This window comes from Macaca mulatta, chromosome 5 (genome assembly GCF_049350105.2).
Source record: "Macaca mulatta isolate MMU2019108-1 chromosome 5, T2T-MMU8v2.0, whole genome shotgun sequence".
NCBI lineage: Eukaryota > Metazoa > Chordata > Mammalia > Primates > Cercopithecidae > Macaca > Macaca mulatta.
Window position 1 is genome coordinate 183,047,675 of NC_133410.1, and position 288,358 is coordinate 183,336,032.

Here is a 288,358-nt window from a genome sequence, read left to right on the forward strand (position 1 = left end):
TGTGCCAGTGGATAATTGCTAGGATTCTGTGAAAGGAAAATGAATCTTGGGGCCCCCAAATCACTAAGTTTCCCCCACTAAGGAAAGTCAAGCTGGGAACTGCTTAGGGCAAACCTGCCTCCCATTCTATTCAAGTTGTCCCTCTGCTTACTGAGATATATGCATGTCTGATTGCCTCCTCTGTAAAGACGAATCAGAAACTCAAAAGAATGCAACGGTTTGTCTCACACCTACCTATGACATGGAAGCCCCCTCTCTGCTTGAGTTGTTCCACCTTTCCAGATGGAACCAATGTACATCTTACATATGTTGATTGATGTCTCGTGTCTCCCTAAAAGGTATGAAACCAAGCTGTGCCCCAACCACCTTGGGCACATGTCATCAAGACTTCCTGAGTCTGTGTCACAGGCGTGCATCCTCAACCTTGGCAAAATGAACCTTCTAAGTTAACTGAGACCTGTCTCAGATATTGGCAGTTCACATTTTGGTAACCATGAAGGGATTCTGAGCAGAGGTGCCCCTGACCTTTGACAAATATTTTGGTGCTTGGTACCAGCTTGAGCTATCTTTATGGCTCAAACCAATAGGACAATTTGCTGAGGCCTGGAAGCACCCCTCCAGAGCATCCCTGATCTTCCAATATTTGGTCAAGATCTAAAGTTCATTTTGCTGTAAAACTCATTGTGTGTGTGTGTGTGTGTGTGTGGAATTTTATTGTTTCCAACACAAGGAAGGCAAGTTTTTCCTGCTTCCATGACAATGGAAGGCAGATAACTACTGTATGGAGTTTGAACTTGCTTCCAAGAGGGAAGACAAATTTGAGATTTTTCCTGCTTCTAGGATGGTAGAGAGCAGTCTTAAGTCTGAGACCCATCCCTAGGTGAGTAACTGAACTGGGGTTTGTCTTGGCTAAAGTTAAGATTTTAGCCAAGACAAACTAGCTGATCTTAATTTCACCTTACCATCAACATACTCCATAATCTTGTAAGTTGTACCATTGTTTGTTTTGTTTAATTTTTGTTGTTGTTGTTTGTTTCTGGTTTTATTGTTATTTCCTTATTTTCTCCACTGGGTTTGATCAACTCTGACTTGATCAAATACAAAGGAAATTTCCAAAATATGGGGAACAAGGCCTCTGAAGCGGCTAAATTCCCACAAGAAAACAACAACAACAAAAAGGTGGTTTGGTAGCGAGGATAAAAACAGACAGCAAAAGGAAAACAGAAAGGAAAGAGTTTGATTTTGATTACTTGAGGGGCTTTATTTACATAACAAGACCACCTTTTTGCTAGCCAAAATGTTAGTTCATGAAACAAACTGAAAGAGCAATGGCTGCCGCCCCACACTGCAGTTCTGTAGCTAAGAGTTCTGCCTTCTATTTTTCCACCATGACAGCCTGGGTTTGGTCCTGCTATCAAGCCCTTTCTGGTTTGATAACTTGCACTTCTGAAACAGCAGCAATTTGTCCTAGCTGAAATACGGTAAATAGATTAAAAAATTTTTTTTGAAGGAGCTTAATGGTTAAAAGTCAGCTTAATTAAAAACTAACATCCAAGGTGTGTGTGTGTGTATGTCTGCATGTGTGTGTGTTTGTATTTAAAAGGCCTTCATCTTTTTTATTGTTTTGTGTGTGTGTTCTTTCTCTTAGTGTTACCGGGGGTTCCTTGTTCCCAGCGCTCCCAAGATAGTGGCGAGCCACTTCCAAAATGGCATCAGGCTGCTTCCAAGATGGCCACAAGTCTGGTGTTCTCTGACCTGGGGTTCTTGGCCTCACAGATTCCAAGGAATGGAATCTTAGGCCATATGGTGAGTGTTAAAGCTCTATTAGAAGCCGTGGGTCATGGAAGAGAACTGTGTAACCCAGTGACTAGTGTTCAGCTCGATTAGGACTAACCCAGGCACTTAGCCATGCAGGACAATGGTGAGCCTCTAGCCCAATCAGGAGCGGCAATGGGTGCCTCACTGGATCAGAAGCACAGCCGACACCCTGCTGGATTCGAAGGGATGGAAGTCAGTGGCAGGTCTGTGACGGTGGCAAACAGCAGTGTTGGACGGCGAGCGAAAGCTCAGCTTGAGACATAACAAACACAGACCAGAAGAGAGTTGCAAGATTTAATAGACTGAAAACAGAGCTCCCATACAAAGGGAGGTGACCCAAACAGGGTAGCTGTTGCTGGCTGGAATGCCTGAGTTTATATCTCGATCTTTGTCCCTCCCACTGTGCTCTCAGGCGATAGATGATTGGCTATTTCTTTACCTCCTGTTTTTGCCTAATTAGCATTTTAGTGAGCTCTCTGATTGGTTGGGTGTGAGCTAAGTTGCAAGCCCCGTGTTTAAAGGTGGATGTGGTAACCTTCCCAGCTAGGCTTAGGGATTCTTAGTTGGCCTCGGAAATCCAGTTAGTCCTGTCTCTCATTAGGACTTTGTCTTTTTTGGAGCAAATGTCTTTTTCATCTTAGTTCACTGAATTATGTTTTCTTCATTTAACCTTCTGCTGTCTCTCCTTTCTCTTGCACCCTCTGCTGCATGAGGGACCTAAAATAGTTTATAATAGCAGGGGGTTCCTTAAAGAAAACAGAGAAGGTGCCAGACTTCCTTGTGGGGGGAAAAAAAAACGCTGTTTTTTGTTATGGAACTCCAAGAGTTTACACAGGCAAGTTGGTCTCAGCTCTTAAACTGCTTGCTTTTGTGTTGTGTTACCTGATTTTTTGACTAAAATCGTTATTGCAATAGAGGTTACTCTTGCGTTTTTAAGGAAGTAAAGTTTAGATGCTTGTGTTACCTGATTTTTTTTGACTAAAATAGTTATTGCAACATAGGCTACTCTTGGGTTTTTGAGAAAGTGAAGTTTAAACAAATGTCTTTAAAAAATTTTTTTTTTTTTTTACTGTAAAAGCATCACCTGGTCTAGCCTCATAATAATTCTCCCTTTTTGGAGACCCAGGATTCAGTGTGGGCTCTGCCTAGAGTTCAGAGATCCAGTTAGAAGATAGATAATCCCTGTCCAAATAGAACTGGTCTCCTCATACAATCCTGTGATAGATTTCTATAATTTTATGTTTGATTTGGCATCGATCTTTAATCTCCCTCTAGCATCACCAGACCTTTTTTCTCTGTACCTTGAGATGTACATTTTGCTAATCTGATTTTTTATCTAAGAGTTGTTTCCTTCAATATGCAAATTTAGACCTGTTTACCTGACAACTGCCAGGGTAATGAATCAGTTTATCAAGAGTTTGCAAGTCTAAGATAGGGGAAAAAAAAGGAGGTCGTAAGAATTTATAAGATGTACTTTTATCATTATGCCTAATACATCTATGTATTTGTGTGTTCTGTACACAATATTTCACTACTGAAATATGTAAAAGAGCTCTAAATAATTGGCTTCAAGAAAAATAAAAGTCCTTAAATCAAATACTTCATCAGAGAAAAAGGAGACTAGTCGAATGCTTTTTCAATTTTATGTAAAATCTTTAATAAATAAGCTAGCTTTAAAATCATTGGTAAAGTAATATTAGAAATGTCTTAAAAATTGCCAGCATACATTTTTGTTTGAATTTATCGATCAAGCAATTTCATACTTATCCCTGCCAAATACTATAAGGTGTCAAAATTTGGCATAGGGGTTATGAAACTATAAATGCAGCCCAAAATGGAATGATCTTTCTTGTGTAATTTTTAATAAATAAGATACTGATATTGGTTTAATGAAAATTGCCACATCTTGAATTATTAATAAAATTACCGCAACTTGTAATCTTGTGGCTTTAGGCAGTCTAGACCACAGGCAATAAGGAGGTTTGTTTGGAAAAAGACTTAACATCTTTTTTCAAAGCTAAACTGTAAACTAAGTTCTTTCCAAAGTTAGTTCAGCCTATGTCCAAGAATGAACCAAGACAGCTTGGAGGTTAGCAGCAAGATGGAGTCAGTTAGGTCATATCTTTTTTTATTGTTTCAGTTGTAATTTTGCAATGGGGAGTTTCATAACTTTAAATGATGCCTGTCACGGTTTTCATAAGTAATCTTGGTAAATGATTAAAATAAGATAATTAGGTAAATGTAATGGGATAAATACTTGTAAATAAACTTGTCATAATTTGGAATCAAAATTTATATTAAATTAAATAATAGATATTTCATTATTTGGGTATTTTTCAATAAAAATATATTGTAGGAAAACATTCTTTTTAAAAAACAAAACAAAAAAACAAAAAAGTTTATATGATCAAGTTGTCTATAATTAAAGGGATTAATAATGATCTTTCTAGAGATTAAATTTGATGATAAATACACTTATACACAAAATAATTGATTAGAACAATACAATTTTCTTAAAAGATTGATTTACTCTTAATGAATTATAAGAGATTTTAATTTGTTTTAAGTCCAAACTTCAACTTGTATGGCTTCTCGGTGTTTTCTGTTTTCTCGTCTCTTTTAGAAAATGTGAAATAGTAACGCTCTTCTTCAACTCGTTTTCAGGTCATATACGTTTTTGTTCCTTCAAGTTCCTTTTGTTGTGTGGCCTGATGTGGACAATGTTTTCTTTCTCTCTCTCTTTTTTTTTTTTTTTTGAGACAGAGTCTTGCTCCATTGCCCAGTCTGGATGGAGTGCAGTGGTGCGATTTAGGTTCACTGAAACCTCCACCTCCCAGATTCAAGTAATTCTACTGCCTCAGCCTCCTGAGTAGCAGGCATTACAGGCATTTTGCACCATGTGCAGCTAATTTTTGTATTTTTAGTAGAGACGGGGTTTTGTCATATTGGCCAGGCTGGTCTCGAACTCTGACCTTAGATGATTCACCCACCTCAGTCCCCTAAAGTGCTGGGATTACAGGTGTGAGTCACTACACCCAGCCTAACAATGTTTTGTTAAAGGCCTAAAGGAAATGTTTTCTTTCAACATAATATTCTGTGCACTGCAGAAGGTCTTTTCCTCTGTCTTTTGATAACTGGCCTAATAGATTTTATGTTTAATCAAAGTAATACCTATGCCATTATTATTAAGTTTTGGTTTGCTTAGAAAAAACAGATTGAAAACTTTTTTTAAATTAAAGTTTTTATATCCATGTATCTTTCTGTATGTGCTTTTAAAGTTCTTATGACATTGAGCTAAAGGGCTTTGACTCCTGGGTCTAAAAAGTACACCAAGTACTGCCAAATCTTAAACATTGAAACACTGACAGCAATTAAAGCCTCATCTGCAGACCCCGTAGAAGATGCCAATCAAAATAAACTGTGTTCCTGAGACACAGGGGCAAAAATTAAAGCTATTCAACTCCTCAAGGCCAAGGATTATCATGGAAGAGGTGGATGGGTGAGAATGTAAGGGCCAATTTTGAGAGATAAAGTAAATTCATTTTCTCTATAAACTAACCGTTAACATCAAATGCACCCTGATGCAAGACCAGCATACAGGCCCCTGTGTCAGATTAACAAGGTTTTCTTGAAGCTTTAACTGACTCCTTAATAAAAGTTATAAAGGCTATAAAAGGGAAGTTGTATCTTATGGGTCAAGATGAAAATTTTATAGATTGTTTACAAAGTATTGGAAAACAAATATAATTGACTTCATGCTCTTTTTATTGGGGCTCATTGGCTGAAAAATTAAGTCTCCTCTCTCAAAGAATGAAAGTTTTTGCCATTTTTTGAAATCCTTGAATTACCATTTTTGTTAAATGAATGACTTATTTTACATTGACTTGTGATCCTATTTTGTGATATCAAGTGTTTTAAACCTTTGATATTTGGCAAACTTTCCAAAATCAATTTATAAACTATGCATTTTTCTGATCTAATTAATCCTTTAAGATATTAGGTTCCCTAAAGTCCAAAAATGACATATTTGTCTTATTTAGTATAAAAATTATATAGGAAGCATTGTAAAATGTGAAATGGTGTTTGGTTTTCTTTGGGCCATATTCGTATAAATGTTATTGGCATATATTCCAAAATTATGAGGCACTTCTTTAATTCTGATATGACTTAGTGTACATTATAAGTAATAATTATAATTGTTATATTAAATTATTGTACACCACAGAGGAAACAAATTTCCTTGTCAATTGTGTCTTTGACAATGTTTTCTCTAAAACATTTTGTCATTCATAGATGTATTAGTCAAGGTTCTCTAGAGAGAAGGAACTAATGGAATATATATATGTATGTATGTTAATACTTAACTAACTTCCATAGTTAAGTAAGTTAATTATTAACTCACATGATCACAAGGTCCCACAATAGGCCATCTGCAGGCTAAGAGGCAAGGAGACATTCCTAGGATCAATACCTTGTATCCTTCAATCAAGTGGACGTTCAGTATTAACCATCACAATGGACAACTGTCTGTTTCTTGTTTTTTTTTTTTGAGATGGCATTTTGCTCTTGTTGCCCAGGCTGGAGTGCAATGGCACGATCTTGGCTTACTGCAACCTCCACCTCCTGGGTTGAAGCAATTCTTCTGCCTCAGCCTCCCATGTAGCTGGGATTATAGACACTCACTACCACACCTGGCTAATTTTTGTATTTACTGTAGAGATTGGGTTTCACCATGTTGGCCAGGCTGTTCTTGAACTCCTGACCTCATGTGATCTACCCACCTCGGTCTCCCAAAGGGCTGGGATTATATGTGTGAGCCACTACACCTAGCCTTTTGTCCTCATTAGAAGCTAGTTTCATAATCAGCTATAAAGCCGTAACAGGTTCTCCTGAATGCAGGTTTCTGATAACTATGGACATTGTGACATCTGAATATAGGAAAAACTTTCAGGACTCACAGAGAGCTGAAATGTTCATGAATATTATGCAAAACAGGAATTATCTGCATGAACTGAACTAACAGAAGAATGAACTAATCTTTTTGACTTTTTTCTTAAAATGCTCTTGATCAACCGGGCACAGTGGCAGGCACCTGTAGTCCCAGCTACTTGGAAGGCTAGGGCAGGAGAATGGTGTGAGCCTGGGAGCCGGAGCTTGCAGTGAGCTGAGGTCACACTGCTACACTCCAGCCTGGATGACAGAGCGAGACTCTGTCTCAAAAAAAAAAAAAAAAAAAAGTTCTTGATCCTTTGTTTAGTTTTTCAGAACCAAGGAAATTTTTTTGAGTTATTGACAGCTTTTTTTTTTTTAAAGTAGAATTTTTTTTTTTTTATTATACTTTAAGTTCTAGGGTACATGTGCATAACGTGCAGGTTTGTTACATATGTATACTTGTGCCATGTTGGCGTGCTGCACCCATCCACTCGTCAGCACCCATCAACTCGTCATTTACATCAGGTATAACTCCCAATGAAATCCCTCCCCCCTCCCCCCTCCCCATGATGGGCTCCGGTGTATGATGTTCCCCTTCCCAAGTCCAAGTGATCTCATTGTTCAGTTCCCACCTGTGAGTGAGAACATGCGGTGTTTGGTTTTCTGTTCTTGCGATAGTTTGCTGAGAATGATGGTTTCCAGCTGCATCCATGTCCCTACAAAGGACACAAACTCATCCTTTTTTATGGCTGCATAGTATTCCATGGTGTATATGTGCCACATTTTCTTAATCCAGTCTGTCACTGATGGACATTTGGGTTGATTCCAAGTCTTTGCTATTGTGAATAGTGCCGCAATAAACATACGTGTGCATGTGTCTTTATAGCAGCATGATTTATAATCCTTTGGGTATATACCCAGCAATGGGATGGCTGGGTCATATGGTAGGTCTAGTTCTAGATCCTTGAGGAATCGCCATACTGTTTTCCATAATGGTTGAACTAGTTTACAATCCCACCAACAGTGTAAAAGTGTTCCTATTTCTCCACATCCTCTCCAGCACCTGTTGTTTCCTGACTTTTTAATGATTGCCATTCTAACTGGTGTGAGATGGTATCTCATTGTGGTTTTGATTTGCATTTCTCTGATGGCCAGTGAAGATGAGCATTTTTTCATGTGTCTGTTGGCTGTATGAATGTCCTCTTTAATTCAAGATGGATTAGAGACTTAAATGTTAGACCTAATACCATAAAAACCCTAGAAGAAAACCTAGGTAATACCATTCAGGACATAGGCATGGGCAAGGACTTCATGTCTAAAACACCGAAAGCAACGGCAACAAAAGCCAAAATTGACAAATGGGATCTAATTAAACTAAAGAGCTTCTGCACAGCAAAAGAAACTACCATCAGAGTGAACAGGCAACCTACAGAATAGGAGAAAATTTTTGCAATCTACTCATCTGACAAAGGGCTAATATCCAGAACCTATAAAGAACTCAAACAAATTTACAAGAAAAAAACAAACAACCCCATTGAAAAGTGGGCAAAGGATATGAACAGACATTTCTCAAAAGAGGACATTCATACAGCCAACAGACATATTGACAGCTTTTAACAAGTTAGTATACTCCTGTGAACAAAATTTGGAGCATATTTGTTTCTCTCTACCTAATTTCTTCAGGATTTCGAAACTACTTGTGAGTATTCTTAATTTATGGCAATATAGTTATTTGCATAAATGCAAGAAGAATCTGTTTTCAATTGTAACAGGATACAATTATAGAAACTGGTTATTTTACCAAGGCTTTGATTGGAATGGTGTGTTTTCCCTTAAGGAATCAAACTGGACTTATAGAGTCAATAAAAGCCCCTTGGGAAAACTGGCCTCATACCTTGTCTACACAGTTACTGTGAAGGGTTCCTGACCTGTGGTAAGTAAAGAATGCCACTTTCTGACAGGCCCAGGAGCCCCAAGTTATCTTGGGGCCTCAGGGCCTGGGATTGGAGGGGCTGTCGTAAAAACCTCTGACATGCCCTGGACACATTTTCCCCATTGTCATGGGGATTAACTTTCGGCTTCTCATTACTTATGCAAATTTCTGCAGCTGGCTTGAATTTCTCCTCAGAAAATGGGATTTTCTTTTCTATCGCATTTTTAGGCTGCAAATTTTCTAAACTTTTATGCTCTGCTTCCCTTTTAAAATGGAATGCCTTTAACAACATCCAAGTCACTTCTTGAATGCTTTGCTGCTTACAAATTTCTTCTGCCAGATACCCTAAATCATCTCTCTGAAGTTCAAAGTTCCACACATCTCTAGGGCAGGGGCAAAATGCTGCCAGTATCTTTGCTAAAACATAACAAGAGTCACTTTTGCTCCAGTTCCCAGCATTTCCTCATTTCCATCTGAAACCACCTCAGCCTGGTCTTTCCTGTCCATATCATTATCAGCATTTTGGGTAAAGCCATTCAACATGTCTCTAGGAAATTCCAAGCTTTCCCACATTTTCCTGTCTTCTTATGAGCCCTCCAAACTGTTCCAACCCCACCTATTACCCCGTTTCAAAGTCATTTTAACATTTTTGGGTATCTTCAGCAGTACCCCACTCTACTGGTACCAGTCCATTACTGTACATTACCAGTCCATTTCCAATCCACTTCACACTGCTGATAAAGACATACCCAAGACTGGCAATTTACAAAAGAAAGAGTTTAATGGACTCACAGTTCCACATGACTGGTAAGGCCTTACTATCATGGCAGAACGTGAAAAGCACATCTCACATGGTGGCAGACAGCAGAAGAGAATGAGAGCCAAGGGAAAGGAGTTTCCCTTATAAAATCATCAGATCTTGTGAGACTTATTCACTACCATGACAATAGTGTGGGGGGAAACTACCCCCATGATTCAAATATCTCCCACTTGGTCCCTTCCACAACACAAGGAAATTATGGGAGCTACAATTCATGGTGAGATCTGCGGGGAGACACAGCCAACCCATATCACCATTCATGAGGGATCCACCCAAACAGCTCCCACCAAACCCTACTTCCCACACTGAGGATCACACTACATCATGAGATTTGGAGTGAAAAAAACATCTAAGCCACATTATCAGGTTTAACGAAGAGCAGCAATTCTGGAAAAGTAACTAAATTATGTGGGGAGGCTAATGGAAGATAAGAATTATTTTAACAAAGTCTGTTTGTAAAGAATTCTCTTGGCTATGATTCCCTGTCAAATATTTTTTTCTCCTGGTACAGAGAGGGCATCGTTCACATGGGAGTTTTTATCTCCCGATTTTAGGAAGAAAAGAGAAGATCAGAATGTCCTTTTGCTTTTGCTGTTTCTCAAGTGCCTTTATATGAAAATGATCCTTATGTCAAAGTGGTGTATTGGGGGTAGGGGAAGCATATTCTTCCACCCTTCATTGGTTTCTAAATACGTCTGGCTTATTGGAATCTTAACAGTTTGACCATATCTATCCTTGTTATATTATTGGACTCTTAAAACATTTAGAACATCCTTCTTTTGACAAAGCTTTTTATTTAAGTCTGTAATTTTATTGTAGTCTCGAAAATCTCCTGTATCTAAAGCCTGTATATTCACTCTATTTACATTCTTTACTAGCAATCCTAAGCCACCTTGAGGCAAAAGAATGACTTCCATGGATGATGTTGGACAGATCATGTTGATGATGTTGGTACAACAGATGATGTTGGTAAAAAGAAATACAAAAGAGTAAAAGAACATTTGTACTGTTCTGTGACTATTACCGTGATACACTGGTAATGCTATGATGATGGAAGGAACAAATAAATGTCTCAGGATCTTGATCTTCTGATAATAGAGAGATAGGTTAACAGGAAAATGCAGGTAGAATTTTAGCAGGGTAAACTTCAAAACCGGTAAAGGCTTGGGTGTTGCTACTATGAAAAAGAACAAGAAAGCCAACCACAAAAATTAAACACTAAATTAAGCAAATAAAGAAAGAAATACAATATTACTACTGAAGTATTAAAGAGCACTCACTATTTCCCTGAGTATTTTATCTGCATGTATAACCTATGACGCTACTCATTTATTTCTCTGTATGTCATCTGAGAAGTGACTTATGGAGAGAGAATAGATAAAATAATTCCTTAATTAAATATGGTAGGTTGCCAGGTTTATATGACTAATTTGGGATAATATTTCTTGTGTGTGTGTGTGGCTTTTTTTTTTTCCTTTGTTTTTTTTTTTTTTTTTTTTTTGAGATGGAGTTTGGCACTGTCACCCAGGCTGGAGTGCAGTGGCACGATCTCGGCTCACTGCAACCTCCGCCTCCCAGGTTCAAGCAGTTCTCCTGCCTCAGCCTCCCAAGTAGCTGGGATTACAGGCACCCGCCACCATGCCCAGCTAATTTTTTTTTGTATTTTTAGTAGAGATGGGGTTTTACTATGTTGGACAGGCTGGTCTCAAACTCCTGACCTTGTGATCTGCCTGCCTCTTCGTGTGTGTGTGTGTGTGTGTGTGTGCCTTTTTTTGTTTTGTTTTTGAGACGGAGTTTCACTCTTGTCACCTTTTTATATAAAGAAAATGCATCTAGAACATTAAGATCAGTTCTTGACTGTATTCAACAAATCATATAGCATTAACACAAACCATGTTATCTAAATCTTGGGCTTTTGAGCCTAAAAGCCTGTGCCTTACTTTATAATCAAAGGTCAAAAAGGTCAGATCTATAGAGAGAAGGTACAATGATGAACACTGGGTGACTGCTTTGAAAACTTTCTTGCAAATGTAGCTTCCTTGGGGATTTTTGTTAATATATCTAAGTCTGTAAGCCTGGGTGAGGTCTTAGGTTCTGTATGACTCAGGAGCCCTTGGGACACTCTAGTGCTCTTAGTGGTAGAGCACCCTTTGAGCAGGATACTAACGAAGAGCTATTTGACTTGAATGGCCTGGCTGGGTTTCAAAATTGTCTGGGGTGTTCTTGGACTTCTATTTTTCTAATTCACTTATGTAGCATTGTGAAAAGTTTTCTGAATGTTCTGATTGGAATCACGTTCAACTTATAGGTAAATTTGAGAGGAAATAGAAATATTTACAACAGTGAATCTTCCTATTTATTGATTATGCCTTTCTCAAGATATATTCACTTTGTTTTATGTCCATCTGTTAGATTCCATAACTTTCTGTATAGCAGTTTTGTACATCTTTTTGCATGTTTTGTTCCTAGAAACTCTGTTTACTGCTGGTATCACACATGGAATCTTTTATATTATTATATTCTCTAATAGGTTATTGATGTTGTGCAGAAGCATCATTGACTATATTGATCCCTCTGCAGAGCTCCTGTTGAAGTCTAACAGGTTGTCTATACATATTTTTGAATTTTTTATGTAGACAGATGTTTACATATAACAGTTGTGTCTCTTCTTTTCTTACCCTGCTATCCTTAATTTATTTTACTTTTTTCTTTTATTGGCAAGGAAATTTCAGTACAATGTTGATTTTTTAATAGTGGTAGTGACCATTGTTTGTTGTGCTCTCTTAATGGATTATGCAGTTGTTTATAGAACACATAATATTATTTTCCACCTTGAGAAATTTTCTTATGCCCATTTCTCTGCCAGGAATGTTATTTTGTCCATAGTCCTCGTATTACTGTTTCCTTCACATTATTCATAGCAAAGTTTATATGCCAATGGTGAAAAATTCTTGACTCTTTCAGTGTAGTGATATAAGAACAAAACACAAACTAACTAAGGCAATTTAAGGGAAATTTATTAGCCTCAAACTAAAATGTGCAGAGGTAGATTCTCGCTGTCATCACAATTGGATTTGGTATTGATGGTTCCATTTCTTTCTAAATTCTTGAAAAAATTCCCTCTACATTGAAAATTTGATAGGAGCCTACTTTTTACAAGCTAAGCAACTCTGTTAGGATGGGAACTTCTTCCTGTTTAAAGTTAAGCTTCCTCCCTGACTGGCCTTGCTTGGCTATGTACTCGTCCTCAAACCAATCACTGGTTAGGAGAAAGGACTCATAATTCTCTCGCTGTGGTAGGCAGAGTAGGCCCCTTGGCCTAGTCTTACCAAAATTTTCTAAGCATAGAGAACAAATAGTTCATGGATCCCTGAGATGCAGCTGGATAGAACGAAGCATACAAAATCCACTAAATTTGCTTAAAGACATCCTTCCTGACATGCCCATCTTTTTATTCTGTACCTAAGCTCTTAGTAACTATTATGTCATGAATCCTGATTTGTAATTTATTCATTTATGCTTCCTGTACTAGAATATAAACTCCGTGTCAGAAGGAACACTGCTTTCCTTGTTTACTGTTGCATCTCCAGGATAGACAGTGATGTATGCTGCATGGGAGGAATTACATAAATAAACTTAACTGAAAATATCAGGAATCTATAATTGGGAAAAATAACATTCTAATTTGTACTAAGAGACGGTGATATTGAATATGATAACCTTAACTCCCTTTTGAAATGAGTTGACAAGAAAAATTTGAAAATTGTCTTTTTGCTTTTCTTTTTTAAGAAGTCAGTTGCCAATTTAATCTATTTGCAGCCTGGAAGATCTATGACTCTCACAGTGAACTTGAATGAATGAAATATTTAGGCTGATTTTTACACATAATGTTCTCTTTTTTGGTCATAGCTATACCTTGCCTTTTATATGTATTAGTTATCAATATGTTTTCATACATGTTGTTTATTTGGTTTAAATTCTATCTCTGCCCTTTGGGAGGCCAAGGTGGGCCCATCACTTGAGGTCAGGAGTCCTAGACCAGCCTTGCCAACATGGTGAAAGCCTGACTACACTAAAAGTACAAAAAATGGCTAGACATGGTGGTGCATGTCTGTAATCCCAGCTACACAGGAGACTGAGGCAGGAGAAGCATTTGAACCCGGGAGGTTGAGGTTACAGTGAGCTGAAATTGTGCCACTACACTCTAGCCTGGGTAACAGAGCAAGACTCTGTCTCAATAAACAAACAAACAAACAAACAAACAAACAAACAAATTCTATCTCTGCCACTTACCTGCTATGTTATCTCAGGCATTTTTTTCTCTCATTTCCAGTGGGGTTGACTATTTCAGGCATTTTACTCAACTTCTCTAAAAGCTTTCATTTTCTTTTCTGTAAAATTGGAGTCTTAACCTCTATTCACATTGTATCATAAAGATTATTTATTTTATTTTATTTATTTATTTTACTTTTTTTGAAATGGAATCTTGTCTGTCGCCCAGGCTGGAGTGCAGTGGTGCAATCTCAGCTCACTGCAAGCTCTGCCTCCTAGGTTCACACCATTCTCCTGCCTCAGCCTCCCAAGTAGCTAGGACTAGAGGTGCCCACCACCACACCCAGCTAATTTTTTTGTATTTTTAGTAGAGACGGGGTTTCACCATGTTAGCCAGGATGGTCTTGATCTCCTCACCTCATGATCCGCCCACCTCGGCCTCCCAAAGTGCTGGGATTACAGGTGTGAGCCACTGCATCCGGTCCATAAAGATTAAATGAGATAATGTATTTTGAAAAACCAGTACAATACTTTTCAATACTAACAATTAAAAATGATCATGATTTTATTTGTTTCTAGCTTTTTGATATAGAATATCTGTTTTGGGCAGAATGCATGCCAACCACAATAAAGATGGCTGGATTTCCTTACCTGATCTTCATATAAAGTTACCTTTGGCACATGTGGAGTAAATATAGTACCTTCCTCTGCCTTTAGGTTAGCAGTATTTTACAGTTCCCTAAAGATCATATGGTAGAAGCCACAGTGACTAAAGAGAAAATGAAAAAAAAAAAAAAAAAAAAAAAACTGGTTAGGACCATTTTCTCAAAAGATGACAGTCCAAATGGCAGGCCCCCAGGCTTCTTGAACTCACCTATGTTCACATTGTTAGTAAAGTAGCAGAAGGAAGGCATGCTAGGAGTTGAACTTTGTGTTTTCCACTAACGATCCTAAAGTCAATCCTTTTAATTCTGTGGAGTCCTAATTGAGAAAAAGAGGCTGACTCCTTTTCAAGAGAAAGCAAAAAAAAAAAAAAAAAAAAAAAAGGAAGCAGGTAAGCTATAAGTCTGCCTTTCTTCATGGTCCAGGGCACATAGCTCTCCTGTGCAAGTAACTCACAATCTTCCTGTACCCAGTTGTCACCAGACCCTTGGCTGATAAAAAATACGTTAGCTCACTGCAACCTTGGCATTGTCAATACTGCACAAAACCCTCTTTAGCACACAGTACAAGCACCCTATTCCCCAGCCAGCCTTTATCTCCTTCCAGTCAGCGCCTCTCTTGCTAGTCTGCGTGTTGCTCCCTTGCAATGTATTTTCTCATCTTCTCTAATAAATCTGCCTTCCTTTACCTACTACTGTTTTGGTAACTTCTTACGACCTGCACCATTGGCCCAGATAGTCACCACTCACCTGCGACAAACTGGCTTGTAAAATAATTTCTAGGGTTATTATGTACCAATATATTAGATAGGTTTATCATTAAAGACAGTATTTTACCTTTGAAGTAGTATAAAATATGTGAAGTGGAAAAAAAAAGGTAGAAATAAATGCACGTGTCTGAGCAGCAGGCATGGTCTGAGCTATCCAGATTTATATGACTGAAACTTCCCTTTCAGCAGGTCCACTCTTTCACCTGAGCCAGATGCTCTCTTACATTTTTGCTCCCAGCGTCATGGCCTTGATTTGTTCTTCTAGAACTTTCCATGTGAAAATATTCAAAGTGCAGTGTGAGGAGAGCTCAAATAGTGGGGGAATGCAGGACCCCACTTTTGCAGGGAGAACTTTATGAGATGTCAAAATCCAGTAAGGTGAAAGGTATCTGAAACTAAAGGGATAGAGGGAGGAAAATATTGCTGAAAGCCTGCATTTAGAGATAGAGAATTGCAGGACAAAGGAGACACTTCATCCAGGAGAGCTCTAGCTGGTACCTGGAAGGTGCACTCTGGGACAAAGCTTCCAGAGGAAAGATCAGGCAGCAATCTTTGCTGTTCTGCAGACTTCGCTGGTGATACCCAGGCAAACAGGGTCGGTAGTGGACCTCCAGCAAACTCCAGCAGACCAGCAGCAGAAGGGCCTGACTGTCAGAAGGAAAACAAACAAACAGAAAGGAATAGCACGTCCACTCAAAGACCCCATCTGAAGGTCACCAACATCAAAGACAAAAGATAGATAAATCCACAAAGATGGGAAGAAACCAGCACAAAAAGGCTGAAAATTCCAAAAACCAGAAAGCCTCTTCTCCTCCAAAGGATTACAACTCCTTGCCAGCAAGGGAACAAAACTGGATGAAAAATGAGTTTGATGAATTGACTGAACTCGGCTTCAGAAGGTGAGTAATAACAAACTCCTCAGAGCTAAAGGAACATGTTCTAACCCAATGCAAGGAAGCTAAGAACCTTGAAAAAAGGTTAGACGAATTGCTAGCTAGAATAACCAGTGTAGAGAAAAACATAAATGACCTGATGGAGCTGAAGAACGCAACACGAGAACTTCATGAAGCATACACAAGTTTCAGTAGCCAAATCGATCAAGCGGAAGAAAGGATATCAGTGATTGAAGATCAACTTAATGAAATAAAGAGAGAAGACAAGATTACAGAAAAAAAGACTAAAAAGGAATGAACAAAGCCTCCAAGAAATATGGAACTATGTGAAAAGACCAAATCTACATTTGATTGGTGTACCTGAAAGTGATGAGGAGAATGCAATCAAGTTGGAAAACACTTCTCAGGACATTATCCAGGAAAACTTCCCCAACCTAGCAAGACAGGCCAACATTCAACTTCAGGAAATACAGTAACACCACAAAGAAACTCCTTGAGAAGAGCAATCTCAAGACACATAATCATAAGATTCACCAAGGTTGAAATGAAGAAAAAAATGTTAAGGGCAGCCAGAATGAAAGGTCAGGTTACCCACAAAGGAAAGCCCATCAGACTAACAGTAGATCTCTTGGCAGAAATCCTACAAGCCAGAAGAGAGTGGGGACCAATATTCAACATTATTAAAGAAAAGAATTTCAACTCAGAGTTTCATATCCAGCCAAACTAAGCTTCTCCTTTATAAGCGAAGGAGAAATAAAATCCTTTACAGACAAGCAAATGCTGAGAGATTTTTGTCACCACCAGGCCTGCTTTACAAGAGCTCCTGAAGGAAGCACTAAACATGGAAAGGAACACCTGGTACCAGCCACTCAAAAAACATACCAAATTGTAAAGGACATTGACACTATGAAGAAACTGCATCAACTAACAGGCAAAACAACCAGCTAGCATCATAATGACAGGATCAGAGTCACACATAACAATATTAAACTGGCTAAATGCCCCAATTAAAAGACACAGACTGGCAAGTTGGATAAAGAGTCAAGACCCATCAGTGTACTATATTCAGGAGACGCATTTCACGTGCAAAGACACACATAGGCTCAAAATAAATGGATGGAGGAATATTTACCAAGCAAATGGAAAGTATAAAAAAGCAGGAGTTGCAATCCTACAATCTGATGAAACAGACTTTAAACCAACAAAGATCAAAAGAGACAAAGAAGGCCATTACATAATGGTAAAGGGATCAATGCAGCAAGAAGAGCTAACTATCCCAAATATATATGCACCTAACACAGAAGCACCCAGATTCATAAATTAAGTTCATAGAAACCTACAAAGAGACTTAGATTCCCATACAATAATAGGGGATACTTTAACACCCCACTGTCAATATTAGATAGATCGACGAGACAGAAACCCTTTAATCAGGCTATAATTGAAATAGTACTCTAGGAATAATGCTGGTGACCGTTTTGAGTTAAGATAATCTGTTTCAATAAATGCTATTTAAGATGTGATGTATGGCAAATTATTTATGTGAATGAGCAAAATAAAATAGAAGTGCTATATTCAAGTGAACATAGGAAGAGTTTGTTTTATTATTATTATACTTTAAGTTCTGGGATACATATGCAGAACGTGAACGTTTATTACATAGGTATACAAGTGCCATGGTGGTTTGCTGCACCCATCAACCCATCATCTACATTAGGTATTTCTCCTAATGCTATCCCTCCCCTAGCCCCCAACCCCCGACAGGCTCCAGTGTGTGATGTTCCCCTCCCTGTGTCCATGTGTTCTCATTATTAAACTCCCACCTATGAGTAAGAACATGCGGTGTTTGGTTTTCTGTTCCTGTGTTAGTTTGCTGAGAATGATGGTTTCCAGCTTCATCCATGTCCCTGTAATGGACATTAACTCATCCTTTCTGTGGCTGCATAGTATTCCATGGTGTACGTGTGCCACATTTTCTTTATTCAGTCTATCATTGATGGGCATTTAGGTTGGTTCCAGGTCTTTGCTATTGTGAACAGTGCTGCAATAAACATACGTGTGCATGTGTCTTTATAGTAGAATGATTTATAATCCTTTGGGTATATAACTAGTAATGCGATTGCTGTGTCAAATGGTATTTCTGGTTCTAGATCCTTGAGGAACTGCCACACTGTCTTACACAATGGTTGAACTAATTTACATTCCCACCAACAGTGTAAAGGCATTCCTATTTCTCCACATCCTCTACAGCATCTGTTGTTTCCTAACTTTTTAATGATCGCCATTCTAACTGGTGTGAGATGGTATCTCATTGTGGTTTTGATTTGCATTTGTCTATTGACCAATGTTGCGCTTTTTTTCATATGTTTGTTGGCTACATAGATGTCTTCTTTTGAGAAGTGTCTGTTCATATCTATTGCCCACTTTTTGTGGGATTGTTTATTTCTTGGAAATTTGTTTAAGTTCCTTGTAGATTCTGGATATTAGCCTTTTGTCAGATGGATAAATTGCCAAAATTTTCTCAACATGTGAAGAGTTTTAATAGGCCAATGTGTATGCTATGGCAGAACTTAATTTGTGTTTCCTGTCTTCGGGAATACCATCTTTACACTCTGCAACTGGATCTATTGAAGAATATTCATAATTACAAGAACAGATTAGCACAGAGACACGGGTAACCCCTGACATTTGGTGCTAGTTCTGTAAGTTTTAAACCAATTCCATTTTATTTTGGTGACACAACTGATAAATAAAGTCCTCCTAAATGGACGTTTCATCCCTCTTACAGCTACCCTGGTGGTTGAACTATTTATAAACTATTCCTTTACACGCAAGTGGTTGCATCTTACTACTAATAATTATGTTGTTTATTATTTATTGTACTTTAGGGTTTCCCCCTTTCCCACATGAAACCATTTTTTAATCAATTTGTCTTAGATAGGAGAAGCAAACTTTTTCCTATTTTATACAGTTCATTTCTAGGTCGTTTCCAAACGAATGCCATTCTCACAGTCTTCTTAAAGTTTTCTTGCACAACGATTGCATGCTATCTCCATACTATTTCTGTTTGAGATTTCTGTTATCTTGGCCACAGCTAATGAAACCAGGAGTGGTTATCTAAAACAAACTAAGTCAACTTACAAAGTGGCTAAAAGATTGAGAGGTAGCCTAGATGCAAACCTCTGCCCAACAGAGGGAGGCTATATTGGAATGTGGCCAAAGCAAGTAAATTCTTGTTTTCGGAGGGTCTGACTAGGGGATCTACCGAGGAGGTTAGCAGTTGATGGTGAGAGAAGAAGCTGAAAGAGACTGTAGAGAAACTACAAGTCAGGAGAAGACTTTCTCCTACTCCCCTCAGTAGCTGCAGAGTAGGAAGTCGTGTATGCTTGCCCTCAGAGTCTAATCAGGTAGTTAATTATTGCTAGTGTTTTGATGTATATTTTAAATGACTTTCTAGCATCTAGAAATACTGGCTTTCCCATGCTTCAACCACTATTATTTACACAAATACTTATCAAGCGCCTATAGGCCAAGTGCATATTCCAAATCAGGATACATAAATGAACAGTAGAGGACTCACCTTCCTGGAGTTTATATCCCAATGGCCAAGATTATTTTCATCATTTTTCTCTGTATTTAATAATTAACTTGTATTACCTGAATTAAGCCAAGCAAACGTTTGTTCCTTGTAGTCTGAATTTAACAAATAAAAATGTGATTTGTTTGTTTCCTTTTAATAGGCATTCTTGTATGTGTGTGTTTTACAAATATTGATTCGTTGAATTTTCATGACAATTTTTAAAAGCATCTACATTTTAATAAGGGGAAGTAAAGGCAAAAAGAGGTTTAAAAATTGCCTAAAGTAGATGCTGCTGGTAGTACTACCTATTACTAGTAGATGGTACAACCGCCTTTTTAATTTAGGTAGTTTGGCTCCAACAATCTCTTAATCACTTTTCTATGCTACCTTTTAAGACAATTTTGGTAGAATTCCCTTTGTGTTCTCAGTAATTACATTTATATGGATATGATTTTATAATCCAGTACTCATCTTTTATCCCCTAATTTCATTTTTCTTGAAGATAGGTGTCCTATTCAGTCTTTAATATACATCATCACAACTATCTACAGCTAGAGGACTACAAATCTTATAGGATGATGAGGTGATAATATTATTGGTTACCTTGTCACCAGTTACATCAGCAGGTACTAATTATTCTTTGAAATCTTTCTAGAACCATCAATCACTGTAGAAGCACATATTATCATATACACTGATATCATTGTGAATCTCGGTGATTCTCAAAGGGATATGTGCATATTAACGTATCTTTTATATGCCGTAAGTTCTGAATCATAGGGGTGAATTGACATAACACAGCTAGCCTCCAGGTACTACAGTAATTCTTCTGAAAGATGACTTACATTATTATATAATATCATTGACAAAGTTTTCAACTTTGCTATGTGTAAATCTCTACTGATTTGGATACACTTTTTTTTTTTTCCATTTTCTTTAGGTTGTTTTACTATGTGAAATTGTGTGAAAAGTTGAAAATATATAGATACTTGAAAGCCATATGCCACATTTTGTTGACCTCATTCTGCCTCCTCAATGTATAACAGTGTGATAAACACCAAATACAAAGTATTATATTCACACTCATTACTGACAAACATATTTTGAGTATGATTTATCTTCCCATTTTTGTTTCAATGATTGCATCTGGATGTAATTTGCCAAGATCCCAGAATCTACCTCAGATGTTTTCGATATTTACCCACTAGCCTCACTGGGGCAATGATTGTTAAAATTCAAAGTTGCACATATCCTATCGTAATTCATTAGTGTAAAAGGATTAAAATGTTCAAAATGTTGCAGGTGGCTTTCAAAGTTATCTCCTGAAGTGTGAACCCGTTACCAAGGAAACATATTGCAAATGTTAGTAAATCTCTCACGGACTTGCTTTTTACACGTCCCCATGGTTGGCGTGTATGCTGAGTGCATTTAGCACAGTGCTGCTGGCAGCTTCCATTCCTGTTATGTTTATAAATACATCCGAGCCTCACAAAAACATTAGGCAGAATTGCTTTGAGAAAATTCTTCTGGTTTTCTTTTGAGTGAGAGAGCAAAACATCAGAGGATCAAATTGATTAGAAATGGTTTCGCCAGCTTAAAAAAATCTGGCGTGATAGAGTTGGAGGGAATTTGGGGGAACACCAAATAGTAAAACAAGCCCAGCAATTGTCACGATAATAATATTTAGACTAAATCATAATAAATCATCTGGTTAATTGCAAAATTGAGTGGTGATAATTTTGGGAACATGTGATTAACATATTAGCGATCAGAGTTAAAATTTGCCTTACAATAATACCACTTTCTGGGACAACTAAAATACCATTTTGTAATTTTAAATAATCTTTTTAACCACATGAAACGTTTACTATAAAAAATTATGGTTATATTGTCATTCAGACTCTTTTTTACTCTCAACTTCCCAACTTCAAGGCATGTGTTGGAGAGACTGTGAGAGATGTGTGGTGCACTGCAATGCATTATTGTATCTGTTTTGAAAGGTAATATGGAAGGACACAGGCATAAGGCAAAGTAATAAGCCATAAATAGAATTGATACTTATATCCAGTCAGAATATTTATATTTAACTTTCTTAAGAAAATGATTAAGTAAGCTAGGCTATAGTCACCCTGACAATCCATTACATGGCTCAGTTTCCACTATAACCAACATTTGATAACTGGCTATATTTCATTGATTCATTTATTAAATGACCACATACTACTGATTACTTACTAGATAAGTGCTTAAGGTTTCAAAAATAAAAAATAAATGGTCCTTACCCTAAGGATTGCAGTTTTAGTGGTGGCATGTCCACAGAGCAATTACAGTCATGTGGTATTAGACATATGAATTAGAACGTGTAAGTCTTCTGACAATCTTGATCCTCATTACTAAACTTTAACTCACCCCATTAATAGAAAGACTGTAAAAACTATCCATCTTGTTGTATGAAGCACAGCTTACTCATGGTTTCAAGCATGGATCACATTCATAAGGATTGGGTAAAGGTCTCGGTGACTAAACCAGGCTAATACTAGTTAAGAGGCTGTGACTTCCAGCATTTCTAAGAAAGGAAAATCCATATAATTTTGGCCTCAAGCACTCTTTTTTTCTCTTTCGATTTTTGTTTTTGTTATTGTTTATTCCTCACTAGAGATGACTATAGAAAACTAATGTGGCTTCTAGGTAACTGGACTACTTGAAGCCACCCCTAAGGTTTAGAATGCTTTTCAATGCACCGATTGTGTTATTTAATGTGATATTGTTCTTCCCCTCACATGTGTCCCTCTGAATCTACTGAACATACTGAGCAAGGACCTTGAACCTAATTAATCTCCTAAATTTTAAAACCTGTGATGACCTAGGGCAAGCATAAATTTGGAAGAAGCAAAGACAATATATTTATCTTGAAACATTTCAATTAAACTTCTGACTTGTTGACTTTATTGTAATAGTTTATTTTTATTTATTTATTTTTTTGAGCCAGAGTCTGACTTCATCACCCAGGCTGGAGTGTGGTGGTGCAATCTTGGCTCACTGCAACCTCTGCCTCCTTGGTTCAAGGATTCAAGTGATTCTTGTGCCTCAGATTCCCAAGTAGCTGGGACTATAGGACTGCGCCACCACACTGAGCTAATTTTTGTATTTTTTGTAGAGGCAAGGTTTCCCCATGTTGGCCAGCCTGGTCTTGAGCTTCTGACCTCAAGTGATCCACGCGCTTCTGCCTCTCAAAGTGCTGGGATTACAGGTGTGAGTCACTGTGCCTGGCCTATTGTAATAGTTTCTAACTTGTCAGAAAGAGTCACACAAAAATTATGTTATTCATTGAAAACCCTTCTGATTATTTCAACCATGACTATCATTTGATTTATGTGTTTGTTTTCAGGTTTTGAAAATGACTGCTAGAGAGTTTGTAAGCTGCAACATTTTAAGTAAATTTTATTGTTAATGAATACACAGAAATTGAAAGTAAACTCATGGTTTCAACCTTTATACCAAACCTCGAGTAAGCAATAAAAATATCACAAATTTATTAAACAATAAACATGTACTTAGGAAAAAACAAAGGGGAATAATGAAGAGCAAAGAGGCACCCAAATTAACTTTTAAAAAGTTTTTATGTATTTATTTAAGTATTATATTTATTTAATTAGAGACGAGGTTTTGTCATGCTGCCCAAGCTGCTCTTGAACTCCAGGGCTCACTCTGTCCACCTGCCTCAGCCTTACTAAGTGTTAAGATTACAGATGTGAGCCACTGTGCTGGCCAAATTAACTTTTAAAGACTAGCCTAGTTCAAATAATTTCCTGTTCCCTTCTTTTTCCAAAATATGCTTTTCTGTATTACAATTTTAGAAGACTTAACATGGGTTTTAGGGATGCCAACTCCTATGTTTTTAGATTATTCTGAAATTGGAGGGTTATATTATTTATATTTTGTCTTCCTAAATTATAATTTTACCATGTGCATAACATGTTGATTTACAGTATATTTCACTTTTCTTCAGAAAGACATAAAGGAGAGATGAATCAATGAATCTTATCCAAATGCTTTTCAAAATTAGTTCCATGCATGAGATAAAAATTTTTAATGTCTAATTGAAATACTTCTATTTTCATTATTAAGTAGAAATTGATATTAAGAATGAAATTTAGCTATATATTGAAAGCCAGAAAGTAATAGTCAAAGAACACATCTAAATTAACAAATATTTGCTTTGTGGTTTAAACATTGCAATTAAGACACTATTGTCACTTTGAAGCTATAGATTTTAAGTCATGCATTGAAATAAGGCAAACAATTATGTCATACAATTGGAACTAAAACTTGGCCATCTTGACAACAAATTTTGATATTCCATAGATTATTTCTCTTACATATGTGATATGGTGCTAAAATCTTTACACTATTAATGGCTGGTTAACTCAATCAAATAAACCAGTTGTTTTAGTATTTTAAGGTAGAGGTTTTTTATATGCTGGAATAATGGAGAACTAAGCAAGAATTCTCTTTGTCTCTTCATCTTCTTTTTGCATGTAAAGTTGTGTCTACATTTAGCATATCCAATCTTTTGGCATTCAGTCAACTGTGTGGAAGAGTACATTGACTTCAAATGAAGCACAGAGAAGTGGAACAGGAACTTCATATTAGGAATATAAATGCTGATGAGACCCTTGCACATGCTTTCTTGACTTTGAAATTAATATATATACTCAGCAGTACCCTGTCTTTCTATTTCTTAAATTAGCTCAAGAGAGCAGCATGGTTCCCAGCGATGGTGAAACATTTCCACCAAGAATCCTTAGTGAAATTGTAAAGTAATTGGAAGAAAAAACACGTACCTATGGCATATTTTCCCTGTAACACTGAAATTTTTTTCTGTTTCTGTTTCAGATTTTATATTCATTCTAATTTTATATTTTTAGTATGTATTTCTTTCAAACTTTGTAGTAAAATTGTCTCCACAGGACTATATTAACATTTATCTCAGTTTCTAAACCCTCTTACTTCAATTTGAAGATTAAGAACAGAGACTGATGGAGAGTGTAGTTCTGGCTTCAACAGTGACTGGGATCAGTAGTGCTGAGCAAAATTGCCTTATATCCTTAGGCTCCATTTCATTGCTGGTAAATAAGGGTTTTGAGAAGGTTCTCCCACAAAACTGTTTCATGAAGCTGTTAAAGTACAAGGTTTATATTGACTCATTGCATTAAAAAAAATTGAAACACTCTTTTATGCCAAAATCTTGGCCCCAATCATTAATGAAATTAGCCTCATGGTTTTTTTGAATGACATTTACAATTCTCAAACCAACGAGAGGGAGCCCTCTTGTGGTTTAGGTGTAGAGTGGTTTATGTTCTATCTACATTTATAAGATACAAGAATGTATAATCTTTGAAAAATGTAACAACCCTAGATACCTTCTGAAAATGATCTAAAATTTATAGGAAATTAAAAAATTACAATTTTGGATATGTATAATTGTTCTTTAAACACTTCAGGGGAGTTTTTGAAACTAAAAGTATGCAGCACATACCATGTTGCTGTCTGTAATTATATTCTTATTTAGCAAAAATCTTTCAGTATATACTTGGTTAGTAGTTGTAATGATCAGTAAAGATATCAAAGTGGTTCAAGTCATCTCGCTTATGAAGTAGAGGACAAAATAATGACATTAAAATAGATAACTGCATATTAAATACCTTTTACACTCTTTAATTGTATTTCTGAGTGATAAGCATCAAACATTTTGATCACTTAGGGATTTACCATGCTTATAACAGCAGGTGAACTTGCTATATTTTGTTGCTTAAGAATACAATATATAACACATATTAAAAAGTAAGCACTTTGGGAGGCTGAGGAGGGTGGATCACAGGGTCAAGAGATCAAGACCATCCTGGCCAACATGGTGAAACTCCATCTCTACTAAAAATACAAAAATTAGCTGGGCGTGGTGGCACATGCCTGTAGTCCCAGCTACTCGGGAGGCTGAGGCAGGAGAATCACTTGAACCCGGCAGGTGGAGGTTGCAGTGAGCTGAGATCGTGCCACTGCACTGCAGCCCGGCGACAAAGTGAGACTCCGTCTCAAAAAAAAAAAAAAAAAAAACCAAAAAGTAAGCATGTTTAGCATAAGTAATACCAATGAGACAGTTAATCAAATATAAATATGCTAACAATATTAAATACAGTATTGTGCTGCATAATGACATTTCAGTCAACTGTGGACCCCATATACAGCAGTGGTCCCTTAAGATTATAATGGAGCTAAAAAATTCCTATTGCTTAGTATTTATTAGACTTTTAATAATTATTTTAGAGTGTATTCTACTTATATAAAAAAAGTTAACTGGAAAACACACTCAGGCAGGTGCTTCAGGATTTATTCCAGAAGAAGTTGTTTTTATCACAAGAGATGACAGCTCTGTGTGTGTTGTTGCCCCTGAATATCTTCCAGTAGGACAAGATGTGGAGGAAGAAGACAGTGACATTGATGATCCTGACCTGTGTAGGCCGAGGCTAATGTGTGTGTCTGTGTCTTAGTTCTTAACAAAATGTTTAACAAGTAAAAGAATAAATAAAATAAAAATTTTAAACAGACAAAAGCTTACACAATAAAGATATAAAGGAAGAAATTATTTTTGTATGTTTGTGCTTGTGTTTTGAGCTAAGTGTTACTACAAAAAAATCTTAAAACATTAAAAAATGAAGTAAAAAGTTTTATGAAGCTAAGGTTAATTTATTATTGAAGAAATTTCAAAAGTTAAACTTAGTGTAGCCTAAGTGTACAGCCTTTAAAAAGTCTACAGTAGTGTGGCTGGGCACCGAGGTTCATGCCTATAATCCTAGCATGTTGGGAGACCTCAGGATCACCTGAGGTCAGAAGTTCAAGACCAGCCAGGCTAACGTGGTGAAACCTTGTCTCTACTAAAAAATACAAAAATTAGCTGGGCATGGTCACGAGCGCCTGTAATCTCAGCTACTCAGGAGGCTGAGGCACGGAGAATTGCTTGAACCCGGGAAGCAGAGGTTGCAGTGATCTGAGATCATGCCACCGCACTCTAACCCGGGCTACAAAGGGAGACTCCATCTCAGACAAAAAAAAAAAAAAAAAAAAAAAAAAAAAAAGGGTCTACAGTAGGGTCATAATATCCTAGGACTTCACATTCACTCACCACTTACCCAGGGCAACTTCCAGTCCGCAGGCTCCTTTCAAGTTAAGTGCCCTGTATAGGTGTACTACATTTTACCTTTTATTCCATATTTTTATGGTATCTTTTCTATGCTTATATATGTTTAGAAACACAACTACTTACCATTGTATTACAGTTGTCTGCAGTATTCAGTATAGTAACATGCTGTACAGGTTTGCAGCCTAGAAGCAACAGACTATTGCATGTAGTCTAGCCTAGATGTAGTGGTCTAACCCATGTAGGTGTATAGAAGTACACCCTGTGGTGTTTGCATAATGACAAATCATCTAAAGACACATTTCTTAGAACATATTCCTGTAGTTAAGCAACTCATGACTTATACTAACACATTAATATTACTTTTTAAAGTTTCTTTTTAGAAATGAAGTTACATTATCCATTAGGTGAATGAGTCATATGAACATAATTACCCTAGTTGTATTTTTGATGACCTGAAATAACATCTTTTTTCATGGCCCCAGCATTTTCATTAGTTAATGTATAACTAATTCATTAGTTCATATAAAAAAGGTATTTCAAATGTAACCAATTCACAACAGTAAATGAATTCTGATATATTTGATTTAAAGTAAATTGCAAATAACATACCATGTCCATTTGTTTCTCGTATTCTTTTTCGTTCGAGAAGGAAAAAACACAATTAATCATCTAAGTTGGAAAGATATTTTAATTTACTATATGCAATGCATCAATATAAGTTCCATCCCTTTAGACAAGACTGAGTCTTGCTTAGAGATTATTGATTACCCAGGAGAAGTACTAACCTAAAGTGAAAATAAAGGAAAACTCTTATCTATGACACACGGTTCCTGCAGATTTTTCCCTGTTTTGCTTTGGTCCTGAAAGTGGAGGAGGCTTTTCTGTTTGCCACCCGTTGAAGTTTTCATGGCCTAATAATGTGGAGACTCAAAAAATTTGCTGACGATAAAGAGGAGAACAAAGGAAGCACCCAGAGTATCGCCAGGTAGGTTTCTAGCTTCAATTCTGGTATTTATCAAATACAATGTGATAGAGTAAAGCTGTGTTTCTTAAAAAGGATCTAATAATTTATTATCGATCTTCTTTAACTTCCAGGCAATTCAAAATAAATTTGTGCTTTTGGATTTTCTATTACCTGTCAAATGATTTGGCAATTTGAATAAATTTATTGTTTTCGATTTATAGTTCATTCCCATTTTCTTTGATTAGTCACTTAGGAAACTCAATGTTATACCTGTAAGCTTGATCTTCCACAGAATAAGTATTTCAAACAAGGTCAATCTGTAGGAAATTTTTGGGAGGGAGAAGTTATTGAAATAAGACTCTATAAACATAATTGTTTCTGTAACAGATCATTTAGAAGAGTTTTTCTTTTCCCCAGAAAGAAAAGGAACCTGACATCAAAATAGTGATTTTTAATGGTTTAAGAACAGAGACCAGTTTGGAAGAGCAAGTGCCATTAGGTTACAGAACTGCGAGTGAATGTCATATGATTTTTAACGAGTATTCATTCATCGAAGAACAAGTGTTCAGACAATTCATTCCTCATGTCACAGAATGGACTATAGATGATGATAAGATTTTCTCCTGGGTCACGCTCTGATCATAAGCCTCTGAGCTCTCCTTTTGATTAGGCCCAACTTGGGTTCTGTTCTTGGCCTAGTTAGTTCAGTTAGGCAAGAATTCTGCTGGTTCAGTTTAACGAAAATCCCTTATCCTTGATATCTAATCAAATTTCTTATCCCCCCACGTTCAGTATCTTACCACCCTGCCTGCATTCAGCAAGAATTTTGCTAAGTCAGTTTAGCCGGAATCCCTGTGAGGTTTTCTCTCTAGTAATTTTCCACCCACTGACCTTCACTTATCCCAAATCCTCACTTGTCCTAGTATTCAGAATGCAACCCAGTTATATACTGAGGTCTCTCTGTCCCCAATGCAATAGTTTCCGAATAAAATTTGTCTTCACTGCTTTAACTTATATCCAGCTCTGATTTTCTTTCAGAGTGCCAGCTTCTGTTCACAACCCAGCTTCCAGTTAACCGTTTGCCCAAGTGAATTTTTAGATACTGTCAGAGCAGTACAATATTGGGTGAAGAGCATCAACAGAGATAACTTGGTAAGACAACACATGGGGTCAAATATACAAATATAAAGAAACATAAAAACAAACTAAATATTTATAGTGTAGTTCAGTAAATATGGCCTCATTCAATTTAGGATTCCAATGAATGTGTAATTAAAAACGGAAATTATACAAAATTACAAAGAAGAATATATTTAGAAAATCAGTTTATCAAGACAGAAAGCAACTGTCAGCAAGAGTATATTGAAATAAACTATGTAGAGAAAAATAAACAGTGTAGTGATGCAGAAAATGATGAATATCACGAGAGTAACGAAAATATTTTAAACCATAGTAGTGCAAATTGACTTAATAAATCATAGTTTACCAATAAGCTTCTCATCCTTCTCAGTGTGGTCACATTACATTTATTCCTATACCTTTTGTTTAGGGATCTATTACCCATAGATACCGCCAGCACTTGTACTTACAGATGAGCTGGCCTGATTCTATGGCAGCATTTCAGCACAGAGTTTTTGCTGATGTCACGGTATGAACTATGTAAGCTATTAATGAAGGCCAGCTCATTGAAGAAAACCATCATGCTGATTTAGCAAGGAATTTTCAATCTAAGATTTTTTCCTGAAATTTGTGCTAGTCAATATATAAAAGTGTCAAAGGCTGTTACATATTAATTATAGGTACTTTAAAAATGACAGACTAATTATCACATACGAAATTGTAATACTTTCTTAAATTTCTTGGCTGGGTGTGGTGGCTCATGCCCCTAATCCCAGCACTTTGGAAGGCGGGCAGATCACAAGGTCAGGAGGCTGAGACCATCCTGGCTAACACGGTGAAACCCCATCTCTACCAAGAATACAAAAAATTAGCCAGGTGAGGTGGCACGTGCCTGTAGTCCCTGCTACTCGGGAGGCTGAGGCAGGAGAATCGCTTGAACCCGGGAGGCAGAGCTTGCAGTGAGCCGAGATCGCGCCACTGCACTCCAGCCTGGGTGACAGAGTGAGACTCCGCGTCAAAAAAAAAAAAAAAATCTTATTTCTTTACTAGTATTCTATCACTAACCTCCAATGTAACTCTGTGCAGGAAAAAAGAAAGATGAAATTATAGATTAAAAAAAAGATGAGTATTCCTTTTTGAAATAGTCTGTACGGGTAAGTCAAGTGAAAGTGGTTTTTTCAATAAACAGATTTTAAGAAGTCTTTCAAACATACAAACAAAAACTACAAATACACTAATGCCAAGTCATTTTTCTAGTTAGTAACACATCTTCTCTCATTCTGTCCTTAGTAGAAAAGTTCCATTTACCATCCTTCTCACTGTGCTTTTCCTATAATGAAATGCATATATTAAGACTTCTTTGAATGATATATCACCGACTATGTAATCCTAGATGTAACAGTTTTCATGAGAACAGGAATGGAATATGATTTTTGTCAGGAAGACAACATGATTCTTTGGTAAAATTTGTTCTGTAAAAAAATTAGACAAAAGAGGTATCCATATTCTTGAAAAGTGTTCATTTTTATTGTTTCTGATCAAATTATCTACAGTTACATGATAAATAATTTATACTGTTCACAGGTTAATGACTCTGATAGAGAGTTTGTTAGTTGCAAAATTGAACTAAATATAATGAAAAACAAGTTGATGAAATCGTGCATAAATTTTTAAGTATATGTTCAGTATAATTTCCTGGAAAAATATGACAGTATCTGGACAAGGAAGACTGACATAGACATAAGACTCGAGAAGACAGAAAAATAATTTACACCATAAAAACCATAAAATAGCAATACTTTTTTTGGTAGTTCTTTAAACAACTTGACTCACTAATAATGAAGTCACTGTATATCATATAAAGATGGTACATGGAAAATATATGGCACATTTTCTTTTTGTTTTGTTTTTCATAGCATATCATATTATAGCTGTAGAATGTCAGTGTACTTCACTCTACTCCCCCCCAGTATTATCATTTATCATACATTAAAATACAAATTTAAGGAATGACCATTGAATAATTCATACAGAAAAAAGTGAAGAAGTGCAAAATTATTCAAGCATATTCAAGTATAACTTCACATCTGAATCCTTTCCTGGAATTTAAGTCACAACTCCTTACTATTAACCAGCCAGGCTGGATAATGTGTATGTGAGCGGGGTTGCCCAAAGGCACCATTGCTAAACCCACCCCAGAGAAAAAGCAGCCATTAAAATAAAACAACTTAATCCCTTGTACTTTTGTTATAGCTTTACTCTAAAAATACATCATATGGTTAATATGGTTTGCTGCTAGTTTTTTTTTAATTCATATTATTTTGTAGAGTTTTATATAATATTTTCATATCTGAAATAAATTTAAAAATATTTAATTTAAATTTATTGCTAAATTACAGGAAGACACTAACAGTTCCTGAAAATAATGTACATAGAAATTTTCATCAATTTCTATTTATCTATGTAGATAATTCATTTTATATTTCATTATTTATAAGTCTGAAAATGTGTCATCATTGTTTAACACTTACAATGCTCTCATGAATGGTTTAAGTAAGAATAAAGCTAGTGATAAGGGGTTGATTGAACTTAAACGCAGACAACAGAAATGTGAAAATATATGCTGGTTGTCTTATGTGAGGGCAATAAACTTACTTGGTATTTTAGGAAGGAAAAGTCATTTTTTGATGAAGATTAACATTTTTATCATCTAGAGTTATGCCACAATGGAACAGAAGACTGTCCTCAGAGTAATGAGCTACCAGTTGCTCTTTGGGTGCTCGGAGAATGTGGATAATGTAATAGTGAAGATTCTGACATTGAGAGGAAAGCTGAACTGAAACACATCAAAGGTTTATTTTAAATTCTTTTTTCATTTGTCTGTTTCTGAGGCAGAGTCTCACTCTGTCACCCAGTCTGGAGTGCAGTGGTGCGATCTTGGCTCACTGCAACCTCCATCTCCTGGGCTCAAGTGGTTCTTCCCCCTCAGCCTCCCTTGAGTAGCTGGGATTACAGGCACCCACCACCACACCTGGTTAATTTTTGTATTTTTAGTAGAGACGGGATTTTATCGTGTTGGCCAGACTGGTGTCTTAACTCTTGACCTCAAGTGATTTGACCGCCTCGGCCTCCCAAAGTGCTGGGATTACAGGCGTGAGCCATCGGGCCGGGTCTATTTTTAATTCTAAGAATATAAATGAGAGACAACTAAAATTAGTTGCATGAAGAAAGAAAAAATTATAAAACTTAAAAAGTGTTAAATTGATCCTTATTAGGAGAACAAGCTTGTGTAAGCTCACATCAATTCTCTCGGTTTTGGAATTTTTTCAATCATCCACAATTTCATATCTTATTCCAAAGATAATAAATTTAGCACTTGGGACAGTGCCAGGCACACATAAGGTACTCAATGAATATTTGTTTAATCAGTGATTAAATCATAATCTTCTATATTGGATACCAAGCATATGTATGCATTTTAAAAATGTGTAAGGAATTCCAATACATAGCCAGGGTTCAGAATCACTTTTGAAAAATAATACTCTATCACCTTAAATTTCTCCTCTTTGTTTACGTGTTAACCATCAAAAGTACTGAGAAAACCACCTGTTCGGACACTACAAAGTCATCCTATGTTATTAGCTGTCTTTTGAAAAAGCTTTCTGACAATTATTTAGCTGTTCTTCAAAAATGGTTCAAATAGTGTTTTAGAATTCAATTGTTAAGGGTTAAAGACTTGATCCAGTTAGCTTTGTTTATGTGTTTTTGAGGCAAAAGATTGTTGCATGATCAAGAGCTGGCCAAATCGAATGACTGCATGGTTCATATTTTCCACCAGCAATGACTTAATATTGCAAAACATGTCACAGGATTATGAACCTTTGTCTAGGAAAATTTTCTGTCTTTGTATTTTTAATCTGAAAGAATTCATCTCATTACCAATGTGTGTGTGTGTGTGTGTGAGAGAGAGAGAGAGAGAGAGAGAGGGAAAGGGAAGAGATGAAGGCATTATTAAGATGTAAAATGTAGACCAAAAAAAAACAGGTAAGTGGGTCCTAGCTGCTAACTTTGGATTATATCTCTTGGCCTTATATCTCAAAGAAGCTTCCCCAGGATATTTTTCCCTGTCCTAGTTCCGTTTAAATTGTAGGGAGTTATATTTTACACATGGCCTGTAAGTATCTTTGTTATGGAAGAATATGCATCACTTTACTTTTTAAGTAATTGGAGTACCAGGTGTCTCCCTATGGAAGTTCACTTTTTAATATCAGTATGTTTATAAAGAGGAGGGGGGCTGAGATAAAAGTTTAATTTTAAAGTTAATTAAATTAATGCAATTTACAGTGTACACTGCTTGTTTATTCATGCAAAGTTTATATAGCAATGAAAAAATTGCAATGGCTATGTTTACCACTGTAGTATACAAATAAGAAAATAAAAACCAATGTATCTGCTGAGGCAGATGTCTCTTAATTCAGGAACAAGATACAATGGGTATTATGGGTGTTTTATTCGCAGGAGGGAATCCGTGTGAACATATACGCTATGTCTTCTAATATATTGTATTAACACCAGATTGTCTTATATTTGGAATGGTTTGCTTTTCTTTGCTAGTTCAATATTAACTAGATGAAAAATACAGGTCATATATACTGTTGAATTTTGGGAGTTTATGCTATTATCTATGTTGCAAAGAGTGTGGAATCACTTTTGGAGTAGAAGATATCATGACCTCAAAGACTGTTAATGCTATCTGTCTAAGGATCATTGGATACATTTTTGTTCTCAGAATTTTGTTATTAGAGTGTTGTAAATTTTTATGGGACCCTTGTGAATCGTGGTGTTGTCAGTTTCTTTGTTTTCCATTTACAGTATACTGCAAGTATTTTCTATGTCAATTTTGGCAAGTCTCTTGTATTCTCTCATGTCCATTTCCTGGAATGTGTACTTTATAGATGAAAGAAAAATTTAGCTGCCAGTATAATATTCAGTCCTCCCAAGTAACCAGCAGGTTGAAGTATGTTGTGTTGAGAGAAATAGAAAAGCATATTTTAAAAAGTGGAATTAAATGTTCAGAAAAAGGGGTGTATAGTATGGAAGATACATCTAAATCTTTTTTCAAATATTATAACTACTTAAGTTGCACTGAGTACTAAAATAGTGAACAGCTTGCTCTCTTCTGTTAAACATTTAGATCATTTCTTCATTTTTTTTTCTAAAATTTCCCTTACCTTCCATGAGATCCTGGGTATTCATAAACTAATACATGAATTCATGTCTTAGGGATACACAAATATACAAGCACTTATAATTGCAAATTAAGATTAAAGTTATTGGACTAGATCAACAGAATAAGAATTCATTCTAGAATAAGATGAACAGCCCGGTTGATTCCCTAATATAGCCACCAAGAGTTGGATGGGCTCTCCAGGCAAGTGCCATGGAGAAACTTTTGGAAGGGTTAGAGAAGTTTTAAACACCCTCAGCTTTCTTGCAAATACAGTGATTCTTGAATCTATTTAAAGTTGTAAAGTAAGTTCTAGAGCCTCATGGTTTAAGTCTAATTCTAATGGTTGGGAAAGAAAGAAAAGGTTGAGAACATATATGCTAATGTATAAAATAGCCTATAAATTCATATGCTATGGAACCAGATATTTCAATGATTGAGATACAAATAATGCTTTTTAAGAAAATGATATAAACTGCATACACAAAAATCCCGTATTTTCTAACGTGGCTATTTAAAAATACTTCAGAATATGCACATTGGAATTCCAATTTGTGTGTAGTTAATGTATATGCACACGTTTTTAATTTCTTATCATTAATAATTTTTTGGTTGGTTTAATTTGAAATATTCTGGTTGGACACAGGGCTTACTGAGGCAAATATTATCTCAGGATGCTAATTGCGATGTAATTTTTCAGTTTTAAAAGGTCAATAAGAGTTCATAGGAGGAGACACATTCCTTTAAACATATTGGATTCAGCCACATGTGCGTTGTCACTGTTGCCTTGTGAGTGAAAGCCGTTAAAGTATTTTCTTAGTGCAGTAAGACAGTGACAAACGTAATAGGAAAGGAAAACTATGCCTAAGGAAAGTACAATACTTTTGAGATAGACTTCTAATGCACCAACGTCCTTGTTGACAACATTGTCTCATGTTTGGTATTTTCACTTTCTAAATTTCAGATTTAAAAAAGACACATTTTTAATATTCTCAAATATGGAAACAAGTGATGTCTGTGAATTTCTTTTGGAAGTAAGCATGTTTGTATTTATTATATTTCTGTTTGCTCCTGGCAGAATTCACTTAAGCAATGTTGGGAAACTTGAAATAAGATGTGGAAAGTATAGAAAAACACATTCAGGTATTTCAGAGACACACCGAGATGACGTAGCTTATAATTACCTCGAACTCTCCTGCTAATTCTCAAGGAATACAAATGACATATCTTGCTCTATCTTTAGCACAAGAATATGTTTCCATGGTTTTGTTAAATACACACCAAATGAAGAAGCATGTGTTTAATTTTCACGTGCACAGTCCTCAACGTGGGTACATAGAGAGTAACAAATTCTTTTAGTTGTGGCATTTGCACATAATGCCAAACATAATATTATTTCCTTATAGTGTTGTTTTAAGTTACTTATAAAGGAGAGGAACTTGGTATTTTACTAGCAAAAACTGCTTAACATTTACTATTTTTTAAAATGTTATTTTTAAAAATTACAATTGTATAAGCTGATGTATAATAACATTGTAAAGGTTTTAGTTTTAAATGGTAGTTTTTGCTTTTAATTTGAGAGTGGTTGAAGGGCAGAAAACAGCATCTCGTTAAATAACTGGCTTTTCTATTGTACATCTGAGTTCATTGTTTTCATAGTGTTTAAAGTTTTCTCTGTAAATAATTTGGCAGACTGAGTTTGTGCATCTGACCAATAATTAAAATACCTAAAAGGCATTCCAAAGCTTTCCCAAATACATTTATGGTAAAAATAGTTAAAAAAAAAATAGCAAAACTGAAAAAGAGTCAGAGTCTGGTTCTGTTTACCAAGAACTCTATCATACATTTGCACCCAATTACACTGCAAAAAACAAGTTACTAATGCTCTGTTGTTGTTGAAGTACTCCCATGGGGTCATTGAAAAATTTTACATAAAAATTTCATTTAAAATTATTTTCATCTTGCGAATGGCTTAGATTTTGAAATCATTAATTCAGAAATAGAAAAACAGTCCCCACTTTATAGAAATGACTTACTTATATCATTTAAAATTAAAACTTTCCCTCCTTATATTTGGAGATAGGAGTTGAGACCCATAAAACATTGCTGGGAAAATTGTTTTTATTAAAAAATCTTTCATGAATCCATTTTTGTTTTCATTGTACTCATTTTTATCAAAATGTAAATACTTTAATCCCATTGAATTTTAAAGTCACATTCTAAACTAAAATATAAAAGTCTTACTGAATTTTGTTCAGTTATATCAAATTATTAAACACAATCACACACAGTTAAGCAGCTATTAAAAGTCTAACAAAAACAAGGTGCTGGCTTGAATTGTTCAATGTTTGGCAATAACTAAAAATACATAGCTATGATACTTATTTGAAAACAAAGTTGTTTTCCATATTTCCACCTTCGTTCCTAGAGATATAAAGTTTAAGAAAAGTAGATTGTGACTGTAACACGATCTCTTATGTTATTTGTTTTAAATTTGCACAGAGGAAAATTTATTATTCTAAACAATTAAATTTAGTATTCCAAACCATTAAAGTTTTTTAATGCTCTTATTTAAAAATTTTCAAAATTACATATATTGGTTAAATAGTATTTATATGTACAATCCTCCATTAATATGAGTGAATTTCCCACTGTAACTAATTATTTTCCCATTTCATAACTATACTATAAGAAAATAGTTTTAAAATTCAAATTATTGGTTTTTATTATCTTTATAATTTCCCCCCTTTCCTTTCATAAAATTTACTGTGCAAAATTTGCTTTTGTATGATTTAATAGCATTGAATTACAAATTAAGGAATTCCAAAGTAGTTTTCGTGTCTGTTATTATGAGATATTATATAACATATAAACACATTGGCAGTAAAGCTTCCACTTAGATGGTTTACTGTGAAAAAAACAAATCACCGGGAATTAATATGAAATAGAATCCCCTAATAAATATTTTATATTCATTAAAAGAATCTTATCTCTCATGACTTTGCATAGCTAACCAAATTACGAACCTTTTCCATATACCATTTTAATACAATGGTCATCATTTATACACCACACACACACATACACACACACACCTATGGCAGAGACACTTTCCTCTGAATTGACCCACTTGCATGCCCCCAGAGACTTAATCTTGCTGCTGATGAATATCTTCATGCCTAAGAATTTTATAGATAACCCAATAGAAAATATTAAAAATCAAAAAAGCTAATGGGAAGCAGGCTCTGGAGATGGTGTCAATCTTCTTGGCCCGGTCGATAAAGACCTTCCTCATTTCATCAGGGCTTTTTGGCATTACCTGGACAGGGTGGTTGGGGCCCTTTGGAGTCATGCCGTCCTTTGCTTGTAGACATGGTCCCATTCCATAGGCTGTGAAGCTGAATCGACTTTCCCTTACCTCATCATCCTGTCAAAGAAAATGTGACAAGTCCCTTTAATAATAGAATAGAGCCTGTATAACAGGCATCTCAGAATCATAACCAATTTTATCACGATTAATATTTACATTAATATAAGGAAAAGGTAACCAAAGCATATAAAGATGAATTGGTTTTGATTCCCCATTGAAGTTTTATTTATTCATCCTGCTGCCTTGTATAGATGCGCCCATTAATAAATGTGAAATCCCAAAGGCTATGTTTTAATGGGAAAACTAAACTCTGATATTTTCTACATATTGCTTGAATATCTCAATTAAAACAAGATAAAATCTATTGTGTTATATATATTCATAAACTAGTTTTTTTTTTTTTTTTTGCATTATTTGTATAAATGGCCTAATGTGTGATGTCGAAGGGGAACAAACATACCAGGATCATTGACTGAATTTTTCTTTCTCATGGAGACAAACCTTTTCAAGCTTTTTCTTTCAATTCGAAGTCAATTCCTCAGAAAATACAGTCTAGTTCCATAATACTGCTTGGTTTATGTTATTCTCCCTGTATACTACTTTTCTGTTTTACACTAACCTTTGTGGAATACTTAGAAGATAGTCATGTATTCTAGTTTATATACGACTACCTTTCAGGCACATTGGTTTGGTTGAAATTGTGAATTATATGTGGCAGAAGTTTATTTCATGTTAAGAACATAAACTTTACATAAATTTATTATTACTATATTCTTCTAAAAAGTATCATTTCTTTTAAATGTGGCAAACTGAAGATAATTTTCCATGTTTGTAAATGAAAGGACTTAAAGAAAAATTTAAATAAAAATTATTTAATAATATATAATAAATGAAGTATGCTTATGAAATATAGTATTTAATAACTTATATGCAAATTAATAATTTACTTTAATACATTTATTTAGAATGTAATGGCAGCTGTCTACCAATGAGTAAGGGTTTATTTGATTACTAAATTGAAGGTCTAAAAGATGAGAAGACATTTAATAACATTGTTATATCTCTCCTATGATAATACTTTTTCATAATAATATAAAAGGTAAAATAATTGGCTTGAACTCTTGAAAATTATGGGCCAGTCACAGTGGCTCGTGCCTGTAACCCCAGCACTTTGGGAGGCTGAGGCAGGTGGATCACGAGGTCAGGAGATTGAGACCATCCTGGACAACATACTGAAACACCGTCTCTACTAAAAATACAAAAATTAGCTGAGTGTGGGGGCACGCGCCTGTAGTCCCAGCCACTCGGGAGGCTGAGGCAGGAGAATCGCTTGATCCCTGGAGGTGGAGGTTGTAGTGTGCTGAGATAGCGCCACTGCACTCCAGCCTGGGCGACAGAGTGAGACTCTGTCTGCAAAAAAAAAAAAAAAAAAAAAAAAGAAAAAGAAAATTATGTTGGTTCTGTGAAAGTAGCTCCTCAATAAATAATATATTATAAAGTATGAAAGTAAAAAATAGAAGTTATCATGGATTCTAAAATGAGAAGATGACCAAAGTTGATACAGTAAGGTATAAAATAGTTATTTTGGGAATTATGAAAGTAACATGATTCCACCTGAAAAACAAAAGTATATGATTATTGGAAAGTATTTTGACTGTAAAATATATAAGCAATTGAATTTTGAGGACACAAGTTTGAAATAAAAACGGACAGTCCAAACTATCTGAGACTACTGTTGTAAGCTTGCAAAAATTGAAAATCAATATCAATTTTCCAGTATTCTTTAATAAGCATGTTCATTTAGACTACCATTTCTTTGGCATCCATGAAAATTTTAAGGCAAATTTATAATTTGCCTTAAAGTTTTCCATATCTTACAAATTGGAATTAAATCATTCTTACGTAAGTGCTAAAATAGTATCCTTATAACTCAGAAAATCATGCTGGTGTGTGCATTTCTAAAGGAAAATGTAGGCTACCCGGGTAATTTGCACTATTTTGTGTATAAATCAGCTGAATGTTGAAGTATAAAATAGGCTTTTAAACTATAGCAACCTATGTGTTAAAAAAATCTATCTCAAAGTAAGACAAAAGATAACTTCTCAGGGAGCATTTCCAATGAGGTGTTGACATGTTAACTGAAGCAGTTGAGAAATTCATTATCAAAACGCTCAGATATCAGGATTAGAGCTGATGTGCTTAGTAAAGCAGAATTCATTGATTACCTTTCTAATTATCTGTTATGAATAACTTATTTTAAAATCTTTAGAGACCTTAGCTGCTCATCTCAAAACAGAGATAATCTATTTAAAATTAACATATTAGTGAGCAATTGAATTTTTCTCAATTGTATCTTTCCATATACCCGAGTGTGAGTAAAGAGTTAACATCCAGCCTGGGCTGTTACAGGAGTGCTGAGAATGACCCCTGATTCCTAAAGCATCATTTCCTTGAAAACAATAGAGGTAAGCTACAGAGGGAATTGGAGTCGGCATTATTTACTGTGAGGGGCTGCACCTGCATTGGGGGAGCTGTGCATTGGCCTGAAGATCTTTGGCCCAAGTGACTAGGTGGTGTACAAGTGTGGTTTGGAACAAAGGCTGTGATTCTCTGTGTGAAGGCGATTGTATACACCCTGACTTTTGTCCATGGCAGCTGTACCTATGTGTCCTGTGTGATGAGGGGCAAAAGAAGCTGTGCTCTTGAGAACTTGCTGAGTCTCCTGTGCGAGGCAGATGCTGGAGGCCTGATGGGTTTCCTGCCTCACGTCCTCCTAGGAGACTGAGTGAACATAAGGTTAGATTAAAGCCTATGGGTGTTCTGAGAGTCTGTATGACAATTGGAACCCCAAATCTCAGCAGTGGTGGACAAAAGCTGACCAGGCTTTCAAACTTTGAGACTCAATATGACCAAATGTTCCAGGAGGGAGTTCTGAGGAGAATCTAATGCTGATCCAACCTGGTTTTGAGGTAGTCAAAGTGCTACAGAAAATAACATGCTGAATTTTACTATTGGAATCTGGATGGCACAGGTTTATCCCCTGTTGAATTGGTAGATGGATGATCGGTGAGATAAAACTGAGGGGAAAGTGGCTCAAGAGACCGTTAATTCCTTGTTTCCTATTAATAATTTTTGGGGCTGGGGGTGGAGGCTCATGCCTGTAATCCCAGAACTTTGGGAGGCTGAGGCAGGTGGATTGCTTGAGCTCAGGAGTTGGGGACCAGCCTGGCCAACATGGCGAAACCCCATCTCTATCAAAATTACGAAAAATGAGCCAGGTGTGGTGGTGGGCGCCTGTGGGATCAGCTAACTGGAGGCTAAGGTGGGAGGATTGCTTGAACCGGGAAGCAGAGGCTGCAGTAAGCCAAGATTGTGCCACTGCACTCCAATCTGGGTTACAGAGTGAGAGATCCCGTCTCAAAATAAAAAAAAAAAGAAAAGAAAAAAAAATTATCCTCATGAAACGAACTACTTAAGGGAAAGACACAGCCAGTAAAGCAAGCAGCTTCATGACCTGAGCTCAAGATGAAAACAAAAGCCCAGTTGGTACTTGGAAGGACACCGCACTTAATTTTAATATTCCCTTCTGCAACTCCAGGCAAGTGACACTGCAAACTAGTGACTATAGTGCAGCCCTGTTCCATAAAAACATAATGTGAGCCACAAATAGAAGCCATGTGTGTGATTTTAATGTTTACATTAGCTACATTTAACAAGTTAAAGGAAACAGGTCAAAATAATTTCAGTTTGAAAAAAAAATTAACTCAGTATGTTCACAATATCTTTTCAACATTTATTGAAGTAAAAAATGAGATAGTTTTCATTCTCTATTTCATACGAAGTCCTTGAAACCTGGCATGTGTTTTACATTCACAGTATGTCTCAATTCAGACTCTAAATTTCTAGTGCTTAATAACCACATGTGGCTAGTAGCTACCAAATTGGACAAAGCATAAAGAAACTGGGTCACTTTGCTAAGAAGTGGTAGCAGTTCTCTAGGGAATTCATGCTTTCCTGGATCTTTAGTTTAATTGACTGAGGAGCTAATAACATGTTTTTGGATGCTGTAGTGTGAAAAGTAATGTTTGGTGTGAATGCTAACCCCCAATCTGCTGCAGTATTATCATTCAGGAATTACTGGCAGGTGTAATTTCAATGACGCCTTTTAGGGTAGGTGAAGCGTGGGGCAGTATAAATCCATGCTGAGGACTGAGTGTGGTGGCTCACGCCTGTAATTCCAGCAGTTTGGGAGGCCGGAGGCAGGTGGATCACCTGAGGTCAGGAATTCGAGACCAGCCTGGCCTGGCCAAGATGGTGAAACCCTGTCTCTACTAAAAATACAAAAGAAAATTAGCCAGGCGTGGTGGTACATGCCTGCAATCCCATCTACTAAAGAGGTTGAGACAGGAGAATCACTTGAACCTGGGAGGCAGAGGTTGCAGTGAGCCAAGATCACACCATCGCACTCCAGCCTGGGCGACAAGAGTGAAAACTCCATCTCAAACTCAATCAATCAATCAATCAATCAATCAATCAATCGCTGCTGTGAAGGGAAACTGATTGATGCTCTCACTGCTGTGAAATGTAATACCTCTACAGAAGAGTAGATATGTGAAGTATAGCAGCAAATCTGGGGCGGCCATATGACAGTCAGAAAGGAGCCTACCCAAACCATATCTCCCGACCAAAACTCAGGTAGGCACTGGTTTAGGAGAGTCCTTAGGCATGTGGCCCTTATTCTGGGAAGGCAGGAGGGTATTTAGATTCATGGGTACATTAACTCTTGTAGCTGCTATACTAGGTTTTACTGATGAGAAGAAAATCTAGGGTGTTCAGAAGAAAGATCATGGCCAGAGGTACATCTATAAGCTCTCTTTAGGTGGCTGATAAGACACAAAAAGAACACAGCAAAAATTGACAGGATTTCTGTGAACGATTTCCCGGCACATTATCACCTGCTGGGAGGATGGAAATCTGTTCTAGTTTTGGCAGTGGACTCCCCTAAGCTCAGAAGTTAAATCCTACGGTGCCAATGGGGAAAGGAACAAAGGGCACTGACATACGGTGCTAAATTTACTCCATCAGTTAAGGCAGCTGAAACAAAACAGCCTGACTGGAAGGCCAGGATTTCCTTGCCCAGTTCTCAATGGGATGCTATGACTGTGCTATGGTTAAAGATGAATTGTCATGGGGGTAGTGAACACAACTTCTTGCAATTACCTGATGCCAGAGCAAAATATGTAGTAATATGCTGGGGAACAGGAGAGCAATATAAAGACTGAAACAGAAACTGCTTGAGCAGGGAAGGAGGCAAAAGATCAGCTATAATAGTAGGTATCACGGTCACACTAAATACTGTAGGTAGGAAAAAAGAGAGTAAGATATACTCAGTAGGTGGCACTGCCTTTAACCAAATGTATGATTAGAAAAGATGTGATACATAAACAAAGGATCTTGGCATCTCTGGCTTGAGCCTAGTCCCAGGCAAGTCATTCCTTAGCCCAGTTTTAATTGGATGTAATAAAATGGGAGCCCTTAGAATTGCCTAAATCTTCCTTTGTAGAAAGATTACAGGAATTCTCAGATCTGATTAAGGGAATGGCACAGGGGTGCTGGTTTTCATTAATTCTCTCTAGAATAGCCTGTGTGGCCTATAAAGCTAGATGGATCCTACAAGCTGACTGTTGACTATTTGGGTTCAGTAAAGAAGTTTCCCAACAGCCTCTACCATGCTGGCTGGATGTGGTGAAAACTATTCAAGAGTTTTGGACACAAAACTCTATCCAAGAGTTAAGGACAGAGATGGCTGGTTGGATTTGATAGACTTGACTGATGCTTTGTTTTTAGTCTCAATGGTACAAAAAAGTAAAACACAGCATGTCTTCATGTGAGGTGGACACAATTATAATCTTACTGTCCATCCCTAAGGGAACCTAAATTCTCCAGTATGTTGTCACAACCGGATAAGAAACAATTTGGTCCAGATCATTGTCAAAAGTAAGTTGTTTAATAAATGATAATTTCCCTCACCAAACAGAAAGTCAAGGAGAGTTTGGAAACTAGTGGCACCTTTGACTCGGTACGGGTGGCTAATTAATCCAGATAAGATGCAAGGTCCAGCCCCATGAGTCCACTTACAAGGCATAACCTGGTCTGAGGACATTAGCTACAAGTCAGAAACATTAAAGGATAAACTTTTATTTCTTCTGCATTCTACTATTTAAAAAAAAAAAAAAGAAAGAAAGAAAGAAAAAACTTGTGGCACTGTTGAAATTTGGCAGGTACATTTTGGATTTCTATTGGCCCCACTGTATAAGGTAACCAGATGGAATTTCAAAGGGAAACTAAAGCAGACTGTGGGCGATCTAAGGCACGTAGTAGCCAAGCTGGTCTCTCTGAGGTCTTAAAATTCACTGATTGTACAAGTATCTGCTGCTAAAACACACATAGACTGGAGTTTCTGGAAAAAGCTCAATAGTGGCACTCTAAGGTAGTTGCCAGGATTCTAGACTAGAAAATCCTCTGACTCTGTCAGCAGGTATAATCTACGTGAATGACAGCTACTGGTATTCTCTTGAGTTCTGGTTAGAAATAGCCCCCAAGACCAAAGGAATCTGAAGGACATCAGTCTATATTTAGGCCTGAGATACCTACCCCATCATGGGTGATGTCAAAAAAGCATTCCAGTCTAAGTGCCACGACAAAATTAAAATAGTATATTCAAGACGAACTCAATGGGAGTGACTCTGGTGAAGTGTATCCTGTCCATGTAAAAAACCCCTGTGTGACAATGGGCCAATGATAGACCCTGCAGTTGAGTACCCAGAATGGTCTGAACCTCATGACTCTCTTCCAACAGAGGCAAAACAGACCACCTAGTTCACCAATGGAAGTCCCATGTTGTGGTGAGAGCTTGTCCTGAGTATCAACAAGAGAAAACCTGTATGAAAATTGCTTTTGACTTGAATCTTCTAAGGACAAGTGCTAACATACAGTTGTAGATGAAATACTTGGGGTTCTTGCCCATGGTTTCTGGAGGATTCAGTGGCTTTTGCCTGAAATTGACAGATATTCCATCTTGGAATATCTGTTTTGTTTACGTTGTAACAAAAGTCATAGCTGGATACACTATTAAGGGCTTGGAACAAGGCATTTTTATATCAGTTTGGGCTTCTCAAATAGATCTCACTGAAAAACGGAACACATTTTAACCCAAAATGTACAACATGGCCCAAGAGCACAGCATAGGAAGAGTATATCATATCCCATCTGCCCAGAGAGCAAAGGCTTAAGCAGATATTGGAATGGTCAATTAAAACATTTAATATTAGAGATGAGACGACAAGGACATGCAAAGTCTGCATAGCCTTAATTTAGCTACTTAACTCTCTTGATTCTTGGTTTCTTATTCCTGCAAAATATTTATTATACTACCTATCAGTTCTTTCAGGGTGAGAGAAAATATAAAACACCGGACAAAGCACTCAAATTGCTGCTATTATTAATATTTTGAGTGTAATATTACATTATTCTAGAAATTGCACAAACACAAAAGGAAAGAATACTAATAACAACTTGAATCATTTTACTATTAGATGTTTTAAACTCAGAGTAACTAAACTAGCACTAAAATACTATGTAAAATAGGCCTACCCAGTCACCTGTTCTCCAGGAGGTCTTGCATTTGTGCACCATTACACTAAAAGGTTAACCAACAGCATAAAAATAAAAAGGCCATTCACCCCTCAAGTCCTCACTGTCTTATTGTTATAATACATGGGTTTTGCCATGTGACTGCTAGAATTCCTTGCAAATCTAATTTATGCAAAGAGTCTTTGTGTTTTAAATGTGTTGTATGAAAGAGTGGAGATCATTCTGAGTGTGCCCATGAGATGAGGCATGTGGAGTCATATCAGGGCCCTTTCAGAAACAGGTTGTCAGCTCCATGGGAAGGAAAGGAACAGACTCCTGTATAGGGTCCTGTCTGCACTCACAGGAAGACAGGGGATGAGAGAGACCATGAGCCCCTGGACCTTAAAAACATCAAGGGATTTTTTTAAATGACTGGCTTATTGGGACTTTTTTTGAAAGGTTTCTCTTAAACAATAATTTTAAGCAGGGATGAAGCTTTTCTATCAGCTTATTGTTATTATTAGATTACTAAATAAGAAGCAGCACTGAAATATTTTATTACTAATTTCTCTGCTTTGCATTACCCAGTCATAAATTATCCTGTGTTTATGTATGCTTACATGTGCAGTGATATTCCTTATTGTAATTAGCACTCAAATATTTTTTTGAGATAATTTAATTTTCTGGAAATAGCTTCAGCTTACATTTTCATGGATTACATGTCAAAAAAGCAAGGAATAAAAAATATATCTAGAACTTTTGACTCAGAGACATTATGTATTAGCCAATCTTTAGTGGTTATAAAATTAAGGCCCTTGACAACATAAAATATAGGAAGTGGGCAAAATCGCTGATTAAAAAGTTAAAGAAGTAGTTTAGTTTACCCACAAGTAAACCTTCTTACTATGCTTCAAGCAAGTTAGAATGGTAGGCAATGAAGAATGGAGACAGCCATTTAGCTACCACACAATTCTTTTTACAGGAATATCATTTTTCTGTAAATTTAAAACTGACAAAAAGAACATTTCAGTCATTATGCTTCTATATCATACTGTGAGACTTTGTATGTCTCTTTTCATTTTATTTCAATTATGCCAAACACTGATTCATATAAAATGCAAGTTATAACTAGAAATATTAGAGACAGACAGAAAATAGAAGGGTGCATACAGTCATTGAATGAAATTGCTTCATCTCTGTCATCAAACATGATGGTGTGTACTAACACATGTGTGAGGCAAGGACTAATTTTGTATCTTCTTCTTAGTCCTCAAAAATGACCAGAAAAAAGAAAACTTACATGGATGTGAGAGTGATGAAGGCATGAAAATTGCCATTGAGTGTGAACAAAACATTAAGCATCTAGAACAGCATGAAGTATTGATGATGTGAAATGCTGTAAGGTATAACAGCATTAAACACATTATTTGCATCTTAATTTTTCTCCCTTAGTAGGTACCTTTGGGGCAATCTTTATACAATTAAAATATTAAATAGATTATTCCAAATGTCTTTTTGTTAAATACTTTTTTGTAATGTTATTACCAAATGGTAATGTAATAAAGGAAGGAAAATTAAATTGTTATGAATTTCTATTTATATTATTTCAAAATGTGTGGATTATTTTAAATTGCTAATAAACAGCAATGACTCATTTTATTGGGAAACATCATTGTCCCTTGAGAATATTAAGAACAGATGAAAAATGTGAGTGAATTAAAATTGTTTTTCTAAAATATAAGTCTAAAATAAAATATTCAGTTTCATATATCTACACACATTTTTATATCATTTATAAATGGAAAGTCTAAAATAATGCAATTATAGATGAGGTTTCAAAAACACTTTGTTGTTGTAAGTCAATTGTTAATATGAAATTATTTGAAATTTCACTCCAGGAGAACCCTGCATTTATTATAGATGACAACTGAATTCGCTATTAATTAGCCAAGTGTATACTGGCATATTAAACTTAGATTCGGAAATGGTTTGAAGATTGATAAATGGTAAATTTAAAAGATGTAAAAATTTAAAAATGTAAATTTAGAAAGATTAATGTTTTAGATGAAATATTATAGAGGACAGATAAGAAATCAATGGAATGATTTGTTTAAAAATCTACATATCTATTTATAGCATAATATGTTAGATTCACTTACTGCCAACTCATAATTATGGCGTGACATAGGGTATTACAATAGACATCATATGTTAAAAAGCAGCATTTCTATTTTAATTAACATTGAGATGGAAGTCACCAAATGCATGTAAATTTAAACAGAGATTATATTATTTTGTCAAATATTATTGTCCTGAACAGATTTTCAGAGAATATATAGCTATAAGAAATAGCTGAGTTTAGCATAAACTAAATATTTAAATATTTGTTTCCAGGGAATAACTAAAGTCTTACAATTTTTGTCTTATTTGAGAGGATGCAATTTCAACTCCTGTTATTAGAGTCATTCGAATAGAATTTTGTTTGAATCTAAGTTATTGGGAAATAACTATTCTTCAGGTATGCATGGAAGACATTTGTAGGAAACACTTAATCTATTTAAAGAAAATCTTAGCTCTAGAACAGCATAAGCTGACCTGGAATGGAAAGATTATTGAATAATCAGTGTATATGGATGCCATATGGCTTTCAAACATGAATCCTTCTCACTTTCATCAAAATAGTATATATGTACATTTGTATTTATCCTTAGACTATAGACTTAACAAATGCACAGGGCAGAAAATCAATTATTTATTATCCTTAGAAGCTATCTTGAATTATTTTTAAAGTTAGACAGCATACAAAAACATAAGTAAATAAAATAAAGTTTGTGTACAGATGGTCAAAATGCAGTCAATGATAGCTTTATTTTTTCAAAAGATAACCACTGTGCCTAGCAAAACATAAACTTGGTCAGGATTTCTTAAATCTAGAACTAATGGTCCATTCCTATTTCATTTGCATATATAAATAATAATTAATAAATAATCATCAGTAGGGAAACAGGCACTAGAATACTGTGTACATATGTTTTCTTGCAGCAAACCATTGCACTATTACATTGCATTGTGGAGGAAGCTACATGAAATGCATTAAAGCAATCCCATTTTATCCATAACTCTCAACAAAAAACATGTTTGGAAATACCTTGGCATGTCTTTTTAAGCCTCCAGGACTGAAGTAATGATATCATACATGGGAATAGCAACTCTAGCCAAAATGCTTCCATATCATGCATACAGACACACACACGCACACACACACAGCGCTGGAGATAGCATCCATAACATGGTGCAGTGCGTAATCAGCACACAGCAGGCTGGGACAGTGTGGGGTGGGGAAATTTGGATACAAGAGCAAACTTGTGTTCTTTCAGAATAGACGCAGGATTCTCTGGTACCTTCACAGAGGTAAAAGTAAGTTTAAAAAAGCTGTATACAATGCTGAGGTCAATGCTGAGCCTAGTTAAAACTTTCCTAGGAACAATAATTGCATTAATGTAAGGTCCCCTGTTGTGGCAAACTTTCTACAGTGAGACTATTTTATTTACTTTGCCTGTTCTGCCAAATTAGAGTACTGAAGAAAATCCATGTAAACCAGTACTCATGACAATAAAGGGCATAGTACAAACATTGAGACTCATTTTGATTCTGTTTATTTCAAAATTTAGATTACTCATACTGTTTCTAAGCAAAATACATAGTTTTAAAGGACAAATTTGATCAGCCCAGAGCATTGTTAGTTTAGGGAAATAGTTTTCAAAAAGTCAAAGAAACCAATCACCCCCAAATTTGCCAAATGCTTGAAATATTTTAAACACAAAAGGGATGTATATACTTTCTTATGACTATATCTGTGTTATCATATTGTTTCTTCTATAAAAATAAAAATTTATTGACTTTCCATACAATAAGCCTGTTTTTTCATTAGAGTTTTCATAAAGTAATATTTAATTAAATAGATACCTTTCATTCTATAGTTTCTATAAACATTAACTGTTTAGCTACTAGAGATATAATTATGTTGGTCTTCCAAAGAAAGATTAGAGAATCTGCTATATAGTCTAATACCCACTTGTATCTATAAATATATATTGCAAACACTATATCTAATTATGTAAATTCCATGCCATGAAAAATTTACAGTTAAGATAATCAAGTAAAAGCAAGTGGATCATGTGAAATTTTCTTTCAGGGATGAAAAACAAAGGGAGAAGTGGGATGCTGGGAAATAAGATGTAAATTTTAGTAGCAAAAGGACAATTGCTGAGTGATTACATATTATAAGAGAACTTAGCAAGTACTTTAAAATAATACCAGATCTAGACAATCTGTTATGAGGTTGAGATTACTGCAAGAATTATTTAACATTATGTCTCTTGCAGGGATGCTTACTTGCAATGTACAGTAGAATCATCTGGTAGCTACTTTTAGATATAATTTACCCCAGAAATTAAGTTTAGTAGACAGAACTATTTGTGTGTGATTTCCCAGGCTAAATTCTTGGCTTCAATAGATTTCTATGTAATTACGGTATACTATATTATGAACCCCCAAGTCAAACCACGTATGGACCAAAACTATCTATTTTATATTGCTTTCCTAATATTTAGTCATTATACTTGGACATGTGCCTCTGTGAACTCTTTTTATTTGACAATTTCAAAGGATGCTGCTATCAAAACTAAATTGTTCACTTGCTATAAGTAACCTCAGCATATTTTAACGTTTAGAATGGATTCTAAAGATACACAGAAGGCACAAAGCATTTTGTTGCCTTATTTTGAGGTCTCTTGTGCAGCTGCTTTTAGAATTTGTTTGTATAAATAAATTTTCCATTTATTTTCAACTAATTTTGTACAAGTATCTGAGTGTTTCTTCTATGATGATTATTACAAGATATATGTGACATTTCTCTTTAACATATATTTTTAAATCATTTTGACCAATCAAATAGCTCTGTTAAAAAAATGAAGGGTAATATTTAAATATCCTTTTATGGATGAGAGAAGACAAGAATGAAGTTTTTAGAAAAAGAAAATAACCTTCTTAGCTGAAGGAGGATGGTGTTTGCTCCGCTTTCAATACAAAAGGAGCTACGTTTCCCCACCAAACACTGCCTTGGTAGTGCAGAATATGCTGTCTGCTTTTTACTGATGACCACATTCCTCTATTTAGAGTTAAGAAAGTCAATTTACCATATCTGAGAAACGGTAAAACTTCTCCAATGCAAAAGCTTCTGTCTGTGGGAAGGTAAAGTGGACCAAGAGGAATTGAGAAACCAGAGAATCAATTCATATATGATTAAATATAATTACACAATTGGTTGTAATTGCATATACCATTTGAACAGACCTAGGTAGCAATTAATAGATTTTCACATATGCAAAGTATCTATCCCAACGTATAAACTGAATTTAAAAAAACTCTTTTTTTCATTAAATCAAAATTACATTTAATTACATTTGCTCGCTGAATATATCAAGTAGTTATCAGAAAACAATAAGATACGACTGTTTTTGCATTTCTGCATTTTCCCAGAGTACCAGTCACTGGAGAAAATGAATGCTTCCCTCTTTCTATGAGCTAAAGAGGAAGGAGCATCAAATATTTTTATTTCACTTTTACATGTGGTAAAACTGAGTAAGGAGGCACTTTGGTAAAAATAATTTTTTAAAAGAAGGATCCAGAATTGAGCATACAAACTTGTCATCTAATACTTTGTCTACTGGATATTGTGATTATTGAATGTGTGGTGGATGTAGGATATGTCTGAGCTTTCACACTTTACCCATTTGGACACCGGATGCATAAAACTTCTCTTTTCCAGAATTTACAGGACCTGCTTGATACATTCTAAATTGTATAAGGAGAAGGAAAAAGGTAAGGAAATGGAAAATCAAAATGACAAAAAGCAAATCATAATGATAGGGAACATGCATATTGCTTTACTTCTAATTAATGATACTAAAAGGGAAAGTGGTCTTTATCAGTCACTAATACCAAAGAAAGACCAGAGCGTCATCCCTGTGATACAGCATTTGTACTGTCATTGTTGTTCAACCGGTGCCAGTTATTATGAAAGAAAACATGAGAAAGTAGGATGTGGAGAGGGAGAGAGAAGAGGAAGAAAAAGAGACAAAGGCAGAATGAGCAGAAATGAGAAAATATAACAGACCAGTAGACCAGGGTGAGGTGAGGGAAGAAGATAAAGTTAATCTCCCCATCACAGTATGTTTCAGTGTACAAAAGATATGCTTCTGTTTTCATAAAAATTTGATTAAACGCAAGTCTTAGCACTGTTTTTTGTTCATGTATTACTGAATCTCTGATGCTGAATGCTGATGTTCTTTCCACGCTGCTGTTAATTGTGTGTTTATTGGAGCAGTGATGCTTTTTGGAGGGCCAATTAGAAATGATAAGTAAGTTACTGCTTTAGAATATGTTTAATACTAAGTAGACTCAAACACTAAGACGTCAAAGCTTTTTAAACAAGTATAATAAATACATAAATTGCAGTATAATTTATAAACCATAAAGAATCCTTAAAAAGTTAAATCTTTACATACTTAAAAATGCACACTATGCGAACTATACTATTATCACTAAGGTTTATGTTTTGACTTAAATATGCCAGGATATTGGATCCTTGCCACAATTACACAAAACTTTGATATTACTGTCCATTGCTTTAAAAGACCATTTGCTTTAAAATGTCTGTTGGCACATTCACATTAGAAGTAAATGCATAGATCTGCTGTTGATAGAGGATCTCTCTTACAGAAAAGGAAAGCGGATTGGTCAAAACCACATGCATGTCAAGGGAGATGACATTACAGTTCTGCATAGAGGAAAAACTTCATTTAGGACATCCAAATCCAATTAGGGGTTTACTTCTGAAACTGGCTATGGTCTCTTCATGATGTTCTAAGTTTCTTCCTGGTTTCATCATTTATCAGATAGTAGCCAGGAAACAACAGGACTTTCTTGTGTTTCCCACAGGGTTTCAAAAGAAATGTCTTTAGTTCATGAAAATATGCATTAAAAAGAGACCACAGAGTTTTTCATGTATTTATCATCATGGTATTAGTAAATAAGTAATATTTGATGAAAATAATGAAATGAATTAGCTCTGACAAAAGAACTTTAATAATTACATTTGATGACTTACGTCAAGTGAAACCATTAGAAATGCTCTAACATTGAAAGTAAGAAATGATATAATTCATTAATTAAAATAAAAAAGGGTCGTTCCAGGAAGCACATTAAAAAGAAGCTAATGTAGGTCTCATGTCACCAGATATGCTGTTTAAAGTAGAGCTAGGTGTCATCATTTTCTCCCTGAAGCTATTTTTGACATTTTTAGTTTGGATTGGAAAAAAAAATGAAAGGAATATTATATTATTTCATCCCCAGTCCCAATTGCCTCTCTTTTCATCTCTATTAAATACAACAAATTCACTTTCCAGTGAAAACTTGATGCTGCCAAACCCAAACCATTTAATCACTTACCTTATTCTTTCTCTTTCGTCGAAATCTCAGAAGTTCTTTGTGTTGTCTTGATACAAAATTTACAGCTGCATACTCCAGAAGTGCTGAAAACACAAAAAGGAGGCATACTGCCATCCAAATATCAATAGCTTTGACATATGAAACCTAGCCAAGAGAGAAAGAGAGAGCAAGCAAATTCACTTATATTGTTACTTCCTTTGAGAACAAAACTGAGTTTTTCTGATTCTGAATTATGTCATTCATATAGAAGTATTGAAAAATAAAGAAAATGACAATTTTTTCTTGAAGTTTTCAGATAGCCATTTTTGTAAATTTTATGTATTAGTTATGAGTATTCTGTTTTTTTTGTTTTTTTCAAATTTAGGCAATAGCCCAAACACGATGAAAGGAAAAGTAAGATGAAATATAACTTTACCTTCAGAACAGTACAGTGCTTAAAAAGTGTGAACATTGAAATATAGATAATGCTGTTGGCTTTTTAGTTCCACATTTTCATCAATATTTTTAAAAAGTTTAAAACTGTATTTATTAATTCTGTTAAGATATTTTTCTTTCATTGCATTTATAAATAATATATGGTTATTTGTTACATATTTTGAAATATTTTTAACTTTTATAAAGACAAGTTATAAGGATAGTACAAAGAGGCCAGGTGCGATGGCTCACACCTGTAATCCTAGCACTTTGGGAGGCCAAGGCGGGTGGATCACCTGAGGTCAAGAGTTTGAGACCAGCCTAGCCAACATTGTGAAACCCCATCTGTTTTAAAAACACAAAAATTGGCTGGGTGTAGTGGCGGGCGCCTATAATCCCAGCTACTTGGGAGGCTGAGGCAGGAGAATCACTTGAACTCAGAGGGCAGAGGTTGCAGTGAGCCAAGATCACGCCACTTCACTCCAGCTGGAGCGAAATAGTAGAATTCTGTCTCAAAAAAAAAAAAAAAAAAAAAAAAAAGAATTGTAAAAAGCACTATCAGCTTCTCCAGTTGTTACTACATTTACTTCTCCACTTTACATTTATTGTTGTGTGTGTATGTATATATATTATTGTGTGTGTATGTGTGTGTATATATATATACATGTATATATTCCTTCAAACTATTTGAGTGTAATTTGTAGACATAACACCATACACTCAACAAAATCCGAAATTTAACATTTATAACATTGATAAAATCCTACCACCTAATCCTTAAATCCCTCCCATTTCACCAATTGTCTCAAGAATACCCTTTTTTATTTAAAAAACAAACTTTTTTGTTATTTTTTTTTCCAGCACAGGATTTAATCCAGGATCACGTGCTGCATTTTGTTGTCATATCTCTTTAGTTTTCAGTGTGGGACATTATCTGTCTCTCCTTGCTTTTTTTGTGGCATTGTTACTTTTGATGAGTACAGGCCAGTTATTTTCTAAAGTTTGCCTGATGTTTCCTCATTTACATTCAGATGATGGATTTTTAGTAGGGATTCCTAACGAGTGATTCCCTGTTCTCCACAGTGCATCATATCAGGAGGTACACAATGCTGATCAATTGATGAAGGTAATGTCTGCTATGTTGCTCTATTGTAAAATTGCGAATCTTCCCATGCATGGAATATTTTGAAATTATATAAGTATTCTATTACTCTTTAAATCTTCACACACTAGATTTAGCATATGTTGATGATTTTTGGCTGAAACAATTACTACAATGATGGTTACTCAGTGGTGATTTTCTAATTTCCTTATTCATCTACATTTATCAATTCACATTCAACTGTGAGAAAAATCCCTGTCTTCTACATTTATCTGTTTATTCCTTTATTTATATGTGTATAAACTTATGGATAACTATTTTCTTCCAAGTGATGTAATACATTAACATCATTATTTATTTTGATTCTCACATTATCCCAGATTGGGCCATTAGGAGCCCCTAGATGTTAGCACATATATCATTTTGACAAGTCTCCCTCATTATTTGAGCATTTCCTCACTTTCTGGCACAAGACACTCCAGATTCATCTTGTACTTTTCCTATTCTGGTCTTTGAGTCAGCCCTTTCTCTAAGGAACTCTTCTGTAGTGAAGAGTGGCTTTTAGAAACCAAGATCTGGACACTGGGTGTACTCACATCTTCCTTAGGGGTATCGTTTCTAGGCCCTCACAGTGGACAGAGCTATCAATCTCACACATACACATATATTCGCGCGCACACACACACACACATAAAATGTAGCAACTGTATACATTTCTTTATCATCTTTCTCTCTCTATCTCTCTATCCATCTATCCATCAAACACGAGCTTCCATTAGTATCTCTAAATCTAACTCAACACCACAGCATTCCCTGTAGCCTATACCCTTTCTATATATGCAAAATTTTTCTCTAAAAGTGGGAAACTTGACTCCCATTATCCTCAACATGTATTTGATCATTCACCATGTATGTGACTAACATCTCAATTCTGCCAACCATCTTTTCAGCCTCAGCACCTTAATATAGTGGTAAAACCAGATACTTTGATCATTCAGTTGATTTTTGGTTCTTATGAAGGTGATTTTTGTGTGCAGATAGTTGTTCCATTTGGCATTCCTGTAGGGGGGATTATGGCTGGAGGCTTCTATTTGGTCACCATTTGCCCCATTTGGCTCCTTGCCCCTGGTCCCATCCCGCAATGGCCCCACTGGCCTTGATCCTAACTATCTATTTATCCTGTTCCATAGGTTCTCGTAATCTGATAGCATCCCTGATCCTGGTTCCACCAGCCCCAGCTACCATCCTTGATTCTGACACTTGCTCAGCTATGGCCTTACAGTCTCACTGTGTCTTGTCACCTCAAAGGTAGAGAAGGGAAGAGAAGGATAAGAAAAAGCGGAACAAACAGACAACTTTTAAAAATGAACACAAAGGGAAGAGACAGGAAGAGAAGAGTAAAAAGAAAAGCTAGGTCCGTATTTTTTAGAAATAGACTTATACAGACCTAAGTCCCTTAGAAAAAGTAATTCGGTAACCTTTAAGCAACTGCTTTCATACTTCTCTCAGTTTAATTTGCAGTGATTTCAGGTTGTAGCTGACCTCGTATCTTTGTATATGTCCATTGCTCAAGGTTGAAAATTTGCTTGAGTATTAGGAAATTACTCAATTAAGGGCGGATCACGAGGTCAGGAGATCGAGACCATCCTGGCTAACATGGTGAAACCCCGTCTCTACTAAAAAAATACAAAAAACTAGTCTGGCGAGGTGGCGGCGCCTGTAGTCCCAGCTACTCGGGAGGCTGAGGCAGGAGAATGGCGGGAACCCGGGAGGCGGAGCTTGCAGTGAGCTGAGATCCGGCCACTGCACTCCAGCCTGGGCGGCAGAGCAAGACTCCGTCTCAAAAAAAAAAAAAAAAAAAAAAAAAAAAAAAGGAAATCAATTAGCATTCTACTGTAAGAAAAATCACTGTCTTCTACATTTATCTGTTTATTCATTTGTTTATGCATATGTGTATAAACTTATGGATAACTATTTTCTTCCAAGTGATGTAATACATTAACATCATTATTTTGATGCTACTGTAAGGAAATTTTCTACTCTAAGGAAATTAAGGAAGCGTATATTGCAAGCAGTGTCAGCAAAAACATACCTTTTGTGGAGTGAGCATGAGATAATTCATTTTATTTCATACTTCATATGGCCAATTAGATGCGTAAAATGCTGTCATTTGCCAAGTATTGGAAATAAAAATGAGAGATACTTTTGTTTATAAAAGGTAAGATGTTTTTCCACCTTTCACTGGAAATGGACAGTTAGCTACAAGTCTGTTTCCTTGCTGTAAAAACAAATATCCTTACTTCTAAGAAGATGTGGATCTGGGAGAACAGAATGCCAGGCTGGGTTCAAGCTAATTTGCCCTACTTATTTGGACCCAGTGTATAATTATCTTAAGGATCAACACCCTACATTTTGAGATTTTGAGAGCTTGCCTGTCTTTGTGCTGTTTATATCTTCCGTATTCTTTCCTCTTTCATCTTCAATATTTAGTGTAGCTATTTTTATGAAACGTTAGCCCGTGGGAATTTTGGACAGATTTAGATAGTAGTTTTAAAGGATAAGTGGCTCAACATTTGGGGGGAAGTTAGAGTGGCAGGAACGATAAATAAAGTAAGGAAAAAAGCTCTTTCCCATCTTTCCCAGCAGGTTCTTCAGGTCTCAGGCTAGACTTTGCCCAAATCTAGTTCAGAATCCCATGGTACCTGTGCTGACTTGCTGTGTTACCCTAACACATTGCACTGGAATTGTGATTCCTTGTTTTTCTTTTTTTTCCTGTTTGTCCTGTGAACTCTTTGAGGGCAGATGACATCTCTGTTTTGGTCACCATCACATCAGTGTTTGTCACGTGTACATATTTGCTGAGTCAATGGACAGATAAATGAAGGCATTAAATGGTAAAATACAGGCGTGGGGGCAGAAACTGAATATAGATGACATATGGAGATTCACTTTCTGGAGCAACACTTTCTTAATACCTCCAATTGGGTTGATTTTCTTTTTGAAAGAGTTCATTTCTTGACACTCGGAAGAGTGTCAACTTACATACGAAGCATTTCAACAAGGAAGCACTCTGCATCTCCTCCTGCACTTAAGTGTGACTTCTACTGGTCAGCACCATCTCCACCGGGCAAAGAGCAGTGCATCTCACTTTATTCCAGTGCTGTGTCAAATGCCCATCTGTTTGCAAGTATAGATTTAAATTTCATAAATTCTGTAATTCGGCCAGAAATTTCTGGCTGCTTCCAAATATATACAGTCCTGGAACAAGTAATATGGCTTTCAAAGATGCTGTCTCAAGCCACATTATTCCTGAACGAATATGACTCATAAAGTATGTGTGCATTTTTGAGCGTTCTGAATCCATAATGACATGAACCACAGAAATTACCTCAGAAATATAATTTCCAAATTAATTCAATGAGCGTTTTCAGTGACAACAAATACATCGAAACATCATTTGTGCCTGCCAGGGCTCTGCTAATTGTGAACAGCTTATAAGCATTGAGCCTAAAGGCCTACTTTCCTCATCATCTCTTCGACCCCCTTCACCAATTTCAAGTCTGTTTCTCCTCCTCCATTCCAGCTTCCCCGCCAAGGACAGCAAACACTTGACGTGGGAAGTTTGGAACTTTGGGGCTAGTAACTTTAAAATAAAGACAGCAGTTCTTACTTCAAAGCATTCACAGCATACTCATGACATACAGCACATTCCCCATGGATTCAGATTCATTACCTTCTTTCCTCCCCCTCCTGCATGCCACCCTGTTAGGCAGTATCATTCCAATCTTGACCACCTTCCCAAAAGACCCATTGTCCACTGGAACCCTAGTTCTATTTTCCGGAAGAATCTCCCCTCGGTATCACTCTCCGAATACAAGTGTCTATGGAAATAAAACCTAAAGGTTGACTAATGAGGTGCACTGGTCAGGGGACCTTTGTCATGGAAACCACTCCCAAGCCATCCTGCAGAAGAATGCTTCCCTTTCAAGGATTGCCCTTCCCATGGCTTCTGTGACCTGCATTCTCTGGGTTTCCCTCCCTTTACTCCACCCCGTCGGTTTTCTGGATTCTCTTTCTTTTCTTGAGCTCCTTAGGGAGATGGCCTTGGTCCTCTTCTATTCTCATTGGGACATAACCCACTAATCCATCTTATCTATCCCTATGGATTCAATTCCTCTTCTGTGCTTATGATCCCCAAACCTCTATTTCCTGACTAGATCCCCCTTTATCCAGGTTCTTCCTTCATGGCACTCTGACTGTCTCCCACACCTCAAACTTAATTTGACTAAAAAGGAGTTAAGAATCTCTACCAGACTACACCCTCCCCCACCAAAAACAAAAAACAAACAAACAAAAAAACCCAGCAAATATGCACAGCTCCCCTCTCTTCTCATTAAGAGACTCTACTCACAGTTGTTCACCCCCAAATCTAGGAGGCTTCTCACTCTCTTTTTTCAAAGATGCAGCCCTGTTAATTATCTTTTCTTTCCATTTCTCAAGTTTATCAATTTCTGTCCTTCCCGATACTGCCATCACACTGATGGAAGCCACAGCGTGTCCTAGTCCCTCAGCTCTACCCTTGCCACAAGAGTTACTGATTTTTAAATGCAAATCTGATTGCATTGCTTTAGGCTTACAATTCTTCATTTGCTCTCTGTTAATTTAATGTTCAAAATCTGTTTTATAGGGTATAAAGCCCTTCATAATTAGCCTTTCATAATAATGCATATTAACCCTTCACATAAAGCCTAGCTTTCATTTCTGTTTTTTATTAACATTTACTGAATGCCAATGATGAACTCAAGTTCTGTCATTAGGTTTTATAGGTATAGAGATGAGAAAGACAGACAAGCTCTATAATTAATGGAGCTTATACTCAAGTTAGAAAAACATACAATAAAAGCAAACACATATATAAGATAATTTAAGAGAAATGTAAAGAAAATGCAGGAGGGTAAAGATATGAAGGACTGGGTTCTAGAAGGCGGCTATGTTAGATGGCAGTGGCCAGGGAAGACCACACTGTGGAAGGAATAATTACCACCTTATGACAGTTTCTTACTTGCTTATTATGTAGTAGCTACATTTCCCTTCTTTTAGTTTTTGAAAACCTGAAAGCAATTGACAAACTCCACTCTGCCTCAGCTGTTTTGTATTTACTTTTGTTTATTTTTTATTTTATTTTTTTTTTTGCTATTACTTTTGGCTGGAAACCTCCTTCTTTGGGTAATGGATGTTCATCCTGCACGTCTCAGCTTGCAAGCTACTTCCTCAGGGAAACTATCCTCAAATGCCTAGGCCACAATAAGGCTTCTTGGCATCCCACTTCTACTTTTTTCATAGGTCACTCATTACAACTGTAATTATATTTATTTTTGTGGTAGGTCCTGTAAGATGTCTGTGGCTAGCACCACTTGAATGCCCCCCCCATCAGTTAATTACACTATCCTGCAATTTTTAAATGCTTTCCACTTTCCAAAAACTTTGGTTAGAAGGATGCAAAAATTAGTATGTCCATGAAGATTTGAAGATGAGATGTCTATACTAATATGTTGACAAAATATGTATTGATAGCAAATACCAAATAACTCCATTGTATCGTTGATTTTGTCTCAGTGTGCTGATATTATCCACTTATGTATCTTCTGCTTTTAGGCTATTACATTCCATGAGCTAAGACAAAGACCAGACCTTATTCATTTTTGTATCTCTAGGATGCAGCACAGGGTTATTTATGGTAAAGTCTCTCAGTTAGGTTGACTCCTGTGTATTGACTTGTAATCACTAGCCATTTATTATTAGAAACATAAATATATTAACTAATATGCCAGGAGATGTTCTTAATACAGTAGTGTCCATACAGTAACACTGAAACCTCACAACAATAGAGGCAATCATCCCTATTTTAAAGATGAGGAAACAGCTGTAGTGAAATAACTTGCTTAAGGCCACATGGCTACCAAGTAGCAAAACTAGGATTTGAATGTAACTCACACGGTTCCAGAGCCTACGAACTTAACTACTATTCTATATCACATAGTTATTAGGCTGCTTCCGTTTAAGACACCACTGCAAATCAACAACTGTAAACACTGTAAATTGGAATTCCTCTCTGTATCTTAAAATTCCAGGCTTTTTAAATTTCATCTGATATTTAAGAGTAATGTCGGTGCACAAAATACATATTGTGAGATCCTCCATATTTGCTAGCTTTGATCCTAAAATCTGACAGTCAACTTCCTAGTAGACGACGTATAAAAAGAAATGGTCATTATATTTAGTAGATGAAAACAACCTAGTTGCTCAGGTGAAGCAAAACTATTAAGATAAGAGAAATGTTTTATCCTTTGAAATACCATGTGTGTCCCCCAGCAGTATTAAATATACTAAAGTTGTTTATGAGCCAGGAGCCAGGAGACTATTGACTACTTGCCATGTAGCAATCCAGGAAGAGATCAGCTTGATAAATGATCAACTGAGTAACCAAGCTAGGTTATTGCAAGGCCTAGCCTTTTTCATTCTAAAAAAAGTTTTATAATTTAGGGAAAGTAATATAAGCACCATATGTTCTGTAGATTTCTTATATTTTTTCACAAGAAATTATGCAGTTTTTCTTTCTTGTAAAATTTTCATTAGAAATAGAGAAAGCCTGCCTCTTGCATCTCAAGTAAGAAATATATAGATATATCTATATATCTATATCTATATCTATAGCTATAAAAATTGGATTTTATTGCTGTCAGTCATCTTGGTTATTAAACAGGGAATCAAGTCCCTTTTTTTTTTTTTTGGCTCTGAGAAGCAGTCATGTTCAGGGAGCTTGCCTAACCATGAGATTTCTCTGTATCTACCCTCCAGTGACATGAGGAGTTTGGCGTAGGGAGGATTCAAGCTAGGACACAAAGCAATTATCAAATAACCACAAAATTTCTCCGGCTTGAAGAAACAAAGGTTTATTTGGCTCTCATATTCCATGTCTACTTTGAGTTGAATGCTGACCTTGGAGTGGTGTTGTCATTGCTATCCTCACTTGTAACACAGCAGCAGAGGAAAACCAAGTCGCTGGTGGTTCTCGCATTTGGTCACAAATGTTCCAGACTGGTAGTGGAACAGGTTGCTTCCGCTCAAAGTTCATTAGCCAGAAGTACTCACAGTCAACCCTGATCACAAGAGCACTAGGAGATGTAATCCTACCACATGCCTAGAGGGGAAAGTAGCCTTGCTGGCACAGAGCATTATGCTAACTCCAGAGAAACTCAGGTAGGGGCGATTTCTATTTGTCCTTCTGAAACAAGAATCCTCATAAGTACAGAATTAAGGAACATGTGGATTATGATTTGATCACTGTGATATCTTGAATAGCACATAAAGGCACCTGTGTTAAAGAGAAAAACTCACTGCTGTATAGAAAGAAGCTGTCAATTAATTAGGGTATGATAAAGCATAAGAAATTTCCCCTGATTTTCAGCCAAAAATTTTCTAAAACAATAGTGTCAGGTCCAAATTCAGCAATATGAATTGTAAGGAGGTACAAAAAAGTAGAGTCCAGGTGGTGCTTTGAAGCACTTAACCTAAGACAGATAATCAATTCTCTAGATGCAGAGAATAAAGACAGGCAGTCTGCAAGCCAAATTTATGTATGAGAATAAGTTTGTTTGGACTGCACAATATCTGAAAAAAGAAAAAGAATATGCTTCTAAGCATGGAATGCTCATCATCAGTTAACCATACTGCTCATCCCTCCACCCCTCATTAATTATACCAGACCACTTTGTTCATTGATTTGTGCATCTGACCCCTGAAGTCATTTGACTTTGTGCTCTCTGATCCTGATAATGGTTTGGATCTGTATCCCCACCCATATCTTATGTTGAAACGTAATCCCTAGTGTTGGAGGTGGGGCCTGGTGGGAGGTAATTCCATTACGGGGGTGGTTTCTAATGGTTTAGCACCATCCCTCTAGTGCTGCCTTGTGACAGAGTTCTCATGAGATCTGGTTGTTTAAAAGTGTGTGGCACCTTCCCTTTCAATCTTCTTCCTCCTGCTCCAGCCACATAAGAAGTGCTTGCTTCCCCTTCACATTCCACTATGATTGTAAGTTTCCTGAGGCCCCCCAGAAGCAGAAGCCTGTGTAGCCTGTAGAATCGTGAGCCAATTAATCCTCTTTTCTTTATAAATTACCCAGTCTCAGGTAATTCTTTATAGCAATGTGAAAATGGACTAAAACAAGTCCAGAGAAATAGATGACTTGCGTATTTCTCACGTAATCCTTCATAAATAAGTTTACTTTTGCACCAACTTTTGATAGGATTATTGAATAGCAATAATTTTGGATCATACTCCTTAACAAGTACATTGAGTGAACTGTATTATCTATGGCAGTATATGCTGTGGTTGAGAGGCCTGCCAAGGTGTGTACCTTTACCTCAGTCCACATGGAGGTGGTCAAAAGGATTTTCCTGTGACCAATAAATTCCTGCTACAGCCTATAGACAACAATATATTAATGGGCAAAGATACATTTGATGTGGTTAGCTAAATTATAACCCAGATGACTATTAATCAATGGATTCTAGAAATGGAAATTTAAATGTATTTATAAACAGCATAGTTTAAACTTAAGAGAAAGAAATTGATTAAACCAGAACCTGGAGTTTGAATCACAAAATCTCATCTACATCTACATGTAGGAACTCTATAAGGTAAATTTCCAGAGATCCTTTAGAGAGGTAGTTTGTCAATTCTCTTCTCAATCCAAACTTGCTTTTTATTTGAGGAAAAGGTATAATAAAACATGGTAGTGTATGCTTTTGATGAGCTAAAATAGCCCTTTGAATAGGGTAATTTGTTCTTCTTTTAATAACATTCAGTCCTGGTGGATTGCCCTAGTTCCTCAGAAATGTCAAGTAAACTGTGATGAATAATTTTGGCTGTGCAATGGGCAAGTGATAGAAGCCTACAGATAAATGCTTTTTCTCTAGATAAGCTGCAAATGTCTCTGCTTGTGTTATGCCTTGTTTTCTGAGGTTTTAATTTCAGATCTCATTGACTATTCATTTAATCATTCATTTTTAAAATACAAATTTGTAGTACTCTTAATCCTACATTTCTCCTCAGTGCAAGAACCTGCATAAGAATTTTACATTTGGTAACAGGAAAAAGTAATATTAATCTCAAAAGCATTTCAAACTTCATTAAGACCTAAAGCCTGAGATCAAGGAATCTGAACAAAAGGAAATAATAATGTTTTAAAAACAGGTGTTGAAGTGGAATGGAGCTGATACTGAAAAGGCAAAAAGAGGTAACTCGAGGACTACTTTCTCGGAGAACGAATAACTAGGCAATGAAACATACAGCCCAGGATATTGTGAGTTTCGACATTCTAACATTTATCATCCTGGAGGGTGACTCACAACAGTACTGCTGGTGGAACGTTCATGATGATTATCGTACTCATAACCCTTAGTAAATGAATGATGCTTCTAACACAATATTTATTTTTCACATAAGGGATTTTTGTTTTGTTTTGTTTTTGTGAAAGGGTTTTGCTCTGTCACCCAGATTGAAGTGCAGTGGTGCAGTCATAACTCACTGCAGTCTCGAGGTCCTGGGCTCAAGCAATTCTCCTGCCTCAGCCTCTCAAGCAGCTAGGACTATAAGTGTTTGTTACCACACTTTGCTAATTAAAAAAAAAAATGTGGAGACAGAGTCTCACCATGTTGCTCAGGCTAGCCTTGAACTCCTGGCCTCAAGCGATCCTCCCACCTCAGCCTCCCAAAGTGCTGGGATTACATGTGTGAGGCACTCATGCAATGGTTTTTACTTCATGAGATAAAATATAACAGAGAGTCACATAATAACAGAACTTCATTGTTTCCAAAGAGGTAAATTTAACCAATACTTCAGTCACCAGACAAAGAAAGTACAACCAAAAAGGCTAAATAATTTTGAAAAGTCACAGTTATCTCTGACTCCCACTTCAGTAACTGGAGTTTTACCATCATTTTTTCTGTAGTCTGTAGCTCTTTTTCTTATGTTTAACACTTAGGAGAAATTGTCAGACCTAGATGTCACTGAAAATGCTGCATGCTGCATATACACCATGGAATACTATGCAGCCATAAAAAAGGATGAGTTCATGTCCTTTGTAGGGACATGGATGCAGCTGGAAACCATCATTCTCAGCAAACTATCGCAAGAACAGGAAACCAAATACCGCATGTTCTCACTCATAGGTGGGAATTGAACAATGAGATCACTTGGACACAGGAAGGGGAACATCACACAATGGGTCCTATTGTGGGAATGGGGAGTGGGGATGGATAGCATTAGGAGATATACCTAATGTAAATGACGAGTTAATGGGTGCAGCACACCAATATGGCACATGTATACATATGTAACAAACCTGCACGTTGTGCACATGTACCCTAGAACTTGAAGTATAATTTAAAAAAAAAAAAAAGAAAAGAAAAAAGAAAATGCTGCATGCTGTTAGACTTCCTAGCATTTCTTAATATATTACCTTTGTTTTTTTTGAACAACTCAGGTTAAATCATATTTGTGACCTCTCTCTTCTGCATTTTTGTAGTGAAGGTTTTGTGTTTCTATAACATCATTTTTTATGGTAATCATATCAATTCCTATTCCCTTTTCCTCTGGAGTTTAAGAGCTTCATTTAAAACTTCAAGTAGGTATCTTGAAGACAGATAAAGCCTGTAAAGGTGTTTGTTTTACACTGATTTTGGGGCAACGTGTTTTCTTTCACTGGCGAGGTGGTAGTTTTACATTCACTTTTGTCTTTTGGGGGCTCATGGTATGATTCTAGCATATATATGAATGTGGTGGATGACTTTATTTACGTAAAGTAGTCTCCACATTGAATACATATCTTTGTTTTTAAACTTAGTTTGATGTCAAAGCTGTGGTATTATGCCATTTTAAAAAGGTTTAAAGTTTATGATTTGACCATATACTTTTCCCTAGTTGTTCTATCAGATTTAAGAATTTATGTAGCAGTCCTGTCTCTATCTCAAGTACAGAGAAAATGCTTGATAATCATTTATCTTTCAGCTTGATGGAATCTAATAATTCTAGTAAAGTAGGTCCTAAGTAGGTCCTTGATGGAATCTAATAAGTCTAGTAAAGGAGGTCCTAAGATGAAATGTAAAGCTAGAGACATCCAACAATCTCTATCCTTCTTATCAAAGAACCCACCCATTTTTTAGGACTTTTTTATTTACAAAACGGATATTTTTTTTATCAGTAATAAAATTAGATGGTATTCATATACATTATATCTTGTGATAAGGGTATGACTAAATAATTATTTCATTTTCTGGGCATTTTTTCTTTTTTTCCATTTTCCTAAATGAGTGTATATGGAATTATAGTATTTACTATGATCCATGAACATTTAAAAAATTTAGTTGAATATATTGCTTACATCAAGCATTGTATCATAAAGCTAAATTTATTACACATTCTGTCACAGTAATAAATTTAAAATGAACCCACTTGGATCATGTTTGTACTGAACTTGATTGAAGTAATATTGGTTAGGTACATTTTCAGCAAATATTAAAATGTTATATTTAAATGGTTTGGACCAAAACATTACTGACAATAATAACTATTAATTGCTATATTAATAGGAAAACCTGATTACTATGTAGCTCTCCTAACCCCATTATGTTATCACTAACACAATTTACTCTCCTTTAATATTTAAGGGTATTTTTTTGAGAAGAATAAGAATGTATATGTGCTAATTAGCTATGAACAAACAGTGAATAGAAATCCTTCATTTTTCTTCCCATTTCCTATCTTTTTATTGTAATCAACCTCACATAAATATCTGTGTGCCAACACAATTGTGGTGTTCAAAAAATGCATCAGTTCAATTTATATTTTCTAATAGTTATAATCACTTTTAAAATTGGTGTCTTTATCAAGAATGAAAACTTAATATAAAAGCTATCATCATTATTTTTCTTATTTTTTATTTTTTATTATTTTTTTGAGATGGAGTCTTGCTCTGTCACCCAGGCTGGAGTGCAGTGGCACAATCTCGGCTCACTGCAACCTCTGCCTCCCAGGTTTAAGTGATTCTGGTGCCTCAGCCTCCAGAGTAGCTGGGATTACAGGTGGCCACCACCACGCCCAGCTAATTTTTGTATTTTTTAGTGGAGACGGGTTTTTGCCATGTTGGCCAGGCTGATCTCAAACTCCTAGCCTCAAATGATCCACCCTCTTTTGCTTCCCAAAGTGCTGGGATTACAGGTTTGAGCCACTGCACGCAGACACCGCCTCTCAAAATGAGGACAATTTCACAGAGAACTTCAAAGGGGAAAAATGAGTGGAATTGAGAGAGGTAAAAGGTTCTAAGTAATCATTGACCATAAACAGCTTTCGGTGAAGAATTTGCAATCTCAATAGGCTACCAGCTTCTGAGTTTCTGTAAAATATTTAATCAAAAAGCCATATTTGAATTTTCAAGTGCTCCTCATTTTTTAATGCTTAGTAGCTCTGTTTTCAATGAGATGGCCATAGTGATGGGAGCAGAGAAATTCACATTGAATCTCCCTGGGATTATTCTCTATTTCTTTCCTATCCCTTCCTCCCCTCCTGTTTTTCTGAGCATTTACTGACAAGCCAGAGTGTGGTCTAAGAAAGGAGACAGAAAACTTAAACAAATAATTGCCCCGAGGTAGATAAGATTATTTACAATTCCTTTTTCCCTTCTTCCGCTCCAAGGCTTCCCTGTGGGTGGAGCCCAGTCTTCCACCCCGCTGACTTTCAGTTTGGCCATGAGACTTGGTGTAATTTATGGAACGAGAACAGAAGCGACTGTGTGCCAATTCTGAGCAAAAGCTTGCATGTTTGTGCTTGCCTTCTTGCTGTCCAGCACTCCTCCATGGAAAGAACATCTTACAGGTCCCTGCAGCCCCAAAATGAGGAGACACAGGGAGCAGATCTGAAACCCACTCCACAGCCTAGATCCATGCTCACTTGAATAGTCAATCTCAGGGCAAGCCCAGAAGAGACACAGGCACCTCACAGTCCTGGGAGCAAGAAGAAATGTTGTAAACCATTGAGATTTGGGAGTTGTTATGCAGAATAATTGTGATGCAACTGGATCATCAGCCCCAAGTGCCAAGAATGTCATAATATTAATATATTGTGCTAAGAGCTAGGGTTTGGATAAAGTTGAATCTAGAGATTCCCCACCCTGCCAAATTTCTATCTGTGTACGTGAATGTGTGCATTGTGTATAGTGTGTGTGTGTGTGTGTGTGCACCTGTCTGATATGCTATGTTCAAAAATCTCTGATATGACAATAAGTTTAAAAGACTAAAATAAGGTATGCATAATGACTTGTGTACTTGTGTACTTCTGCAGATGATATGAAGCATAAAACATGCACCAGACCTGGTCCTTAGCCAGTCTCTATAGAACAGGATGGAAAAAAAATAATGAGGGTAGATCTCTAACAGGAATTAATTGATTGTTGAAATCATAAAAGAAAGGGTAAGGTTTATATAATATTGCTGTATAGCCAAGACTTCTCCAAAGTTCCCTAATGCGGATTCCTTCTAGTACTCAGTGTTTACAAATTAAAACTATGTTTTGTCTCTTCTACAGATTTTCTCTGTTCTTACCCATCCCCATACTTAATTCCTTCACTGTCAAGGTCTTAACTGAATATTGAAATTATATTTATACTAAAAAATAATTGAAATATTATTACTATCCCCTCTTTCACCCCTGATGAAATGAATCCTCCTAAGAAGGACTAGCTTTCCATATCTAAAAAAAGATTACAGAATGCTGAGATCTCAAAGAATTCAAGAGTAAAGTTCTGGGGTGAGTGGATCTTGCCTTTAACCAAACTATCTAATATATTCTGTGTATGGGTAGGGATAGCCCTGGGGGAGGAACAGAGAGAGAAGATATTCAGCTGTAGGAAGAGGGCCAAACACAAATACATCTTCTTTCCCTGTCCTTCCAGGCTTTCTTCCACCAGAAAAATCACCTCTAGTCCACTTCTCAATTCATCTGTAGTTTATTCCCTAAAGTCTGAGGGCTGGGTGTTGTTGGTCAGAACTTTGGAAGTTCTTAGTTTTTGACAATTCCGTGTGATTGTCTTGTAAATGTGTCCAAGTTAACATGTTTTATAAAAGAACTCACAATTAACCTTTCCCCCAACCTTCCCTATTAGTAACTATCATCTCTACTTGCCTAGTTACTTACTTGAATGCCACCCTTGACTCCTGCATTTCCCTGAATCTTCCGTGTTCAATTCATAAGCAAATCCTGTCTGTTTTACCTCCAAATATATTTTTTCAAAAACATTTACTTCTTTCTAAAGCCATCTGCTACTCTCTGTCTCTGTTGTTACCAATCTTGCCAGACCATCATCTGCTGTGGACCACAATAGCTTGCTTGGTGGACTCCTTGCTCCCACTCTACCTCTTCTATCTGGTCTTCAAACAGAAGTCAGTGTAATTGCCCCCCTTATTAAAATTCATCAGTGGCCCATTGCTGCGCCCAAATTAAACCCAATCATTATGAAGTCCTATGAAGTCTTCCTTGATGGGCGCCATGGTCATCGCCATTTTATCTCAGTCTGCCCCAAGCACACGGTGTAAGAAAGCGCTCCTAAAGTTACACAACCTTGAAAATTTGCTTGGAATGGAATGCGTATATCACCTTTTTATGGCCACCTGATACAGACACTGCAAAAATGTGAAAGAGTTCAAGTTTCAAGGAACCAGTGACAGGCATGTTCTTGCTTTGAGAGACTACATGCTTGATTTATCATGACATTGTAGAGGCTGATGCAATAGAAAATATCAGAGAGGAATATCAGCTCTGTAGTTCTCTAGAAGCTGGCTATAGTACATTCTTTGAGATTTCATTCTCTGAGTCTTACTTAAGCAATTTCTAAGCTCGTTCTTATCTTACAGGAGATACATTGACACAGAGCCTAGACAAAACACTAGGCAAAGATCACAAATTAATGATTTATTGTTTCACTCTCCGATATTTGATAGTCAATTTTCCTGAATGTAACTTTGTGTTTCTACTTCCTAGAAACTGTCAGTAGGTAAATTCTGGGTGATTTAGTGGCAAGACTTTCAGACTTCTGAGGGTTCTTTTGTGAGACTGAGAGTAGAAGATCTTAAGGTGCATGGTCTCACACATGTGTTTCTAAATGCAAGTTGTAACGCCCTCACCTCCTGCCTCTCTGGCCCAATAAAGTCACAGAATCAGAATTGCATTTTTAAAGAGATTTTCTACTCTTTCGAATGTCTCATCCAACAGATTAATTCTTGTTGTTTATCCTGGGTCCTTGGGGTCTGCCCTGCTAAAATTGAACGTAAGTAATTCATTATGCTAAACCTTTTATTCCTGACTTATCCTGAAACCTTTTATTCCTGACTTATCCTGAATTCTAAGACGATACAGTCAACTTCTTTTAAGGTATCACTTTCTCAATCAATTCTTTTTGTGGGTCTGAGTCATCACGTTTTTAGATGTCATTGTCTTTATGATCAGAGAGATGGAGAGGTTTTGTACACGTGTACTTGTATAGTTGAACTCATGGCTGAAAATTTATTTCTTCTCTAAGGTCTTGTGGAAATTAAGGCCTTTTAAAAATGTCTCCTATTTCTTGAGAAAAAAATATGAAGCAGTCCTAGTCATTCTTCTTTTTTTTAAGTTGTGCCTTAATTCTGTGTTTTTAATTTATTGCTTGCTTTATCTCTGCATCCTCTACTCACATTTCCATACAGCCCCAATTCTAGCTTACTCTCTGTATATAAGCGTCTTTCTATCCTGTCTTGTAGAAGCCACAGATTCTCTTTTTTCTGACTGACAGCATACAGACAAATGAGCTTTCATTTCTGTTTAGCTCATAAAGATCAGTGAGTAAACTGGCGATTTCCTTTACAAATTAACCATGAAATTTCCACTATTACCCAGATATTACTGTTGCAACATTTATCCTTATGTAAATAAGTATTGAGTCTTACTAGTTTACATTTATAAACAGATTTATAATTTTCACATGAACAATATTTTAGAAAACACTAGTTGATGCGAACAATTTTGAAAATACAATTACTTGCTAATAAAAGTAGACATTATTTTGAAAGACAAACATTAAATTTTAGTGAGGCAGATCGTGTTAATATCATATTTTAATGATTAAATCCTATTTTCAATTTTTATTTATATAGGCATTTCAATCTAATAAATTGAATCACGGAATGAATTAGTAGAAAGGACTAAGGGAGCCATGACAATAGATTTATAATTTACTTGGTGTGGCAAGAAGATAGCATCAAATGCACACAAAAAAAGTTAATGTGATTTTATTGCACAGAAGTACTTCATTTCAATGAAAGTAATAGTAAAGCTTTTTGGAAGCTATGCAGAATTACTAAATTTAGATGATAGAAACTTCTTCTTAGACATCATTTTAGGGGAAGAAAATAATTTTCTATTTCTATGCAGCTAAATAAATGAAAAGAGTTTTATTTCAGTATATCTTATGCAAAGCAATATTGGGTCTTTTACGAACCTCACAGAGGGAACAATTTTATTTTAATTCTGGCAGCTCAGCATGGATGAAAATCATGGAATTAGATAAGGTCTCCTTCCTATTGACTTATGGTTACTTAAAAGCAAAAGGGAGAAAAAAAACCCCACAAAAATAATATATACCATATTTGGCTCAGGACGCAGCACTATGGGCACTCTGATAAAATACTTGTAGTATAATTGGTATATGTCTTCTGGAAATAAATTTGGCAATATATATGAATGCATACAGCTATCATTGCAGCAATTCTGTTTATAAGAATATATGCTAAGAACATAACAAAAATATGTGTAAAGCTATGTGTGTGTATGTGTTTGTGTCTATATATAGATATATATGTATGTTTACATAAAATGTGTATATATAAATATAGATGATATGTGTGATATGTATAGACACAGGTACACACACACATATATACATATACACTAATATATATAACATTTATTATATAAATATTTATTATAATATCAGTCCTAAGAGTGACTAAGTAAATTATGGCATATCCATACAATGGAGTACTATGCCACCATTTAAAATTACCATGTAGATTCAACTTAAATGTTTAATATATTTCTAAATATTTTAAAACCTATTGATACAAATAATTCCATAGTGTATAAGAGTATTATCGATATTTAAATAATTGAGAATAATAACACAAAATGTGAATAGCGGATATCACTGGTTTGCAGAATTTTTTTCATTTATTTCTGTTTTACGTGTTTTCTGCTTTGGTTATACATTACTTTGAACACCAGTAATGCCATTGAAATGCCATTGAAAAATATCTGACCAAAGCCGACAATGATATCTTTGCAAGATTATAAGTGTGTGTGCGAAGATGTGTATGCTCATTCGGTGCACTTACCTTTGGCAAGGAAGCTCGTGATCCTGAACTCTGTGTCGTCATCGTCAGCACAGTGGTTATCCCCAGAGCTACCCTGGCCGGTGCCGCATCCATGTTGATCCAGAACGAAACCCAGGATAGAATAACGATCAGGAGACTGGGAATGTACATCTGGATCAGATAGTATCCCATTTGTCGCTCCAGATGGAATCTCACTTCTATACATGTAAACTTTCCTAATTGGTGGTAAGGTAAATACAGCAATTAGTACAAATAGGTCTTTGTTATGGCATCAAATATCACAATTTCTTTTCTTTTTCTTTCTTTCTTTTTTTTTTTTTTTTGAGACAGGGTCTCACTCTGTCCCCCAGGCTGGAGTGAAGTGGACTGATCTCAGCTCACTATAGCCTGCGCCCCCCGGGTTCAAGACTTTCTCCTGCCTCAGTCTCCCCAGCAGCTGGGATTATAGGCATGCACCACCAAACCTGGCTGATTTTTTTTTTTTTTTTTTGTAGAGATGTGGTTTCACCATGTTGGTCAGGCTGGTGTCGAATTCCTGACCTCAGGTCATCTGCCCACCTCAGCCTCCCAAAGTATTGGGATTACATGTGTGAGCCACTGCTCCTGACCTCACAATTTCATTTTGATAAGGTTTCTGTCATATAACTTTCCATGATAATGAAAAGAGACTCATATTGATTCCTGAAAAAATATTTCTCACTGTTAGCATCAAGAAGCAATGTAGTAAGAGAATGTACTCTTGTAGGAAATAGCAGTAAACTTTATTACTTCTGGCTTGAAAAGCGCTTTACACTTGTCAAAATATCCAAAGATTTATTATTTCACTTGATTACGACAATTGCTTCTGAGGCAGACAGGAGAAACAGATACTTATTATATAAAGATCTTCTTTACTCATTGACTGTTTCTGATGCTTTGAGTGCTTCTTTAAAGCCAGGTGCTATTTGTTCCAGAAGCCTTTCCATTTTCTTTAAAGTAAGTGCGAGAGGATAAATACAATTGAACACGAATGATTCCTTGAATAATAAAGCAAACAAGTAGGAAAATATATGCTATTTCCCATTAATACTTTTGAAAATAAAAGCACACTTACTAAAAACAAGTGGGATCCATTTGTAGTAGATACGTATGCTTTTGTGTCTCTATTATTTACCTCTATTTTGGTGAGCAATACGTGGAGGAGTAAATGATGGTTTAATAAACATTAAGTTGATATTTTTTGTTTGTGTCCTGTTCTACTCCCTACTCTATTGATATTGATTTATACTACTCTATATTATCTCTCCTTTATAAAAATTGTTCTTCTAAATCACCAAGTTCTTGGTTTAATTGTTTTTATTTGAATTATTTTAAGAAGGATGAGGTCAGAAAGTTATTCTGCTCTTTAAGTAGCATTCTGTTAGTTATCATGAAAGAAAGATGTTAAAGAGCAATTGCTGTCCTATTGCTAGGTAGGACTCAGTGCGAGTGACTTGGGCCATGCGTGCTTGCACAGGTGAGGCAAGGGCGCTATATCTGGATGAACCCATGCATGTGTTTGCGGAGCTTAAGTCTCAACAAAAGTTCACAAAGTCTGGGAAATGTAGGTTCCACTCTTAGGCGAATAGTAATCAGAAACATATGTGCAAACCATACATGATCCCTTTATCAATTTGTCAAATATATACAAAATGCCTAAAGATTCCTGAAACATAATAAATATAAAGATTTAAATTTTTCTATGAAAAATAATGAAATGGAATAAAACAAGAATAACTGATTCAGGTGATTCTCAAGGAAAAAAATAAACTCCATTGTGTTTTTATTTAAAAAGAGTGTTTTTCAAAGTTCAGAATCAGAAAAATGCAAATCAAAACTACAATAAGTACAATCCCAGCACTTTGGGAGGCCGAGGCGAGCAGATCACGAGGTCAGGAGATCAAGACCATCCTCACTAACATGGTGAAACCCCGTCTCTACTAAAAATACAAAAAAAAAAAAAAAAAAATTAGCGGGGCGCCTGTAATCCCAGCTACTCAGAAGGCTGAGGCAGGAGAATGGCGTGAACCCGGGAGGCGGAGCTTGCAGTGAGCCTAGATCACGCCACTGCACTCCAGCCTGGGCGACAGAGCGAGACTCCGTCTCAAAAAAAAAACCAGTAAGATATTCTCTCACCCTAATAAAATAACTACTATCAGAAAGGCAGAAAACAACAAGTGTTGATGAGGAAGGGGAGAAAGGGGAGCACTTGTACACCATTGGTGGGAATACAGATTAGTCCAGCTACCAGAGAAAAGAGTATAGGAGTTCCTTGAAAAAGTAAAAGTAAAAATACGATATGCAATACTGGGAATATATCCAAAAAAAAGAAAATCAGTGTATTGAAGAGATACCTGTTCATTGCATGTTTGCTGAAGCCCTATTCACAATAGCTAAGATACGGAACCAACCCAAATGTCCCTCAGTGGAAGAATGGATGAAGAAAATGTAGTATATATACACAATGGAATATTATTCAAACAAAAAAGAATGACATTCTATCATTTGCAGCAACATGGATAAAACTAGATGATAAGCCAGGCATAGAAAGACAATATCATATGTTCTCATGCATATGTGGGAGCTAAAATAATTGACTTCATTGTTGTAGTAAAGAGAATAGTGGTTTTGAGAGGCTGAGAAGAAGGCAGGTGAAGAGGTTGGTGAGTGGGTTTAAAAATACACTTAGAATGAGTAAGTTCTAGTGTTCAATAGCATAATGAGGATAACTACAGTTAACAATAATTTATTGCACATTTCAAAATAGAAAGAAGAAAAGATTTGGAATGTTTTCAGCACAAAGAATTGATAAATATGTGAGGTGATAGGTATCCCAGTTACCCAGATTTGATCATTACAGATTTCATGTTTGTATTAAAATATCACATGTACCTCCAAAAACATATACAGCTATTATGGATCTATAAAAATTTAAAAATTTTTTTATAATATTGCTGGGAAAGAAAATAAAGGGATACACACATGAACACAAATATACACCATTGCTTGTATATAAATAAATATACTTAGTGTATGTGGATCTGAAGAGATAAAAGAACAAGTTGGACAAAATATCCATCACTTATGCATGGCAGCAGACCCCAGAAATATAGTGATCAACAGAATCAATGTAATGCAAACTTAAGACAGTGAAAGAAATATGCAATAAATAAATAAACATAAAATTGAATGATATAATTTCAGATGGTGAAAGCAGAATTTGGGCATTTAACACTTATTGTGACATATGGATGTTTCAAGAGTTGGCATTTGAATAACCCTGAAGGAAGTGGGAGTATTAGACCTGGAACAATTTCGGGAAGAACTTTACATGCAGAAGGAAGAGCAAGAGCAAAGGCCCTGAGACAGACAAAGATGAGTTTGGAGTATATAAGCAAGCAAGTCATTGTGGCAGGGTACTACGGAGCAAGGGGAAGAGAGATAAAAGATTTTGGAGAAATTACTAGCAGGAGACAGATAACAGAATGCTGTAGCATATAACTAATAAATACTTCGGGATAGTGAAAATACAACTGAATAAATCCTCTAATTTTGTGCAATTAATTTGTATATGAAAACATTTTTAACTTAAGTGTATTTCATTTTATGGGAGGAAAGGGTATTTTATAAATTTGGTCTTAGGTAACCCAGTATTGTTGTTTGTTGTATTTTCACAAGTAACATAAAAGACATATGTGGAATCTAGGCCTATTATTGGAAAACAAAAGAAGATTCTTGTGCATTGTAAAAGCAAATATGAAATGGAGTCTGGGATCTGAAGCAAATTAACCACATACTTGAATGAGGACTCTATGAGATGCTTTCATTCTCTACGTAATTTGGGCAAGTTATTCTGCTTCTGGACAGTACAGTGCTTCTAGAATGTAAAGTTGTAAGGTCTCTATGATATCTCCCAAGATGTCCCATTCCTTGCTTATGGTAGGCATTCATAAATGTAAGTTCTTTTCTTTTAAGCTGTAATAGCTCATTTGATAACTCGAGGAAGTATGCAAACTTCCTTTACACTAAGGAAAGCGTCTCGAGTCCCTCTGTCATAAAACTTCATCCCTAATTGATGTTTACAACTTCACCTCTTGTTCTGGGTTAAATGGTATCTCCCTAAGATTCATGTCCACCCAGAACCTGTGAATGTGAACTGACTTGAAAATAAAGGATTTGCAGATACAATCAAGTTAACATGAAATTGTCCTGGATAAGAGGGGGTCCCAAATCCAACATTACTGACGTCCTTATAGAAAGAGGGAAATTTGGACACAGAAACATAGACACATGGGGGAATCCCACGTGACTCTGGAGGCAGAGACTGAAATGATGCATCTGCAAGCTGAGAAACAAGGTTTTCCAGAAACAGGTAGTCAGGAAGAGACAGGGAAAAACTCTTCCCTAAAGCTTTGAGGGAAAGCATGGCTCTGCTGACACCTTGAATGTTGGATTCCTAGCCTCCAGAACTGTGAGAGAACACATTTCTGTTAAGTCACCGTTTGTGATAGGTTGTTACGGCAGCGCGAGGAAACTAATATACCTCCATAAGTCAACTCTAGGGGAGTTTTAGCATCTGTCTAAGGGAACTGAGCAAGGACGGTGCCATTGACTTGCCTGCTCTTTATCTTTGTGTGGACATGTTAAACTTGAACTCCCTAATAAGTTAGATATCAGCTTCGTCTCTGAGTGAAAAGGAAAACAGTGGTGACTTTTTGATCAGATATTGTGAATTTGCTAAGGAGATAAGAGAGACTAGGGACTTTGTATAGTGAAAGGTCAGAGCACAGTTCTGGAAAATGCTGAATCCACGATGAATCATAGTAACTGTAATGAAATGATAAGAATAGCAGCTGATGCTAGTGCGAGGCCATGTAGTCACCACAATGGAATGATGCCTCAATCATTCAGAGAATGGAATTCTCTGAATTCCATTACTTTCTAACTGAATGCATACATTCAACTGTGTAGTTAGAATATTTCTTATGGAAATAGCCCATGTTAATTAAAGTAACTGAACAGGATTTGCCGATGTGCAGATACCACATTGAGTCTCTAAATTCTTAGTGTTGATAACTATATCTGATATTTATCTCAAGTGTCTTAGTGTGAATAGTAGATGCTTAGGTAAAAGTAACACTGAAATGCATGAAAATATGACAAAGGGAGAAGTCAGGCAACAAAGCTTTTCTTTTTTTTTAGCGGAAACAGTGTTTACTGTCCAAGAAAGGTCAAAAACACATTTTATTGCTCACAGAAATTAAAAGAATAGTTTTGGAAACATTATTACTATGTAATCATGAGCTTTTCATTGAAAATTATTTAAAGATAATTGAACACCAAGCATTACTTTGGTCTCATACAGACCAATTATTTAACAATATGTAATGAATCAAAGTATTGATAAGTTTCAAATGCATCCATTTTCTGCTATATGCCTATGAAAAACGGTGATCTAAGAAGAGTTAAATAACTTAGCATTATAATGAAGAAACATCTGGATATCATAAAACCACAAGTAGTCAGTGTAAAGAACACTACTCAACCCCTACCTGTATTGTAATGTTTAGTGCAGTATCGTAAGTCTTTTTCTTCTTTCAACAGAAACTGGGGCAAAGTGAGTCCTTCTGCCACTTGTACAGGTGCCTCATCTTGCCATTCAAAAATGAGATCATTCATTGTGTACCCAACTAGGCAAAACATAATAAAAATATGAATAGTCTAAAAAGGGCATTCAAAGAAAAGAAATACAAATTACTTTATAGTCACATAGGATGAGAAGACCAAACTGTGTCATCTTATAGTAACTCTCTGGATGGAGCTATTCATTGCCCAATTCCATTTCATAAATGTCTGTGGAATCTATTCATGTGGAACTCCCACCAAATAATATGAGAAAACAAAGTGGACTTATTAAAAGTATACCATGGTGTGTTGAAACTTGAAGGTACATGCATATACATTCTTTCCTTGGGATGGGTATCTACTGGATTAATTTGGTAATTTTTATTTTGATTTCATTCTATCTGCTTTCTCCTTACTTTGAAATTATTCAGGACTTTCTCAACAAAAACTGAAATTGTCACTTGTTAGAAAATGGCTTTTTTTTTTTTTTTTTTTTTTTTTTTGTGAGATGGGGTCTTGCTCTGTCACCCAGGCTGGAGTGCAGTGGCATGATCTCTGCTCACTGCAGCCTCTGCCTCCCGGGTTCAAGTGATTCTTCTGCCTCAGTGTCCCAAGTAGCTGGGACTACAGGCACATGCCACCACACCCTGTTAATTTTTGGTTTTTACCATATTGGCCAGGCTGCTCTCAAACTTCTGATCTCGTGATCTGCCTGCCTTGGCCTCCCAAAGTGCTGGGATTACAAGCATCAGCCACCGTGCGCAGCCAGAAAAATGACTTAAACTTAGTGTAAGAATAAATGTCAGAAATCTCTTAATTATATACAGATTGTTCAAGGATTTAGGCATGTTAATTTTACTTCTGTTGTGTTTCGAACCTCTCCAGAGTTGCACGTAGATGGCATTTATTTCTGGGCACTTAAACCCAATTAGAAAATATCTACAAAGTGAAAGTGGAGAGGAAATGGAAATTTATGTTTTCGTGAAGATTTTGATACACATTTCATCATTTAATGATTCACCAATTTCTTACATTAATTTGAATTAAGCATTTAATTCAAAGAGAGGGGAGCATTCATTATTGATATATATGGACTTTAAAAATTTCCATCCTTTATAAATAAAGAAAACAAAGTGGACTCATTAAAAGTATACCATGACATGTCAAAACTTGAAGGGACATGCCATGGTATACTATTTATAAATAGTCAAGGTTTGGGCCAGACAAATTATATGTTTATCATGGAAAAATTTCAACTCCTTAAGCCATAATGTTGAATAGAATTGGAGTATTTTCTTTAGAATTTCTTGAACAGGCAAATAAAAGTTTATTATAGAATGCATGTATTTTCTTTGCTCTTTGGAACATCTACACCAGTATATTACTGGAAGCTGTTGTATTTTAAAAAAGTATATTTTCACTATCATAAAGATTCTCTTTTCCCCCCTCATGAAAATAAATAACAACTTGGGGGAAAAAAACACACACAAAGAAAATGACTTAAACTGTAACATCTGTGGGGGGAAAGTACTACCACATAATACCTCCTTGATTTAATCATTAAACATGGGACAGTTTGTGGAGGTGGAAACCCTTGCACATAATATCAGTGAATTCAGCACAGAATTGATTAATGGATTTTGTAATAGGTCAGCAGCCTTTAGTAAACTAAAATTTCCTATTTCTATATGGGAGCTATCTAAGAACTGCAGAATTTTATCTTTTCCTTCCCTCTGAGTGAGAAGCTGTTGAAATGTATGTTTAAAGACTACTGCAGAAAATGAGTCAAAAGTGAATGGGACCTGTGGGGCAGAACTGTTGTTACTTTGATCAATGAGTTTCTTGATGCACAACTACCACAGAGGTAGAAAGAGAGAGGAGGCATGGTGTGGCCTCTGAACCAAGTCAAATGGTCGACATGTTAAAAGCAGTTGGGGCCAGTGGCTCACGTCTGTAATCCCAGCACTTTGGAAGGCCGAGGCGGGCCAATCACCTGAAGTCAGGAGTTTGAGACCAGCCTGGCCAACGTGGTGAAAGCCCATCTCTACTAAAAAACACAAAAATTACCCGGACTTGGTGGTGGGCACCTTTAATCCCAGCTACTTGGGAGGCTGAGGCAGGAGAATAATTTGAACCCAGGAGGTGGAGGTTGCAGTGAGCCAAGATCGACCATTGCACTCCAACCTGGGCAACAGAGTAAGACCCTGTCTCAAAAAAAAGAAAAGGCAGAAGCTCCAGGTCTGTGAAGCAGCACAGAAGGGAAATGGTCCCAAACAAATTCTCCTGGAAACAAGCTTGTATTGTAGGGAAGAGGCTATGTGAGTGACTGGAAACAATTGGCATGGAGTAGGTTAGGCTGAATAGAACACTGAGTAGGGAAAGGAACTCATCACCCTCCACCCTCCCCAATACCTGGGAAAAACTCTCCCAGACACAGTGAAATCTGATCCAACTGTGGTGGTAGTGACTGGAGCCAGATGCCCTACCACACTTGACCCTTAGGTATACCTCACAGCACCCACGCCACAGGCAGTGGAGATGGTAGTAGTAAGAGCGTCACTGACCAGATCTCTTTGGACTGTATGTGATTCTGCTGCTGAAGATTTCAGCAGAAGTGTCGTCAGTGTGATGGCTCATTGTGGAGCAAGCGCTATTTGGTAGAGTTTGTGAAGTCACTGAGATTGAAGGAAGTGTGCATCTACATCTGAATTTTGACTCCAGAACAGATGTGAGAACCTGAAGGACTGTCCCCTAGGCTGATGGATTTAACACAGCAGGGACTTAATACTTGCTTATACTAGAATACATTTATTTCATTAACCCCTGAAATTAATAATGGTTTGATTGGTAATAATAGAAAGCTTTCACTTTCATTCATAAGTCCTTTAATATGTCCATTATAAATACAATTTTACTGAGAAAGTAGATGCACATTTCTCAAAGATTTAAGGAGACTAAAATAGGCACCAATTCTACCTCCTGCCAGATAAGACATGTTTCTCATTCTTCAACACCTATAATCACTGAAGACAAAATATGTTTGATTGTGTCCCAGTTTAGATAGATGAATGGAAAAATGACCTGAAACTTCATTTCGTTTTTATATTCTAAAATTTTCTCAAGGTGTGCTGTGAAATGAAACTAGCTTTATGAAATTTCTTCAAAGACAAGCTTTATTTAGTTGCTAATACAATTTACAGACAGTATATGTAGCTCACTTTTGTTTCAAAGAGTCATCCACATTAGTTTAGGTATGTGTATTTCATAATCATAGTATAACACTTCATTATGGTTCAAAAAGTACTTAAGTTTGAAACCAGAAGGAAGATAGTAAGAGACAATGGTTAGGTGCAATTCCTTTATTTGAGTAACTTACTGGTTGTTAATGATAGCAACTAAGTGATAATATTGTCTCAACAAACTCTCAGACATAATTTTAAAAAATCAATACTTTTTTATAAAATTCAAAATGTTTTGAGATCCTTATGCTATTGGTTGGTAGATCTTTATACAAGTCTGAGAATGTTAAAGAGAACAGACTGGCTAATGAGATCAAGATTGTGAGCTGAACTACCTTATACCACAGTAAACTTCCCAATGAATACTAATTTATTCAGGGAACAGACATTAACTCTAACTTCAGTCAACAACCTCATATGGTAGCTACCATAAAACACGTAAACAAATGGCTCAGTGCAACCAAATGCTTGTTTTATCAAAGAGTTGTTCACCGAGTACCAACTGTATGGAAGGTGTCCTGCTAGGCTTCAGGCAACGTGATATATTATTGCCGAATAAAGAGTAAGTGGCATGGTAGAGGCAGAAAGTGCTGTGTCCTTTTAGCACAGGGTTCTGTGACATCTACCTAGGCCTCATTTGAGCTGGATCTTGAAAACAAGGCAGAGCCTGCATATAAAGTATGCAAAAGGTGAAGAACTTTAGGCTCAAGAAGCAGCAAAATCATTTGAAAGAAACTGCGAACTCCCAAGGTTTATAATAGCAATGGGAACAGCTTCATTTGTCTAGAGCCAGTTTGCATGAAGAAGCATATAAAGTGACAAATAATGTAAGACGATGTTAAGTTTAAATTTCCAGTTTAAAAGTTTGATCATTGGAATCTTTTGAGCAAGTGGTGAACCACAAAAATTGTAACTGAGTAGCATCACTCTAGCAGGGTTCTTTCATGGAATTCACAAGGTCAAAACTGCTTTCATAATCATTTGCCTTTTTCATTGTGTCAACATTCGCCCTGATGTTGAAAAAACAATGATGGGCAAAACTTCTAGTGCTTTTGCACAAATAAAGGGGCTGGCACCAAACTGTGCTAGGAGTTACTGTATTTTGACTACCATATCTTGCAGTAAAAACAATCCCATTTTTATTTATGAATGTCTTTGATCCTTTATGAAACAGTCAATATCTTATAGTAAAAACAATGTCACTTTTAATTCAGAATGTTCTTGATCTTTGATGAAGCACTAACAATGATTAATTTTATTAAATTTGGACCCTATGTAAGTACCTTTTAATATTCTGTGTGTCAAAATGGGAAGTCTGCACAAAATACTCAGCTGCAGGCTGTAATATGATTCTTTCAAGGAGAATCATTGGTGTCTTTGAGTTGCAAGCTGGAACTAGCTTGGGTTTTTTGTGAAATACTATTTTTTATGTGAAAAAAATGGGTGGAAACTGTGGTTACTGTGCCTAGGTATTTGGCAGACCATTTTCTCAAAGATGAAGGAAGTGAACTTATCTGAACGTGTCATGTTAAGGGAAACAACAGACAGTATTTGCTGTCAATGATACATTTTGAACTTTCAAGTCAAAATTGGAATTTTGGAGAAATTTTTGTTACACCATGAGCTTGATAGCTTCCCAATACTTAAAGATTTTTTGATGGCCTTGATGGTAACATCAACAAATGTGATATTTTGATGTGTACAATGAAGTGTGTCAGCTGTTTGGAAGATCTAAATAACTCATCAATCTGATATTTTCAAAATGACAAAAACGTGTTTAAAAAGCATACACGAAAGACCCATTCAAAGTGCAAGATAGACAAGTTCGTTTTAACTTAAAGGAGTAGGAAGAGTTTATTGATATGGTTTCCAATTCCATATTGCAATTAATCTTTAAGAGACTTAAAGTTTTTTGCCTTCATAAGAAGGCAAAACAAAACAAAACCAAAAAATGAAAACCCTCTCATTCTTCTGCAATGGTCCACAAGGATTATAAGTCAGAGTTAACATTTCAGTAGATAATTTAACCAAAATTGGCACATAATTAACTATGTGCTTACAGGAAAAAAAGGAAAATTTCAAAGTTTTCAGTCTAAGTCACTGACAAGTAGCTATGCAACAATATTTGCTTGTATTTCATACCTCATGGCATTAGAGTAGCTTTCTTTGACCATCTAATAAAACATCTTTCCTCCAGTTACTCTACCTTACCTATTTTCTGTTTATTTTTTCCATAGTACTTATCCTTACCTAACGTTATATATATATTCATCAGGTTTTGACATTATATATATTCATCAGGGTTTTTATTTTGTTTTCCCACTTTGTCTCCTAGAATTTACTCTTTATAGAAAAAGAAATTTATTCTGTTTTAGTCAGTGGCATATTTTCTATTACCTAAAATAGTACATGGCCAGCATATAGCAGGTGCTTGAATATTTGAATTAGAAATAGAGAAGATATAAAGGGGAAGGAGGAAGTGTGTGTGTGTGTGTGTGTGTGTGTTACTTTATTTTGAGTTGCCTTGAATTTGAGATGGTAGCAGAAGATGAAGGTGTTGAACCTAAGAAGTCGCAACATTGACTTATATGTTGAATTTAGTTGAAATCATGGAACTAGATATTGGAAATGAGTTTAGGTTTGAAGATATAAGTTAAGAACCACTATCTACATATACTAATTTAAATTATTGATTATTTGAAAACATCAGAGAGATAATATATAAATGAAGAGGAAGAGCTATAAAGAATCTTAGAGAATGCATTGGAAGAGAAAAGTGATGACAGGAGAGTAATAATCAAAATAGAAAATCCAAAGAGGTACATTTCAGTTACATAGAAATAAGAATATCTAATGGAATTATCTGATCATTGTATTTTAAGGTGATAAGTTTCCCAAAAGCAGAGGCTGGGAAATCATTTTTCAGGAATGTTATAAGAGACATTCAATGTTTTAGTTAAAACTAACTGGTTTAGTTAAAGTAGATGAACTCTAACTAAGGCTTTTCCAACCCTTTGGTTTTATAATATGCTTAAGTATAGCTTTACAAATCTGTCTAATTAAAATGCACTATAAAATAAAACAATAAGAAGCATTTGGTCCTGTTATAGAAATAGGAAGACTGATCAAAGGAACCAAAGATAAAATTTAGAAAGAAATCTAAGTATGTATACACATATAATAATTGTACTATTTGCAAGTATCACAGTAAGATAGTGGAATATCAAATGGACCATAGCAATGTGAATATCTGTGTAGCAGCAGAGTAAGATGCAGATGTAATCTTGAGAGATACAGAAAAGGCCTCTGAAGCCTGACTTCTTTTTATTTTGTATAAATATATCGAGTACAAGTGTAATTTTGTTACATGCATAGATTGCTTAGCATTGAAGTCAGGGTTTTTAGAGTATCCATTACCCAAATAATGTATATTATATCCATTAAGTAACTTCTCAGCCTCCCCCTCTTCCCACCCTGTCAGCCTTCTGAGTTTCCACTGTCTATCATTCTACACTCTGTCCATATGTTCTTCAGGACTCTTCACAGTAGCAAAGATGTGGATTATTTTTGAATATACAAAATGCTCTAGGCTAACCTTGAATGTAAAGAGGCTAAATGCCCCGCTTAAAAGGCACAGAGTTATAAGTTGCATTAAAAAAAAAAAAAAAGCAAGACCTAATGGTATGCTGTCTTCAACAGACCTATCTCACAAATAATAACACTCATAGGCTCAAAATAAAGGGAGGGAGAAAAATTTACCAAGCAAATGGAAGGCAGAAAAAATGAGGAGTTGCAATCCTAGTGTCAGACAAAACAGATTTCAAACCATTGATCTCCATCAATGGATGACCAGATAAAGAAAATGTGAAATATATACACAATGGAATACTATTCAGCCATAAAAAGAATGAAACTCTACCTTTTGCATCAATATAGATGTAACTGGAGGCCATTATCTTAAATAAAATAAGTCAGACAAAGAAGACAAATACTGCATGTTCTCATTTATAAGTGAGAAAAAACATAATATGTACACATTGGCTTAGAAATTATTTAAACACCATAACATTATTTGTATATTTTGTTCTCTGTTAGAAGGGCCTACTTCTTTATTATTTTCAAAACTACCTTTGCCGTGTATAGACTTTCATATTTCAGATTAATATCCAATTGAAAATCATGTTAGGATTTTCATTTACATTGCATTGAAATTATGGCTCAATTCTGAGAGAATAACATTTTCACAATAATGTATTTAAATAACCTCAGAAATGCACAATGTGGATAAATCATTCAAAATAGAGTCCAAAATCAGACCTATGTGTGGAAATTTAAGGTAAAAATGACACTTTTTGTTTTGTAGTTTTTAATTTTTTATTATTGTATTTATTTATTCAGTTTTAAATTTTAGGTCTGAGGGTACATTTGAAAGTTTGTTACATACGTAAACACATGTCATAGGGCTTTGCTGTACATATTATTTCATCACCTAGGTATTAAGTCCAGTATCCAATAGTTGTTTTTTCTGCTCCTCTCCCTTCTCCTCCTCTCCCACTTCAAGTAGATGCCACTGTCTGTTGTTCCCTTCCTTGTGTTCATACGTTCTTATTATTTGGTTCCCACTTATAAGTGAGGGCATGAGGTATTTGTTTTTTTCTTCCTGCATTAGTTTGCTAAGGATAATAGCCTCCAGCTCCATCAGTGTTCCCACAAAATACATGATCTTGTTCTTTTTATGACTGCATAGTATTCCTTGTTTTATATGTACCACATTTTCTTTATCCCTTTATCCAGCCTGTCATGGATAGGCATTTAGGTTGATTTCAAGTGTTTGCTATTGTGAATAGTGCTGCTATGAACATTCGTGTGCATGTGTCTCTATGGTACAATGATTTATATTCTTCAGATTATATATCCAATAACAGGATTGCCAGGTTGAATGGTAGTTCTGCTTTTAGCTCCTTGAGGAATGGTCATACTGCTTTCCACAATGGTTGAACTTATTTACACTCCCACTAACTGTGAATAAGTGTTCCCTTATCTCTGCAACCTCACCAGCATCTGTCATTTCTTGACTTTTTAGTAATAGCCATTTTGACTAGTGCAAGATCGTATCTCATTGTAGTTTTGACTTGCATTTCTCTAATGGTCAGTGATGTTGAACTTTTTTTCATATGAAAAAATGTGCTGGCCACTTGTCTTGTTTTGAAAAGTGTCTGTTTATGTCCTTTGCCCACTTCTTAATGGGGTTGTATCTTCTCTTATTGTAAATTTGTTAAAATTCCTTATAGATGTTGGGTTTTAGGCCTTTGTCAGATGCACAGTTTGCAAATATTTTCTCCCATTCTGTGGGTTGTCTCTTTACTTTGTTGATAGTCTCTTTTAATGTGCAGAAATTCTTAAATATAATTAGTTCCTACTTGTTTATTTTTGCTTTTGTTGCAATTGCTTTTGGTGTCTTTATCATGAAATCTTTGTCCATTGCTATGTCCAGGATGGTATTTCTTAAGTTATCTTCTAGGGTTTTTCCAGAATTGGGTTTTACCTTCAAATATTTAATACATCTTGCGTTGATTTTTGTATATAGTGTAAGGAAGGAGTCCAGCTTCAATCTTTTGCTTGTGACTAGCCAGTTATCCCAGCACCATTTATTGAATAGGGAATCTCTTCCCCATTGATTGTGTTTGTCAACGTTTTCAAAGATCAGATGGTCATAGATGTTTTGTCTTTTTTCTGGGCTTTCTATTCTGTTCAGTTCGTCTATATGTTTCTTTTTGTACCAGCACCCTTCTCTTTTGGTTACTCTAGCCTTGTAGTATAGTTTAAATTCAGGTAGCATGATGCCTCTATATTTTGCTTAGGATTGCCTTGGCTATTCAGGCTCTTCTTTGGTTCCATATGCGTTTTAAAATATATTTTTCTAGTTCTGTGAAGAATGTCATTGGTAATTTTATAGAAATAGCATTGAATCTGTAAATTGCTTCGGGCTAACCTTGAATGTAAATGGGCTAAATGTCCCACTTAAAAGGCACACAGTGGCAAGCTGGATTAAAAAAAAGACCTAATAGTATACTGTCTTCAAGAGACCAATCTCACAGATAATGACACTCATTGCTCAAAGTAAAGAGATGGAGGAAAATCTACCAAGCAAATGGAAAACAGAAAAAGCAAGGATTGCAATCCTAGTTTTAGACCAAACAGATTTAAAAGCAAAAAAGATAAAAAATGACAAAGAAGGTAAAGGGTTCAATTCAACAGGAAGACCTAGCTATCCTAAATATATATGCACCTACCACAGGGGCACCGAGATTCATAAAGCAAGTTCTTGGAGACCTACAAAGAGAAATAGACTCTCACACAATAATACTGTGAGACTTCAACAGTACACTGAGAGTGTTAGTCAGATCGTCAAGTCAGAAAAGCAAAAAACATATTCAGGATGTAAACTTGACACTGGACCAAAAGAATCTAATAGACCTTTACAGCACTCTCCACCCAAAACCAGCAGAATATACATTCTTCTCTTCACTACATGGCACATACCCTAAAATTGACCATGTAATTGGACATAAAACAATCCTCAACAAATTTAAAACTAATGAAATCATACCAAACACACTTTTGAACCACAGTGCAATCAAAACAAAAGTCCACACTATGAAAATTGCTCAAAAGCATGCAAACACATGAAAATTAAACAACACAGTCCTGAACGACTTTGGGGTAAATAATAAAATTAAGGCAGAAATCAAGTTCTTTAAAAATAATGAGAACAAAGATACAACATACCAGAACCTCTGGGACACAACCAAGGCAGTGTTAAGGAGGAAACTGATAGCACTAAATGTCCACATCAAAAAGGCGGAAAGATCTCAAATTAACAACTTAACTTCACAACTGAAAGAATTAGAGAAGCAAAAACAAATCAACCCCACAGCTAGCAGAAGACAAGAAATAACAAAAATCAGAGTGGCTCAGGTGGAAATCAAGCCACAAAAAAGCCATTCAAAAGATCAAAAAATCCAGTAGTTTTTTTTTTTTTTGAAAACATTAATAAAACTAGGCCACTAGCTAGACTAATAAAGAAGAAAGGAGAGAAAGTCCAAATAAATATAATTAGAAATGATGAAGGGAATGTTACTACTGACTCCACAGAAATAAAAACAACCATCAGAAACTATCATGAACACCTTTACACACACAAACTAGAAAACCTAGAAGGGATGCTTAAATTCTGGACATGTACAGTTTCCCAAGACTAAGCCAAGAAGAAATTGATTCCCTAAACAGACCAATAACAACCTCCAAAATTGAATCAGTAATAAATAGCCTACCAACCAAAAAAAAAAAAAAAAAGCCCGGGAGCCGATAGATTCACAGAATCATAGTTCTGAATTTTGCCAGATGTACAAAGAAGAGCTGGTACCATTTTTACAGAAGCTATTCCAAAAAATTGAGGAGGAGGGACTCCTCCCCAGCTTATTATATGAGGCCAGAATCATCTTGATACCAAATCCTGGCAAAGACACAACAAAAAAATAAAACCTCAGGCCAATATCCTTGATGAACATCGGTGTAAAAATTCTCAACAAAATAATTTCAAACTGAATCCAGCAGCACATCAAAAAGCTAATACACCATGATCAAGTAGGCTTCATTCTCAGGATGCAACGTCGGTTCAACATATGCAAATCAATAAATGTGATTCATCATGTAAATAGAACAAAAGACAAAAACCAAATGATTATCTCAATAGAGTCAGAGAAAGCTTTTGATAAAATTCAACACTGCTTCATGTTAAAAACTCTCAATAAACTAGGTATTGAAGGAAAATACCTCAAAGTCATAGGAGCCATCTCTGACAAACATGCAGCCAACATTATACTGAATAGTCAAAAGCTGGAAGCATTCCCCTTGAAAATTGGCACAAGACGAGAATGTCCTCTCTCACCAATTTATTCAACATAGTATTGAAAGTCCTAGCTAGAGCGATCAGGCAAGAGAAAGATACAAAGGATATCCAAATAGGAAGAGAGGCTGTCAAACTACCTCTGTTTGTAGATGACGTGATTTTATATCTAGAAAACCCCATAGTCTTGGCTCGAAAGCTCCTCCAGCTGATAAACAACTTCAGCAAAGTTTCAGGATACAAAATCAATGTACAAAAATCACTATGATTCCTACACACCAGCAACAGCCAAACTGAGAGCCAAATCAGAAAGGCAATTCAATTTACAAATGGCACAAAATAACAAAATAGTAAAATACCTAGGAATAACCAGGCATGTGAAAGAAAGATCTCTACAATGAGAATTACACAACACTCCTTAAAAAAATCAGAGAAGACACAAACAAATGGAAAAATATGTCATGCTAATGGATAGGAAGAATCAATATCATTAAAAAAATGATGCTTTAAATTAACATGGCAAAATTTTAATAAAAGATGATGAAAAAAATTTCTATTTACTTAGAAAAAGGAGTGATGCAAAAATAAAATATAATTTTATTTAAAATATAAACATAATTTGTGCTATACAAGTTCTGGATTAAAGGACATGATAATATTTTGCAACATTGGCATGTACAAAGCATAATTTATTCAGAAAAACAAATTTTATTATATGTATATTTAAAACTTTACTGTGAAAGGTATTGTAAAGTTAAAATATGAATAACATATGGAAAATAACATGTGTAACAAATAAGATACAATATAATATAATTTAATATAATAAAATAATATTATAAAAACAAAAAGATAATTCTATATTAATGGTTTAAATAGACAAGTTACAGAAGAAACAGCAATGGTTACTAAGTATGCAGGAAAAAAAGCTGAAACTGAAAGAGATGTAAATACAATAAAATACAATTTTATATCCATGAGATTAGGTAAAAAACCTTAAATCTGACATAAACTGGCAAAGTTCATATGAGTTTGGTACAAAAATGTTTTAAAATTTACTGTATTTTGTTTGAAATATCTTTTGGGTTTATAATCATTCATATAGTATATGCATATATACACATATGTATTCATAGAGACAAACACAAATGCATATGTATGACAGAGAGAGAGGGAGAGAAAGTAAGGAAAAGAAAGTAAAAGGCAACTGGTAATGAGGCAAACAAAGTAGCTAAGACTAGAAAGGAGGATTGTGAGTAGAGGCTACTAATGCATTCATTGTGGTTTGTTTCTCAGTTTCTATTAAAATTTCCTTGCACAAACATACGAATTTTGAAGAAATCATTCAAATTTATTACATTATCACTTTTTAAAATCATAAAATCTTTGGTGGTTTAAAAATAGCTTAAAAGACTGCACACGAGAAAAGAGGTTATACAAAACGTTACACAGTGGGTAAATATGTAAAAGAAGCACTTATTCAAAGGGAGAATGTGGGCTGTGAGTACACTTAAGTTGAAAATGAGTTTAAAGATTTACTAATAAATTGTAGATTCACATTTTGTTTTAAAAGTAAACCAGAATCATATTTGGTCTGGCTAGCTCAAAAGTTAGGCAGGGTTAGGGTGGAGACAGAGAGAGATTTCTAGTTTGACCCAGTTTGCAAATGCTTATGTTCTTAATTAGCAGCTGGAATTCAAAAAGCAGAAGGAAGAAAATGCTCACTCTTGGCACATGCTGACTATTGCTAGGAGAAATATTGCTCAAGTAAATCTCATTGACCTGACAAGGAACAACTGCTATGTCAAAATGTATTTAACTAAAACATTTTTATTTATAATTTGTGCATTTCATTTGGATACTCTTACCATAAATCAGGCCGTTACATGTGGTTTCATTTAAATTATTGGTCCAGTAAATTAAGTATCTTCTTAGTAATTACCTTTTCTCTAAAACTTCTGGTATAGCTGACCTATAACCATTGTCTTATGAGACATTTTAACATATATCACAGACTTAAGGTTTCCCCCTCTCTCTTGGGAAAAGTGTGGATATATAATTTGTGACCCCTAACTGCTCTTCTTAAATGACAAACACAACAATAACTTCGTTCATATTTCTCAAAACTTCACAAAATTGACACACTTTGAATGCACAAAGTTTAAATTTTTGTGAGAAATTTCAATTAAAATCTCAAAATGACCTGACCCTGAGCTCATTTCAATGAGGGAAGCCATCGTGGTTGGTTGGATTTCACTGTAGGAGAAGTTGTAAGAGGGTCTTGCTTGACTACCTTTTTGGAATAAACTTCAGGTTGTTAGAAAACATTCTGTGTCTGCCTCCCAGGATATTGGAGGTTCAGATCTGCTCAAATTTGTGAAACAATTCACTAAACAGGCCCCAAATCATAATTGACACTGTGAGCCAAACCACTTGAGCAGCATCTGAAAGTTGTGTCATGTTTTGAATAGAGAATAGTAAGGCAGTAATGCTTTGACTGGTCTTGGGGTTTTTTTATCTTTGATATATTTATATATTTTTAAGAGATAAGGTCTCACTCTGTTGTCCAGGATGGAGTGCAGTGAAGCAACCATAGCTCACTGCAGCATCGAACTCCTGGGCAAAAGTTATCCTCCCAAGTAGCTGGGACTACAGGCAGGTGTCACCACGCCCAGCTACTTTTTTGGGTTTATAAATTTTTTCTAGAGATGGAGGTCTTGTTATGTTCAAAGTATAGCCATATACAAACATAAAATGTACCATCCTAACCGTTTTAAAGCATTCACTTCAGTCATATTTGGTATCTTCACAATGTTGTACCAGCAATCTCCCAAACTATTTCATCTTGCAAAACTGAAACTCTACATTCATTAAACAACTCTCCATTCACCGCTTCTTCTTTCCACTGAGAACCACCATTCTACATTTTGCTTATATGACTTTAGCTGCTCTAAATTCATATATAAGTAGATTCATACAGTATTTGTCTTTGTGTGACTGGCTTATTTCATTTAACAAAGTTCTCAAAGTTTATCTATGTTATAGTATATGTCAGGATTTTCTTCCTTTTAAGTTTGAATAATATTCCATTGTATGTATATAATATTTTGTTTCTCCACTCATCCATTGATGGAAATGGGTTACTTTCATATTTTGAAACATAAAGGCGGGTAACTTTATTTTGGATTTTCCAGCCTCCAGAACTGTGAGCCAATACATTTCTATCCATTAAAAATGACCTAACCTGTGGTATTGTGTCATAGAAGCAAAATACAGACTAAGATATGGATTTTACCACAATTAAAAGCTAAAAGAAGAAAAGACTGGTGACATTTTGGGGGAGGAAATAGATGGTGGATGCACAGTGTGCGGAAGACCTGTGGTATCATGACATGAGTTGAAAGTAGAACCTGGGTAAATGCAATGAATTAGCCTTCAATAGACTTTTCAGTTATGTAAGAGAAGAGAGGAGTCATTCTGAATAACCAACCTGATGTTTTCTTGAATGGATCTTTAGGTGAAATATGGCTACAAGCGAGCTCTATTAGCTGCACTGTAAAAAATATGACCATATGATTGACTGTCATTAAGAGAAACAAAGAGATCACTGTCTTAATTTTTACTAGAATTTCTAGTGATAATAAGTGAGAAATGAGAGACATTTTCTTGTCTACATGGAACTTGCATGTAGTGGGTGGTGGTGAGGTGGGCAATAAAAATGTTATCAGAAATAAAACAATCATTTCAGATGTTGATATGTATTTTGAACTAAATTTATAATTTAATGAGATAGGAAGCAACTGGGGAGAAGAGAGCTAACTTAAGAAAAGACTATCAGAAATGGCCTGGTTTCTTCAGGAAACATATTTTAGGCAGAGAGAAGAGCACAGTTTTATTTGACATAAGGATTATGGTAACCACATCATTAATAACCACAGAAGCACAATGTTGAAATAAATAAACATTTCATTTGATATCAAATATCTTTGTTAGCAACTTGTCTGAAAAAGTATACAAACATGAAGTAAAGGAGGTAAATGATAAGCCAAACAGAACACTGAAACCAAATATAACAATAAGTATTTTCTTGATGTATTAAGGCTATACATTTAATTTCATCCATATTGAAGTTGAAAGTGCAAACAAGAAAGGGATCCCTGTGTTCTATAAGAATAGGAGGGAATAGGAATGCTGCTTGAGGAGGACAAGAGAAAGATAAACGTTTTATCTATATCTTCTCTCTGAAGGAAAATAAAATTCCAGAGCATGAATATGTTTGCAGATGAGATTGCTGATGCTATATGGAATCTCAGGGGGGTGATAAAGAATTTTGCAAAGCTTCTAAGAGATTAATGTTGAGAATATTTTCAAGTTTATTAACAGGTAGATTCTGTGAATTAAAGGAGCTTAACACCAAATCCATACAATTCTGGAGTAGTTAAGATTACATCTGGGAGCAGGTAGAGCAGGAAGCTGTGGTCAGTAGGAGCCAGAATTACGTAAAGGAAAAGCCATGCTACATTTATATCATATTATAATCTTATTACTGACTATGCTAGAATATTAAGGGATACTATAGTGTTCTCAGCAAGATATCTGATGAATTCTAATGTTTTTCTTATGAACAAGGATTTCAAAATGTTGAAATTGGTATCAGTTTAAGTAGTTCATAGCTGATTGAAAAAGCAATTGTTGATTTTTTTCAGTAGTAATAAATCAAGACAAATACCTTTGGTGCACTGTTGCAAGGCTTTCAGTCCTGTCCTTCTGGGAGTGTGTAATGATATATTGTTCAATTCTCTGGGTGATTAACCAGTAGAGACATGGATCATCAAAGTAGAATTATGTACTAAACCTAGCAAGATGATCTTTAACTAGAAAAAAAGGTAAAGTACTTTGTATTTATCCAAGTGAACCAATTTAGTAAACACGGAATGGGGAACATAGAACTTAGTTGTAGTACTCACCTGACTGTAGATGTGTTCTGAGTTAAGAGTGTTTTGCAGCTATCTCTAATGTATGTGTGATCTGAAACTGCAATAGTAACAGAATGATTGGCACTGTCACTGGTGGGAAGCGCTACTCTACAGTCTCGATTTAGGCCAATTTTAATACATGGAAAGACGTCTAGGAGAAAGGAAATAGGCAAAGGAGGGAACTCTAAGTCTTTTCACATGAGAAAACAAATGAAATTACTGGGTATGTTTAACTTGCAGAGATAATTTAAGAATACCACAGTTACAATATATAAGTATTTGGAAATCATCATAGAGATTTTTAAATGACCAATGGTTGTATGAAAAGTTTTTGAGCTATTAAATCATATTGTTTTCTCTGTCCGCTTCACAGTTGTGTGACCTTGGGAAAGTCACTTAACTTCTCGAAGCATAATTTGACCATATGATTGACTGTGGTCAATATGCTTAGAATACCTGATGATCAGTAAAAATTCAACCTAAAAAGATGTGGAGAGATTAGAACAGAATGGCCACTGGTGTTGCATAGGATGGAATATTTAATGTTTAAGTGGGGATTTATTTTATAAGTAGTGAGCTCATTAGTGTATAGTTTTGTCTTGGGAGGACTTCTGTTTTCTAGCTAACACTGTAACTGCAGAGGTTTAAGCAACAAATACTCAGAAAACAAGAACCATCTGTATTTCTCACTAGGCAAACAAAAAACATAATATTATTTTGAACAGTATCCAAACTTTTAAATTATGAAAGAGCTTGGATGACAGTAGAGACTATTATAAAATAATTGTGAAAAATCATCACCAAATCTTATCTTTTGCCTTAGCTAATTTAGCATAAATTCCAGAGTAAGTGATCTGAGTAATGTCAAACATGTTTTTAAATGAATCTGATAAATTAAAATTATAAAAACCTCTCATCTCTCTTTAGAATTTTCTATCCCAAAACCCCATTAAAGTGTATTCTATCTTTAGATATTTCTATCCAACAATACTATTAAAGTACATTTCAAGTTTCTGAAAGCTTTTGCTAGTGTTTTTTTTTTTTTTTTTCAAGTTGACTCTTAAAAATTACTCTGTAATTTTAGAAATTTAGGCTGTTCTTTTTGGCAAACAGTACTTCTTCACTGAGTTATTTTCTTATATTTTCTTTTCAAATCTAAATAATTTTTTTTAACTTTTACGCATTGGTGAGGTTTTCCACTTTTATTGTCTACATTCCTCTTTTTTTATTTTTTGAGATGGAATTTCACTCTTGTTGCCAGGGCTGCAGTGCACCATACTCCTCTTTAGATGTGAACTGCAGAATTAGACCCTTTAGGGAAATAGTAATAGTTTATGAATCATGTGTCATCAATGGCTCTTAATTGTTATTCTGATTCTAGGAAACCATTATCCAGTATTTTTACATGATTAAAAAAATCCTTCATGGCTTTTTTTTTTTTTTTAACTGGCAAATAAAAAAAACAGTTAGGAATTTTCCTTTTAACGTAAATAAAAAACTGAAAATTAAGTCTTGAGTTTTTTTCCTGCCTCTAGTCCTGTACACCAACTTCCACCAAACATTCCTTAGGGACATAGTCTAGGTCTTAATATGGTCAGTTGTGCCCCCTTCTCTTCTATATTAGTTATTTGTTTTCTGTCAAATAAAATAATTTATAATTGCTTTTATGTAAAAATGTATTTGTGATATAAATGAAAATGTATCTGTTGAAAATTACCTCATGTTGCTAGCACTTCATACGGGTTAAAATAATTCAGGTAATGGCATCTGATAAGTAATCAGTAAACTAATGCAATCTAATCCTGAGAAGGAAGGTTAGTGATCACTTTAGTAGTTTATCTTCACTAGGAACTTTCCTTGGTTTCATTTATTGCAATCAAGAACTGAACGTAAAAATTGAGGCTCAAATTTAAAGCAGTTAGTGAAAAACAAGTCTTCATTGCGGAATTCTGTGTGTGGCATATATGGGTTGATATTTTTATTGTTATTTTCTTAGGTTTCTCCTAATAAAATACAAATTTTGAGAATAAAATGTGAATTCTGGAGATGCATATTGTCATGGGAACTGGCCTATGTCTTCTTACTGACCTTGAGAGTGAAAAATGAGTATTAAAAAGAGAGAGAAATAAATGAACATAACACATTTTCTTCATATCCAAAAGCAAACATTTATAATATTTATCCCAGAATGAAGTTGAATTAAGTATGTTCTAGAAAAGAGGAATGAACAGTATGTTGAACTTCTGACTGTTATACAAGCAGTTGCATGAAACTCTGTTGTGATTTGAGGAATAAGCACATTCCCAGAGAGACCTTTATAATTTGATAAGGGAAACATCTGAACTTGGAACATATAAACGGGGCCACATTATTTCCTTTGACTTCAGTGGAATTCTCAGTGATGGGTTAGCTTTCTAAATTACTGTAACGGTAAAGATTCAACTTTAGTGTAGTTATTTTATTTTTATTTTAAATGGCAGCAGAGTTAAACACTATGATAAATACCACTTGTGTTGCAGCGAATACATTTTTATACCTAAATATTGAAGAAGACATAATGTTGATTTTCTATTTTTTTTTTTACCTTTAATGACTCTACCCTCCATGAATAAACTAGATTAATCATATTTTCCAAATAGCCTCTAGGAAACATATTGTTAAAATATCACAGAGTTCCTTATTGTCTTTCTCTGTTTCTTTTCTGCCTCTATCCCCCATTTTTCTGAAACTTGATGATGCTGGCTTTCTCTGGCTCTCTTTTGGTTGTCGTTTTCTGTGCTATCTCCAGAAATCTTATTGATTTTCATGTCTCCATGCTTATTCATGTCTCAATAAGCACTATTTCTAAGATGATGTCTCTATATTTGCACAAACATTCCTAATTCAAGCTCTATCCTAAAATTTCCCATAACCCAAAGTAAATTTTTAGTGGAACATATATTTTCACAAAAAACTCAGCAAGGTTAAACAGACATCAGCTTTGATCCACTTTTTCCATGAATCGCCTTCTTTTTTTCAGATTAACGTAGACATAGCAATATTCAGTTCTCCTGATTGAGAGGAAACTTGAGGAAATCATCTTTATGCATAATTCTTCTTTTTATACAGCAAATATTTGAACAGATTTTCAAAATGTTTTCTGTTGTTCCCATCATTATTATCTCTGCTCTTGGAAATTCTCATTAATTTATAACAAAGTTAGCTATTTATGTGGATGTTTTTCCCCCAGGCTTCCTTCTTGTTTTCAAATAAAGGTTTTGGCTGAATTTCCTTTCCATAACTATGACTGAAAAAGATAGACTAGATCAGGATTTTCTTTCATTGCTTTTAACCTGGCATGCTATGATTGTTTCTATTTCTTCATTCTGTATGTTTTATATTCAATCAACCTAATTTTTTAATTTAGATTATTTCTCCAGGGACGTGTCTAGATTCTGAGATTTTTCAAAGCACCAGTTTTAGGGGTTTTTGTGATTCTTTGGATACTCTGTTGTGTCGTTTTGTTCTTTTTGAATAGAATGCTTAGTGAAATTGTTTTTACTAAAAAAAATCTGGCTTAGTTGTATCTAGAAATTTTGATATATTGTGCTTTCATTGTAACAACATCACATTTTTCTTAATTTTCACCTTTAAACAAATAGTCATTTAGTGCATGTTTTTCATTCCAGTTATGCAAGTATATATTAATATATAATAATGTATGGGAACTTGTAGTAATTTACAGTAATTCTATATTGTTATTGGTTTCTAATTTTATAACATGTTGATTCATAGGAGGTTACTGAAACTTCCTTGGTGGTGTATAACATAATCAATTTTTGTAAATGTTTCCATATGCTAAAAACAAAATTAAACAAAGAAACAGTAAGAATTATCTCTATGATTTGTTTTGTTCAAATATACTGTGCTTGTATAATCCAGTAAATTGTTGATTTATCTGTTTTTTATGCAGTTCATCCTGCTTTTGCTTAATATATTTAGAAGTTATATGGTTAAATACTTACATTTTCCTAATTATATATGGATTTTTTTTTTTTTTAAGAAAGAGTCTCACTCTGTCACCCAGGCTGAATGCAGTGGTGCCATCTTGGCTCACTGCAACCTCTGCCTCCTGGGTTCAAGCGATTCTCCAGCCTCAGCCACCCGAGTAGCTGGGACTACAGGCAAGGGCCACCATGCCTGGCTAAGTTTTGTATTTTTAGTAGGGATGGGGTTTCACCATATTGGCTAGGCTGGTCTCAAATACCTGACCTCAAGTGATCCACCTGCCTTGGCCTCCCAAAATGCTGAGATTAAAGGCGTGAGCCACTGTATATTGATTTTTTACCAGCATGCTACTCAAGTATTTGTGCCTCATAATTTTTTTCTGCCATTAATTTTTTTCTGATCAAAATTATTCTGGACTTTTTCAAGGTATATTTCTCACATATACATTTTTAAAATTTTTCTTTACCAAATTATTATTATTTTTTGCGTGGATTTCTTAGAAAGTGTCTAGTTGTCGACATAGTGTTGGGTCTTGATATTGGTTAACATCTAGTTTGAGAATCTCTTTTTTTCCTAAGTGAATTTAACCCTTTTATTCTATTTTTATTCTTTGATATTATTCTTAACTCATACATTTTTTTTCTCATCAATTTCTAATGCAAGTCTTCTCTTACCCTGGATTTTCCTTGCATAAGCCTCTTCCCCAGTAATTTCTTTTCCTCTAACTAGGAATTTTATATCATCTATGGTTTCAATTATAAGTCGTAAATGTGTACTTTGAGGGCATGGGATCACTGATAGTTTAGACAAGATAGTCTTTTCTAAGTTAGTTATTCATTGCTAATTTTGTTCTTCTCTTATTCACTTTCTCCTTTGTTTTAACAGTATCCCATTAACATTTGCTTATTATCTTTAATTGAATTATTATATTGGCATAAATATCATTTATATCATTATATTTCAGGTAGGCTTTGAAATTCTTGAAAGCAGAGACATTTTTGCTTCATTTGTTGTTATATCACCCAACATAATATGTGGAATATATTAGGTATTTGATAAATCTTTTTCAATTGATGACTAAATGAAAGAATATTTTCCAGGCCACTTGGAACAGTCTTGACCATTGACATATACTTATTGAACTTTTACTGAATTTAAGGAAGTTGTACCATGACAAGCCATTAAAGTGTTTGCTTTTAAATTGTGTTTCCTTTTTGCCTGCTTCCCATGTCTTAATATTATTGAACATTTTCTTTTCTTCCTTTTTGCAGTCAGATTTCATTCAAAGGTGGACCCTGGGATTCTTACAGCTCTTGCTTTCCAGTAGCTTAAACATTTTTTGCCTACTTTCCAGTGGGTTCCACTGATTTACAATCTTTTATCTTGACATTTTAGCCACTATTTAAAGAGAAAGAAAAAAATAGATATAAATTTTTCTTAAAACATATATATATATACACACATATATGTAGATTCGTATGTATGAATATATATATACATGTGTATGCATATGTACACAGAAATGTAGGCATTTCTTAATATATATGTATGTATTATATATTATATGTGTGTGTGTATATATACATGTAATTGTCCTAAAAATGTTTTAAGAAAAAAATTTGACATTAGCATCTGCTGTGGGAGTTTAATAAACAAAGTCTCTATGGTGAACTAAATTAAAATTAATTCCTAATAAGAGCAGGAAGTGCTTAATGACTGAAATATTAAACAACCCTTTGAACAACCCACTCGTATTTCTTATAGAGGAATTAAGAAATAAAGGGGAAAAGAAAAGAGACTCTCTTTTCTTATGTTGAGAAATGTTCTGAGAAAGGCAGACACACGAGAGGTTTTACTATGTCAGCTTTTGTGCCCTGCAAAATAGCACCAGTAAGCTTTCCTTACTCAAAACAGAAGCCCAGTGATCTAACCAACCCTCAGGCACTGTACTTTTTCTCATCTTTCTTTAATAAGTAACATTCATGGAATAAAAGATTTCACTCACTGCTCCCACTTCCTCATCACTCACCTAAAAAAAAAAAAACAAAACCTTTTTAGATTCCAGCTTTGACCATCATTATTCTAATCACATTTGTCTTTGTTAACAGTAACAATTGCTTTTTTCAAGCACCTTACAAAACTTTCTTTGCAGCATTTGATTTTGTTACACAGAACTCCTTCACAGTCCTTTCTCTTTTGAGGTTGAACAGTGTTGATTTTAATCTGCCATCCTTGCCTTTGTCTGGAATTTTTTCCAACAACTTCTAAATGTAGGCATTTTTTAAGGGTCTGTTCTTGTTCGTGTTTTGTTTTCCTCTCTACATTCTCCTCTTCAGCTATTTCATCTGATTCCTTGAACCACTCTGTATATGGCTTTTAACAGTTGATCTTCACTTTTCGCTCCCTCTTTGGCTTTAGACCTAAATTTCCCAGATCTCAAACATATTAAGATGGATTTTATCAATTGTTCCATTAACATTTGTTTCTCATCCCCTGTTCCCTTTCTTCGTCAGTGCTTCTAAACTGATCCCATTTATCTAAGCTTTTTCGCTCCGACACACGGTAAGTCTCTGACTTCACGTCCGCTGTGAATCAACCTCTCCTGTTTCTACCTTCCACATAAGTGTGCTTTATCCTACTTTCTGTTCTTTTTGCTGCAAAATTATGAAAACTTCTTAAATAATCTTGGTTCATTTAACTAAAATAATCTTTAAGAGGTACAGCAAGGACCAAACAATTTTCTTGCCTCTTATATGTTGAACCATTTCTCAGACCTATTGATTAATATCCACGCCCCGCCCCTGGACTTAGTAATTTGGGTGCCACTTAGAGGGTCGTGCACATTTTTAAACACTATGCGCTAAATGTACTTAATTTTTCAACCAAGATATACAATCAGCCTGTCCTCAAATTGCCCTTCTTCAATTTCAAAATCAGCCCTGCCGCTTCTCCCCACATAGATTGATTGCTAAGTAGCTCCCCCAATTTTAATTTATTTTATTTCCTCTCATTTACGTGAATACTTTATCCATATGTGTGCTAATTATTTAAGAACTATTTATAAAAATAATCAATTTAAATTTTCTGAGGAGGAATTGTAAGAGAAATTCATATTTCCACTTCTTAAGTAAAACCAAGTGGGAGAGGGAGGGCGATAGTCACGTTGCCCCACAAAGTTGGTCCGCCATCTAGTGACAACTCCATCACACTACAAGCCTTGCCTTTGACACCTGGAGTCTGAGGATAGGCCTTCAAATTTTCCTCAAGGAATGTGTCAAACCGTCCTTTTCTTCCCCCTCGTATAACATACTGTCATAAGAGAAAATATTGCATATTGCTTAATTTTTATATGAGATTAAACACTGTAAACAATTAATTTAGGTCTGATTACATAGATCAGAGAAAGGGTAGGATGTGAAATGTTCACCTGTATTAACATTAATCAGTGAGGCATATGGGTCCACTTTGAAAGAAGAAATTTAGAGGAATACCTGAAAGTTTAAATAAATCTGTGAGAAAGTGTGAGAAATTTTGTCTTCTGAGATAACATACATAACATACCCAGCAGAGTGACATTAAAATAAAAAAACATTGGTTATCGGAAGCAGCATAAGTTTGGAGGCAGTTTGTCATTGTCACCTTTGTGAATTGGAGCCGAATATTCAAGCATTCAACATGACCATTTTCACATTTGAAAACATAGGGATAACAATATCTTTGTTGTCAGTATAAGAAAAATATATATAGACACTTGGTTGATAAGAGGCTCTTAATAAATGATAGTTTGTTTTTAATGATTGCCGTCCTTTTCACTTCTGATAATGTGTATGGTAACATGTATCTAAACTTCAAGCTTTAAAAATCTGTTATTTCTAGATCCTCAATTTGTTTCTTTCTCATAGTGTAGAGTGCATGTATTGGTAGGTATCATTATTTTCAGCACCTGGTGAAAGGTTATATGCCTATTCAGTAAGTATGTGACCAAAATGATTACAAAATAAATTAGCCATCTTAGGCATTCAAAGTTTGTATCTACTATACTGTAAAATTATTTTAAAAAGTAAGTGGTTCATACTCACAGCTTTCCAGTTGCATTATACATGTTTGTACATCCATGGGAAAATTCTTGAGATCCATTGGACAGGAAAGTGTTAATGTTAATCTGAAAGTGAAAGTAATTATTTTTAAAGGAAATTTATGACATTACATTAATATTCTATTGTACAGGAGAAACAATGTTGCTTTGGTAATGACTAACTCAGATTTAAGTAAAAATTTCTCCAACTTATGTATCTTACTTACTAAAAAATAGCTATGCCCTTATACACAAATCTGGCTTTGGTGGACTGGGGGTTGGATAGCTGCATATCTTAGGTTGGTGCAAAAGTAATCGTGGGTTTTGCCATGAAAAGTGCTGGCAATACAGCAATTACCTTTGCACCAACCTAAATATAAACATTCTGTCATGTTTATATATCTATGCATTTATTTGTTCAGGTAGAAGGGCTGTGGATGTCTAGAAAATGTCTGTATTCCAAGACAACACCCTCAAAAGAGAAATTTGGGAGTGGATCCTATAAAATTAATGCCAAATGTCAAAAGGTATCTTTTCTTGCAAATCACGTGCAATATTCGAGAGGCATTGGAGTTCTAAAGGTGGAAAAGCAGCGTGGATAGGAGCAATCATATGTAACTTTCAGTTATCATTCTAACGACCCTGACGTTGTCAGTGAACATCCAGCAGTGTATTTAGTAAAGTGAATCTGGAGGACTTGAAAAGTTCAGCCTCACGTTCCCTAGTGTGGGATAAGGGAATCATTAGGTTCAGGAAATAGCCCTTTAGAATATTCATGATCTGATTCTATGCTCATCAAACAAACTTCTGACTTGGCTTCACACAAAGGATAACCTAGATGCTGTATACCAGTATTCTGCTCATTGGAAAGGCTCTCCTCCAACTCCCAGAGAGAATTAGTATGTTGATATTCCAGAAAATTCATCACCTTTGAATACGTTTTGCTGGAAAAGCATTCTACCCAGATCTCTTCAGGGTAGTTTTTGTAGTTCTTAGACCTGAGAAAGAGATGGTGGGATCCACTCAAGTTTATTCAAATGAAGTTCTTTTCTGAGAACTCTTCAGCAAGCCTCTTGTATTGAGAATATTCCCATTGAAATTCATTGTATTCATGAGCACCCTAGGTGGATTAGCTTATGTAAACTTCCTGACCCCAGGCAGATTACTTCAAATCCCCTATTTTGCAGTTTTCTCATCTTTAAAATGAAGATAACAATATTATGTACTGCAGAGAGTTGCTATGAGCAGTACATGAGTTAACACACATAAGTGCTTAGACATGTGCTTAAGTCATAGCAAACACTCAACAAACAGTGGTTATTAGCGATTATTAGTATATTCAACCACTCCTAGATCCCTTCATTTACTCATCCCCCAAATTCTATAGTGTGGGCACAAAGATGACTAAATTAAATTACATATTAAGAACTATTTAGCCAGGTGTGGTGTCTTACGCCTGTAATTCCAGAGCTTTGGGAGGCTAAGACAGGAGGTTCGCTTGAGCCCAGTAGTTTGAGATCATCCTGGGCAACATAAAAATACTCCATCTCTACAAATATATATATATTTTTTAAATTAGCCAGGTGTGGCATGTGCACCTGTAATCCTGGCTACTCAGGAAGCTGAGGCAAGAGTATGACTTGAGCCCAGGAGGTCGAGGCTGCAGTGAGCTAGGATCACACTGCTGAACTCTAGCCTGGGTGACAGAGCAAGACCTTGTCTCTTAACAAAAACAAAAAAGAAAGGAAGGCAGGCAGGAAGGAAGGGAGGAAGGAAAAGGAAGGAAGGGAGGGAGGGAAGGAGGAAGGGAGGGAGGGAGAGAAAGAGAGAGAAAGAAAACGAAAGAAAGAAGAAAAAAGAAAGAAAGAAAGAAAGGAGGGAGGAAAGAAAGAAGAAGGAAGGAAGGAAAAAGAAAGAAGAAAGGAAGAAAAAAGAACTGTTTAAGCTTTAACAAAAAATAGCCCGCAGCTCTACTAAATACAACCACGTTCTTCAAGCTGACACTTTTATGTAGACCATAGACGTAAAGTTAGAATGATGTATATTCTACAGAGAGTATGCTTGGTGAGCTAGTTCCAATTAACATAATTTGGGACACATAAATGGACAGACAGTGAAGCTGCTGAATTTTTAAGAGTCTTAGGAGGATAATCTGCTAATTCATTCGAGTCAGAGTCCATAATACACTAGAATAATTCATAGAGTTCAATATTCAAAAGGGATTTTTCTCCTGGCTCAGCTAGGTTAAGTATGATTGTGTAAATTTACAAAGTTCTCTCTTAAAAAGGCAATTGTAAAATTAGGTAGACACAGTGTTCTTTGCCTTGTGAAAGGGCTTATTAGAAGTGTATGCACACATAAATTTTGAAGGTACACACATTAATTTTCCGTATATCCAAGGCTCTCAGACAGCCAGTTTCAAACGCTGACTTGCAAAATTAATTCTGTGACCTTTTGTTTGGAAGTAAATAGCATTCTCAGAATCTTTTCCACGCTCTCACCATGCATGTGATGTCAAATTCATATCCTGGCTATTCTTCTGGCATAAAAAAAGAGACATTACATAATTCTAAAAAAATAACACTTGAAAGGAATTATTTGGCAAAGAAAAACACAGCTTGTAGGACTTCTGTCATAAATCATATCCTGAAAAAAATCTATTCATCGACTTTTCTTTCTTTTTGTTTAAGGTACAACACAATTGCTCCTTTCACAGCATACTGAAAAACATGTGTCAACTTGGTGGGTATGATACTTTATCAAAACACTACGTATAAAGATATGTCTTGACCACATCAAAAGAAAACTAAATCAAGAGGCAATTAATCACATTCTACTGTTTTGGCAATGAATGTTTACTTGTGTAAGAGGGACACTAAGTTCTCTTTCTGAGACAAGATACATAACAGGATATGGCGTTTCTTCTTTTCCTTTAAGAAGTCTTGGGAAAGACTTTTAACATTAGTACTTTGTGAAACAGTAATGTTTAAAAAGCTGATAATAATCTGTGACAAACAATTGACCTCATTAAAATTCAATTATTGCACATTTTTGAACAAGCATTGTTTAATGTGTCTATCTCAACCACAAAACATTTTTGAATTAAAAAATGTTTGCTGACTCTATTATAGACTTTGTATATAAATGAGTATTTTTATTAGATCCTAATATTTCTCTATTTAGTGTCATAAAAACAAAGAACTCAATTAGCAATTTAATCAGTTTTAATCTATATTATCTGTAATATCATATTAGATAACACATCTATTAGACAATGTTTACTGTGCGGTAGACAGTATTTTAAGCACTTTATGTATGTTAACTCATTTACTCCACACTACAAATTTCCAAGAATAGGTAAATGATATTACCCTGTTTTAAAGATGAGGAAACTTAGAGGTTAAGTAACTCACCTGACATTTACACAGCAAAAATTGCTACAGCTGAATTTGCAGCCCTGGGGTTCTAGTTCTAGATTTCATGCTTTTAACCTTTAAGTATACTGCCTCTCAAAAGCATTGAAGCATTTTCATGAAAATGGGTTCTGTAATTAATATGACATCTTAAATTTTGTATTTCTTATAATACAAGAAATTATACATTGCATGCACATATCAGTTATTAAATTTAAACTAAAACATGTATAAAAATTTTTATAAAAACCTGCATAAATAGTTCTTCCAAAAGAAATCAGAGAAATGTAGTTAAACTATAGAAAATATAAGGATATCCCCAGCGATTTGACATATTTGAATGATTTGGTATATCATTATGAATGATTTTGTAAGCAGTAAATCATTCTTAGGAGAGATTAGATTGCTGGAGCACTAGAAGGGAGATTAGAATCAGCTTCTGTAACCTACTTCTGGAGTTTAATTGTCATCTGATCGTAGAGACCATCGTTAACTCAACAACCCATCACCAAAGCAATCACAGTATTGTTGATGGTTTCTTTATGAAGCTATGGACCACTTCAGAAAAACATACATAATTACATGTATGCCAAATTCTTCTGACGACATGTATTTTATAGCATTGTAAATTGATTTCCCTTGAATAAATAGCACTTAAAAAAGCAACTGTCAAAAAAAGTTTGCTTTCTTATTTAAAAATTAATGGCTGTCAATGTCAAAAAATACATTATTATCATACAAGTAAACTTCAGTTATTTTCACAAATTTCACAGTTACTCTATTTAGCTTAAATAAAAATTAAAATTATATCATGATCTTTGTCAAGTTGCTGTGCATAGCATCTTTAACGTAAATTTTCTTCCCATGATTTGATTTTTAATGCAAGAATGCCTCTGTACTATGAGTAGAAAATTTGGGTTTGTTAGTAACATTAGTAAAGTAAGAAAGTATATCATATTTAACTTCCTATGATGTGATTCCATTTTTCTGTGGTAAAGATATTACCATCTTCATTTTATAAGTGAAAAAATTGAGGCTGAGACATGTTAACTTAAGAGTCCATACTGTATTGGTTTATGGATTCTGGAAAAAAACAGAATGCATACTTTTCTTAAAAGGTAAAAATAACAACTTTAGTGCCCATTGTATGTCTGGCACTATGCTGGGTGCTTTCTTTAATGTATTTTAATACATTATTTCAAGCTCAAGGTAATTAGTATTGCCACTGCCATGTATCTAAGAAGAAATGAGCCTTTTAGAAGTAAAGAGACTTAACCCAAATCACAGCTAGTCAATAGCAGACCCTCGATCTAGGCTGGGAGATATATTTCTCCTTGATCCTCTTGTGCTCCTATAACTCCTCTAGTTTGTATACCAAGACTACAAAGCTCTGATCATTCTTTTATCTGAGCCATTTTCCAGGGTTGTTTATGCGGCTGATAATTTTGAGAGATGAGAATATCTTTCACTTGGACAAAGAGAAGGCTTGCTTACACCTTGCTATGAAAGTAGAGGGTTCCCAAAGTCAGTGGTAGAAAGTTAAATGTACATGGAGTATCATATCAGGGAAATCAACTCTTGTTTTTCCTTTATGAGAATTAATAGACAATTTCAAATATTTTAAAATCCAAGCATGATATTACAGCAACTTAAGTATGTGAATGTGAGTGGTAGACAAATAGCTAAACAAAGGTTACCTCTCTGACAAGCCAGAACTGGGGGTAAGGATGGGCAGGGCAAAAGTACAACTGTTTTTCATATGTTTTATAGAACTGTGTGAACTTTTTTTTTTTTTTTTTTAGATGGAGTCTTGCTCTGTCATCAGGCTGGAGTGCAGTGGTGTGATCTTGGTTCACTGCAACCTCTGCCTCCCTTGTTCAAGCGATTCTCCTGCCTCAGTCTCCCAAGTAGCTGGGATTACAGGCATGCGCCAACATGCCCAGTTAATTTTTGTATTTTTTTGTAGAGACAGTGTTTCACCATGTTGGCTGGGATGGTCTCCATCTCCTGACCTCGTGATCTTCCCGCCTCAGCCTCCCAAAGTGAGAACTGTGTCAACTTTTAAGTGACATTCATGAATTATATAAACATTTGTGGTTAAATTAATATTCAGTGTTTACATGTTATAAATGTATAATTCTTGTTCATGATTAAGCTTGCTAGTTTATTATAGTTCTTGTGTAACTTTTTGTTACATATAACATATATACACACATATATAAACACACAAATATAGGTAATAATTATGTTATATATTTTATAAAATTTTAAATATATTTAAGAATGAGGCACTAAAATCTACCTGGAGCTCAGTTAGTAGCAGATGGCTCATTGAGTAATGGTCTTAACTGTAGGATAGTAATGTGGCTGCTCAGAGGTTCTCCAAGTGCCAGAATGTAGATCTTTTCTCGTAGGCAAGTTAGTTTTCCAGATACATATATATCTATATATCTAAGACAGATATAAATATCATACAACAGGAAAAAACAATGTGTGTATATATATGTGTGTGTGTGTATATATATATATGAAAAATATATGTGAGTGTATATATGTGCATATGTGTGTGTATATATAATATATGTATTATATATATTACATATTAATATTGTATTTATATATGTATTATATATTATATATATATGGAAACTAACTTGCCTAAGAGAAAAGATCTATAGATTCTGGCATCTGGAGAACCTCTGGACAGCCATATTATCTATACCTGTATCTACATGTATAATCTATCTCTATATCTATCTGTATCTATCATCTGTATTCTTGTCTACTGCTCAGTGGAAAAAGTTTAAGTCTGCCTTTCAGCATTTTAGGCCCAGCAAGGGGTCCTGTCATTCTTATTTTCTTGGTATGATGCCTCATGACAAGTACCAGTTGTGCCTGGAACCCCTATGCCTAAAGCTCTTGAAAGAGCCTCTCCAGCATCTTCTGACCTCTTGCTTCCTTGTGAGTTCAAAATGTAAAAAGGGCAGTCTCGAACCCGAGTGCATGGGAAGGAAATCAGGAAGAGAGGGTCCACTTTTTCTACAAAGCTTAAATGAATTATACCCCTTTTAGATCTCTTCTGGCCTCTACTTTCTGAAGTCCCAGGTGCCTTACATTTCTAAAAATTTGAAAATATTTGTTATTCTCTCCCTTTTGAATTCCCCAACATTGACTTAGGTTTCCACTATCTCTGTCCAAGTCAGTTTTCACAGCTGCATTCATTTTTAAGTTTCCTAAATATGTTATCACTCATCTGTTGCTGTTTTTTCCCCAATACTTTCATCCTCCTGTGTGTTAATGACATTTTTATTCTTTATTCCGTTTATTTCCTTGTTTTAATGGGGTTTCAGAGGAAATACAGATAAATGTGGAAGTTCAATTAGTCGTCTTTGCAAGGACCTGCTGCTGCTTTCTTTAAAAAAAGCAGGAAAGCCAGATCTCTCATGAAACATCACAGATGCTCCATTTGTAAATTCAACAAGATTTTTTCTTTTTCTAGCACAATTTTTGTTAACAAAGAAACTGAAGATTTGAAGCATTTGAAGATTTCAAAGTCCTGTGAGATTTCCAAAAACAACTCAGAAAAAATGAATTTTTTCTTTGATTGTGCGAGCCAGGATATAGCAAACAAAAACTAGGAGCTGAGAAACCATCTGTTTCATTTGAATTCATACTGAAAGACAAAAGATGCATTTCTAAATTATTTCATACCTTTCTTCAAAATATTAGAAGAAATGTGAGCAATTCATAATGGATGATGTCATTTATGAGAGACATAATTCCAGTTTTATTCCAATACTTTAAGACAGAAAATACTTGAACATTTCCAAGGGACATAGTAGCAAGTTCTCATTAATTGTATTTAAATTATTTAACTTTTCAATACAATAAATTTAGTATTTTTTAATATAATGCATTTGAATTGGCACAGTTAAGGGTTTAGTACAACTATCGTCTTGAAATCTTCTTAATAACAAGATCTATCCTATTTGACAAATTTTTAGGAGGGACAGAGTTAAGCACTTTTGGCTTTGATGACATATTGTTAGCAAGAAGACCCTCACACAAAAAGTAGCCTAGCTTTTATATTGTATTTTGCTCAATGATCAGGGAAATACTAAAAGCTCAGTAGTATGTTCTTTATGTTGACATTGTCCAACTCCAATAAGACTCAAAATAAACAAATAAATATTGATAATCTTGTAAGATACGTTACATACAAACACACACAACTTCAATAAATAATCTAGACATTCTATCTTTGCAAAGTGACTACTCCATGCTACCTGGTGATGTATTTTTGCAACCTATGCAACCCCAAATCTATCTGAAGTGAAACAGTACTTCAAAATATAATTAAAAATAAAATGACACCTTTTACAAAAATAGTTTTTAACTCAGCAGGAAGGAATGAAACTTATTTTACTTATACCCTGTCATGGGTCCCCTGATAACATTCATGAACCCACAGCACAGAAGAGTGAAGAATCATGACCTCATGTTAAGAGACTTTATAACTTAAAATATATGTATTTAATTCATAAGTAATACATAACTTGTTATGAAAAATTCAAACAATATAAAATTACATATAGCAAAATGTACAGTTCCCTTTTATTCCTGCCCAAATTCCACTATTCCTATTCATTCCCAAATTGTTTGGGGTTAGTGTAAACTTCTTGTATAGATTTTTATATATGTATATTTTTACATACATAGTTATGCATATATGTATTTGTGTGTGTGTGTGTGTGTATGCCTTAAATAAAAATATACAAAACATTTTTCTTGAACTGAAATATATCATGTAGGCTTACATTCAGGTCTATCTCATGAAAGTTATTTTATAACTTTCATTGGGTTATCATTGTGTTCAGTCATGTTCTTATTAGTGAACATATAAAGGCCATTTTTGTTGCTATTTCAGTGTTTCAGTGGGTCTCTTTGTAAAGGTATCTTATCTACACATACGTATGTAATTTAGATTCCTAGAAACAGAAATGCTGAATTGAAGGATAAATGAGTTTCATATTTTTATATATCTGGACAAATCATCTTCCCAGTTAACGTCAAGTCATGTGACCACAGAACGGATATTAGACAACTTGAGATCTTCCCGGTCTTGTTACGGTCTTGTTAACTTCTGTCAATGCATTTATAAAAAAATGTTTTCTCATTTGTTTCTTTCATTTTCCCCTTACATCTGCCTTATAATTTTTGCTAGAACTGTCAAATATAATTTAGGAAACTCAAAATGAGTAGGAAAGTCTATTATATTCACTCATATTTTTGCTTCCTGTGTCCTTTTTTCCTTCTTGATATTCGTATGCTCCTTCTTTTATCATTTTCTTTTTTTCAGAAAGCTTCTTTGGCCATACTTTCCAGATAGATTTACTTGTGATTAATTCTCTGTTTTCCTTTATCCAATAATGTTTTGATTTCCCCTTTATTCCCAAAGGATATCTTCCCAGGTACAAGATTCTCAGATGAGAGTTCCTTCCTTTCATCACCTAAAAATATATTTGTAGCTTCTTTCAGACTTCAATAACATCTAAAAAAATCTACTCTCATTCTAATTGTTTTGCCTTCATAAGACGTCATTAATTTCTGGATGCTTTCAGGATTTGTATTTAGTTTTCAGAAGTTTATGCATTATGTGTCTTCATATGGACATCTTTGGATTTATCATGTTAGGGAATTCAACTTCTTGAATCTGTAGTCTTATGCCATTTGCAAAATTTATTAACATTTTAGCCATTATTTTCTCTAGTTTTTTTAGCTTCATACCCTTTCCCCCCATCTGACACTCTGATGACATGAATGTTAGATCATTTGTTGTAATCTCACAGATCCCTGAGGCTATTTCCCAGGCCCCACCACCAATCTATTCATTCTCTGTTGCTTACATTGAGTAATTTTTGTGGTTCTGTTTTATGGTTCATTGATTCTCTTTTCTATCTTCTCCATTTTTTTTGTTGTTCCACCCATACACTGAGTTTTCATTTCAATTACTGTATTTTTAGGTCTAAAATTTTGATTTGGTTTCACTTTATAGCTTCTATTTCTTTGCTGAGGCTTTCTAATTTCTCATTTTGTTTCAAGCATATGTGTAATTGCTCACTGAAGCAAATTTATCATGGCTACTTTAAAGTCTTTGCCAGATACCTAACATTTTTGTCTTTTCCTTTGAGATAGAGACTTGCTCTGTTACCCAGGCTGGAGTGCAGTGGTGCGATCTGGACTCACTGCAACCTCTGCCTCTTAGGCTCAAGAGATCCTCCCACGTTAGTTTTTCTAGTCGTTTGGAACACAGGTGGATGCCACCTTGCCCAGCTAATTTTGTATTTTTTTGTAGAGACAGGGTTTTATCATGTTGCCTGGGCTGGTCTCAAACTCCTGGGCTCAAGCGATCTGCCTGCCTCAGCCTCCCAAAGTGCTGGGATTACAGGGTGTGAGCCAACACTCCTGGCCTCATCTTTGCCATTTTGATGTTGCCATCAGTTGATTGTCTTTTTCCATAATTATTGAACATTTATGGTTCTTTGTCTGATTTCTGGTTCTCTGTATGATGAATGTTTCTTGGTTGAAGCCTAGACATATAAATATTATTTTATTAGAGTCTGGCTCTTATTTAAACTTTTTTGGTTTTCTCTGACATTGCTCTGCTTTGTCAAGGGAAGGTGCTATCTTGTGTCTGTTTCTTAATCACTCTCTATACAGGCCTGTGAGGGGACAGGCTTCTCCTTATTGCTGGATGTCCCACCTGTAAGCATGATGTCCACTGACACTATGGTGGGAGTGGCCTCATAACTGCTAGGTGATGTTGAAAATATTGACTGTCCTCTAAGTCTTCTCTAAAACCACCCCAGCAGGGAGGGAGGGTATACCTTGTTTCTGCAGGGAAAGTGTAGAATTCCTGGCTCTCTATGTGGTCTTCCTGGCACTGGGAGGTATGAGGCTCACTATAGGATGGTGGGGCATGAAAATCCAGTTCATTGTTTGTCCTTTCCTGACACCATCTTGAGTTAGGTGTGACGGTATCTCAATACCACCTCGTAAGACTGGAAGTCTGGGCTCTCCATTTGGGCTTTGCTGTCTGAAGTGGGGTTGCATTTCTTCCTGTGGTGTTGGGCTGGAGTAGAGCAGTTGTCTAAAGCTTTTCTGTCTTGCTAGGCTTCCCCTTTCCTAACCTCCAGAGAATGTTAGATTTGCTAGAGAAATTTGGCTTTTGTTGGGACTTTGTTTTCTGTCTGTACCCGCTGATGTTGCCATATTGCCAGTTTCTTCATCTTCAAGTCTAGGGTATATGAAGTAAAAGGAAAATCCTGGGAATTCACCTCCACATTGTTTCTCAGGTTCCAAGGTCCTTACCCAGCCTGTGCTTATGTCCAGCACCGGGCATCTCCTTAAGTTTGTTATATATACTGTGTCCAGGGTTTTTAGTTGTATTTAGCAGGTAGAATAGAAAAAAGTATGTCTGTTCCATCTTCCTAGAAGTGAGATTCTTACTATCTTTAGATATCTAGTGGCAGGGCAAGGGAGCAGGGAGATTTTTGGTAATTTTTTTAAAAGGTGCAAAATTTTCTTGCATAGACCTGGAATTCACCATTAATTTATTCATTTATATGAGAATATAGGGCTTATCAGTGGTGGAACCTGAAATCTTCCTTTGTGTCATATGTAGCAGTTAATCACTCAAGATCATGTTACTACATATTTGTTGTTTTTCAGAATTCTGATGAAAGGATCTATTCACAATAGAGTGATGTCACCCTGTCACTTTTAGAAATCAAATCAATAAATGTACGGAAAAGAAATATGTTCACATGAAATAGGTAAATGTGAAAAGCAGACATAGTACATTGGGATGCAGAGATGAAGAGTAGACATGGAGTAAAGCATTATTTATAAAACCACTTTGCAGAAAAAAATTTTCAAAATCAGTAAGCTGTTGAGATTACATTTTAGAATCCTACTCGCTTATCCCCGATATTGGGCATAGGAACTCCAAATCAAATGTCCCCATTCCTGATGAGAAGAAAAGTTCACAGAAGAGAAGATAAGAGAGAGAGAAAATAGATTGAATTAAAATTTAAGCCTAAGACCTCAATATTAAGCCTACCTTGATGCCTTTTAAAACATGTTACTGGAGATAAACGTATTTAAATATTTGGCTCTTGCTAGAAGTCTAACATATTCTCCCTCTCCTAAGAAACATAACATGAATTCTGTTCTTATGTCCTGTTCTTCACAATTGAACAAAATTAGAAAAACAATTATGGAAATTTTTTAAATAATCACTTCATTTTAGAAGATTTTTTCAGATGTGACAAAAATCATCAAGTATATCCTGTAAGTAGCTATTTACTGACTCTAAATTTCTTTCATATTTAATGAACTGCTGAAGTTACATGTATCCTAGAGTTCAACTGTCAAAATTTTTTTATTAATGTTTATGGTTTGGTATTAATTATTATTCAATATTGGCATTATTTTTTAAATGCTATATGCTCTTTTGATGAGTCAATAATGAGGAACATAAATGTAAATAAGATCTTTTCCAGGGATCATGATAAAGGTTTTGTCATTCATCTTCACATAATATAGTGATTTTTTTCTTTCCTGCCTTGTTCAAAGTTTATCAACAAATCACCACTTTGCAGCATGTTAGAAAGGATGAAAATTGAACAGCTAGGGCAAACATGCAAAAGAACGACCAGAGAAGCTCAAGGATATTTTATAAAAACATATACCAGAAAAATAATCTATGTAAAATGGATCTCAGATGAGCAAACCTAAACATTTCTTAACACATATATATTTGAAGAAGACACATATACATAAAAATATTATCACAATGTATGATTCTGATGCCTTTCACTTTGGCTTTAAGATTCTTGACAACCTGGCTGATATTAAGAATCACCAGGACCATTTGTTTTAAAAGTGGATTTCCAAGAATTATTTATATAGTTCCTGAATCTAGGACTTGGGTCTGTTACTATTGATCAGACATATTTGGGAAAGGGTATATTACAGGAACTGAAGTGCAATAATGATAGCACTTGCTCAAAAATTTCAAAACTGTCACCAAACAAACAAACTAACCAACAAAACACCATGATATTCTATTTCACTGAAATCGGCAATTTAAGTCCACGACTCACCTTATTGAATAAAGAACATTTCCATTTTTGAAAATTCTTAGCAATTTGTTGTCTGTAGTGACTTCATGAAAGTTGGCACCCTTTTCATTGGCAAAGAATAAATCAGGTTTCCAAATGGAGTCCAACATGGAGGGGTCGAGGTCTAAAGAGTCGTCAGGATACTCACTGTACGCGAGGCGGGGATCATTCCATTTCTGGCGAAGAAAGATATTCACTCTGTAATCCTATGATAAAAGAACAAAAGAAAGAAAAAAAAACCCTGCTTTAAAAAGTTTAGAACCCATAGTGTCAATGTGGTGCCAACGCAGGCTCATCGACTGTAGAAAATGTATCCTTCTTGGGGATGGGTTGCATAGTTAATTGAGGAGGCTATACAAGTGTTGGGACAGAGGGAGGATGGAAATCTCTGTACCTTCTTCTTAATTTTGCTGTCAACCTAAAACTTCTCTAAATAATAAAGTCTTATAAAAAAGAGTTTTGGATCTTATGTACTGTTCTTTGGGTTTTTCTGAATTATAACAGGAATCAATGACATTCTTGGGTACTTCCGTCCCCCAGGATCCTCACTGATTACCACTTAGAAGAGTCATCCTAGTTCTGAGGTTTTGGCCATATACCTTCAGTGACCTATATGCCTCCAAAGAAAAGACCACAATTTATCATGTTTAAAACTTGTTGTTCCATTCCAATTTTACTTTCCTGCTTTGTCAGAATAAAATGCTGGAATGCTATTAGACACTTAGAGAAAGATATTTTCATCTTTGCATTTATTTTTAGAATAATTTCTTTTAGTAGATATCCAACAACATCCAGAATATGTTTAGTGAACTTGTCTTAAAAGCTCTCTGTGTTACAAAAATGACCATATACACTTCTTCACAATGAAAGCACATTTTCTCATGTTTAACATAGCAAGTAAGTTCTATGAACTAAGTAATTTAAGAAAAATAAAGCTGATTTTAGAATAATGAAAGAATAATAAAGGACAATTATTGTCAATAATACTTCAAGAAAATTTGGCTAATGAGATTTCCCAATTAGATCTTTCATAGTTAATTGTAAAAAGAGTCAATGATTTCAACCAAATTCTTGCTCACAATTTTGGACTAATGTGTAGAATGACAAATGTTGACAGCTGAGTATATGTGTAGTGTTTTTATATACACAGTATATGAAAATAAGTACCACATATGTCTTTGTAAATACTTTTTTCTAGATTTTTGAAATGAGCCAATAAAATAAATATAGATCTCATTGTAAGCATGATCAAAGCAAACATTTGAAGACCACTGTATTTGCATGCAAAATAGCCAAGGCTGAAGATACTCATAAAAACTGAAAGTCAGTTTTCATCTATTTTTCTATTTCTTGAATACCAAATTATGAGACATCAGAATGTAGTAACCAGGCAATCACAACGAATGCTTTAATGATATCAGAGCAGGTAGATTGCTTACGTTATCAGTAGGTCGAAGTCAGAGTTTGTACTGAATGTTACACATCTGTACATCACCTTGATCAGTATTTGTGCCCTGAGGCTATCTTCTAACTGCAACTAAGGTTACATACCAGAAACTATTTTTTCTGTTTGCTAGCTGCCCCAGGTATCTTCCAAAGTGACAATGGAGCAGAGTTCACTTCAACTTTTTACCAGAAAGCTAACGATATTGTGGAAATCTCACCCGCCACAAGGATCTAGAGAACCTGTAAATGGGGATATGTGAACAAGCTTCTACCAGCCTAGAACAGGTCATCTTCTCTTAGCCTGTAGTCCAGGGCACCAGGAAGCACAGCTCCATGGTTGGTGCCCAGTTCTTGTTTCCTTCGCCATTTTCCAGTGTGTGCCCTCAATACCACTAAAGGAATCAGTGATTGACCAAATCAGTCTCTCTCTGCTTTATAGGCAGGAGAAGACTGAACAAGGTCAAGTTATAATCATACCTGCCAGGAAAGATAACTGACTAGTAAAGAATTTACATTGTACTGATTTATAAGACACATAATCAAGTTGTTTGAAGCATTTTTTGCTGTCACATTTCTTGATTTAGAACTCTCTGCAGCTGTTCACCACACTTAGGCTAAAATAAAAGTGCTCTTTAAGTTGCAGTATATGTAATAAAATTTGGTAGAATCTCTTTATCCTTATGTTATTAGTACTAGTGATACACTTTACAGATACATTTTCAGTTCTTCCGGGAACACTTTTTGCTCCAAATGTGAACTAGAAAAGATGCTAAGTATCTTTCAGTTTCTGTTTCTAAGTAATACAAGGAAAAAGCAACAGTCACCTGTCACCAAGGCCAAATGTTGTGATGCTCTATGCCCATTGTGATGCTCTGTCTGAAATATCTCTGTCTCTTAATACATTTAGTTTAGGAAAGTAAGAAGCATCTGAGGTCACTGGATGCCATTGTGAAAATGTGTAAAGAAAGGGGTAAGTAACCTGACCGTCAAAATAGTACCACCCTAAGAGAATTCACGACAGCATGGAAAATATGATTTTCTGATCTATTGTACTGCATGGTAAGTACAGTTAATAATAATGTATTGTATATTTCAAAATAGCTAAAAGAATAAATTTTTGACATTCTCACTCCTAAATTGTATTAAGAGGTGAGATGCTGAATATGTTAATTAGCTTGATTAAATCTTTCTATACTTTGGTTCAGGGCCAGGATTCAAAGCAAAACAAAAATAATGATGTCCTGAAAACCTTAGAAACTAAGATTTTACTACTCCTTACAGTTTTGGTTTTGCTTTGCCTGCAGATTAGCATTGAGATGTAAAGTTACTAAATAACCACATTCAGCATTTTGAAAATGGTTTTTTAAGGCTGATTCTTCATAGCCACAGTATCCCATTATACCCAGCAACCAACTATATTAATTATTTTTGAATTTTGGCTATTTGTGAAAATGTGTAAAGAAAGGGGTAAGTAAACTGACAGTCAAAATAGTACCACCCTAGGAGAAGTCCTAGTAACTAGACGTGAAATAACTTGCCTGTAATAAAATTCCCTGGAGCGAAGAAGAAAAGGACCTTGTACAACACATTTTGTACACGGCAAAAGGTCAAATTACATCTCAACATGACGCTACTCAAGGTGACTTGGAGTGAATTAAAAGTTCAAATATGATGGGTAAAAATTTTTTTAAAAGGAAATTCAGCAGAGTATTTATGTGGCCTTGAGGTAGGGTAAATTATTTAAAAAGCACAATAATATTGATCATAAAATAAAGGTTAATAAATTCTGCGATGTCAGAATTAAGAAATTCTGTACATCCAAAGGTCACTTAAGGATAATGAAAACATAAATTATACTGCAAGAAGGTGTTTGCCACATATACAACTGACAGTTGATTATTAACATGCTTTAAAAGATTTCATAGCGATAATTGAGAAAAAGAGAAAAAACTGAGTAGAAAAAATGGCCAAAACAATCACAACATTTTACTAGGCAGGCATTGCAAATATCCAGTAAGTATCTGAAAAAATGTTCAACCACATTAGTAAACAAAGAAGTGAAAATTAAGATATTAATGAGATACTATTTTATATTTACTGGGCTGTTAAAAATAAGACTTTTGATGATATCAGAATTTGTCAAAAATACAGGGTAAAATAATGCTTTATACATTGCTGCGAAAAACATAAAAAGATGGAAAAAAATGGCCAGGTACAGTGGCTCATGCTTTTAATCCCAGCACTTTGGGAGGCCAAGGTGGGTGAATCACGAGGTCAAGAGATCGAGACCATCCTGGCCAACATGGTGAAACCCCATCTCTACTAAAAACACAAAAATTAGCTGGGCATGGTGGCATGCGCCTGTAGTCCCAGCTACTTGGAAGGCTGAAGAAGGAGAGTCAGTTGAACCCAGGAGGCAGAGGTTGCAGTGAGTTGAGATCATGCCGCTGCACTCCAGCCTGGTGACAGAGCGAGACTCCCTCTCAAAAGTTAAAAAAAAAATTGAAAAATTAACATTGTAACATAAATTTGATATGTGCATACTCAGGATACAAACATTTTGGCTCAAAATACAAAACTTAAAGAAACCTTTGTGTTTGTGCAACAGAAGACATATACAAAAGTATTTATAGCAACACTGTTAGCTCTAATGAAAAACCAAGCCAAACCAAACCAAAACCTGAAACCAACAAATATCCATTGGCAGAAAAATGCGTAATAAACTGTGCCATGTCAATCAAATCAAATATCTAGCAATGAAAATAAATTACCACTATTTCCAATGATGAGGATGAGTCTTATAAATGTTAAACAGTATAAAGAAAAAAAGCAAATGCTGAGGATATAATGTATGGCATCATTTTTGTAAAATTCAAAACCAAGCAATTTCTCTCTTTCTCTCTCTTTTTATATATATCTTTATGTGTATGTATGTATGTGTGCATGTATGTGTATGTGTGTATATCTGTATACATATCCATCAATATAGAATTATAATCACCAACTTTATGATAGTGATTACCTAGGGAAATGCTGGGGAATGAGACAGTGGATTATACAGGTATTTTTAATATTGGTAATGTTTTAGCTCTAAGTCTAGGTAAAGGATTCAATAATGTTTATGTGATTAAATTATACTTAATCACATATATATTATGTATGGAATTATATACCAAAAGAAATCTTGTTATAAGAATTCTTATAGCTGGAAGAGGAGAAAGAGAGTCAGCGCCAAAATGATGTGATGTGAAACTGACTGGGTATCTGCTGGAGGAAAAGGGTCAAGAAAGAACCAAAGAATGTGGGCAGCCTCTAGAAGCTGTAAAAGCAAAGGAATGGGTTTTCTCCTAGAGCCTCCAGAAGGAACACAGCCCTGTAGACGCCTTGAATTTAGTCTGGCAAAACACACTTGCTTCTGACCTCGAGAAGTGTAAGGTAATACATTAGTGTTGTTCAGGCCACTTGCAGTATAAATATTTTTAAAGTTTTCTGTATGTTGTGTTTTTCTGACATCTTAAAAAACCCTTCTGGCTGAGGAGAGACTACCTCTCCCAGTGCTAGTCAAATTTCAGAGATAGCAGAGGGCCCAGCCTGGAGCACATCTTGAGTAAACAAACTAGTAAGCTCAGAATCTTCCCTCCTCTATCAGCCAGTGCACCCGGAAGACAGTGTTCCTGTGCCTTAGTCATCTCTGGGCTAGGAACCAGGCAACTAGAAACCATCTCTAGAGCCCAAATCCTGGCAAAATTATTCAAGCTAGGCAACCCTAAATAAACTGTCCACCTTTGCTTTGCCTGCCTTTGCAGCGGAAACCCCAATAAAGGCTGTGGCTTGAACTTTCATGTGCCTACCTTCTGCCTCCTGACCACCATGATGTCTTTCTCACATGGTCCTGCATGGGATGCTGTGCCTCTTGTTTCTAGGACCTGTGAGTATAATAAACTGTGTTTTTTCCTGAGTCTCCCTGTTTCCTCTGTGGCCACGCCTGACTGACCATCTCATAAAAGAACAGAAACACCACTAAATTTGTGGCAATGTGTGACAGCAGCAATGGGAAACTATTATATCTTTTTGAACTGATTTGCATACAATATTATTACCAGTTTTTGAAGACATCTCTAAAACAATAGATTTTTTTGGCCAGTCATCGGAGAGGGTAGAACACTTAAGGCAAATACCACTGGATTCATAGCCAGATGGAAAAAGTAATCCAGAATTCTTTTTGTTTTAAAAAAATCCTAATCAGAGATCTTGGCAAGTTTCAAAATGTTCAGAAAATAACTCACCTATGTCAAATAAACAAGAATGAAGTTCATACTCCCTACCAATGTTTCACTGGTTTAGCTGTATAAGCTTTTACAGTTCTGAAGTATTGTACAACATAGGTTCCCATGCGTCAGGAAACAGAGAATACCGACACCCAATGGTGCCATAATTGCTACTAACATCATCTCTATAATATCCCCCCATATTGCCTATACCATCTGCTCTGTGAACCCCTCCACAGGGAGGATGGTCGTCTGGGGCCACTGATTCTGCAGTAAAGGCCCATTGGGAAAATGTCTTTCAATTCTCTAAAGCAACAGGGAAGAAAGTCATTTTATAAGAACTATTTAGAGGCTTAAAAGGTTATCTTAAATCTCCCTCTGATTTCTCCATTATCCATATGTACAATTATTCTCTTAGAAAAAAGAAGATTTTAAAATTCCCAAATTTTTTTCAAAAGCAATCTAATTGTGTACCAGTTCTGGAAACATACAATTAAGAGGGATTGATTAGAACATAAAATGTGCTGGATCAATTAAATAACACTCTTCATATCTCATTTAGTAACTTCTGTGTAAATATAAGATTGAAAATTAAAATACTAGCAAAAACAATACAAAGCTATATTCCATTAAGCATACTACCCATTCCGTACACTCGAATGCAATAATTTCTGGAGAGGTAAACTTAGTTCATGGAAACACTCTTCCAGAAGTTGAAAGAAATTGATTCAGTTTGTGAGTGCCTCGATTTAGGTGTAAACACCTACAAAGGGCCAGTACTCCCAGTAGCTGCTTGCTGTCAATGAAAAGTAGTAATTTTTGTTGCTCTTGAGTCGCATGGTAACAAGTTATTCTCCCGCTAAGGTGCTGCATAGCCGTGCTCCACAAGCCCCCATTCATCCACCAGCCCCTTCTGTCTTTGTGCTCACTTAATACTTCTACTCAATTCTCCTTTGTCTGCTAATTGTATGACTAATTTCCATCCTAAAAAAAAAAAGGCTAGATAACCAGGTGGACTGCACTCTGTCCTTCACAGCAAGTTTCTACATCATTTTTCTGCCCGCTTCTCAGCTCCTAAGCTCCAATTCACTCCATTTTGCGTTATACCCACTAGGAAGAGGAAGCTTATCTCCTAGTTTAGATAACATGGGCATGGAGGTCCATTAATACTTTTGTTCATGACCTGAAATTTGCATCACAAATCCACTCATTCCAACAGAATATTCTCTCTGGATTGATTTTATTGCTGCTTGATGTTAATTACACAATTTGCATGTTAAAATAAACATAATCATTTACACATAAGACATTATTTTGCATTTTGTATATTTATTTATTTATTTATTTATTTATTTATTTATTTATTTATTTATTGAGACGAGCCTTGCTCTGTCTCCCAGGCTGGAATGCAGTGGTGCCAACTCTGCTCACAGCAACCTCCACCTCCCTAGTTCAAGCGATTCTCTTGCCTCAGCCTTCCGAGGAGCTGGGATTACAGGCACCTGCCACTGTGCCCAGCTAATTTTTGAATTTTTTAGTAGAGATGGAGTTCTGCCATGTTGGCCAGGCTGGTCTGGAACTCCTGACCTCAGGTGATCTGCCCACCTCAGCCTCCCAAAGTGTTGAAATTACAGGCATGAGCCACTGCACTTGGCCTCATTTTGTATATTTAATATGTGGGTATCTGTTTACTATTATTTTTGGACTTTCACTAAACAATTGTTCTACTACTGGAACATATGACTTGGCTCCTGAAACAGTGAAAGTCTCTGGGGAAATTAAGTATCATTTGGTCTTTGGAACATTCTGTTACCAATCAACACTACAAATGCTCTTCAAATCAGAATTCTAAGAATTTCTTCCCAGTAATGGGAAGAAAATATTTTGAAAAAAGTTGAGAGATACTTCAAAATTTTGAGATGGATAATAGTGTCATAGAATAATAATTTTTTTGAAGACATTCCAACTAGTGTGTTTCCTTAAATGTCTGATGTAAACTGTATTCTATTTTGTAAATGTGTGTTTTTAAAATTTTAAAAATCGTGGTCAAATACACGTAACATTTATCATGAGAGATGTTTTATATATTAACAGTATTACGCAGCCATCACCACCACCACCTAGTTTCATAACATTTTTTTTCACCCCAAAAGGAAATCCTGTACCCAGTTAATGTTCTCCTTTCCTCCTCCTCTAGTCTCTGGCAACCACTCATCTGCTTCTGTCCCCATAGATTTGCCTACTCTGGATATTTTAAATAAATAGAATCACACTATATGTGACCTTTTGCATCTGGCTTCTTTCACTTAGCATAAGTTTTTACAAGGTTTTATGGTGTATTTAAGAACACAGAGGTCATTTGTTTGTAGAAGCATGAAGGGCCTTATTGAGAGAATTATATATGTAAGGTAATATAGTTTCAGAGATACATTTTTGGAAGTGAGTGCTCTATACATAATGATGTATATGTACATGTATAAGCCATCACAATGCCTGTATATATGTATTATACATAAAACCCACGGGAATCCACAAACATCATAAAAGATGAAAACAATAGCTATCTGTTAAAAAAATGATACTAACTTTTGGGCATAAAACTAGATGCTTTAAAAATAATTTAGAATTGAAAAAATGATAGTAAAATTTGCCCTGTATATAAAGTTTCAGGATCGAACTGATGCTTGTAAAGGCCTAACAGCTTCATCTTGCATACAAGTACTTTTCATGATAGCAACATCTGACACTATCAGGGTTTATCTATTTACCTCCCACCAATCAGTGTTTTTTTTTTTTTTTTTTTAAATATCATATGTAATTTGGGACTAATGTTATAGAAATAACAAAGAAAAAAAGATTTATTTTGGGCCTGTGTAAGATCAAATTTTACCAAAGTAAACAAATTATGTGAACCAAGTTTGTTTACCTCAAGTGTTTCCAGTTTAAAGATATCTAGATTTTTAGTTATACACACACATATTTAAAAATTTAATCTGTTTAAAAGTTCACACTTCCCTTCACACTTTTAATGAACTATTAACATGTAGTAGCTTGGCATTTGATAAAAGATATGGTTTAGTAAATAAGAACAAAGGAATAGATATTATTGACAAAAAAATTTGTTGTATTTGACATTTGTCCTCAGTAAGAAAACTGAACATGTAAATATAATTATTTCAATAATTATTTTCAAATTTTTCTGAATGCTAAGGCATTTTTTTTTTTCTTTTGAGACAGTCTCTCTCTGTCACCCAGACTGGAGTGCAGTGGTGCAATCTTGGCTCACTGTGACCTCTGCCTCCTGGGTTCAAGTAATTTTTGTGCCTCAGCTCTAGGTAGCCAGGATTATAGGCGCCCACCACCACGTCTGGCGAATTTTTGTATTTTTAGTAGAGACGGGATTTCTCCATGTAGGCCAGGCTGGTCTTGAACTCCTGACCTCATCAGATCCGCACACCTCAACCTCCCACAGTGCTGGAATTACAGGTGTGAGCCACAGTGCACAACCAACCCTCATGCTTCTTATCACAGTTTGACATTTTAACTGATACTTAAATTTTCAGAAATTTAAACCACTTATTGTCTTCTGGGAATTTTTTAATTTGTGAGGGCTTATATGCCATATAACTATGAAATGTGAGAGGTTAAAAATTAAAGGGAAAATGTTCCACTTTGGAAGAATTTTAGTTAATGAAATATTATATGTCAAAGAAAAAATTAAATTGCATTTGGTTTCTTTCTGAGCAATCCAGATAATTCTTAACTAGTTGTTTATTGATTTGGAGACTGGCCAAGGAGCTCTGTGGAGGCTAAGTGTACTGTAAAGCTGGAGAGGAATTAACTTCTTTTAGAAACCATCACTGAATATTGCTGCCTCATTTAGGATAGCTCTTGACAGTAACAGATGAAATGTTTGCTTCATCTGCAACAAATAAAATTTTAAAATCCACAATTCTGGCCGGGCGCGGTGGCTCACGCCTGTAATCCCAGCACTTTGGGAGGCCGAGGCGGGCGGATCACAAGGTCAGGAGATCGAGACCACGGTGTAAACCCCGTCTCTACTAAAAATACAAAAAATTAGCCGGGCGCGGTTGTGGGCACCTGTAGTCCCAGCTACTCGGGAGGCTGGGGCAGGAGAATGGCGTGAACCCGGGAGGCGGAGCTTGCAGTGAGCCGAGATCGCGCCACTGCACTCCAGCCTGGGCGACAGAGCGAGACTCCGTCTCAAAAAAAAAAAAAAAAAAAAAAAAAAAAAAAAAAATCCACAATTCACTCTAACCTAAAGACATACACAACCTAAATACATATATAACCTGTAATACATATACAACCTATTAAAATCAGAATTAAAAGAAAAATGTAATAAATCATTAGATATTTTCTACTTGGGCAGAGAACACTACTCATTTTAATATTTCTACATTTACAGGTATTTGGATTTATGCATACATATTTATAAGTATTTGAATGTAGGGTTTCATAGGCAAAAGATGAGTTGCAAAATTTTGGTGTGTTCTTGCATCGCATACAAATATTTGGTAACCTGTGAGTATTACCTTCTATCTGAGCAAGTAAACTTGAGGAAATTCATATTTTGTTGAATGTAAATCCTACTGTAGGTTTAGCATAATGTTGCAGCTGAAACTGTTAGAAATACTTAAGTATGATTATTTCATTTCCATATTATAGTTTTGATCTGTTCTGAATCTATTGATATTTCTTTTCTCTGTACAATTAGCTTGCTATTTATACTCGAATACTTTCATGACAGAAAAATTATTTGAAGTGATGAGAGCACATGGACTAAATTAAGCATCTTTACCAATGGTGTATCGTAGGACAAAAACAACAGCTGAGATCTCACTGATTTTCATTAGGCCTTTTGCTATCAAAATAACTCAGCATGACATATAATATACTGCTTACTGCAAGTGACACCATCTCATAGACAACGTCTCTTTTATGGTGGCAGATTATTTTCTCTCAGGGACTATGCCCATATACCAGCTAAATACCACTGAGCAACTTCTGTTCAAACAATGTGGAAAAGGCTTAGTAAAGCCCTGCTCAGATCTCTGGCTTACAAAAATCATGGCATGTAATAAAATGTTTGTTTTGTATAAACCACAAAGTTTTGGGATAGTTTGCTATGCAGCAACAACTGGAATAGAACTAAGAAACTAGAAGTGGGTGCTGCTCTAAGAAGAAAACTTAAAACATGTTCCCTTGACTCTGGGACCAGGTAGCAAGAAGTAGCTTGCAAGGATTTGAAGACATTGTTGTGATGGCTAAAGGAATGAGAAGGAAATCCTTATTAGAGGAGAGAAAAGAAAATCCACCCCTACATTGTGGGGCAGAAAGCTTGACAACTCATTTCAGTAATGTAGAAAACAGAAAATGCAACTAATGAGCTGTTGCATTTGGCTAAGAATATTTTCTGGTAAATTCCAGAAAAATTCCACCTCACTTTTTTGTGGGCTCCGGGTAAAGATCTTCTCAAGGATGTGGCTACGACCCTGTGCCTATACTTCAGAAATATTAAAAATGTGCCTCATAAATGTTCTCATGTAGATTAAAAAGTTTCTAAGAATCATAAGAACATTATCTCAAAGAATCTTGATTCCCAGCCCAAGGTAGAGAATCATAGGAAGCCCACATAAATGTTAAGAGAATTAGACTAGTAGAAGCACCATTGGCTTCATTTGAAATGGGCAGGGACAGTTCAAAATGTAAAGAGCTTGCAAGGTTCCCACATTTCTATGAGCAGGAAGTGGTATGAAAAGGCTACTTTGTAGCAAATGTGGCTCCTTTTTACAGAAAAGGAAAGATAACTCAGAAGGCAGAAACAAGAGTCCACATGGTCAAGTCAATATCCACATTTTCTGTGAGCAGGACTGGGCCTTAATAATGTAACTGGAAGGATATGCTTTCCCAGGCTTCAGAATTGCTATGAACCAGTGACTACAATGTACTTCCCATCACCCCTTCCCTATTGAACAGCAGCATGTTATCCCCATTGCAGTTTTCCTATTCTGTATCACCTCTGTAAGCTGCCTTTGTGTGGGACAGAAAACTTGTTCTTAAATTCACAGGCCTTTTGATCAAGAGGAATCATGAGATCCACACTTTGGGAACCTCATTTGCACTTGCGTCTAATTTAGTTGACACAATTCCAGACTTCAAGACAATGCTACAGTGGGACAAAAAAGCTGGGGTCTTTAGGAAGGGGTATTTATGTTTTGCATATTGGAAGAACTTAAATAATATCACTAGAAGGCTGACTGTGTCAGATTAAAGATGTCCTGTGCGTTGTAAGAATTCTCAAAGCTTTTACCCTGTCTCTTGAAGTGCTCTGAGACATAGCTGGCTGCCATGTCAGAAGTAAGAAACCCCTGAGAAACTACACTGGAGGAGCCACATGTAAGAATCTGGTCAACAGTCCCAGCTGGGTCCAGATTTCCAGGCTTCCTCACCAAGGCACTAGGCATATGAATGAAATCATCTTGAAGACTTAAGGCAAGCTGATCCTCCAGCTGAAACCAGAGAGTTTATACCAATGACAAGAGGAGCAGAAAAGTTACCCAGCAAATCCCTCCCCAAATTCCTGATCCACATACATGTGAGACCTAAGAAAGCTGGTGTTGTTTTAAGCTATTTTATAGTTAATGTTCCTGATTTAACTTGTTTTAAAATTCAGATAGCGCTTACACATAGAGCTGTACAAATGCAGAGAGATGTGTAACCACCATCATAGGCAGGTTACAGACTAGAGCTCACACCCGCAAATATTCCCTGTGTTGCCCTTTTGTATTGAAACCATCTCTACACCTCTTCCCTCAAAGCCAGTGATGGTTTCAGCCTCATTGTTTTGCCTTTTCTAGAATGTTGTCTAAACGGAATCATATGATATTTAACTTTTTGAGTCTGGCTCCTTCTTGACTTAAGTTATTATGTGTGTCAGTTTATTCCTCTTAATTGCTGAGTTGCATTCAATTGTATGGGCGTGCCACAGGGCTTATTCATCCATTGATGGACTTCTGGTGTTTTTCTAGTATTTTGTGATTATGGATAATGCTAATGTATACACTTGTTTACAGGATTTTATGTAAGCATACGTGTTTGTTTCGCATAAGTAAATATCTAGGAGTGAGATTACCATGTCATATTAAGTGCATGTTTACATTTAGAAAAAGTTGCTACACTGTTTTCTAGAGTGGCTGTGCTATTTGCACTTCCATCAACTATATAGGAGAGTTACAGTTTTTTTGCACTCTTATCAGTAATTAGTAAATTCAGATTTGTTTAAAAAAATAATCTCACCTTTTCTAATATGTGTGTAGTTGTACTCATTGTGGTTTTAATTTGCATTTAAGTAATGGCTAATGATGTCAAGTAGCATTTTCTGCCTATTTGCAATTCGTATACCTTTTTTAGTGAAGTGTAACAAACATTTAAATTGCTCATTAAAAGTATTGTTTTTATTTTACTATTAAGTTTTTAGAGTTCTTTATAAATATCCTTTGCCAGACATGAGATTGGCAAACTTGTTTTTTCACAGCAGATAGCTTTTTTTTCCCCTTCTATTAACTGCCTCTTTCACAGAAAAAAAGGTGTTTAATTATGATAAAGATCACTTTATCCATTATTTATATTTCTTAAATTGTGCTTTAGGTGTTATATCTAAGAACTCTTTAATCCAAAGTCACAAAGATTTTCTATGTTTTTGTTTTCTTCTAATTATTTTATAATTTTAAATTTCATATTTCTGTTTGTGGTCAACCATGAGTTAATTTTTCTATGAGGTATGAGTACATATTGCAGTTCACGTTTTTCTTCTGCATAGTTGACAAATTATTCCAACACTATTTGTTGAAAAGATTAGAATGCTGTTTTCTTATGATGCAGAACCTAGGAAGAACAGATTTAAACCTGTGTGAGGCAAGAGGTTATTTGTTCACACCCGAGTTTTGCTCATCTTTGAATCCAAATATATAAAATGTTTTTTCTTTTGCTCAGACACATAGAATAATTTGCATTTGCTAGAAATTCCCTAGCATGGTTTTTGTGAGAGTAATTATTAAGAAACAAAAAAAGTCAGGTATGACAAAACACAATATATCACAACAATTTTGTTGTTAAAAGAAAGAAATTTTAAAAATAATAGTTAAAATTTTAAGAAATATTATTTGTTAGAAAGCTGGCAAGCTAAAATTGAATCTGTAGTTCAATATTTTACATCAGTGGAAGCTGTGTGAATGGGTATTGACCAGGGACTCACCTAATTAATTTGAGGGTAAGAAAATGTATTATTTGATGTTTTTAAAAAGCTATTTTAAGAAACATAATTTGAAGAGTAGGAACACTAAAGCTTGCTTTGAGTATTGTTCAGAATGAAATAATTGTATAACATGTTCTGCAATAACTCTGGTACTAAAATTGTCAATAGCAAGCAATTTAGTCCTAATATAAGTAATAAGAAATAGAAGCCCCAGAAAGGAAAGAGAATTGCAAAAATATATTGCATTCTGAATCAAATAGCCACTGGGCTTTTACAGGGCAAGACACCGCCAAACTCATGGAGAAATTTAAGACGGAAAAATCTCTCTCCTTTGTTTCTGACGTTTACTTTTTCTTCAGTGTTTTGAGAATAAAAAGAAGATAGATGGAAATTCAGACTTGCAATACGAGCCATTTGCAAGTTGTAAAACTCTTATGATCTCAGCAGAAAAATGACAGCTTTTAAAGCCTGTTCCCTGGTGTTTCATCACCTTTCCCTGAAGGATATAAATTATTGGAAGATAATTGCCATGAATACATCATTCTTTTTCTTGAGATTCCCTCGTCCTTGTGAAACTCAATCTATGTCCCTAGGAGCAGAGTTGGTGGAGAAGGATGATACCATAGAAGAGAGATGCAAAATTATTGAAGATCCATTCTGTTGGCTTGTTTTGTCTTACTTTACCCTTCCCATTTAATAGCATCAAGAAAGGACAACCTATTTGATTATAGAAAACTCTGTATCTGTTGTGGAATACCCATAGCTGTTGTGGAATAAAAATTATTTCAAAAGGAAATTCAGAATTAAGCTATTTCCTCTTTTTTAGTTTAGTCTTACAGAAAAGTTACAGAAAATAAAAGTTTCTGTAAATCTTTTATATGGCTTCTGCTAATGTTAATATTTTATATATCCATAGTAGTTTTTGAAACCTGAAAATTAACATTGATACAATACTATTAACTTACCTGCAGACCTATTTTGAATTTCACAAGATTATGAATAAAGAATTCAAGATTATAAAATTGAAGAATCTAATATCCTCTAATATCCCTTTTTTTCTAGTCTAGGATCTAATCTAGGATCCCACATTGCATTTAGCTTTTAACTCAGTCTCTTCTAATCTGTGACAGCCATAGTCTTTTTTTCTTTTTTCATTTTTTTCAGGTCCTGTTAAGGACCTGAAGGATACCAGCCAGTTTTTGAAGAATACCAGCCAGTTATTTTGTTGAATGTCCCTCGGTTTGGGTTTGTCTGATGTTTTCTCATAATTAGATTGGTATTATTCCTTTTTAACAAAAATGCTGCAGAAAGGATACTGTGCCCTTCTCATTGCATCATTTCAATAGCACATGATGTTGACTTGTTTCATGGGTGATGTTTAGTTTGATCACTTGATTAAAGAATTATCTGCCAGGATGATTCATGGTAAAGCTAAAGTGAAGCTTATTTGGTACTATTTGCATGATATTTTAGTTTTCCTCCTAACCCTTGCATCTTGATTGATTTCAACAATTCTTATAGATATTTAGTGCATTTTTGAAACATTTCATAATTTCTAAAATTGAGATATTACATACAATAGGTGTTTAAGTTGAAAAAAAAACCCACAAATAATGTATCTTAGAAGTGACAGCTCTGTGCCTGGGTTTATGAGTACAGAACAAGATCCCCTCTCTTCATCCATATACCACTGCGGCTGCAGCTGTTGCTATTGCCACTATAGGCTGGAGCAGGCAAGCCAGAGGGCCGCCAGTCTGCAGCTGTGAGTGGTGACTATGTCCCCACTAGTAGCATGGCCTTTGTGCTTGGGCTCACAAGGGAAGAAGAGAGTTCTTCCCTACTCTGTATGGTGCTGTGGTGCTGCTGCCATCAAAAGTAGGTAGGCCTGAGAGCTTCGTGCTGGGACTATAGTTGGCAACCCAGTACTGCAGCCACTGGCAACACCAGCGTGTAGTGCTTGGGACACAGAGGGTTATAGTGCCACTGCCACCGCCATTGCCCACATCACACTGGATGCTCAAGAACCTGAGAACCCACTCACCTATGTGACCTGGGACTGCCATTACTGGCATCAGAGCAAGCCACTTGGAGGACCAAGAAGAGGCCTGCCTGGTCCTACTGACACTGGTGCTGGTGTATGCTGCCCTGGGAGCCCAAGAACAGGCATATTCAGTACCCTGCTACCACCACTGGGACCAGGACCTAAAGACTGGCCCACTGGCATCTCTTTCCCCAGCAAAATTTAACCATACCCTCCACTAGTACCTGTACCCTAAACTACTGAGAAAATCACAGATACCACCAATGCTGTTTATAGTCAAGTAAATCATACAAAGATTGCACAACAGTATGCACCCAGAATCAAAGCCAAAGGTTTCTAACCAATTGAAACCATTGATACATATTCAGGAAAAAGTCATTCCTCGTGAACTCAAATAATTGTAAGAAATGACTATTACACCAGATACGTAGATATCAACATAAGGACACCAGAAACATCAGAAACATGATAAAGCAAAGAAATATGACACCTTCAAGGCAACACAATAATTCCTTAGCAACAGATCCCAAAGAAATTAATGAAATTATGAAAAAGGAATTCAAAATTATGATATTAAAGAAGCTTAGTGAGATAAAGAGACTTTGAAAATACAATACACAGAAATCAGAAAAACAATTCAGGATATGAACGAGAAATTTACAAAAGGGATAGCTATCTTAATAAAGAACCAAACATAAATTCTGTAACTGAAGAACTCCCCGAATAAAATGCAAATACACTCAAAGGCTTCAACAATAGACTGAATCTAGCAGAAGAAGAAACCACAGAACTTGAAGACAGGTCTTTTGAAATAACCTGGTCAGACAAAAAAAAAGAAAAGAGAATGAACAAAATCTTTATGATATATGGGATAGCATAAAGCAACCAAACATACAAATTATTGGTATTCCTGAAGGTGAAGAAATGTTAAAAGGGTTTGAAAGCCTATTTAGTGAAATAATGGATGAATACTTCCCAAGTCTAGCAGGATATTTAGACATCCATATACAGGAGGCCCAGTGTCCCCCAAAGAGATACAATGCAAAATGGTCTCTGTGACACTTTATAGACAAACTGTCTGAAGTCAATGGCAAAGGAAAATTCTAAAAACAACAAGAGAAAAGCATCTAGTCACCCCTAAAGTAGTTACCATCAGACTAACAGTAAGTATTTACTATGTATTTTCATAGATTTAGGTCTTCCATTTAAGTATACTTACTATGTATTTTCATAGTTTTGGGTCTAACGTTTAAGACCCATTTAAGTGCTGACTTTTCCCTATAAAAAGGACATTGGTCTTGGCAAAGATTTTATGGCTAAAACCTCAAAAGCATAGGCAACAAAAACAAAAATAGACAAATGAGACCATATTAAACTAGAAAGCCTCTGCAAAGCAAAATAAACAATCAACAAAATTAGGAGATAACCTGCAGAATGGGAGAAAAATATTTGCAAGTTACTCTTCTGACAGGGGACTAATATTCAGACCATATAAGGAACTTGACCAACTCAACAGTTAAAAAAAAAAAAAGTGCCAAATAATCCCATTAAAAGATGGGCAAAAAACATGAGTATATATTTCTCAAAAGAAGACACAGAAGTGGCCAACACATATCTTAAAAAAGTATTCAACACCACTGATCATTAAGGAAATTCAAATGCAAACCACAATGAGATATTATCTTATGCCAGTTAGAATGCCTATTATTAAGAAGAAAAAAATAACAGATGCTGGTGAGGATGCAGAGAAAAGAGAACTCATACACTCTTGGCAGGGATATAAATTAGTACAACCACTATGGGAAACAGAATGGAGATTTCTCAAAAAACTAAAAGTTGAACTACCATACAATCCAGCAATCTTACTACTGGGTATCTATCCAAAGGAAAAGAATTCAGTATATCAAGGGGATACCTGCACTTGCATGTTTATCACAGCACCATTCACAATAGCAAAGATATGGAATCAGCCTAAGTGTCTATTAACAGATGAATGAATAAAGAAAATGTGGCATATATACACCATGGGATACTGTTCAGCCTAAAAAATGTAAGAAATAATTTCATTCTCAGCAACATGGAAAGAACTGCAGGTCATTATGTTAAGTGAAATAAATCAGGTATGGAAAGACAAATAGTTCACCTTCACACTCATATGTGGGAGCTAAAAAAACTCATGGACATAGAGAGTAGAATGATAGATAGCAGAGACTGGAGAGAGCAGGTAGTGGGAAGAGAGGGTTTAAGAGAAGTTGGTCATACACAATTAGATAGAAGAAATAAATTCTAGTGTTTGATGGCGGGCAAGAATGGCTATACTTAACAACAATATCATGTATATTTCACAGTAACCAGAAGAGTTACTAAGACAGTTACCAGTAACCAATACTATTCCTGAGTTACCAATACCAATATCTGATGCCAATATTTCTGATACCATTACATAAAAATGATAAACCAATGTAAAAATGATGTATGCCCCAGGTACGCTGACTTGAACACTACACATTCTATGCATGAAACAAATACTCACATGTACCCAATAAAGATGTAAATCGTAACATTAGTTTGGTGCAAAAGTAATTGTCATTACTTTTAATGGTGAAAACCACAATTATTTTTGCAACAACCTAATATATCAACAAAAGAGGGAAAAACAGTGACAGAATCTAAGGTTGACATGTACTCACAGGAAGAATGAAGTCTTACAATTAAAGAATATAGGCTTGTCTGTGTTAAACTCAGAATTTGTTTTTTTTTTTACATAATTATAATCAAACTACACATACAATGGATCGTTTTATGATGTGTTCTATTATTGGTCACCAAGTATTCTGGCTTCTGCCTTTGTGCTTCTTTCCTTGACGATGAATTATGTATCTCTGCTTTGCTGTACTCAGGAGTGGCCATGTGACCTAAGAGGTAAATATCAAAGAATTAGACAATGAGGAGGTAAGGGTGATGGTGGAAGAAGTAGTCGAGAGGGGAACAGCAAATGCAAGGAACAAATGTGAGATAAAATATTGCATACTCTAAAAAGTAAGAGTTCAAAGGGCATGTCTGAAATGCACAGTGGGTTAGGAGATGGGGTGGGGAGAGAATTCAGTCTGATGACTTAAGGTGAGACAGATTATATAGGCTAGTGTAAGCCATGGGAATTTGAATTTTGCTCCAATAGGAATTACTTGAGAGCCAATGAAAGAACAGAAAAATGACAAGTTCTTATTTGAGTTTTAGAAAGATCCAGCGTAGTGATTGGGTGGGCAGTAAGGTAGGAACAGAGTTAGATTCTGTGACAGTTCCTGTCACAACAGTGAGAGATGATCCGCAGAGTGATGAAAAAGTGACATATTTGGGAAATATTTGGGGGGTAGAATGGCCGTGCCTTTGTAATTCTTTAGGTATTGTGCTTAAGAGAGGAAGAAATAGGTCCTCAATTTTCTGGCTGACTCAATGAGATAGCAAACAGGTGAAGTAGATTTGGATATGATGAGCTCCAGGAATTTGTACAATTGAGGAAGATAATCAGCTCAGATATTTGAAAAACCAACTTACTGATTAGACTACTGTGTCAGTGTACAGTTAATCTTGCCTTTAACGTTATAGCATATACATATGTTGTTCCAAATACTATGTTTCAGTGTTATTTTGGTTTGTTTTGTACTTCCCCAGGCCTTTCACCTGGAGACACTTGGGCTATAGCTATTGATTGAACAATTACCACTATACATGTGCATGGCCATAAAGCCAAGGGCGAGGATAAATGTACATAGAAAACATGTGTGTAGCAAAGGCCGTGCCTCTGATTGAACAGTAATAATGGCCAGCATTCAAGAAATAGAAAGAAGATAATAGTGCAAATAGATTTGGGAAGGAGTGGCCAGAGAGTTAGAAAACCAGGAGATGGTTGAATCAGAAAAGCCAAAGTAAGACAGTTTTCAAGAGCATAATCAACAGTGGCAGATTCTACAAAGATGTCAAGAAAGTTAAAGCTTAAGTGGTTCATTGTTGTTATTGAATACTTTGGAAATAATAATTTTAGTGAAGCGATTGGTGAAAAACCAGGCCTAAATAAGAGTATTCAGTAAGAAATTGAGGGAATAGCATCAGGTACAACCATTTAAAGTAATTTGGCTATGAATAGAAAGAGAAATATGGTAATAACTAGAAATAAACAAATCCATGGAATGCTTTCATTTTAGGAGGGTAGCTAGCAAATCAAAACATCAAAGGGAGAGGACACATAAAGAAGAGTTGAAATACATTGAGTGTGGTCCTGGAGTAAAAAGGACTTCAGAATTTGATCCAGAAAAAATTGGGAACTAATCTTATGCAAAAGGACGGAAATATGCCTCAATGTATCAGCAGGAACATTATACCCAGGTTAAATTTTAGGTTTGGTGGCAGGTAGCTAAAGGTTTCTTGTGTTCTTGTCTCTATGTTTTCTGTGAAGACAAAGGTAAGGTCATCTGTTGAGAATCAGAGGACAGGTTTGGAGGTAAGGGGTAGGTTTGTGTGGAAGACTAGCACTCACCCTCCATTTGACCTGTCTTGTAAACTGTCAGCCAGTATTGCAGAAATTAGAAAGATAGAAAGATATTAAAGCTAGGGACCTTGATGTGATTTCTGTTTAGTCAATTACATGCACTTGTGGGAGATTGAGACAAAGCCATGATCTCCTCATTCTGAGTTTCTACTTGCAACTGGAGTTATGGGATTATAGTATCATTGAGTTTTTTCCACAGTAGTGTTAATGGAGTTTCCCCGTCATGTCTTTAGTTTCATGATTGTTGAAAGAACAAATGTAAATTATCTAGTAATAATTATAATTGTGGCTCAGTGACTGTGATTGTTTCTCGATTTGTAGATTTCAGCAGTGTGTTCCTGGAGCCAACTGTTCCAGTAGCAGCCTTCCCAATTCCTGATTTGGGCAAGGGTAGCAGCTTTGCTAACAAGCCAAATCTGTGGTATAATCCTCCTCCCTGAGCTTTCCAGTACTTTTATAAACATCTGACTCCCAGAAATAAATTCCCTTCTGTGAGGTGGCTGGCATGGTTTCTGTTACAATCACTGAACACAACTGGATCAATCTTTGCCCCAGAGAAGTTGTGGGAATAGGAACTTTGTACTGTTCAGTTGCCCGATTTGTGTTTGAAGGCCTGGCATATCTGAATCCATTAAATGACAGGATACTGGAAGTACACAGAAACCTGCGGCAAAATCACCTAATTTTTTTTTTTTTTACCTATGGCCACCTGAAATGAAGTACATGATTTTGCAAACCAAGTATTGAAAGCCATAGCAAAGAATAATGTCACAAGCTTGAGGGAGTCAGTGACTGAAAAATGGGTTGCCTGCTTCTGATTGCATTAGGGAGCTCAAAGAAAAAATAAAATCTGGCGCAGAAATTTAAATTCTCATATATTAAGGCATGGTCAGAGAATCGGGGATTTTTCATGACTCTTCGGAATGTGTATCTTATCTCTTGTACCTTCATGGATAAGAATGGTGTGGCTGAAAACTAAACACCACATGATTAATTTGTGGACTATAGACTAAAAGGTACGTTATATTCACTCTCTTGCAGAGTGACATATATGAGTGTTAGCTCCTTGGTTAGGAAAGAGTAAAAGTTCAAATATTAGAATAATAAAATTAGGAAGATTTAGAAAATTCTAACAAAATCTAAGACTCTTGTGTTAGCAGAAGCAGCTCCTCCTCTCATGTATGATGAGGATGGGGTATACCTATTTTTCTTATATCCCACCTCAACCTTCCATCACTGCCCTCATTGAGTAGATCTCTGAAAGCAGCTAGAAAGCCAATTATAGTCAATCCAAGGAGGAGAAGTCTTGGATCTTAAGGAAGTGCTAGATTTTACCATTTTTTTGGTGCAGAAATTGTTATATGTGGAATAGATTCTGAGAGTGCTAGACCATGGCTTGTGAAACAAAATTTTAGAATTGGCTAAACTGATTGCTATAGGTCTGTTTACAGAGATTCTAGATGCTGTGTATTAACTCAGATAGCCAGGAATGGCTCCTATGGGTTTTTTGACTGACTGAAAGCTGGGCCTATCAGGGGACTATGCTGAATTATGTTTATATATTACAAATTTCTTAGTCTGTCATATAGGAGATATCCAAATACATAGAAAATAAGAGACATAGAAATGAATTTAATATGTATCCTCATTTAATTATCTTTTCCCAGCTATGTACCCTAAGAGGGCCCATTTACCAAGGGATTAAAATCATATTAGTAAGCGAAAGGCCAGCATCTTAAAAAAAAACATGCACTGTGATGGCTGTCCTCTGTAAACTGAAAATATTGCTCCCTGAAATGAACTCCCAGATTTCAATAGTGATAATTGCCAGGGTGACAGATAAAAACTTAGCAGTGCTTAATCCAAGTAGCAAAATGGACCCTGTTATCATAAATGGAGCAGTTTTGGAATGCTATTCATGACATGTAAATCTTAGTGATCTTTGACTGTGGATGGTTGCTAATGAGGTTAATAGGCTTGAAATAAATGGGTAGCTCATTAAGGAAGATCCTACTTGTTTTGAATAATCAAAATAACACTGGGAAATAAAGGGCCCAGGACATTTCTAGGCTGGAAGCTTTACTGATAGATGAATTTATGATCTTCAAGTTCTTAGGGGAAGTTTTCAGACAAAACTTAAGAGTGTCTCATGAAGAACTTTTATATAAGATCAATCTATGACATAGTTTCACAACAAAGTTTACCCTGATACCAGCTAACCCAGAAAAAAGAGAAGCTTGCCTATCTATCTATCTGTCTATTTATCTATCTATCTATCTATCTATCTATCTATCTATCTATCTATCTATCTACCTACCTACCTACCTTCCTGTTACCTACCTATCTACCTACAATTTTTTAGTAACTTACACCTTTATAGAACCTTTTTCTGGTTAAAGCATGATAGAAACATCATAAGTATGGTGTGCATTTCATAAAGAATTTGTTACCATCGAAGGAGACATAAAGAATGAACTCTATGGTAAATAAATACTTTGAGAACAATTTTATCAAATAATGAAAGACAGGATGCAATAATGATTTCATGAGTGAAATAAAAAGATAAATATAATCACAGCAGAAAAAGAAAGTAATATGGCCCTTGTGTCAGATGTGGAAGGTAAATGTGAAACAAGTCTGAATGTACTTATAATTAGTATACATGTTTGTGTGCAGGTACACATGCAAAGTTTAAAAAATAACATCAAAGAATAAATTCATACAAAAATAAAAGAGGATATAGTTTGATCTCCAGTTTATAAGTATTACTAATTTTGCAAATAGCTAGGGGCATAATCATGAATCCCTTCCTCTTCAGAATACCCAGTGCTCTTACCATTATATGACAGTATTGCTGTTACGTAGCCCACTGAGCAAAGAGTACAGAAATATTACTCTTGGGCAAGTTTACTCATTAGTACCCTTGTAAATATACACTTTAGAGCACACATTATTTTCAAAGAGGACAGTATGGTTCCTGAGGGAGCAAAAATTGGTTCTTGGTGGGTGAAAGAATGCTCACCCTTTTAATGTATAAGTCAGAGATACATACAGAGTATATAAATAAATTTATAGTTCATCTGAAGTACTGAAATTTCATGGGGAGGGCAATTAGGGGAAAGATGTCTACAAAGTGTCTTTAGGGAGGCATAATGAAAAAAAGTGTTTGAGAAACACGGCTTTAGGAGAAACTAAACAGAAAAGGGATGCAAAGCATAGTCATTTCTTTTTATGTCTGCTGTCAAATTTTGATTAATCATCTTAATCTTATAGTGCATGGATAAGGAATAGCAATTATCTTTATAGCTAGTTATAATATGAAAAGAAGTAAAGTATATTTAGAATCAGAATTTTTAGCCTTTTTAGTAACTGTTTCTTGGGATGTGTATATAACAAGCATACGATGTAGGGCATGTTAGCACAGTGAGTGATCATTGAAAAACGGAGTGAGCAGAAAAACACAAGAGAAGCTGATGCAATGTAAGAAATGATGCTCATGGGGAGAAACAGTGAAATGACAACCCAAAGCAAACAAAGTGACTTCCATCAGGGAAAGAGGTTAAATTCCATCTCAGCAGCTCAGAGAGGCACCTGGCTCTTCTCTTATTACCTCTGGTAGAAAGTCTTGTGACAGTCCGGAGGCTTCCTGAGAGACTGGAAGTGAAACAATGTCACAGTCTAGTATCATTAAGGGGTGGAGGCAACTCCACTGGAGAGAGAGAGAAAGGGGTGGGTATGAGTCCTTATAGGAAAAGGTAAAGAGTAATTCTTCACTATTTCAAAAGTTTGAGGATAGAAGAGAGTCCCAGAAGCCCTGAAAGACTTAATGGAGAAGGAAGCACTCCCAAATGTCTTCTTACCTTAGGAGGAAATTAACACTTCATTAATGTCCATAGTAAAGTGAATGGATTTTGCAGGTGAAGGTTGCCCAGGATTTATCAGTGAATATATTCAGTGAATATTTCAGTTTAATTAACATTAAACTTAATGTTAACATATGTTATAAGTTCATTTTTGTTAATTATACCTCTTAATATAACCTTGTGACAAGATTATTTGTCTTATGCTTTATCTAGCCTCTGGAGTGTTGGCAATATTCCTAGAAACTACTAAAATTTTTGAAAAGATGCTGCAGATTAGAGTACTACATTTGTGCCAGTAAATCTATGTTTCTTCGTGTTCTCCATAGAACAAATAGCTTATGTTATCAAGCCTCCTTGATGAGATTGAGAATAACTTCTCTTTTGTTTTAAAACCAAATTTTAAGAACTAAATTCATTTTGATATACATATGTCATTGTTGAAAAGGAATCTTGCAGTTTCTAATTGACTTCCTAATTAACCAGGAAAGCTCAACTCTTGAGTGCATCTGTTCTACTTGACAGGACACTTGTGGCAGAGCCCCAGGTTCTTGTCAGTCTGACATGTTCGAATCCTTCTGAAGCAGTTAGTTGGCTTGTTGTTTTGTGGGTAACCTCGAAGTCTCATCGCAGCAACAGAAATATGCCATTTGACTGGTCCAGAGAGCTTCAGTGTTAATATTAACTCACACATCTGTCAGAGATTCAGCCTAGGAGCTGAAAAGCTATCTGCAATTTAAATTGGTTGCCAAAAACTTAACACTAATTGACATGCTAAATTCATAACTAAGTAACACATTATGACTAGTGCCAGTCATCTTAGAGAACACAATTCCCAATCTTGCTGCCCATTTTATCTTTAGAGGCTGAAATGACATTTTGGAGAGGATTCTTTCAGAAAATCAAATTCTCTTAGAAAAATGTGATGATGAATATTATGAAGATGAATAGCATTGCTATGATCTGTTCATGATAATCTGATCAGTTCTATGTTATGAGAAGTGGCCAAGAAAAGTGTTTCATTGATCTCTATGATGCCTTCCTCTAGAGAGATCCTTGACCAAGTAAGAGTCATTTTCCACTGCAAATTAAGAGGAGACAGAAAAGAGAAGAGTTGTATTTGACACATATCTTTGCCATTACATTTAACTCTATAATCTTTATTTCTCTTTCTCAGCCCAAATATTTCAAATGCCTTAAAAATGCAATTGACCTTTTAATTTACTTATCAAAAGGAAGCTCTACAATGATATACAGTCTAATAAGGGAGATATGTTATAGAGGTGTGTGCCTGATGACTCTCAGGATACAGATTTTTTTTCTGTTGTCACGAGCACCAGTTTCTCCTTGGCATTTCCCGCCATAGAATTGGAAATGTGCCTTTTAACATTGTTTTAACAACATTCTAGCACAATGAACAATTGTATTCTCTATGGTATTCTGTATGAGAATTTTACCTTTGTGAACAGGATCTGTAGACAGACCCTTTTTGAGCACAATGATTATAAGGATGATCTGGTGGAAGAATTCATTAAGCAGAGATTTATTCATATGTCTGATGGGGTCACCAAAGTGTATAACATTCATGTATACTTATCTTTTGCAAGCATCCCCATAAATAAGCCCATTTCTGATTGATGCTTATACGTGATAGATCAGAGCACATTCATGCTGCCAATCACTGGTTACTCATGCATGGAATTAAAAATCTTCCAGATCCATGCCATTTCTATACTTGGTTTGGCTTTACCTATTACTCAAAGTAAGAAAAAAAAGAGGAGGAGGGTAAGACGTAAACAGATATAATTTTAACATTAAAAAGATAGCAGGATACTTTCAGACTGTTCCAAAAGAACTGAAATACCATCAATCTAATAATATCCTACATGAATATTGTTGAATTTGTAAATATGAATGACATAGCAATAGTCACTGAATGCTATTATGGTACTTACAAATAGTGAATAAATGTACCTTTATAATAATTTAACTCATTGGCATTGGATACAAAGGACCAATGGCACATTTTAGGAAACGTTTACAAAAGAACAGAAAAAAAAAAAAAAGGACTTTCCTTCCAATTACACACATTTTACTTCAATTGTGATAAAAATTACTGTAAAACCTGGTCTATTTCTGAAATAGTTACACCCTAATATTTTTGATTTTGATTTTTGAAATTATTCTTGGATCACTATAAGCACTATATAAACAGGAACTCTAAGTTCTTATCACGGAGACATCTCCATAATAATTTCAGCATTTTTCACAAAATTATCTTGCTATAGAGGCATGAAAGAGCAAATGCTTTTAGAGGAAAGATTATAGAATTACATGGAAAGATTTGAATAAAAAAGCCAAGTTCATTTAGGCTACATTATCCAGCATTAACTTGATTGTACAATTAGCTGCTTAACTCATATTTTAGAGACTGTAGCGTTGATTTATGACAATGATCAGGACTCAGAATGCAGAAGCAGATCATATTGCAAAGCAGTAAAAATGGCAGTTTATCCCCTTGTGTCAAGAACACAATAATGAAGTTCTCTTTTTGGAAAAAATTAGTCTTTTTTGGCCAGAATAAATACATGCTTACATATATTCGACAATATAAACTTAAGAGCTACTTTATGCTGAGCATGTTGCTAGCTGTTAATGATATAATGAGGAGCATATCAGAGAGAACTGTTGCCCTATGGACACTGTATTACAAAATTTTAAATAAATATTCATGGCTTTAAACAAAATATTAAAAAAGGAAAAAGGATACTTAAAAGTAAATTGGATGATATAATAGTATGTCATTGAAGTATGATGTATTAGCACAAGGACAAAAGGCAATTCTAACAAAACCAAATCAAGTAGCACAGGAAAATATCATCATAGATTGTGAATAAATTGCCTTTATGTAAGTCATTAAATTATTTGCAGTGAAGGAATCTAAAATGGATTGATATGAATTATAAGATATTTGGGATGTTTATGAATTTCCAATAATTTATTTACCAGTGGCAATTCTTAAATGTAGAAATATAAGAGATAGAAACACAGAAATATAAAGAGATATTATAGAAGCTCTGACAGAGAGATTAAGGTATAGAGAAAACAATCAGAATATACAGTGTAGTAGGCTCTGCCAAAAGAACAAATGAAGAGACAAAAATGAACTATTATTATTCACAGATGATAAACATTAATTATAAATTCAGAAAGCAGCAAAAATATCTAGCAGAACAAATAAAAATATACCCATATATAAACTAATTTAAAAAACAAGTTAAAGCCAAATTACCAGTAAGAATAATAAAAATGGAAACATTACAACGACTTCTCATCTTGCAAGATAAAATGTGGTAACGATGTGTAAATAATTTGACGAGGAATGGAAAATTTCATTGAAAAATAAAACTATTACAAAAGTGATGCTAAGAAAAACTGAATAGTCTTATATTTCAGGAATGGAACTTGTAACTTAAAACCTTTACACACAAAAAATGACTGGCTTAGATGGCATTACTGGTGAATTTTAATAAATACTCATGGAAGAAATAACAGTTCATCAATTATACATGAACTATTTTAAAGAGTAGAGGAAAAAGGGACACTTTCAACTTAGTTTTAGGAATCCAGCATAATACTGATATCACATGCCACTCTTGATATTGTAAGAAAATAATAGTTCAACATCCAAAGTTAACACAGTAGCAAATATCCTAAACCAAATATTAGATATTTAAATCTAGCAGTATATAAAAAGAATAATAAATTATGGCCAAATGAGGTTTATACAAGGAATACAAGAAGGATTTACTACTTGGAAATAAATCAACATAATCAATAATATTAACAGAGTGAATGAGAAAAACATATAATCATTTCAATGAATATTGAGACAGCAATGAATAAAATTGAATTCCTTTTCATAATAAAACATCTCAGCAAACAATAGTGGAAGTAAACTCTCTCAATCTAATAAGGAGGATTTATGAGAAACCTACAGTTAGTGTCATTCTTAATTGTGAAATGCTGCATGGTTTTCAACTGATATCAAAAACCAAAAAGACAAAGGTAGCCATTCTCCATTGTTATTTAGCATTGTATAGGAGTTCTGAACCAGTGCAATAAGGTAAGAGGGATTGGGAAGGAAAAAGTACAACTGTCTTAACAGTTTGCATTAACATATTCATAGAAAATACAAAAAAATGAAAAATTACTAGAACTATCGAATTAAGTTATCAAGTTGAGAATATGTCAATATTGCAACATTTATTGTTGGCCCATATATTAATTAGAAACTATTGGTAAATAAAATTTAAAATACAACGTTTACACACACATACACACACACACACACTTCCAAGCTCTGTCTGCTGGGAAGCCTAGATGCAATGAAACCTCTGTAGCAATGAACACATCCGGTGATCAGATTTGGGTTTCTAGTACCATTCTCCAATTAAAAAAAAAAAAGAAACAGAATTCTTGGAGAAATGACTGATCTACGTCTGGGGCAGGACAAATACAAGATGAGTCTGGAACATCTTATATTTACAGAACACACGGAAGTGCTCAAACGCCAAAGTGGTAGGAAAGTGTCAGAGATACAGAGGCTAAGTGAATAAACTCCCAGTGTTCAAACTGGAACAATTTGAGCAACAAATTAAATAACAAACTTAGAATTTTAACTCAAAACATAAAATAAATGTGCAAGAGTCTATATTGATATGAATAAATTATTGTATAAATAAATAAGGGGGAAGGAATAAATCTCTATCAAAGAATCTCAAATAATATGCAGAAATGGTTCCCTCAAGGAGGTGGAACATAATCTCTTTATCCCCTTAAGTTGGGCTACATACACTGACTTACTTTCGAAGAGTGCTGATACACTCTTTGCCCCTTCCAAATCTCGTGTTGAAATTTGATCCCCATTGTTGCAGGTGGGGCCTGGTGGGAGATGTTTGGGTCATGGGAGTGGATCCCTCATGAATGGCTTTGTGCTGTCCCCATGGTAACCAGTGAGTTGTCACTATATAAGTTCCCTCAAGAACTGCTTGTTAAAAAGAGTCTGGCACCTTTCCCTCTCTCTCTTTCCTGCACTCTTATCCTGTAATCTCCTAATGCTGGCTCCTGTTCCTCTCCTACTTCTGCCATGAGTGGAAGTAGATGCTGGTGACATGCTTCTTGAACAGCCTACACAACGATGGGCCAAAAAGCCTTTTTTCTTTGTAAATTACCCAGCCTCAGGTATTCCTTTATAGCAATGCAAAACAGACTTTGACAAGAATAGCACAGTGAAGGTTAAAAAAAAGGAGTTACTTTACAGTGGAAAAATCAGACAGATACCACCTCAGGCCTATAATCAAGCTTAACATATTAAATAATAAGTCATATTGATAGTACATACTCTTGATAAAAAGTAATGAGAGTGGCACTTTACTTCTGTGGTCTTCCTTCCAAAAATCTCATAATCCAATCTACTCAAAAGAAAAATATGTATGAACCCAATTGAGAGACATTCTACAAAATACTTGACCAATACCAGTTGAGGTTATAAAAAATAATGTAAAAAATTTTCACAATCTAGAGCATCCTACGGAAACATGGCAACTAAATATAATGTAGTATCCTGGATAGGATAATGGGACAGAAAAATAATGTTAGTAAAAAACTAAAGAAATCCAAAAAGCACAGACCTTAGTTAGTAATAATGCAACAATATTTGTTCACAAATGTTAACAAATATATCATACTAACTAATGTAACATGGTAATAATAGAGGAAACTGGGTATGAGATCTAGGAAAATTCTCTGTACTGCCTTTGCAAATTTCTTGTAGACCTAAACTATTCTAAAATAAAAAGATTATTTTAAAAATATAACATTTACAAGCATGCATCAATACTTAGGAATAAACTAAGAGATATGACAATCCCTGGAAAACATAGTTCTGAGTAACTGGAGAAGACAAATAAATTGATATACTATGTTCATGGATTAGAGCACTTAATACCTATTTTATGTTTGTTTTGTATTTAATGCTTTTCATATTCTACAGAAAGTATGGTAGAGAGAACTTTGAATTTTGATAAAGGATATTTATACAAAACTCAGCAAACACCATATTTATTTTGGAAACATTAGAAATATTCTCTTTAAAGCCAGGAACAAATCAATTTCATTTAACATTGCTTTTGTTAAAACATCAAGACAAGAAAAAGTTGCAGATTGTATAAGTACTGACAGGAAGAAATTAACATGTTACTATTCTTAGGTGGTATAATTATATGAAGAAATTATAAAGCATGAGGCCTAAAATGAGAGTATTTTGGGCAATGTAAAAAATGATCATGTTCTTATGTATCGACAATGAAGTGTTTAAAAATAAGTGAAAGGTTATAATTTTTAAAGTCTATTTTAATAATGAAGTATAAATAATTAAATCTAAAAGATATTCAAGAAATTTATGAGACATGTGCATTTGTTAAATGATAATAATATTTAAATAAAGAGCGTGATGCATTGTATTCATGGATAGAAAGATCCAATATTTTGAGATGACAATTTCTCCAATGCTCATCTTTATATTAAACTCAAGTTTATTTTGTGGAATTTGACAAGATAATTCTAAACTTTATGAAAAGCCAATCTCCCAAGAACACTAATTAATACTTTAAACAGAATTTTTAAACTGTGTGTTTGGTAAGTTGTCCTATTAAATATCAAGTCTAATATAAACTGTATTAAACAAGACAAAGTGATATCAGTGCAGGCATAGACAAATAGATCATTAGCACAGAACTTGAAACTGACTCATTAAATTTAATTACAAATTATTGAAAGTAATTATTCAATTGTGAAATAGAAATAAATGCCTATGTTACATATTACATATATGTATACATATGCAATTGTACAAAACGCCAAGAGGACTAAAATCTAAACAAGAAAGCAAAACTCTTTTATCAGAGAGTATAAGAAAATATCTTTATGCACTTGGGTGAGAAGAATTTCTTATGGCAAAGAAGCATAGACTTTTAAGTAAAACAAGGTTACATTTTGTGAATTAAAATTATTTACACATCAAAAAGAATACCTTGAAGAGTAGAATAAATGTTTAAAACGCATACAGCTGACAAAGTATTCATCTTCAGAATATTGCATGTGTGTGTATGTTAATTGTGTGTGTATAATATAAACAAGCAACCTTAAATGGAGAAAATATATTAAGAAGCATTTTGCATAAAGAACATCTGAATCATTTATTAAAATGCTTAACCTTACTGTTTATCAGGGAAGTACATGATAAGCAGCAATTAAATCCAACTTTACAACCATTACGGAAGTTAAAAAATTGAAAGTGGGTAAATACGAAGTGTTGGAGAACATGTAAAACAATCAGAAATCTCACAATATTGCTAACAGGTGCTTCAAACAGAATGACCACCTTGGAGAGCAATTTAGTAATTTGAATGGGGAGCAATTTAGTAATTACCAAGTAATCTCACCCCTAGGTATATACTCGGTAGAATAGCTTGCATACACACACACACACACACACACACACACATATATATACACACACACACACATACATATAACATTAGAAGGTAATATGCAATGATTTTTCTTCTTTTTTTGAGATGGAGTCTGGCTCTGTTGACCAGGCTGGAGTGCAGTGGCACTGTCTCAGCTCACTGCAAATTCCACCTCCTATGTTCAAGCGATTCCCCTGCCTCAGCCTCCCGAATAGCTGGAATTACAGGCGTCTGCCACCCTGCTGGCTAATTCTTGTTTCTTTTTTAGTAGAGATGGGGTTTCACCGTGCTGGCCAGGCTGGTCTCAAACTCCTGACCTCAGGTGATCCACCCTATGCAATGATTTTCAATGCAGAGATGATTTGTAGTATTGAAACCACTAGAAACAACCTACATGTCTAGCAAAAGTAGAATGGATAAATATATTAAGAAATACTGAAATGAAAATGAAAAAAATACCTTGTCTACATATACAAGCATGGAGTATCTCAAAAAAACATAAATTTATACCTGAAAAATGAAGCCAAACTAAGTTACATGTGGATACTTCAATATGGTCATTTTGATTATATTTTCATACGTATAGAATGAACATTTATATCTTAATATCAAACTCAGGAATAAAGCTTACTTTAAGAAAGGAAGTTTCATGTATTTGTACTGTTTAATCTCTTAAGACGGTGGTAGTTTTTTTAGTGTTACTTATAATCCATGCATCTTGGTATGCCTGTAACTTTTTTTTAATAAAAAAATACTTTAAAAAGAATGTCTAGTAGTTTAAAGATTCCATTAACATATATATAGATATATATATAGAGAGATAATATCAATTTTTATGCTGTGTTGGCTTAGGTATCTCTCGAGAATCTAATGACTCAATAATTCAAAGTAGCATTTATATATATGTGCTTATTGTTGCAAGTAAAATGTGAGCCTATTATTTGTATGGAAAATTGAAAAACTGTACGTTTGGACAATTCTGTGAGATCACACTGGACCCTCAGATCCTCCCTTCCAACGTGCCATGCATCTATGTACACCGACACCTGAAAAACTATTAACCCGAAATGTCTCATCTTTTTTGTTCTCAATTTATGAAAATGGTTTATTATGGGCACTGGTGAAAAGTAATGGTTCAATGTATAAATATTGATTTAAATCACATAGCAGCGCAATTCTTTTTCTAACATATGTGTAACAAGATGGAGAGTCATCTGTTTTTTGAAGGTAGGCAGATAAAACCAATATGTTCATTTAAAAATACTGTACTATTATATATACATGCCCAAACTTATTTGGAGACTGGGAGGGGTAGGATTTAAAAGGGATATAAGTACCGCACGCTAACCGATTGCGCCACTGGAGCTGTCCCTCTTTGCAGATGACATGATTGTATATTTAGAAAATCCCATTGTCTCAGCCCAAAATCTCCTTAAGCTGATAAGCAACTTCAGCAAAGTCTCAGGATACAAAATTAATGTGCAAAAATCACAAGCATTCTTATACACCAGTAACAGACAGAGAGCCAAATCATGAATGAACTTCCATTCACAATTGCTTCAAAGAGAATAAAATACCTAGGAATCCAACTTACAAGGGATGTAAAGGACCTCTTCAAGGAGAACTACAAACCACTGCTCAGTGAAATCAAAGAGGACACAAACAAATGGAAGAACATACCATGCTCATGGATAGGAAGTATCAATATCGTGAAAATGGCCATACTGCCCAAGGTTATTTATAGATTCAATGCCATCCCCATCAAGCTACCAATGAGTTTCTTCACAGAATTGGAAAAAACTGCTTTAAAGTTCATATGGAACCAAAAAAGAGCCCGCATCTCCAAGACAATCCTAAGTCAAAAGAACAAAGCTGGAGGCATCACGCTACCTGACTTCAAACTCTACTACAAGGCTACAATAACCAAAACAGCATGGTACTGGTACCAAAACAGAGATATAGACCAATGGAACAGAACAGAGTCCTCAAAAATAATACCACACATCTACAGCCATCTGATCTTTGACAAACCTGAGAAAAAGAAGAAATGGGGAAAGGATTCCCTATTTAATAAATGGTGCTGGGAAAATTGGCTAGCCATAAGTAGAAAGCTGAAACTAGATCCTTTCCTTACTCCTTATACGAAAATTAATTCAAGATGGATTAGAGACTTAAATGTTAGACCTAATACCATAAAAACCCCAGAGGAAAACCTAGGTAGTACCATTCAGAACATAGGCATGGGCAAAGACTTCATGTCTAAAACACCAAAAGCAACGGCAGCAAACGCAAAATTGACAAATGGGATCTCATTAAACTAAAGAGCTTCTGCACAGCAAAAGAAACTACCATCAGAGTGAACAGGCAACCTACAGAATGGGAGAAAATTTTTGCAATCTACTCATCTGACAAAGGGCTAATATCCAGAACCTACAAAGAACTCAAACAAATTTACAAGAAAAAAACAAACAGCCCCATCAAAAAGTGGGCAAAGGATATGAACAGACATTTCTCAAAAGAAGACATTCATACAGCCAACAGACACATGAAAAAATGCTCATCATCACTGGCCATCAGAGAAATGCAAACCAAAACCACAATGAGATACCATCTCACACCAGTTAGAATGGCGATCATTAAAAAGTTAGGAAACAACAGGTGCTGGAGAGGATGTGGAGAAATAGGAACACTTTTACACTGTTGGTGGGATTGTAAACTAGTTCAACCATTATGGAAAACAGTATGGCGATTCCTCAAAGATCTAGAACTAGATGTACCATATGACCCAGCCATCCCATTACTGGGTATATACCCAAAGGATTATAAATCATGCTGCTATAAAGACACATGCACACGTATGTTTATTGCGGCACTATTCACAATAGCAAAGACTTGGAATCAACCCAAATGTCCATCAGTGACAGACTGGATTAAGAAAGTGTGGCACATATACACCATGGAATACTATGCAGCCATAAAAAAGGATGAGTTTGTGTCCTTTGTAGGGACATGGATGCAGCTGGAAACCATCATTCTTAGCAAACTATCACAAGAACAGAAAACCAAACACCGCATGTTCTCACTCATAGGTGGGAACTGAACAATGAGATCACTTGGACTCGGGAAGGGGAACATCACACACTGGGGCCTATCATGGGGAGGGGGGAGGGGGGAGGGGGAAGGGGAGAGGGATTGCATTGGGAGTTATACCTGATGTAAATGACGAGTTGATGGGTGCTGACGAGTTGATGGGTGCAGCACAGCAACATGGCGCAAGTATACATATGTAACAAACCTGCACGTTATGCACATGTACCCTAGAACTTAAAGTATAATAATAATAATAATAATAATACATAAAAATAAAATAAAATAAAATAAAATAAAATAAAATAAAAGGGATATAAGCAGGCTCTGGGATGCTACTTTTGACTTGAGTGTGGTTACATGAATGTGTGCACTTTGTATTAATTCATTGTACTTCACTCCTATAATTTGTGCACTTTTTTGCATATGTATTGAACAAAAAGCTAGGAAAAGGAGGCTCATTATTTTATCTTTATAATGGAAAAAAGTTTATGATTCACTAATAAGTAAAAAAAGAGATTTGTCAGAATAAAAATGATTATATCATCCTTTGTGCATAGCAAAATGTTTGGTTCATTATATGCTCTCACAAAAAGATTCATTGAATGAATGAATGCATAAACCATGTAAAAATATGTGCAGTCAAAACATTTAGAAGTAAATATAAATGCAGCTAACTACTAACAGTGCTGGGTTTGTGTGGGGGCATTATGGGTGATTGTTTTCTCTCTTTTTCAAATAAGTAATGGACTTTTAATGTCATCGTGGGTTTAGCCAGTCCCATAAGGTGCCTCTATGATGGGCATTTCTCACTTGCTTCTGTCATAGTTATAGTTATGCTTCGCAGTGTGTATGTATATATATATATAAATGTTTCTATTTTGGAGTTTTTCTAAAAGTTTTCAGTTAGCTGAGAACATTTGGGCTACCTATAGCCAGCCCCAATCCCCAGACCACAACAAATGGAATTCCCTTTTACTTACATCATGGAAGCTTCTTATCATCTCAGTGATTTTTTTCTTCAAGATTATTCATTTTTGGTCCTTATAACTAGGTATTTTAAGTACTAGAAGGCACAGGGTTAGAGAAATCACATATTCATGCTCTAGACATTCATAGTCCTGCAGACTGTTTCTGGTGAAGAATAAAAGCTTTCATATAAAGCTTTTTGTCTAACTTCTAACGTTCTCACCTGCGATCACTGAATAGATACGCTCTGTGTGACACATTTGGTGTGTTAAATTTTAAATTTGTGAAGGTTTTTGTTTACTTTTAAATAATCTTTTGAATTAAGATACAACAGCCATTCATAACATACACAAGTCTGCAGTGTCCATTCAATAATTCTGACATATGTATAGACCTGTGTTACTACTACCCAGATCAAAATATAGAACAATTTTGGTACCCAGAAGGTTCCGTAGTACCTCCTCACCATCCGTTACCAGCCAACTCCCACCCCCAACCAAAGATAATGTTTTAGAATTCCGAAGTCTTTTATCAACAGAATTGATTATTTCATGTTATCGAACTTCATATAAATGAAAGTAAACACATATTCTATTGTGTCTGTTTTCTTTAGCTCATATTCTAACACATGTTCTATTGTGTCTATTTTCTTTAGCTCATAATTATATTTATGAGAAATATCCATGTTGTTGCTATGTAATATTCCATTGCCTGAATTGTGAAAGTTGATGATATGACTTCGGGTTATTACAGTCATACCCAACTAGATGGGAGTTAAGGACCATGGGGAAAAAGCACTCAGTTCACAAAGCTCCTGCTCCAGGAACTGTCTGGCAAGCCCAGCTGCAAGTAACTTGCTATAATCTTAAAACCCATTTTACCTAGTAATTGCTGAAACTACCTTCCATGACTCTAAGATTAGTTTTACCTTCCATGCCTCTAAGATTAGTTTTACCTTCCATGCCTCTAAGATTAGTTTTACCTTCCACCAAGATTAGTTTTACCTACCACCGTCACTCTACAATTACAGCTTGCCAGAGCTGGAAATACTTCTCCAGGCCAATGAACTTTCTTTCAAAACATTTTACAAAACGTTTCTCTTAACCAATAAAACCCCAATCTTTTCTTTTGTTCTGTGGACACGCTGAAGACCGGCCAGGTCTGTGTGTATGCTCCAAATTACAAGTTGGTTTTTGTGTATATTTCCAAAGAAAACTTTTGCTTAAGAGTTTTCCTTGCATTTGCATTTCTTTGCGTTGTTAAGCCCAACTTAACAAATGCTTTCATCCTGGCACATAAGCCTTATCCACAGCTCAACATAGGTTTGCAGGAGCACACTTCGTATGAGAGCCACTTAATGTGGAGATCTTAAGCTTCCCCTCATTGAAATAGTCATGTGCTCCTTTTGTCACCATAGTTTAAAAGGCAGGACAAAGGTGCCTCTCTCACCAAGACCATGTTCCCAAACAGCAGTGATGATAAACTAGTTTTATTTTTAATTTAATATCTTTGAGAACTGGAGTTTCCATTAGCTGTTAAGTCATTATCTGTTTAAGAAGAATGTGAACTTGAAATATTTGAGGCTGAACAAGTCCTTAAAGAATCTCATTATATGACTCAAATATGAGGGAAATAGAGAAATTAAAATTCTCATAATATTTATAGAAAAAAATGTGGTGACTATGTGTAAAATAGTGAAACTGTACTCAGGTGAGAATGGATGGCACTACGTGAAATTAATCAGATTAACAATATTGGCTAAGGAATTTAACAGCTAAAAAGAAATTTGAGTTTATATTGTTAAAAAACTGCACATGCATTTTTTTAAATTTGTGCAAGAAAAGTATGAAAAATACATTGCTTGAATTAACTTAGTTAACAAAAAGTGGCCTAAAAAGTAGAATATCTACTAGAGAAATTTTCCCAAGAATTTAACAATAACCTGAAATGGGAGAGCTGTATTTGAAAGTGAAACATACCAGTTATAGACTAGACCAGCAGAGGGCGCTCAATATATTTAGCCAGTAAAGACATTGAAGGCTTAGTCTTGTTAAGCAGACACATATGGATGAGGATACTTATGTAGTTTTATTTTAAATATGAATTCTCAGACATAAATATATTCATTAATGATTACAGATAATTTGAGATTCCATCCTCTCAATTTTAATTGACTGCCTTAGTTGAATTCAATTATTCGTATTATAAGAACAGAAGTCAGCCTGTGCCACAGAGTGAGACTCCGTCTCAAAAAAAAAAGAACAGAAGTAAACTATACTCAGTGTAAGAAGTGTGAATAAATTTAAAAAATACATTAGCACATATATTAGCATTTGTACTGAATTTTAAAAAAAGACACCAATAGAATAATGAGATAAAGTTTTGTTGTAGAGTCGTGATAGTGGACCGTGTGAATAAAATACAACAACTTAACCAAGTGGGAGCAAAACATTTTATGATTCTTATGATAAAAATATACAAACAAGTTCTAATTTTCTTTGTGCCTATATAGATGAACATCAAAATCACAGCTATTCTAGATGATACCATTAAAAAGTAATAAATATTGAATCTGATCATTTTAATGGAAATAATATATGTTTAGAAATTAGGAAGAATAAAAAGAAAAATACCAAGGTGGACATGATTAGGTTTGTAATACTTAACTTCTGGGATATTTGAACAATGTTCATTGACACTGTTTTAGACTGTGAAGAGGTGAGTGATAGATGCTTAAAGTGATTTCAGAAGGAATACATAATGATGGAGTACGTAGGTGAGAAAAGGCCTGCACGCTGAAGGAGGGAAATAAAACTGTTATCGTGAGAGTGTGTTTGCAATATTCTGCAAGCTTTTTGTAGAATGCTATTCTGTAAAGTCTGGCTAAAATTATTAAGGTAAGAAATTTAACTGTTGTAGGCATCTTATAGATTGTGTTATAACCGTTCTAGTGGTAGACTGATGAATTATGTCATAAAAAAGGCACTTTCAGAAAACTGACAATCTTTAAGTCTTAATGGGAAGGAAATCCACCTATGCCCTCTGCTTTTTCCAAGTCTCTTCCTTCCCTACCCCATAAAGATGGGTAAGACTTTAAATCTGTCCAACTATTGCTGTGGGAAGTAGTTCATGGAAGCAATCATGGAAAAGAAAAATATAGAGAAGTATATTTCCAGGTTTTTAGGATTATACATGTATAGAAACAAAATGAGAAAATCATCAGGTCTAGAAATACAATTCGAGAAGCCTAAATAGAACAAAACCAATAGTGATTCTTTCATCTGTGGATTATATGGACTGAATATGTACAAATGTTGGATATAAATCAGGGCCAAATTTTCCACACGAATCTAGAATATATCAAAATCTAAAACAGGATTATAGCCACTGAGAGAGGAAATTGCACCAGAACCGCACTGTTTCTAACCAAATTACATGCATCTTCTCTGCATTTACACTCATATACACACATTCATGTTAACTTAGATTGTATCGTATTGAAGATAATTCTACATAGTTCGGTTCTTCTCCACAAATGCTTTATTGTAGTTAAGCTATACTAACTTTGAATAGAACCACAGAGATGCTGGTAAAAGACTTACATTGCATACATGAGGGAAACAGCTTTTAAAAAAAATGCCTGTATAAAGCCTCTTCCTGTTGAGATGGATTCCAACACACACTCACACACACCTCTACACACACTTACACCATCATATATGTAATAATTTGCATATTAGATTGTTTTTCCTTAGAAAATTTACTATCTGTTTACTATTCTAAGTAAAGTGAATGTAATTATCTAATATTGTTTTTTTAACTAATAAATCCCTGTGTTTTATATCATATTTTAGTTAATATTAACTTTGAGAAGTATTGCAAGCTATACTTACTAAATTTAAAAAGATAATTCTAGCTAATTTAAGAATCATCATCTACACAGTTTCAAAAAAAGTAAATTGGCTGCTAGACAATTTTATAGATGTTCAGTGGTTCATTTGTCTATTTCTGCATTTTATTACAGTTAAATTGCCCAATAAAAGCTAAAGGGCAAAGTCGAGATACCATGTGCTCTTTAGAAAAAGCTTTAAAATTTAAGACAGAAGAAATTTGGTCTGTAATGACAATTTTTCTGTTTTTCTGGCTTTAATAACTTGATTATATAAAATGTCTTCAAATACAGTTAATAAAATTTCTAAGTATAAAGTTTTGGCAAATACTGTATTCATTTGAAAAAGTAATCAAATTGAATATTTAAAATAACTTTAAAAAATGTGTAAGTGGGGTACAGAGTAACCATGTAAGTATTTACTATTCTGTTTACATCTGGATATTAAAGATTATTGGAAAAAATAATTGCTATGGTGACATTTTAGCTTTAATTTGAAGTTTAATATTAGATTGTCGAATTGAGAAAATCAGTGTTGTTTTTGCTTATATTTATATACTCTAATATACCATCTCTAACTGAAATGTTATTACCCGCAGGTGACTGTAATTTAATTATACTATTATTTTATCTTTTAAAATCTTGTTATATTAATTTGGGTTTTAAACTACATAAAATGTTGCCATTAAGGTAATTATAGATTACTCTAGCGTGAAACTTGTTGCAAAGTAAAATGCCTACCATGGTCGTCTCTGCGATAGAGCCAAAGCTGTTGATGAATATGTTGCATGTGACATTAACTGGAGGGCCTGAAAAAGAGAATAAAACATAAGGGCTGTTTAGAGACTTATCTAAAACATTTTCAAATAATTCCTTGCATTACATTATTAGTGTGTATATATATATATACACACACACACACATATATATACACACACATACACACACACACATACACACACACAAAGAGATGCTCACAATTGAAGCAATAATTCCACACAACTATATGTATTGAGAATCACAAGGTTCACAAGGAACACTGATGCTGATTATGTTTTTACTTCTCTTGGTCTTAGTTTTTAAAATCTAGATGTCTCTAATGGCTCTGTAAATGCCTGATGCAGTAAGTCCAATATCTAAGCTCCTTCGGGGATAGTGTCTATTGATCTTTTCCCCGCTGCATGGGCTATGCTTTTCTATTTCTTTGCATGTCTCATATTTTTTTTGTTGAAAATTGAATAGATAACATAATGTGGCAACTCTGGAAACCAGGTCTTCCCACCTCCAACCCACAGTTTGTGGTTGCTGGTTTTTCTTGCAGTTGTTGTTTCCTCTTTAGTGACTTACCTGGACCAATATGGTAAAGTTTTCATTTCCCTAGAGTACACAGCCACTGAAATCTCTGTTTAGTGAGTTTAGTGGTAAACTAATATTTGGTTAGAGATTTCTTTAAAGCCTTGAGCCAATAAATCTTCCACTCTTGCCAAGGGTCTTCCATGGGTTTGGGGACATGTCTTCAGTGCTCAGTTAGTTTACAACTCCACCTTACCCTTCACTTCCTGCTTGCACAGGACCTGAGGTCCACCAGAGGTGAGATACTGGGACTCTCTGAGGACTTCCCTGGGCATGCACAAAACCCTATATGCAAATGTAAACTCCAGATTGCAAAGATATGTTAGAGCTTTTCAGAACTGCCTAAGAACATCGAATTTTCCAGGTCCTTTATAATTTTTGTTTAGGCTCTTACTTGCCCCAACTAGTGTCACAGCCTTAGGCAGATACAATGTTAAACAATCTTCTGATTATTTTCCACAAATGCCCTAGAGATAGAAATTTTTCCCACCAACTGAGTTCTCAGTCATGTCAAATAATGGAAAGCCCTTTGAGCGAGGCTTTTCTGGGGAGCTACCAGACAGGCAGAATAGTGACAAAGCTCTGGGGATGGACTTTCTGAGGAACTCCAAACCTGGTTAGCCGGCTTCTGGTGGTTTTACAACTTCTACTGTTTAGAGGCGACTGGATTGCAAGGCTGCTGTGGAACTGGGAAGGTAGGCCAAATTAATATGCCTTCTGTTCTTACAGAAATTCATCAGTTTTTCTTGAATAAACACTCTTAAGGTTGTTGTAAGCTTTCAATCAATTTTAAGAGTTCTAACGGTTAATCTTGATAATTTTGCCAGTGGTTTCGTTGCTTTTTTGGAGAAGTGAACTTATTGAGTTTCTCATTCCTCCATTCTGGAAATTTCTTATTAATGCCGGATTTAGTATTCATCATAAATCCAAAGATTTTCATTTTCATAAGTCCCATTTATTCATTCCTTTACTAAATACCCAAAACCTTTGCACACAAAACTGAAGAAGACACAAAGAGATTATCATCTAGCAGAGAAGGAGGAGCAGAAATCGGTGAATTGTTGTAAGTTTCTTGCTTACAACATTAGCTGATTCATAGATATTTAACCCATAGTAACTCTGAGAGAAGGTAATATTCCATCATTTATGCTTTAGGGAATTAAAGCACAGTGAGCCTACATAAGATGCTCATATTTAGAATGTGAACCATTGCTCTGATTCTAAAAATCATTCTTTTCCCACCATGTTGTTTACATGACATTCAAAACATTTCATTATCTGGCCACAAACTTTGTTATTAGGCAGACACCTACATAAATAGAAACATAAAAATATTTTGGCTAGGGGCTAAAGTAGCTCTACCTGAGTTACACTTTACCTAAGTTAGTCAGGGAACACCACATACAGAAACTGATATCTAAGCCTAATTTCTTTCTTGTATTCAACCTGAGTATAATTTTTGAGTAAATTGATTTTACAAGGTTTGCTACAAAAATGCCTAGTATCCTCTTGCCTTATTTCTGTTTCTCTCTTTTCAGAGATAATTATTTCAATTCATTTAATCAATTCTTTGGATATTTACCTCAGTTTCTCTACATAATATGTTTTTTCTTTTAGTCACATCTTCTGATGCCCACAAAGAAGATGAAGATTTAGCCTTTTTACATACATCATCCCTATCTCTACTAATACAAGCCTTTGTTTCTATGTTCCCATTATCCAATATTTCTGTATGAAAAAAGGCTTGGTCTTTTTCATTAGCTCAATAATCACTTTTTATATTAATATGACAAGGTAGATATTTACCCAAGCCAAACAATAGAGTATATTATGCTTACTTTTTCCTTTCCTGCAGAAAATTTTCCTGAGATTGGCAATTGTTTCATGTATAATATTTCACATAGCTTTCTTCACTTGAATCGTTAACTTATCGACAAGCGCTGAAATGTCTAAATTTTGATTCAGTATGTACAGATCCATCAGTTGCTCTATGAACTTTACCTTCCTCTGGATTTACAGAGGAATGTAATGAGAATGTTTTGCTCTGGTTCAAAGCAATCGTTCTATGACCTCCCAATCATGCTAGGAATTACTTCCATAGCTTTCTGTTGTGGGATCCTCTTTCATGGTCCCACACTTCTTTCTTGGTTCATTTCTTCATTTTAGTGGAACATACGCTTCAGCAATATTTTGACAAAGGCTGCATAAGGTTATAAAGCTTTTGAGAGAGTCCCTGTCCATAAATGTCTGTTTTTGTTGTTGTTGTTGTTGTTTTGCATTCACACTTAATGTATAGCTAGTAGAAACTTTTAGGCTGGAAATGATTTTTTCTTATGAATTGTGAAGATAATTTTTCATTATTTTCTATTTTTCAGCATTGCCATTGAAAAGTCCAAAGCCATTTTGTAGATGACCTGTTTTTCTTTCTGAAAATAACTAGCATGTTTCATTTGTTCCAATATTTTTTTTAAAACTATTTCATTAGTTAGAATGGTCTAAAATATCATTTGAGGTTGCAATTTACATTTATTTGATTACTGGTTCATGATTTTCATCTTAATTTGCTTTTCAACCTGTTCTCTAGATGGCTATTTATCTTTCTGCATTAAGGTAGAGGAAAAATCAATAAAATTATTTAAAAATAAAGTCTAGGTTTCAAAGTCCTTTAAATTCTATGCTGCACATTGAAATCACCGGGGAATCTTTACAAAATATGCATACCCGATTCTCACCTACTTTGGTTGGTATGGCATGCAACCAAGGCATCAGTATTTTTTAAAGCTTCCTAGGTCATTATAATGTGCAAGAATGTTTGGAAATGACTGTCCTAAGGAATTACCGACTCGAAAATATCTGGGGCCACTATACTACAGGGCTAACAGAGATTTTCTTAGAAATAGAAATATACAGAGATAGGAGTCAGGGCTTGGGAGCATTGAAAATTCAAGGCTATTAATTTCAGTAGAAGAATTGCCTATTATAAATTTGGTGAACACTGTTAATAAAACAGAGTAGATGCTATGTACTTAGAAAGGGCCTAAAGTTTACTAAACATGGGAATGTCTAGAACATATAATTCAAACCGATATAGAAGTTAAATTGTTTTAAATATGAAGGATGAACATGTAATAATAAGAACCTAAGAAAAGGCCTGAATCCTAGAGGTGCTGTATTTTGTTACTAATGAGCATTTTAAAATATCTTCATTGCTTATTTCTAAGAGTTTACAAATTTCTAAAATTTGTAAGATGAGAGCAGTGTCTTATATGTCACTATATGAGAGAGGAATATACATAGTTTTCTCCATGATTAAAACAAAATTCCATCATAAAAAAGTATGAGGTTACAACTGTCAGAAGTTAATTTTTTCTTAGTGTGAGTCTAATATGAACTCTGAAAAGTATCTGTAGGCTAACTGGCATCCTTGAAAAGCTAAAACCAATCTTCCATATTTTCTAGGTTATTCTCTTGTTCCCCCAGATAATACTACAATCCTACTAATTTTTTTTTATTGGAATAGCAATATGAATGTGAGGAACATTATTTGGCTTGAGATAAATTCTGCCATGCTCTCTGGTAAAAGGAAAACATAAGAACATCAGAATTGGGTTAAATCACCGGCAAATAAAATGCTGATGGGTTACACCCGTTGGGTGCCATTGGGGAAACATGGCCCAGGGGGAACCTACTACTAGAACATGCTATCTCCATCAGATTGGGATCTTTGTGGCTGAAACAGAAATAAATAAAAGAGTGGGGAGATAATTTTTCTTATTTTAATTTAGAAAGGGAAAGAGTTTTTATTTGTTGGATTTTAATTTGCCACAGGCATTGAATAAAGGATGAGGTATGCTCTATAATATATTTTGTCTCGTTTTATAAATTTAATTAGTTTCTGTATGTTTATGGATAATAGTGGTGAAAGAGCAAACGGAGGCAAAAATTCAGCATAGGCTTCAAGGTTCTGAAGTTAGTGAAATGCGTTCTGATACATTTCAGTGTCCCCTGGGAGCAAGTGTTGTGTGGCACATCTAATGACTCCAGGAAGGTTCTGAAAGGAGCAGTGTTAGGTACAGTATTTGGAGGAGGAAACCTCTGATATTTTTGTTTTCTTTCTGAAATATGGTGCTGACATCCCTAGTTGACCAGAGGCTCAAATAGTAAGGCCGATGGATGAAATAAAGAAAATGACATGTTTCCACAGAAGAATAATGGTCAAAGAATTGACTAATTTAGGCTTTCACTAATAGTTGGGATCATAATGCCTCACTGTATTTGAAACAGGCTCCAGCCTCAGCCTCCATAACAGTCCTCCAAGAAGCAGCAGAAAGCTCTTCCTAAAGCTGAAAAGTCATCTGGTTTCAAAACCTAAATTTCATGTGCAAATAAAGTAGCTCACAATCGTCTCAGGCCTAAACTTTATTCTCCATATGGTTATAACATGTTCCTTGCGTGGATATTAGAACGTAAAAAAGTGTGATTTCATTCCCGTTTGACTATTTGCTTGTGTATATATTTTCTTCTTCAGCAGAAAGAAGGGTGAATGAATTTGGACATCACATCCTAACTCCAAATTCCAAAACTATGGTAGACACTTACTTAAAAGGCAGATAGATAGATGCACGTGAATAAATAAGAATAACTTAAAATTTTAAAATATTCAAATAAAAATCAGTTTGGAAATAAAAATGATTTCAGATCATGGAATGGAGTCTCTTCAATGTAATAACAAGGTTATTTGGGATTTACTTTAAGAAAGCTTTGGAGCCATAACAGATTCTTGACTTTGGAAGTGTAGGAACTAACATGACTCATGAATGTTCGCATGAATAGGCAAAAGCATAGAGACAGAAAAAACAGAAATTTATGATAATAGTCTGAGGTGGGGACAGAAGCGACTTGACCCCCTAGGACAGTGACAGTCCTTGGAGTTAGATTACAAAGAATGAAAAGGATACGGCATTATAATGTTTTAAAGGTACCACGTTCTACCCCTTGGGTTTCTGGTCCATGTGAGATTACTGCAGCAATCTTGGAGTAGTCTTTCTATTCTAGCTTTGACATAGACATTCAAAAATTGTGTAGAGAACGAGGCTCAGAGAAGATTATGAATCTTCTATTACCATTACAGAGAGCACCTGTTTAGCATTCTTGGCCGATCTGCTACTTCTCTGTGCCAATGCAAAAGCTGTTATATCTATCCAATACACTCCTATGTTAAGCAACAGAGCAAATAACTGCCATAGCATCCATATGGCCAATTGTGCTTTTAAATTGTTCACGACTTTAGGCATAGTCCTTAAAAACAAATGACAGTAGTTGCACATGTTTTCAGCAGTAAGTTTTCTTTTAGATGTTATTTTAAACAAATAGAAGGTGGCCCTTTAGTTTAAGACATGAAGTGATGGCAGAATAGCAAAGTACAATGCAAAATCTTGGCAATGATATTATTGTTATTCATATTGGGGAAAAATCGTTCACTAGGCAGATCTAGAGCAAGTAAGAAAACAAACAAACAACTCAGTTGTTCATAAAAATGATGAAAGAAATTTTCATGTAATGTTGTATTAAAGTTTTATCCTTTTTATAGATACAGAATGCAATTAAAAGATTAAATTTCAAAATAATTCTAATTAGAGACTCGTTTTATTTTAGATAAATGCACACACATGTCACAAGGAGAGATGTTATTTTGTTTTTTATTTACAAAGCATATTTGGTGACTTAAAATCTGGATTTTAAATTATTTGTTAGGTTCTTTAAAAAGGTTTATAAATCATGGCATAGAAGCAGAATCCTATTTGTTCTTCCCCTTTCTCTTTCCCTTCGCTTCTCTTTCCTTCCCCCAAATGCTGCACTAAAGCCATTTGTTTGGGCAGTGCAAAATAGGCTTAAGTGCTGGGATGGCTGAGGGGATTGTAGTAACCTCAGGCAGGAGAGAAGGACATTGTGGAGAAATTCCACATGCAGGAAATGTTGGAGGCCCAGTGAGAGAGGAGGATGTGCCCATGATAGGGAAGCCTGGTGTTGGGTATTAGAACCATAGATGGGCAAGGTGTGTGTCTCCATGGGGCCATCCTGGCTTGCGGGGATGGAGTCTGAACAGGCATCTACACAAGGAGATGAACCTGAGGAAGTCTTCGGAGTCCCACCAGGCCGAGGAAGGCACTTGTGTAAAAGAAGTAGCAGCAAGCAAGGGAGATTCATTACATATTGATTAAATAAGTAATTATATTGAGAATAATGGGAGCCTGGTTTCTTGCTGTTGGAAGAGGAAGTTAAAGTATGGAAGCTTAGAAACTAGACTAAACATATGGTATTGAGTTAATCAGTGTGAACTCATGGTTTTCAAAAGATACAGAAGTATAGATGAAAATTGGTGTATAAATGTGTGTTTGTGTGTGTGCATGCATATGTGTGTGTTTATTTATGCTTATATGTGGGTATATATAGACTATCCTGGCAGGCACCAACTTAATCAGGTAATCAAAGTAAACATAACCAGTAATGGCAAAATCTGCCATGGTCCACCATCAGATAGAAGGCAGTCAAAACATATCATCATTCCTGTAATATCCCTGCTAAATGTACTACCTAATTTGAATCATGAGGAAGCATTAGACAAACGCAAAGTGAGGTATATTCTTTTAAATAACTGAATAAGAATATTTTTAAAATGTCAACATCATGACAGTCACGGAAAGAATAAAGTGCTGGTTCAGACTGAAAAAGACTATGAGAAATGACCAATAAAATATGAAGGGGTTCTAAACTGAATCCTTTTATCATAAATTATCAGATAATGGATGAAATTTGAATAAAGATCAGCAAATTAGATGGCAGCCATATATTCAACTGCTTTTCTTGTTATAATGGTTAGATTGTGATTATCGACGAGAATGTTTTTATTTGTAGTAAATACTCAAGTACTGGGGCATCAGGTCAACAACTTACATTGAAGTGGTTCAGAAAAAGCCTTTGTACTTGTAACACTTCCGTTAGCTTGAGATTATTGTAAAATAAAAAAAAGAGAAATAATTACTACAGAAAGAATTCATTAAAAACAAAAAGCAAACACCAACCAAAAATGCAGGGTTCAGATTCCAACTCCATCAACATTTCAAATGAATATGTATAGTTTTAGGAAAGCTTATTATTCAAGAGATACTTCTTGTTAAAATGAGTTTTTAAGTAAAAATTCAAATAGAAATGTACCTTTTTCAAAAATAATTGTAAACGTTATTCAAGAACAATAGTATCTTGGTGGATAGGAATGGTAAAAATGGATAAAGGAGACCTTTACAATGCTAACATTTACCCTAATAAAAGTACATGTAGAAAATGAGTTTGGGTACACATGCCACCCTTGGCGTAGATGGTGTTTTAGAATAGAGTACTAGAAAGAGTAAATTTGTGATGAAGAGAGAAAAGGATTAGTGAAATATTTAAGGGTAAAAGACAGAAACCACAAATACATTGTGAAGGCAAACAAAAGTTATATCTACATAAAAAGAGAGTGGCCACTGGAGATAACATAAGAAAACTTAACAAAAATGCAGTGAATACTTGGGAGGAAAACAGAATTGGGTGATTACTGAGAGAATACTTTCTGAAGTTGCACTTAAGAGTCGTAAGAGACCAACGGAGGGAGACCAAGATTAGGATCAAAAGAAAGAAGTAAAATCCAGCTGTGATTGGTAAAATATTCTAGTGAAATAATGTTTTGTTGTCTTATAAATGTACTTTTACTTGCAATTCAATTGTTTTATGTTAAACATGCTTCTAGTTTCAGATGACATCTAGAAACTTCTGTTTCAAGACAGAGAATTGAACATCATTTTCTTTTTCTCTGAAGACATAAAAATGATGTTACATAATCAAATTTTGATGAGAATAAATGTATCATACCAAAAAGAATAGGAGAAAAATTATAATTAGTTTAATGACATAAAATATAGAGGTAGATAAAAATGGTTGACAAACGAAACAGAGGCAAGCCTAAAATAAAAGCAAGCAGGGACTGCATGGAGAGGAGAAGGAGGTGGGGAGTGAGAAGAGGACCCCAGGGAGAGGGCCTGGTATCTGTCTTGAAAGCTTCCTGCTTCCCCTCTGTATTTCTGTTGAGCAACGGTGTCCTGGTATTTAGCCCTATGGAATTTTTGAGGAAATGGAAATAACTTCATTGATGATTAGGGCAAACATAGTACCTGACAGTACATCAAACCTAAAGCCTGCTCTATTTCACCATCTGTAGGACCCAAGAATAAAGCCTAGTCAAATCTCAACACTCACCTAAGCAAAGCTCCGGCCAGAGCAATGCAGCCTGTGTCAGAGTTCCCTTTCGAGGTAGAGAAATAGCAGAAAAATGGCCCTCCTATCCCACCCAAGCTAATCACCCCTCAATTCTTCCTGAGTCACAGACATTCTATCACACATAAGAAAACTAGTGGTTTAAAGAGAATGAACAATATAAATAATTTATCCTGCAGGATGACACAACAAATCATTGGGCAGAGAAGAAAAACAAAAGGGGCAGAATGCAATAAATGAGGCATTAAATTATCAGTTTAGTTAGTGCAAAGGAATCTCGTAATGCCTGCATTGTGAAAGGCCTAGAAAGCAATCAAACAGATTGGAACAGACAATCAACAGAAATACATTTTTTTTTGGAGTGTGTGCCTCAGAGAAGTGGAACTGTGCATCGTGAGTGTTGAGGGTGAACCGCTGCTTTTCATCACTGACACTTGTAGACATTTTTTTAGCAACTTCAGGTACATGATTGTTACTATTGTCATAAACAAAACTGACAAACAAATAAACATACAAATTAACACCTGCGTAGCAATTTGTAACACAACGTCCACAACTTCGCATTCAGGGAAAATGGTTTAGGATAAAGAGGATTGTGAAGAGATCAAAACACAATTACAGAGTTAAAATCTCCCTAAACATTCAAAAATTGGATAAATGGTACCCTGTAATATCAAATCTGTGATTCTGAGGACAAATCTGAACAGTTCTCTTTAAATGTAGAGGGAAAGTAGAAAGGAGAGAAGGGGATGAGTGAAATGTGCTGGGCACAGATGACAGGGGAAGATAGCAGAATTTTTTTTTTTTAAAAGAAGTATTGTTTTACAGAAATAACACAAAACAGTGCCAGCATAAGCAAAAATCCTCCTACTGAAAAATGTCCAGAGATAGGCAGAAAAAAAAATAGCCTATATATAAAGGAGCAGAAATCAAAATGAGATTTGACTTCTTTATGATATTAAATGTCAGCAGGCAATGAATCAACATCTACAAACTTCTGAGCTAGAATTCTGCAGCTCGATAATTGTATAAAGTTTCTTTAATGTCAAATGCATACAAAAGAGATTATCCTGGAATATTATTCAGTGATAAAAAGAAATGAGATATCAAGCCAGGAAAGACACAGAGGAACCCAAAAAGCGTATTGCTACCTGAACGAAGCCAATTGGAAAAGTCTAGATACTGTATGATTCTAATTATATGACTTCCTGGAAAAGGCAACACTCTAGAGACAGTGAAAAGATCATTGATTGCCAGAGACTGGGGGTAGATGAGGGGAAGTGGGAGAGAGAGATATTCAGAGCGCAAGCACAGGAGGTTTTAGGGCAGTGATATTACCCTGTATGATACAGTAATGATAAACACACGTTTTTATGAATTTGTCAAAACCCATAAAAATGTACAGAACAAAGAATGAACTCTAATGTGAATTATGAACTTCAGTTAATAATAATGTACTAATCTTGGTTCATCAATAATAATAAATATACCACATGAATATGAAGATGCCAATAACAGGGTACACTGTTGAGGAGGAGAGGGCAAATATGCCCTTTCCAATCAATTATTCTGTAAACCTAAAACTGCTCTTTAAAACAAGCCTATTAATTTAAGAAAATCAGAAAAACCAGAACTCAGAAAATATACGAGCACTACTCCTGTCTTGAAAATGAAAATCGATTTTAATTTATTTTATTTTATTTTGTTTTTCAGTGAATGGAAACAAGGCTAGAATATCCTACTCTTTAGTTTTCAAGTTTTAATTTATGTGTGTGTGTGTGTGTGTGTGTGTGTGTATATATAAAGAAGCTACCATTTTCAAGGATTATTAAGTCTTCCCTTAATTCTTCATCTGTCCCTCCAACTCTGTAACACCATTAGGCAGTGCCGTCCAGTGAGCACCACGGCCTGTAGTCTGTGCCTGGGGACGTGGTACATTCTCTCACTGGGCCAGTTCTGTTTCTGTTCTTTTCCCTAACCAAAAAGGCTTCTAAAGAGGAAAGATTTCAAAATTCTGAGAAAAAAATGGTGCAATCTACCTATTATTTTCATTTTCAAAATAAAAATAACGATTTCTTTTCTTTTTTTTTTTTTGCCTTTACAATGTGTCATATATTTTTCTCAGTCACATCATGGGATAAAACAATAACAAGCTAACCCGATTTGACGTGAGAAACACAAAGAACCCCTGATAACATCAAAACTTAGATGCAAATACACTGTTCTTACCAATGACCTTTGCCAAAGTGAACATAAAAATAACCATTTCTATACATAACATTTCTCCTCCTTAAGACCAAATTTTTGAAATAATGACTTGGACAAAATTCTAATTTCTATTGCATGATCAACTAGTTGAGTGATATTTGCAGCTTTACTTTCTAGTTCTTTTTAGCAGCTCTCAGAACATTTCTAAACGCATATGTCATTATTAAATGCCTTTTAAATAATAGTTTTTAAAATCATTATATTTAATAGGACTAAGATATAATAGAAATTTGAAGTAGTTTTTATACTTATGTCAAATTATCCTAAAGGCACTGGATCATTATTGGAGAAATCTGATTCTCAAAAATGTTTCAGATGAATTAATACTACTCTGGAAGTGAAGAGAACAGATTAAATCAGTGAAAAGGAAAGATAATGTTAATGAGTTAAGCACCTAATTATTTTAACTTATTTCAGTATTGATTTAAATAATGTTCAATGGAAGAGGCTGTCTTATCCATGGTCAATACCAATTTAAAGTGCTTTAAGAGAATTATGTATTTATACTTTTCTGTGGTACGTTTTAATAACATTAAACTACTTCGTCTTCAAGAGGTGAGATTTTTTTAAAGTGTACTTTTTAAAGAGAAGTGACCGAACAATAGAAACAAACACCATAATTTTGGTGTTTATAATTTCGGTTAAATAATACTGGAACATTTCTTATTTTTATATCTTTGAAAGGTAAAAATGTCATATTATTGTTATACACTTTGCTTTTGGCTAATGAGATTAAACATTTCCATTTCTTTTCTGTTAATTGTCTGATAATGTCCATAGTGAAATTTTATGTTTGCCTTTTACAAAACTTATGAATTCTAGACAGGGCAAACATATAGGTATTTTCCAATGCTTTCATATTTTATAAGCACTTTTCTATCAACTGATCACTTATCTAGGTATGTTATGTTTCTCTGTGTTTAAGAAGAAGGATCAAATAATTTTGGTTATTGTAATACATTTTTACGTATATTACAATTCCCATTCTTCTTCTTTTCTTGGAGATAGAGTCTTGCTCTGTCACCCATGCTGGAGTGCAGTGGCACAACCATAGCTCACTGTAACCTCGAACAACTGGGCTCAAGCAATCCTCCTGCCTCAGCCTCCCGAGAAGCCGGGACTAAAGGTGTCTGCCACTATGCCTGATTAGTTTTTGTTTGTTTGTTTTTGTTTTTGTTTTTTTGGCGAGATGGGTGTCTCAGAACTGGTCTCTAACTCCTAGCCTCAATCAATCCTCCCGCCTCAGCCTCCCAAAACACTGGGATTAGAGGCATGAGCCCCCATTCCTCTTTTAAAACTCTTTTAGATAATTATGCTTATTTAAAAAACTTTAATATAATATAACACTGCTAATATTCATGTCTCTAAACTCGCTTACTATTAATTCATTGTCTTTGACAATTGAATGGGAAAGCATACATAACACCAATTTTAAATTAGTTCATTTGATGAGCTAACTAGATTTCTTCCAAAAACATTGATGTGGGGAAAGGTACAAAATCAACATGGCAAGGGATTGTATTTTTAGTCATGTGAGCTACCACAGAGAAAAAAAAAAAGATTGAGATATTATCAGGAGAACAGATTCTTAATTTTCTACTTCTATGTTTGATGAGTTTATTTTTGCCTGAGGTGAGGTGGACCCCTGGTACATGACAACACAAGGGCTGATCGTTCTCACCTTCTTTTGTGTAAATATCTTCTGTTAGGTATTGGATTCAGTTTGTTAGCACCTACATATCCTCCTGTTAGCCGTAAGGAAGAAATGGCATGTAAAGACTACTTTATTTATATTCCAATATTGGGCAATGAAATGATGGTCAAACGATTATGATGTTATTTTATCCAATGAAATGAAACAGAGTTGAATATGCTTAATTAGGAAATGGAGTTATAAGTATGTTTGCTGAAGTCAATAATATTTGACCCTTGCAAAAGATGAAAAAGCAAAAAGTGTTAGCTAAAACCTAACCTATTAAACTATTATTTTTGTATAATTGATAATATTATATTTGGTTATTCAATGCAGCCTGCATTGTTTTCCTGATGTTTAGAGCACAAGATATTTTGAAAAACAATGAGAGAAAATCTCTGTTTTTCTTTTTCTTTTTCTTTTTCTTCATTTAGTGACACTGGGGTGTAAGCATGAATTTTAGTCTCCCCCAAAATCTAATCACTTCTGATCTGGCTTGGTGATCAGCTTATTTTTAGGAATGCATTTTTATTTAGAAAAGAATCAGTATTTGTTTTAAGCAACACCAAATCCTTGGGGTCCTTTCCTGAGCTTATATATAAATAGTGATAATCACATTTTAAAATAGTTTAATGTTTCTATTGTCTTTTAAACTGTTAAAATAATAAACCAACACTAAACTTTCCAAGAGAATGGCAAAAGCTCTGTGGCCACTCTTGTGTGGTTAGTAACTTATTTGCAGTTTTATTAAAATATCTGCTGAGACTGCTTACGTGATTTTTAAATATTCACAGACATTTAAAAATAGAATGCATTTTCTTCTTTAATTTTCAGTGAAAAGAAAGCAATACTTCTGAATCACTGAATATGGACTCACCATAATGAATCTGCTAATTCCCGATTATGTTTCTTGTGGTTTATTTAAATGACAATTTCATATTTTTCAAGATCAATTACTGATTAGTTCTCAGTGGATTCACAGGAATATTGCTTTCCCTCAATTTGGAAAACATCATTAAAATACTGAAATTTCTCATTTTTATTTGTATATTGTACCCCGTAAGCTGTACTATTTTTGCACAGCTTGTACTCCGTGTTTTTCTCCTGAAGTTAAAAATATTTATGGTTGAAAAGCTTAAAAACAAATCAAGAAGTGTGATCCACAATTTAAATATTAAATTCATTCTAAAATTGAATCAATTCATAATTTTCTACTCAGACATTATCAGTGAGTTTTACTTCTTTTGCTACTGCTACCCAACCTTGATATTTTTTACTCCATTCTAGTTAATTATTTCACCCACTTCTAAGCAATTCTTTTTTTCTTCCATAAGGACAAATTCAGGAAAAATGGTCATTATAGACAACACTTTTTTAAACTTTAGCAATGAAATAGCTTAACCGAATCCCATGAAAAAGTCTATGTTCTTTAACTTTGTTTATTTTCTTTACTGGGTAAAGTAATATTCAAGGACATGTTAAATAAGTTGGGGTCTGGAAGCAGCTTTCTAATATTTTACCATTAAAGTGAAATTACAGGATATATTGTGGTTCTGGATAAGTTACATATCCTTATATAAACATGTTAGTTACAACTATATTAAACAGAAGAATAAAAAGTGGTGTTTAAATAATTGACAATTACATTCTTTCCTAGAAATTCGGGTAAAGAATTTGGTAGGTGGAATAATGTCTTATGTATTTCAAAGGCTGTCAGTTAGCAATCCAGCCTATTTCCCAATAGATGAATTCAACAATGGTTAGATTCCTCACAATATAGAGAGTACTACAGTGGCAGATTTAAAAAATGGGAAAGTGCATCACTAGCAATTAAAGTAGATTTCATTCGAGTTAGTTAGAAAACTGATAGAATAATTAAATAAAAGATACCTACATACATGTATATTCCTGAAATCATTGGTCAAGACAAGAAGTATTGTAACAGTTAGCGAAGGCAAAAAAACTTAGCTAGGCCAAAGAAGGTAAATTATGATAATTGAGAACATGGGAATGGATTTCTTTCTCAAGACACATCTGTGACTAATGCAGTATTTGGAAGATTGTTGAAAATAAGCATTAGAATTTCTTGTGGAATCAATTTAAAATTGTACCTTGTTGAAGAATATTTAAAACACACATATAAAGTAGCAAATAGAACAATTACCTTTAAAATTGGGTCTGATTCTTGCATCATATCCTGATGTCCTCCCCATTAATTTATCCAGAAAATCAGAAGGTGACATTGGAGCACTTCGAGATCTTGCACTGTCTGTTTCCTTTGTGGCAACCAAACTACAAATAAGAACAAAAATGTAGACTTTACAAAAAGGAGCATTTCTAATCATTGTTACCTACAAGTACAAAATAGCAATGCTAAGCTAAATATGTTTGGCAACAAAATATAAGACTTTAGATATCACACAGTGAAGATTATAATAAGATAGACATTTACAGATTTATAGTCAATACTTGTGAGGTTTCCTATCTATTCAGTCCAGTTTTCAGAGGTGGCATTCTTTTGTATTAAACCTGAAAACAAAGGCCACTTTCAAAATATTAAGCTTTCAAATCTGTATTTACAAAAGCTTGATATCTGATAGCAATTTTTAACCAAATGTATCCTTATTGCTTTAGGTGTAAGAAAATATGAAAATTCAACTGTGAACTACAATCTTATTGCTTTTATTGAGGGAAAACATCACCTTTCAGGTTTTGTGAATTTTTCTTAGCAGTAAAAAACTTCTGTCTAAAAAGTTAAACAATCACATTTTTTTCTTCAATTAGAGTGTTTCCTGAATTGGTAACACACCAAGTTAAATTCACTCTACTTTCACCTACATGTCATTAATCTACAATACCTTTTGTTCAGATCTAAAATTTGTGTGTCACGACTGAGAAATTACCATAAATGTACCATGTGTACCTGGATATTATATTAGACCTGTGTCCAGGAAAGGTAGTGTGTTCCTATATTCTTTTCATCCAAATTTTTTCCTTTGTGTCCAACTACTTGTCCCAGAAACCCATAGTGTAGGCTATTTCTCCTGTCCAGGTTTTCACTTACATAGGCTTCTCCAACAGAAGTTGGGCCTGCTTGTTGAGATCAAATGGTTCTTTTTATCCACAGAGTTTTGCTCAGGAATGTGAAACTGACTTTCTGGAACTGATGTGTCCAAGCTGTTGTCACTTCCTGAAGATCATCAATCATCACTTGCTCCCAGCTCTGTCATTCAACTCAGGACATTGCCAAATCTCAAACCATTTGGGTCACCATATGATCATAACAAGATCAATTATTAAATTCCTTAGATATCTCCTGCCAGAATTTTAGTGTGAAGTAAAACTGGGACTTAGAGTCATCATCATTAAGTTGTCTACCACAGGGATATATGCAGTGATTCATGGGCACAGTTTTAAAATCTCATCAATCTCGGTGATAATATGAGAATGAGATTTCTGTAAGCACAGAATCACAAGTTACAGTATCTATTAGCTGTTGCCCTGTTCTAGAGGTTCTGTCCTGTTCTGGGCACTCTGAGTCACTTTCCCCAGTGATTCTCATTCTGTCATTCTTGCTTTCTTCCAGAATGGAAGCATTTTTCTCCCTATTCTGTTGGCTCTATATGACTTCGTGATCCTTTATCTCTGATTATTATTGCTCGACCAAACTGTCATTGTGGTCACTGGGAAGTTTATTCTAATAAAAAAACATTATAATAATACAGTTTTTTTTTAAACTATCTTCTCAATGACTCTAGAGCTCTCTTCTACCATCTGATTTTAAGGAAGTTTTTTCTGTCCTATCAAGAAGCATTTGTTTATATTCCATGCTTCAAGAATAGTGTGGAAAAGCATCGTTGAAGCTTTTGTAGCTACATGCTGCTGCTTCTAAACCATTCTCTTTATTTCCCTTGCAAAATCTCTCTTTATTTCCCTTGCAAAATCTCTCCTTTCAATGACCAGAAAATAAACTTCTACATCCTCCTACCAACAAATATACCAATTTACCTTGATTTGAACCAATAATACTCTGCCTCCTTCTCTATTACAAATACTAGATGACTGTGTATACTGAATACAATCCTTCACATTGAGTGTGGGAAGATTATCCTAGATTATCAGGGGCAGTTCTATATGCAACAACATACAAGGATATTCATCCTTATAAGAAGGAGGCAGAATTATATCTGATGAGAGACAGAAGAAGGAAGGCAATGTGACCATGGAGACAGGAATTGGGGTGACACGGCCACAGCGAAGGAATGCCGGCAGCCACCAGAAGTTGGAAGAGAAAAGGAATGGATTCTACCCCAGAGTTTCTGGAGGTAGCATGGACCCACTCACACCTTGATTTTGACTCAGTGAATGGATTCCAGACTTCTGGCCTGCAGAACTGTTAGATAATAGATTTCTGTTCTTTGTGGTAATTTGTTTCAGTTGCCATAGGAAACTAATACTAACCTTCTAGTGAATTTTTCATTTCTGTCAGGCTGCTTTTCAACCCCAGAATTACTCTTTGGTTCTTTTTTTATAATCTCTATCTCTTTATAATTTCCTTTTTGGTGAGATATTATCATACTTTCTTTTTAGCTCTTTGTACATGGTTTCCTTTAATTCTTTAAATGTGCTTAAAATAGTTCATTTGAAGTCTTTGTCTCATAATTGCAATGTCTTTGTTTCCCTAAGCATGCTTCTATTGATTGCATTTTTTCTGTGTTTGGTCCATACATTTTTGTTTCTTTGTGAAACTTATAACTTTTATTGAAAACTGTACATTTTAAGTAATATAACTCTGGGAATCATATTGTCTTTTCTCCCCAGAGTTCGTTGTTGTTGCTCTTTTTTAAAGGGACTTTTCTGAGCTAATTCTGTAAAGTCTACTTTCTTTATAATATGTGACCATTCTACTTGGTTAGCTTAGAGATCAGCTAGTAATTGAACATGGATTTTATTAACTTCTAGAGCCAATAAGTCTCTCAGTATTTGCTGGGGGTTCTGTGTCATGGGGTCATACCTTCAACACTATGTCAGGCAGTTGATTACTCTAGACTTTACTTTCACTTGTGTGAGGCCTAAAAGTCAGCCAGAGTTGAGAGCTAAGGGTCTTTTCAGGTCTTTCCTGAGCATGCGCACAACCCTGGGTGTGTTACTTTGCTAGATCTGCCATGACATAGTATCATGAACAGGTGGCTAATGCAACAGAAATTAACTTCCCCACAATTCTAAAAGTCCAAGATCAAGTTGTCAGCAGGGTTGGTTTCCTCTGAGGGTCTCCTTGTTGGCTTGTAGATGTCCACTTTCTGTTTTTTCATATGATCTTTTCTGTATGTGTGTCTGCTCTAACTTCTTATAAGCACACCACACATATCGGATTAGGGCATATTGTTTTACCTTAATTACCTCTTGGTAAGGTGACAAACCTTACCTCCAAATAAAGTCACGTCTGGAGGTAGTGGCAGGTAGGACTTCAACATGAGTTTTGGGAGAAAAAAATTCAGCCCATATATGTGGCTTTCCAGATAACCAGGAATATATGCCGATTTTCCAAACCCATATGGACATATCATTCCAATGCTTTTCCATTTAACATTTTTGTTAAGCATATTGTTTGTCCCCACTATTACTGATTGCCTTAGGCATCTGTGAAGTTAAAAATTGACTCTAAATGTTTTAAACAAACTTCTCCAGGAAAAGGGCTTTTGGCGGTAGGTGAACTCCAAGTTAGGTCACAGAAAAATAGATTTGCAAATGGTGTATTCCAGAAAACCTGCAGGCAAGTCAAATAATGATCATTCTTAAAGAATAAGGCCTTAAAGGAGTTCGGACTCCATGCTGTCTCCTCTGGTGGCTGCCAGGTTGTGGATTTGTCCTCTAATTTGGGGCTATTGGTTTACTTTGTCACCACAGAGCTGAAGAGAGGGAGTGGGAAATAGAGCAAATTATAATGCCATAAATCCCGCTGTTTTTACTAAGAGAAAGATATTTTTCTTTAGTAAACAACTTCAGGAATCACTACAAGCCTCTGATTAACTGTCAGGCTTTTGAAAAATTTGATTCTCACAATTATATTTTTGCCAGTTTTCTTGTTGCTTTCATGAAGGAGAGAATTTGTCGATGTCCTTACTCTCCTGTATTTTTCTTACTCTACTGTTTTTGCTGATGTCACTCTCTAATAATGCCTCCCTAGACTTATTTTTATATTTGTTTTACTGTATCTTTGCTTTAAATAACCATATTCCTCACAGTTCCATTCTGGAGCTCTTCCTCTGCTCTCTTTGTGAATAATTTTATTTACTCTCATGGTATCAACTGCATACCATGATACTATTTTGTAGGTCTTTCAAAAAAACACCTTTATTCATAAGTAATGTCAAATTTACATTTATTTATTTATATTTAGAAACAGGGTCTTGCTCTGTTGCCTAGGCTTGTGTGCAGCAGCATGATCATAGCTCTCTGCAATGTTGAACTTCTGGGCTTAAGCAATCCTCCTGTGTCAGCCTCCTAATGGGGTCTCACTATGTTGTCCAGGCTAGTCTCCAGCTCCTGGACTCAAGCAATCCTCCTACCTTGGCCTGCCAACGCACTGCAATTACAGGCATGAGCCACTGCACCTGGCCAAGATTTGCTTTTAAAAGAAAGGATGCAAAGTCTGTCTTTAGGATTTTCCTATAATATATGTCCAAAAACTGTAGAGTAAATATTCTAAGTGATTGTTATTCTTGTGGCAGTAATAAAGAAGTGATTATATCTATATATCTATCTAGGATCTCAATTTTCATATATATTTTCAGATACAGCAAGTATTAGCCAGCACAAGAAAGAAAAAAATAAAAGACTAAGATTTAATTAAGATTAAAGATTTAATTAAGATTAAATCTTAATTAATTTTAGATTTCAGATTTTCACTATCTACCAATAACTTTGACAAAACAGTAATTTTATTTATCTAGGCAGATCAATGCTAAATTTTAATGATAATAATCTCTCTTGTATTTATACAAATCATATCTTGCAAAAGTCAGTCCTTTTCTAGTTTTCATTAACCCATTTCTAAACTATTTTTACAAATGTTACAATTGATGATCAATCTTAAAATAGAATAAGAAAATCAAAAAATCACATTTTTCTCATCTCATACTAAGCAATCATTTATCCATTGCAACCGGCTATTATAATAGTTTAATATTTGAACCAATGTGAGAAATAAGGTATTAAAAATTTTCCAATAGTGGATGTAGAGATGTCATCTCTGTATACTTTTTAAAAATATATTACTCCAAATACAAGTAGTGGTAGGGACTGGCATGTTAAGTGCCATGAGATGCTTGCATTTTTTGTAGTATATGATAATGTTGCTTAAGAACTCCTAGAATCCTGGACATTTATAGGAAGGCAACAGCATTAAACAATCAAAATACAACACAATTTTATGCACACGCACACACACACACACACATACACACCACACACCATGCTCACTATAATTGTATTGTCCCAAATTCTTGGTTGAATATTTCAAACCCTATTAGCAAGCACTCTCAGCGCCCAAATATTCCTTTTGAATAACTAAATTAAAAAAGCAAGATTGTTGTTGTTTAAATATGACAAACTCATTCTTAATCTTTTTAAAGGTTAAAAATTGTTATTATTTTAAATCTTATTTCATTTCTTTTGATGTATTCAAAAAAGAATAATTGAGCTACTGCAATAACTGCTTTCCTGAAATTTGATCTGATATTGGTTCTGTAAAAATTCTATTTGAAATACACTTTCATTGCCAAAAATATTTGCTTCCAAGTATATTATGGAAAAATCATGACTAATTTACCAGGGTTGGGAATATATAAAAACCATTTAACAGGGGACAATAGTTTTATGAGTAGTAGCCCATTCATTTATTTATTTAGCAGCCATTATTGACAAGTTCCAAGGAGCCTGGCATCATGCCTAGAACAGTCTCAAAGAGAAAAAAAGTATAAATAAATACATAATTATATATATTTATATTGCATCTATATAACCTCAATGTTTAACCTTTTTAAAGATCAACTTGTTAAAATCGTTTCTGCTAATATATAAATTTTCCTTGTTTATGCAATTAGTAATTAAATTAAGCTGGGGGAAGGAAAAGATACCACCTCTTATCACTAACATAGACCAAGATGAAAGATACATCTTTGGTTAATACCCTTAGAAAGATGTGAGTTATTTCATCTTGTAGCAGAAAATCTACTAAAATTATCTGCTTTCTCTAAAAACAGTTATATATTTTATAATCCAATGTCTCATTTTTTTTCTATTCTTCTTTTTTTTTTTTTTTTTTTTTTTTTTTAGACGGAGGAGTCTCACTCTGTCGCCCAGGCTGGAGTGCAGTGCCGCGTTCTCGGCTCACTGCAAGCTCCGCCTCCCGGGTTCACGCCATTCTCCTGCCTCAGCCTCCTGAATAGCTGGGACTACAGGCACCGGCCACCGCCCCCAGCTAATTTTTTGTATTTTCAGTAGAGACGGGGTTTCGCCGTGTTAGCCAGGGTGGTCTCAATCTCCTGACCTCATGATCCACCAGCCTCGGCCTCCAAAAGTGTTGGGATTACAGGCGTGAGCCACCGCACCCAGCCTTTTTTTATTCTTTAATACTTAAGATTAAAAATATATTTTACCATGAATGTGAATTAAACACAAAATTATGGTTCTTTTGACATGGCATTTAAAATTAATAAAAGCACAAATATAATTTGATAAATGTATTGAGAACTATACATGAAATACACATTGGGCTGGGATGGAGGAGGAATATGTAATAGATGATAAACTATTTTTAAAATATAATACACAAACTTTTATAAGCCTTTTATCAAGGGAGACAAGTTTACTACTAATAAAATTATAGTGCATTTATTATGTAAAAGTATCCTTTCTTATACCATAATGTAATCAAATACAAGGCATATATTACAAAAATTATTTTTGAGTTCTTATATAATTTGTTAGATGCAAAGCACTGTGCTACGACCCGTAAAGTATATAAAACACGAATCTGAATCTTTAACATGTTCACAGTTCAGTTGATTACTCTGTGTGGTCTCCTTATGAAGTGAGCAGGAGCTGCAAAATGAGATGACACTGAAGTGAATGATCAGTTGGTTCCCTTCTTAACACGGTGTGAGCAAAATCCTCACGTTTTATAACAGAATTCAAAACCAAGCTCTACAGATTGGTGCCTATAAAATGAGAAAATTCTGAAAAGATAAATATTTAAATTTTCTTTATGAGTTGCTATGTTCTCAATGCCACATGGTCTCAATGCCATGCATTTTGGACTCAGCAAAATTCATATGTTAAAATCCTAAACCCCAAGGTGGTGGTAATAGGAGTGGGGACCTTTGGGAGGAGATTAGGTCATAAGGGCTCCAAATGAGATTAGTGCCTTTCTGAAAGAGGCCCCAGAGATTCACCTTGCCCCTTCCACCATATGAGGTTACAGTGAAAAGAGAGTGGACAATGTACCGGGAAGCAGGCCCAAAACCAGACAATTTGCTGGTGCTCTGATCTTAGACTTCTCAGCCTCAAGAACCAGGAGAAACAAACTGTGTTGTGTATAAGCCATCCAGTTTATAGTATTTTGTTTTTGCAGCCTGAATGGACTCAGGTACTATTGATGTTTCCTTCAATGACACAGACCCATTCAATTGCTTACGGGCAATTGATTTTACTTCTAAAGGTTCACATTTTTTACTCAAAAGAAATTATTGTTAGCAAATTTACATTGAGTTATTGGCTAAAAAGCATTTTTACATATTCTATCCCTTCCTTTTCTTTTCTTTCTTTCTTTCTTTTTTTTTTTTTTTAAACAGAGTCTCACTCTGTTACCAGGCTGGAGTGGAGTGCAGTTGTGCGATCTCGGCTCACTGCAACTTCCGCCTCCTGGGTTCAAGTGATTCTCCTGCCTCAGCCCCCCGAGTAGCTGGGACTACGGGCATATGCCACCACACCCAGCTAATTTTTGTACTTTTGGTAGAGAGGGGATTTCTCCATGTTGGCCAGGATGGCCTCAATCTCTTGATCTCGTGATCCATCCTTCTTGGCCTCCAAATTGCTGGGATTACAGGCACAAGCCACGGCGCCTGGCCCCTTCCTTTTCTGAAAGGGGTGAGGCTTTGCTCACAGAAAGACTTCCTATTAGCTAAACTCTTACTCTAATATATTTCTCCTAAAACTCTCTTCTTATTACAATAATATCTGAGCCTTGTACCACGTGAACATTAGCAGACAGCCCTTAGAAAACCAGTCATTTAAGGGAACTCACAGGCTCCATATAACCAATTTGGCATCCTACTCAAAGTTTTAAATAGCCCACATCATTTGTACATACATATTCAAAAACTTTTTTTAAGATTTTTAAAACTCAGGGTAGGAAGAGACGGTGAAAAGAAACCCAATATTAATTTAGAATGAATTTTGGATAAGAAACTTTACCATTAAAGCCATTTCTATTTTGTTTAAACCTCCTAGTTTCAACAGAGCTGATGTATTTATAGCAAGTTACTAAGATTGTTAGCAAATTAGTTATGATCAGTACTTTGGAAGGAAGCAGCTTTGACTTTTTTTTTTTTTTTTTGAATAGTCTTTTATTTATGAATCTCCACAAAATCTGTGGTAATTAGCTTGCCTCCCACACTTCACTCTTCTGTGCTGCACCAAGTATTTCATTTACTATTAACTTTTCTTGGAAACTCTGTGTGGGCTCATACACATTCCCATCAATGAAAGTTTTTAACTTAGGTATTTTATATATTTTTATTTATAAAAAGACATGCCAGTTGAAAGTTCAGAAACTTTAATTTCATAAATATTGACAGAAACCGATTCATTCAAGTATTGAAACAGAACATCAAAATTTAACAATAATATCCAATAATATAAGGGAGGAATAGCTGGGCGCATTGGCTCACACCTGTAATCCCAGCACTGGGAGGCTGAGGTAGGAGGATGACCTGAGTCCAGGAGTTCGAGACCAGCCTGAGCAACATAGTGAGACCTCTTCTCTACAAAAAATCAAAAATTAGCTAAAGAGATAGCAAACGCCTCTAGTCCCAGCTACTCTGAGGCAGGAGAATTGCCTGATCTGTGGTGGTCAAAGCTGCAGTGAGTCATGATTGTGTCACTGTGCTCCATCCTGGGCAACAGAGTGAGACCCTATCGTGAAAAAAGAAAAAGAAAAAGAAAAAAAAGATAGGGGAGTAAAATATATTCACTCACTTTTGGAGGATGAAAATAGCCAATAAATATAGATGGTTTTATGTTGACTTTAATATAATTGCCAATAAGTATCTCTGCTAAATACACCTTAAAATTTTGAGAGAAAATGCGGAAGTTGAAGGTGAGAAACATCATGTGGGTTTGAGACAGACCTTGAGACATGGGGCCACAATGTTCCATGCATCTATTTTCAAAAGTTATTTGCACAGAGGAAAGAATGACTCTTGGGGAACAAATCAGTGCCTAGGCTCCTGAAGCACAGAAGGTTTGGGGTATGACGGAGAAAGAGAGTTTACTATGTATTCACTCCCTCCATGAGCTAGTCCTGTAGAGTTATGGGCCCTTATGAAAAAAAATTATTATTTGGGCTTTTCTAAGTTGTAAGTAACATAAGCAATTGATATTTCTAGCCACAGTTTGAAAAATAAGATGCAGAACGGAAGATACGAGCATTTTACCCATCTCCCTATACTTCAGTGTAGGGACAACTTAAGAGAAATCTGGTCATCTGGGAATATGTGATGTTTTGAGTATCTCAAACTAAAGCATAGTGGTTAAGAAAAAGAATCATTGCAGGGAAGACACTACCAGCGAAGTAGGCCTTAAGTTAATTTTTGGACATCAATAATTTTTTTAAAAAGGCCAACGTGGTAGAATATTTAAAAGACTTTTAAGGCCGGGCGCGGTGGCTCACACCTGTAATCTCAGCAGTTTGGGAGGCCAAGGTGGTCGGATCACGAGGTCAGGAGACCGATACCATCCTGGCTAACACGGTGAAACCCCTTCTCTACTAAAAACACAAAAAAATTATCCAGGCGCAGTGGCGGGTGCCTGTAGTCCCAGCTGCTCCGGAGGCTGAGGGAGGAGAATGGCGTGAACCCGTGAGGCGGAGCTTGCGATGAGCAGGGATCACGCCACTGCACTCCAGCCTGGGTGACACAGCGAGACTCCATCTCAAAGAAAAAATGAAAAGAAAGGAAAAAAAAAAAAAAACAGACTTTTAAAACACCTCTGGAGACAGAGAAATAGCTAAAACTTGATGGGCTACTAGCATCTTGATTCTTGTCACTGTTGGCAATGTGCCAGTGAAATATGACTTATGGTTATCATTTTGAAGTGATCGCATTTCTACCTGCAGTTGAATAAGGACTTGCGAATTTTAATTTTTCAAAGAGAAATGATAGCTGCTTCCTGATATCTTAGGGACAGGATTAATATACATTTCATTTAGTTATCATAATAATGTTATTAGTCATAATTACCTATGGATTACAGATGAAGAAACAAAAGTATATAGAAAAGTTAGTGATTTTTCTAGGCCGCGCAAATATTGAGAGTAAAAGCCTACATTTTAAAACAAACCAAAGCTTCCACTTAAAGCAACTAGAAAAGGTTTTCTAAAAGGTGCCATGGCAGTGCTAAAAAACACAGTGAAAAATTACATGTTTAAAACCTAGGTAAAAAGAAACTTGAAGGCAATCCCTATATTTGGAGATGCATTTCCCTTTGGGTGGCAATAAATTCCATATGTAGTAACTGAGAGGCTAACAACCTGAACACCAGTTTTGAAAAGTTTATGGATTTAGTAAGGCAAAAATTGCATTCTAGGATTCACCAAAATGGCAAACTCATATGAGTTAGAGATCTAAAACAATTACAACTTTTAAGAATTCAATGTTAGTAAGAATGACCCAGAAATACAGAACCTTAGAAGAAAGATAAGTATTACTTGAAATCCTCTCAATTTCCCAAGCTGGAATGCAGTAATAATCCCAGGTTGCTAGCAACTTACCTCTCTAAAAAAATGCCAACATATTAAATACATCATTTCGGGAGGAAGAATATATCACTCTAAACCTCAAATTTTATCTGATTCATATGTACAATATCTGAGATGTAATATAAATACGCAGGAAAAAAGTAAAAGAGAATTAACTTTAAGATCTTAAACTCAAGGCAGATGTGAAATAGATAAACCAAAGATTCAGATGATGAATTCGTCACAGTGATTAGGTTATATGTTTAAGTAGATCAAAAATTAAAAAACTGAGAATTTCAGCATGGATGATTCGACTTACTATTTTTTGACTTTCTGATGGTGTGGGCCATTTGTTTGTTGTTGTTGTTGTTAGAAAAACTGACAATGTTTGGCTTAAAATAATAACGATTACACCTGCTTTTTACTCTCAGTACAGTTTTCAGTACATTACATGAGGATATTCAACACTTTGTTATAAAACAGACTTTGTATTAGATGATTTTGTCCAACTGTAGGCTAATAACATAAGTGTCCTGAGCGCGTTTAAGGAAGAGTAGGCTAAACTATGATGTGCAGTAGCTTAGGTATATTAAATATATTTTCAACTTACGATGAGTTTATCAAGATGTAACCCCATCATAAGTCGAGCAACATCTGTATTTGCTCTTGAATCCACACCAGCCTCTTTCACCACTCCATTAATAAAATGCTCTTGTCAAGGTCCTAATATCCTCCACAGAGCTAAATCCAATTAATTCATATTGAGACATTTTTTCTCCAATGACACTTCCCTTGGTGACATCATCTAGTCTCATGGTTTCAGACATAGTATAGAATACACTGGGCAATTTTAGTTTATATCTTGAGCTATGAATTCCCCTGCACTGCAAACTATTGGGTCCAACTGCTTACTTGTCATCTCCACTTGGATATCTGGCATTACATCTAAATCAAACTCCTGTCATTTCCACACAAGTTTGCTCTTTCTGCATTCCTTTCAAACTTGGTTAATAGCAACTCTGTTCTTCCAATTCTCAAGATGAAAATCTTTGCTAATTACTGACTCCACTTTTAACTTTTACATATGATATCCATCCTGTTGGCCTTACCATCTAATTTTATCCATAATCCATCCACACCTTACCATGTTCTCTTTGACTGGTCTGTTCCAACTTAGCACTAGTGATTACCTTTGTCTAAAGTGCTCATTGGTCCTCTATTCATCTCATTGACTCTTACTTATCATTGTGATCCAGATTTAAGCATAATTTCCCCAGGAAGCCTTAACTATTCTCTCTGATTTTAGAAAATACTGCTAAAATGTGTCTCAAGTCTGTGTCTTTCATTGGTAGCACTTGTTGCAATTGTAATTGGATTGATATATGTATATCTGCCTCCTTTGTAGGGTATACTATTTAAGCAAAAATTGTGATTGTTTCATTTGTTTAGATTGCCCTAAAAGTAATTCAAAGTATCTAGAGTAACTCCATAAATATTTTTGAAATGAATTAACTGAATATAATGAGGGAGATGTCAAGCCTCAGAATTTGATCCTCCAAACCAACCAGTAGTCATGCTTTGAGTACATGTTTAACACTAGAGAAGGTCTAAACTTTCTCCTCTCTCATCTTTGTGCCCAAGTTAAGAGTGATGCTGATGAATAATTTAAAAATATTGAAATTGGCCCAATTTTCCCATAGAACTGACATTTACATTTTTTTTTTGAATAAGCATAGAAATTGCTCCTCCTGGTCTTAAAACTTGAAATTTACATTTGTCTCATCTGAGTTCCTTTCTCAGAACACCTGCCATCAGTTCTCCCAGATAGTATCAAGGAACTGAAGTGTACCAGATCACTACATCCAGATAATGAGACAACAAAACCCTCATCTATCATGATTGTCCAACTGACCACATGCTGTCTGTTGATCAACACCTCTTCTTTACCCCTCCCTAATTATTGTCTTTGTGCGTAGTTACATTCCTTCCCTATTATATAGACCTCCAGTTTTAGTCAACTGGGGAGGAGTTGAGACTAATCTCCTGTCTCCTGGCTAACATCACCCAAATAAAGACTTTCTTTCCTTGCAATACTCATTGTCTCAGTGATCAGCTTTCTGTGAGGTGAGCAATGGGACCTAAACTGAACCCCTGGTGTTTGGTAACGGTATTATGGTACAAAGATTTAGAAGTAGATAAAAATCAAGTTGTAGAAATCTAAAAGAGAAACTTGAGTCATCAAAACCATAGTCTGAAAATTGTCATTTAAAGTTGAAACTAGAGAGTTGTAAATTGAAATGCTGTCGGTATCTTTTTAATCAGGCTTGATATTGCAGTAGTGTCACATTCAGGACTTACATAAATTAGTGCTTATTAGGGGTTATCTATATCCAGTGCTTGCCAGTTGCCAGTGATAAATTATATATGTTTGAGTGTGAAGAGTTAATATTGGGTTATGGTGCGGATGGGGTGGGGAAGGAGGACTCCATTCAATAGTGAAATATATGACAAAAAGCGGTGTAATTATTTGAGATTTCTTAAATCTAATCTTTATACAATTTGTTGGTTTTATCTATAAAATTTATTTTCTTCATACACTCATTCATTTTTACTAAGCTTTGAAAATGCTAAACTTGAAATTCATGGTAATTGTTATAACTTCATAAAAAACGATCTCTTCTCGTGGGTAATAGTTTATTTCTTTATAGATTTGGCATCAGCTTATTTAAACTGAAAGAGCTAAAAGACCATAATGCAACTAATTAACTCACTGATTTGTAGCTTCTTAATGACTTATTTATTTTAAAGGAAACTAATTAAGTGTTTCAGAATACATTGAAAATTACTTAGAAAAGACTTAATAGCTCCTATTGTTCACACTCAAGATAATAAAATGCAAGACGTCACAATACAGTGTTTGAGGCTCCAGATGGATAGTCAGGAAGCTTGTATTTTGTTCTTTTCTGTCATTAACTAGTTGTTTGGCCTTGGGCAAGCCAGATATTTTACCAGTACACATTTTTCACAGATAAGTTTAGTAAAACAAATGATGTGACATACACATATGTTTAGAAAACTGCCAAGATCTTACACTGAAGTTTGGCTTTTTCATTGGATACCATGTCTCTTGTGGTCAGGGACATTTTTAATTGAAATGCAGAGAAATCCACTTAACCTAGTTTATGTAAAAGAGCCCTGAATGGTGATAGTAGTATCTTACGAGACTTAAATGTAGAAAAAACAGACAAACTTCAGCAAAGACTGAGCATCATAAAATTAAGAATCTGATTGACTCATCCCAGTTCATGAATTCAACTCCTTGCTAAATTGCTTCAGCAAGAGAGATTCAAAGTCACTTTGCAAACATGTAGTTGTAGGGGCCTTGACTGAAAGACTTGTCGCCTAGTTTTCCTTAAATAATTTCTCATTCATGACATTTGTTTTTTTATAGCCCAACTACTGAATGGATATTTAAAGTATTCTGGGGTTTATATTGTTTTGTATTTAATAGTTTGATTTTGGTTTTGGTATTCTAAGCAAGATTTTTAATAATTCAAAAGAAATCTATCAGTTTATGTGAAACTCAGTGAAAATTTATAGGATGAAGGATTTCTGAAACAGTGCTCCAGAGTTTCAGGCAGGAAAATGTTGAACAGACAGGTGAAAAGAGAAAGTTTCCTAGAACCTGTGATAGGAAAGAGCATGGAAAATACAAGAGACTAGAAAAATGTCAGCATGGCTGGAAGAGAGAAAGAGAGCATCAACCTAATAACAAATGAGGCTGGAGAGCACTACAAGTACCTGATCATGTAGTACCTTACAGACCATGTTACGGACATGTATCTTCATAGCCCCATTATGAGACAATTCTAGTGGTCAGGAAGAAAGTTGAGGGTAGTCTTGGTAATTTTAACAGCAACAGGGGTGGAGAAGAGTGGAACAATCTAAGAGATATATAATTAATAGAATCCACTGAATTTGGTGGTGGTTTGGTACCAGATGTGAAGGAGAAGAATGTCTTCAGGATCGAAGTAGTGTCATTCATCTGGGATAACACCCGTGGTTGGTTGTCTCACGGCCACAGAAAACTAGGACATGGATACCCCAGAGTGAAGTTAAGAGTGGAAGTTTAATAGGTGAAAGAAAGAGAATAGGTCTCTGCACAGAACATGCAGTCCTGGAGAAAATGTGTTACTGCTTCCACAGCGAAGTGCAAAAGGTTTTATAGATGAGCTTGATGGGGTGGTGTCTGATTTACATAGGGCATGAAAGATTGGTCAGACCAGGTGTGTCATTTGCATAGGGTGTGAAGAAGCTGGCCACCTCACCCTAATCTTTTATTATGCAGATGGCTTCTCTACTTGGCTGGTGCCAGGTTTCCTGGTTCTTTACTGTACACGTAGTGACAAAGAAAAGTGAAGATGGAGCCTACGGGTTGAACATACCTGGCTTCCAGATAGCCCCTTTCTATTGGCACAGCTGTCAGCATTCCCCTGTACAAGCTTCCAGCTTGCTTATCTATGTTTGCAGTTCGATTTTTCAGGCTGCTCTTTGTTAGAAAAGAAATGATTCGGGGGCTGCTTTTTGCTAAAAGGGAAGCCTTGCTGAGGACTCCTTTAACCTCTCTATCTACCTAATAATTTCTTTCTAGCTCCTGTATCAGGATGACTGTGGTGGCTTTAAAATTGTTTCTCAATTTTTTTTGCCCTCCTCTCTTCAAAGAGTGCTGCCTAATTTCCTTCCTCTTGAACACTGGCTGGGTAAAATGACTTGATTTTGCATGAATTTTGTGGTTAGATCATAAAATGCATTGCAACTTCCATCTTGCACTCTTTTGGATCACTCACTCTGGGAAGTCAATCATCATGTGGTGAGAACACTCAAGAAGCTACAAGGGAGAAACCAAGGGCTTCTACCAGTAGGCTTCATCAACTTCCCGCCCATTTCACTGAGCCATCTTGGAATCAGCTTTTCTATCCCAGTTAAGCCTTGCTCCGACTTGACTGAGATCTTTACATAAACGTCATGAAAGATTCGGAGCTAGGACACCGACTTAAGCAGCTCCTGAATTCCTGACTAACAGAAACTTTCAGGCTAATAGGTATTTATTGTTGTTTTAAGCCACTTAAATATCAGGGTAATAAAAAATATTTTTTACCGGGAAGTTTCTGCACAATAATAAAACAGGTTGATATGGAATCCTTAGATTTTCAATAAGTAATAACATTTATTATTATTATGGATATTATAGAAGTCAGGTCTTCAAGAGGATAGTTCAAATGAGGAAACGTTTCAATGATGCTATCTGACAAAGGCAGTGATTCTTCAACTCTTCAAACTTTTGTGTAGTTCCAGAGAGCAATACAAGAACCCTTGATTTGAGTTAGAGTATCACTGTCTCTTTGGGAAGGGATCATGTGGAGCCTTTGTCCGGATACGACTTCATATTTTCAAGGTCTTCCTTGAAAAGATCAGGTGAAAGGTATAGCAAAGACTTTCCAGGAGCTTATAACCCCTGTTCTTATTCCATGTAAACATTTTTGACAAATCACTTTTTAAAATCTGGGATGTTCAACATCATTAATTAAACACTTAAAATAATTAAGCTTAAAATTATAAACTTAAATCTGTAGCTTTACACACACATCTCATTACACTAATAGCTGCATTCATAAGCCTTTCAAAAAAAAGCAAGATTTAATTCCCCCAAGAAACTAAAAAAGCAGGTTTTGAAAATCTAAGAGGAAACCAAACAACAAAATTTCAATATTCTTATAGAAGCACAAAATTTGCAGATTGTTAAGATAAGACAAAGCAGAATATTTGTTCCCCATATTGTATTTCATATACATAAAAGGTACTCCTCTGTATCTGTGTCAAATTCTGCATCTGTGGATTCAAAAAACCAGACATTGAAAATACTCAGAAAAAGAGGATGGTTGTGTCTGTACTGAATATGTAAAGGCTTTATTTCCTTGTCATTATTTCCTAAACAATAGAGTATAACAACTATTTAAATAGCATTTACCTTGTGTTAGGTATTGTCAGTAATCTAGAGATGATTTACGGTATGTGAGAGGATATGGGTAGGTTTTATGCAAAGACGACTTTATTTTATATAAGGGATTTGACTATCAGTGAATTTTGGTATCCTCAGGAGTCCTAGAACCAATCCCTTTTGTATACAAAGGGACAGCTGTATATGTATCTGTATATATTCCTATTGATATCAATATGCATACAAAGCACACATATGTATATTCATTTAGTTGTGTATATGTGTTAAAATAAAGTAATGGTCGACTCTACATACAGTAGGTAAAATACCAATAAAGTCTCTGTGACCAACGAATGTACTTTATGTTGGAAGAAACAGAAAATAAACAAAATAAACATATACATAATTAAGATAATTAGAGACTGCTCTATGTTCTCAGAAGAAAATAGCCAGTATGATGAAACAGAAAATAAATGAGAGTCTATCTTGAATAGGTTGCTTGAATAGACTTAGAAAGTCATTACTGAGCTGAGTGTGAAGCATAGGAAAGAAGGTAAAGAGAACAACTACTTCAAACTCATGGTATTGTAGCAATAATCAATCTATTGGAAAATAATAACATAAATTTGTTCTCTTAAACCATGAAAATAAGTTACAGATAAATTAAATCTCTAAATACATGTAAATATTTAAATAAAATATTCAAAAATAGTTCAAGAATAAGCACATTTCTATTTTCTTTCCCTTGCAGTGTTCATTAAAAGACTACTAAATGACTAAAGACAGATGCATTTTCAAAGGCAACAGGAAGGAGATATCAGCAATGAGAAAGTTTTACAAGTAAATTTCTGAGAGATGAAAAAGAAAGAAATAATCTTTTTTATTTTTTATATTTATTTATTTATTTTGAGATGGAGTCTCACTCTGTCGCCCAGGCTGGAGTGCAGTGGTGCAATCTCGGCTCACTGCAAGCTCCGCCTCTCAGGTTCACGCCATTCTCCTGCCTCAGCCTTCCCAGTAGCTGGGACTACTGGCGCCTGCCACCACGCCCGACTGATTTTTTTTTTTTTTTTTTTTTGTATTTTTAGTAGAGATGGGGTTTCACTGTGTTAGCCAGGATGATCTCGATCTCCTGACCTCGTGATCCGCCCGCCTCGACCTCGCAAAGTGCTGGGATTACAGGTGTAAGCCGCTGCCCCTGGCCGAAAGAAATAATCTATAAAGAGATTTATGTGTATCTATCCAGAAAATTTTGGGAAATGATAAAAACAGGTATTGTCAAAGTTAAATGAGCCTATTTGAGTTCAAAAGAGATTGAGCTTAGAGAACTGTCTAGACCTATTTTTGTAAAACTGCCAAAAATTCTGAAGAGAAGATTCTGAAAGATTTCCTGAATGAATATTTTGAAAGAAAAAGTAAAACACAAAAGAATGAGACTGCTTTCATTTATGGAGGCTACAAGATAAAAAGATAAAAAAACTCTTTCAAAATTCTCGGTGAGCATTATTTTCATTCAGTATTTTCAATCCAGTTTTCCAGCCAATCTATGAATCAGGTGAGAAGTAACTAAGCAGCCATAATACATGGAATCAAATACTCTACCTGTATAAATACTCTCCTGGGAAAATGTTTGAGAAAATACTATAGCAAAATGAAGAAACAGACAAGAAATAGACCAAGAATCCTAGGAGCTGATCCAACTTAGACAAGTAGTGATGTGATTTCCTCAAATGAAATCCATGCAGAAGGTCTTAGAAAATACAAATATAGTTTTGATCAGAAGAAAGAACTCTAGGATGGCCACTGTGCTGTGGAGTGCAGTGAAGTATGGAACGTATTGCAAAGACGACACCGTAGGATTGAGAGTGTGAGGAAGAAAATAAATATTTGAAAAAGCACTTAAAGGCAGAAGAAAACATGTATAGAATTAAGGAAAAACAAAAGGTGAACCAAAAAATAACATAAGGGTATTATTCAGATGTATGGATATACAGTCACGTACCACATAACGACATTTTGACCAATGTCAGACTGCATGCAGAATCGTGATCCCATAGGATTATAATGAAGCTGAAAAATTCCTATTGCCTAGTAATGTCATACCCATGGTAACATCATAGAGCAATAGTTTGCTCATGTGCTTATTGTGATGCTGGTATAAACAGACCTACAGCATCGCCAGTCACATAAAAGTATACCACAACCAATTATGTACAGTACATAATACTTGAATAATGATAATAAATGTTACTGGTTTATATATTTATTATGCTATACTTTAAATTTTTTATTTTAGACTGCATGCCTTCTAGTTATATTTGTAAAAGTTAGCTGTAAAACATCCTCAGGCAGGTCCTTCAGGAGGTATTCCAGAAGGCATTGTTATTGTAGGAGATGACAGCTCCACACATGTTATTGCCCTGAAGACTTTCCATGGGACAAGATGTGGAGGTGGAAGATGGTGATAGTGATAATCCTGATTTTGTGTAGGCACAGGCTAATGTGTGTGCTTGTGTCTTAATTTTTAACAAAATAAAATTTAAAATGTGAAAAAAGTGTAAACATAGACAAAAGCTTATAGAATAAAGATATAAAGAAAATATTTTGTAAGCTGTAAAACATGCTTTAAGCATTGTTACAGAAGAGTCAAAAAGTTAAAAAAATTTAAAAGTTAATAAAGTAAAAGAGTTACAGTAAGCTAAGGATGATTCATTATTGAAGAAAGAAATTTTTTTTTTAATTTAGTGTAACCTGAGGGTACAGTGTTTAAAAATTCTACAGTAGTGTTCAGTAATGTCCTAGGCCTTCACATTCACTCACCACTCACTCACTGACTCACTCAATACTGCAAGCTCCATTCGTAGCAAGTGCTCTATAGAGGCGAGCCATTTGTTTTTACCTTTAGCAAACATAGTTAGTTTTACTATATCATTTCTATGTTTAGATATGTTTAGACATACATATACCATGGTGTTACAAGTGCCTACAGTATCCAATACTGTACATGCTGTATAGGTTTGCAGGTTAGGAGCCACAGGCTATACCACATAGCCTCGGTGTGCAGTAGGCTATTCCATCTAGGTTTGTGTCAGTACACTTTATGATGGTCATACAATAACTGTATCGCCTAACGATGTATTTCTCAAAACTTTTCCCTGCTGTTAAGCAACACGCGGATCTAGTCATAACAGTAAGAAAAACGTGAACATTTAAAAATGATTGCTCAGCTGGGTGCTGTGACTCACTCCTGTAATCTCAGCAATTTGGGAAGCCAAGGTGGGCAGATCACTGAAGGTCAGGAGTTTGAGACCAGCCTGGATAACATAGCGAAACTGCATCTCCACTAAAAATACAAAAATGAGCCAGGTGTGGTGGCGCATGCCTCTAATGCCAGCTACTTGGGAGGCTGAGGTAAGAGAATCGGTTGAACCCAGGAGGCAGAGATTGCAATGAGCCGAGATTGAGGCTACCGCACTCCAGCCTGGGTGACAGGGTGAGACTCTGTCTCAAAATAAACAAACAAATTAATTAATTAATTAATAAAAAAATAAAATAAAAATTATTGCTTTAAGGAAGCATAACTCAGTATAAGGGAGGTAGGACTAAAGAATGCTATGAAGAATATTAAAGTGCTATCCTAACCATTTGATTTTTTAATTCATAAGCAAATTTTACTTTAAAAAATAATTCAAAGTAAAGGATTAGAGATATAAAATAAATTAAGACTTTTATGGAAGAGAATTTTTTAAACAAGACAAAATAAAAAGGCTTAAAGAAAAGGCTGATTTATTTAGTACCCACACTTGCTCATTTTCATCTTCGAATAGGTTTTGAAAATATACAATGTGCCAAGCACTGTCTGAGGACTCTGGATTCTGCAACAAATAAAATGGAACAGAACCTTTGGTCTCATGGAGTTTACATTCTAGCAGAATGGAACGTTATAAACCAGAAATACGATAAACTAGTAAATTACATGCTATTTTGGAAGAAAGGAGCAGTTAGAGAAGAATGCAGCAAAGGGCAATCAGAAGTGAGAGAAAAGGTAACAAAAGAGGCGGGACTGAAAACTCCCCAAATAGAATATTCACTTCTCTATTCTGTGGCAGAATGGATTAGTGGTGGGGAGAGGCAAGAACAAATTCTCAAGGTAACTCTCTCCCCTTGAAAGTAAAAGAAACGCATGGAATAGATACGTAGTATTAATCTCCTAATTAGAACATTTTTTCTTAAATATATATATATATAAAATATACATATTTATTTGTTTGTGGTCACATATAATTATAGAAATATATAAAACGTAATCTGGAAAGAAACATATTAAATGATTTCAGTCATCTCTAAGAAGGGAACTAAGACAGTATTGGCAACCAAGGGAAACTTTTCATTTATCCAAAATATTTGGATTTTTATATTGAAGACATAATTATATATTACCTAAGTAATTATAAGTGAAATTAAATCCACATAAAAACTTTGAAATCCATTTTAATTAAATGTCTCTAATGATTAGAGTCAAAATTATAAATGCAAGTTTGTGGTTATATATCAATTACCACAGTAGCAGCTTCATACAGAGTCTTTAAAAAAAAAATGCCAGTTACATTCTAAATCCCTAAAGCAGTATTTCAGGGAAATACTTTGTCAATATTACCTTTCCTTTGTCAAATCCATGAAATAGCAGTTGACTTCTTAAAATAAATCTCGGCCGGGCGCGGTGGCTCACGCCTGTAATCCCAGCACTTTGGGAGGCCGAGGCGGGCGGATCACAAGGTCAGGAGATCGAGACCACGGTGAAACCCGGTCTCTACTAAAAATACAAAAAATTAGCCGGGCGCGGTTGTGGGCGCCTGTAGTCGCAGCTACTCGGGAGGCTGAGGCAGGAGAATGGCGGGAACCCGGGAGGCGGAGCTTGCAGTGAGCCGAGATCGCGCCACTGCACTCCAGCCTGAGACTCCGTCTCAAAAAAAAAAATAAATAAATAAAAATAAAATAAATAAATAAATAAATAAATAAATAAATAAATAAATCTCAAGCTATAAAATGTTTCTCCTAGGTATTGTTGCTCCTAGCTTCCTTCTGGGAGGGGATAGTCTTTATTTTCTCTCTTGTTCTTTTCATATCCAAAAAGACTTCCTCCCTAAGACTAATTCTAGACAATTCGTCTTTACAGTTTGTTTTTTGAAACCGTTTTATTCTAGTTATGTTCATTCACCACACACATAACACACACACACACACACACAGATGCATGCACACACACAGACACACACACACAGACAGCATGCACAAGGTACTTCCCCACCTCTATGTTTTGTTTTGTTTTGTTTTTGTTTTCCAAATGAAAAAAAAAAAAAAAAACAGGGAATTTGCTCTGACTCTAGCCTGGAGTGTGTTGTTGGATAACAAACTTAATAAAAACATTCGGTTACCAATAAAATCAAAATTTGGAAGTAAAATTTTCTTGGAAGAGCAGATGTTACCTCTTCTTTAGTCAGAAAAAGGTCAGGGCACCCCTAGAGTCACAAGAGTAATTATTCAAAATCCAGGATGTGGCCTGATCTCTGTGAATTTGAGTGTGCATTTTTGCCAAAGGGAATTTTATCAATTCTTTTGCTTAAATGTCATGTCCTCCATATTGCCTTTATTGGCTTAACTGAGCCAGAAATTATCCCTCCTTCACTGAATTCTTACAGGCCATAGGTTATGTCACAAATATTGTTCTCATTCACTGGTTTTCAATGTTGATATGTAATACTTACAAGTCGTAATTCTCTTTACTAGCCTGGAAACTTCAGGACTAAGGGCAGTGATCGTGTCATATGACACATTTTATGTTGAATTAGAAAAACAACACAACTATGTTGCTTTGCTATAATTTCTAGAGTTCTTCTAGAACTCAGTTTCATACAGGGTGGATCATTTGAAATTCAATTCAAGAACATTTTCTTCCTTATATTCTAAATATATCTCGATCAGTTTAACTTACCAAAAGGTCACTGAGCATGATTTCAGGTACATTTTTCTAGTCACAATTTCAAAATGATTACATAAAATCAATGCAGAAAAAGTTGATCAAGAATTGAGATTATCTTCTAAATTTTATGCGGTAAAATACTTCCTAGAACTTTAAAATAAGCACAAAGCACGTTTAAAATAAAAACACTATATACGTTTTATTTTAATTTATGTGTATTATCAGAAAAAAATACTGCAAATATACTGGGAAAAAGTAATTTCACCAATCAGAAATAAGCAATACTGACAGAAATTACCATTATACTTGGGATTTTTTAAGTTATATATTTACAAAGGAAAAGATATAGCAATAGTACTAATGAAATGCATTTTTATAAATCTTCAAATCAATAAGATTCAGGACATAAAAGCATGATATTTTGAAGCACCAATCTCTAGAGTCTCCAGACTTAAAAACAGATGTACACAGAATATTGCAATGAAGTCATTCTAAATTTATTTTTATAAATAGTATTGAACCAGCAGAGTAGGGACTCATTCAGATTATGGTAGATATTCATGCTTGTATAACTAAAGATGTTTATGTTAATATCCCCTTTAAATGGAAGGCTTTCTATCTTAAGTATATTCAAGACAGATTGGGCCTTTTTATTCCTGTGGTGCAAGAAGCCCCACCTCTGCCTGACATTCCTTTATGGAGAGAGAAAATGGCATAGAACAAAGGAGAAAATTAAACAATAAAGCAGAAAAAAGAGTTTATAATTGAAAGTGGTAAGGAGAGGTAAATATAGCACTAGGAATGGTATCATTCAATTTCACTCTACTGAAAATTAAGCTATACCTCAAGGTTTTTATAGAATTATATTCTTTTTAAAAAGTAAGAGAGAGAAGAGGTTACAAGATGCAATCACTGATGTTAACATTATTCTTAAGATTAATACTCAGTTTATACTTAAAGCTAATATTCTAGGTTACCCACTCTCTCACCCTTCTCTCCTTTTCTCCCCCTTCCTCCATCCTTTTTTCCTACCTTTCTTCTATCTGTATGCCTAAACTATTATGGGCAAACATTAACAGTTTCCCAGGAAACAAAAGGGTTCAGACAGCCTCTAAATTACAGAAGTTATTTCCTGTGGCAATAAGAGCACACACGTTCCTTTAATCAAGCATAACAAAATCCCTAGAGACTGTGCTTTGTACAAAAAGGCAGGTATTTTCAACATGTAAAGAAAATGGTTCAAAAATGTAAGTGAAAAATATAAGCCAACAATGCCAACCTTGGTGCTCATATACAGAAGAATTTTTAAAAAGAGTTAAACGTCTGAATTTGTTTCAGTCTCATATTTTCCAATGAAAAGATTAAAGATTGTCCTATAATTCTAATTAAATGAGTCATATTTTACCTTTTACAGAGTGATGAGATGATTATTTTTTCTCTAGAAAAGTCTAATACAGTGCTCCTTTGGAAAAATAAACAGAGAATTTTAGTTAGGTGATGTGGGTCCTATCTCTGACGTTGCCACCAAAATTAGTGGAGCCTTAATAAGTAAAGATCATTCCTTGGCTTCATTCGCTTCCTCTTCAGAGCAATAGAAATGTCTGCTGCAATGAGGTTGGACTGAATCCTCTTTGAAAACTACAGTGTGGCCACACCACAGTACCAGAAATAACACAGACTTGGCTTTATTCTGTGTTGCCTCGTAACCAGTTGCATCAGCCTACACTGGTCTGTTTCATTGTTCATCTTTATCACACTTGAGATCTCCCACTTCAAAGATATAATTGAGCATTCAACTAATGAATTATGCTGAATTATGAAATTACAACCTCCAATTCTATAACTTAATATATTCTGCCTCTATTCTAACCTCTTTCTATTTAGTTCCAAAGACTTAGCCCTTTTCTGATTTAAAAATCTATCCTTCAGCTATTGCTATTAAAACTCTTCTTTGTCATCTTAATTTAGGTAGTTTGCCGTATGTCTTCTGTATCCCTCTTGTGTCTTTCTAAGCATTTCCAAATCTGTTGATGTCTTTTCTCCAGACTATAAACAAGCTCACATCTCCTTCTGAAACAGATCCCTTGGCAAGACTCACAAAGGGGTTAGCTCGTCTACTCAGCCTGCAGCTCTCGAACCCTCATGGGAGGGTGAGCACACAGGTGAGAGGGTGCTGGGATCAGGACGAATGCTTCTGGGTGCTGGCAGGAGTAGAACTCTGTGTGGCCCTGCGGCAGCAGCAAGGGGGGTATCCATGACCCTTGGAGCTCCAGGGAGCACATATTACAGTGTGCTCCTTTAGCTTCACTGTCCATGGATGGCTTAAGTGTTTAAAAGCTCAGTGGAGGAGGTGGGGGAGTCAAGGTGACAGCCTTTTGCCATTGCCCTCTTAGTACCTGAGTTCTTGATGGTATCCAGGAAGAATAAGGTTGCATGAATGAATTGAAGGGTGGTGAATGTGGATAATTATATTGATTAGTGGAAGTGGCTCTCAGCAGGATGGGGAACTGGAGAGGGGATGAAGTGGGAACGTAGTCTTCCCCTGGAGTTTGGCCATCCCTGACTGAAATTTTCTCCAAAGTTCCACTGTCCAAGCAGTCCCTCTGAAGTCAACCTGCTTCACTCTGATGTCCAGCTGCTTCTTCTCCTCTCTCCTTTTCTGCCTCTCTGCCACTCTGCCAGTGGAGCATGGAAAGCTTGATGTATTAGTCCATTTTCATGCTGATCATAAGGACATAACTGAGACTAGGCAACTTACAAAATAAAGAGTTTTAATAGACTTACAGTTGTATGTGGCTGAGGAGGCCTCACAATCATGGCAAAGGAGCAAGTCATGTCTTACATAGATTGCAGCAGGCAAAGAAAGAGAGCTTGTGCAGGGAAATTCCCCTTTTAAAACCATCAGATCTCATGGGACTTATTCACTGTCACAAGAACAGCATGGGAAAGACCTGCCCCCATGATTCGATTACCTCCCACCATGTCCCTCCCACAACATGTGGGAATTCAAGATGTGATTTGGGTGAGGACACAGACAAACTGTATGATTCCATCCCCAACCTCACCCAAATCTCATGTCCTCAGATTTCAAAACCAATCATGTCTTCCCAAGAGTCCCCACAAAGTCTTAACTCACTTCAGCATTAGCGCAAAAGTCCACAGTCTAAAGTCTCATAAGTGACAAGGCATGCCCCTTCTGTGCAGGAGCCTATAAAATCAAAAGCAAGTTAGTTACTTCCTAGGTACAATGGGGGTATAGGCATTGGGTAAATATAGCCTTTCCAAATGAAAGAAATTGGACAAAACAAAAGGGCTAGAGGCCCCATACAAGTCCAAATGCAGCAGGGCAATCAAATCTTAAAGCTCCAAAATGATCTCCTTTGACTCCATGTCTCATATCCAGGTCATGCTGATGCAAGGGGTGGGCTCCCATGGCCTTGAGCAGCTCCACATTGTGGCGTTGTGGGTATAGCCCCACTCCAGGCTGCTTTCATGGGCTGGCATTCAGTGTCTGTGGCTTTTCCAGGTGCACAGTGCAAGCTGTCGGTGGATCTACTATCCTGAGGTCTGGAAGATGGTGGCCCTCTTCTCATAGCTCCACTAGGTGATGCCTCAGTAGGGACTCTGTGTGGGGGCTCCCACCTCACATTTCCCTTCTGCACTGCCCTAGTAGAAGTTCTCCATGAGGGCCCTGCACCTGCAGCAAACTTCTATCTCAGCATCCAGGCATTTCCATACATTCTCTGAAATCTGGGTGGAGGTTCCCAAACATCAGTTATTGACTTGTGTGCACCCCCATGCTTAACACCACATGGAAGTTGCCAAGCCTTGTGGCTTCCACCCTCTGAAACAACAGCTCGAACTGCACCTTGACCCATTTTAGTAATGGCTGGAGTGGCTGGGATGCAGGGCACCAAGGCCCTAGGCTACACACAGTGAAGGGATCCTGGGCTGGCCCACAAAACCATTTTTTCCTCTTAAACTTCCAGACCTGTGATGGGAGGGTCTGTCACAAAGGTCTCTGACATGCCCCAGAGACATTTTCCCCATTATCTTGGTGATTAACATTTGACTTCCCATTACTTATGCAAATTTCTGCAGCCAGCTTGAATTTCTCCTCAGAAAATGGGAGTTTCTTTTCTATGGCATCATCAGGCCGCAAACTTTCTGAACTTCTATGCTGTCTCTGCTTTAAAACTGAATGCACGTGGGAATTCAAGATGAGATTTGGGTGGGGACACATCCAAACCATATCACTTGATAAAATGCACATTCTGAGTCAGTGAGTAGTATGTGGTAAAAGACAGTGTTTGTAGTTCTAATAAGCTTCCAGGTTGATGATTTTCCTCCTGGTTAAAGGACCACACATTGAATAGTTAGGTCCATGATGGGGAAAGACTTCTCATCTGCATGCCCCGGTTGGTTATAGGTTTGCTGTGTTTTCCGTAGCTCAGTCTTTAGGGTGTGAGCTGGGGCCTGGCACAGCTGGAGCCCATAGGCCAGAGATCTCTGTGAGTCACCAGGTTTATTTACCCCAACAGGATGAAACCTCAAAGTGTGCTTCTCAACAATAAAAAAATATTGGAAAACCCTTCCCCCAGAATTCTCGCCATCCAATCTCACCTATTTCCAGGTCTTATACTCCCACTTGTATATTCATTAAATGGATATCTCATAGGCATCACGTTCACTATATATATCAAGAACTTAACTCACAATATTTGTCTACAAGACTGCTTGTTTTCTTGTATATTCTATTTTTGTCATGACACTATCATTCTCCAAGTTACTAAAGGAATAAATACAATTATCTTGCACTACTTTTTCTTTTTCTCACATCCAATCAATGGACAAGTTTTTTTTTTTTTTTCTTTTGGTCATTTCTCATTGTGTTTCCTTCTCTCTATTTTTGAAATCTGCTGTAGTACTGATCATGTACTATGCTCTTTGAAGCCAGTTTTGCCCCTCCCCAACAATAAACACATTTTCTTCACAGTTATCCATATTATTTCTCTTTTTTTCATTTGTGTTGTCAAATTCTTGGCATGCTTTTTTTTTAATTTTTAATTTTAATCTTGTGGGTACACAGCAGGTGTCTATATTTATGGTGTACATGAGATCTTTTGATATAGGCATGTGATGTGTAATAATCACATCATGTATAATGGGGTATCCACCCCTCAACTATTTCCATATTACTTCTTTAGTGATATTTCTGAGATGATCTGACCATGCTCCTTTCCTACCTGTCACAGTCCTTTTTGCTTCAGTGAAGGTCTGAGTTCCACAAGGCAGAATGCATCTGGAGTTCTGGACATCCTTTAGAGATGCTTCCAAGAAGTTCAGCATGCCATTTCTATTTACAATTTCTTGGCCAAAACTTGGCCACAGAAGCACATAAGCCTGCCAGGAAAACTGCAAAATCTTTAACATCTTGGAAGTGCCTTTAAACGGAAGGCTCTTCTTTCTGATGGCTAAAAAGAAGCCAGAATGAATGAAAGCAGAGCATCTATCTTCTATCTCAAAGAAGCAATCCCACATTAAGGGTGGCAAAACAGCAAGAGAGAAGGACTGGCAACCCTCTATTCCAGCCTTGAGCTGTTCAATTGCTTCTCTTTTCTTTTCTTTTTTTTTCTTTTCTTTTCTTTCTTTTACTCTTAAGAGGAAGAAAAATCTTTCTTAAACCAATGTTATTGCACATTTTCTGTCACTCACAAATGAACCTAATCTGTACTAAAACAACAATAAGAGGCTGGTCTGTTCATCCCTTGCTTACTTTCTTGCCATTCAAAAGCCCTCTCTTCTACTATACAATGAATTTTAGAAACAAAGATAGATATCTGGCATTAAGGTTACTAATATATGTACTTTTTTGAGATGGAGTCTTGCTCTGTTACCCAGGCTGAAGTGCAGTGGCACGATCTTGGCTCACCGTAACGTCCACCTCCCAGTCCAAGCAATTCTTCTGCCTCAGCCTCCCTAGTAGCTGGAATTACAGGTGTGCCCCACAAAACCTGGCTAATTTTTGTATTTTTAGTAGAGATGGGGTTTCGTCATGTTGATCAGGCTGGCTGGTCTTGAAGCCCTGACCTCTAATGATCCACCCACCTCAGTCTCCCAAAGTGCTGAGATTATAGGAGTGAGCCAGTCCACCCGACCAAGGTTACTAATATTTAACTAAATAAGAAATTATAGCTTTAATGCTAAGGGTGTATTTTCTGCTAAAGAGAGATCATCAGATTTTGACTATATTAGTTTTAAAAAATTGTAGTTGGATAGAACAGATCTACACTTTACATTTTAAAAGTAACATATTAAATATAATCACTCAGTCTATAGAAAGATCACTCAGTTCTTCAAAGAGAGAACCAGGATCTAATCCTGAGTCTTATTTCTCCAAATTTCTTCTTATCTTCACATGGCACACAAGTGAATGAGGAGAGGCAATAGAATTCAAGGACAGTTAATTTAGAAAACATCTGAAATAAATGAGATATTTCTTATAAAGGCATATATCTCATCCTTTTACTACTATGTTTTAAAATTTAATTATGATTTTTCTCTAGGAATTTGAATTTTTTTCATATCAATTAAGCGTAATCTTTGATGTGAGATTGTATTTATGATAACTATACATATACCCACAGGGAATGATATGCATTCGTCCTTTTGAAATAGAGCAAAATTTTATGTTCACAGTTATCACTTAGGGGGAAATATTTAGGCTACACATAAAACCTAATTCTCCACTATAGTCTCAGGAGGCACCAGCAAAGGTCTGCAGCAGAGTCAATGACTTTGATGATTCTCACCCTATTTAAGATTTGCAGCAAGAGATATCCTAAATTTCAGAGATTTAAGGGGAAAAATATTTTAGAATCTTTTTAAGTGTTTTAAGGTCTTTACAAAGAAACAGCATAAAGCAGAAGGAAGATTTCTAATAGTTCTATCTTTATAATCCTCTGCTGCTTCTATTCTTACCAATAAATAAAACAGGAGTCAAGTTAAGGACACAGAGGTCCATTTATTTGTGCTAGACAGTAGGATATACAAAAAAAGAAAAGTCTCTTGGTACTTTAATAGACTAAATGTAAGTCACTTCTTATAAAGGAATGATTTAATAACTGGTGGAAAATATTTAGTACATATTAGATTGTTTTGTTATTAATAAGAAGGTAATTTATAAAGACAGATTTTCTCTAAGTTCCTGGGATTAGGATTTCATTACACACTTCCATCTTCATCACTTATCAGAAATGTAATCACTTGTTTATAAAATCAAGAAAACTTATATCTCTCTTTTTTTTTGGATGTTTGTCTCGTTTAACCTACTAATAATTTAGTTTCTGTCTTTAAACTTCTGATAAGTAGAACAAACTGATTTTAAATGACGGAAATTAACAAAAACATGTGTATGTTGACATCAATTGGACAAGTGAATACAGAATAGCTTATTAAAATATGTTCTTCCCTTACAATCAAGTGCGGACAATGAAATATTTTGTAACAGAAAAATTATTATTTGAATAAACATTTGCTGATATTTTATAATTCCCTTGAAGAGTCATACAGATTTTCCTCAGCAGCTAGTCCTAACACAACAATACAGCATGGATTCATTTGAAAAGAAAACTTGAGGGCCCATGTGGAAATATCTCCATGAAGTTAGCCATATTCTCCATTCCACATGGAAACTGTGGCCTGTGGCAACAATGCTTTTCCTGCCCATTCTAATTCCATCCTCTTTTCTGCCTATTCAAATTCCATCACCTGCTTAAGATTCATATAATATTTTCTCCTTCTTTTTAAAGAATTTATACTCCTTTCCATTCCAGAAAAAAGGTTTTTCCTCAATATTTATTATTATTATTTTGGGTAGTTATTCATAATTATATTTTCAGTTATTGTCAGCAAAGAATCATCACTCAACTACCTTTTATAGAGACTCATAGGATTAACACATAAATGTATGTAAACAAAGAGATTAAAAGACAAATACAAATGTTCTGTGATACCAATGGTTCTCCATCTATCTAGAGAATTAGAAACTTATTAGAGATTTTGATCCCAGAACTTTGCTAGGTGTAAAACTAGAAATTCAAATATGATACCTTGAGAACATGCATCATTTATTTGATTAATATTTAGTGTTGTCATTTAGTTATGCTTTCTCTTTTCAGTGCAAATATCTTTTTTAAACTAGATGATTACATCACACATTGATTTAAAGATATGTCTTCTATATGAAATAGCAATTTTCTACACCTATTATGGTATGAAGCATTATTTTAGTTGAAAATATTTAAGAAAAACCATCACACATGAAAGCTGACTACTGATGAAATAGTAGGGTGGGGAATTGTTTCCAAATAAGAACAAGTAAGGCATAGGTGAGTAAGAAAATGAAAATTTTTAAGATTTTTTTTCTAGACATTTTTCTGTGAAAAGGAGAGATAAGAGGCAAGTGGGGATATATTTTACCACAGACACATAAAATTGGGAATAAAGAAAAATAAGCTACACCAAATTCTTCATCGAATGTTCACCTGAATGTTAGAAGCACAGAATGACAGCATAGTAATTTTGGCTATGCCTGGAGTTATTTATCTGAAATTGTTAATTTGCTTTTGAAAAGAAGAAATAGTGCTTCATACTAGAAATTAGTAAGCCCTTTTAGCATGCTAGACACTCTTTCAAGCCCTGCATATAGAACTGGGAATGTGTTTTGGTCCCTGCCCTCAAAAACTTCACAGTTTGAGCTAGATGGAGAACTCAGACAGTGGCAACAGTCCTGGGAAATGTGGCATTGGCACACAGAGGAAGCATCCTCATTTAGACTTCAGGGAGACCAGAGGCTTCTTAGAGAATGTGAAATGAGTTAAACAGGAATTAGCCAGGCAAAGAGATGGGATTCACATTTTTCTCCCAGTCATTCAATGGAGGACATTTGGGTAGTCATTTCATTGAGACTCAAATCACTTAACTTCTTGCAGGCTTCCACCTAAAGTATTAGATGACCAATCTGACACACTCCCCCCACCACCCACAGAGAAGGCAAGCATTATTTGCTGGTAATTTCCTCACACCCTACTGCTCTAGTAATTACATCTATTTTCTTTTCATTAGTAGTATTTTACTCGTTGCCACAATTAGCTGCCAATTATATATTTTTTTAATTTTTTAGTAACATTACTGTGAGATTGTTGTACATATTTCCTAACTCCTAACCTGGAGAACATCCAGAGCTAATATCAAGACCAACTGTTGAAATCTTGCTTTGTAACTAAAGGTTAACTTTAAGAAGGAATGTAAACTTTTTACATGTATTTGACATCAAAAACAAAGTCAGCAGAGTCTAAACCTAGTCAACAGTGTGTAGAAAAACAAATGACATAGAAATGAAAATATATCCAAGATTATTTTTAAAGATATTTGAATAAAATTATGATATGACATTAGTAAGAGCAGCAGTGTCTACAGAGAAAGTCTAGTGGCTTTTTGAAGCCATATGCATTTATAGAAAAATATACTGCTAAAGTTCTCTAATGCTTTTAAGACTAACTTATTTTACAGACTGTTTTACTTGTTTATTATAAAAAGCTGTAAAGTCATAGTAAAATTCAAAATAAATGAATACTTTTTTATGGTTTTATTTCTATGCCATGACCCAAAATTATAAGTTATATGGCCCTAGTCAAAGAAGCATCATAAAAGCATAGCAACCATTATAACAAGGGGTGGTATCATCCCAAGGTGGGTGGGCAGAAGATTTTTTCTTGGGGGGATAAAAAGTCTTATTATTTTTATTTTTAAATAAATATATAGAGAGAGTACATAAGAAAATACACGATATATCTATGGTATTACAATTTCATGGAAGTCAGTTACAAAACATGTCTATGAAAGGTGCCTTAAGAGGCAATAATGAAAAAAGTTGAGAAGTATACATTACATCACACAATACAAATGCTTTACACAATACAAATTCAGTTTTCCAGGGGTGAAAGAATCAAACCCTTCTCTTTTCCACTAGATGCTGCCAATTGTATCTGTTTTACAACCTCTTCTTGTTTTCAAAGAAGACTGTTTGATCCTATAAACTTTATGAGATCTTAAACACAATACTTCCTTTTTACTCCACATGATAACACAGACAACTAAATAGAATTCAAATCTAAAATCCTAGAAAGATGTGACAGACAGGAGATGTTATCTCAGTGCTTATGTATTATTTGTTGAGCATGCATGGCATTGAAATCAACATTATGGAGGTAAAACAAAGGCCAGAAATGATTCTATCTCCATGGGAGTTAAAATTTAGATACAGAGAGAAAACTTGCATGAAAATCTAAAACACAAATTGGAAACGGATATCACAGGTTCTCCTCTCCACAGTGATATAGTGTTAAAAGTTGGGGTTTTGTTTCCCCAGTACTTAACACACTGCTTTGCATGTAGCCATTGCTCCCTACATTATTATAGAAGTTACAGAGATATTCAGGTAGAATGCCATGGGCTCTCTGAAACTAGAGAATCCAAACTTCATGCATGGAGTGCCTGCATGGAAAACATTATCATTTAAAACCATGGCTCAAATATATGCACAATTTTTATGAACAGGAAGGTCATCGTACATGGATAAAAACCCCAAAGAACACAGAAACAAATATTTGTGGAGGTACATATAGGAAAAAGTAGTTGACTTTGTCTAGGAGAAAACAGAAGACATTTTAGTTTTTGCTAATTAAAAACAATAAATATTTTCCTTCTGAGTAAACAAGTCCTTATCACAGGGAATTTTAAAGTTTAAGGGATGACCACCTGTTGAAGGTGTTGTTCAGAGATTCTAAAATTTAGTTAGGATATTGGATGGACCAGTTACCTCCATTGTAAGCCCAATCATTCTGTGTTGGCAAGGGTTGTATAATATTATCAGAAATATATCAGGGTTTGTCCACAATTCCTAATTGGTTATGGCAAATGTTTGTATGCACTCATGGAGAATTCTTCATTGCTTACATCGGAAATCCTTCCAATCAGTAAGCTTTTTCCAGAGACCTTTAAATTTTATGCTATTCCTAATTGTACCACTGAGGTGATTGCCTCTGTGCATCGTGTTGCCTACAAGGTACTCATAATACTTCCTCCTAAAAGCATCTCTAGTAAGGAAAACATTTCAGAAATACACTATGATTGAGCTGTATTGTTTTATGACTGTTTTCCCTTCTGATAACATCTCAGGATTTAAAAATCCATTTATTGAAAATGTGTGTTGTTGCCATGCAGTTGTTAGAATAGCTTCATTGACTGTCACTGAACAGCTCATTCCATTTATACACTGTGTCTGTTGCTAAACAGTTAGTTCTGTCTTGGAATTTCTGCCTTCACTCTAGAACCAGTTCTCTGGAGGAGTCAATTGTCTCTCTTGGCCATTTCCCCAAGCAAAATAAAGCCACAGGATATACCATCCACTTAATAAAAAAACAAAAACCTAAAACTCAAAAAATAAAAACATTGTATTTCCACATATACATGTGCATACATATGAATTTGAGGCGGGTGGATCACGAGGTCAGGAGATAGAGACCATCCTGGCTAACACAGTGAAATCCTGTCACTACCAGAGATACAAAAAATTTAGCTGGACATGGTGGTACATTCCTGTAGTCCCAGCTACTCAGGAGGCTGAGGCAGGAGAATCGCTTGAACTTGGGACGCAGAAGTTGCAGTGAGCGGAGATTGCACCACTGCACTCCAGCCTGGGCAACAGAGGGAGACTCTGTCTCAAACAACAAAAAACACCCTGTAAGTACTGTTAATGCAAGTATATAAATAATCCTATAGAAAAGGGTAGGAGACAAGTTTGGTGGGAAAATTAAGGAGACTTTACTAGATATGTTTCAGGATATAAGGAAAAGTAGATGATGTACCTTTTCCAAAATAATTCCCTGAAAATGTCCTGAGAAAACTTGGGTAAAGTATGTTATCTGTAAATATGGACTAGTTTATTAGATTAGCTAAAATTAGAGAAATGCTAATAATAAGGTTCTCTTGATAAGTGATAGAAATATATTAATATATGCTATTAATAAGAACTGGTCCTTGAGATAAATAGCATAAAACTATGATAAATCTGCAACTTCATCATTTGGTTCTGATAAGTCTCATCAATACAGCTGAGCTCAAGGATCTTTGAGTACTTCTCCATGTCCTGCTCCAAGTGTTCTATCCTCATCATTGACAAATGTATTTTCCATTCTTTCTTTTCACCACAGTATACTCACCTTTATAACCTTTTGTAAATCCATGCTTTGGCAATTAAATCTATGCAAATATCTGAATTCCCAGCTGATGGCAGGAAACCTAGCTTTTCTGCAAGCATCTTAACCTCAAAATACCCCAAACCAAATTCAATGTCTTCTTTTCTTCCAACTATGCAAATCCTCTACTATATTTCACTATTTCTTTTAAGAAACTACATTTTGGAGAAATATTCTCACATAGTTTCCAAATTCTAAAACAATCAGAATAAACTTTTATTCTAGTAGTTGTGTCATTGTTTCTTTACATAGCTCTTATATAGTTACTATCACCAATCCTATGACTAATTGTAATTTTGAAGTAAACACTACCTCTTAAAGAAAAGAACTGACAGGGAAATTTTGAGTCAAGTTATAAAACTATTCCTGTAATGATGACTTCTCAGTTACAATTAAATTACTTGCTTCTAAATTTTAGCCATATTCCATTGTGAAGCAATGCTGTGACTCCTCCATATTTTTGTAGTTTTATTCATGTAGCTAGCTCAATAGTTTTGCTTGTAGAATACAGTTTTGAATCATTGACTGTAATTTCAACTAAATTTGACAGCCACCATTTCCCAATCACATACTATGTATCTGTATCATTCCTTTTGCATAGAATATTCCCTTTATATATCATTTTGTCCCTTGAACAAATATCTTACAAGGCCCACCACAAATACCAAGGCTTCTTGATGGTTTCGCTTCCTTATATTCCCTAAAATATTGCTATCTGTAATTGTTTCTTTTGTTGTTTGACCCTTTTCAGTTTATTCTAGACTCCAAGTTGCTAAATGGAAAAGGTAATATTTGTTCAATCATCCATAGCTAAATTGTGCTTAGCACAAAAATTTGTGCACAGAATTTCGTGAATAAATCTTGTTGAATTGCTTAATCTTATATAGTAAACACATATTGCTGATTGGCTTGCCTCAGTACACAGTTGTGTGTTTAAGGGAAGAAAAACTATATAGAAGAGGAAATATTTTTCAAGATGTTCTTTCAATTGGCAGCGCAAATTGCTCGAGGCATGGACTGGACTATGATTCTTCCATACATGGGACAATTTATTGTTATTTTCAGAGAAAAAGGGAAGAATCACATTATATATATCAAAGATTCTTTAAAAACTATATAGAATCTTGCTACACCTGCATGTAGTAAATCATAACAATAGTAAAAGTTTATTCCTAGAAAGACAGCTTTCTTCAATATCTTACATAGACAAATAGAGACAACATTAAAAATTATTCCTCTCATCCTCCAAAAACATACCAACAGCAAAACCAGTAAGTTCCATGCTAAAATAGTTTACTAAGGCTTTGAAGTAAACCAAGAAAATATTATATTTTTTATTGTTATGATATCTGAAATTCACACATTCAGGTTTTGATACAATGTGCCCTAATTTATTCAAATAGAAATCCTGCGTTGATATCAACATGTAAAGATGAAAATTTAAATGATATGGCAAGAAAGTAATCAACTTAAATGAAATATTTTTGGCTGTTTCCCTGCTTTTGGAAGTTGTTCTGCAAGCTCTTCATAATGATCACTTATCTGCATTTCAAAGAAAGCTGAACACTGATGTTTTGTTCTTTATTTTATTAATATGATAACTAAAATCCAAAAGTCATAGAAGAATTATTTCATAAAATAGCAATATCCAAACCAAGTATGAAAGTTTTAAAAACTTTTTTGTAAATATTTTGTAAATATTTTTCTGCTGCTTTTGCCTTAATAATGTTTATTTACTAAAGTATGGATGATATTTTAGTGCTTTTAAAAACATAAAAGCACTAAAGTATCATCTGTAGGTTTATAAAAATATGCTAGAAATACTAAAAATTTGTATATTATGATAACATTGCACTGATCAAATTGTGTACTAGTAGGCAACAGAAACTCTCATACATTACTGATATAAGTGTAAAAACATACAACTACTTTGGAATAATGGCAGTATCTACTAAAGTTAAACACACCCATGCCTATGTTATGCTTAGCAATTCCCCTTCCAGAGAAAGTCTTGGACCTTAACTTCATGATCCCAAAATGCATACATGTATTCACCACAAAAGATGTTCAAAGATATTCACAGCAGTACTAACAAACCCTAAGAAATACCCAAATACTCATCAACAGGACAATAGGTAAGTTAATTATGATGTATTCATATAATGGCATATGATACAGCAATGAGAATGAATAAGCTATTGTTACATGCAACAATATGGATAAATCACATAAACATAACACTTATAAAAATAAAGCAGACTCAGAGTAATTATATAAAATTCTAAAATGGAAAAAAAACATATTTATTATATAAGTCAGGAGAGTGATTACCTTTGACCAAGGTAGTGCCTTGGAAAGGATTATGGTGGAGGAAGAGGGTGGGGTGGGTGCTTCTGTGACAGTCACACTTCTACTTGTTGAACTGTAGTCTCCTCACTTAGGTGTGTTCCCTTTGCAAAACTTTTTCTAGAGGGAAATGTATTATTTGTGCATTTTTCTCTGTGTATATTGTATCTCAAAAATATGTTTTTAAAAAATCTTCAAAGCCTATGAAATAAAAAGTCTGTACCAGTAAATTATCTACTTATAAATATCTGTGGTTTCTGATTGTTGTTGCCTCCAAATTGCCCTGGTAAGCTGTTTTCAAACTTAAAAATATGTTAGGAATTAATGCCATTACTTTCTTTTGTCTTTATCTTTTTTCTTGTTTCCTCTGTGCTCAACACATCAGGGTTGGAATTAGAGAATAAAGAATCATTTCCATGAAGACATTTATTTTACAAAATATTTCCAGTAGAGGGAGCTTTCTTTTTTTTCCACAGGAAATTCTGTTTTGGCTGTCATCACTAAAAGTGAAAATGCTTAATATTTTACATATAATTAAAGTTCTTCAGAGAGTGATAACTTACTCTCATCTAAGACTAGTCATGGATAGATAAAAATTTATTTGTTTTATGAAAGTAGAAAGAAAAACTTGATGAAGAATATAAGTTAAGAAGTAAAACTTTTGTATGTTATATGTCTTTTCAAAGAATTACATTTTTGCGCTACTCATAAAATGTATTTCTAACTACAATTACTTAAGATTAATGAAGATAAATTCTTATAATCACAGTCATCCATTTGAAATACTTTTCATAGCTTTTAACACAGTTGGACAAAAATCAGGGAATCTAGTGATGCAAATTATTTATCTCAGAACATGTTTTAACAAATATCATAGTGAATTGCCATTATACAAATTTAACCTCATTGACCAAAACATTTTGGTTTCTGATTTTAGCTTCCTAAATCTAAGTATCTATCAACTAAGCTAATCTGATTTCTTTGAAAAAATGCATTTTACCATCTAAGCCATGAAGAAATATATTACAGGGAAATTATCAGTTTATATTTTAACATGAATTTCATACTCCTTTACATAAAAATTTCATAAATATAAAAGCTCCATATATTTTGCTTTATTACAAATAAAATTTCTGACAATAATAAAGTTACAAAAATTTACTAGATCATATAAAAATGATTTTCATTGAAAATATTTTGGTTAAAAATAGTTGAATTTCTTATTTTGGGAAAAAAATCAATAATTTCAGAAATAATAACCATCAAAATCAGTTTCTATTCTATATAAGCAAATCAAAATAATTTAAGTTTCTATAAGGTAGTTTGAGATACACTATTGGTTTTTTTAAGGTAGCCCAAAGATGAAAAATTGACATAACAATAAAGAATATTTACATACTCCTAATAGAAATCAGTATACATATAACTTGGTTACTCTAGTTATTTGACTTCAATCCTCCTTTGAAAACCTTGCAAGCCATAAAAATGGAAATCCTATGGTAATTAATTGTAATAGTAAAATAAAATTTATATTGGTGGGTTAAAATTCTATGTGAGCAGTACCTTACCTTTACACATTCATTAAGAATGGGGTAAAATTATCTGATCCTTTGCCTAGTTCTCTTATACTCTTTAAATTATTTTTTAAGCCTGCCAAATATGACAGGATCATGATAAGAAAATGACATGTTATAGAACAATTTCATAGTTTAATGGCTTTGTTATAATATTACTTTCATCAAGAAGATTATTCCTGACATAGAACATATCTAATAATCTATTTATGATTTTGCTTTCATGTATTACCTGAACTAGGTCATTAGAAAATAGTACTTGCAAGGCCCTTATTTTGATTCATTTAACTTAACCTTTGAATATACCAACAATGTTTGGAGTTTCTCTCATCAGTAAACGACTGTCTTCTATATTTCTGCATTTAAAAAAGTAATGTCTCATTTCTAAATAGTAAATGTTTTGTAACTTTCAAAAAGAGAGTAACACCCAAATTATATAATTCACTTAGAAAAGGGGAACTTTAAAAGCAATTTGAGAAGGAAAACGTAGGCTTTTGAAATAATTTGTATTTTTTTTTTTTTTTTTTTTTTTTTTGCTCAGCTGCAAATAACTCAAGATGCCGGTTGCTAAAATGCACGAATTAATGAAAAAACAAATGAGTAGGTCTCAGTAGATAGACAGCTAGATAATTTAGATAGACAGCAATGCTATTAAATTGATTGTTTCAACAAGTCAATATAGAACTGCAAATTTCCCGGTTTCATCAATAACAAGTGGTTGTAACGTAATACACAGGCTTAATGAGTTCTCCAACTGTTAAATCCAAGCGGACTCACCTGAGTAACAGTGCTGCTTCCCAGAAGTAAAATCCCGAAACTAATGTCCGAAAGTGTCTCACGTGGGCCATGATACGGAGAGATATTCACGATCCTGAAAATAGTCTTATCCAAGGCATGGGGAACCAGAAAGACAGAATGAAAATGTGCAATCTAACCCCGCATGGTGTTGGTGTAGACTGATGCTTGGGAAGCTTCAGCACCTTAGACAGCTCCCTGCAGTATGCGGACCCCTTCTCAGCATTGAGCAGAAGGGGAGAGTCACAGGATTATAAATGTGCAGGTGATTTTTAGAGTGAAATTACAAAAATGAGTGAGATGAAATGTCTGAAGTGCCTAGGTGCTGGGCAACAATTCTCTAAAGCTCCACCAGCAAAGGAAGAATGTTCGTCCTTCCCTGACTGAGACCCAGGATTGGAGGAAGAAGAGCAGCAACAGCGGGAAAGAGGATGCCTCTCCACCTGCTCCAAGCGCCGCCCGCTGGAATCCCGCTCTCTACCTTGGGCTAAAACCCGAGACCTGGAGCGCGGCAAAGGGAAGGGGGTGGGGTGGGGCCCGACGACCCGTCCTGCTGGCCAATCACGACCGCACAGCGGGACGGAGTGACAGGCCACTTACGACGGTAGGCGGGGCTTAGCATTTCACCCTTTAACAAAACCCAAACAAACCAAAAGGCGACTGGAGCGAGGTGGGCGGTAAAAGCCACAGGGAAAAGTCAGCGATTTTGTGATTTAGGTAGTATAACCCCGCGGGAGGGACCCTCTAGTGTTCTCTTCCGGGAAGACACACTTTAGGTCTTTTCGGATGTGACACTGTCTCTTAGACTCTGCACCGAAATGCAAGAGTCAACAGTAAACCCAGACCCTGGCGGAGGGCTGGGGAAGAGAAGACAATGTGGTGCATGAACGCCCGTGGAACGGAAGAACCAGCTGCTTCCAGAATCCTCTCAAGCCTGGCCAGCTTCTGGCCAGGAAGCATTGTTGACTGGATTTAAGTTGGGTTTCCTTTAGTAATAGTAAGGGTTCTAAAAAGATGAAAGTGTGAAGTCTAAAGAGATGGCTACTAGAGACGCAATCCTCCCCACTTGTTTTTGTTTTGTTTTGTTTTTGTTTTGTTTTGTTTTGTCTTTTCCGTTTTACATCTTCATAGTAAGTTCAAGTGAGAAGAACAGCTAGGTCACATGGTACCATAAGGTCCATCTTTTCTCCATCATGTTAGCCTTTCTGTCCTTCTTTTTCTCTATTTTCCCACCTCCTTCTCTGTCCCTGTTTTCCTCCCTTCCCACATTTATTTACTTTGGGTTTTGGATGGAAGACTGGAAAAGAAAAGTGTGTGTGTGTGTGTGTGTGTGTGTCTGTGTTGTGTTGTTTATGTATTTCAAAGTAATCGAATTTTTTAAAAATTAAAACTTATTTGATCTTTATAGTGGCTTTTATTTACTATCAGCCATGATCAAAATGTTCGCTCCTTGAATCTTAGATTTTCCCCAAAACTTCCTCAGATATTTATTCTGAAATCCTTACTTTCATCTCTTAACTTAGTCTGTTGACATGTCAAAAATGATTCCTTATTTCGACACATTAGTTATTCCTGAAATTCTCTGTTTAACGGGAAAGCATAAGTCACCACCTTCCAACCCTCTCATATGAAAAATTTCTCTCTCTACGCTTTAGTAAAAAAGTTTTATTTACATTCAGTGACAATAAAGAGTTTCCCAGATTTATTTCTAGATGTTCTTATTATACTTGTCTCTTTTCACATAGTGGTTTTCTGATTTAAATGATAAATTGCCACAAGTTTCATAAGGAACACCATTGATTCTGCCCAGGAATATTTGCACCTGGAGAAGATTCACACCGTTTTTATTAACTTAATTATTCATGATGAATCTTTTGAAATCTCACTAAGCACAAAAGCTTTTTAGTTGGTCATTCTTTGAATAGCAGTAATAATTGTTTAAAATCGTACACCGTAAAAAACTTCAAAACTTTATTTGAAGAATACGTGGATTCCTTGCTCTGCTTAACCACTGATTGGGTACTTTTAGAAAAGTTATGTTCTTTAAAAAATATTTTTTAATATATATTTTTAAAGTATATTTATTGAGAAAATTAGATTAAATGACCTTGCAGATTTATTCTCTGGCTTGAAGGAGACAACTAATGTATGTTTAAGTCAGTACATTAATAGATAATATTAAAACTCTTTATAGTAATCTGGAAAATTAAATTACACAATAGCTTAAAAGACAGGATAATTTTAACTATTTCATCTTGCAGTTAACATAAAATGTAGGAATATACTTTATAAAATTAGTATGACATAAAATTAGTATGGATCTAATTCTTTTTTTTTTTATATAAAGGTCATGTGAGAGAATGGCTGGAATCCTCATAATACTCATTTTTCCTAACACCATAATTATTTTCTTCAAATTACTTATCACTCTTTGTTATCATCCTCCTCATTTATTTGTTGGACTTTTTCACTAGAGTGAGGACAATGGCCTCTATTTAGCACAGCACTTAGCATATAGTAGATACTAAATATTTGTTGGATGCATTAATTATCATATTGGAAACACAATATGCATTTTTTCTATTAATAAATGAATGAACTTGTTACAGTGCATTGGGAAGTAGAGTAATTACATATATTAAAAATTGAGTTGATTGTGGTGCTCTGTTTCAGATAACATTTGATGTTTAATTTCCTAGTGTATTTTTGTTGATGAACATTTATATTATTTGTTTTAATTTATATAAGGTCAAATGGAATATTATGCATCTACATATTTTTGGTAGCTATCTTGTAAATCTTATTCTTTTCAGAATAATAGTCCTGATTGAATGGGTAGGCGACTGAATGTGTTTCTGGGGCAGAGGGAACCTTCTGTAGCTGAAGAGTAGCTGATCAGCCCATTCATATACAACTAAGCTGGATTCTGACATGGTCAAATCTCAGCTTTACCCTTTGTGGCCTTTATTATTGCTTTCTTGCACTAACAAATTCTACTTCACATTATATAGGACATGGGACTTCGGAGCTCAATGGGATATCAATCTTCATCATGCTTAATTCTTACTTTTCAAGAGAAAGCAACTGTAGACCTTTGTGGTTAAGTGATGGTTACAAGCCCTCGTATCCAGTAAGCTGAAGATATCAAACTTGAATTTGGGACTTTAGGTTCATTGTCTAGTTTTTCTTTTTTCATTACCATGGAGCTATTTTTAAGGCACATTTATTCTATTTTTTCAAAATATATGTACATTGCCTAAGCTACAGAAAGATCAACTTCAGTATAATTATAAAGATGCCTCTTTTATTTAGCTTTTTTTTTCATTTTCTCAGTTGTTTCTACCAATGCTAAACCTATAATATTTTCCACACATTGTTGAGATGCTTTGCTATTTAATGAAAGCCCCATATACTCTTTAAGTCAATGTAGTATAGAATTAGTGCTAGTTTACTGAGAGTTGATTGGATTCAGTAGCATTCAATCATTCTAACCATCTCATCAAAAATTGATATGCAGCACAAAATGCCAGTTTAAACACTTACCAAAAGTAATGTTACTTTTGAAATAATTAGAATATTGGCATATTTGAATTAACACTCCCTAAGTTTGAAAGAAAGTTTTAATTTTGGGATCAATCAGAAAGTTGCTTATTTAATATACATCTAGTAGAGAATAATTGGCCTTATGGCAGGCTTATATATTGTCACTGAATATCTGAGCCTAGTGAACTTACCTTTGGTATAGATATTGACCTACTGAGAACACTGGAATAATCATGAAAAGTTATTAGTTGATTAGGTGACACTCTGTTTTGAATAGTGGGAGAAATATCCAATAATTTATTTCCATTTGCTTGTCTAGGCTACACAATTTTGTACATGAATCTCAGCAACAGCTTCCTAATTGTTTCTCCTGCTAATCTAATTAAAGCTCCACTATAAATATTAAGTTTTTTTTAAGTAAATCAAATGATGCTACTTCTATTCCCAAAGCCCTTTATTTCCAATGCAACAAATTGAAATTCATGATCCCTTTTATAGCTCACGAGACTCTGAATAATATCCCATTGGTAATCTCCTGAGCCTCATTTTTTAAAATGTGAAATTGCATTTATTTTTTGTACATTTTGTAGACAGTTTTAACTTTTCAGAATATTTAAATGAGTAATTTATTGCTTATTTAGTTTTAAAAATATTTATTAAGAGATGATTGATGTTCAAAAAACTATGGATATTTAATGTACACATCTTAATGTGTTCCGAGATAGAGATACACCTTTGAAACCATCAACACAATTAATGCTATAATCCCATCCATGACCTCCCAAAGTTTTCTCCCACTCTTTCGATTGTTTTGTTTTTTCTTTTTGTGGTAAGAGCATTTAACTAAGATTTATCTTCTCAACAATTTTTAAAGTATACAATACAGTATTGATAATCATAGGACCTTTGCTGTAGAGGAGATATTCAAAATTTTTTTTTGTCTTGTGTAATTGAAACTTTAGAACTTTTGTCCAATCCTTCCCCAGTTTCCTCCTCCCCTATCCTCTGATAACCAACCCTTTGCTCTGCTTCTGTGAGTTTCACTGTTTTAGGCTCCACATATACATGAGATCATATAGTACTTATCCTTCTGTTGACTGGCTTATTTCTCTTAACATAAGGTCCTTCAGGTCCATTCATGATGCCACAAATGTTCAGGTTTTCTTATTTTTTTAAGGCTAAATAACATTCCTGTGTGTGTATATATTACCATGAATCATGGTGTCACAATTGATTTCTTTATCCATTCATCCATCAATGGACACACTTGTTGTTTCCATATCTTGACTACTGTGAATAATGTTGCAGTGAACATGCAAGTGCAGATATCTCTTCAACAAACTAATTTCAATTCCTTTAGAAATGCACCCAAATGTAGAATTTCTGGATCAAATGGTAATTTTAGTTTTAATGTTTGAGTAACCTTCATCTTGTTTTCCATAGTGGCTCTACCAATTTGCATTCCCATCAACAGTATAAAGTGTTCTCTTTTCTCTACAGCTTAGCTAACACATGCCCTGTGTTTTTTGATAATAGCCAACTTAACAAATATGAGCTGATATCTCTTGTGGTTTTAATTTGTATTTTCCTGATGACTGGTAAAAGCCATTTTTCATTTACCTATTGGCTATTTCATGTCTTCTTTTGAGAACTGTCTGTTTGGTTCCCTTGTCCATTTTTTGTTTGGGTTGTTTTATTGCTATTGAGTTGTTTGAGTTTATTATAAGTTTTAGATATTAACCCCTTTTCAGATACGTGGTCTGCAAATATTTACTCTCATTCTATAATTTACCTTTTCATTTTGTTAACTGTTTCCTTTGCTGTGCAGAAGCTTTTTCATTAGATGTAATCCCACTTGTTTATCCTTGCTTTTGTTTTCTGTGCTTTAGTGTCACATCCAAGAAATCATTGCTCAGTCTAATCTGTAGAAGCTTTTCCCCAAAGTTTTCTTCTAGGAGTTTTATTGTTTTATGTTTTACACTTAAGTCCATATTGAGTTGATTTTTGCATATAGTGAGAGATCAAGTCTAATTTCATTTTTTTTTGCATTGAATATTTGATTTTTCCAAAACCATTCATTGAAGAGACTACTTTCCCTCATTGTGTATTCTTGGCACCCTTGTCTTTTCAGTTGGTCTGTATGTGTGTTTTTATGCCAGTGCCTTGTTTCAGTAACTGTAGTTTTGTAATACATATTCAAATCAGGGAGTGTGATACTGTCAGCTTTGTTCTTCTTGCTCAAAATTGCTTAGGCTTTTTTTTTTTTTTTAACTTTACTGGTTTCCCTTTTCCCCACTATGTATCAGTCATATAAGCTGTTTCTTTTCTCAGAATTTGTCTACTTTAAACACCTGTCTTCTTGGGCCTTTCTATCTTTGGTCACCTTTCAGCCTTTAACTCACAGGACGGCTATCAGTTTCTTTCTTGAGCACAATATATAACAAAATTTCTCCTTTACCTTTAATTCAGGATGTTTTTTTCTTCATAGATGAAATATAATTTGGTGTTTGCCCTTGTCTGAATACTCCATGAAGATGAGGAAAATATATGTTTGTGTCTAACAGTGTCTGGCATGTGGTATGTGGTCGGTAAATGTATGTCAAATCAATGATTGAGTGCATAAATATTCTTTGTTCTTTTTTTTTTTTTTTTTTTTTTTTTTGAGACGGAGTCTCGCTCTGTCGCCCAGGCTGGAGTGCAGTGGCGCAATCTCGGCTCACTGCAAGCTCCGCCTCCCGGGTTCCCGCCATTCTCCTGCCTCAGCCTCCCGAGTAGCTGGGACTACAGGCGCCCGCCCCTGCGCCCGGCTAATTTTTTCTATTTTTAGTAGAGACGGGGTTTCACCATGGTCTCGATCTCCTGACCTTGTGATCCGCCCACCTCGGCCTCCCAAAGTGCTGGGATTACAGGCGTGAGCCACCACGCCCGGCCTTCTTTGTTCTTTGGTTATCCCTTTTTTAAATTCCATGCTTACTAACCTTTTTAACCCATTCTCTCTTCGTCAAATTATTTAAGATCTCTAGATTGTAGTGTGTTTTCTGTGGCCATCGAAATGTATCTTTGGAGTTTTTATGTGTGTCCTCAGTTCATTCTGAGAGTACTTTATTTATTTATTTTTGAGACAAAGTTTCCCTATGTTGCCCAAGCTGGAGTGCAGTGGTGTGATCTCAGCTCACTGCAATGTGTGCCTCCCAGATCCAGGCAGTTCTCCTGCCTCAGGAGAGTGCCTTGTTTATGAAAAATAAGTTAATATTATCCATTATATTAGAATTTTTACAATTTTAACACTTGTTAAAAATATTCAAGACATTTTTTAGAGACAGTATGGAAGAGCTTATTCAAGCGAGAATATTGTGATAGGTATAGGGATTGCTGCAATGGGTCTTATAATGTGGTAGAGACATTGGTCTTGACTCTGGTTACATAAGGAACAAGTGTGAATTTATGGTCAAGGAGTGGGGGTCAGTGAATGAAAAATTACTAAGAGAAAACATCAGGGATGGGGGATTCTTCTTACACTGAGTTGACAGGGTTTTTATTGAAGGCAAAGCAGCATGACAAGATATTGAGGGTAAGGAATAAGGAATTTGATCAGATATCAAGGTTGTTTATGTACAAAGGGCAGGGGATTTTCACTAGACTAGCCCAGCAAGATTCTTGCTAAAAGTGCGCTAAACAGGCAGAGCCCACTGGAACTAAGGACAAAGTCCAAGGTAAGGGCCTAGTCAGAAGGAAGACTCAGAGGAGGCTGACTTGGGCTTGGGCAATAGCTTAGACTTTTTTGAAGTTTAAATATGGCAATTCTATGACATTGTAGTGTAACATGTTCATGATGCATCTATTCATGTCCACAGCTTTGGTCAGAAACACATTAAAAAGAAACGTTAAGAACTTATCTATTATAGCATTTAAACTGGATAATAATTAGGCTACATATGGAATCATCACAATATCTAATGATACGCTACAGAATTAATAATTTACCTCTATAGAAAAAATTATAATCTGTTAATTTGTACAGCTAATAAATTTTCTGAATTTTGACTATTAATTTCTAATATAACAACTATCACATGTGTAAGTATTTTATAAGACCATTATCACTTCCAGCTTCTTCCAAAATCTCATTTTCTTAACTAACGTTTATAGTATTTTTGCCAGAGCAGATATCCTTTAAAAAGTGCCCATTATCAAAATATCTAAAATACTGGAAATATATTTCTTTAAAAAAAAAAAAACTAAATGCTTAGCTGAGATTTCACAGATAAATAATAAAAAATACCCACAGGACCAAACTACCGAAAAGGAATGAAGCACAAAAAGCAAGTGAGGACTGAAGCTGAAAGGTGCCCAAGGGGGAACAACTGATCTATCTTCGACTAGAGCTTCTGTTTTAACTGGAGGCCCACAGAATTGGAGCAACGACTGCAGCCCAAACAAAGACCTAAACACTCTGTCTTTTAAAGCCAGCAGTCCCTGGAGTTAATAACCACAGGATACAATCGAGAAAAACTATTTATATCCTAAAGGAAAGAAGGAAACTTGTCTGTCTCAACTTTAGCTCTGAATGAGGCCAGAAAAATCTCGCTAAAAAGTCATTTACCAAAAACATACACACAGTTTTTGAGCCAGAATTAACACCACCTGTGGCCACAGAAACACCAAGTTACAAATACACATTTAACTGGTGCTGTGATTTTAATGTCCCAGAAATCTGGTAGAAACAACCATAATTCTCCCTGGAGGACTATATCTTTGTTTGTTTGTTTGTTTGTTTGTTTGTTTGTTTGTTTGAGATGGAGTCTTGCTCTGTCGCCCAGGCTGGAGTGCAATGGTGCAATCTTGCTTCACTACAACCTCCACCTCTCGGGTTCAAGCGATTCTCCTGCCTCAGCCTCCCAAGTAGCTGGGATTACAGGTGCATGCCACCACGCCCAGCTAATTTTTTGTATTTTTAGTAGAGACGGGGTTTCACCGTGTTAGCCAGGATGGTCTTGATCTCCTGACCTCGTGATCCACCCGCCTCAGCCCTTGGAGGACTATATCTTAAGCTGAAGTCTGAAGGGAAGAATTCCCACAGATAAAGTTCCAAAGAACATATGCTCAATATCAAAAACAGAACACATGAAGAAACAAGCTACTATGAATTCAAGTCAAGAAAGCAGGTAAAACAGAATTTGAAGTATAAAGATTGTAGATATTGGAATAAGTGGCTAGAGAATATAACATAAGTGTGTTTGTTAGAAGAATAAAAATATGGCTGGCACTATAAATCAGTCAGATTTTTTAAATAACCAGGAGATTATGTAGAAGTGAAAAATATTGTAGCTAGAATTTAAAAATTATGGATATTTTTAACAGCAGATTAAGCATGCTGGAAGATAATAAGTGGGTTAAAAGATACATCTGGGGCCAGGCCTAGTGGCTCACGCCTGCAATCCCAGCACTTTGGGAGGCGAACGTGGGTGGATCACAAGGTCAGGAGTTCGAGACCAGCCTGGTCAATATGGTGAAAGCCCGTCTGTACTAAAAATGCAAAAGAAAATTAGCCAGGCATGGTGGTAGATACCTGTTGTCCCAGATACTTGGGAGGCTGAGGCAGGAGAATCACATGAACCAGGGCAGTGGAGGTTGCAGCAAGCCGAGATAGTGCCACTGCACCCCAGCTTGGGTGACAGAGCGAGACTCCATCTCAAAAAAAAAAAAAAAAAAGAAAAGAAAAGAAAAGAAAAAGATATATCTGAAAATTATACAATGTTAACCATACAGAGTCAAACATATTTACAAAAACAGGCTTAAAGATATGGAGAAGACATTTAAAGACATAGAGAAGAGATTCATGATTTCCAGCAAAAATTAGATGCATATTAAGAAAAAATATAAATTAAATGGGGATAAGTAAAATATGAAGAGACAATAACTGAAAATTTTATCAAAATGATTAGATATGAATTTTCCATATTATGGAAGCGAAAATTATCCCAGCAGGACCATGGAGAAAAACTGTAGCTAGACTGCATAATACTAAGCTGTGTATGCAGTCTAGCCTAGACTGACTAGTATTTCTTATAAAACACTTATATATGTGATAGTTTTTAATGTTGGAAATTAACAGTTACAACTTACAGACTGACTAGGCTAGACTGCATTATGCTAATGACAAAGACATCTCAAAAGCTGCTACAGAGGAAAGCAGCTTTTATTATTTTAAAATAATAAAAATAATGAATAACAGCTATATACAGTTTATAAGAATCGAGTATAAACCAAAGGATATTTAGAAGCATAAAAGTAAAAAGAGAGGAAAACACATCAGGTAAATGCTGAGACCTGCAAAAGTAAAATCAAATATTAGGCAAAGTAAAGAAATTAACATATTTACACACAAACCCACAAAAAGCATCTTCATATAATGAATAAAGTTTTACCAGATGGATAGGAAATTTCTAAATTTGCATACATCTAATAGTATAGCCTTGAAACATGTAAAGCCAGAAAATCTAAAGGATAAATCTAGCACTGTAGCAGGGCATTTTAATATGCTATTCCATAGCTTTTATGATATGAATTAGGATATCAATTTTCAAAAATATGTAATATGATTAACAAATTTGATCTAATGAGAATAAACAACAATACAACCACAATTGTGTCATAAACTTTTTTTTTTTTTTGAGACAAGGGTCTCTGTGTCATCCAGGCTTGAGTGCAGTGGCATGACAATAGTTTGCAGCAGCCTTGAACTTCTGGGCTCAACAGATCCTCCCATCTCAGACTGCTGAGTAGCTAGGACTACAGACTTGTGCCACCATGCCAGACTAATGTGTTTTGCTTTATTTTTTGTAGAAATGGGGGTCTTGCTATGTTGCACAGGCTGATCTTGAACTCCTGGCCTCAAGCTATCCTCCTTGTCCTCCCACAGTGTTGGGATTACAGGCCTGGACCACCGGACCCAGACCATAATAAGCATTCTTTTTAAGCACACATTAAGCATATAGATACTCAAAGTATAGAATTTGAACATATAGACTATAAACAAAGTTCAACTAATTTTAAAATGTGCTGTCATCTCAGAGAATGAATTTAAAATTGAAATTGAATTAAAATGAATAATTATATATTGCAAATTAGGAAATATTTATAACTTAAAGTAATAAGAATACTACATATTAAAAGCCTCTAAAACTGTGATTAAAAAGAAATAGGTATCCCTAAATTGTCATAAAGGCTGAAAATTGATGATGTACACATAGAAATTAAGATGTTGTCATGAACAGTTCAATAAATCTCATAAATATGCAAGGAAGTAAATATACATAAGAGAATAAGTAATTAATAAAGTAGAAAACAAAGATAAAATAGATCATTATAAAAGCTAAATGTTTTTCAATAGGGTTTAAATTAGCAAAATTTCTCACAATAATAAAAAAGCAGAAAAAGAGAGAAGCAGCAAATAAAGAATATTGAATACTCAAGTTTGGAAAATAATATGATAGTCAATTATTGATAGCCAGGGTATTTCCTAAAAAATAAAAAAAGTGACAATCTAATAAAAGACAAATATGGAAATATTGCATTAACAGGAGCTTAAAAATACAAAATAAGTGTTTGCATAATTAAAGATGTTAAACTTTGACCAGGCACGGTGGCTCATGCTTGTCATCCCAGCACTTTGGGAGGCTGAGGCAGGCAGATCACTTGAGATCAGGAGTTTGATACCAGCCTGGCCAACATGGTGAAACTGTGTCTCTACTAAAAATACAAAAATAAAAATTAGCTGGGTGTGGTAGTGTGCACCTGTAATTCCAGCTACTCCAAAGGCTGAGACACAAGAATTGCTTGAATCCAGGAGGTAGAGGTTGAATTGAGCGCAGATTGCACCACTGCACTGCAGCCTGGGGGACAGAGTGAGACTTTGTCTCAGAAAAATAAAAAAAATAAAGATGTTAAACTTTATTTGTAACTAAGGAATACAAATTAAATTATGGGCGAAAGTTTAGAGCCGTATTGACAAATGTGTAATCGTAATGCCAATTGTTGCATGAATGTGGATCAACAGAAACTTACATAGGCTTAATGAAAACGTATACCCATTTTAAAAGACAAGTTTTCTCTACATTAACTGTAATCAAGAATGCTAATCTTAATTAATATCATAGAAAAGAATCTGGCATTGGTAAAATAGGAAGAATGTACAAGAATATTCATAGTTTTTAATGGGAAGTTGGCTTGAAGTAAATGAAATGTCTATCAGTAAACAAAGAAACAATAAGTAAGTAAATGAGTGAAGTATGTTCCTTTAGAAGAATATTATACAACAATGAAAATGAATATAATTCAGCTACTTATTTCAACATGAGTGAATCATAACAACACAGTGAAATACACTGTAGAAAATAGAGAATTCCACTATAGAAAGTGTCATTGTTTGTGTCAGTTGATTGATAAGTAGCTGTATTGAATACTTTACTGTCTAATAATCACTATATTATCTGTTGACTTGTGATTCGAAACTTTAAAAATATTGTTTCTAGAGTTTACAATATTATTGGAGAAATCATACTTATATACCCAAATAGTAAAGACCAAAACAAAACAAACAAAAACATTAGAGACAATGTCTAACCAACAGCTAATATGCTTGGTTCAGATAATATGGATTTTAGGAGTCTAGAAAAATGTGAAGCCAGAATAACAGGGTGCACTCTTTGAGGAGGTAAGTGAGAATACAGTGAAAAAGTTAGATAAGTTGTTGGAAGGCATATAAAAGACACCAGACCCAGTTTACGTGCCGTACGATTTGAGATTCTGCCCCAATACTTCAGCTAGTAAATTGCTCCCCTGGTGGAGTGATGTACACTTTTAATCCTGAAGGATGTGAAATCTTGGTTACCTTGTCCTTGTTCAGTCATGTTTGGTGGATTTGACAACTGATCTCTAATCTCTAGTCATGAAGCAACCAAGAGACAATGCATTGGATCTCCTGGATTCCCAAATAGGTACTGTAAATTGTATTGTATAGCAGAAATCTTAGTTTCTCATTGTAATCAAGGCTGATTACCATGGCTACATGGCTACTGAAGTGAAGTGACTCTTTTTTTTTTTTTTTTTTTTTTGTCTACAGATCCACTGGCATGATAAAGGCATGGTAATTGGCCAGATGGTACATGCAGTTTCTAGTTCAATGGAACTCTTCCTGTATCTCTAACAGACGAGTTTTCCCTTGACACCAGGAACTATTGCCTGTTAGAGACAAACGTTGTGAAGCTAGGAAAAACAAACTCTCTAAATAAGTGGAGGTCAAAATGAGAAGATTTGATGCTACTTGTACTCCTAGGTTCCTGAACTCCTATGTTCTCAGCATTAGTGTCTGTATTCATTTGCTGGGACTGCCAAAACAAAATACCACAGACTGGGTGGCTTCAACAACTGAAACTTACTTTCCCTAAGTTCTGGAGGTTAGAAGTCCAAGATCAAGGTGCCAGCAGGTTTGATTTCTTCTGAAGCCCTTCTGTTTGGCTTGCAGATGGCCACCTTCTCACCTCGCCTCACTGTGGTCTTTCCTCTGTGCATCCACATCTCTGCTTTCTCCCTGTGGGTCCTAATCTCCTCTTCTTATAAGGATGCCAATCAGATTGGATGAAGGCCCATCCTAAGGGCTTCATTTTAACTTTAATACCTCTTTAAAAACCCTATCTCCAAATACAGTAGCATTCAGAGGTCCTGAAGGTTAAGACTTCAGCATATGAATGTCTGGGGAAACAGTTCAGCCCCACACATTGGCAGTTGATTTGGGGAATGACCTGCATTGTGGAGAACAGTACTGCGCAGCCACAGGGTGTTGTCCTCAAGCAAGGATATTTGCTGAACCTTCAACGGGGTACTCAGCCATTCTATTAGGCTAAATGTGTATGATACAAGACCAATTAATCTAATAGTGGTGAGCTCATTATTCTGTATTTTGCTGGCAATAGAAAATGTTGATAAAAAGAGTCAAACTCTGTGAAATATTTTAAGAGATTTATTCTGAGCCAAATATGAGTGACCATGGCCTGTGACACAGTCCTCAGGAGGTCCTTAGAACATGTGCCCAAGGTGGTTAGGGTACAGCTAGGTTTTATACATTTTAAGAAGGCGTGAGACATCAATCAAACACATTTAAGAAATATATTCGTTTGGTTCAGAAAGGTGGGACAAATCAAAGTGGGGTCTTCCAGGCTATCGGTAAATTTAAGCATTTTCGGGTTGACGGTAGAGTTTGCCTAAAGACCTGGGATCGATAGAAAGAAATGTTCAGGTTAAAGATAAAGGATTGTGGAGACCAAGTTTTATTGTGCAGAGGAAGCTCCCAGATAGCAGACTTCAGAGAGAGCAGGTTGTAAATTGTTTCTTAATTGGACTAAAAAGGGTGACTGGCTCTTAGTTGATTATCTCCTGGATCTAGAAAGAGGGGAAGGAAAACAAAGTGGGTAGGGGATTCTCTACAGAATGTGGATTTTCCCCATAAGAGACCTTGCCGGGCAATTAAGGTAGGGAAATGAAATATATTTTGGGGTTAAATATTTTTTCTTTGTCTCATAATATTATGCCAGAGTCAGACTGAGAAGTAAGTCACAATACATAGGGTCAAATAAAACCCATCTGATGAGAATGGTTTGTAGGGCATGCCTCCTTAGACCCCTTAGGTAGGAATTTGGGTAAGATAAAAAATCAGAGCTTAGTCCTCAAAATTTATCTATTTTCTTTTAAATTGACAACATTTAAAAATCCTTTTGAGGGGTAAATTTCAAATATTCCTTTTTAAAGGTCTATTTAACTTTCTCATACACACATATTCACAAACACTGAGAAATTATTTCTGTTCATGAAATGAAAAATGGCATTGTTTAAAATGATTTACTAAATCATATAAGCCTTCAAACTAAAACATATTATTCTTCTCTCTGTAGTTCCTTTTTCTGTTGCTAAATGTATTTGGAATGCTATGTGTTGTTTTACTAGAGAGCGTCCCACGTGGTTCTTAAGTGATTAGACAATGACTAGCCATTAAGCCACTTTTTTTGCTTATTATTATTTTAAATTTTAAAATGAGAATATTATATGATTATTTTTCACTGAAATGAAAATGCAAATAAATTACCCAAGAGGTGGCTTATAGAGGAGATACTTTTGTCTTAGGTATAATACCTTTTAGAGTTTTATGAAAATCCTCATTTGTTTCTCAGCTGGTAATGTGTCAATAGGATGTACGTGTGAAATTCTCAAGTTGCTTGTGATAATGTTCTCTTTGTTCCCATGACCCCAGCAGCTCCTCCTGTGTAGCCCTTAAGGCTAGAGTGCCTTTATTATTCCGTCTACCTCCAGAATGTTGTTCTGCCATTTACCCATTTTTATAGCATATAGGACCATGACCAAACAATCTAGAGTTTATGTCATACATTCAGTAGAGTATTCGGGGTAGACAGTTTACCTAAGTATGGACATTTAGGTTGAATTTTGTCCTTCCAAAAGAGATGTGTTGGAGCCCTAACCTGGGGTATCTCACGTGACCTTATTTGGAGATAGGTTCTCTATAGAAGTAATCAAGTTAAAACAAGGTCATTATATTGGGCCCTAATCCATTATGACTGATATCCTTATATAAAGAGGAAATTTGGACACAGAGATAGACAAGCATAAAGGGAAGGTGATAAAAAGAGAGAGTAGATGGTGGCCATCTGCAAGCCAAGGTAAGAGGACTGGAACAGATACTCCCCTCACGGTCCTCAGAGGTAACCAACTCTGCCATTTCCCTGACTTTGAACTTTTCACCTCCGGAAATGTGAGGCAGTAAATTTCTGTTGTTTAAGCCACCCAGTCTGTCATACTTTGTCACAGCAGCTCTAGAAAACTAATAAATTCAGCTCTCTACAGCTTCTATTCAAATTCCTGATAATCTGTTTGTCTTTTCTAAATCAAATTGCCACTGGAATCAATGAGATAATAGGCTTGAAGATCTTTACGGAAAGAACAGATAAGGACTCTTTCCTCCTTGGGCTGAAGGAGAAGTTTCCAGATTCTTGGAAGAATCTGTCACACAGAGACTCTTCGGTTCTTAGAAGGAAATTTGACATTGGTAAAAATTTATCCAGTCAGTATGACCTTAAGGACTAGGGAGGAGCTGGACTAGGTCCTCTGCCCCTGAGGTTGAGTATCTGCCTGGAGACCTGAGAACAGGAAGGCTTCATCCTGCTCCTCAGCAGTGGGTGCTGGCAGCCCTTCTGCTCCTGCACCACTAGCTCAGTGTTGTAGAGAGTAGTCTGCCTGCTTCCACTTGTTTACCCCCACCACCAGATCTAAGGCTAATAAAGAAAATAACAAATAGGGGTTCTAACAGCCAGAGAGAGGATCAGTCAGCACAAACAGATCTCATGACAGCAAAATAGAGTTGCTGCAGGAGACAGAACATACTTGAACAAACAAATTATAAGAACTCTTAAGAAAACTCAAGTGCACCCAGTCACTTGAACTAAATCACATGATTTTCCAACTAAATATTTCAGTAGGTAAACTGAAGGATGCTTTAACATGAACCCATTCAGAGGTATAGAAGATCTTATAGAAGAAATATATCGAAGCACAGAGGTACAAGTTATAATAAACAAACAAACAACTAGCCATTTGGAGAGTAGATGAAATAAAAATAACCCGCAAAACTTGGACTTATATAAGAAAAAACATGACAGAAGCTTAAGTAAACAAACACAAGAGGAGATATCTTGACTTGAGACAAAATTACCAGAAGAACGAGTCTTACTAAATTTTAGGCAATTTTAAAGTGAAATAAGGAAAGTTAGCCATACCCTGCCATAATTAAGTTTTTTAAAAAGAAAAAAAGTTATATTTCACACAAAGATTCTAACAGAAAAATCTAAACAAACAATTAGAAAAAAAGAACCTAGCCAATTTATCAAATAAAAAAATGTACTCTACAACCAAGGAGGGTTTATAGCAAGAAGACAAGACTCCTTCAATATCAAAAAATTGCCAACATAATTATCAACAACTTTAAGAAATAAAGCACATGATCATGTATGAATTTTGGCAAGCATTGGGTAAAATGTTTAAATTTCCAATTAAAATGGGTATGTTTGTAAAATACTTGAATTTAGTAAATATTGTCAAAAATTCTGCTTAAGCTGGGCATAGTGGTTCATGCCTGTAATCCCAGTGCTTTGAGAGTCCCAGGTGGGAGGATCCCTTGAGGTCAGGAGTTGGAGGCCAGCCTGGGCAACAGAGTGGAGACCCTGTCTCTACAAAAAAAAAAAAAAAAAAAGAAAACAGTAAAATAACCAAGTATGGTGGTGCATGCCTTTAGTTCCAGCTATTTGCACACTGATGAGGGATAATTGCTTGTGCCCAGGAGTTTGATGCTGCAGTGAGCTATGACAGCACAATTGCACTCCAGTCTAGGTGACAAAGTGAGTCCCTATCTTTCCCCCCACCCTCCAAAAAGGTGTGTAGACTATAATGTTAAAAGTTAAGGCACTAAACCATTTCAATCAAACCAATTATTCTTCTATAATGCCTTGGAGATTCAGTGAATGTAATGAAGTAATGACATATAAAACTCAAAAGAAGGTAACTAGTAAAATAAACTCATATAGGCAGTGAATAAAAGATAAAATATTTAGGTGTAGGTAGAGGGAATTGAAAACCATGTACAAATGGACAAAAAATGCATAGAATCCCTCAATGTTATGTCTAATATCATACGTTTGCATTTATAGAAAATGATATATGGTGTGTATACCTGCAAATAAAAGAAATTGGCAAATTTTTCAATAACTACTAAGATTAGCAAATCTTATTACCCACTGTTCAGGAGCTATAACTGAAAAAACATTTTTAGACAAATGTTCTTATTTGGTATTAACAGATTGTTTTACTTATATTCTTCAAATTATGTAAGAAATGTGGAAGCCAGCCATTAGAATTTGGTTTGTCACATGCAGTTTTGCCAGAGCTTTTTCTCTCATGTTTATTGGTGTTCAGAAGTTTAATACTTACTGTATTATTTACCATAGATAATATTCATGATAGGAATCCTATGCCTTACAAGCACAACTTGACTTTGTATTTATTTTCTGCATTACTAAAAAAAAAATTACATTCACAAATATTGACTGAGCCTCATTCTATGTAGTGTTAAAGAAAATAAATAAGGGAGTTTTATTTTTTAAAACTTATTATTTCCTGGGCTGTGTCCTTTACATTTTGGAAGTTAAAAAATATATTACACAGTTCATTTCTTTTATACTCAGAATATTATGCTTTTTGCCTTTATAACATTAATTTAAAACATATAGATAATTTTATTTGAATAAGCTATAAAATGCTTACATTAAAATTATATATATTATGTATTTCTTTTTTAATTGACTTTTTTCTGTCACTATTATTTATGCTTTATTTTGACATTGCATTTTTTAAAATTTAATTTAATTGTTTTTAACTTCTAGGTTACATGTGCAGGATGTGCAGGTGTGTTGCATAGGTAAACATGTGCCATGGTGGTATGCTGCACCTATCAACCCATCACCCAGATATTAAGCCCAGTATACATTAGCTCTTTTACCCAATGCTCTCCCCTACTGCCCTTCCCCGAGAGGCCCCAATGTGTGTTGTTCCCCTCCCTGTGTCCATGTGTTCTCACTGTTCAGTGCCCAATTATAAATGAGAACATACAATGTTTGCTGGTCTCTTCCTGCATCAGTTTGCTGGGGATAATGGCTTCCAGCTTATCCATGTCTCTGCAAAGGACGTGATGTCATTCCTTTTCATGGCTGCATAGTATTCCGTGGTGCATATATACATATATATATATACCCACATACACACACACATTTTCTTTATCCAGTCTATCATTGATGGGCATTTGGGTTGATTCCATGTCTTTGCTGTTGTGAATAATGTTGCAGACATTGCATATTTTTAATGTTTTTCCTTTTAGATAAACATTTGATACATTTTCATTGCAAAAGATTTTCTCCACTCAGATTATTACAATGACTTTCCTGCTAATTATTTTTCCTTTCTTCATTATAACATAATTTTCCTATATACTACTTTAAGAACATTTACAAGTGTATTAGTTGAAAAGTACTGTAATATCAGAAGAATTGTGATAATTTATGTTACAGATCTTCAATGGTACCCAAACTCTTAAGTGTTTTGTTTTACGGATGATACATTACCTGTTGGGGGATAATGTTTCATTAAACTTATGCCTAATCTTGTGTTCATACTATCTGAAACTATATATTGAATTCTTTTTTGTAAGTACAGTAGTTTGGTTGTAGCTGGGAGTTGCTTTTAACTTGAAGTCTGGAATTGTTATACTCTCAATAATTGTCACAAATTTTTTACTTTGTAAAAGAAAGTTAACTTCTCAATTGAGAAACTTTATTTTAACCCCTCCATTTATTAACACCCTTAACAAATTAGGCAGCCCTTTTCTATACTGGATGATTATTTCAATTACAGAGTTTGTCATAAATATTGAAATTTTTATTTACATTCTTGTTTCTTCATTTTTTAAAGGGCAATGTCTTGTTTTCGTTTACATCACAACCTTAAAACTTACTGAAGTGCCTGACACAGATATAGGATAAAATTAATATTTAGAGTCAATGAATAAATAAAATGTTTATTTCCATTAACAAGTGATGGGGCATCTTTTTTGGAAAGTTGGAATTTCTCTCCAGTGTGATCGATTTGCCTTCATGTGATATTAACAGAACTGATAAATGGCCAACATAACAATTCAGCCTGTTCTCCTAGTGAAGAATATTTTTCATATTAAACAGATACCATTGAAACAGATGTTCCTGCATTAGGTTCTCAAAACAAATGAAGCATGGCCTTGATTTCACACATACAAAAACAAGTGATTCACAAAGGCAGTTTCAAATTTGTGGTCACAATGATTAGTGTTCTACTTGTTACAAAGGATTTGATTAGCCATTTTCTAGACATTTTGAAATTTTAAGTATCTGGAACATTTAATATGCATTTTCTTTTCTTATGCCCTGTAAATGTTTTAAGAGGATGAATTTTTAAAACCCTGTAGAATTTTTGTGTTCCAGAAATATGATTTAGTGCGACAAAGATCTTTATTTGCTGAGATAGCAAAATGTTTAAGAAAACCTCAACAGCAATAAAAATATTTTTAACATTGGCTGTAACTGGCCTGAATTCAACTCCCAGCATTGGCACCTACTCTCTTATTACCTTGCAAAAAGTCATTTTAACTAAGCTTTAATTTGTCATGTATAAAATAAAAGTTGCAATCTGTTTCATATTCATATTTCATTTCATACATTTTTCTTTGCTCCCAATTCCTTTCAAAAACTTTGATTTTTTAAGAATTCCTTTTGAAACTTCCAATGTTATTTATGGGAACATTTGTTAACTGTAATACCATTTTATTTTTTCCACAGAAAACCCCAACAATTTAAAGGTTAAAGATAATATTTGTATTTTATTATTAATATAACTTTGAAATAACAGCTTTATTGAGGTATAATTTATATTCATACCATAAAATTCACTCTTTGAAAGTGTACGATTTAGTAGTTTTTAAGTATATTCATCTAATTATGCAACTATTACCACTCTCTGATTTTAGAACATATAACCACTCCAAAAATAGACCCCACACCATTAACAGTCACTTGTCATTTCTCGCTGCCTCTGGCTCTTGGAAACCACCAATCTGCTTTCTCTCCATGGACTGACCTATTCTGAACATTTCATATAAATCAAATCACATATATGTGGGCTTTTGTGACAAGTTTCTTTCATATAGCTTAATGTTTCTCAGATTTGTGGTAATACCCTTATGTTTAGAATTAGTTTTATGTCTAGCAAATATATGTGTTTATGGTTCTATTTTTAATTCAGTTGACTTTATTTTTCTAGAGCAGTTTTAAGTTCACAGCAAAACTGAGTGGAATGTACAGACGTTTCCCAACTGTATGAAATTATAGTCCCCTACTTCCACAAAAGTATAGCCTGTGTCATAATCAACATCCCCTATCATATAAATACCTCCACTCCCACAAATATGTAGCCTGTATCATAATCAACATCCCTTACCACAGTGGTACTTTTTTAATTTTTACAAATGATGAACCTACATTGATAGATCACTGTCACCCAAAATCCATAGCTTACATTAAGGTTCATTCTTACTGTTGTACATTCTATAGGTTTAGACAAATGGACAGTGGAATTTATCAACCACTGTAATATCATACAGAGTAGTTTCACTGCCCTAAAAATCCCTTGTCTTCTGCCTATTCAGCCTTCCCTCCCTCCATCCCTGCCATCTACTGATCTTGCTATACTCTCCATAGGTTTGCCTTTTCCAGATCTCATATAGTTGGAACCATACAGCATGTGGCATTTTCAGATAGGCTTCTTTTACTTAGTAATAAGCATTTAAGTTTCTTCCATTCTTTTTATGACTTCATAGTTCATTTCTCATTAGTGCTAAATTATGTTCCATTATCTGCATAGAGCACACTCTATTTATCCATTTGCCTACTTTTGCAAATATTGGAAATTATGAATAATGCTTCCATGAATATATTTGTGTAGGTTATTGTGTGGACATAAATTTTCCTTTAAGTAAATATGAATGAGCATGGTTGCTAAATCATATGGTAAGGATATATTTAGTTTTTATAGAAACTGCTAAACTGCCTTCTAACGTGTCTGTCCCATTTCACATTCCCACCAGCAATGAATGAGAGTTTCTGTTGCTCTACATCCTTCCCAACTTTGGTAGTGTCAGTGTTCTGGATTTTGGCTTTTCTCATAGGTGTGTAGTGTTACCCCACTGTCATTTTAACTCCCATTTCCTAATGACATGTGATGTGGAGCAGCTTTTCATATGTTCACTTGCTATGTGTATATCTTTGGTGAGGTGTCCGTGAAGATCTTTGGCTCATTTTAAAATTACATTTAATTTTAAATTGTTTTCTTACTGTTGAGTTTTAAGAGTTCTTTGTATATTTTGGATGCCAGTACTTTATCAGATAGGTGTTTTGCAAATAATTTCGCCCAGTCTCTGGCTTGTCTTTTTATTCTCTTCACAATGTCTTTTGTAAAGCACACTTTTTACAATTTTAATGAAGTCCAGCTTATTAATTCTTTCTTTCATATATTATTCCTTTGGTGTTGTAACTAAAAAGTTACCACCAAAACTGAGATCATTTATATTTTCTTCTAGGCTATCCTCTAGGAGTTTTATAGTTTTACATTTTACATTTATGTCTGTGATTTATTTTGAGACAACTTTTGTGAAGAATATAAGTACTGTGTCTAGTTTCAACATTTTTTTATATGGATATCGAGTTGTTCCAGCACCATTTGTTGATAGGACTGTATTTTCTACATTTTTTATTGCTTTTGCTCCTTTGTCAAAGATAAGTTTATCATATTTTTGGGTTGTGGGCTCTGGATGCTGTTTCATTGATCTATTTATCTATTTTTTTTTAATACCTCTCTCTTGATTACTGTAGTTTTACACTAGTTTTGAATTTGGGCAATATTAGACATTTGACTTTAATTTCTTCAGTATTGTAATGGCTATTCTGGGTCTTTTGATACTACATATAAACTTTAGAATCATTTTATCAATATACGCAAAATAACTTACTGGGATTTTCATTGAGATTATGTTGAATCCATACAGCTGACATCTTAACAATATTGAATCTTCCTATTCATGAACATGGAATATCTCTCCATATATTTAGTTCTTTGATTTCTTTCATCAGCATTTTGTGATTTTCTTCATATAAATCTTATGTAGGTATTATTAGATTTCTACCTAAGTATTTCATTTTTGGGTGATGCTAATGTAAATGGTATAGTATTTTTAATTTCAAACTCCACTTGTTCATTGTTGGTGTGTAGGAAAGTGGTGAATTTTTGTATCTTACCCTTGCCTACTGCAATCTTGTTATAATCTTACTAGCTCCAGGACCTTTTTCGTTGATTATTTTGGATTTTCTACATGGACAATCATGTCATCTACAAACAAAGATAGTTTTTTATTTTTTATCTTCCTAATCTATATACCTATCATTTCCTTTTTCCATCTTATTGAAATAGCTATGACATCCAGTATGATGTCGAAAAACAGTGGTTAAGAGAACATCTTTGACTTGTGTTTTAATGCGAAAGCTTAAAGTTTCCCACTGTTGAGTATCATGTTAGCTGTAGACTATTTGTAGATATTCTTTAAGTTGAGGAAGTTTTCCTGTAGTTCTAGTTTACTGACACTTTGTATAATAAGTGGGGCTTAGATTTTGTCAATTGCTTTCTCTGCAATGATTAATATGATCTTGTAAAATTTCTTGTTTAGTCTGTTGACCTAATGGATTTATATTAATTGATTTTTAAATGTTGAACCAGCCTTACATAACTGGGATGAATCCATTTGGGTCATGGTGTATAATTCTTTTATACATTGTTTGATTTGATTTGCTAATATTTTTAAAGATTTTATAATCTATGTTCATGAGTGATATTGGTCAGTGATTTTCTTTTCTTAATGCTTGTGGTTTGATATCAGTATAATGCTGGCCTGTTATGAGTGAGGAAGTATTGTATTTGATTTTATCTTCTGAAAGAGTTTCTAGGTAATTGATATTATTCTTTCCTTAAATGTTTGGTAGAATACACCAGTGAACCCATCTGGGCCTGATACTTTCAGTTATCCAGTTATTAATATTGATTCAGTTTTTAATAGTCATGGGCCTATTCAGATTGTCTATTTCTTCTTGTATGAGTTTTGGAAGATGTGTCTTTAAATAATTGATATATCTCACCCAGGTCATGAAATTTGTGTGCATAGAGTTATTTATAATATTTTATTTTATGCTTTTAGTGACTATGGATCTGTGGTAATATCTCTTCTTTCATTTCTGATATTAATATTTTGTGTTCTTTCTCCTATTTTCTTAGCTGATCTAGAAAATTATAGATTTTGTTGATCTTTTTAAAGAACCAGCCTTTGGTTTCATTGATTTTCTTTAGTGAGTTTCTATTTTCAATTTCATTGATTTCTGCTCTAATTTTTCTTTTCTCCTGCTTACTTTGGATTTATTTGCTCTTCTTTTCCTAGTTTTGTGAAGTAAAATTTTAGATTGTTTATTTTAGATATTCCTTCTGTTCTAAAATAAGCATTCAATGCCATAAATTTCCCTTTGAGAACCGCTTTTTCTGCATCCACAAATTTTGATAAGTTGTTTTTTCATGTTTACTTACTTTGAAATACTTTTAAATTTCTCCTCAGGGTTTTTTTTGTTTTTTGTTTTTTGTTTTTTTTTTTGGCCCATGTGTTGTTTACAAGTGTGTTTTTTAATTTTCAAGTAATTTGGGATTTTAAAACTATCTCTTTTTAATTGATTTCTAGTTAAACTCCATTCTGGTCTAATAGCAGCCACTATATAATTTATATTCTTTTAAATTTGGTAAGTGTGTTTTATGACTCAGAATGTGGTCTATCTTTGTGAAGCTTCCATACAATCTTGCAGAAGAATGCCATTGTTGAAAGAATTAGTCTATAAATGTTCATTACATCCAGTTGATGATGTCACTGGTGTGTTCAGTTACGCCTTAATGAATTCCTAGCTGCTGGAACTTTCCATTTGTGAGAGATGGGAGCTGAAGTCTTTAACTGTAATAGTGGATTCATCTATTTTTTTCTTGCAGTTCTATCAGTTTTAGCCTCATATATTTTGATGTCTTATTGTTAGGCTCATATATATTAATGATTGTTATGTCTTCTTGCAGAATTGACCTCATTATCATTATGTAATGCCCCTTGTTATCCTTGATAATTTCTTTGCTCTGAAATCTGCTCTGTCTGCAATTAATCTTTCTACTCACACTTTTTTTAAATTAGTGTTAGCATGGTCCAGTAATCCCCCCTTATCCACAAGGGATATATTCTGAGACTCCCAGTAGACACCTGAAACAGTGGATAGCATCAAACCTAATATATGTTATGCTTCTCCCTATGTATACATATCTATGACAAAGTTTAGTTTATAAATTAGGCACAGTGAGAGATTACCAACAATAACTAATAATAAAACATAACAATTATGACAATATACTGTAATGAAAGTTATACGAATGTGATTTCTCTCTCTAAAAGTGTTTTATTGTACAGTATTTGCCCTTCTTCTTGTGATGATGTGAAATGATACAATGCCTACATGACAAGACAAAGTGACATGAACGACATAAGCCTTGCGATGTAGCAGTAAACCACTGTTGACCTTTTGTATTCTTAAATCTGTGTAACCATCTTTTAACTTTCCATTAATGTCTTGATGTCACTCATATCAGGAGATCTCTTGATAGAATCTTTGCATAGGTTCAAAACTTTTTGGCTCAACATATTGCTATACTTGAACATGTTTTCAGTTCATGTCTTTCATCCACAAATTAAGTGCTTTTTCTATCTTAACTAAGTACTTATCATACAATGTGGCTAGAACTTTTGCAGTTTAAAGTGTGACAGAAAAGTGCCATACATTTATTTTTCTTCTTCATAAGTTTATGGATAGAATATTCATTCTTACTGTAGATCTTAACAACATCAATATATGCCTTTTTTTCTTTCTTTATTAAGTTGAGGACTTTTACCTCTTCACCTAAAAAAATCACTTTATGTCCTTTCTTTGGCATGTTTGAATTTTCAGCATCACTATTATTGCATTTTGGAGCCATTATTATGTAAATTAAGAATTAACCTGAACACAAGCACTGAGATATCATGACACTCAATCTGATAACTGAGACGGTTACTAAGCAACTAATGGGCAAGCAGCGTATACAGTGTGGGTATGCTGGACAAAAGGATTATTCACATCTCATACAAGATAATGCAGGATTCATGGTGTGAGATTTTATCACGCTACCAAGAATGTTGCACAATTTAAAATTTATGAATTGTTTACTTCTGGAACTTTCCATTTAATATTTTTGGACTGTTTGTTTGTGGCTGCTGTTAATGAAAACCACAGGAACTAAAAACAAAAACAAAAACAAGGGTAAGGGGAGCCTACTGTATATCTTTCCTCATCCATTTACCTGTAATCCATATGTGTCCTTATATTTAAAGTGGGATTTTTGTAGATAACATATAATGGGATCTTTTAAAAAATCTTTTGTTTAATTGCTGCATTTAAATCATTGATTCAAAGTTATTAGTGATATAGTTGGGTTAAAACGTAACATATTTGTTAGTTTCTGTTTGTTCACCTTGCTTTTTATTCCTATTTTTATCTTACACTATTTTTCTGTCTTTTGTGATTTTAACTGAGCATTTTATATGATTTCATTTGCTCTCCATTCTTAAGATTTTTTAATGTTTGGACAGAGTTTGCAATATAAATTTACAACTAATCCAAGTCCACTTTCAAACAATACTATGCCACTTCCTGTGTGAGTATCTTATAATAACAAAATAATTCATATTTGTCTCCCATCCTTATTGTCATTCATTTGATTCATGCATAAGCATAGATAAGTCTATGTACATACATAAGCATACATAATTGAATATATTATTGCTATTATTTTTGAACAAACATCTATCAGATCAATTAAGAATAAGGAAAATACAAGTTTTTATTTTTCTTTCACTTATTTCTTAAGGAATGCTTTCCTTTATGTAGATGTGAGTTTCTGAACTATATCATTTTGTTTTTCTTTAAAGAACTTCTTTTAAAATTTCTTGCAAGTCAGGTCTACCGGCAACAAATTTATTAAATTTTTATTTACCTAAAAAAGTATTTTCCTTTACATTTGAAGAGTAGTTTCTCAGGGTACAGAACTCTACTTAGGTTTTTGTTTTTGCTTTTTCTCTTTGTCTCTCAACACTTTAAATATTTCACTCCACTCTCTTCTTGCGTGCATGGTTTCTGAAGGGAAGTCAGATGTAACTCTTATCTCTGTTTCTCTACAAGTGTGGTAGGAGTTATTAAAAAATTATTTTAGGCAGATAGAGACGAAAAGAGGTCCTTGGAAGGTTTTTCGCAGCTCTAAAAAAACGTTTCTTGTCTAGCATGAAAGCCCTGGCCCTCAGACCTGGGCTGGCAACCTTTAATATGCAAATGCCAGCCGTTAGAAACTGGTTCCACCCAACATGACAATTCCCACTGTCATCCTTTTGCCCTTGCCCCGACAGATGCCTGATAGCATGGCTACCTCCATATATACTCAGGTATGTAGAACATCATGGCGCCCTTCATTTGCATATTAAAGGGCTGGGATGGGAGGGCCAGTTTTCTCGCGGGCTAAGTGAATAACACGCCTGGTCAAACCAATTCCTTGAGCCCCGTGCAAATCGAACACTGCCTCCTCCAGCCATGGCATAAAACTTGCTGGCATCCTCCAAATGTGGGGTCTCCTCTTTCAGCTTTGGAGGCCCCTCCCTCTGTCTCTGTACGTGTAAGGACTAAATTCTGTGTAAGGACTGTGTAAGAACTAAACTCTGACCTTTGTTCCCCTTCCTGCCCATACTCTTATCTAAGGACCTGGCAAGTCATGCCTTATACACCATAAAATCTCTTTAGATGAGTTTTTATTAACCCTATATAAGTGGCTTATTTTCCAACCTGACTTTGCACCACATGAAATATAGCAGACTGAGGGAAATAAAAATACTTTACCCCTAAATATACTTATTTGACATATTTTGAAATGACTGTCACAGGCCAGCAGACTGAAGTAGGAGAAATTTGCATCTGTAGAAAATGGAGATTAATGCAGCCACATCTCCCCTTTCTATCCCTTTCCTGGATCTAGGAGAAATTGAAAGTCTGACACCTTTGAAAGTGAGAAGACACACATTTACCATCTATTCCCTCTGACAGTTTCCACCTTTGAGGATCTATCTACACAGAAGCCTCGTCTCCACAATCCCATTAATCTTAACTCAGTCATTCTTTTGTACTGGTTGTAAGACTTTGGATAGTTTCTTAATTATCTCAACCAACTGTCAACTAAAGAATCCCTAAAACCCACCTATGACTTGTAAGCCCGCATTTTGGGATGTCCCACATTTTCAGGACAAACTTATGTATACCTTCTGTCTATTGATTTATGATTTTACCTGCAATGTCTGTCTCCCTGAAATGTGTAAAACCAATGTGTAACCCAATCATCTTGAGTACACTTTCTCTCGGGACTTGTTGATCTTGTGTAACCTGGGCTGCAGTTACTCATATTAGCTCAGATTAACATCTATTCGTATATTTTGGCAAAACTGTTTTTTTCCATCATCATGTGGTTTGGTGTCTGACATTGATTTGGGGAAAATCTTGGTTATTATTATTTCAAATGTTCTTCTGTTCCTTTATCTCCTCTCCTTCGGATAGTGCCCTTACACATACATTACAGCTTTGGTAGTTGTCTCACAGTTCTTAAATATTGTGTTCTGGCTTTTTAGTTTTCATTGTCCTTTCTCTTTGCTTTTACATTTCAGTGATTTCTATTGAGATGGACTCAGTCTCAGAGATTCTTTTTGCAGCTGTGTCCAGTCTACTGAGAGGCCTGTCAAAAGTACTCTTCATTTTTGTTACAGTTTTTTGATCTCTAGCATCTGGGGCGGGGACAGTCTTTCCTATAATTTCCATATCTTTGTTCACATTGCCCACCTGTTCTTGCATGTTCTCTACTTTATCCGCTAGAGCCCTTAGCATATTAATCATAGTTATTTTAAATTCCCCATCTGTTCCTTCCAACACCCTGCCATCCCTGAGTCTGATTTTAATGCATTTTCTGTCTCTTCACACTGTGTTTTACCTGTTTCTACGTCTTGTCATTTTCTTCTTGATAGATGGACATTATGTACTGGATAAAATGAACTGATGGAAATGGGCTTTTAGTAGTGAGCTGGTACAGTGTAGGGGGAGGGAAATGTTCTATGGTCCTGTGATTAGGTCTCAGTCTTTTAGTGAGCGTGTGTTCTGGACTGTGAACTTCTCAAGTGCTTCTCAGTTTTCTCCACTTAGATGGGATAGGATGACTAGAGGGATCTGAAATTGGATATTTCCTTTCCTCCACAGGGGATGCTATAGCCAGCTGTGGTTGAATATTTCACTTCCCCTGGGTCTGTTAGGCTCTGATAAAACCAACAGGTTAGGCTTTGATGAACTAATCTCCCCTGAGGGCAGACCTTGTTAAGAATAAATGAATTCTCTGACACATTCAAACGGTTTCTTTTCCTCTGACCCTGCCAAAACATGATGGCATTTTTTATCTGTTATTTATTGTGAGAGGCTGGAGAGCTCCAGGAGGTAACATGCTTGCAAGTGTGTTGTGGGGGGGCACCCATAACTGGGTTCCCCTGTTTTTAACTCTCAAGAATAGGCCTCACTGAGCCTCCACTGACTCACAGTTATACTTTTGGTTTTCTTATCCTTGCATTGGTTCCAACGGTGGTTTCAACTCACAAGTCTCTGTTCCAATATGCCCTGACTGCCTGTATGCACCTGTTTGTCTCTCCAATTTGGGGGCCACTGGTTTGTCTGTTATGGTACTAAGAAGAATTTTCAGTTTGTTCAGGATTTTTCTTATTGTTAGGCTGAAGTGGTGATTTATAAGTTTCTTTTTTTTTTTTTTTGCTCTGTCGTCCAGGCTGGAGTGCAGTGGCCGGATCTCAGCTCACTGCAAGCTCCGCCTCCCGGGTTTACGCCATTCTCCTGCCTCAGCCTCCGGAGTAGCTGGGACTACAGGCGCTCGCCACCTCGCCCGGCTAGTTTTTTGTATTTTTTTAGTAGAGACGGCGTTTCACCGTGTTCGCCAAGATGGTCTCGATCTCCTGACCTCGTGATCCGCTCGTCTTGGCCTCCCAAAGTGCTAGGATTACAGGCTTGAGCCACCGTGCGCGGCCTATAAGCTTCTTACATGCTGGACCAGAAACTGGAAGTTTCTTACGGTTCTCTTGTTAATTATTTTTAAAACTTTAACTCATATTAGATTTTGGGGGTTTTTTGTCATTCTTTGTTTGTTTATTTTGTAGCTTTGGTGAATATTTGGCCTTTTAAACTTCTGCGTATTGTGTCCTGTAAAGGGAACTTCACTACAGCCTGAAACACATTCATTTTAAAATTTAGGTGTGTTTAAAGCATTCCTAGAAGACAATGTGGTAGATGTAGAAGATGTACAAATGAATACTAGGGAAAAAATCTTATTCTTAAATAGAGTCAAGTCACACAAGTTAAATGATAAATAAGCTTCGTTTCAGTTCCTCAAAATACTTCCCTCTCTCTTCTCTAAAGCATTTATATTTACTCTTGCCTCTAACTGGGATGTCCAGCTCTCTGCATGGTTAACTTCTCTAGTCCTCCATGTCTCAGCTTGAATACTTCGCAGAGAAAATCTCCCATCCTGTGTGAAGCAGCACCATACCTGTTACTCTATCACATCATCTACTTTGTTTAATTACCAGCTCATGATAATCTGTTTGATGGATTTACTTATTTATTTTGACTCCTGTCTTGTAAGGTGTGCTTCATGAGGTAAGCACCCCCTTTGCATTTTTTTCTTTATATTTTCATTACTTAGAATAATCACTGGCACAGGATAGATCCTTAAATAATATTTGAATTTAAATAATGAAAGGACTACAAATCGGAGAGGAGGAAAGTTGCAGGATGCAAAATGGCATTTATAATTGAGATTAGTCTTCTCTTCCCCTTACCCACTTGCATTCTTGTATGTTAGGATAAAAGAAAGAATGTGAGTGTGAAAAATACAAGGTGGTGGGAGAGAGAAAAAATAGTTGTTTTTTATACAATGTGGAATATTGAAAATTTGAGAACACAGACCAGGAACAACATTTGCACTGATTGATGGAGACAGGCTGGGAAACTTGGCACCATTCCTGGCTTAGTCTGTGGGGTCCTTAACATTGATAGTCAACAATAATTGGTGTAGACTTAGCAACAAGGTCAGCCTCAGGGGCAGACATTTGAATCTGTGGCAGCTGCAGATGCAGTTGTGCCTCTAGTGAGTGTTAGCAGCATAGTTGACTTTCAGAGGAAGGATATTCACTAAGCAAAAGAAGAAAGAGAAAGTGCTAAAACATCATGCAGTAGCCTTGGAGACCAGCAGCTTCATGGAGCACTGGGCATGACACTTCTAGGAACCTCTCAAGATTATCTAGGAAGAAATTAAGGGAGGTTGGCTTTGTCGAAGAATTAATAGGAACATGCAGTGCCAGAGAAGTTTTACATTGTGAACTTCTTTTTAATCTTTTCTTATTGCCAGATTGCTGAGGCCTAAGAAACAAAGGTTTGCTTCCAAAAATAATTATCTTCTTTATTCTCCCCTTTGATAGAGAAATCACAAGACAGAAAAAAAAGCCCCAAATCCCCCAAGTACATCCAAACATTTTCTGTACCCAAAATGTTACAAACGTATAAAATGAGTGGCTGTTTCTTTCTTCTAGCCATATAAATTAAGAAGAAGAATATAGACATTTAGGATAATTAAATTATTTTCCCACGTTCCTTGTGTTCAAAGCAAAGTTCTCTGGATTTTAAGGTAGCAAAAAATCATGAAAATTATTATTCTCACACATTTCCATATATTCTCATATCTTAATTATGATATATGAGTTTTTTACCAATGTAAACCACACTTGCCTTGAGAGTTTTAATTATTTTTTTGCTGAATAAAGAGAAATTTATGGCAATTCAGGCTCACCCTTGGCTGAATGAATGTTGGTAGTGTCCTTGCAGTCTCTTCTTTTAGACAAGGGACTGCTGGTGGTCACTTATGTTCTCTACAGCACTTTCCCATACTTGTAAGAGGGAGGCCCCAGACTGGTCAAAGACTTACAAAAATAAATACTGAGAACATCCATTTTGGTCATTGATCTGTTTTCTGTTCCGTACTTTGTGTAAACCCCTGTGGTGATGTATTAGTCCACTTTCACACTACTATAAAGAACTGCCTAAGACTGGGTAATTTATAAAGGAAAGAGGTTTAATTGACTCACAGTTCAGCATGGCTGGGGAGGCCTCAGGAAACTTACAATCATGGCAGAAGGCAAAGGGAAAGCAAGGCTCCTTCTTCACAGGGTGAAAAGAAGAGAATGGAGCCTGCAGAGGAAATGCCAGGCACTTAGGAAAACATCAGATGTCGTGAGAACTCACTGTCACAAGAACAGCATGGAAGAAACTGTCCCCATGATTCAATGACCTCCACTGGGTGTGTCCCTTGAAACGTGGGAATTATGGGAATTATGGGGATTACAATTCAAGATGAGATTCTGGGTGTGGGTACAGCCAAACCATATCAGGTGACTAATACCGTGAGGAAATTTCCTATGTCTTTCTCTAACTTGTAGCATATAGAAGATATTCCACCTCACAATGACTTTAGTGGTAGTATGCTCTACTATTTTTTCCTATAGATATTTACTGCGACAGTACGAGAAAATTATGTACTACCTTTAAGGCTTAGGGTCCCATGACATAGAACATAAATTTTTCATCCAAGTCTTATATCTGTACCTAAATTATATTAAAATTGAATCTTTCCTTAGAGCATTCAGAGACTGACAAAACCTTGAAATGATTTCAAGTAAAATTATCTTTATGTTTATAGATGTACATTAAAAATCAGATTCATTGTTGAATCTTGACATTTATTCAAGAGGACATTCACTTTAGAAATAGCTCAAGGGCATTTCTGAAATTAGAGATCAAGTCTGAAGGTCAATAAAAAGATGATGCTTTACTTTTTAGCCATTTTCTTTGCCTCAGTGTTGCTCTAGGTGTATGTGTGTGTGTGCGTATGTGTGTGTGAGCATATTAGAGTTGTTATTAGATTCTCTCCAATTTATGATATATTTTATATTCTTGTGAAACTGTCTACAGGAGTAGGTTCTACTATATTTAAGAAATAAGAATGACTTTTTTAAACTTAGAAATGATATTTTAAACATAAAATGATATTTCTTATTCAAAATATTTCATAAATTATATAAATAGCAGATATTTAAGGACTTGTTATCTTTCCTTTCAGCTACACTCATATTAAAATAATGAATCTTTAAGCTGCTTTAACTTTTTCTCATACTATTTGGTATAACATTTTCTTAGTTTCTAAAGTTTTCAACTTTTAGATCAAATATAGTAACATAATATTACAATATGAGGGCATCAAATAAAAATCACAGAAATAAGTGAATTAATATTTATGTGCATAGCAATATTTTTTAGTATAATACAGTCACAGTTGAAGTATAAATAAATGATCATATGCTGTTTAAATCATAGGATTTTAGCTTGAGGACTGCCATGTATTGCCATCTACAGTAACAGCTACTTCTTTAACACACTGAAAGACTGGTATATGTTTCCCCCTCAATTAACCGAGTAATGAGCCTGAACAGATAAAGGAAACAAATTGGCAAACGTGATCTGTATGGCCTTCCTCTGGTGTTAGAAGTTTGGATAGATTATATTTCCATAATAAGAGTACTGTCTGCTTAAGAGTACCTAGATGAAGTGGAGTTTTTAACATACCAAATCCTCAGACAAATTAGAACACTGCATGGTAGCAACCAGAGTCTCCTTCCCCTTAATGAGCCCTTGATAATAAAAGTCTACCACTCCTATGACCTGTGTTGGAGATAAATTTAGCACCAAAATATTTTCAAACAAGCAGTGGGCTTTAGTTGTTGTACCTAAACTACATAATAGGTAACCTTCCTACTTGATAGACTTCCTTTCTGAACCTCTTGATCTTGACTCCCAGTGCTGTCTCTGAAGCAGAAGGCATGGATGATTATTGCCTTGTACCAAAGACTCTTGTTCTGTAAGCTCAAAGATCCTCTAATGTAATGGAATTCATTGTGTGTTCAGGACTCATCTGGCCTCCTTCACATTGCACTGTAGGAACTGTGACTTGGAAAAGTGGCACAGACACAAAAGTTGATACTCTGGCTACTCGAATTGCTGTAATAATTCACTATTTTTTTGTCTCTGACCTGGAAGTCTGGTGCCTTCTGCAAGCACTCATGAAGTTCTGGTATGTTAGTTGGTAAGTGGCATGAATCTTTAATCCTTCAGAATTCTTGGTGGTTTTGGCTATGAAATTGGGGTCCTGAAAGAGACACAACATTTTGGAAAGAAAGTTGTGTTCTTGGATCAGTGATATGAGAAGACTTCCTGGAATTTGGTGGTGAATTCTGTCACCTAAGTGTTAGATAGCAAGGAGGAAGTAAGGAACGGCACAATCCTGCCTGTAAATGAAAGTCTGGAGGGTGAGTGGTGAGAAGTAAGATGGAAATAAACTACACAAATGGTGTCTTTGTCATTCTCACTCTTGTTAGGGCAAGCAAAGGAAGCAGCAGCATCAGAAAGAGGGGGCAGCAAGCTTCAAGGTCCCATCTGAAAGGCAATGTAGTTGTGCCTACTGCGTCAGAGTTCTGAAGATGAAGCAGTATTGGCAATGAAGACCTTGCTATCAGTATAAAGCTTGGTGGTGCTGAAAGCATTAGAAGTTCATTTGGTTGTGCTATGAGTGACTGACAACTGAAACCGAATGTGGCTTGCTTATGAACATGGAGCCACTCTCTTCCTCTTCACCTACAGTTCCCTTATTTATCCTCTATTCTAATTTAATCTGCTTTAAGGATAAACAAGACTAATGGTAAAGTCAAGATTTCTTTAGTTCCAAGGAGGACCAAAGGTCATATACATACTGAACTTTGGAATAAAGAGGTATTCAAACTTTTTGTCTATTGGATCAGGCACAAAAGTCACCAAAGTACCCACTCCCATGAAGACAGCAGATGCTTATAAACAGTTAATGTAGTTTAGCTAGGGTTCATATGGTTCACAGCAGGGAACAAGGCTAATGTGACCTTGTGTGTGAGCCTTAGACCAATTCAATGTCCTTTTTTGGTTGCTCCTACAACTAAATGTAGAGTAAAAATTAATATGTTACATACTTGTAATTCCCATCCCAATAATGTCAGAGCATATGCTTTCAGGAGTTGGTGTAGAGAAGTCCTTCTACCGTTGGGAGTACTGAAACCCTAATGTCATTGTTAAATCTCAATGACTGATAATTTTTCTGGTTGGAGCCCTGTCATGGGTTGAAATGTGTCCCCCCACAAAAATTTATTTTGAAGCCTGACCACTATCCCACTTCTAAATGTAATATTACTTGGAAATAAAATATTTGCAGATGTATTGAAGTTAAGATGAAATCATAGAATTAGAGCGGACCTTAATCCAATATCTGGTGTCCTTACAAGAAGAAAGAAATTTGGACACACATAGGGAGATCCCCATTCGAAGGCACAGAGACACACAAGGAAAAAGAACATGCGATGATTGAGGCTAAGATTGGAGTGATATAGTTGCAAGCAAAGGAAAGCCAAGTATTTTTTGGCAATTACTAGAAGGTAGGAAGAGGCAAGGAAGGATCTTTCCCTATATCTTCAGAGGGAACAAGACCCTGCCAACACTTTGATTTCAGACTTTGACCATTCAGAGCTGTGAGGACACAAACTGCTGTTGTTGTAAGCCTCTCAGTTTGTGGTACTTTGTTATGGAAATCTTAGAGAACTAATACAGAGCCTCTGTTTTCCACATAGAGTTGCCGCTTGGAGTTTTGGATTCATGTCTTCTCTGACATGACTCTTAGGGAAAAGCAGTTATTAGCTTGCTACTGGGCTCTTGTCAAAACTAGACACCTCACTTATGGAGTCATTGTGACTACAAACTGTTATTTCCATTTTAGGGTAGTTCAACTTGGACTCAATGCCTAACAGTGTAAGAATGACCTAACAAGTCTCACTTGTTAAATATAAATGGTATATTCAAGAATGCAGCCAGCCTGTCCCATTGGAATCTTTGTTTAGATGAAAAAGTGGCAGCTGTTCCTTTGGGGGAAGCATTCCATTGCTTAAAGCAAAACTGCCAGCTCAATGGGGCCTACAATGCACACAGGGTTTCTTCAATGCCTGGTTCTGGATCACTAAGGGTATTCATCGGGATTCTGTAGCTGTTCAAGCTCTGCACTGACTATACAGAAGCAAAAGCACAGGTGGTCATGCCACCAAGTAGGCAGAGCTAAAGCCTTTTCTCATCTCTCTTTCTGGTCAATACCCCCACTTAGTAAAACATTTTATTTTACAGATTCATGAACAGTTGCAAATAACATAGTTATGTGGAATGTCGTTTTAAACATTACAGACTGTCAGATTAAAGACATCCCTCTTTTGGTACTGTGGCCTATGGAAACAAATTGCAGCTACTGTTCAAACTGCCTGGTTCATTCATGTAGATATTCATGGTGAGGGCCTGTTTACTGATGATACCAACTGGAATCAACCCTGCAATCATAGACAAAGGTATTTGATAGACCTTTCACACTCCCTACTATTCACAACCATCTAACATGCTAGACATTGGCATGACCTCTTCAAAAATTGACTCAAAAATATTTCTAACCCTACGTCCTTTGTCTCACCCTGATCAACACACCTTAGAAAGAAGGGCACTGTAGTCAATTAATGTGGCTATCTCCAGAAAGGGATTTCCTTTCACGTGCTTCCTGGGTAATGATTGGGAGAAAAATGATTGGGAGCCATGTAGACATATTTTGAAAATTCAGGATATTGCTATGATCCTTCCCAAGTATGATGTTTCTTTCTTTCCTCTAGCAACAACTCCAGTCTGTTCTTGATGGTATACTATTAGGGGCAGTCCAGTGAAAATAGAACCTAGCTGATTCAGAATTAATTCTGATTTAGACACTTGAATTCTCTTATTAGATATGCATAGTCATTGATTGAAATGACCACTTAGTTGAGTTCACTGCTTGTTAAGTCCCACAGTAGTGGCCCATGTGAGCCAAATTGGGTCATGTAGAAGGTTTTTGTAAGTTTTATGAAAATTCCTTCGTCTCTCTTAGACTTGAGCTTCCCAAATCAAAGGTCTGAATGTGAGTTGGGAATGTTTTGAAAAAACAAATGCAGTGATAGCTACTGGAAGAGACTTTAAGATTGTAGCAGACAGACCATAGAGTGGTCCCTGGGGACCCCCACTTGTTTATTATATAATGCTTGAAAGCCTGGAAAAATTGTCTCCTAATGTTTGTGGGAAGCAGAACTTCTAATGATAGACTTATTTACTTAGCTAAAGAGATTTCCAAACAAAGTGTTGAAGGTACCATCTGGTTTCTTACTCCTGCTTATAGTAAAATGTTTGTGTGTGTGTGTGTGTGTGTGTGTGTGTGTGTGTGAGAGAGAGAGAGAGAGAGAGAGAGAGAGAGAGAGAGAGACTTGAGGAGAAAACTATGAAGCAAAAAGGAGCCAGGAACCAGGACTTGATGAATTTGAAAATTCTCATCATATCAAAATGGCAAAAGATGCTAAAATTCAGATATCACTTCTGAAATCTTGACATAGAGAAAAAACCAAAGATGTGGCTGTGTTAATTCTTGCTAAAACTTAAGAAAAAAAAAAAGTTAAAGTTTTCAGTCACAAAGACCCTTTGAACAGTTTAAAGGTGTGTCTCATAGCTCCTCTTAATCAAATCATAAGACCTACAGGAGGCTTAAGGGCATTGACCCTTACCCATCTCAGCAGGAGGTTAAAAGAGAGAACGTATTAACTTGAAAAGATCTGTAGGGGTAGGTTTTGTCAAATCGAGTAAACCCCACTTAAAATCCATGGGAGACCTACAAAGTTTTTGTGAAATTTATTTCATTAAAAACACTGCTCCATAGATTGAAAGGGACAGAGAGAGTTTAAAATGAAAGAAAGTTGTTAGATCTCTAAAATTCTACTTATAGGAAGCAGGCTGATAAAACCATTTAGCAGCAAAAGTTCTACTTTCCATGAAAAAGGAAGACTCCATAGGGTAGATCTTAATGCCATGGAGGGGAATTCCAGGTCTTAAACAGTAATGAAGAAATGACAAACATTTACCTATTTGTATTTAAGTTCTAACTGAACCACTGATCTTCTGCCTTCCATTTTACCTTCTTTTTGACTGGGAATGCCTACAGCTGTTATTCTATTTTAGTCTTACCACTTTTTTTTTCTTTTTTGAGATGGAGTCTTGCTATGTCGCCCAGGTTGGAGTGCGGTGGCGCGATCTCAGTTCACTGCAAGCTCCGCCTCCCGGGTTCATGTCATTCTCAGCCTCCCAAGTAGCTGGGACTACAGGCGCCCGCCACTACACCCGGCTAGTTTTTTTGTATTTTTAGTAGAGACAGGGTTTCACCGTGTTAGCCAGGATGGTCTCCATCTCCTGACCTCGTGATCCACCCGTCTCAGCCTCCCAAAGTGCTGGGATTACAGGCGTGAGCCACCGTGCCCAGCCTAGTCTTACCACTTTATATTAGTATACTAGGGGTTGAAAATTTGTCTCTTTGGTTTTTTAGATCCACAGTTACACAGTAATTGTCTCCTGGGAACTGTACTTAAAAGATTACAACCAGACGCCTTATCTGCACCTGGGCCTGGTTTAGATGATGAAATTTTGAACTTTGAACTTGATGCTATAATGAACGACACTCTTGAGAACTTTGGAAGGTAGTGAATGTGTGTTGCAGGTAGAAGGGACATGAGTCATTGCAGGACAGAGGGTACACTGTGGACTATGGTAGGTAGATCATGGGATGGCACCCCCAGATTCCTGTCTCCTGGTGTATACTCCCTCATATAATCTCTTTCCATTGATCATGGGCTGGACATTTGACTTACTTATAACCAATATAATTCAGTGAAGGTGATGGGGTGTGACTCCTGAGATTACATTATGATGTGCAACATTCCAGCAAACTTAGTTTAGGGAACTTCTCTGTGTTGCTGGCCTTAAAGCAACATGCTATGTGTTGAGATACAGTAGTTGCAATAACTATGGATGGAGCGTCTAGTTCCTGAGATAGTCTCTCATAAGAAACTGAAGCCTTAGTCTTTCAGCCAGAAAGAAATAAATTCAGCCAACAACTTGAGGGACCCTTGGGACCATATTTCCCCTAGTCGAGCCTCTGATGAGACTGCAACCCTGGTAATGCCTGTATTGTAGCCTGGTGAAACCCTTAGCAGAGGACCCATTTAAGCCATGCACAGATTCCTGACCTATAGTAACAATGAAATAATAAATGATAGTTGTTTTAGGATGCTAAGTTTTTAATAATTTGTTACACAACATAGAAACCTAATGCAGGAATGATGAAGGGAGAACAGCCTCATCACCTCAAAACCCAGGAGGTAGGGAGAAGAAAGGATAGTGATTTTTTTGTCTTTCAGATTACCCAATGCGCCTTCTTATGTAGAAAAATGCCCTCATATGGTCTTACAAACTATTGCAAGCATCTCAAATTTTATTGACTGCTGGATCTACAATTCCTCACCAGATGGCTCTGAACACAGTTTGATCATCAAGTCTCATTGATGCTACTGATAATGCTATTGCAACAGCAGAAGATGGCTCTAGCTCCTGCACCTCCCACTTGAAACACGTGTCATCACCTCCAAAGATCTTTCCAATCTCCATTGGCACAGTTGTAACTCAATTGCTTCACAAGACAGATAATTGCATGTGGCCAAAGATGTTCCTGGTCAACAGGACAGGTCAGACTACCTGCTCTCAGGTAGGCCCTCCAACTCAATGGCTAGACTCAGTTGTCCAAAATCAATAGGAAATTCTAAGGCTTACCAGCAAATTGGGAAGTCATGTTGGAGGTCCTATCAAGCTAGGCTCCTAAAAGATATAGGCCCCACCTGGAGGAGGGGATCGAAGAATTTTAAACAGCTCTTTCATTTTAGGGCCACTATTTATGCCCTAAGACTGTACTTCTCATACAGAAGCTAGCTATTTATTTCCCTCCAACTCAAACATGTTTGCTTAAAAACTTGAAATGTGGTTATTAGAGAAGTTCAGAGTGTTTTGGGGGACATTACCATAGATCATGTATCCATAACACAACTGTAGAGATCTGTCACAAAGGTGTCTACCCTTGTTTACTCATGGGAACTTACTGGGAATGTAACTGACTCATTACATTGTCACAAATGTGGGCAGTTTCCCTAAAATGGGAATCATCCAGTTAGAAAGCGTAGTACAAAATATGCGTACAACTTTATCTAAAGTCATCAGTGATGCCATCTGACCCTTGAAAGGTATTCAGGTCAGCCGGGTGCAGTGGCTCACATCTGTAATCCCAGCACTTTGGGAGGCCAAGGTGAGTGGACCACCTGAGGTCAGGAGTTCGAGACCAGCCTGACCAATATGATGAATTTTTAGTCTCTACTAAAAATACAAAAGTGACCCAGGCATGGTGGCATGCACCTGTAATCCCAGCTACTCAGGAGCTGACACAGGAGCATCAGTTGAACATGGGAGGCAAAGGTTTCAGTGAGCCGAGATTGCACCATTGTACTCCAGTCTGGGCAACAAAAGCAAAACTCCATCTGGGAAAAAAAAAAAATGGTATTCAGGTCAGCCTCAACTCACTGGTAAGGATTGCCTTAGATTTGTATCCTTGAGGGTCAAGGATTAGTCTGTATAATTGAAAATATATCCTGCTGGATTAATGCCATGGACCATTTCAATGCAGAAACTCGTGAAAGATACTTCTTGGTTTTCTAAACTCGACCTTATTGATGTATAGGAATTATTCTGTAAGTACCTTGAAGGACATGGTTGAGCATAATACTGCCGATTGACCAGATCTACTTATTTAGAGTACTAGAGATTGTAGCCTTATGGCCAGATTAATCATTCAGGGTAGCTGTTGAGATTATTCAGGGTAGCTGTTGACGTGGCATAATCTAATGGGAAAATTTGCCAAAAACCAAGATGATGTTGATTAGAGGGATTGCTGTTTTGGGGAAACAATTCTCCATGGATCTCTGATATCTCCATGTCTTTCAAGCAGGAGCACTGACTGCTGTTTGTCCTGGACTATCTTTTAAGTCATATTTGCATAGAGGTAGTGTCTTCATGGGAGCAAAGAGCATGCATGCTTACTGCCCAGATAATGTTTCTCTGACAGCAAAAAGCAGGCATGCTTCCTGCTCATTACTAAAGATTCATGTTTCTTAAGCTCAGTGTCTCTTTCCTGTGGAGTACAACCCACTAAATGTGCATGAATCATGTGTCCCTCCTAGTGTCTCCTTATAGAAATGGGGACCTGGGAACAGGTGCAAAATATATGTTGATATTCTGGCTACTGGAATTGGCTTAAGTAATAACCTGTCCTTTGTCTGTGATTCAGGAGTCTTATGTCTTCTGCTACCAACCTTGAAGATGGATCAGTCTAACTTGCTAAGTTACAAATAGGGTAGAACTTCAGATCTTTCGCAATTCTTAATGAGGTGATATACGCCACATTTGGGCCAAGGCAGAGAAAAAATGTGTATGGTTCCCATCACCTCCCATCCCCCTTTTAAACTGCTATTGGATGGAAGCCCACAATAAAAAGAGTTGTTTCTCAGACAGCCCCCTGCATAACAGGAAAAACTGGTTGTTCTATTAGGTAAGACAGCAATCAGTTTTTAGAAAGCTAACTTACTGAAGTGGGGTTTATTTGCTACCATGATGGGAGGTTTGTGCATTAATTTGACCGAGAATGACAGACTAACAAATGTGAGTAGCCAGAAGTCACACACATCACACCTTCTGAAAATGTCTGTGGAACCAACTGTAGATGAAAACTTAGGGCAGTACATCTTAGTAGGCAGCACAGGTGGTGATTCCATTACTCATCTGCTGTGGTATATAAACTTCAACTTCAAGGCCTACAAGCCTCACAACCCCATAATTGGAGGTGTTCTGAGTTTGTCTTGATCTGCGAGGTCTCTGAGCGTTATTCTGGTAGGTGATGACCAATGGAAGCCTTGTCTAGCTACCATTGGTTTTAAGTCTTTTCTAGTACATGTTGTTCCTGTTGGTCGAGTATATCTGCTGTCTGGGCATTCACCTTTGCTCACTTATTATTAATTTCACACATTTCTAGGATTACTCTATCAACATAGAAACAGTATTGGAGGATGGAAGCCACTCCAACTACTTATGAACAAATGTGTCACTTTATCAGCAGTTGAGCAACAGGCTAAGAAACAGTAAACACTTCAGGACAGAAGGCTGGATAACTTATTATGTGGCAAATATTTCGTAAAATTGCTGTGTGCCGTAATGTGAAAAGCAGACCAAGATTTTACTGTACTTGTATTTCTTGGGAAATTTTGTTGTAAATATTAAAAACATTTGTGTATGTTGGCTTTACTCCCTCTCCCTGTAAAATGGGACTTTAAGAAATAACAGTTCGTGCAATAATTGTCTGCTTTGATAACTGAAATGGGAAAGAAGAGAGAAATTTACAGCTTAGCAAGATTAAGAAAATCTACAGACAAGAAGGGTAAAACAAGACAGAGAACAAGTTAAGGGCAACAAATACCCAGTAAAGTTTCCCAGTTAATCTAAGTGACTCAGTGCAGGAGCAAAGATCAGATAAGGGTTTTACTTTGCCTTTCAAGTGAAGTGTTTTAGATAGTCTCAAAATAGCCACCAGTAAGTTGAGAGTGAAAAGTGTGGAGGGGAGAAATGAGGTAAGACAGACTTGAGAATTATTTCTAACGAAGGACTGTGACATAGTTCCTGGCACTTAGTTAGCATTGATTAGAAGTAAAAGCCTCCCCAAGTTACAGGAATTTTTTTCTGTGGAAACTGGAGGGCTAGTGTTATGTATCAACTTGATTGAGCTGAGAAATGCCCAGAGAGCTGGTAAAACATCATTTCTGGCTATGTCTGTGAGAATATTTAAGGAGGAAATCAAAACCTGACTTGGTAGACTGAGTAAAGATCACCCTTCACCAGTGCAGGTGGACATCATTCAATCCACGGAGACCCTGAACAGAACAAAAAGGTGGAGGAAGGAAGAATTCACACTCTCTTTTTCAGCTAGGACATCTATCTTCTGCTCTTAGACATCAGTGATCCTGATTCCCAGGCCTTAGGACTGGAGCCAGGACTTTTATCATAGGCCCTCCATTCAGTTCTTGGATTGCAAATATACTAGCAGCTTTTCTGAGCCTCTAGCTTGCAGAGGACAGACTGTGTGACTTCTCAGCCTCCAGAATAATGTGAACCAATCCCTCATAAAAAAACCTTTTTGTATATATCGCTCTACATATGTCCTAATGATTCTGTTTCTCTGGAGAACAGTAGCACACCAAAAAAATCAAAACCCCTGAAGTAGAAAGCCTTTTATATTTGTTCTTCAACTGCTATCAGATCCCAAAACACACACAAGCAAAAAGCATGCTAGTAAAGCCCCACGGCCATCACAGAGGGAATACTGCCAGCATCCACCTCACCTATGACTCTAACAGGAACACGAACTAGGAAATCTACTCATAGTTTAATGAAGGCTCACAGAGAACAATGATCCTTTCAGAGACCAGAATTACTGTCTAGTCAGGAACTTCCACCACTGCCAGAGCAGGGCTTCATGATGCCCTCCTATAGGATTGCCCCTTTGCCTTGAACTGGAGTTCGTGTGTTTTCTTATTCTTCCCTTCTCTGAATGTTCAAGTGGCATATTTGTTTTGCTTTTTATCATGGATATCTTGTCCCCGCTCTGTAACTATATAATGGATGGGGGAGGAGATAAGGGCATATAGTTGTCTGCTAGTTATTGAAATGAAGGATCATGACAGTGTAGGATCTGTGCTGGAGTTGCTAGAATACAGGATCCAGGAGTGCAATCCTGGATTCTGAGCTGGGAACAGAAGTCCCTGAATCCTTGGGAACTATTTGCACAAAAATTTAGAAACAATCCTAGTGCCTGAATCATCAAGTGGAAGAAAGTAATATCCACAAGTTATGATAGCGTAAAATTCTATTGTGTTAAGCCACTGAAATTTGCAGGTTTGTTTCTTAAAGGACTAGTGTTACCCTTAGTTGGTGATTCTCAAATTAGTATTCATTTTCAGCCTCTAAAGAGCCTTTTCAGCCTTTTTTTTAGTAATCAACTTTTATTAAATTTTACTGTCTGTTTATGTCTTATATGTGTATCTTTGCATTATACAGAAAAAGAGAGCTATTCTCCCTCCACACCAGAAGAATCTTTTTTTTTTTTTTTTTGCCCCTTGAGGGCGCAATTGACTGACTTGAGAACAGGTGCCCAGAATGATGCTAAGATGTGTTGCCTCTCCTGCCCACCTCTCTTTCCTCTCTTAAGGTTCCCATTTATCACTGCACTCCAATCATTTTCACCTTCTTTCAATTTCTTGAACATGAAAAGCTCTTTCTAACCTTAAGGTGTTTTCTAATGTCAGTCTTTGCACTGCTGACTTCCTCTAATTTTTTGTGATATTTCTTAACATTTCCTTAAATGTTACCTTTTCAGAGAAACCTGGTTCTAAGGTGATCTACTCTTGTAATTCTTAGTATTCTGTTTTCTTTCATAGCACTTATGATAATTTAAATAATGTATTTGTCTGTTTAGATACGTACTTATTCTTATGCTTGTCACTCACTACAAGACACTCCATATATACTTGGAATTAATATACTTGCTAATTAATATTGAAGAGTGGACATAAAAAGGATAATTTAATGAATAAATAAATAAATAAAGGAATCAATAGCAGGTCAATTCCACTATTTTTAAATTAACCTTCTTTTCACTCCGTTTCCTCTTCCGCTGTCTAGAGTTCAAAGTTCATATTTGGTTTTGCTAAACTTTAGATAAATTTCTCATTAATCTGTGAAAGAAATTTTAAGTATAAAATTTCACTAAAGCTGAACAAGTTCATGCTCACTACTTCAGGTCCATCTGGTAGCTTCTTGCCCCGATTTCCTTGTCCTGAACTTCTCATCTAGAACTTTCAAGATGTTTTCCAGAGGCCCATGATAATACTTACTGATAAATATGTTACAAAAGTTAGCGACCACATGTACTACCTGAAGGTATTTCCAAGGGGAAGATTTCCCCTCTCCACTGTCTTTCAAGGCCACCCCTCAGTGAAGTTGGAGTGTTCAGCCAACCCTTTTGTGAACCTGGCTTTAGTTTCCTGCTTCCTTTTTCATTCTTCTATTAGCTGGTCACTGGGGTATCACACAAGGGCACAGGTGTAGGTGGAGATAGAGTAGGTAACAGTGGTGGTGGAGGGGGGGTTCCTACTTGTTTATTTAATTTACTTGTGCCATCCGGATCTGCTTGGGCTTAATCCCACATATACTACTTTCTATTTATACTGGTTTGTTGCTAGGTGGCCTAAATTTATGACATGATGGGTCTGACAATGATTAGTGTATGATGGGCAGCTTTAATCATATGATTGTTTGATGCCTTACAGTCAGACATTCAGTTTCCAGTAAGGCCCCCAATCCAGAAATTGTACGGCAAGTGGTTTACAATTCCCTGCTGAAGAGGAAGGTCTTATTCCAAACCCTAGTGGCCTGTGCTGTAACTTTCTTATTAGAATATTCTAAGGACTCCATACAATGTTATTTTCTACAGCAGAGCTGAGAATATTATAGCCCATGGGACAAATCTGACTCAGGGCCTGGTTTTGTAATTAAGATTTTATTGGAATATAGACACACTTATTTGTTTACATATTGTCTATGGTTCCATTTGCACTACCAAGGCAGAGTTGAGTAATTATGGGATAATGGTAGCATTGAATAGTTGTACTACATCAGCAGAGTGTAGTCATTGCACCAAAGACCCTAAGGCCTTCAAAGCCTAAAATATTTACCACCTGGCCATTTACAGAAACAGTCTTCTGACTCCTGTTCTATAACTTGTTGGGTCTGCCAGATCATATCACCCAAGTGGCAAGGCTGTTTCTACAACAGCATACACCTGCTGCTAAGCTGACTTCTGCTTTAGGCCACACTCAAAATTGGCAGTATTCTAAGTCACCTGATAAATGAATCAAAGCAGTACCCCCTAGTACAGTATGTGTTATTTCAAAAATCCACAAATGTCTGTAAAAGTTTCATTAATATGGCAGGTCCCATGCTCTAGCAAGCAATTAACTTAAAAAGGCATACATGGCGCAGTTGCTCACACCTGTAATTCCAGCACTTTGGAAGGCTGAAGTGTGTTGGATCACCTGAGGTCAGGGGTTCAAGAACAGCCTGGCCAACCTGGTGAAAACCCATCTCTACTAAAAATGCAAAAATTAGCTGGGCATGGTGGCAGGTGCCTGTAATCACAGTTACTCGGGAGGCTGAGGCAGGAGAATCGCTTGAACTCAGGAGGTGAAGTTGCAGTGAGCCAAGATTGTGCCACTGCACTCCAGCCTGGGCGAGAGAGACAGATGCTGTCTTGACGACGACGACGACAACAACAACAACAACAACAACAACAACAACAACAAAGGCATACAGAGCATCTGTTACTTCCTGCTTACCAAGGTCTTCAAAAAGAATCAGAAAAATTGCCCATAGAATGTCCAGATAATCAAGATCTTTTCAGACTACACAGTGTGACGATGTAGCAGAGTTAATACCATCCTAAGGCGAGATCATGTACTATTTACTTTCCATCCCATTGAATGCTTCTGAGTCTTTTTCTTACAGAGAATAAAATTAAATTCATTCACTAAATTAATAGCTACTGTATTAATTTTCTGCTGCTGCTGTGACTATGGCAAACAGTAGCTTAAAACGACACAAATTTCTCATCTCATGATTCTGTAGATCAGAAGTCTGGTATAGATCTCTCTGAGCTAAGTTCAAAGAGTTGGCAAGGTGCATTCTTTTCTGGAGTCTCTAGGGAAGACTCCTTTACGATGCCTTTTCCACCCACTTTACTTGGCACACGGCCTATTTCTCCATCATTAGAGCCAGCAATGTTTGACCAGTTCTCACAATGCCGTCTCTTTGGTTCTCTCTCCCTATTCACTCTTCTGCATTTAAGGACCCTTGAAATTATATTAGGCACGCACAGATAATTCAAGATAGTCTTCCTATTTTAAGGTCTGATGTTTAGTAACTTTAATTCCATCTACATCATTAATTTTCCTTTGCCATGTAACCTAACATATCCACAGGTTTCAGAGAGCAGGACGTAGACATCTTTGTAGTGCTATTACTATGTCTGCCACAACTACATATCAAGTATAGAGTCTGTGTCGCCCTCTTGTAGGAAATATACTACAGCAGCTGTGAAAATGGGTATGCCACTTGGTTAAAGATATGAAACTTCACTTTCAATTGCCATGAGTTATCTAATTTTTTATAGACCTGTATTGGTGAATTAAATGAGGATATGAATTCTGATCGCAAAACTTATTTTTTCAAAGTCTTTGAGCTTGTCATCAATTTCTACCATTTGGCATGTAATGCAGTAGTGTTTCTGATTTTCTATCCTGGATAGGATGAAGAGGCAGTATCAGAGACACCTGCTTATTTTTTCTATAATAATGTTGCTTTTTATTTTATTTTATTTTATTTATTAATTAATTTATTTGTATTATTATACTTTAAGTTCTACGGTACATGTGCACAACGTGCAGGTTTGTTACATATGTATACTTCTGCCATGTTGGTGTGCTGCACCCATCAACTCGTCAGCACCCATCAACTCATCATTTACATCAGGTATAACTCCCAATGCAATCCCTCCCCACTACCCCCTCCCCATAATAGGCCCCGATGTGTGATGTTCCCCTTCCTGGGTCCAAGTGATCTCATTGTTCAGTTCCCACCTATGAGTGAGAACATGCGGTGTTTGGTTTTCTGTTCTTGCGATAGTTTGCTGAGAATGATCGTTTCCAGCTGCATCCGATAATGTTTCTTATACCACAGAGCAGAGAACCAATGCGAGGGTTCCGTTAAGTATATCAGTGTTAGCACAGGCAGGGATTATGAGAACAATAGAGGGAACTACTCCTACATATACTTGTGGTGGCATCAGGATCTTTCAATATAAGGATCTGATTTAGCTTCCAATCTTTGTTAATAAAATTTCTGAAAAGGAGATATACCTGCTTTGTCATGAAAGGTATTTCTCTATGGAGATATGAGTAATACCGAACACACTGTTAACTATGTACATTGCGGCAGGTAGGATTCTAAGATTCCTGCCCCCTGCTGTATATACTCTTGCTTGTTTCCTTCCTCCTTAATGTGGGCAGAACCTGTGAATATGATAGGATTTCAAACTTCTGAATAGGTCACTAATCAGCCAACTTTGAATTAATCAAAAGGGAGATTATCTGAGTGGGCTTAATCTAGCGGTGACCCCTTAAAAGGGACTGGAACCTTCCTGCAGTCTAAGAGATTGGAAATGTGGGAGGCCCCATGGAGAGGCCAGGTTAGCTAGGTCCTGAGGGCAGCCTTGAGAACTAGGAGCAACCCCTGATTGAGCAGTCAAGAAAATAGGATGTCAGTCCCACAATCACAGGGAACTAAATTCTGTCAACACTCTGCATGAGTTTAGATGAGGACCTCTAGATCCTATTGAGTCCTAGCAAACACCTGGAGTTTGGTCTGGTGAGGCCCTGAGCAGTGGGCCCAAGGAATCCACGCCTGGACTCCTAACACACAGAAATTTGTGTTAAGATATTAAGTTTGTAGTAGTGTGTTATGCAGAAATAGAAAGCTAATACACATTTGTACATTTAGCAAGTATTTATAATATTCTTGCCAATGAACTAAACAAAGCATTATAAAAAGTTCCGCTAAAATTAACCAAAATAGATCTGATATTTTGTGTATGACTCTATTTGGACAAAATCAATTAGAAGACAGTTTGCTTGTCTGTTTGGGGTTAAGAATGTGTGTATCGCATTTTCATTTATTTTCTATTTATGAGAAATTTAATTATGATTATCATAATCAATTCAATCATGGCACTTCTTTGTGGTGGTCTTTATGAGCATGTGAAATACTTGGTTTCTATTTTGATACACTTTATTCTGATGCATATTTATTGAAGTAATAATGTCTGAAGATCTATTTGTATTTTAATTACCAGTATTTTATTGCATATTGAATATAATCTTTTATACTTATGCTCAATTATGATTTTGAGATAAAAATGTCTATTTACATTTTGTTTCAAGGAAAATATTTTTCCTTCTCAATTGTTACAGGCTTAGTTCAAAGAAAACCTGCTATCATGTTATTGGTTCTAAGTTTATAAATAAATATATGATATTCTATTTATACTGATTTATAGATATAGTTTTCATTCTACACTCTATTTAGATGTATTTGCTGTTTTATTTTGCTTGCTTTTACATAAAACTTTACTTTTCAACTGTTTTTCTTACCTATTTAAAAATTTTTAGCCAACAATTGATATGAAATTTACAGGCTTCTACTGCAATTGTTGGCTTCGACCTCCTAATCTCCCACCTGGCGATGATAGGAGTAATAACTAATGCAGGTGACCTGCCAAGGTAGCACAATAAATGGGAGAACCGGGTTGTCTGAAACATAGCTCACTAACTCTATACCACATTGGCAGCATTTTTTTCAGATATTTATAAAAACGTGTAGATATTTATAGAAAGCAAATGAACGCCAGAGAAAATTCACTTATCTGCTCTTGAAAGCTAACATGCTACATAAAAGAAAAGGTCCTTTGGAAATTGCAATGCTGATGTAAAACACAGCAAAACAAAACAAGATAAAAACAAAATTTAGAGCTTCCAAGTAAAACCTGTCAATCAGACCACATCCTGTGAAATATCCGAGGTGTTCTGGAAACTCAGAAATATTAAATATTAATTATATGGAGTGTCCTTCATAGCCTCTAATTCATCATCCTGCTCATTCATTGCATATAGACGTTTCTTTCTTCATCTGAATTAGTGTCCTTTCTTGTCCAGAATGTACTTAGATGGAAATACAGATATAAGCAAGTGCATGTGTGTGTGTGTCTGTGTTGACGTGTCTGAGGAAAGAATTCATGTGACTGAACATTTTTTTTTTTTTTTTTTTTTTGAGATGGAGTCTGGCTCTGTCGCCCAGGCTGGAGTGCAGTGGCCGGATCTCAGCTCACTGCAAGCTCCACCTCCCGGGTTTACGCCATTCTCCTGCCTCAGCCTCCCGAGTAGCTGGGACTACAGGCGCCCGCCACCTCGCCCGGCTAGTTTTTTTTGTATTTTTTAGTAGAGACGGGGTTTCACCGTGTTCGCCAGGATGATCTCGATCTCCTGACCTCGTGATCCGCCCGTCTCGGCCTCCCAAAGTGCTGGGATTAGAGCCTTGAGCCACCGCGCCCGGCCTAAACATTTTTACATATACCGTGTTGGTAAGTAATAGAATTGAGTTGAAAGTGATTGAAAGAGAAGACATTCAAAGTGGAAAATATGCCATTTATGAAGGCACAGATGGGTTAATAACTAAAAGTTCAGAGAAAATGAACAGCTTATTAACTTTCGTGAAAAAAGAGAATAAACTGGGTACAAACAAGAGATAAAATCATTTAAGAATATGTGTTGGAATATATGTTTAATGAGGGGCTTGAATCATTTGGCATTTAAAATAATCCCTAAATGAATAAGATGGAGATTATCACACTAATTCTCAAACATGTAGCTGCAAACAGGAATGTAGAAGGGAATTTTTTTTAAGTTACTAAGCAATCTTTCCAAAAAAAAAATCACACATTTCCCCTCATTGTTTATTCCAAGTCCTCATCTCAGCTTTGGATTTTACCGGATGGCTCAGACCTAACGAAGGTAAATGTGTCCTGGATGATGGGAGTGGGTTTTGTGGGATGCTTTGGCTCCCACATGGTGCTCTGAGAGCAGCACAGCATGCTGTTACAGAGCATGGCCCCGAGAGCCAGTCTCACACTTCTGATCTCTGTTTAAGCACCTATTAATGTATGATCCTGGGAAAATTATTTAACCTATTTATTCTTCATCTATAAAATGTGGATTATAGGATCCCTCACAGGGCTATTATAGGGATCAAATGAGATAATACTTTCAAAGCAGTTAAAACAGTGCCTAGTATACATTGAGATTCACATAAGCGTGGATTAACTTAAAAGAAGTAGATTTGCTCCTTTTGTGTTTAATGTGTTCCATAGGATAGCAATCAACATATCAGTTTCCCAGAAAGGAAAAGACATGAAATTTTTAGAAAGCAATATAATTTGAAATAGTGTGGCATAAAATTATCCAAATAAGTATGTAAGGTATGTCATAGTTACTATATAGACAATAGTAAGTTTTCATTCAGATGCTTTAAAGCAAGGAAACTGAAAATCACCACCTAATCTGCTACTGCTAATAGGTTTTTCATTATTTTATCTGCTCTTAAAAGCGACACCTACATGCATAGACAGAGATAGTGACCTCAGTCACATTATCAGGATAATTTATAAACACTGTGCTAAGTTATGTATTTTTTAAGAACCTGAAAAACACAAATAAGGTTGCTAGGTGCTTCGTTCTTCTACCAAACCTGCAAATACTATTAATATCTTTGCATGTGTATATATTTAAAATTTATCTCACATTTTTGACAAAGTATACAGACAAACATTGAAAGCTTTGCAAGTTTACAGCATTTGGAAGTTAAGGTAATTTCTGAAAGTCTTCCTGTTATGTAACAATTGTTTAGCATCAACACTGAACTATATTCAGTACAAAACAAAGATTTAATCATAATTCAAGACTATTCTGTTCATTAAAATTCCACTGATGAGGAACTGTTAAGGGAATATTTCATTTTGAAAAAAGGGAAAGTTCCAATTTCAAATTTAAATGAATTTAAATTAGCATTTAAATATGTTCTATAAACATGTGTCAGGCTGAGTTATGATAGTATGGTCATTACTGTAGTGATGATTATGTGCCCTTTAGTGAGCATTCACTGTGTATTGAAAGCCTTGCAAAATATAGTATGTTTAATCCTGCAGATTTCTGATGACTTTTTCTCATGAGAACACAGAATACATCATAATCTCTTTCCTCAGGCCTAACACATAGTGATAAAAAATTAAAGGAATTTTATTTTTGTTCCTAACAGTTTTGTCTATTCATTGAAATTTAAGAAACCAGGTAAATTTAATTTTCTAAAATTGCATCTAATGATTGGTTGGTTTGCTGTTTGTCTTGTGAATTTTATTGGTTTCATTTTGATACTATATCTTTAAAAAAACTGAAAACATCTAAAATATTGATTTTTAGTCTGATTATTTGATTAGTGTTCTTTCTGAACTATGTCACTTTTGTTTTCTATATATTATTTGTATTTCATAATTTTAATTCAAACATATTTTTATTAATTTTGAAAAGACACAAACCAAGTGCCATAATTATATAATGTAATTCTGCAAAAACAATATTAAATATCATAATTGAAATATTATTTTGTGTATGCAAAGTTGTTTTTTACTTTGGTAAGTTTGCCAAATATTTTTGTTGGTAATCTTTCAGTGCTTTCCCTCAGTTACATGCCTTGGATATCAATGCACTTTTTTCCACAAAACCTTATTGAAGAGTTGAAACAACTACATTCAAGAACCACTTCCGCTGTTCCTGTGAAAGACTATAAAAAAACAAATTGAGAAATAAACAGATACATCACAGAATTAATATTATTAAACACCAAACACTGTTCAGTATTAAATACTGTAGTTGGAAGTTTGTTAACTTGGACACTTCTTCAAAGTGAGGAACTTTTGCTAACGTCAGATCACTTGATTAGAATCACTATCTTTCAAAGGGCTTTGTTTAAAAAAGAAATCTTTCTAAATCTTGCTATTGTAAATCATTTTAATGAAATAGTTGATCATGAGTTTTATGAATAAAATACTTTGTGGTACAAGATGTTAGGCTAAAACTCCACAAATTCAACATATAATGATTCAATAAAATATTGAATTGTGTTAATGTTATTTGTTATTTTGTGTCTATAATAGCTAATTACCATGTTATAGTGCATCCTTTTTAAGATATTAATGAAAATAAGTAACATAAAGGTACAGGCAATGGACATTATATGAAGTGTCTGCAAAAAGTTTATGGAAAATATATATGAGGAGAAAACTATGCATAGATTTCAAAAAATGTTTTGTACCCAAATAAACTTGTACTAACTTGTTATAACACATCTGAGTAGAATCTAGTTTGAGGCAATAAGAAGGTTAAGGCATCAGTGTAAAAAGAGCCCCTGGAACTCCTATCTTAGCAACACAAATTCTGGTAGCATTGAAGCAAGAACAAACATCCAATTTATAGTGAGGCTTGAGTGGAAGAAGGGAGAAATTACTGATGCTTTATGAAAAGTTTAGGGGCACAAAGATATCAGCAGCTTATAAATAGATAACTCATTTTAAGAAGGGACGAGATGATGTTGAAGAGGAAGCCTGCAGCAGCAGACCATCCATATTAATTCGTGAGAAAACAAATTCACCTTATGTGTGCCCTGCTTGAAAAGGACTGATGATTAATAACAGAAACAATAGGTGACACCATAGACATCTCAAATTGTTCAGCTTACAAAATTCTTTTTTTTTTTTTTTTTTTAGACAGAGTTTCACTCTCGTTACCCAGACTGGAGTGCAATGGTACGATCTTGGTTCACTGCAATCTCCGCCTCCTGGATTTGAGCAATTCTGCCTTAGCCTCCCGAGTAGCTGGGATTACAGGTGCCTGCCACCATACCCCAGCTTACATAACTCTTATAGAGTTATGTAGTGAAATTTCTGTTTGCCAGAAGTTAAGCTTTAAACCTTAGTAACTTAAAAAAATGTGAATGCTACAATTCAAACTTTTTAAAAATTATATTTTATAAACACAATTAATTTTGTAAACTTTAAATAATAATGTTTATTTTAAAACAACTGTCATCTTTGATTTAAAGGGCTGAAAAAATAAGGGTAAAATTTCTTTTAATTTATGAAATCAAATAAGTGAAAAGTAAATATCTATAATTAAGTTTTAAGTGAGTTTTGTGTAAATTTGTAACATTGATACTTTGGGAGATGCTACAGCTGAAAATAGCATAAGACTTTGGAGACAGCCTCTACCTTTTTAAAATATATTTTTCCTTTAAATAGAAATTGTACCTCAAACTAGGTATTAGGTATTGACGGGATGTATCTCAAAATAATAAGAGCTATTTATGACAAGCCTACAGCCAATATCATGCTGAATGGGCAAAAACTGGAAGCATTGCATTTGAAAACTGGCACAAGAGAGGAATGCCGTCTCTCACCACTCCTATTCCACATAGTGTTGGAAGTTCTGGCCAGGGCAATCAGGCAGGAGAAAGAAATAAAGGGTATTCAATTAGGAAAAGAGGAAGTCAAATTGTCCCTATTTGCAGATGACATGATTGTATATTTAGAAAACCCCATCGTCTCATCCCAAAATTTCCTTAAACTGATAAGCAACTTCAGGAAAGTCTCAGGATACAAAATCAATGTGCAAAAATCATAAGCATTCCTATACACTAATAATAGACAGAGAGCCAAATCGTGAGTGAAATTTTCTTTTTCAAAAAATTTTTGGCTATCTATGTCAAATTTCTCCAGCACTGTTTACTAAAAGAGCTATTCTTTCTTCACTGAATTGCTGTTGCTCCTTTGTGACAAATCACTTAGGCATTTTTGTATGAGTCTATTTTTTTCATTCTCTTTTCTCTTCTGTTGTTCAATAGGTCTCTTTCTTCCCAGTCCACACTACCTCGCTTCCTGTAGCTACACAGTAAGCTTTAATATTGGGGAGACTTATTCTTCCCATTTCATTCTTCCTTGTCAAAATTGCATTCAAGGGCCTGTGACTTTCCAAATAAATTTTAGAATAAGGTTTTCTATATCTTAAAAAAGAAATCCTTGCTGGGAATTTGTTAAGAATTGCATTATACCTATAAATCAGTTTGAGAAGAATTGACATCTTTATTATGTTGAGTCTTTCAATCCATAAACATGGTATGTCTCTCCCTTTGTTTAAATTTTTTTATTAATTTACCAATGTATCATAATTTTTGGCATACAGATCTTCTACATGTTTTATTAATTATATATCTATCAAGTTCATTTTTAGAGCACTTGTAAACAGTATTGTGGTTTTCATTTTTGCCTCGCTCTGTTCATTGTTAATATACGGACATATGACTGATCTTTGTGTGTTGATCTTATATTTTGTGACCTTGCTAGACTCACGTATTAGTGATAGAAGGTTTGTTTTATTTGGAATATACTTTGGGATAGTCTATGTAGATATTCTTGTTATCTGCAAATAGAAACAGTTTTATTTTTTCTCTTTTCAGTCAGTATGCCTTTTATTTCTATGTCCTGCCTATTCCAGTGGCTACAACTTCTATGCTAAGAGCAGTGCGAGATAATATCACTTCTTGGTTTCTATCTTAGGGAAAAACCATGCAGTTTTAATTATTATATTCACTATAGATATTTGTATACATTCTCTTTATCAAGTTGAGATATGTTTCCTAAATTTTTGGGAGTTTTTATTATGAATGAGTATTGGATTTTGTCAGATACTTTTTCTACATCAATTGAGATGAGCATAGGATATTTTCCTTTAGCTTTTTGGATTATAATTGATTTTTAAATGTTGAACCAGCCTCGTATACCTGGTAAATCCCACTTAGTCATGGTGTGTGATTCGTTTTCACACTGTTGCATTTTTGTTGCTAGTATTTTGTGGAAAATATTTCCATCTAACCTCATGAAATGTATTGGCATGTAGTTTTCTTTTATTTGTACTGCTTTTTCTCTGGCTTTGGTATCAAAATAATACTGGCTCATAAAATTAGTTTGAAAATGTTCCTTCCTCTTTCATTTTTTTCTGGAAGATACGTATAAAATTGCTGTTAATTCTTTAAAGAGTTGACAAAATTATTCAGTTAAACTATTTAAACCTGGAAATTTATTTTTTGGCTCTTTCTAATTACAAATTAAATTTCATGAATGGTAATAGAAATTATTCACATGATTTCATTGTGGTTGATTTTTGGTGTGTGGTTTATGAGAAATTGTTTCATTTTTCTAAGTTGTCAAATTTATGAGCATAAGCTTGTTTGTAGTATTTGATAATTATCTTTTTAAAGGCCATAGGATGTGTAATAATCCCTTATTTCATTCCTGATGTTGCTTATTTCTGTCTTCTTTTTTTATGTCAGTCTTGCCAGAGGTTTATTACTTTTTTTTCAAAGAACAAGCTTTTTATTTTACTGATTTTCTCTACTGTTTTTCTATGTCTTTTCTGAGTGACCTGTTGCCAAAGACTCGGTTCTGCTTGCTTCACATTAGGGTGCTGCACACTGTGAATGATATACTTTATGGAATAAGAAACAAAATGAGTACATAAAAGAACTATGAAGGAATTTTTAGAAAGGGAGAGCAGTTTCGTTTGCAATTCACTTGGGCCAAGCTTCTGAAAGAAAGTCAATTTTAAAGCTATTGAGAACTGTATTAGTCTCTTTCTGTGGGTGTGTATGTGTGTGTGTATACAGAAAAAAATTATATACAGAAACATATATATCATATATTATATATAGATGCTACTGAAACATTAAAGAATTAAATAGAAACTTAATTTGGGAATTTGAATAAACTTCCTGTGTTAAATGATTTTTTTGTGATGAGTTTTGAAAGATTGGAAGGATTTTAAGAGATATGGGAATGAATTCTAAAGAAAAAAATTGTGAGAAAAAAGTTAAGGATTTGGGGAAACATAGAAACAGATTGAAGTGCTGTTGAAAGGTAATTTAGTATTTTTGAAGATACTATTTGAGTGATAAGAATACAAACAGGGGCCGGGCCTGGTGGCTCACGCCTGAAATCCCAGCACTTTGGGAGGCGGAGGTGAGCAGATCACTTGAGGTCAGGGTTTCGAGACCAGCCTGGCCAAAATGGTGAAAATCCATCTCTACTAAAAATACAGAAAAACTAGCCATGCATGGTGGTGGACGCCTGCAGTCCCAGCCACTTGGGAGGCTGAGGCAGGAGAATTGCTCAATCCCAGAGAATTGCTGAGGCAGGAGAATTGCTTGAGGTGCAGGTTGCAGTGAGTCAAGATCACAACACTGCACTCCAGCCTGGATACCAGTCTGAGTGACAGAGCAAGACTATGTCTCAAAAAAAAAAAAAACAAACAAACAAAACAAAACAAAACAAAAAAAACCCAGGGAGATAATGGAGAGTGTCCTTAAATGCCAATTAATACTTTAGGTTTTATTTTGTTGGCCATAAGCCAAATAGGTATAAGTCACAAAATGTTCAAAGAATATATGACAGTCTGAGGATTTCTATTCTTGAAGACAAATGCATAAGTGACAGATCTATTCCTGAAAGTGAAAAGGTACAAGACTTAATGAAGTGTAACTAATAACTAATCAATATGAGTACTCTTTGGTTTTATGGCCATTGGATATTCTCTTTTGAGAAACGGCCGTGCAAGTACTTAGCCTAATTTTCTGTTCTTTTTCACTGATTTGAAGGAGAACTGTCTGTTCTGGATATGAGTTCTTTTCTTTTTTCTTTTCTTTTTTTTTTTAGTCGGCTACATTGGTTTGTGAGTGTTCTGGAAAACTGTAGTATGTGTGAAGACCAATTTCCTTGCTGGCATTGCATGCATTCAAATATTAATGCACAGAGGCACAGAATTAGAGCAACAAGAAAGCATATTCAAACACTACCATGCCCCATACCCCTTTTTATTGCTTGTTTGCTTAGTACTTCATATATGTGTTTTGTAAGTATTTTATCCACATTTTTGGCTTTTATTATTTTAAGATTTTGCTTTGATGAAGAGAATCTTTCAGTTTAAATGTAGTCCAGTTTATTAAGTTTTTCTTTCAAATTTAGCAGTTTTTCATTTTGTTTAACAAAATTATTTGCCTACTTTAAGGTCCTAACATGGTTTTCCATGTTTTCCTCCAAGAGTTTTATTGATTTACCTTTGCTATTTAGATCTGAAATCAATCAGGGTCAGAAGCAGAAGAAACAGGAATGAGAACCCTGGAGAATAAAAAGAAAATAAATAATAAAATGAAAGACTTAATCCTTAGTTATTAATAACTACTTGATAAATAATTATTTAACTGGTTAATATATTAACGTGAGCTTAAATATAGCGAAAGCAGAAATTGGCAGAACAGGTAAAAAATTTTTTGACCCGACTACATACTTTATTTTAAAAACTCATGTGCAAACATACTGACGAATGTAGGCAGAAAATAAGGAATGAAAAATGATTTATCATGCAAATGCAAACATTAACTAAAATGGAATGAATAAATATATTAATATCAGATAAATCAGACTTCAGATGTAAGAAAATTACTAGGAAAAAGAGACATCACAAGATGATAAAATGATCAATTCACCAAATACATGTAGAAATGTTAAGTGTATCAATACTCTTATTGACCAAATGGTGTTGCCTGAAACGGTGGTGTTAAAGACCCATCTTCAATGTGGTAGTGTTTGGAATAAGTAAATAAACAAAGTTAAATGAAATCATTAGTGTAGGGCTCTGATTTGATAGGATTAGTGTCCTCACAAGAGGAGAAACCAGAGAGCTGTCTCTCTCTCTCCCATATGAGGAAATAGTGAGAAGGTTGCTATCTACAAGCCAGTAAGATAGCCCTCATCAGAAACCAAATTGCTTAGCAACTTGATCTTGGACTTACCAGCCTCTAGAATTGTGAGAAAATACATATTTTTTTAGTCACACAGTCTACGGCATTTTGTTATAGCAGTTCAAACAGACTAAGAAAAATAGAAAAAGACAAGGCTTAAAAATACAAGAAGCAAAACCTAATAGAGGTTAAAGGAGGACTAGGCAAACCTACTTACAGCTAAGAACTGCGGTCAGGCACAGTGGCTCACGCATGTAATCCCAACACTTTGGGAGGCCAAGGTGGATGGATCACCTGAGGTCAGGAGTTCAAGATCATCCTGGCCAACATGGTGAAACCCTGTTTCTACTAAAAATATAAAAACTAGCCAGGCATGGTGCTGGGAGCCTGTAATCCAAGCTGCTTGGGAGCCTGAGGCAGGAGAATTGCTTGAACCCAGATGGAGGTTGCAGTGAGCTGACATGGTGTCACTGTACTCCAGCTTCGGCAACAGAGTGAGATCTATCTCAAAAAAAAAAAAAAAAAAAAAAAAAAACACAACAAAAATAAAACACTACCACTACCAACTAAGAATACCAATGAATTAACATTTATAGAACACTCCACATGGCAACAGTTGAATGTTCATTCTTCTCCAGTGCCCACAGCACATCATCCAAAATAATCATATCTTGGTTCATAAAACAAACCTCAGTCAATTTAAAAGAATTAAAATATTTGAGATAGGTTCTCTTACCATAATGGAATGAATTGGAAATCAGTATTAAAGAGACATCAGAAAAATCTTTATAAACGTGGAAATTAAACAGCACAATATTTAATATTTCATGGATAAATAAGTCTTTATACATATTAAAATAAAATTACAAAATATCAAAATTTGTAGGATGCAGTTAGAGCAATGCTAAGAAACAAATATGAAACACTAAATTTTTACTGTGATGATTTATTTTTTGTGTCAACTTGACTAGGATAAGGGATGACAGATAGCTCATAAAATACTATTTCTGGGCATGTTTGTGAGGGTGTTTCCAGAAAAGATTACCAATTGTATCAGTAAATTGAAAGAGAATGCCATCTTTACTAATGTGGATGGTCATCATGCAGTCCATTGAGGGCCTGAAGAGTACAACAAGGTGGAGAAAGAGTGAATTCACTCTCTCCACTTGAGCTAAAACATCTATCTTCTCTTGATCAGTTGAACAATTTGTCTCTCAGATGCATTCAATTGAATAATTTGTCCCTGGATATTTGTACTAAAGCATGTTAAAGCCAAGAGTCTACACATATTAGCTAACAGGAAATTGTTCTGATATATACAGTTAAAGGAAATGGAAAGCATTATTTTCAAATGAATCACACAACATAAATTCGATCAAATATGAGTCTATCATATTATGATGAACTCTGATGGTCTTGCAATTGCTTTTATATTTGTTCCAATAGGACTTGATATTTGGGGTATGCACACCAAGAGGTGAAATGAAATGGAAGCTGGGATCATTATGTATAGACTGAGCATGTTAGAAACAAATGAGAAACTGAATGTTACTATGGGAAACCCCTAAATCATATTAAATCGGAGAACCAGCTTGAACTATGCATTGCAAACTAAGCAGCAAAGTTGGGCAGAATGGTCAAATAACCGACAGTTAGTTGATGGGTAGTATTTGTGATACCAAAACCCCGTGTTTCCCTCTCCAGAACACGACCATAATAATAGTTGAGTTTATGGCTAAAACAATACTTGTCAATTTGTAAGTAAGGACCTGGACCACCAATCTGTATCAGATGTTGTTCAAAATAGTACTTGCATACTTCGCTATAGAAATTGTAGTTATCAACCAGAGTATGGGCTGAAATTCCAGTAATAGCAATAGACATTTTGTGTGTGACTTTCATTCACCATAAGAATAGATGATGAAGTCACACTTTCAAGGCAACAGTGAATTTTGTGAAAAAGATTCCTTTCAAAGAGAGACCCACGGCAATTGTCAGTTTCAGAGAATACACTTCCTAAATAGCCATCTTTGCACTGATATAATACTATCTACCATAAAGGTTAGTGACAAAAAGAACATTCAGGAGCCACATATAACAAATTAAAAACACTAAAAAATTTTGAATTTGACCCACAGGGGTTGATCACAATTGAGTAATTTGATGCACCACAAATGAGGAATTTGATCCACAGGGACGAATAGTTCAAATCATCTTCTCCTGCCTTTGGACTCCTGGTGCTCTTGATTCTCAAGCCTTTGCACTTGGACAGGAACCTACACCATCAGCCTTTGTGTTTTTTCAGCTCTTTCAACTCCAGCTGAATCTTATACCATTGGCTCTTCCTGGTTCTCAGGCCTATGGGTTTGGGTCGCAATGACAACACTGGCTTTCCTGGGCCTCCAGCTTGCAGAGAAAAGATAGTGAGACCTCTCAGCCTCCATAATTGTGTGAGCCAATACCTCATAGTAAACCTCTTTTTGTATTGATTCTGTTTCTTTGGAAATCTCTACGTAATACACTTACATTAGAAAAGAGATCTCATAACTATAATCTACTTTTGTCTCAGAAAATGAGTTAAAAAGAGCAAAATAAACCCAGGCAGACAAAAGAAAGGAAATAATAACGATAAAAGCAGAAATAAATGACATTGAAACAGAAAAACAGTAAAGAAGATGATACAAAAAGCTCATTCTTCAAATAAAATCAATCAATACAACTTATAAATCTTCAGCAAGACTGACAAAAATAAAAAGAGAGAAAACATTATTAGTATCAGGCACTAAGCAGGGATATTATGAAATATCTGGCAACTATTAAACAGATAAGGGAATACCATGAACAACTTTACACTCATCAACTTAACTCTTTAGAAGAAATGAACGAATTATTCAAAAACTAAACACTAGCAGAAATCAGCCAGGTGAAAGAGATAAAAGAAACACTTAAGAACTTACAAACATTTAAGAATTTATACCAATTTACATAATCTCTTAAAGACAAAAATTTAGGAGGTAATACTTCTCGAATTATTTTATGGAGTCAATACTCCCCTGATACTAAAAGCAAGTAAAGATAGCACAAAAGTATAAAACCATAGGCCAGTATCTCTCAGGAACATAGACACAACAATCCTCAACAAAATATTAGAAATCACATCCAAGAATGGATGCTTAAAAGTATTATATATTATGATCAAATGAGATTATTGCAGTTATTCAAGCCTGAATCAACATTTGAAAATGGATCAATATAATTTATCTATCAATATGCTCAAGAAGAATAATCATAGGATCATAAATTGACACAGAAAGACCATTTTTAACAAATTCAACAACCATTCATGCAAAAAGTCAACAAACAAAGAACAGATGAATTTCTTAAACCTCATGATTTCAAAAACCCTACAGCTGACATCATAGCTAATGGTGAAAAACTGCACATTTTCCTCTAAGATTGTGAATAAGGCAAAAATACCTACTTTCAGCATGCCTATTGAACATGGTACTGAAAGTTCTAGCCTCTGCAATAGGCAGGAAAATAATTTAAAAACACACAAATTGAAAAGGCAGAAATAAAATTGTCTTTATTTGCAAATATCAAAATTATCAACATTAAATACCCTAAGAAATCTCATAAATATTGAGTTCAGTGAATCACAGAACACATGCAAATCAACCACTGAAATGAATCACATTTCTTTAATTTCTAAAATTAAAAACACAATACAGTACTATTTATAATTACTCCAAAGAAAATGAAATATGTAGGTATACACTTGGCAAAACATGTCCCAGGACTGTGTGCTGAAAATTCCAGAATACTGATGGAAGAAATGAAAAAGATCTAAATAAATACAAATATACGGCATTTATCAAAGAGAAAACAACATATTAATCATGTCAGTTGTCTACAAGTTGATCTATGTATTTAATGCTATTCCTAACAAAATCTCAGCAAGAATTGTACAGATGTAGATAAGCTTATTCTAAAACATATATGGAAAGGAAAGATCTATAAATAGCTAAAACAGTTTGAAAAAGAACAAAATGATTGATTAACTCTTCTCAGTGTTAAAGGGAAATTATACCAATTTTACATAACATTCCCTTTAACATTGGGAAGAGTTAATCATTTGTATTGTTCTGTTTCAAATTTTTTGGCTATTTATAACCCTTCCTAATGAGGAGAGTATATTACTGGAGTAGATATAAACGTAGATAAATTGGAGTAAATTAGAGAATCTAAAAATATACTCACATCAAGATGCCCAGTTAAATTTTGACTAAGGAGCGAAAGTTATTTAATGAAGTAAGAAGAGCATTTTTAATAAGTGGTACTGAAACAATTGAACAATGATAGGATAATAAAATGAACTTCGGTTTAAACCTTCTATCTTATCATTATCTCAAAGTGGACCAAATACTTAAATGTTAAATTTGAAAGTATAAAAAATTTAGGATAAAATGGGAAACTCTTTTGGATCTAGGATTGGGCAGAGATTTTAGACTTAACATTAAAAGTGTAATCAATGAAAAGAAACTTTCATAAATTCCACCTCAAAAAAGAAAAAGAAAAGAAAACTTTATTTTGCAAAAGATCCAGTTAAAAGTTTAGAGCATTGCCCTACTGGCTTTTACCTACATTATTCATAATTAGAGATACAATTTGTTTAGGTAACACAACTCTTTTTTTTGGCAGAATTTCCCTGCATTTATTTCTCATGTTTGAACCAATAAATGCTATCACTCGGGTATTTTTGGTGCATAAATTTTACACAAGGTTATTTAGAGCGGCATGAAATACCACAAGACAGTTTCAGATAGCCAATATATTTTAGTTTCATGAGGAGAGTTTGTTGTTTTAAATAGAGTTTCTACTCAGAATCAATGTGAACAAATTTTAATAATATTAATTGTGTTACATCAACTAATAACTTCTTTTTGTTTAATAACCAGGTAGAATATAGAATTTATTATAGACTTGCACCAAAATAACTGAATTTCTTAGGTATTACTTTATACCCTGTAAGTAAATATTCACTTATTTTTATTTTAAATTATTGCAGTGTACATGGAATACTATGCAGCCATATAAAAGAATAGGATCATGTATTTTGCAGGGACATGAATGGAGCTGGAGGCCATTATCCTTAGCAAACTAACACAGGAACAGAAAACCAAATACCGTATTTTCTCACTTACAAGTGAGAACTAAATGACACATGGACACATAAAAGATAACAACACACACTGGGGCCTACTGGGGGGAGATCAGGATAAATAACTAAGGATTAGTAGGCTTAATACCTGGGTAATGAAATAATTTGTACAACAAACCAATGTTTATTGGGAATAGACAATTATATGACCATATTTTAAAAATTTCTTAACAACTTTAGTAAATACTCCATTTAATGTTCAGAAACATGCAACAAATTCGTGACACTGTCTTTTTGGTTTGCATCCAAAATCTAACGCATTTATACGTTCTTATCAGCGTGTGATGGACTGAATGTTCCTGTACCACAACATTCATATGCTGAAACCCTCATCTGGCTGAAACCCTAATCTTCAATGTGATGTTATTTGGAGATGGAGATTTGGGGAAGTAATGATGTCATTAGGGTGGAGTCCTCATGATGGGATCACTGCCCTGATAGGAAGAGAGGGGAAGAGAACTTGCTTCCTCTTTCTACTCTTGGCCTTGTGAGGATATATGGAGAAGAGGACTGTCTGCAAACCAGGAAGAGGGGCCTCCCCAAGTATGGAATCTGTGGGCTGCTCGGTCTTAGACTTCCCAAATTTCAGAACTGTGAGAAACAAATGCTTGTTATTTAAACCACCCAGTTTGTGGTCATTTGTTGTAGCAGCCAAAGCAGACTATAACATAGTGTGATATTTTAAAAACATGTTTTATGGAACATACAAGCAAATCTTCAGTAATAACTATATAATGATTTGTAAATGTCTGTCCTATATTAAAAATTTTCAACTTTCATGTTTACCAAATTCTGAAGATTTAAGTAAATAGAAATAAGTGTTTATATTAAGTAAATAAATATAAAAGTGTTTGCAATTTTGTCTATTTGGGATCACAGAAACAGAGACATTTAAAATGGTACTTCTAATAGCATTAGCTTCCTCATCTATATGAATTTAGGGTTATTTTTAGACTTAAAGTAGGCTTAAAATTATCTTACATGAAAGTGATTGGCATAGGATAAATACTTAAACGTGTTAGTTGCCTTCCCTTTAGAAAATAGAGATATATGTTCACCCTCACACAAACAAGCATACATCAGCAAAGAAAACCAATGTCTCCATATAGATGTTTTTGCTTCCCAGACCCAAAACATCTGGAGGTGAAATGATTGACATTGAAATGTAACAATTCCTTTAAGGGAGAAAAAGCTTTGGGAATGGTGGTTTTTCACACTAAAAGAGATATTGTATACATTTACTGTAATCAGAGTTGCAAAATGAAGAATATGATTATATTAGTTTCTATTTCTGCTGTAACAAGTTAGCACACAGCAGTTTAAAATAACACAATTGTTTACTTTCCTACAGTTCTGGAGTTAAGTCTGAAGTAAGTGTTACAAGGCTAAAATCAAGATGTCAGCAGGAGTGATTGCTTCTGGAGGCTCCAGAGGATGGCACTTGTCCTCACCTTGTCCAGCTTCTAGAGGTAGCTGGTGGCCCCTTCCTATTTCTGCAAGCCAGCTGGGTAGCATCTTTTTTTCTCTTTAACCAACTGCTTTGTTTGGAGCCATCCAGGAAGCCAAGATGATCTCCCAATTCCAAGATCCTTAAGATAGTCACATCAGTAAATCCCTTTTGTTATATAGAGTAGCCATATTCACTGGTTTTAGAGATTGGAATGTGGACATATTTGGGAACACATTATTTAGTCTTTCATAGTTATACCAGAGCTTTTTTTTTTTTTTTTTTTTTTTAAATGAAGTCTTGCTCTGTTGCCCAGGATGGAGTGCAGTGGCACGATTGAAAGATTCTCCTGCATCAGCCTCCTGAGTAGCTGGGATTACAGGCACCCGCCATCATGCCCTGCTAATTTTTGGATTTTTAGTAGAGATGGGGTTTCACTGTGTTGGTCAGGCTGGTCTTGAACTCCTGACCTCGTGATCCACCCCGCTAGGCCACCCAAAGTGCCAGGATTACAGGCGTGAGCCACTGTGCCCAGCCAATAACAGAGCTTTTTTTTTTCACTATATAATTTGAAGGAAAATGCTCCAGTAATACATGAAGAAACTGCAGGCATTTGGTGTTCTTTCAGTGTCCTTTAAGAAAGATGAGTAGTCTTTTCCCTACATATACTGACTACACAACAAAATTCTTCATTTTTAGAGATGCAAATAACTTCAATGTTTCATATTCATCTAAATTAGCTCCCTCGTTTCTAATTTTGGATTAGCAACTAGTAGCAAAGAAAGCAGAGTGGAGCAGGAGTGTGTAATTGTGTGTGTGTGTGTGTGTGTGTGTGTAAAAGCAAACGCTGTCACTTACAGCAATGATAGAAGATACCCTTGTGGAATTCAAGAATCTGTGCATCTTCATTAATGCTTTCTGTGTCAGCCTAAACGTATTCACCACCGACTTTAAAGCAGTCTATTTTGGGACATCATCTGTTGGCTTCGTTTTAGCCAAATTCCCCACTTCAATGATTTTTTGCTTCCCAGGTCATCTTACTAATATTGTGATACATCACAAAAATTATAGCATTTCTGGATATAATTCAATCTAATAGGATCACTATAATGCTACAAAGCCCAGGCATTTTCATTTATCATGCTTTCCCCTTGGAATCATGTTAAGAGGCTGGATTATAGGCTTTTGAAATTGCAATTTTGCCATTTGGGAGGTAAAAGTAATTGGATGAACTATAGCATGAGATAACACATTTCATTACCATACTGTTTCAACTAATCTCTCTGCTGAATAAAGCAGCATACATCTCTTTCTGATTCTTTTTGGGTCCCTAAATGTGGAGGTCAAATATCAAGTTTAAAGACAGTGAAAAACAGCATTATGTATTTTTCCTAGTCTATATAAAATAACAGACCAATTTTTTCTTTGCTGCCATCAAATATATTTTATAGACAATCTTTTAATAAACCTCAAAATATCAAATAAAGTGTTTTCACATTATAATTTGAAGAATAAAATTGTACTAATAGATGTGTTTATAAGTGCTCCTGATTTCTGATCCTTCTTCTTCATCAGGCATTTAGGCATTCAATTTATGATGTTTCCTTTAATCCCAGATAAAACTAACTCCGTTTTTCTTGTCTCTGTCTTTATTGTTGATTTGTCACATTTGAGGTCATCACTGGAGCTCCTTGTTTTCTGTTTCCTCTCTGAGGGTTCGTTGTTGGTTTTTTCCGCTCCTGCAATTTCCCCCAATGCCAGCTGATATTCATTCATTTTTTTTCAGCTTTTGTAACCACTTCTTTAGCAATTGAAATTGCGTGTTTACTGTTCTTTCAACATCAACCTCATTTATCTGATTATTCCTCTGAAACTTGAAGAGGTTATGAGGGTCTGGTGTGACATGTTACAAGGAGCTTGATCTGGGTGTACGTAGCTCTTCATGCTGTTCCTTAGAATAAGTAGCATAGAGGCCCAAACTAGCTTCAATTCCCAATGAGGAATTATGAGTCAGTCGTGGACTGGAGTCCTGGGTCAGGCTAAGCAGTTCAAGTAAAAAGGGCCAAGAACGAAATTTAAAAAGATTCTGAATTGTGAAAGCCAGTGTGCAGAAAAGTGCAGCACAAATAACCAGAATGCTCAGAAATTCCTTAGATTAAAAGTGTAAAGTTGCAGTCATATCTTTTTGGGAACCACCATTAAGCCCTCTATGATGAGGGAAATGCATGAATAAAAATAATGTATTAATACAAAAGAAGGGAAGAAATGAGAGGATGTGGAACATAAAACAGTTCAGACAAATAGAAAATATATAATAAAATGACAGATACAAATAGATCAGTAATCCATCAAATATTAGTGAAACTAATAGTAGAACTAACACGTTAAAGGTAAATGTGGTGATGCTGGTTTAAAAATATTCCTAGTTATGAAACCACTTTAATTAAAACGAAAGCTAAAACGTTAGAAAGGTTATATAAATTTCACCATTTAACATGCCTCTGCAGCTCTACACTTTTAATGCTTATTAAGTTAATATCAGGGTAGGTTCAGGAAGGGAGGAGGTCCATAAGAATGCCGTCCTGAGTATATGCTACACAGTACAACACTAGACCCATTTTCTTCAAAGCACTACTTCATCATTTAATGTTATTGCATTGTTCAGAAATTTTACTTAAATTTATTGTCAGTCTTGCACTTGAATATCTTTACAACATGGCTGCAAACCATTTCCCAAAATGATGCCACTCTGCTCACCAGTGTAAACCTTTGTGACAGCAAACTCTTCAATCACCTTTTTTTTCAAAGCAGTCCTTATACTTTCTTACTTGTTTTAAATTAATCTTCTACCACATTTTCTTCTCTCAATCCACTTCTGCCAATTTATCTCTGATTCATTCATCCTGACAGTTCAAATCTCTCCTCTATAAAGCATTTCCGGATATAATTCAATATAATAAGATCACTGTGTATCTAATATATCCATGCCTTGGTGATGTCTGTTTCTCAGGAAACACACATTCCCTAATCATTCATTTTTTCAATAGAAAATATTTATTGAATGCCAACACTGTCCCAGGTAACTCCATCAATTACTGGGGATCCATTGGTGCTTTGATAGAAAATAAAGTCATATATCCTAATAGATTAAAGGAGGATATCTTTCTTAAGTCGTGAAATTTATATAACTTTTCTAACATTTTAGCTTCTGTTTTAATTAAAGTGGTTTCATAACTAGGAATATTTTTAAACCAGCATCACCACATTTACATTTAATTTTACTGTTAGCTCCACTAACATTTGATGGATTATTGATCTATTTGCATCTGTCATTTTACTATGTATTTTCTATTTGTCTAAACTATTTTATGTTCCACATCCTCTCATTTCTTCTTCTCTTCTTTTGTATTAATAAATTATTTTTATTAATGCATTCCCCCCATTGTAGACGGCTTACTGTGGGTTCGTAAAAAGATGTGTCTACCTCCTAATCCCTGAAAACTGTGAATATTTCCTTACTCAGAAAAGGTTCTTTGCAGATCTAATTAAGTTGTGGAACTTGAGATGAGGAGATTATCCTAATTATCAGGTAGGTCTTGAATGTTACCTCAAGTGTCCTTATAAAAGAGAGACACATGGAGATTAGACACACATGTACAAAGGAGAAAGTAATATGAAGACAGAGCAGGAGAGCTGTGGCCACTAGACAAGGAGAGTTGACAGCCGCCAGCAGATGAACAAGACAAGGAAAAAGTTCTTCCTCAGAGTTTCCAGAAAGGATATAGCCTTTTCAACTCCTGGATTTCAGACTTCTGGCCTTTAGGACTGTGAAAGAATAAATCTTTGCTCTTTTAAGATATCAAATTTGCCATAATTTGTTATAGCAGCCATAAAAACTAATAGACCCATCAATTGACTTTTAATTGTATATTCTTTCATTTCGTAGTTATTCTAAAAACTGCAACATCCATTTTTAACTGTTTAACTTACTGAAATCTAATACTTCTGTAGCTTTGGGATTTTCTTGGTAATGGACTGACCTGTAAATATTTTTCTACTGTGTTCTATTTTTATGTTATTTTGTCATGCTTTTGGAATTCTACATGTTTTTGACTCCACAAACTAATATTAATATTATTTTTGTTTTAGTGAAAAAGCTCTTCAAAAAAGTAGATCATTTATTTGATGTTATGTTCTTTCTGGAATCTCGGTACCTAATTAAGAAGCATTTTGTAAGTATAGTTGATATTTTTATCTCCTACAAATGGATTTATTTTACAGTGTTTTATTAACCCATAAAGAATCTAATGTCAAGGAAAAATAGGTTTGTACAGCTTGGTTATATTGTAATCTACTAAGTTTCAGTTATATTCACAACTGAAACTTAGATTGAAGTTATGTAATTTCCTGATTTTAATTTTTAAGAAGCAAAACAAAACAATTCAACAGCTACATAGTTCAATATAATTTTTAGGAGTCTGCCGTGTTCCACAACCTATGCTTGGTACTGGGTGGCACACATTATAGGAATAACTAGCTAAGTGAGCAACAATTCTTCCTTAAGGTAGATATTAATAAAAGTGGCCCAATTCTATCTCACCAAGTATCATACCTGTGATTCATTGTATTTGTAATACAAATTAAATCAATGTTAGAATCAAAAGCCTTAGTAGCTTTTTGTATTATCAGAATGTTTTTATTCCCTTATCTTTTAGTGGTCTACATAGTTTTAGTTATAGTTTAGTAGCTAAGGGATTTCTTAAAACCCTGACTAAAGATCAAAGGCTAGTTCTAGCAACCCAGTATTAAATTATCTACAATCATCACACATATATAAACTAATCCAGTTTTTATGCTTTTATGTTCTCATTTGAAAATATGGCCAACTCTCTTATTGTTTAAAGGTACATTGTTTTATGTGGTTGAATTTCTTCTACATACAATTAGCATATTATATGATGATAATTATGTGGAATAGAGTGAAAAACTGGAAATAGAAGGAATACTTTATTCAACCACATTTTAATTCAAAAACTCAGCTCTGTCTCTGCCCTTCAGTTTGATTTTGACTTACATATTATAATGCTCCAAGCCTCAGTTTCTTCACAGGTAAAAAATGAAGGTAGCAGATAACCTAAGATTGTTGCAGGGATGGAGGATGATGGATATATAAAGTGCCTCATGTAGGACCTGGTTACAGTAAAGCATTTAAAGTTAATATTTGTGTTTCAATAATTTAAGGAAGGTGATATCACACACACACACCCCCAAACACACACACACACACACACACACACACACACACACACACACACACACACGAATACTCCTGTTTCTCTTAGGCTTATTTTGGCTACAAATCCCAAATGTTACATGTGAATTTTCTTATCGTTATATAATAATTGTACATATTTATGGGGCACACGTGATATTTTGATACATATACAATGTGTAATAATCAAACCAGAGTAATTCAGATGACCATCATCTTGAACATTTATCCTTTACTTGTGTTGAAAATATGCCAAATCTTCTTTTCTAGCTATTTAAAAATATATAATAAATTATTAAGAAGTATATTCATACTACTATGCTATTGAACACTAGAAATTATTCCTTCTATCTAAGTGTATTTTTGTGTCCATTAACCAGTCTCCCTCTATCCCCCTTCCCCCATGTTCCCAGCCTGTGGTAACCATCGTTCTATTCTCTATCTCCATGAGTCAATGTTTTTTTAAGCCTTCACGTATGTGTGAATGATATATGTGTTTATATGCCTAGCTTATTTTACTTAATATATTGTCATCCAGGCAAATATATGTTGCCAAAACAAAAATATTTCATTATTTTTTATGACTGAATAATGTTTTATTGTGTGTTTATATACCACACTTTATCTCTTCATTGACTGATGGACACTTAGGTTGATTCCATGTCTTGACTACTGTGAATAGCGCTGTAATAAACATGGGAGTGTAGATAGCTTTTTGATATACTGATTTCTGTTCTTTTTGGTATATATCCAGCAGTGGGATTACTGAATCATATGGCAGTTCTTTTTTAGGTTTTTACATAGTCTTTACAGTCTCACAAATAGTGTGTGAAAATTCCCCTTCTTCCACATCTTTACCAGTTTCTGTCACTTTTTGTCTATTTGACAATGGTCCTTATTGCTGGGGTGACATGATATCTCATTGCAGTTTCAATTTGCATTTTTATGATTATCAGTAATGTTGAGCATTTTTTATATACCTGTTTCTCATTTGTATGTCTTCTTTTGAGAAATGTCTGTGGATATCATTTGCCCATTTTAAAATTGGATTTTTTTTTTTTTTTTTTTTTTTGCTGCTGAATTGGTTGAGCTCCTTATATATCTTGATTATTAAGCCCATGTTGAATCGATAGTTTGCAGATATTTTTCTCATTTTGTAGGTTGTCTTCTCACTCTATGATTGCTTTCTTTGCTGTGCAGAAACGTTTTAGGTTGATGTAATACCATCTATCTATTTCTGTTTTTGTGGCCTGTGCTTTTTAGGTCTTATCCCAAAATTCTTTGCCCACACCAATGTCCTGAACCATTTCCCCTAAGTTTTCTTCTATTAGTTTCATAGTTTTGTGTCTTAAATTTAAGTATTTAATCCATTTTGAGTTGATTTTTGTATATGGTGAGAGATAGGGGTCTAGTTTCATTTTTCTGCATGTGCATATCCAGTTTCCCAGTCCCATTTATTGAAGAGACTGTCTTTTCTGCAATGTATGTTCTTGGCAACTTAGTCTGAAATGAGTCAACCATAAATACAAAGATTTATTTCTGTGTTCTCTTTTCTGTTCCACTGGTCTCTATTCTGTTCCATTGGTCGATGTGTCTGTTTTTATGCCAGTACCATGCTGTTTTGGTTACTGTAGTTTTGTAGTATATTTTGAAGTCAAGTAGTGTGATGCCTCCAGCTTTGTTCTTTATTCTCAGGACTGCTATTTGGAGTCTTTTGTCATTCCATGCAAACTTTAGGAGAATTTTTCCTATTTCTGGAAGATTGTCATTGACATTTTGGTAATGATTGCATTAAATCTGTAGATCACATTGAGAAATACTGACATTTTAACAATACTAATTCTGCTAGTCCATGAACATAAATTATCCCCCCATTTTTGGGTCCTTGTCAGTTTATTTCATCGGGGGTTTATAGTTTTTATTGTAGAGAAATTTTATTTCTTTGGTTACATTTATTTCTAGATATTTTGTAACTATTGTAAAATAAACTGCTTGATTTTTTTTTTTCAAGTAGAAATGCTACTGATTTTTGTACATTGATTTTGTATCCTGTAACTTAACTGAATTTGCTTATCAATTCTAACAGGGTTTTTTTTTTTTTTTTTTTTTTTCCCAGCAAAGTCTATGTTTTTCTAAATGTAAGATCATAGATTGCTTCTTCTCCAAACAAGGACAATTTAACTTCTTCCTTTCCAATCTGGATGCCCTTTATTTATTCCTTTTGCCTGATTGCTCTGGCTGATTCCCAGTATTATGTAAAACAAAAGTGACAAAAGTGGCCATCCCTGTCTTCTCCTAGATCTTAGAGGAAAGGCTTCCAATTCTTCCCCATGTAGTACGATGTTCGCTGTGGGTTTGTCATATGTGGTTGATATGGTTAGGCTTTGTGTCCCCACCCAGATCTCATCTTGAATTGTAATTCCTAGGTGTTGAGGGAAGAAACTGGTGAGAGGTGATTGGATCATGGGGGTAGTTTCCTCCATGCCATTCTCATGAAAGTGAGTTCTCACGAGATCTGATGGTTTTATAAGTGTTTGGCAAGTTCCTTCTTTGCTCGCTCTTCTCTTGCCTGTCACCATGTAAGATATGCCTCCTTCCCCTTCCATCATGATTGTTAAGTTTCCTAAGGCCTTCCCAGCCATGCAAAAAATGTGAGTCAATTAAACCTCTTTCCTTTATAAATTACTCAGTCTTGGCTATTTTTTATAGCAGTGTGAGAATGGACTAATACAATGCTCTCTATTGTTTTGTGGCATGTTCCTTCTATACAGAGTTTGTTTAGAGTTTTATTATGAAGCAATGGGGATTTTTACCAAATGCTTTCTCTGCATCTAGTAAGATGATTGTAAGTTTTTTTTTCCTTTATTCTGTTGATGCAGTGTATGACATTTACTGTTTTGCATATGTTGAACCAACCTTGCATTCCTGAGATAAATCCTACTTGATCATGGTGTATTATCTTTTTAATGTGTTGTTAGATTTGGTTTGTTAGTATATTTTTAAGGATATTTGCACTTATGGTCATCAGGGATGTTGGCCTATATAGTGTTTTCAATTTTTGTTGTGTCTTTGATTTTGGCTTGTGGATAGTACTTGCATCACAGAATAAGTCAGGAAGAATTCCTTCCTTTTGAAAATTTTTAAACAGTTTGAGAAGAATTTTTATTAGTTATTCTTTAAAGATTTAGTGGAATTCAGCAGCAAAACCATTCAGTGCTGGACTTTTCTTTGTTGAGAGGCTTTTTATTACAGATTCAATCTTACCTGTTACTATTGGTCTATTCAAGTTTTCTATTTCTTGGTGGTTCAATATTAGTAGTTTATACTCTAGGAATTTGCCCATTGCCTCTAGGTTTTTCAATTCATTGGTGTATAGATATTCATAGGAGTCTCTAGTGATCATTTGTATTTTTGTAGTATTAGATGTAATGTCTCTTTTATGTTTCTGATTTTAGTTGTTTGGGGATTATCTCCTTTTTTCTTAATCTAGTGAATAGTTTGTCAATATCATTTTCTTTTCAAAAACCCAACTTTTCATTTTGTGGATCTTTTTTTATTTTGGAGACTCTATCTCATTTAGTTCTTGTCCACTCTTTATTTTTTATTTTCTTCTGCTAATTTTAGGTTTGATTTATTCTTGCTTTTCTAGTTCCTTGATGCACATAGGTTGTTTATTTGGTGTTTTTCTACTGTTTTGATGTAGGTATTTATTGTTCCAAACTTACCTCATTGTACTGCTTTTGCTGCATCCCATAAATTTTAGTGTTTTGTTTCCATTTTTCATTTGTTTCATGAAATTTTTAAATTTTCTTTTAAATTTTTTCATTGACCCAGTGGTCATTCAGGAGCATGTTATTTAGTTTCAATGTATTAGTACAGTTTCCAGTGTTCCTCTTATTACCAGTTTCTAGTTATCCCATTGTGGTCAGAAGAAATACTTGACATAATTTCTATTTTTTTTTATTTGTTGAGACTACTTTTATGGCCCAACATGTGGTCTATGCTGGAGAATGTTTCATATACTGATGAGAATGTGTATTCTGCAGCTTTTGGATAAAATGTTCTGCAAATGTCTGTTAGTTCTATTTGGCCTACAGTGCAGTATAAGTTTGTTTGGTTGTTTTTTTAATTTTGTCTAGATAATATGTCCAATGCTGAAAGTGGGGTGTTAAAGTCGCTACTTTTTTATGGTCTGTCTCTCTCTTTATCGCTAATGATATTTGCTATAGGTACCTGGACACTTTACCATTTGGTGCGTACATATTTCTAATTGTTAGAAATTGCTGAATATATTCCTTTATCATTATATAATGACCTTATTTGCATCTTTTTAAAGTGATTTTAGACTTAAAGTCTACTTTGTATGATATAAACATAGGTACTTCTGTATGCTTTTGGTTTCCATTTGCTTGAATTATCTTTTCCCACCATTCACTTTCAGGCTATGCATGCCTTTAGAGTGAAGTGAATTTCTGTAGGCAGCATACAGGTGAGTCTTGTCTTTTTAAAATGTATCTAAACAGTCTAAATCTTTCAACTGAGAAATTTAAAGTGTTTATATTCCAGGTTGTTATTGATAGATAAGAACATATTCCTGTCATTTTGTAAATTGTTTTCTGATTATTTTGCATATCTTTTCTTCCTTTCTTCTTCTCCTATTGCTTATCTTTGTGACTTGGTGGCATTCTGGTAGTGATAACATTTGATTCCTTTCTCTTTCTCATTTGTGCATCTGCTCTTTTTTGAGTTACACACTTCAATGTATTTTCCTGATGGCGAATATTATCCTGTTACATCCAGGTATAGGACTCCCTTAAGCATTTAAGACCAGTCCATTTTTTGATAAATTTCCTCAATTTTTGTTTGTTTGGGAAAGACTTTTTTTAAAAAAAATTTCTGAAGTATAGCTTTGCTGGAAATAGTATTCTTGACTGATAGTTTTGTTGTTTCAGAATTTGAACATATCATTCCATTCTCTCCTGGTGTGTGAGTTTTTGGCTGAGAAATCTGCTGTTAGTCTTATGGGAATTCCATGTGACTTCACATTTTTTCTATTTTTAGAAGTCTTTCTTTGTCTTTGACTTTGGACAGATTGACTAAAATGTGCCTCAGGGAGAATAATTTTTGTTATAGGACGTATAATATTTGGGGATCTTTGAGCTTTCTTTATCTGGATGTCAATATTTTTTGTAGAACTTGGAAAGATTTTAGTTATTATTTAATTGAATAGATTTTCTATGCCTCTTTTTCATCTTTTCTCCTTCTGGAGCTCCCAAAAATCATATATTTGTTTGTTTGGTGTTATTCCATATGTCATGTAGGCTTTCTTCCTTCTTTTTTATTCTTTTTTTCCTATTTTTTTTGTCTGACTGTATTATTTCAAAAGAATATATTTATATATTCAAGTTCAGGAATTCTTTCTTGTACTTGGTTTAGTGTATTATTAAAGGTCTTGTTTAGTTTAAAAACACAATTCATTGAATTCTCTAGTTCCAGAATGTGTGTTTGGTTCTTTTAAATGACATCTATATTTCTGTTGAATTATTTCTCAGATTATGAATTTTTTTCCTTATTTCTTTGTATTATTTATCTATGATTTTCTGTATCTCACTAGTTTCCTTAAGGTTATTATTTTCAATTCCTTTTCAGGTATCCTACATATTTTCTTTTCTTGGAGCCTGTAACTAAAGAGCTATTGTGCTCCTTTGGAGTTGTCTTGTTTCCTTGTTTTTTTATGTTTCTTGTATTCTAATGTCGATGTCTGTACATCTGATGTAGCTGTCCCTTCTTCTAGTTTTATGGAGTAGTATCCATATGAAAAGTGTTGCTCCTGTAGATGTATCTATTCTGTTAGTTGGGTAGGATGCTTTGGTTTTGATTCTGGATGACCATTTTAGTGTAGTCTCTATATGATTACTTCTGCTGTAATCAATGTCATTGGTGTCTGCAAGTTACTAAGTGGCTGAGGCTGCAACTGTTTTTGGAGGCTATAATGAGGGTTTGCTGGGGATTGGGGAATGGAGCAGACCAGTCCTCAGGCCCCAAGATGATGTGAAGGGGGCATCAGCACTGGTGACTTCTGGCCCTGGATGGGTCAGTCTTCAGGTCCTAGTGGGATCCATGGGTACCAGTGGTGGCAATAGCAGATCAGTCTTCAGCCACCTGAGAAGGTCACATTAGTGCCAATTGTGTCCACAGTAGGAGAGGCATCTTAGTCTCTAGGCCTCTGAGTGGGGCACATGGCATTAGCAGTGTTCACAGTGGGGTGAATGGACCAGTTCCTAGAACTCTAAATGGGGTACATGGATGATAGAGGTGTTCACAATGAGGCAGATGTGCCATTCCACTGGTACATGACATGGATATGCTGGTACCAGTGGTGTCTGCAGTGGTATGTGTGGGTGGATCTCCTGGCCTCTGGGTGGGGCAGATGAGTCCTGATGGTGCCCGTGGTGTCTCTTAGATTTTTAAGATAAGCTTGTGGACTAATCAACGTGGAGAATGGAAATGACAAAGTTTAGTATTTTGGGGACTATTTCTTGCACTTTGAATTATGTAAGAAAAGGGAAATACAAGCATATTTGGATTATTATGTGTTCAAATTGAGTATAACCCATATAATGACCCAGAAAAACATAAACTGATATTTCTATCTATCTATCTATCTATCTATCTATCTATCTATCTATCTATCATGTATATATATAAATTTGATTCACTGGTGAAATCTTGGAATATCTCTCAGTGTCTTGCCAATGATTTTAACCTACAATGACATTTACCCCTCTGGTATGAACATATATTATTCAGGTTGGGTTATGTTGGTAATCTCTGTGAATATTATAGTGTTATTAATTTTACACCTTTATTATATAGCTTAATATCCTGATACAGAGAGCCATTGTTGACAAATAACCCAATATCAAATATTAAAAATAAAACTGATATGCAAAATTATCCTATTGCTTTTGAAATTATTGTTATGACTTATACAATTAATAAAAAGATGAGTTATTATTTGGATTTATAAGCATTCTGTTCTTAAAACTGATTACAATAATCATGCAAAAATGGAAACAGACACTTAGAATTTAGCTTTATTTCCTAATTTACTCTATGATTTATTATAGTCTCCTAACTATTCTACACAGCTAGTGGATAGGATGACTTTCCAGAGAAAATGGCTTTATTTAAGACCTAGTATTGGAAAATACGTTATATTTATTTCAACCACAATGGTTAAACATTTACATAAAAGGCAGCTTCTGGGTTCTTATGTCATTTAAGAGATAAAGAGAACTGGATAGTGTTTCTCCCTCCTTCACAATAAGAAAAAACAGTTTTTTTAAAAAGCTTAAAAATTGATTACTTTTACCATAAGACAACGAATGTTGCAGGGCAAAAAAAGTAAATCCAGAGTGACAAATGTGCTCTAAGGAACAAACAAGATCCGGGAATTTGTTTACCTGAGACAAAAGATGCTGAATGTCATTTGAGTTGGTATGCAGAGTCAATTAGAAGTTTTTCACTAAATGCTAATATCTGAGTGTAGTTAAGCATGAAAATTGGAAGCCACAGCAAGACACTGGCAAATGTTAGGTTTGTACCCTCTTACAAGGTTTTCCTCTAGCAACCATACCAGGTACTCACAGGGAATACTGCTGAGAATACTGAGAAAGCCTCCCTCATGGTGCTGGCTGGACGGTGAGTAACACTGCCCGGCCCGGTGTCAGTCTCATCTGCCCAGTCTCATCTTCCCCACCTCTGCTAATGATAAAAAGGCTTCACAGGTGAAGCAGAAGTCTTCAAAATCTGTGGCCTGAGGGCACATATGGAAATCCCCAGCAACTCTGGGAAGAGAACAAGAAGAAAATGTTACTTCTTAGGGAAGCGGAGAATATTTAGCCAATCATTATGTCTGGAAGTGGGGCAGGGATATCTGCGAAGGCCTTTAACCTGGTACTCATGTTTGTAGTACCTGCCTAGGACTACGACTCAAAGAAAACTTCAGAGAATGACTCTCCCTCATTTCCTCCCAAACAAAATACTCTCAAGATGCCCGTGAAAATAACAATGGGATGTAGCTGGAAGAGCAGCAAGAGAGAAATAATCCTTTCTTGTGAGCAGCACAAAGTGGAGATCTAAAGTCAGTGAGGGAACAAAGTCCATCAGGAAACATTTATACAGAAAAAAGCCTTCAGTAAATTAGTCAATGATACGAACTTAGGTTATCACTAGAGGAAGTTGAAAGTTTTGGTGTGCTGAGGTAACAACACCAACAACAAGTGTCAACCCATTTCAGCTCTCAACTAGATTAAACGTAACAAAATAAGGCCCAGCAACAGGTAAGGTATATTCATTTTCAAGCATAAAAAAGCATAAAATCATAGTATCTACTGTCCTACACAACAGGACTACCTTTCAAAAACAAAGCCTGCAGAGAAAACATAATCATCAAAACCAGTCTCAAATATTATACATATGTTAAGATTATAATTAAAAATAACTGTAATTAATATTTTA

The 288,358-nt window shown here is 35.3% G+C and overlaps 1 protein-coding gene across 1 annotated transcript; it reads right to left on the reverse strand.

Moving 5' to 3' along the window:
* Nucleotides 1-36,291: 36,291 nt before the first annotated feature.
* On the reverse strand, nucleotides 36,292-210,188 carry GLRA3 (glycine receptor alpha 3). The gene is made up of 10 exons (XM_015139540.3): nucleotides 209,682-210,188; nucleotides 169,833-169,960; nucleotides 154,786-154,853; nucleotides 114,108-114,331; nucleotides 101,532-101,614; nucleotides 77,269-77,406; nucleotides 71,699-71,913; nucleotides 52,703-52,846; nucleotides 50,389-50,433; nucleotides 36,292-37,615 (listed from the first exon to the last, which is right to left on the reverse strand). Exons 1-10 carry the CDS (start codon nucleotides 209,750-209,752, stop codon nucleotides 37,337-37,339), a joined length of 1,395 nt encoding a protein of 464 aa, XP_014995026.1. The 5' UTR covers nucleotides 209,753-210,188; the 3' UTR covers nucleotides 36,292-37,336.
* Nucleotides 210,189-288,358: the final 78,170 nt, after the last annotated feature.

Excerpts from the sequence above, each read along its gene's own strand:
- GLRA3 (XM_015139540.3), bottom strand. The coding sequence starts at position 209,752 with ATGGCCCACGTGAGACACTTTCGGACATTAGTTTCGGGATTTTACTTC. Across the intron at positions 169,961-209,681 it reads GAAGCAGCACTGTTACTCAG|TTTGGTTGCCACAAAGGAAA; the intron begins GTGAGTCCGCTT and ends TCTTATTTGTAG. Across the intron at positions 77,407-101,531 it reads TATAATGCAACTGGAAAGCT|TTGGGTACACAATGAATGAT; the intron begins GTGAGTATGAAC and ends TGTTTTGCCTAG.